Source organism: Anas acuta, chromosome 5 (assembly GCF_963932015.1).
Source record: "Anas acuta chromosome 5, bAnaAcu1.1, whole genome shotgun sequence".
Taxonomy (NCBI): Eukaryota; Metazoa; Chordata; class Aves; order Anseriformes; family Anatidae; genus Anas; species Anas acuta.
The window spans coordinates 17,933,116-18,201,973 of record NC_088983.1 but is presented as its reverse complement, the minus strand read 5'-3'; the positions used below and the strand labels follow the sequence as shown (position 1 = coordinate 18,201,973).

At 44.9% G+C, this 268,858-nt stretch overlaps 1 protein-coding gene, 2 long non-coding RNA genes and 1 other non-coding gene across 11 annotated transcripts; all 4 read right to left on the bottom strand.

Moving 5' to 3' along the window:
• Window positions 1–8,894: 8,894 nt before the first annotated feature.
• TRNAT-UGU (transfer RNA threonine (anticodon UGU)) lies at window positions 8,895–8,967 on the bottom strand. Its single transcript has one exon. It is a non-coding gene; the product is annotated as a tRNA-Thr (tRNA).
• Window positions 8,968–44,076: 35,109 nt separating this feature from the next.
• Window positions 44,077–240,285, bottom strand: FOXN3 (forkhead box N3). Of its 7 annotated transcripts, none has more exons than XM_068682978.1 (8): window positions 240,127–240,285; window positions 171,893–172,449; window positions 148,261–148,397; window positions 120,565–120,629; window positions 73,192–73,257; window positions 62,347–62,455; window positions 54,032–54,055; window positions 44,077–51,393 (listed from the first exon to the last, which is right to left on the bottom strand). In XM_068682978.1, exons 2-8 carry the CDS (start codon window positions 172,433–172,435, stop codon window positions 50,844–50,846), a joined length of 1,494 nt encoding a protein of 497 aa, XP_068539079.1. In that variant the 5' UTR covers window positions 172,436–172,449; window positions 240,127–240,285; the 3' UTR covers window positions 44,077–50,843. The 7 variants fall into 7 exon arrangements, with proteins under 7 accessions (XP_068539079.1, XP_068539081.1, XP_068539080.1 ...); XM_068682980.1 differs by having other exon boundaries at window positions 73,195–73,257; XM_068682979.1 differs by lacking the exon at window positions 240,127–240,285 and adding an exon at window positions 174,280–174,506.
• On the bottom strand, window positions 93,539–109,933 carry LOC137856996 (uncharacterized). Its single transcript, XR_011096912.1, has 2 exons — window positions 99,350–109,933; window positions 93,539–99,260 (listed from the first exon to the last, which is right to left on the bottom strand). It is a non-coding gene; the product is annotated as an uncharacterized lncRNA (long non-coding RNA).
• Window positions 198,527–204,383, bottom strand: LOC137856993 (uncharacterized). 2 transcript variants are annotated; one of them, XR_011096909.1, is made up of 3 exons: window positions 204,096–204,383; window positions 203,259–203,478; window positions 198,527–200,181 (listed from the first exon to the last, which is right to left on the bottom strand). It is a non-coding gene; the product is annotated as an uncharacterized lncRNA (long non-coding RNA). The 2 variants fall into 2 exon arrangements; XR_011096911.1 differs by having other exon boundaries at window positions 198,527–200,178.
• Window positions 240,286–268,858: the final 28,573 nt, after the last annotated feature.

The following is a 268,858-nucleotide window of genomic DNA, read 5'->3' as shown; positions in this document are numbered from 1 at the left end:
AACCATTTGTAGCAGTGATGGAAAAGCTAATGTAAAGTGAGTTTGCATGTGTTTGTACTATGGGATAAGTTGGTAAAGGGAATGAGTAGCTGCTTTCCTGCTGTGCTGTGTACTTAATGAATGTCAAGGTGGTAAAGAGATGCAGCCCCTGAAGCACTACGCAGTTTGCTATCACTGACACCTCATTAGGGATGACTTGTGGCTCAGAAATTTGCTAGTGTGAATGTGTGCCTAATCTCTCGATCCAACAAACTCATCAGTAGTTCCTCTGAAGCACTCATTTTTCTTTGTCCTCAGCTGCCTATATTCAGATGAATACATACTTTCATCAGCTTTTGGACAAGAGGACTCTGGTCTACTCTACAATATTGATGGTCCTGACATTTGCCAGTTTCTGTGGAGCAAGCTAAGCTAGAATTTGAGTTTGAAATATAGGCTATTAGGAATTTAATTATAATGACCTCAAGGACAGTGTTTTGAATAGTTCTCCTGAACTAATTAGTCAACTGGCTTTTTAAAGTTTAATTGTTAATAATTTTATTGTCACAGATAATAATTTAGAGAGCAGCTAACAATCAGTGTAATTACATCCTTCACTCATTTTTCAATAGCTGAGCTTTATAAAGATAATAGCTCTGGTCATCCTTTGCATTAGCTGGCACAATGCATTGTTATTGTGCTTTGGAAGCCTCCAGAAAAAGCAAAACCTTGTTTGGGCAAACATCTCCTAGTGTCTGTAAGGTTTCCTTTGCCCTGTTTTCTCACCACCACTCTCTGCTGTCACAAAACTCTTTTGTGCTAACTCCAACACATCAAAAACTCGTACTTCTTTCAGGACAAAAACCACTAACTAGCATTAGAAAACATCCTGTTAAGATATATAATAAAATTGGCTGAACTTCATGTTGTAGGGTCAGAAAAGGGATGTATTAAAAGGCTTTGAGGGATTGTTCTCTTGTTTGTTTGTTTTGGACCCACCCCAAAATTAGACAAAGTGGAGAGGCAGTAGCAAGTGAAGTAGGAATGGCTGTGACTGGGAAGATAATGAACATATTAATTAAGAACCATACCGTAATCTGAATTTCCTCAGAAGTCATCAGTTTAAATGATCAAATAAATTCTATTATATATTGTTAGCAGTCCAAAAAATTTAGAAGTTGCCTGCATCTTTGACAAAACCACCTTAGAAATTTAAGGCATGTGAGAACCAAAGAGGAGCACTCTGGCTACAGCAGAACTCAGTAACTTTCCACTCTGGTGCTCCAGGCTACAAAATGGTGACTTTTAACTTACCCTTAAAAGTCAAGTGTGTGCAGGTGTAACTGCTGGCCTTAGCCTTGCACTTCACCAATGTTCAGTGTCAGTACAGTTCCTTCTATACATACGCTTTTTACAAAGGGACAGACAAACTCTAACGCTGACAGCCAAATGCCAAAGTCCTTACTTTGCATCCAGCCCACACTTCCTTGGGATGAATCACTGGGAGTTTTGAGGCAGGTGTGAGTAAAATATTAAGGATGCTGCCACAGGGCACTGAGTATAAGTGGATTGAGACTGCTTTCATTGTAACGAATTACACTCAAGCAAGAGGCACAGCTGAATGAAGAAGGTCTTAAAGTCTAACAACTCGGTCCCCCTGGACTTTAATTTTACCTACTTGGTTACATGATTTTATTTCAATTGCACCATTAAGTAACTGATGCTGATGTCATTTTTGACTTAAGCTAACGTCACAAGTTTTATGAGGCAAAACAATATAGATGTCACCATCGACTTATTTTAGGATTTTATTTTCAACTTAAACTCTGTAGATCTTGGTGGGCAAATAGAAGTTTGATGATTGTTGATAGCAGGGGAAATAAACTTGGTTCAGGAGGATTAAAAAAAAAAAAACCACACACAACAGCCTTGGTAAATCATTTACCACAGAACTGAGTATTAAGCAAATGACACAGAGGGAGCCCACATCATCTGCAATTTTGATATTTATAGTGGTCTCTGTACTGCCCAGACCTGCATTACATCTTCACCCAGCTTCTCTTTCTTAGCCAAAAGGAAAATGAACCCCCGAGGAAGCAGAAATACTGGAATAGTGGGATAAAAATGTCTTGTGGGAAAATAAATAAATAAATAAATAAATCACAGGAAAAGTATCTATTTTTAGGGGAGCATTAAAAAAAAAAAAATTGAACTTGTCTGTGAGCATGCATTGAAAAAGCGTATCTCAGGGCTTTTGTGATGGCATAAAGGAACAAAGAGATATAAAGACCAGCTTTTAAAAAGCAGATTAGAACAGTCAGAGCTAAATGCAAATGAAGGGGCGAAGCAGCATGAAGCCAGGAAAGCAAGGATGTGTGGAAAGCCCAGGGGAGGATGGAGGAATGGAGAAAAGACATACTGGATCAGAGGCTTGAACTGTGACTGCAGCATCACCGAGGGCTGGGTGAGATCCGGGCTCCTGTCAGCGGTGGTTTAGGGGTATCAGGTTTGCCTAACCAGTCTGACATTTCCTCAGATGTGTTTATCAGCTTTGTTTGAGGGCAGCTGGCCCCTGGCACTTTGCAGCTCTGAGGGGAGGAGCAAGAATTGATTCTTCATGATTGATGGTGCTGTGCTTGAATGCAGCCCCTAATTACCCTGCCCAGCTGCACAGCAGGTTCCCCTCATCCCCTGAGCACAGCTGGAACACAGCCTGCCAGGACTGGGTGTGCTGTAACAGCCCCATCTGTGGTGGACACCTCCAATGCTTTACTCATCTGATTTTTCATCAGCCGGCTAGAGAACTCAGCAGATAGGCTGCCGTGCTGAGCAAACTATGCAGAGTGGGGCAGAGAGGTGAAAATCAAGGTGAAGACAAAGCAGTAAGGAATCCTGATCATAACATCCAGGTTTAGCTGCATCATTTCTATCAGATTCAGGCTTGGTCCTGTATTGAAATTACTTCTCTGCTGCTCAGGCCTTGGAATGTAGACTATTTGTGTTGGCACTTTAATTATAATAACCTCACAGGCAATGTTTTGAAAAGCTTCACTGAACTAATTGGCTGACTGACATTTATAAGCTAAACAAGCAGCCGTGGTGTTGTAGCACATCCCAGTTAGTGCTTTCTCTCAAGCTACATCTCTGTTGCTGTGCTTGTTCAGGATTTGAGCTCTCCACTAACACAGTCTCCTTCGTTATCCATAACCTCCTTTACCACCCACATTTGGGGCGTCTCCCTAGCTCAAATCTAGAGCAAGCAATCTGCTTCACCAAGTGGGAACACAAGCCCAGAAGGACCAGCTCAGGCTCACGTGCTGCTTGATGGACTTGGTGAGCTCAAGCCTCCAAAGCCTGGCCTGAAGTTAGGGTTAGAGGCAGAGCACAAATGGCTCATTACAGACTGGAAAAGCCAGCCCATAGTGCTGGGCAGTTAGGTGTTGAACTCCTGAACTCCTGCTGGCTGCATTCTCCCAGATGTTGCTACCTAATTGTGCAGGCAGCAGATACACCGGTCGGGCCAGCAGCAATGTTTTCAAGGGGTGAGGAGGTGACTGTAAAATAGTGATGACAGTGCTTTCCAGTTCTGCTTCCACTGTTCTGGAGGGACAGTGGAAATATTTAAAATTAAATTTGTGAATCCTATTCAAAATAAAGTCTCTTTATTGCATAGCTCAACTGTATGGCTCTTCAATGCTGTATTTTATCAATTTTAAAAAATATTAGCACATTGGTAGTGACAGCTGTCTCTATACAGCTGCTACACGCAGTGAGAAATACTCGTCCGTGTGGTTTTGCTCTTTATTAATTTCCATTACAAATGGTTTTTGGTGTGGATTACAATTCTTGCAGTGGCAAAGCAATCAGCAGTAGCAGTGCTCTGAAGGGAACAAGCAGACATACTCATACCTCTTGTCTGGACTGTATCGTGATTTGAGGTTGTTTACACACACAGGCGCCACGGTCATTAGCAAATCTCACGTATACAGCAGGGAGATTGCAAGCAACAGCATTCTTGTCCAAAAATCATCTGTAACTTGGTGACCAGAAGGAACAGCTCCTCTGTTTATCTCCAAAAGGAATGAAAGTGCTTTCCTTGTGAGCAGCCAGCACATAGGGTCTGTCTGAGGGATAATCAGATACAGGCAGACAGGCAGACAGACACATGCAGCATTAGTTCGCAGACTGCCTGCTCTGATGTCAGCAAAGCAGCCTCTCTGATCTGAATAGAGATTAGCACAGTTGCTACCAGCCTTATTTTATGGTCCTCCATTTACAGACTCCTGATTCAGTTATGTTCATATTAAGATAAGCCGAACTGGATAAATCTAGAAAACCAGTCCTAGAGAAGCAGGCAAGGGAGTTAAATTATCTTCTTATTTTCTCTAATACTTCAGGTTCACATTTCTAAATTTCATTTAAGCTTTACCTTGACCTTAAGACTAGTTCTAATTTTGGTCATCTGAAAGCCAGAAATATAGTAACAATCTGAAGAGACCACTGAGTTTAGTGATGACAGCAGGAAATTGTTGTATACATGTATACATAAGATACATAGCTTCTAAATGAACGGTGTTTCATCCTTTCTAAAGTCAACTTTTTTCACCTATTCTCAAGCCCCAATAAATCACACACACACACAAGATTTTTGAAGGACTCTCCTCCCTACTGCCCTATGCATTTCACTATATTCAGACCTACTGTAATTGTGCCTGGATCCTGTACTGTCCCACCATTAAATTACAAACTGTATGGGAAAAGGCCATGTTTTATCTTTAGCAACATCACTCTACAAAACCTATAGACAGACACATATACTGAAATGCAAGCAAGGTGAGGATCATATATTGCACAGCTAGCTAAATATCTTGGGGAACTGCAGTAAAATATTTCTGTTTGCTTTTCTTCTGTTCTTTGAGGTGCTGTACCAGTAACACCTCAAAAATATATGTGCTTATGTGCCTGTAAGTAAATAGTTGTAAGTATATACATGTATCTGCTTTACTAACAGTAATATGTAGCAATGTGTGTAAGGACAAGATTCCTTAACAATATAGAAAACATTAGTTTTCTTTAAAACACAGCAGTAACTCTCCTGGCAAACACTGAAGGATTTAATTCATCTATACTTTCTCATTATCAAAGAAGCCCCTGCTCTTTTTAAACATCTTTATTCCCATGCTAACATTACAGTAAATAACATCCATACCAGAAGCCGAATGGGTTCATTAGTTGTCCCTCCATCCATAGCTAACTGGCTCAGAAATATGATCTTTTGCCAAGAATACCAGTAAGCACAGATTTTTCTACTGTTACTCCTCTGTGAAGATTGCCTTGCATCATCATTCAAAGTCCTAATGTATTGAGTTCTCACTGTGTCTGGGGATGCATTTGGCTTGCGTCTGGCCTTGAACAGCAATGTTTTAATTACTTTGTTTTAAAAGGGAGAGATTTCTTGACAGAGGAAAGGGAGCAAGGAGACAGCTAGCTCTAGAGGTCAGAATACACTGGACTGAGTCAGTATTACAGCTGGTAGTTGTGTTCAGACATCTAGATCATGTTCCTTTCTACGCAGTTTCATACAATGCTTGTGAATTTGTTAATGCCACCCTCTGACGGAGTAACAGGACCACTGAACTTGTAAAAATACGTGGTTAGGCTTTAAGGTGTGGAACATCCTGGAAGAACCTGACTAGGCGGACGATGGCTTTGACATGCATGAAGAATTTTGTATTGTTTCAGCAACCAGAAGAACAGAATTAAAGGACAGTATATGACTAAAAGTATCTTTAGCAGACAAACATTTTTTTTTTTTTTTATTTTTGGTACTACTAATAACACCTTTGATTATTGCAAGTAAACATTTTTACTATTCATTTGAGACGTTCTTGATGGCTGCATTCACATCAGGTGAGGAAACAAAATGTCTCAACTTTTACTTCTTGTCTTTACCTCACTGGCACAAACCTGAAGTCATCAAGCTTTGAGTATTTAGGGACAAATCCAGAAACACAAGTCAGAATTTCCTTAGTTCATTCCTGACTAAGCCAATGGAAACCTACCTTCTTAGATTAGAAGTTCTTTGAGTTTATGACGTTTTGGCAATACATGTGCAATACTAAAGCATGTGGAATATTGAAAGAGTTTATATTTCATTTTTCCTCTGAAGGAGAAACCAGTTTTCAAGTCATTGACTTCGATTCTCTGTTCCCATTATCAAAATGATATCACAATGAGGTAATCTAGGCTTAATTTTGCTATGTCAATTTTGCTACATATCTGGAAAGAAAAATAGTACAATCATGAAGAAAACAATCCCTCCTTGTGTTATGCTGCCTGCTGCTGAACTGAGCAACTGGCTATAAATTTCCTTGGTGGGGGGATAACCAGAAGAACACAACAAGGAGAAATCAACAGGGAGATAGATCTCCAGGATGAAGTCAGAATATCTTGTGGTGATGGCAGATTTGCCTTTGCAGATACAGTGGTAATTCCCAGGGTCTCTCCTAGTAATCAAATTGAAAACACAATTAGTACGGTCAGGCCCTTCATCACAGTTCAGAGAAACAAACCATAAAGACATTTTCTAATGACATCAACAACAACTTTATCACTGGACCTAGTGAAGGTCACTTCCACTTTTCAGAGCAAAGCTTCGACACATATCTCACCTTCAGCAACAACAGCTGCTAAAGCTTCCTTCAGCAGGAAATGGAGGCCTTTGAAGACATTGCTTGTAGAGGATGGTGGGAATTTTGAGGTCATTCTTTGGCTGGGATTTGGGAATGATACTTTAGTGTCTCATGGGGATGGAGTAGGCTCCAGGCAGGCCTAGGTGCATCTCCTGCTTTCCACTCTTGCATGTGTATGAATGAGGTAGGGGCCCGAGAAGTGGCACAAGTTGGTCTCTCCTCGTGCAGGGTTAACAGCCAGGTTGGGGCATGGAGCAGCAGGGCCCAACCCCGGGCCCACCACAGCCACCTTCACCTGGGGGCCAGAATGCACTGCTGAGTCCTTGCCCCCAGCTGCAGTCGTCTGCAGGTTTCTGTGGGGTCAGCTCTAAGAGGTTGCCCTCTGCTGTGTATAGTACGACAGCAGTATGATTGTAAAAAAAAATATTTTTAAAAATCTGCTGTTCTAAAGTAGGCCCTGTTTAATTATAAAGATATGCCTCTGAAAAATGAAAATTCAATCTCATCAGCAGAAAACGCAGTCACACACTCTGGACCCAATTTTCAGGTGCTCTGTGACCCAGTGTCCCCAAAACACCCAATCCCCTAGGTAGTTCCCGGCCATAGTGGATGCCCGAGTATGTCCAGAAGCACTTTGCACAAGCGTAGAGACCCAGTTTTGACGAGCAGGCTCTCCCTCTGGAGGCCTCCAAGAGCATCTGCCTCTCTCCTCTTATATAACAACGTGCAGTTAATTCGGAGGATTCAGTTAGTAGATTCCTAAAATGGAAGCACAATTTAAATGCTGACATTAGGTGGCTTAGCTCCCACTCATGCAGCTTCCCAACTGCTATAAAGGCACACGCATCAACCTGTCAGCGTTTTAGAAAAGCCTTCCATGGTAGTTCTTGTATATAGCTATGACAAGCAGGAAGAGATGAACCCTGTTCCTGCTACATTTGCTGTATGTAAGGAACAGATCAGTCACGCATCATTTGTATGATCTGTCTTTCCACGGCAAAAACCTCACAGTCCCATCACCTGTGCTCAGACATCGATCACGCTGGGCTCCACGAGGAGAGTGCAGAGGCTGCTCCTGCATGTCAGTAATGTTTTCTGAATGATGCTTTATAAGCACACAAATGATTTCTTAAGACAATCTGCACCCCAGAGATCTGGTATCGCTCTGGTGAGCCATGGCAAAACCCAGCTCCCCCTCACTGCTGAAACTGACAGTAGTAGGCCTCTGACCAGCAGCCCGGAGAGAGAAGGCCCTCCCGTTGCTGGGCTGGTGTCCCTGCCTCCACACTTTGGGAGGATTACTGAACCAGGGGCCTGGTTTTGATGTTGGTCAGCTGGGGGATCTGAGGTTAGGACAAAGCACCGTTTTCTCAGAAGGGATGAGGAGGCAGTACTCAAACTAGAAGTCACTTCAAGCAGCACCACAGCCTACACCGCTGTGCTGACACGTTGAGCCACAGCCGTGGGCACAGAGAGCTGCAGCCCCCTGCAGCTGTGAGCATCTTCAACAGCAACACCACACGCAGAGCCCCTGGCAGGGTGAGCACTGCAGCTGTGGGCCTTTCCCCAGCCTAAATGTACATATTCATTTCCCCGCTGGATGTCGGTAACTGCTGTGTTGTTTGCAATACTGGAAACTAAATGTGCCATTCACTAGATTTCTGGAAAAAAAAAATAATGCATATTTTTAAAGTGTGGTGCTCAAGAGGATTATTTGTGCTGAGGTTTCTAGCTCTTTCTATAACCTAAAAGAAAGGAAAAAAAAAAAAAAGAGCCAAAGAATTATTGCACCTCCTCTGCCCAGCCTCCAGCGCAGAAATAAAACCAACAGCTTGGCCTCCCCGGCAAGCTGTGAAGAGTCAGACAATCCTGCCCCGCTTATTCTCCACTCAGAGGCAATTTGCTCCTTTTAAAACCCTTAACAGCATTTTGCCGAAGCTCCCATCAGGGAAATTGCGGTGCGACCTGTACACATACTCGGCCATCCCCATGCCACTTTCCAAAGCACTTGGTGTTGCCCTGCTCCCCGCTGGCATGCAGCGCAGGCAGTGGTTAACCAGGCCACCCGTGTCATTGCTCACTCATGGTTTATCCACACCGTTTATTCCCCTCGTAACAAAACCCACCGCGTGCACTCGCGCGGTTGGTGACCACCCACGCAAATACTCTAAAATAAGGACAACTGGCAGCAGGCTCAGCGCAGGGACACTTAAAAATTGAACCAGGCCCCAGCGAGGATCGAACTCGCGACCCCTGGTTTACAAGACCAGTGCTCTAACCACTGAGCTATGGAGCCGCCGCTCAACAACTGCCCCCGCTCCGCCTAACAGCCCTCACCGCCCCCCCACCCGCCCCCTCAGCGCTCTCCGCCGAGCCCCGGCAGCGGCCGCGCTCCCCCCGGGCCGGCCGTCGGGCCTGGCCGCCTCCCTCTGGCCCCGGCGGGGCGGGGAACGGGGCTCGCGGCCCCGAGGCCCTGCGGGGCGGCCGCCGCCGGGAGGAGCCCGCGGCCCGCCGGCAGCCAGCGGCCCGCGCGGCCCCGCAGCGCCGCCCCTCGCCCGGCCGCGTGTGGGGGGCGCGGGTCGTGAGGCGGGGCGGAGGAAGACCCGAAGCGTCCTCGTCTCTCTAAGGCATTACTGGCGTTAACCCCCGTGTATTTTGTACTAAATGGCAGCAATAAAATTGGGAATTAAACCCTGAACAGTTGTTGTTGACTCTGCGAAAACTAAGCCCCGTGGGGCACCAGGACGGTAGATACAGCACAAGGGGGGCAGGCACATTTTCTCCACAGAGTGGTACTCACTGCCTGGCTGTTAATTCCAGTCACCTTTAGAGCAGCTTTAGGGACAATAAGTGTTTAAATCCACTAAGAGTTTCTTCTTAATTCTGTATTGGGTTTGGAAGTTGAAATCATGACACACACTCAGAAGGTAAAATTACAGATCTATATATTACTCAGGCTTTTTTTTTTTTTTTTTTGTTACGGTTTGGTTGGGTTTTGTGTGGAGAACAAGTGTCCTCTGAGATACTACAGCAGGCCAGGAAGCAGGCTTGCCAGTCTTCAAAACTGTTGGGTGACAGTGTCAGCTTCAGTGCATCCCTGGCTGGCTGGGATCCCAACAGAAAGCCTTGGACTAGATGCGTCTGTCAGCATACATGTGTGTAATGCAGTGCAGGTAGAAGAAACCACAGAATTGTCTAGGTTGGAAGAGACCTCAAGATCATAAAGTCCAACCTCTGACCTACACTGATTGCTTCCAGCTCCTCCTGTTTGTTACCCATGCTGCGTCCATTAGTGTAGATGCACTTCAGCTGGGCCATTACTTTCTCTCCCAGCCTTGCCATTGTTATCCCTGGCACAGCTCTAACAAGCCTTATTTCAGCCCTGTCCCCCTTCTCACCTAGTTTAAAGCTCTCTCAATGAGCCCCGCCAGCTCCTGGCCCAGGATCCATTTTCCCCTTAGAGACAGGGACCTGTCTGCAGCCATCAGGCTGGGTGACGAGTAAAGCGCCCCATGGTCAAAAAAAAACCCACAAAATTTCTGTGTTGGCACCAGCCTCTGAGCCACGTGTTTATCACGTGGGCTTTCTCTGTCCTCTCTGTACCCCTCCCTGCCACCGTAGGGATGGACGAAAACACCACCTGTACTCCCGCTCCATCCACTAACCGTCCCAGTCCCCTAAAGTCTCGTTTGATGGTCTTCAGGCTTCTCTCTTCAATGTCATCACTGCCAGCCTGGACTATTAAAAGAGGACAATAGTCAGAGGGGTGAACCAGGTTGGGAAGCTTTCTGGCAATGTCCCTGACCCTGGCCCCAGGGAGGCAGCAGACTTCCCTACAGGTAGGGTCAGGCTGACAAATAGGTCCCTCTGTTCCCCTGAGAAGGGAGTCGCCCACAACAATCACCCTTCTTTCTGTCCTGGTGGAGGCAGTCCTGAGGCGTGGAGTCGACTTCCTCGCCCTAGGCATCCTCCTGGGTACACTTTCTACCTCTTCCTCAGCTACCGGTCTCTCAAGCTCCAGGGCCTCAAACCTATTGCGTAAGGGCACCTGGGAAGGCAGGGCCGTGTGTGGGGGGGCATCGCCTGCGATGTTGAGCAGGGACCTGTTTCCATTCCTCCTCAACTCCTAGGTCCCCTGCCTCTGCCCGACAGCAACAGGGCATGGGGTCCACCCCCATTTGGGGTGTCTCACCCTGGTGCCTGCCCTTCAGGCCACGCAGGGAGTCGCTCCACAAGTCTATCTCCCGCTCACACTCCCTGATATCCCTCAACCTCTCGACCTCCTCCTTGAGTTCTGCCACGAGGCGGACCAGGTCATCCACCTGCTCGCACCTCACGCACACAGTCTCTCTGCCCCCCGCAGGTGGTAGCAACAGGCTCACGCACTGCCTGCACCCGGAGACCTGAACTGCTGCAGTTTTGATCGGGCAGTCGGTCTGGGTGTGTACAGACCTACTGGAGAGCGCTGTGCCTGGTGTACACCACTGCAGCTGAGCTAGTGGTAGACTGCCGTTAGAGGAGGTGTTCATATGGGTGGGGGGGAGCGCTCTGCCCTGCCTGCGCCAACTGCCGCGCCACGCCCTGTTTGCCCGTCCTGGTCGCTCACGCTCTCTAGGGCCAGCTGTTGAACGGCCGGGGAGGGCGCTGCTGGCTCTGCCTACGCCTCGTTCTCGCCTCGTTCACCTCCCTCGCGGGTCCTGGCAGCTCCTTCGAGTGGGATCTGTGCTGGAAAAGTTAGCCCTGCCTGTCCGATCCCCTGCTCCGCTGCAGAACGCGTCTGCCCCGGAGCCGATCGCCTCGGCAAGTGCAACCAACACTGGAGAACATAAGAACAGTACAGATTATTCATTATCATGATTATATTGACAAGATAAATTGTTACACTCTGGAAAACTGAAAAAAAAAAAAAAAATCCCTTTACCTTGTGAAGGACCTCTCTTCTAGTCCCTGTGCCAGTCAGGCCCAGCCTGAGTTGCCATGTGCCCATCTGTGAACCTGGGGAACCACTGAAATCCCTGCTGCAGGGTATCGTGCAAGTGCATTGATGCATAAGAAGTCCATGAAATATTTAAGCATTGGTTAAAAAAAAAAAAAAAAGAAAAAAGAAAAACAGGAAAAATACCTGAAAGGCCCAACAACAGCAACAAAACTATATGGAAACTTGTTGCATGTTACCATATTGTTCTCTTGGACCTCTGTTGTGTCCTGCTGCTACTATACGTCACTGTGGAGGCAGACAGACAAAAATTGCTCAGTAAGGTTTTGAAGTCCTGACACCTTCCCTCAGATGCCAAAAGGAACACATCGGCTGTGGTGCTTGAGCAGGACAAAGCTACATGACAGCATCTGTCAGTGAGAGGAATAGAGTGTTTCCTGCATTCTTCAAAGGGAGCATGATCGAGAAAAAACACAGTGATAATTAAAAAATAAATTCTTACCTCTTATCAACATCTTAAGTGACTGAAAGTGGGGTTTTAAAAGACTTGCTTTTCCTCTCCTTGCAGTCTCTTTAAGCTAGGTGCATTTAAAGCAATAAAACAGGATTGTTGTTTGGTCCTGGAAGACATGCACAGAAATACCGCGGTAAGAATCTTGATCTAGCCATTGCATAGTCCAACAGCAAGCAGCCAGGTCAGAGATGTCTGAATTCAAAATAGGAGAATGGACCCATTTCTCATGCAGAGCTAATTGTGCTTTAAAATTTTCATGTGCTTGCACTTTGTTGCTATGTTCACATCACTTTGGGGAATGTACAGATCATCTCTAAAAACTCTCAGATTAGTATGGAAATAAAAATCAACAAATAAACCAATAAATCATTTACATTCCTTCCAGTAATCTCTTATTCTTCTACACTCCTCTATTTTATCCCCACCACCTTCTTTCAAACACAGTGTCAGAGCCGAGCCAATAGCTAGTTGGCAATTTTCCTTTTAAAATCTATAATTCATATTCACTTCAATATAACTGAGTATCCCATCTTTTTAAAACAGAGAACAATTTTTTTGCATATGAAGTCAGAAAATGCTTGTCTACCTTAAGCAACCAAAATCTATTATTGCAGTAATCACTCCCTCGCTAAGTCAGTACATCAGTGCTTGAGCTGGGAAACCCTCAGTTCCTTCAGTGCATTAGTATTGACAAAGCTAGTTCTTCAAATACATTTTTAATAACCTTTTTATACGGTGCAATATCACTGAAAGTTCACTGCATTTATTTTTGTCAGTTCAGAATGGGGGGATTTCATATGAAAGGACTGAAGAAATTTTTCTATTAGTGCTCTCCATTCTAAGGGCCCCAAAACATTAATGCTGTGAACGTTAATATTCTGCCCTGATAAGTAATCTGGTTCTGTGCATATTGCAGTAGGGCTAACGGGAGAAACCAGAAAAGTAGCTTTGTGGATCAGGAGCACTGCCAAATTGCAGGGATCTCCTCTACCGCTGATGATTTTTCTCTCTATATTGATTTTTTTTTTTTTTAATGTCACAGTACCAGAGCGGTGGCACAGGCTGCCTTTCATGTTACCTAAGACATCAAAGGGAGATACCGAGGACCTGACTCTTCACTGTTTTCCACCTTTTTCCAGCACTGACACTCACGCCTAATGCGTGCAACATACTGCAAAGATAGCATCCCTGTACAAGTCTCATGCTAGCCTTCATTGTGTCTGAGGCTTCAGATTACAGCTTCAAGCTCTTTGAAGCTCTGAGCCCAACACTAGTCATATCTAGCCACGTGATGGGAATGCCCATGCCTTGGACCATGAACTGGTCTTTGCTGGCTCCTATCATGGGATAGGGCTCATGACACACAATGCCTGGGAATCTTCCTGGTAGTCTGAGCAGACAAGGCAAGTAATAAATGGATTTGCCCTGCATGCTTGTGTCACTTAAAGGTTTGGTCCCATGGCTGGAGTAAGGTCCTTGGAAGAAAACATGCTTCTCTGAACCAGCAGAGATTTTGACATCATCCAGCGGCTCTCAAGGACATGAAGTTCATTTGCCATTTATCACTCACGATTAATCTCTTTAATCATTTGGAGGGGTAAAATTCAGTTCTCTTGCATTACACAGCTGTAAAGACCACCTATGTGCTTCCTGTGCCAGTCTGTTTCCTGAGCTAAGAGAGAACTTCCCCTGAGTGGAACAAGACTGCTTCTTGCAAAGGAATTACCACAGTCTCTTTGTTTTTCATAATAATAATAAATAAATAAAATTCCATTTGCATTTCCCTCTATTTCTTTCTGTATTCACTTCCATTTTTGGTTTATCTTTTCACCAGAACAGTAGGCCAGGAGAAAGGCTTGCTGGGCACCTACAGTATGTGTATGAAATAATACCGTATTGAATGAAAACACCAAAGTCATCTGTTTTGTTTTTTTTTGTTTGTTTGTTTGTTGCACTTTTTTGTTTGTTTGTTTTTGTTTTGTCTTTTTTCTTTTTTAATAGATGAGCTGATAGGAAATGAGTTCCGTACGGGCCAGAGTTGGGGGAGTGGACTTCATATACGATTTTCCATAGCATTGTGTAACTGTCCATTTAAGAACAGGCATCAAGCCACAGCAGGGGTCAACAGGTAATTTTCTCTGACACAGAGAGCATGATGCTCATGCCATTAAACCATGTCAGGGTAATGCAGTGAATATTACACTGACTTGCCAAACTGCATTAACTGTAATGCTTTCTCTCTGAGCCTTTAAGGGGATGCCTCTTGGAATAAAAGCCACACGAGGCTGCTGGGAAATCTGACTGGGTATTAACATCTTTGCAGAGGCTAGAATCTCTCAGCTTTCTTGAAGAAGGAAAAAAATCTCCCACTGAACAAATACCATCATACTCACACAGAATACCATATGATACATTCAAAAGGGACAAGAATGAGTTATTAAATACACCTCACTCGTATATTACAACAGAGAGAGATTTAGAGGACAGGGTTAGGCAGTACTCTCACACCCCAGCCTCAGTTTTCTTGTGCTAACACTAGTATGAAATCTGCAGAAGGAATTAGGAATGTTCTTCTGCCTGTCCTTGGCAATGAGAAACAGGGTCCCGGCACTTTCTTAATTGTGATGAAGAGTTTTTGAACTTCAGTAATTTTCCAACTGGAGTTTCATCTAACAAAATCACAGCCCTGGGTATCTAGTTATGAAAGTGGAAAAAAAAAGTTCTAAACCAGAAATTAATTGCTATGGAAAGATCTGGAAATCTCTAAATTAAAATTAAATCTTTAATTTTAATTAAAAAAGGGTCTCACAATAATTAGTCCAGCTTCTAAAGTAGTTAGATTAAATTTTCTAAATATGGATAGAAAGTTGCTTTAAAATCAGCACCGATACATGTCAGTATAATTTTCTTGTTAAAAATACTTTTTTTTTTTTTTTTTAACATGTTCTCATTATATAATTCTTGTTGGTTCACACAGATCATATCATAGTGGTACTGCTGCATCATGAAGTGTAACCCTTTGGTGGCACTCACCAGCAATGTGCCGATGCTTTTCAAATATTATGTCGTGTTATTTACCCAGGTGACAAAAGGAACTCAGCATTGATATCATAATGCCTCCATCCTTCTGGAAGAAACAAACACCTGACACAACCCATCACGTCTCCTGGCAGTATTGCACTGTGAGTTAACAGGGGCTGTCCTGTCAAAAAGCCATGTTTCTTGTTTTGAAAAAAAAAAGCCCAAAGAACCCATTTAAAATTATGGCATAAAGTGGCTTGGAGGAGCTATTAAGCACTATGCAGTAAATAAAATCAGTCTGTTTTTAATACAGTAAATACCATTGGCTGAATGTCATATTTTAGAATACATTCATTATCAGAAAGTACTTAGATAATGAAAGTAAAGAAAATCTAATTTAATTTCCATCATTTATGCAGTTTGTTTGCTTTTTTTTCATTTAATTCTGCTTGGATAATGAAAACGGAATGCTTTTTTTTTTTTTTTTCCCGTGGCAATATAATTTTTCTGTCTGTCAGGCACTTGCCAAGGCTGCGGTGATGGGCTCACAGGCACCCCAGGGGAAATGGCTACATCCTGTCTTCCTTGGAGGCGTGAGCAGGGGAAATCTGGAAAACACACAGGTGTAATTCAGTCAGATCAGAGCCTGCCCATGGCCAGCTTTGATGCCAGTCAGCCAAGTAGCACATACCAGACCGTGCTCCAAAGGTTAGGGCCTCACATTCATTCATACACTGTACCTAAAAGTTATTCCCATCCCATGCTCACAGCCAAGAGCCAGCACCCTGGTTGTGTTTTGGGGACTTATATTGATTGTTGGGAGCTGAACTGCCATTTTGGGTCCAATAAGCAAGCTCAATTCATTCATCAAGGTGAAAGCTTCTGCCTTAATGTGATGGGCAGAACTTGGCAAGTAAGTAAAGGTAAAGCTGAAGAATGAGAACTTGAACCGTGGCTATTAGGAGAATATTTTCAAAGGTTTTTCAGGACCTAACTCCAAGCAATGGGATGCAGGCCCAGTCAGAAGTCCAGCTACCTTTGACAATCTGGGCCATAGTTCTTGCATTTAAGCGTTTAGGTGCATGCATCATGTTTTTTGCAGGGTCTGTTAACTGGGGTAAAGTCCTACATCCCCACATCCCTGACCTTCAGTGAAACGGTTACAAAATTTACCTCAAAGTTTAGGCTGAACCCAGTTCCTACGTGGCTGAGTTTCAGAGAGGTCTGGATTTGAATTGCTTGTTTTCAGTACAGTATCATTTTTTACTGTGAATCCCTGCTATCTTCCAGTGCAACAACCATCCAAACCAGCAGAACAAGCTTTCAGGTCCTACAGCTGTTGAGTGCAGGGACATTGAGGGATTACACCCAGAATGAACTTCAAGTTTACAATTCTTTCCCTTGAAGAGGTTAAGGCTGTGACAGGAAGGTTTTATTATGGTTTAATATTAAACATCCTCATTCATCTCAGGCTGTTGCAAGAACCTGAATTCTTGGAAATCCTTATACACTAGGGGGTGCACACATCCTTTTAATGATTCCAGAGATAGAAGGTCTTACCGGTACCAGCAAGGAAAGAGGCTGGTTCTGTACTAAACCTTGTGTGGAAGCAATCTAATTTTTGTCATCTTTGTTTCATACAAAGGAATAAATAAGAGTACTGCTTTCAGTAACAGCTTCTTGATGTTGTCTGGGTTTATAGACAGAGCACAGAAGGTGGTAACATAGGAGTTGCATAAGAGGACGAGTCAGACCAAGCCCACTATTGCCTGCAGTGTTCTCGGTCCTGTGGTGACTCAGACACTGCTGCAAGCTCCATGGAGGGACAGTCTCAACTTTTCACCCCCACATTTTCGTATCCTTGTGTGACGATATACTCTTCTGACTCAGGCAGCTGGCTGAAGTCCTTACTTCAAAGCACTTATCCTTCTCCCGTTGCATTAAGACTTGGCTCTTGCAAGTCATGGAGTGAGGCACGCTGAGCTAATAAGGCCGTGTTGACTCACCTGCATGGGCTCCATCTGACAGTGCTGATTTTCTCACCTTGCGCCAACAGGGCATGTAAGTATTTACTTGACAAGGAGCAGTCATGGTACTGCTGAATGTGATGGAATTGCTCACATGCATAAGCATTAATCATATATTTTCACACCTGTAAAAGGAATGGAGAAACACTGGATGTGAGCACCGAATTCCAGCTGCAGCAGCAGTATGCCTTTTGTGCCCCTGCTTATGTGTCCTTACTCACAGATCAGGAACCCAGCATCTGAAGAGCTATCATCCTGTCATGACAATACTCTCAGGTCACTGAAATCATTCCACTTGTGTGGCACTTTTTTTTTTTTTTTTTTTTTTTTGCATTTATGCATTTGCCCATTCCTTATCTCTGCAAGGCATGAGCCAGGCCAGAAAGTCCCTTCTCCTAAATCATGTACACAAATGACTAAAATCCGAACTCATAAATTACTGCTGGAAAAATGCCCATGTTTTAATGCACTTAGGCTTTTATGTCTGTCTTGCCTAGATTCTGTTTTTCCAAATGTATGAGGGTTTTACAGATGTCTTTGCATCACAGACAACTGCCACCTTCTGATTGATTGTACCCTACCTAAATACTTCAAACTCTCTGCCTGCATCTTGGTACCATTCATACTATCAGCTTCTCTTTCTGCAGAGTGCTTCATATTACCTTATTTTTCCTGTGGTACCTTCTATGACTCTTCATCATTACATCAAAACAAAGCAAGTGGATTAAAGCAGGGTAGTGCATTATGGTTAAATATTTCTTTCTAAGGGAGAGCAGACCATTCAGAACACCATTAAGGCAGATTCCTGATTGAATCTGGTGCAGCCATAAACTATCTTAAATGAATGTTAATAGAGAACTACAATTATTGTTGACTTCAGAATGCAAACAAGAACTTCAGACACTGATTCCTATCAGCCCATTAGAGCTGGCTGAATTCTGCAACTGTTTTAACAGTTGCTTAGCAATGGAAAATAAGCTGTTCTGTCTCTTATCACTAGAGGTATAGTTAGAACAATACCTATTATTGAACTGAATAGGTATGAAATTAGTTTATATTGTTCTTCTTCTTGAGATGGCACTTGGCAGCAAAGTGAGTTGTTTAGGCTGCGGGCAGAAGCAGTGATTTTTTTCCTGGAGCTATCTAGGAGATAAAATGAAACTGAGGCTTTGCTGTGGCTGTTTATCTGAAAGCATCATCAAAAAAAGAAGACTTTGCTTGTGTCTGACTCTGTGTGCAGGAAGAAAGAGGTTCTCCTTCAAATGTCTTCCTTAAGTGAATTTCCAGGGATGTGACAGCATTAATGACTTGAGCCTATTCAAAAAGCAAATACAGCAATACTACACTGCAATGCCTCCTCCTCCCTCCTATCCCCATGGGCACCTCTGATGAAGTACCTCAGGTCTGCTCTGGGAGAACACACTAGAGATTAAGCCACCAGAGCCAAAAGCCAGAAGGATACCTAGACACTTAACACTCACTGTTGCAACTCCCATAAGTGTGCACCTTCCAAAACACACAACAGTGGGGACAGAATTCAACATCTACACATATTCACAACCCCTAGTTTGCAGGGTGTGTAGTTGTCACAACAGTGAATGCTTAGAAGAGTGGTTTGTTTTCATTCCTGGTTCTGTGAGGTCTTCATTATATCTTTCTAGTTAGGACTTATAGCTCCTGCCTCCCACAGGAATACCCCAACAACGTGACTGTAGGCTACTTTGAGGTAGATGCATTGCAAGGCAAACTGAGCTTAGGTAAGGGCTGTACACCAATGCCAAAACATTAGTTTTTTTTGTTTGTTTGTTTGTTTGTTTTTGTTTTCATTTTTTGTTTTCCTTTAATTCTGGTCTGATGACGTGAATTATTTTAAGTATAGTTGAGTAATTTCAATAATAACAACAACAAAGAATGCTCCAACTTTGCGATAGACAGCTTTAGTCACCAGTATGTTGGGGCAGTGTGGGTTTGAATACCTCAGGGTAGAGAAATAGTTTAACTTGCATCTCTGTGGATTGTCTAACCACTAAGCTACTGCAGTGATAACATGCCACTGCTTCCCCTTTCTCCAGCCACATTTTAAAGAAAACAGCAGCAGCTGCTGCTGGATCCATAAGGCTGATCCATATAGCTGGCTCTCAGCTTACTTGCCAGGTTAAACCAGGACAGACTAGGAAAGGAATACCTATTTCTGAAACCTGATGGTAACCCTGTAGATGACACACACACAATGGTTGAGGTATGAAGGGAGTTCTTGAGGTTCTTGAGATGATCTTGTCCAACCCCCCATCCTCAAGCTGGGTTAGCTAGGGCCACTTGCCCAAGACCATGCCCAGACAGGTTTTGAACATTGAACATCTCCATGGCTGGAGACGCCACAACCTCTCTGGGCAACCTGTGCCAGTTTGTCGATCCTCAGAGTAAGAATACATAAATAAATAATGAATAATAAAGTCTTCTTGTGTTCATGTTGAATTTCATGTGTTTTAATTTGTACCCATTGCCTCTTGTCCTGTCAGTGGGCACTGCTGAGAACAGCCTGGTTCCTCCATCTGCATTCCTTCCCCTCAGATATTTGCATTCATTGATGAGGTCCCCTTGGAGCCTTCTGTTCTCCAGGCTGAACAGCCCCAGCTGTCCCAGCCTCTCTTGATAAGAAGGGTGCTCCAGTCCCTTTATCACCTTCATGGCCCTTGGCTGGACTCCCTCCAGAGGGTCTGTGTCCTACTTGTACTGGAGAGTCCAGAACTGGGCATGTGGGCAACTCTAGTTCCTCTCGGATCTGCACCTTTGTCTTCACATTTATTTGCTTCTTCAGTCCTCAGCCCTTTAGTAAAGCTTCCAAAAAGCATGCAGAATATAGCAGTGATATTTTATGGACTGTGCATTTTTCCTTCAGAAATAGGCTTGAAGCTACCAGATTTATTATGCCAACAAACACCCACAGTCTTGGAATGATTTAGGGCTTCCTGGGTGACAAAACTCCCTCATGCTCTGTGGAGGGAGGATCAGACCTTCATTACCAAACTCACTGCCTGCCAAAACGTGCCAAGTGCTCCTTGTTCCATGAATAACCCATCTAGCTTTCCAGTTACCTCATAGAAAAGATATACTCATTTTTAGCTTGTGCTACTGGGTCCTTAAAATGCCTTCAGTATTAATCAGTCATTTACACTGATGCAAATTACCCCAGTTAATATTTCTACTAATAATTTGATTGCAGTAACGAGACTCAGCAAGAGCAGTATAACCTGAGCTTAAAGCCGGAGTCAGAGATGAAAGGTTTGATCACTCATTCTTACCTGAATTCCTGTCCTGCAGCTAAATAGCTATTTTCAGATAACTAAATGAAAAAAAAAATCAATTCTCAAGTAGAAGTGCAAAATGGAGTGGAACTACAAATTTTCACATTAAAGGTATAAAGCACTCCATATGGGGGAACTGCAGCCAGCGGAGAACTGCTTTGGCTCCCAGTCACCAGGCGTTCGGGCACTAACCGAGGGAGCAGGCCAGGAGATGGCCAACAGCAGACCCATCTCCCCAGATCTCCGGGTGTTGAGGGGAATTTAGGGGTACACATTGGGGTCCCAGGAACCTCCAGCACCACTGAGGACATACCAGTGAGAGAGCCAGAAATAAACTGTGGTCTTGGTAGGAAGCAAGAAAAGGCAGAGCACCTACCAGGCAGATATTCCAAATACCTCTTGAAAGGAGAATATCATGAGCATTTCCATCCCAGCTTGATGCACAAAGCTTCCAACCACTTGTAAGCAGTTTCAGTGCCATTGACATTCTTTCCCAACTTCTATGGTGCATGCTTATGCAAGCTGCAGTCAGAAAAATAATGAGAAATCAAATGATCAAAAGAACAGTCAACAACATATCTTAAAATAAATGCTGTAGCAAAGTGGGTAAACAAAATTGTCCTGACCACATTTAAATCAACAAAAACTCATAGTTTGTTGGTTGTTGTTTTTTAATGAGATGTCACTGCAGAAATTTCAATGTGCCACAGAACTTATCACGGTGCACCACAAAGCCAGATGGGGCTAGCCCAGGTTTGGTGCTGGTGATAAATATAATTAGAAAAAAGACACAATATTTCAGGGTGTTTGAGCATGACTGTAAGTAAATATTGTGGTGTTGGCCCATCACAAAATCCTGTGCCTGACAGTGCTGAGTCCCCTCACACTCTATGTGAGCCTCCCCAGAGGCCAGCAGATGCTCCAAGCTACCTCTTGCCTTCTGTTGTGCGAACTCTTCACCAGAACTGCAATCTCATTAATACTCACACTTGATGCTCGCAGGCTAGATCATGGCTTTGAAATACAAGGCTTTCTGGTATCTCTCTCAAACCCTCCACCATCACTGTTGTTGTCTCACATGCATGAAGAGATTAACAACATTTCCAAGGTTTCACATATAAATATTTCTCCCAGAGCTGTTTGCTTTGCCCAGCATAAGCAGTGCTGTTTTCATTTAAATAGCACTACCCACATCACTCTGTTATAAAACTATGACATTTGTCATATCACAACCATCTAATGGCAATATCTCTAGCTCTGGGCCCAATATCTGTTGCTTACTGAAACCCAGATAAAATTTCATGGATGGTGTCCCCTCATGTCTGTCAGTTAAGTCTCTGGCACTCAAATCCAGTACAGGGTCCTATTAAAAAAAAAAAATGTTACAGACTTCTGCTTACACAGAAGTCTAACAATTTTGCACTCAATTTTAGCTGTATTGGGGTTTCACAATGAGGATTTCACTGCCTAGTTTCACCTCTAAATATGTGTGCTAATGTTTCATATTTTTTATATATATATGTATATATTTTTTTCAAATATTAGCTTCTGTTTCATGAGTTCTTAAATAACATTTTCAGGAGGAGGCAGAGGGCTTGAGTCACCCACTGGTGTGAAGTGAACAGGAATCTCATGCAGCTCTCAACAGAGAATCAAGTCCAGGAGTCTGCAATATTTGTGCCATGGAGTAGATCTCACCCGCAATCCAGTCCTCCACTTTTCCAATCTCCTGCATTGTGCTACTGCTGTCTGCTGGAATTTGAGGTTAAAAAAAAGAAAAAAAAAGGCAAAACAAAATGAAACAACAAAACAACAGGAAAAAATGATCTGTCTGCAAACTACCATCAATTCCACAAACAGATCTTTTTCTCCTTTAATGTGTTACTTATCATTCTCTCAGGTGTTAATTAAAACAGCAGCATGAGTTTCCAATGAGTTCTGTAGGGATTTAAAAGATTTTTTTTTTTCTTTTAGAACAGCTGAGGGTGTCTCTGAGATTCAGCCCTGCTACTACAATACACCATTAGCAAGAGGTTTTTTTCCTTACCCGTATTATGAGAGAACTATTACACACAACATACTTTGCAGTTCAAGTTCCTAACAGAAGACACGTATGATCATAAAGATTTCCTAATGAATTTAGAGCACATATACCATCAGAAGCTATATGACTGTTTCCCATATGCTGGTGCCTAAGCTTGGCCTTATCCAACTTCCCCATCAATCACTGCACACTACTCTCTGGTATCATGTCATCATATTTCCATAATCATTAATCATGTTACCCAATAAATCCTTGAGCAATTATTTAAGCTGCTCTCTTAACAGCTGCCCACTTTGCATATTGCCACCCTGGCTGCTCACTTACCAATGTGCCTTTGATCTGAGAACTGTTCAATCAGATCAATAACATGTAAGGAAAATGCAAAGAGTTTGAAACGAGAAGTTCTTTCATGTGGAATATTCACATTTGGAATAAGTCTTTCAACTCTGCAGCTAAAGTTTTTTCTTCCTGGTTATAAGGTTCTGTACAACGATTTAACAAATTACAGCAAGGTAATGACAAAGCACGGCAAATTCAGTAGCAGAGTGGTGCAAGGGGGAGCTGGAGCTCCCAGCCACACGCACAGTGGCAAGGCCCCATTTATCCCTTTTCCTTCCTGTAGGTCTCAGACACACCTTCTCCATTTTTTGCAGGTCCTGATCCACACTTCGAATGGTTTCCCACCCAGCTCTTCCACTCCCTTTCCCATCTCAGACCTTACTTTGGCATTCCTGAGCTGCCGTGATCCTGCCCTGCTCACATTTGCACCACTGCCACTGTACCACTGGCTTTGGGGGATCATTTTTGTTGTTCTGGTTTTGATGACAGGTTTTGTCCCGTGCAAGAGGACCTCTTTGGCTGCAGACAGATGCACAGCCCCTCTCTGTCTGTCAAGAAGATGCATGAGGAATAGGCAAGACTACTAAATACAGTTTACTATCTGCAGTGACTAAATGCCAAATGTGGAAATAAATTGTAGAGCACTTGGAAAGGTGGTAATTAAAAAAAAAAAAATCAGACAAATGCTCTAGTTTCGAATGTTACTTTATCAGCATCATCTTACTCTTTATAGACTCAGGGCAGATTGCCATCAGGTATTTTCCTGCCTCTTCTAGTGAAGCTCTCTTAACCATTTTGATACCTTGAAACAATTCTTTTTCTGCAGCTCTTGTTTCCTAACTGTACCACCTCTCTTAGTCATGATTTACTGTGGTGGTGTATAAATTTTCCCCCTAAAGAAGACTAAAAGGAAGGAAGAAAAAGCAATATACATCTTTATACACCATTATATTCCATGCTTTGTATTTTGAAACGAAAGCTGTGTGATGAATGATACCACATGGCCGTGCAGTTTATCATTTTACCACAAACCTGCATGGCTAACGTTTGTACTGCAGCACACCTCTGGGCCTCCGGCGGGCCCAGCCCCTCCGCTAAGTGCTGTACACATACAGTGAGTGGCAGGCCATTCTTCAAAGACCTTACGAGCTAGAGACACGAGAGAGATTCCTGCTGACCAACAACGTCTCCTACTTCCAGATGGACAAACAGCACATTTTGTTTCTGTGGCCTCTGTAGCCACAGATTGGCTGGGAAGGTGGAAAGCAGGGCAATTCTTATGATGCCGTATGTAGCACCTAAAGAAAAATGTATTCTTTCACTCACAGATGTAATTTAGAAGAATTTGGAAATATTCAGAAGCAACCTTCCTGGGATGTATGTAGCACACAAACTTCCGTAGTGCTGCAGTAGGATTTTACTGGCCTTCACTTGGGATAACTTACTTGCCTCTTGCCTGCCTTTAATGCTCATAAATAATTTTGTCCTGAAAGTTCCAGCTGATAAATATATGATATATGTCGAGAGGTACAGGATCGAATATACAACATATGAACAGCTGTTTGAGCACTACACATTCTTTTAATATAAATAGTTACTATGATATGGTAATTTATGCAGAATGGATGAAAATACATAGCTGTGTAGTGTGTGCAATGACTAATTAATGTTAGAATATAACACTTGAACTCAGCTCCAACACTGTCTTTGAAAAGTTTGACCAAATCTGATGCAATTTGGTACTTTCCTCTTAATTAAAGTACATCATATCCTCCTCTGGAATGAATGGAAAAATTTGGAAGACTGTCAGAAGGTTCTTGTTACATGTAATTTATACATCTAGTTGAAACGTAATTTATACATCTAGTTGAAATCCAGGGCGCTTTCCATTCAAGGCAATGTGGACGCTGTCATTGATTTCAAAATGGATAATATAACCTCCAAACAGAGCATTACTGAATGGTTAAGCAAGTGACAGATACAAATAGGTGGGCTGAAAATTAATCATTGGACAGTTCTTCTGGGGATATGCTTCAGATTTTCTTTTTTTATACCTTGAAGTACTGCACTGTAATGAGAAAACCACCCTTACTCTGAGGATTTTGCTCATGCACAAGGCACAAGGCACAAGAAGATGCATATATAACAGTAGCAGGTCATGTCTTGAGCTGGCATAAATGTCATGTGTACTTTGGCTTCAGATGCTTCTAGCTTCCATGGCTTCATTTGAGCAATAAGAATTTCTACCACCAAACCATTTGTTGCTCGTTCTTTTTTTTGTGAACAATACTGGATACAGTAAAGTTAGGAGATCTGGCAGAAAAAAAAAATAACATGGAATTTTGGAGAAAGAAGCTGATAACAGGAGCCATTTAAATGTCTAAATCTGGATGTCTGGTGCCACTTCAGAATACTTCAGGAATCTGAGATGTTTCACAAGATGATGGGCAATATGACTTAAGTGATCTGTATATGTTTAGAAGGGATGTAAAGGGAGGACAGGCTCATCTGTGTTAACACTCAATAGCTGCCACTAGGAAGCAAAAACCTACTGCTCACCTCTCATGGAGAAGAAAGAAAATGGTTTCTAAGGGTTAAGCAGGAGCTCAGCAAAAGCATGCAAACACGAGCAGCAAGAAATGATATATAGGAAGAATATTTAAGTTGAAAGAACAAAGACTGAGAGCGGGAGGAAATTAGAGAGGCGGTTTGGGGGAGGAGGGAATATTGTGGAGCAAATGTTTCCTTTGTGGTGTGTGTAATACCACCACTAAAAATCTGTTTCAGAGAGGGCCATGGCCTGGCACTGACAGGGAGCTGCTGCTGTTGCTGCTGCTGATAGCAGTGGCTAGCAAATAAAGTGTGGTGTGGGGGCAGAGCACAAGGAAATGAAGCAGCGGCAAGGAATGAGATACGGTTGGAGAATGAGACATAAGAGGTTTAAGTCCATCTCATTTTATACAGATTGCAGTGGGAGCATGGTGTTTTCTGATGATATGAGCCAGTACCCAACAGTCTTGCCTGATGGACACCAGCCCACAGTTGCTGAAGGAAAACAAACAAACAAACAAAAATCACAGCGTGACCTGTGCTTACTCCTATGTCTGTGCTTACTCCTATGATTCCTGGTCACTTGTATCAGTTCTCTTCACTACTTTCCAGGCAGGAGATAGCAACATGAAGGTGACCATCACTTTTTAGAAGCTTTTAAACTGAGATCTCTTCTTTTAATTTCAGGGAGTGCATGTGCATATTGCTTTAGACAGAGATGCTCTGTACCATGTAGGACTATTCATGCCTGTGAATCACAGACTCCCTGTGAAGCAGGGCAACTGAACATGCTAATAACAGCAAATATCCAGCACCACAAAACACTACCTGAGACTCGTACCTCACTTCCAACTGTATTACCACTGAGCTCTGTAAAAGCTACTGCAAGATCCAAGATGATATAAAAATCTTCTGAATGGTTTTACTAAAAATATTGAATCTTTTGTACTGCTGCAACATTTGCCTATGAACTAGAAAACTGTAGGTCATTTTAGCACAGGGTGATTATATACAATAATTAACATTTTTACCAGAGCATGTCAAAGACTAATAAATAGGAGTGAAATCCTGATCCTACTGAAACCAGGAGGGGTTTCTCAGGGGCTAAAGGGGCTGGCTTTTGATGTTCTACATTCTGCATCATTTTGATAAATAATTTCCAGTATGATTGCATTAATCATATAACTGTATTGTTCTATTGGCAAAAAAGTGTGTTTGTTTATACAAATCACCATTGAAAGTGTCAATAGTAGATGTTACAAACAACACACACAACTCTTCTGCAACAATAAACCTGTTTTAACATCCCACTTCCTATTAAGCAACCATATTTTTTCCCTCCTTATATGCTTGTTTTCCAATTCATTTGGTTTCTAAAACTGCTTTGAAACCAGTCTCAGGATTTCAACAATGTATAGTTAGTTGTTGTGGCTGGATCTTATTCAATCTGGTGAGAAGGTTTCAGAGAGCTGGGCCCTATCACTGACCTCAGCAGTATGGGCATCAGTGTTGAAATTCTGCAGTCTGGCATGACACAGCCTAGCATTTGTACTCCTGGCCCAGGTTTTCCCCAGAGGCTCATCTTCGTCTTCCCCAGTGGCTCAGCAAGCCGAAGGGCTTGCTGAGATACTCAGTAGAAACTAGCCAGGATCAATATCAATGTATCTGGAAAATTCCTAATAGCAATACTCCCCACACACAGACATATCTCATCTCACCAGGAAAAAAAAAAAAAAAAAAAAAAAAGACCGAAGTGAATCATAGAGCCATAGAATGGCTTAGGTTGGAAGGGGCCTTAATGATCACCCAGTTCCAACCCCCTTGCCATAGGCAGGGACATCACCCACCAGATCAGGTTGCTCAGGGCCTCTTGCTCAACTTGGTCTTGAACACCTCCAGGGCATCCACAACCTCTCTGGGCAGCCTCTCCCAGTGCCTCACCACCCTCTGAGTGAAGACTTTCCTCCTGAAGTTGGCAGCAAAGCACTCTTGCAGCTCAAATGCAAGCAGACAAATGTAAATACAGACAAACTGACAAGACAGAAAACTATTTTTGAAATAGCCTCCAACAGCAAACCTCTACCAGCAGGGAAGGGTCATTTATAAGATTTGTTTAGAGCAATGCAAGACTAAACATTATGCAAAGTCCTTTGGCTTTCTGAGACAGAAGAGGCTTTCCACAGGCCATGGATTCCTTCTTTGAGAGACACAGATGAGATATTTCAGAAGTTCTGTCTAAACACCTTCAGTGAAGGATGTAGGACATAACACAACAATGTATTGAGTCAAAGGTGGGTTGTAACAGGAAAACCTTATCACCTTCCTCAGCAATAAAATAGATAAATATATATACAAAAGGGATCTTAGAGGTATCTCACACATTTTAAGAACTGCAAAACCAAGCTGGCTTCTTTAGCATGTCTTTGCCAAATATGCGGATGGTGCTCCAGCTCTGTGTTTTTACTCCATATTCTAGAATTAGGAACCCTCTTCAGCAGCTGCCTCTTTTGAAGAAGAGTTTCCTTTCCTCCCCAAAGCAGTTTCTGCCAACACAGGGAAGAAACATCCAAATGTCAGCTTGCAGTCCCTCCACAGCTGCTCATTGTTCCCATTGCACCCCTGCCACACTTCCCTCACCTGCCCGGGGCTCCCCTCCAGCACAGCATCCCCTCCGTGAGCACGTTGGCAAACACAAGAGCTTACTATGAGGGACATAGCTGACATGGGTTTAATGTGATATCTACTAACCGATGCCGTCTTTTTCTGTTGCAGAATATATACCTAAAGCACTGATAAAGCATGTTATCTCTCTGCTGGGGGGCAATATTCAAATACCACTCAAAGCAGTCTGTGCTGTGCAGTGCAAACAGGCATGGCCTTAGTTTTTTAATCCCTCCTCTATAGTCTCCAGTACACAAGATATGTAACACAGATCATTATTTTTTCCACTCAGTGCTCAGCCAATTCCAGCTCATTTTTGTTCCTGGAGATCTCCAGTGTGCGTCTTATAAGTTTAAAATAAATACACCATGTGTAATTGGATCCTGACCAGACAACATTAAACAAACATATTTTTCGTTGATACTTGATGCTTGTTTCTAATATGAGTGGAAGGCTCTTCTGTATGTTTTAGCCAACAATTAATAGAAGGCATAGGCCTATTTGTAGCCTCATTCCTCAGACTCCCCTTTCTGTGTGAATTGTAGACGTATTATAAACACGTAACAAGCAAACCTTACCAAGAAAAATAACTTTAATTTCCACTGTAACCCAACTGGAGAAGCTACAAATAAGCCATGCCAAGAAAATGTTCAGAAAAAAATAGCTACTCAATAATTTCCCATTTATCATTTACTTAGGCACATTAAAAAAATGAAATCTGTAATATCTTTTGCTTTAGTTGAAGTGCCACATTTTTCTAAAAGGCTCCTTGCTTGTTCAGGAGGGCAAAGCCATTGTATTGTTAGCCAGTTGCTTTACAGTGGTCTCATGTTTCAGGATATAAGTTCAAACAGGGAAAAAAAACAATGACCTGGGCTAAGATGCAGCAGATTCGGAACCTGTTCTCACCTAGTATTTCTCCTTCTCTTGGATGAATGATGAAAATGGACAAACCAGCTTTGTGCTCTGCTTATTTGCGCAGAAGGAAAACTACCCAAGTTGAATTCACAAATTTTCTGTGCAGGCTGCAAACGGTAAAATATCCTCTAGCCTGTTTTTGCCCCTGGTCTTTGACAACCAGCTTAATGAGTTAGAAATATATGTAGGTGTTTCTGGTTATTTCATGGACATTTCTGAATTCATATTCTGGACATTTCATGCAATTAATATTTTCTGTTGTATAAGAACAGGAAGACTATGTTATGCACCATGCTATATAAATTAGTCATCCAATAGCTTTACTGACCTGTTGTATTTTTCCTTTCTATTCTGCTTTTTCTGTATTACACTTGCATGATTTTTTTTTCTCTATTTTTGCTTTCTATTTCTTTTGTGTACAAATAGGCCTCATTACACTGAGGCCTACCACCTTCCCCTGTGGATAGTACCACCTGACCTTTGTGCAGGCCTACAGGAAAAGAGATGGGGCGAGGCTGCATTTCATCATTTGTGATCAGGTATCAACTAGTAACTCTGTCTGTCTTTCTTACTGGACACCCTCTTCTGTGGAATAAAAGTCTTTTAATTTCCTTATCAGGATGTAGACTTCGGTTAATTCTTCCTATATGCATATTAACTCCATTAGGAGAAAACAGGTCAGGATGACTGGGGAAATAAAGTTTTGAGAAACAGGCTGAGGAAAGCATCTGAGATGGAACAATGCAGAGATGTGGTCGGGGCAGAGGGGTTGTTAGGACACCTCTGACATCTATAGATGATGCTTATCTTCAGCCAGAATCCAGCACATGGTCTTCCAGTGGATGCCACAGTCATCCTGTCTGGATGCCATCCTGCACAACGTGCTCTAGGTGCTCCTGCTGGGCAGGGGGTTGGACTAGATGATATTCAGAGGTCCTTTCCAACCTCGGCCATCCTGTGATTCTGCAATTCAGTGCTAGAGAAAGAGGGTGAGATTCCCTTTTCCACCTGTGGCCAATGAAGGCTGAAGATCAAAATAACAATTTTGTGGAGTGTGGCAGTTTCATCTTTGAGTCTACGTACCTCCACTCTCAGAATCTAAGGAAATGCGCTTTGTGCAGAAGAAAGGAGGGATCCGTTCACATCTCACCTGCTGGCTTCTGTTGAGCAGGGAAGGAATCATTTGACACCTACTCGTGTTTTAGACCCCTGTGAGCACCAAGTTCCAGCATGGAGACCAGGAGGAAAATCCTTCATCTCTCATGATAGCAAGAGAACACATGGACCAGTCACATCACCATCAAACCAACATGGACATGGGGTACAGGGAAGAGTATGTTATATTTTCTGTTTGGGTTTGGAAACTTGTCAGCCTAAGTATTTAATTATGTCTCACAACACTTCTATACATACTTTCTAAGTAAATTTTATTAGAAGACAGGCAAATTTCAAATGACCTTTCCTCTTGTGTTTTTTGTTTGTTTGTTTCTTTTCTTGTTTATAAGCATTAGAACTTTTGTATGAAAGCAGATGGCCAGAAGGAATAATAATAATAATATTAATATTAATAATAATAATAATAATCATCATCATCATCATCATAAAGCTATAGATTATCATGCCATTTACCCTCCAAAGAACATAAAACGTTCCCTTGTGCAAAGTTAAAAAGAAGAGGGATCCAGACATGTAGAAAGACTTCAGTATTTTTCTTTTTCCTTTTCCTTCTGCATAGTCAGAGAAATAAAAGAGGTTATTTGTGAAAAGCCACCATGGACTGAGCCTGCAGTCTGATAAACAACAATAACCTTTTTCTTGACACTAATTCCTTTATTATATTTTTAGAAGAATTTAAAAGCCACTTATTTTTGAAAACTATGATTTCAGAAAAAAGTATAATTTTCACATTTCCTCTGATGTGTTGTGTGCCCTGCTGTGTTATGACATTTCAAGTTTCATCAAGTCACATTAATTTACATTCTCACATGTTTTCTCAGTGGAACCTGCTCTTTGGGTCAATTTTCATTCATTGCTTGATCACTTTAATGTATTTGTATTACTGAATACTTGGGCCATATTAACTGATCTTCCCATACCCCATGCTTGCAATTCATTAGCAATCATTTCTCCTCTCTGCACGAAGAAAGGAAAAGCGAAATGAGAGCGAGAGAGGATATGAGAGGAAGAAAAGGGCTTGGAAAGAAAGTGAACAGCAATTTAGTACAGAGCCGGCGATGCAGCCTGCTCTGTCGCTCAGAATTTGTTTATATTAGGAAATTTTCTCTGGTGTGACTGATGTAGGTTGGTGACCCAGTAGAAACCTGTACAATAAACGTAGTTGACTGGTTTTAAACCTTCCTTGATTTTGACCTTCTGTGCTTTGGCAAGTGTGTTTAAAGCAGTGGAAGCAAACCCGTTTTAGAGATTTGTATTGGCAGTAGGTAAAGCAGTCTGTTGGATCCCATCAGTGCAGGAAGCACCAACTGGGCACCCCGTCACGTCTGTGGCAGTGCAGCCTGCAGTGCCATTTGGGGTACCCGTGCCTCTCTCACCAACCAAGGCACAGCGAGTGCAGGCAGGGCTCAGAAAGCAGTCGGGGACACTTGCTGTGCCCCTGACACAACCCATGGAGCCCCGTGCAGCTGGTGGTTATGGTCTGGGGTTAGAAGTTCCTTCCGTCTGGGCTAATGCCCAAGTCCAGGCAGCCAGATGTCTGCTGCTCCTCCACACTCCCCCAGGCTGAGCTTGAAAAGAGGCCCAAATACCCAAATACGAACCCCCTAAATTCCCACGGGGAACTGGCATGGGAAGCTTGTCCAGAGCCACCAGCACAGCTGAGGCACAGTATCACTTTTCTCCATTTCCTCACATGGTCAAATGATAAAATATTAAGACAGGAAACAGCCAATTTTGCCTTCTCTTTCCCTGTATTTATTAAAGTAGTGGCTGAACTAACCCGGGGGTTCCCCACCCTCTGCTAGAAGGCCAGGTGCAAGCACTCAGGAGGAGAGTCATGCTCCATAAAACTGGAGCATGGGTTTCAGTTACTGTGCAAGGTTTGAGCCTTTTTCAGCCATTCTGCAGCCCAAACAGTGAGGTTTGGAAATCCTCCAGCTTGGGAGGAAGGGGACAACCTGCACTTGAAGCTGTGCTCCCTGCAGCTTTCCATCAGCAAGAAGTCGCACACATCTGCCATGGTCATATGTCCTATCTGTCCCCTCTGCTGTTAATACCCTCCCAACTCACCCCACACCAAGCTCTTGCCAGAAACCCCATCTCTCAGTTTGCCTCCAAGCCATGGGATCTACAGGAAAGTGAACCTTCAGCATCACAGCAAATCGCAGCTCACATCCCCCCTCGGTGTCCCTGTGGATACACACCTCCTCCCCACTTACCCCTGGCAGTGAAACACCACCCAGAGCCCAATAACCTCAAACTGTAACATTCTTTTTCCTGTCCTAGAAGCAGCTCCACCTACGGAAGGAAACAAAGCTGGGGATGGGGACTGGTCCAAGGCAAGTCACGACCAGAGGCACAGAGAAGTCAGCCTGCCCAGTGCAACAGTCTCCTCTCCCTGAACGAGCCCGATGATAAAGCTTCCCCTAGAGGGCTGGCTAAGCAGCCTGAGTTATCACAGCCATGGGAAGGGGGCAGGGGAGGCTTTTCCTGGCCTTTATATCACTGATGGCAAATGAGCCAGTGCCACGTGCTCGGCAGGAGAGCGATCGGCACAGCAGAGGGAAAGCAGCACAGCACGCCCGTTATCCGCTGGGCACTGGTGACAGCGAGGAATGTAATCTGTGCGGCTCTGCTCGGGGATTAAAGACACCAGCCGGCTCCAGCAGCACGCTCTGTCCTGAGATGGGGAGCAGAAAAGGATGCTTATGTAAAATGGCCTGGCAGCGGTGCACCAGAGGTAGAAGTGGGCTCATTTTGTCCTGCAGGCAGCACAGGAAGGGATTACTCTTTGGTGGGGGCAGGGGAAACAGGGAGAGCGAAATTAGGAGTCCAGATGTTTGTCTATATATAGAGATTTCAAGAGCTTTGGAAATAAAATAATAAAAAAAATGCTGTGCCACAAAGTCAGCAATGTATGGAGGGAGTCCCCGTGTACTCAGCACTGAGGTTGTGTTACATGACCTTAAGCAGATCGGGTCAGCTGGACTGCATCTCCTCAGTCTTCTCCAGCCCCAGTGAACCTGAAGGGCAGATCTCACAGAGCCAGCTTCCAGCCAGGCCCTCCCTTCCACTGCGATGCAAATGTCCTGGTCCTTCTTAAGAGATCCTACAGTACCTGGTGGGAGGGCTGCATGGACAGCTAGGGCTGCTGTGATCCCCTCATTCACATTTTTGGCAGCTACAGAGAGAATTAACCCTGCTTCATAAATCAGTGGACATGAATAAGTCAACCCATAGTGGCACATAAGGCTAAAAAAAAAAATAAAACGGTTTGCCACAATATAGTCAAGCAGAACATAAATTGTATTGTAAATAGTATTCAAGCTTAATTAGGACCGAGGGAAGGGATGTCAAAATGCCAGAGGATGCTTGCCCCTTCATGAGAAACATGTTTTCTGGCACCAGGATAGCAGAAGAAAGCAATAACTTAGAAATATGATGTTTTCCAAACACCAGGGGCAGCACCACCAGTATCTCACCTACACCACACAATTGGCCTTTTTGCTCTTTTTCGTGCCTTTTCTCACTAGTTACAGGAGGTAACAGTTATCCCTGCCATGGTGAAAATAGAGAAGCTGCACGCAACCAAGTGTTTATGAAATAGAGAAGAGTATAAAGCCCAAACCTCTGTTCTTGCTGTCACCTTCCTGCCTCCATATCTGCACCTGTAAAGTCGCTGCCCTCCTGATGTGGCTGTGGGTGGTAAGCAGGTGGTTTTGCGGGGATCCAGGCAGGAAGGTGTGCCCAAGTTCCTCATTTTGCTCACTGCCAGTTGGCAGCATGACCAAAAATCACCCCCAGCCCACCAGCACAGGTGAGTTATGTTTTAAGTGATGTGCACTGCACAGTAAAGGGAGACGAAGAGCAGTGGAGGACAGCAAAAATCTCAATTGGCAGTACCCTAATAACTGTGGACATTAACTAATCTGATGGGGTTTTAAAGTTCACACTGTGAACATTGATATTTGCTGTGAAATGGGAAGACAGTTTGAACTGATATTTTTCCTATTAATAAGTGTTTGAAAGGATGTTAGAAGAAATTATTGCTGTAGCAATCAGAGCTCTCTGTGTGAAATCGCTTCACGGGCTTTGAGTTCAGGGCAAGGCTGCTGAATAAATTTTGGGAGCTATCTGGAGAGGACCCAATGCAACCAGCACTGTGCCTGGGTGCAGAATTGTTATCCTGGGAGTATTTCTTAGGTCTGCATCTTGTCCAGTTTTAAATTCACTCTGATGGCATCGTCTGCATAGGAAGATGCAGGTGAGGTAACAGGACCGCACCGTCCTGCCTGCGGGTAGCCTCCGCCTGGGTGCTCGTACCTTCTTCTCTTTCAGACACAATCAGTCCCTTGCCAATCTGACAGCATGCTGGGAGCCATCTGACATCCTCTGGTTGTTCATCCACCCCTCTGCCACCCTCCCATGACCGGGATCACCCCATCCTCCTGCCCAGCCCCTGCGCACAATTCCCCAGTCCAGGATGGAGCAGCCCATGCTGAGCACCCAGCATCTCTGCTGGGACGAGAGGAGCAGGGGACGCCAGCCATGTGTCTCCCACAAAGCTGCCAGATGCCATCAGCTTGCTTGCCTGAGGAAATCCCAGTCAGCACAGAAGCGGGTGCAGTTGTGTTTGTTTAGCCACTCTTCTCACTAATGAGGGTCAAACCACACCACATTTAATGGCATTTTTAGAACACAGAGCGCTTTGGGTTAGGCATTTCCCTGTGTTTCCTCGGGTGTTCAGTACATCCCCTAGGATGTATTGGTTCTTACATACACACGTGGTTTGTAGAGGTGAGGCTGTTCTTCACAGTTTCTTCTGTTTCTCAAGCATGCATCAGCTTTGTGAGTAGTGCACATAATTTAGCATCAGGTGGCTACACACAGTGGCTTCTCTCTCTTGCTTGGACAGGGAAAAATGCTATTCCCTTTTCCCAGGGTGGCGCTGAGACAAAGATTGTAACTTGTACTGATGCTAAACAATGCTGTGCTAGCCAGTGCATATGAAACCCAAACCAACCTTCCTTCAGCCAAATAATTACATTTATAACATAATACACCTACAGTATTACACAAGAAGGAGTCTGGAAACGAGCATTTGACACTCAGTCCAAACCAGAAAAACCTTCAGTCAAGGAAAAAAAGCAACTGCTAAAACCTTCTGATATTCCTTCCCAGCAGCCTGCTGCAGGGGGAAACAGATTCACTCTTCCTTCAAATCAAAGCCTTTTGTTTTCCTCTTGTGTTTCCCACTCTCCTTTCTGCCTTTACATCATAATCAATACGGTCTAAGCTTAGGGAATATTATCGGAGCCATGATTGCAGCCTCTAACATTATAATCCATAGGGTTGCTGGGAGCATTAAAACATCCAGGATAAATTAATTCAGTATAAGTAAAAGCTTTGAAGCTAGGAGCATCACTAGGCTTTTGAAGCTTAAGCCCTGTTTAGATTACTTGATTAAAGTAGGTCCAAAGCTTCACCAATCAATACATTTTGCTTAGGAGCAGTGTTGATACAGAAGCATATTTAATTGGATCTGCAGCACCCCGCCCAGAAGATAGTCCTTGAGAGCAAGATAACGTGCTGGGGAGGAGAGGGGCAAAATCCTCCCCATGTGCTGCGCAAGCCCACACAGCTCACTCGCAGAAGTGGTAGGGAACAGCCTGGGTAAGGGAAAAGGGAGCAGGGAACAACTAGGAAATTACAAGCTTGGAAAAGTAACTGAACCTTCTACTAGCCTAAAATGCTAACAAGTGACCTAATGTAGACAGATGCACCTACATCCACGCGTTATTAAAGGCACAGTCCTGCTCTTCAGCCAAGGTTTACCACCACCTTCAGAGGAAGCAGGGCAGGGGGTTTGGTTACCTGGCTAGCAGCATCTCTGACACCATTACCAACACCACACCCAATGGCCAACATGGACCAAAAGGCAATTCTTTGTGCTGAAATTAAGAAAATGGCTACAAATGCTAAGTGGTATTTCTGGGGTTTTACGGGTCCCATAAAATTATAGTATTTATGTTGCCTGTTTAAAATATTACAGTTTTAACAGATCAGTGAACTCTGCTAGGCTTTTCACAAAACTGAGAGAAGAGGATACAGACAACAAGAGGGTACAGACATTGAATTTTAACACCAAAATCTAAAACCTTGTGTCCATCGTAATAAGACTTCTCAGCAGTTCAAGGTCTGTCCTTTAACCTTATTATCTGTGAACAGATCATCTGGAAAAGCCCTTAGTCTGAACATTAGATCATGTTTGAGAAAAGCTAAAATAATGATTTATTTTTTTTTGTCACATTAAAATATGAATATGCAACAGGTACTGCCTATTCAGACTTACAGTAAAGGGGGAGAACACGCTTACTTTTGCTCCTCTTGGGTTACCTCCCGAGTTATTTACACCTGTCTGATGTAAATTCAAGTGAGGATCAGGGAAGGACAAAGGAGGAGGTCAAGATAAAGAACACCTACAGAAATGCTTTGCTTTCTTCGGAGAAGGGAATAATAGTGTTGCAGTCTGCAGAACTCAGCACAGCTCTCTGTTTAAGGGTTGCTGAAGTCCTGGTTATGTGGGGAATCGTTTGGCAAAAGTGCTTGAGGTCCTAGGGCCATGTAGCAGAGATCTGAGCTCACCCTGGCTCTGGGCAGCCCTGCATGGAGCCAGCAGGAGGTGGCCCCCAGCACTGAGCTGCTCTCAGAAGGAGGCTGTGAGTGCACGAGGTGCTCAGTCCTGGCTGCAGTGCCAGCACTGGTGATTGGAAACAAAGCTGCCTTTTGTACCCCGGTGGAACACATGATCCATTTAGATTTCTAATAGGACCTGATTAGACATTTGGACAACTTATTTGCAGTAGCAATTTAAACGAATTGGTTGTATTTTCCAGCCTATTGAATAGGTCGTTAAGGAGCTCCGTGACGTGCTGAAGTATTTCCACAGGTAGCTTGTTCAGCACCACGCATGCTCGCACCCAGGTTTCACAGTCTCCTGTTCTTCCCACAGCTCCAGCAGGGTTAGCTCCAGCAGGCTGAAGGTCCTCACCTATTCCGTCAGTGAAGAGCAGAAAATGGTTTGCATGTTGTCCCGCATCCCCACATGCCTCCCTGGCTGTGCAGCTAACTCCGCATTCAGACTTCGGGTAAGAGTGAGCCACAGCACAAGAGAAATCACAAGTTTCTTTTGCCAGAGGTGACTAAAATGCAGCTATGAAAAACTTCTAAGGCGGTGAACCTTATGCAGCCTGCCCCTTCCTTTGGCAGCCACTTCCGAGTTTCTCATTTGTCTCAAAATCTATATTTTATCGTCAGTGCCTTAGAATTAAATATGCATTTGTCTTTTTACTTCATTGTACATCAGACAGTTATCCTGATAGTGAGCTCTTGTGTATTTCAGTGGCATTTGCACTCTGCATGAATAAACAACTGGAGGCACTGTGAGGGATACAAGCTTTCCCTGCCTGTGAGCACATCTTTTCTTTTGCCCCTGAACCCGGAACCAGAAATGATTGTAATTTTTCCTTATGAATACAGCTAGGCACAAGTGATTACTTGTTTCAAGATGAATTGCTTTAAAAATAATAATAATAAAATTCTCCAAGTCTAGGAAACAATTAATCCATTTTTTTTTCTTCCATTGCCACTAAACCCTGAAAAGAGATCACTCAGTACAGCCTTCAGAGTCCAGGTACTCCATGTAGAGGTGAGGCCATGGCAAGGCCTTGCTTCATGGCCAGCGCTTTGCTCCACAGACCGGGGTCCCCTCTGATCCTCCCAGTTGCTGTGAACACCACCGGTGACTGGGATGACATTACCCGCCTGACAGAGTTGAGTGATTTGCTTCCAGTTAGATCCATTGTCACAGGCTGTTAATTCTGCAGGCTCATTTGAAGGGAGTGGCGAAGCAGCATGGCAAGCAAACAGCTCCTGCCTGTGTGGAGCACTGGCTGCCCAGGCAATTGGGCCTCCTGTGTGTCGGATTTCAGCAGTCCCCTGTTTCCACATTTGTTTATGCACCAGCTTACTAAAGCAAACACATTGCCTATGCAAGGCTAGACGTTTCTAAGAGGTCAGACTGGGTTAAGTCAGATGGCTCTCTGTGTAAATACCTGGTTTTACAAAAAGGGAGATAAGAAAAAGCTGTGAAAGGTACTTTGTACTCAAGCTCTGTATTGGAGGCTGTCAGCCTGCCATCACACAGAGTATGGTTCAGTTGCCTGAAATGAAGAAAAACAGGGCAGTGAGGAAGAAGAAAGGAGGATGGAGACGTGGCTTTGCAGAAGCAGAGATGCATCCTGACATGGAACCCAGGAATCGGTTGGTAATTCTCTTCCAGGTCATTTAACAAGTGGAATAATTTCAAGGCGGTGATTTTGTTCTCACTCACATCAGCATTCATCAGCCTCCAGTCCACTAGAGGAAGTGACGTTTAGGCTAACTGGTTCAGGAAAAGCCCTCTAGGCATTATTTTAATATTATTTAACTTTGGTACCTGGGTGAGGAACTCAGCCTCCCAGAGCATCCCCAGAGCATCCAGATGTTGATGGAAAAGAGACAGTTCACACCCATGGAGGCTCCTCCACCATCCAGGGAGCCTTGCCTCCTCGTTCTTGCACCTATTTCAGATGTTTAAAGTTAGGAGATGTTAAAATGGTTCTCACTTCTCCCTATAGAAAGTTAATACTAAAACTGGTCCTGTGTGTTGTCATTTGGGGAATAGTCTAGCAGAAATGTTAAAGGATGCCCTGTCACTGTAATTGCATGTTACTGTTCAGACGGTGGCACTTCATTATGTGGGACAAAGACAAGGCAGCAGGGGCCTGGATCACCAGGAGCAGCTGCAGTGCTGGTACAGTGGCTGTGGTGGCACAGAACAGGCAGCCACAATGCTTTAGAGGAGACAAAATGCTGTGAGAAGTGGTGAAATCAAACAGGATTGTCTGTCTTGCCTGGGGTGCCTGAGCTCTGTCTGTATTCACCTTTTTCCTTAGAAATCCCAAGCTTGATGAGGAGTGACATCAATGCAGCCCCAGCACAGAGAAGGGTTTGTAGCGAACACTGGCCATGCAAACCTCCTCAGGGTACATTTGCATGGCTTCAGGCAGCCTGAAATGTGCTTCACATCACCATCCCTGCCATTAGGGAGAAGTCCCTCAAAATCAAAAGGTCTAGCAGAGACAAAGCCATGTTGGTTTCCTGCATGAGATCCTGAGCACTCACTTCTGACAGGGCTTCCTTTCCCCAGAGCTCCTGGATGTCTCAGCACCAGGAACCTCTCTTGTTGTCTCCTCTTCCTCCTCAGCAGCCGGCAAGCACTTTCCTTTCCCTCCTCTTCTCCACTTTGCTCACAAAACTCAGCAATTCAAAGCAGCTGACCGGCTGCTGTTTGCAGTCTTATAGGTAATATTCCCCAAATCCATTTTATGCAAGGTGGATCACCAGCTCTGTCTCACTGCAGGCACGGCTCCTCCCCACCACTGTGAAGGAGGGGACAGAAGGCAGTGCCCACCAGGAAGAGGTCAGGTCTCCTCCTGGAGGCTGGAGGTTTCTTCCTCCAGTTGAGAAGGATTACAGTACTGCATTACACAAACCCCCTTGTATTTGATTACACCCCAGGTAGCGTGGCTTCTGTAACTGAGATGGTGAATGAACTAGGTTGGAATAAGCAAGTGTATTAATTAGTATGCCGATAGCAGAATAAAGCTATTTTTAAAATCACTGAACAGCACTGCTCTTTACTATGATTGCGGAGATTATATAAGATGATGATTAAAATCAGGTCCCTGCATCGCAGACTGATCCTTGCTTTAGAGATGCAAAAACAAAGCTGCAGAGGAATGAGGAGAACACATTTTTTTATGTCTCTCTCTGTTTGTATCTCCTAATAAAGGGCAAAGCAGTCATGTCATCAACCTCTGAGTCGTCATCCTAACTTATCCCACTTTTAATAAGCAATATTTTGCCAACAAGCCATTTATTTTTTAAGAGTGGGTGTGTACATATGGGAATGTCGGCGCGGGAGAAAACTGCTGTGTCACCCACCAGCACGCAGCGGAGTTACCGGGCGTCCCCAGTGCACAGCGCCTGACTTGTGCAGTGCATCCAGCAGAAATATTTCTCATGTTCACGCATCACTCTGTTGATGTACTAACACTAATTAAAAAAAAAAAAAAAAGCAGGAGAAGAAAAAATGTCTGCACTATCTTTGTGTATTTTATAACTCATTGAAAATAGACAGAAAAAGAGAAGCATCTCAGCAGTAGGAAGATACTGCACTTCAGGACCAAGAAAAGATGCTCTTACTTTCAATCACGGTTACTTGGGAAAAGCCTCTAGAAATTGATTGTCATTAAGGACTTGGCGAGAACATTGCTTATGATGATAAGCAGAGATTTCAAAATTTTGTGTTTACAGCCTCCTGCACTGTAATGCTTAGATTGTTATATATACAATAATTATTTGATTTCTTACACCACAGTGGAGAGCAGCACTGCTGATCAAATATAAAGAGGCAGCCAATCCTAACACAAATAGAAATATAACAAAGCCTGCAGATTTACAAGCAATCAGAACTATGTCAAGAAGCATAAGATAAAAAGCACAGTATATGTTTGTTGTTAATTCTGACAAATGTTTGCCTTACAATGTTTTCCACAGAGTTTCTCGCCATTGTTAATCAATCATCAGCTGTATTTTTAGATGAAATTTTAAAATGCTTTAATTATCTTGTGTGGAAAACATGCCCGGCATCGGCATTGCATTGTATTAAAGATGAATATTTTGTCATTTATAGTAGTTCTTTAAAGAAGCAGATGTCACAGAAAACATCATTATTTGATTTCCTGGCATAATGAAGGATCTCCAGTTCATACCTTGAAGCTGTTTGCCATTACTTACATTCTCTTCTTTCCTTCCAGTCACCTCCACCAGACAACATACCCAGGCAAGCCACAAGGGTCAAACGCAGCCTTCTTTGCCAGGGTGTCGATAGTAGCAGGTACTGTTGTAGAGAGAAAGAAATTTAACAAGGAGACCATATAGACTTTGGCATTTTGTGCTTATCCATTTTGTGAAAGACACCCTCCTCCTGCAAACAGCTCAGGTGAGTCTGGGCTCCCACGATCTCCCACCATCACCTGACCACTGAGGCCTGCGTTGTTCTTATGAGGGCCCCCTCAGCCTCGTGCAGGAGCTCAGCTCCAGTGAGGGCCAGAGGGCTTGGATGAGGACATGCTGTGGCTCTGCAGTCTCAGTGGGAGAAGTGGGAAGTGCCCTGCTTGTGCTACCTGGGTTGTTTGGATGTTTTTAGCTAAAATTTGCAATTCTAAAAGCTCAAAGTCCTCTACATGCCTCACTCCTGCTGTTTCTCCATGAGGCCCCTGAAGCACCCCACCACCATGTAGGGAGCAGTGGACAGCAAGGGCCCCTGACAGCATGGTGGCTTTTGGTGGGCCCCTGTGTAGAGCAAGGCCCAGAAGGCACCGATAGCACTGCAGACTGCAGACATGGCCAGGCCCAGCACCCTCAGGTGGCCTCTGAGGTGCTGTGGTGGCCAGGAGGGACCAGGTTTCAGCATGGGGGTGGTGGCACCAGCACCCGCTGAGCTGGTCACAGCCAGATCTGGTCAGCCCAAGGCTGAGGTCAACAACAGGGAGGAACCTGCTGGGCACCACCACGGTGGGGTGGCAGAGGACAGGGCTCTCCTACTTGAGGGCATATAATAAAGGATCCAGCAAATGGGGACTGGAGACCCACTTTGTGTCAAAAGGGGCATGTGAACTTCAGAGGGAGGGACTGCAGCCTGTGGGCCACCCATGAGGGAGCATGGGCACCTCTCAGGGTCTGCATCCCATAGCAGCCCATGCTGGAGCAGGGACAGCCCTGAAGAAAGGGCAGCAGAGGAACTGGGTAGGCCCAAAGCAGCAGGACAAGCAGTAAGCATCAAAGAGCAGCAAAAGAGCCCCCACACAAGTCACTTGGACTGCTCATGCTGCTCAGTGGCTTGCTGGAGGCATTTCGACAAACCGATTGTAACCTGTGGTGAAAACAGGGATGTTGAGGCTGGAGAGGAGGTAGGACAGGTGTTTATGCAAGTGGTTGATTGTTTGTGTCCTTTCTAAATACCCAAACGAGCAATCAGCAGCTTGTGTTAATTGGCAATAAAGTAAAATTTGCAACTGGAGACCATTTTGCCCATGACAGGCAAATTTCAAGGTTGCACAAAATGCTACAGCACAGCTGGGATTCAGCCTGCCTCAGAGTGTCTGAGGTGAACCAGTTAAGGCCTTCCTGCAATTCCCCTGCAAGGGAAGCCCAAGACCACGCATTTGGCAAGCCTGCATCTAAAGGCTAAAATCTCCTGTGCCGTGGCTGGGTGGGCCGGGTTTCTCTTGTCTGGCAGCTCTCCAAATGCCCTCAGGGTGTTGCAGGGTACGATGTGAGGGGGAGCAGGACAGGGAGCTGTGGGCCTCCCGCCCCCGGCACACACAGCACTGCCAGTCATCTGCAGAGCATGGCACGGTGGTGGCTGTGCAGGGAGCCACCAGAGGATGGCCCAGAGCAGTTACGTGTATTTTCATTCCCACCAGTCTCCTCTCATCTCCTTGTCTGAGCTGTTTTGTCCTCACCTTCATTCTGTCACAGTGGCAGCGAACGCTGAGAGCAGGTTTCAGAACAAAACTTTGATGGGCAATACATTAAATACATTAAAGCACCAATTGCCTGGTCAGACATAGGTCTGGGCATTGTCATGCTCTTCTATACCTATCTTGGAAACTTGTTTCTTCTGTCCCGTGCCCTCAGGAGGTGTCCACATCTACCTGGTCCTTGAGGTGGCTGCAGTGGGGTACCCAGCACCAACTGCAGGGCAGCGAGGACTGAGGGGTATTTCTGTGGCACCGCCTCAGCCACCAGCGCATGGAGCTGCCGGGAACCACCCTCCGCTGCCAGCACCAGCTCCACCCGGCCACAGAAAAGATTTCTGTTCAACAGAAGAACAGTGGAGCTTTTCTTCTCTTTCTGCTCAGCCCTGTTACAAGTTAAATCTATAAATATAAGGGCTCGTCACAGAGCCCATGTTCAAACCACAGTACTTGGGGAATAATTTATAAGATTTCACTCCTCAGATTAGTTTCAAGTGGAGAAAGCTATGAGGCAACTACATTGTTTTATGTACCCTTTATTATTCACCCTCTGAAGAGATGACTTTTGCACTGTTTCCCCTGCTCTAGCCTTTTGTTTTATTGCTTGGACTATACAGAAAGGCATCGACCAGGCTGGGCTTTAGCAAAACTGGTCCCTGTGGCAGCCTGGGGCGGCTCCAAGGACTTGAAGAGTAGGACATCTACTAAATGGTGAAGGACTGATTCGCTTTAGGCAACTGGCTTTCAAGTTCTCAGCTTTACAGTTTTTCCTCCTACAAAGAGTCTTCATACAGCAGTGCACAGGAGTAACTTGGCAGAAGAACTGGGAGTCCTGGTGCTGCAGAAATAAGAATCAAGCCTGAGGACGGCTGATGCAAAGATTAGAAAGCAAGGTTTTTTGGACTCTTATATACATCCCGTTATACACGTACAATTACTGAATCTCTTCTGATAGTTGATAATATATAATAGTAATAATAATAATAAAAGATACAATTCCCAGTGAAATCAGCTTTGTTTCCAGACTCTGAAACTGATGACAAAGGAAGATCAAACCCTAACTTTAACAGCAATTTAATATTGCCTACTCATTTGCATATGACAGGAAATTAACATGAGTTGATACCTACTGCAGTGAAGATACAGGTAACGTTCCACTGGGGCTAGAACTATTTAAAAATGAAACAATTAATTTGCAAAAGAAAATCACTGTTGTTTCTCCTTAATATCTGAGTATATTTTGAAGCCAATATTCACAAAACTACAATTGTTCAATTGATGCAACTCAGTAATTTTTATTGCAACTGGAAGACAATACATCACAGAAACTTTATGGTAGGTTTTGGGAAAGTGTTATTTACAATAATAATTGATGAAATAGTTTGTCTTTGGCAATATGATTACACATCAAGAAAATGTAAAATGCAAGTATGCCTCTAAATCAACATTTTCATATTTCCTAAAGATCAGCTGATTGCACTTGCCTTCGGACTGCTCATTTAGGTAAACACAAATACAACTTAACATCACTGTTCATTCCCCATCACAGTTCGTATTTTAATATTGATGAAATTGGCAGTTTCAGACGCCAAGTACAGGAAAAAAAATTGGCTTATCACTGTACTAAATTAACTTATTGGCCAGTTAAGGTCCTGTGACCCTTAAGCATCGATATTAAATCTCTCGGTCTTTTGATTGCTTTATCACTTTTTCTGTAAAACAAAATATTTCAGAAATTACAGATCAGAGTATAAAAAAATGTACAAGTCCATAATGCTTTTCATACACACACAAGTCATTCCCCCCAACATTTTACATCATGGCAGTTTTAAGTAGTGAGTGTGAATGATGCAGGCATGGAACTGGTTATCAGATACAGGTATTACTTTCAGTTGTTGAAAAATCCCACACACATACTCAAGAAATGTACAATGCTCTCTTAACTTAAAAATGTACTGAAGTTTAATGTCATCTGAATGAAAAAAGAAAGTCTTGGGATTTTAGGCCACAGTAAACAAAAGAGAAAGAATCCCACTTCTAGATGATGGCCATCATAGAGCACAACGCGTCATTTTAGCACAAGTTGTCATTTATCCCTTAAACCCTCAGACAATGAGCTCCTGTAACTGCTGGCCTGATCCAAAGCTCAATGAAATTAACTGAAAATGAAAAAGTGAAACAAAAAAAAGCCTTCCATTGACTGTGAGAGGCTGTTACATCAGGTCATTTTCCCCCTCTTTGCAAAAGGAAATGTGATACAGTAGAAAAACCATTACATAGCTTCAGATAAATATTCCTCGTTTCAATGTTAAAACGAAAACAAAACCCAAGCTCCCAAAACCAGGAAAGGCTACTTATTAGAACAACTCAAAGTGACCTTTAGATCATTTCTGGTTTTAAATGTACACCAGCAAAATACAGCACCATAGACACATTAGGTTGAGACTTCTTTTTGGTCAGTGAAGCTAGTACTTGTTGGCTGAACTGTGGAAGAATCGTAAGGTCATATACATGATAAAGCAACCCAGCTGACAAGTCTCTGCTTAATTCAAGAATAACCAGTACTAAAAATAAAAATGCAAAAATAAAAAACCCTAATAAACCACCATCAATTAATACTTTCTAAATAAAAGGGGGTTAACAGATGAATTCACAAATGTATGCAGATTTATACGGAACACCGAATGTTGTGTGTAAATCCTTATAAACTCCAGCTTAAAACAGAAACACACAAATGTATAGTTCGACTTACACATTCCATTTCAAAGGAAAAGAGACATCATTACAACTCGGTAACTGTGCTAACTGCAATATAAACCAAACAGAAAGTCAGAGTTTGGCAGATAACTAAGAAGAGGGTTATCACTTAGGTTATATAGCAAAGTGTTGATGTATATTACATAGAGTAGTATAAATAATAAAAAAGTATTATTTAAATTAGATCACAGTGCTGCATTATGTGCATAACAGTGTTTGATATATTACTGGAGGGCTGTGAAGAACACTAAAACTTAACTGGTCAGACAGTCAACACTGATACTCTGTTACAATCAAGAGGATGTATGGTTCAAATGCTCTTTTGGTGGCAAAGTCAAGAAAAAGTTTTAAAACGTTTCCTACAAGGTATGCCAATGAGCTCTTGAGGCAGCAGCGGCATGCCTGAAGGAACCTGTCTGCATTCTCCATGAAGTGAAGTAAGTCGCATTGCCTCTGAAATTGTAAATGCGCGCTCTCTGTAGTTTTCTTCTAATCCTGGAGTATGGGAGAGGAATGTTTTAGAAAATGCCTAGGGCCAGATCAAAGAAAAAATGGCAATAATACTAAAATAGTAGATTTTCAAGAGCACTTGGGTGTCCATAGCTCCACTGACTGCAATGGAGATGAGACACCTGGAGGTTCTAGAAAATCTCAGACCACGTCTATCTACACCTTTAGATACAGAAATACGTCAAGAAAATTCAGGGCCTCAATGATTTGGGAGCCAATATCAATTGTGGCTGCCAAGAAAATAGGACAAAGTATTGTTTTGGTCATTTTATCCACGGTGCTGTTTGGCATACAATTTGGGATTTCGTTCTTTGCTCAAGTTCGTTGACATCCCACTACCTCACTCCAGTGAAGAATGCAGCCCACAGGGTTTCCTTGTATCTTTTGCAAAGGTAGACAGCAATTCAGTTGAACACTGGGAGCTGATGCACCTCCTTTGCGACTCCTTTTTCCCATTTTAAGGTAAGACAGGAGTCGGCCTATGGACATCAACTGAATTACCAGTGAGAATACAGTCACAGGCTAGTTCTGTAGTCCTAAACAGCACGTCTCATCACTCTGCAAAACTCTGGTGACCTCGACAGAACTACTGCTGGTTTTGCCAGGAAAAGATCAGCATCAGATTGCTTTCAGAAACAGCTACAGATGATGCATTAAAGCTGTTGAAGACCTGTGCTTGAGTTTCTAAATGCAGGCAAAATCTGCATCAAAATGACTTCTCAGTAGAACATCCACCTGCTTGCAGCATGCAAGCACAAACGGCAGATTTCACCTCCCTGCAGACTCCAGTGAAATCTGCTCGTGGCATTAGCTCTGGCCTGCAAGAGCCCCTTGCTGCAGAAGGCATATTCCCAAGGAACGCGTGGTGAAGTCTGAGCGACCCTTAAAACGCACGCCTGTGTGAAACCTGCCACTAAACACTTGCTGACCTACTGGGATTCCCCGAGCCCCCACCTGTTTTGGAGAACCATGAATTTGGCAATACTGATAGGATGAGGAAAATCGAAAGTTCGAGATTCTATGACTTCTCACCTAAAAATGGCTTAGTAAGGAAAGCAAACAAGCAAAACCAAACCACCTCATGTCTGGCAAGGGAGAGAGTTCGTAATACAGTGCAATTACCACTCAGTTTTTGGCATGACTTGGTGAAAGGAGAGACAACTGGATTGAGAGGCTGACCACGCACTTCTTTTGGGGGAAAAAAGTTTCAATTCCTCTTAAATAAGAGAACTTTTCTGATGGAGCATTATTACCAATTCTGACAAAGCTGCCATTGTCAGCCAGGCACAAAAACATTTTAAAAGGCGACTCAAATATTTTATACAATTCCGAATTATGTACTTCTCATCAATAGTTAGAGGAAGGGTCGGTAGGGACGAGTTGTTTCAAACTCCAGAAATCATCTGTTGATGGCATCAGCGCTCAGCCAAACTGCTGGTTCCTGAACAAAACTGTGTAAATTCCTACTGAACACCACCTCCTCAGCAGATCAGACTAGGAACAACACATTTTACATGAAAATAGATGTTTGCCAACATTTTAAGTTTACCAGCAAGTATATAAAGGAGGTGTTGAAGTTGTAGATAGATTATATATGTGTATATATAAAAAAATAACCTGCCTAATTAGATATTTATGCAAAATGACCATTTTCTAAGATAATACTAGAGGTAATTATATATCTAGCCACCAAGAGTCCACATTAATGTATGGTAGGTGTACAGCAGATACTGATCTCACCTGCACTGCAGTGAGGTTGCTCTAAATTAGTGTTGTGTGTGACTGGGCAGGAGCTGGCCACCAGCACACCACCACATCGCTTTCTCTGGAGGAAAGAAATGGGTGAGCCCCGTTTTGAATGTATTTTCTGCCACTGAATTTGAGCTTTAAACGTGGCTTTTTGATAAATACTAGAGGAGCTCCTCGATGGAACAACTTACGCACTGAGTGAAGGTGGTGGCAAGCTGGAACTGTGCTGTCTGTATTTCCAGTGACTCTCCCAAAGTCCGTAACAGAAAGGACCGAGCTGACTGACCCAGTGCAATCACACTGGGAGGGCTCTGGCCAGAGGGAAGGATATGGCTCATTCATCTCTGTGCTACCTGGCCGACAGAAAGCTTCCCGTTTTCCCCAACTTTATCTCAAGGGCTGTTGGCAGCCAATGGATTTAGTATCTACGTACTCCAGCTTTAACTTATGCTGGCCATCAGCCCTGGGACCAGCAAAGGGGAGCACACAGCTGCTCCTTCCACCGTCCTTGGCTCTCTCCTTCCTGATCTGCATAGCTGGCAGTTGTGCTGGGCTCCAGCAGCTGTCAGGCAGCTCCTGGATCCCGGGACACAGGGGTGAGATGGGAGGAGAGGCACAACATTGTGTGCTGCCCCCAGCACGGTCCTGTTCTTCACATTACAAAATGTTCGTGGAGCACAGGAAGGCTGGCAGGCCCAGCCCAGCCTGCCTTCAGTCCTCCCACTTCTAACTGCACATACAGCAAGTGCAGTTTTTATTTCAGCCCACGGAGTGGGAAGTCAGACCCTTCTCTAGCTCACTCTCCATAAACCAGCTCCACCTTGGTGATGCTGCTGCCTGGAACAGCTGTCAGGGCTGTAAATCTGTGTTCTTTTACAGGAGCAGACCATTTCATTCTGTTAAGTGGTAGGGTTTTTCAGTCCCTGGGGTTTTCTTTTTGCCTCTAGGATATTCTACATGAGGAATTTTTCATGCCAAACTGACGAATCCAGGTGAGAGACTGCATTATTTATTTCACAGCTTCCCTCGGCTGTAGGGGGTCTCCAATCTAACAGTCGTCATGTCAGGAGAGGAGCACTATACCTGAATCACACCCTCTGTAGCACTGGTTTTTCTCGGGACACCTCAGTAAGGCTCTTGACTAACATCATTTTCTCATGGCAAATTAGCAAAGCTATTTTCTTATCTACTTATTCCTGAATCAAATCAGAGAGTTTTCCTCAATTAATCTCCCATTATTCTCTTGATTCTGTCATACACACTCACTACTAAACTTGCCCTCAGATTATTGCGTCATGTTACACATGTACAGACGAAGAAAGGACACACTTTTAACTTTTTTTTTTCTTTTTTTTCTTTTTTTTTTTTTTAAACAGAAGTAGGGAGAGGGGGGCTGAATGTGCAGACAAGGCAGTATAATTCAACCATCCAAGCCCTACCAGAGCATGAAGATTTTATTTTTTAATATTGCAGAGTAAGTTCCCCAACAGTCAGTGTTTGTCCCTGAAGAAGGTTAAACCTTAAACACCTGCTTCAAAAAAACCCCAACAACAAAAAAGAACCAAAACAAAAACAAAACAAAACAGAAAACAAAATGAAAAAAAAAAAAAAAAACGAAAAAAAAAATCAAACTCTAAGCCTAAGGGCTTAAAAATTAGAGGCATAGCCTTTTTCTCTATTTTCTATATTTATATGAAAATAATTCATGCTTCATGCTAAATACATTATTTACCTTACAAGAACTTTGTCATCTTTGAATAAAAAAACATTGTTTGCTTTTTGTGTTCCCCCCCTCCCAAAAGGAATCCATGCAATGTGGATCAATTTTTTTCTGCTGGCTACGCTGGTTGAATCTGGAAATCTGCTGTTATTTTTGCACAGACGACTCCTGACTGACATTAACTGCACACTCACTTCTGAGTGCAGTGTTGGAGCTGTTTTGTTGAACTTAATTTCACTGCTCACCAATATGCTGTCTTGTTTTGTGAATTACAGAATAATACTAATGGCAGGTTTTGTAGCTTTTTTCCCCCAGTTAGATCAAGTATTTGATCCACAGAAAAAGATTTGGATTTATTTCCTTCCTTAATATAGCTGTAATTTCTTAGACTTGATTGCTTTTCACTCAGGCAGTTTAGAAGACATAGCTTGTTTTTCTCTATCACTATTATTTTTTGCACGCAGTGCCGATTTTCAGGCTTATGGCTTTTTGAGTATTTAATTTAATATAGAAGACATAATTCAATGCTTAGCGATGCTATTGACAGTGCCCCTCCATTTCTTCTCATCGTTTCACTGAAACCCATTGCATACATTGTTCCACTTTCCCCAAACTAAGGTTACCAGTCTTCCCATTCTGAGCCACGTATAGTACATGAAGCACTACAAGTGCATTACGGTATGCGCAGCTGCCACCAGTGGCTGTCCAAAGACTTCTATGGCACAGTATCCGAGTGCCTCTAGATGGTTCTTGGTTTGGTGTTGAGAAGTACGTGCCTCCTCTTTCCCCCAGATCTCTTTATTCACATTCACTTATAACCCAATTGTAAGGCCATTAAAAAAAAATTCTTAAGGGCCAGGCCTGAATGACTACTAAATTATGCACATCTCTTCTAGTGTAAAAGGGATTTCCAATTGCCCAATTTTACTCCCATCACAATAATGTTGATGTCACTGCGTATTCGACCATGCATTTTTTTGACAAGCCGGAGAAAGCAATGGCAATTTTGGCTTTTTGTTGTTGTTTACTTTTTGTCTTCAGGTAATGAAAAGCTTTTGTAAATTAGCTGAGTGTCAGTATGAGTTCTATGGCTTCAATCTCCTTTAAAAGTAAAAATCTTAAGGGTCCAAAAAAAAAAAATAATAAACAAAACCAAAGGAAAGAAAGAAAAAAAACAAAACCAAAAACAAATAGAAAGAAAAAAAAGGAAAAAATTGCTGATATTGCCACAAATCATTAGAATTCACCTGACGTGCTGAAACAAAACTTTGTAAGTTCAAACAAATCATTGATTTGTTCTAATTTTTTGTGGTTTCCTTTTGCTCTTTCTGCCCCTTTGCCGTCCGATTGGTGATGTTGTTCAAACAGGATCGAATTCCTGCTAAATGCAGGAGGGATCCTGCCGCTTCTTTCATCTCCTCATCGTCACTCTCAGGGGGCTTTTCCGTACGTCTCTTTTTAAGAGGCAGTGTGTCACTTGGTACTTTTTTCGCCTTCATTAAATGTTGCCTTTTCTTGTGCTGGGATGCATACCCACTGTCAGCTAAAGAATCCTTGGTCTCCTTCCGATTTTGCTTTTTGTCCTCCTCTTCTGTTTCACTATGGCTCTCGTGGCTCTGGAAGCTAACTTCACTTCCTTCACTGCTGTCTTGGCTACCTTTAGTTGCAAATTCATACTGGTCATCAGCAGAGGAAGAGGAAACGGAGTCACTAGCAGGTGATGTGCTCCTGTGGTTGGAAGATTTGGCACTGCTGTAGTTGTGATCCTCCTTCGGGTCACCGCTAACAACTGGAGAGCCACACGACTGTTCGCTTTCTGTCCGCATCCGGCAGTTTGTTATCCCATTCCTGTAACAACAAATGGAAGCGGTCTTAAAAACCACACGGAAGTAATCCTGCTTCAGAGCAAAAGATACTGGGGTAAAACCAACTGACAGAGAATTATGACCATCAAAGTAGCGTCCATGCAGGCCACTTTCAGAGCCTGACTTTTTACAGACTCCAGTTGCTTGAGGATTGGACTCTACACATGTAACAAGGCAAGAGAAAGGCAGCAGCAGTACAGGAGGTAGGAGCAAGGAGGATGGCCACAATAAGCAATGACTAAACAGTCCTGCTGAGTTAAAAAAAAAAAAATATTGAAAAAAAAAAACACCAAACCAAAAACATTGTTTTATCTGCTAGTTATTAAACAAGCTCTGATGAGTTGCATCTTTTTCCCTTTACCTTTTTCATGTAAAATTAAGCTACCAACAATGTGGGGAAGAGACACTACCTTTCTGGTGTACTGCTTTTGCCTCCTCTCAGAGACTTCCTCAGCTCTCCAGCACAGCAAATGTTTCAGCTAGAATTAGCGCGGCTCCCAGACAGACTTTTCCTGACAGTGTGCACCCAAGTACAGCACTCAGGTAGTACCACAGTCATGTTTCTGACTGAGATCACTTTACTGATGATCTTAAAAACGATATAATATTAAGATACTAGCTGTCAACAAAATATTATGATGTGCTTAAAACAGATAGTAGAAAAAAATCTGGGTTTTCTCTAGAAGTTGTCGTTTTCCACTTGGGTTTTATGGCACTCAGCGCTGCAGGAACTACCGCAGCACAATATATTTTAAAACTAATAGTGTCCCCTTCTGCACTGAAAATATTAGAGCATTGCCACTGACTTCACAGTACAGAACTCAATGGCTGAAAGGCTGTTGCAGAAGGGACTGACCCTGTACAGTGCTTAACTCCTACCAAAAAATGAGAGGAGGATGCTCATCACTGAGTAAAGGCATCCTCACTGCCCCTGACAGCTCACTAGCCTTGAACCCCTCATTCAATAAAAAGAAAAATACCAAAACCAAGAAAGACTGTTGCCTGTTAAACTATCACATGATAAACTGCTTCAAAATCTGGTCCTACCGCCTCCATGCTATCACCACGGTGCCTTCACACATTTACAGCTGTGTTGGATAAGAAACTTTTCTTAAATGCACGCTGAACACAGGTATTTCTTTGGAGGAATGGCACAGTGGCAAGCCCAGAGTATTACTGTGCCTCTACTTAAAACATGAGCAAGTGCTTTAGGGTTCAGGGGGTGGACCTCGGGTCTGGTTTCTTTACAGAAGAAACAGCAGAGTATTATCCATTTCAGAAAGGTAAGGCTGAAAGGTGGGAAATATAAGAATGGTAGGTAATCCACAGCTCCCAGTCAGCTCAGTGCTCTTGTCTGTGGAGCTTACTGAAATAAGAAAGAGGCTTTTGAGAAGCAGTGACAGGACAATGCTAAAAGGCAGTGCATTAATCAGTCACTCCAAATGTTCTTATTTACAGTATTTTCAAATAAATGTATATAATGCAAGGGCTGGTTATTAGCAAAGAAAGCCTCTTGCCAACCTCTTCTGCTCAATAAAATTATTTTCCCCTAGATTTTCAAGTAGCTTTATGATCCATAAATTATATACAGAACCCAGAAGGAATACACAAAGCTCCTTCAATTATTAATAACTAAATGCAATGTCATTCATGATTGTGCAGCAAGCCAGCTGCATTTACTCTGTGATGGTTTGCCACTGCAGGGGTTGTCATTAGAGGATGCCAAATGCTTAAAAGAAGAAATCATCCGTACTAAACTAGTTGTAAGGTGAATTTATAACCAGCTCCTTAAGATCAGTCATTACGAAAAAGCATGTGATGCATTTTAAGTGACAGATTCTTCATTTTTAGGGTAAATTTACATTTAAAGATGTTCAAAATTATCATAAATTAGCATAAAATTAAAGTGACTTGATTTTACTAGGCATCTAATAGTCAGAGCAATGCGGCTCAATAAAAATCACATGCCACTGATTTTCCATACAAAACCACCAATAAATTCCTGCTCCAAGGGAACAAACACAGAACAGAACAGGTAGGAACTCAAATGGGATTCTTACTGACTCGGTTATGAGTGAACGAGACTTCTGAAAGATGGGATTTAAATCAAGATGCCCATTTTCATGTGATTGAATCTACTCCTGTTTGTTCCCAGAGAGGATCAATAAAAGGAAAGCAACAGTTCCATGAAGCAGAGAAACCACGTGCCAAAAGGCCTCTCTGGTTTGCCCCCTCTTGAGTCTTCAGTGTTTGCTTTTCCATAAAGGGGCTATAATTTGGATTCAAAAGCTCTGCCCAAGGGACTTACTCCAGATCCCAATCCTTTCAGAAAAGCACAAAAACAGAATGAAAAGGCCTGGGGATTACAGAAGCAATGTCCTGGGGGAAGGTGTAGTACTATGGGGTTAGGATCCCACAGAGAGTGACTGCAAAGAGGTATGATGGCAAAGAAAGACAGAAAGGTGAAAAAAAAAAAACAACAAAAAACACAAATGTAATCACTTAAAAAATGGGAGGAAATAGGAAATACCAATACACTTCAAAGGAAAGGGAACTATGGTGGAACTGGTCAGGAAATGGACAGCATTCGCATCTCAGAAAATTCTTTGTTTTTCACTTACATTTTGAAAGATTTCCAACCAGTTCTGCTTGGGGAAATAAAAAAAGGAAGAGAAAGCAGGTCAAGGAGAGAATTAGCAAAGGATATCCACAGAAATGAAAATGAGTTATACAGGGTTTTAGGATATACATCAGGTCAAAATTCATGTAGCCTGGAAGTAAATTAATCTGATAGGCAATAGCTCAAGCATAAGATATGAAGAATTAGTTGTAATTGATATTACTACATAAATAAGAGTTGAATAAAATAATACCTAAACCATTCATGTTGCACATATGCTTTCTGAGACATTCTAAAGCTTTATATCACTCTTACACAGTTACACACTCACTAACAAATTAATCTTGTGATCTACAAAGTTCAACGTACAACATCAGTGGACAGAACTCCCCTGTGTTTCGGGGAATATATTTTGGCCAGCTAAATCTACTATTGCTCATAATTCTGGTTGTAATTCTAACTTTATCACTACAGTAATAGTGATAAACAATAGATTAACTATCTAGCAATAATAGATTTTTAAAACCGGCAACTGCTCTGATGCTTGGATTATCTTTAAATTACACAGGGGAAGATAAAGCATTTAAAGTTCTGTGCTTAGTATAACAGAGAGGGAAAAAATATTTAAATACCTTACTTCCCATTTTCTAGTTCAGCACTTCATTTCAAAATTCTCAGAAACTGACATTTTCAAATATTTTAAAGCAGTGGCTTCCTCTGTCAGGAAAGGCCATGGGACAGTCACTAGAGCTTTTCATCCTATACACATGGACTATTTTATTTGCTTGACGGACCTCAACCACAGTTATACAACCAAAAGTACCAAGCACAGCTTCTTTTAAAAATATTTCAATTTGGCTGTAGCAAAATTACACAACCCTCAAGCACTTCAGGGATAAGTTTGGCCTTTGGAAAGCCTGACTCCATTCCCACTGTTAATTGATAAGAGTTCTGTTATTAATTTCATCGGGAGTCAGACAGAGCCCACAGGAGCTGGATCTCAAGTTAGCAATGAAGCAGTTTCCTTTGCCTTTTGAAGGGGTTTTCCTCAGGATTAGACAGGAATAAGTCTCCATCCTTCTGCCAAGGGCAGACATATCTTCCTTAAATTTCTCTACTGTCTTTAAAAGAAGATATGTAACCACGTTCTGCTTGCAAAATGGCAAGAAGTTTTGCTGGAAAATACTTACTGTATTCCACACCAGAGACAGGTACCTTCCCCTTGATGAGCAAAACAAACCTATGTAGAGTTTAAGTACCAGCTTAACTACCTCCAGTCCTTCTGGATGACAAATATTGTATACACGTAGGTGACAGTTTTGGAAACAATCAGTTAAAAGATATGAAGAAAGCAATACTGTGTGGTACTGTAAGTGTGGTTTACACATTTTGATAGGTTCCAGGTTTGCTAAAACTGTAAAGCACTCTTTTACTGTATAGGTAATGTAATTCCAAAGGAAAATTCAGGAAAGTGAGAAGTTTTAGATACAGGTAGTTGAACTCTTATTTAAAAATACTACACAGGAGCAGATAGGCTGATGAGCTAGCACATGGAAGATAATTGATGCTCACTTGCTGCATGATGAGATTCTGGTTATTGAGTCAAAAGTCAACAAGCTGGTTACACTACTGATAGAAGCTCTTAGAGAGATACTTTACAGCATAATCCTATGCAAAGGACCGCAACAAGTATGAGTCATGAGCTGTTAGCAGAAAGAGCACTTTGTCAATATCAACAGCAAATCTGAAGTTCAGACAAATGCAGTGCTCTTCTCTTGCAGGAAAAATAATTGTCAGACAGTACTTTTGTCCTTTACTTACTAAAAAAACCCCTTCAGCTACCAAGGATCCTACCTATTACAGGTGAAAAGGGGAATGCAATGCAACAAGGGTGACTTGGGGCTTGTTAAGCTGATCACACCAGTAATAAACAAGAACATGAAGACTATACAGGTAAGAATTTATGAAAGAAAGCATCTACCAGTTCTTTTACCTAAGCTAAAGTAAACATTCATAAATAATGACAGTATGTAATTCTACTTACGCTTTAGCATCTATGCTGCACATGTTACTTATGTTTGGTTTATTTAATCACTGTTTGAATGGCTGACTTGAGGGAGAAAAAAAATAATCAAAAATAAAGCCAGCAGGAGGAACAAAGTCACCATAATGGATGCCAGGCCTGAGCTAATTGCCCTATAAATTTGAAGTTAAAATAATCATAACTAACAATCTTGCCTCATCAAATAAAGTTGGGCACAAAACCCATTCTTGTCACACACCAATGATGAGGAGCTACAGAGGAACTGCAGCATTAATGGTAAAAAAAGAACAGATATTTTAAAACCCAGTTATGCTGAAGGAGATGAGGCTTGTTAGTGTTGTATTTTTGCGTGTTGTGGGTTGTTTGTTTTTTTCCTTCTCCAAACTAAAGCAAGTGCAGTAGCTCTACCTGTGTGGATGCACTTGCTTTCCCTAGGAAGAGGGAACATATAGTCTTGGAAACTTAAACAGGAGTTTTTTTTCACTTAGGGAAATCCCCTGGGAAATTGTGCTTGCAATTTGAAGGTAACTGTGCAATTCCTTCAGAAGCTATAAATATTTTGTGAGGAAAGAGAATTTAAAAACAAAAAAAATCCCAATAATTTCCCACTAATTTTTATTTTTAACCTGTATTAATTTAAATAATTGAGTTTTCCTAACAAACACTAGTGAAAGCAATTTAACCTGTTACCTAGGCATAAGTGGCATGTAAAAAAGTTTTGTCTAAGTTTTCAACTAGCCTGAAACATGCCTTGCATTCATCCTGGTGAATTATTACCTAAAAAAACCCCAAATAGTTAAGCAAAGATGGTCAATACTATTCTCCAACCTGAATTTTCTGACCATATCAACAAAGACAATGCCAAGTTCAGCCACAGCATCTTTACTAGGACTGTCCCAAAACCTAATGGTTTTACCTGCTCCTTAAGATTTCCCACCAAGGTAGCTGTGAACTCTGCTTGCCTCTTTCCTACCTGCATCTCACGTGAATTTGCTGGCTAGTGCTGTGGGATGGGGTTGTCATTCGGCCTTCCCATCAGAACAGGCTGTTGAACAGACCATGAAGCCCTGTGCACCAGGACGAGCGACAAGCTGTCCATACAGTACTGCAGCTCCAAAGGTAAAAAGAAATCCGTGGGAGCTAAAAGCATCCGCTTTCCTCAGCTATATAATTCAGTGGGAAAAGCATAATTAGGGCAGAACACTGCCAACAGGTTAGGAATTAAGAATTCAGACCCAACCCGGACACCCTGGGAGTCCATCTGAACAATGTTCAACAGCCTCTGTAGCACAGCGAACATTCAGGGCAGAGGAAAAGAAAAAAAGGCCTATTACAGAAATATTACCAAGGATATTTTGTAAAACATCTTTTGCAGACTACCCTGGACCGAATAACAAGGCCTATGCCACACAGCTGGTGAGGTTCTCTGTGGAGAGAAACTCCACCAACTGCACCTCGGTGGGTCTGCCCGCTTCAGGCAGACACAGGCATGAACCACTCGTGCACTGGGGAAAACCAAAGAACACTGTAAACGTCATGGTGAGAGGCTTCCTGCTGACTGCTCTGAAATCACAGAGCAAAGAGCTCTTCCAAGCTCATGCTCTTCCACAGGGTCGGTGTAACTGGTAACGCCCGACTAATTTGGAATTATATAGATAAAGCTTCTTGCATCTTGCCACAATGCACACTGCAGATGCATTGGCCATTTTGATAGAGACTACACCTACTGAAGTGTCTACAGAAGTCCTCCTAAGTAAACATCTAAAGGGTATTTTCTGATTTTACATTGAAGAGCAAAAGCTCACCTTTGAAGCACAGCCAACTCCTTGTTGCACGGAAGGCACTGCTGGTTTTGCTGACTTTCACTGGATACCTTTTTAACTCAGTATTTTATTTTCTACATATTCAGACTATCACTGCATTTGCTTTTAGATTCACTCAGGGAACTGGATAGGGATATGGTCTGCCAAAAATATCTATGATGGATCTCATGTAAGAGACATGCTACACGCTGTGCAGCTTTGAAGCGTTATTTTCCCCTGCTGTCTTCGGGTGGGTCTTAGACTTGTCAGCCACAACATGGAAAGTATGGATGATAAACAAGCTAAAAGTGGTGGGAATAAAGTAAATAAAAAGCTACTGTCAAAACACATCCAATTATGCTCTGCTGTGGAGATTTAACACCAGAGGATGATTTCAAAGTAAAAAACAGTGTGGGATGCCTTTTCCATTTGTAGATTAGTTTGGAACGGAAGGTCTATTTGTGCAATTTAAGCCAAATGCACTACAACATAATGATGCTCTCCTCAATTGCTGTTCTTTCTTCGTGGAAATGGGTGGATTTGTTGTTTTTAAATACTTTTCAGTAGGTTTTTTAAATTCATCCTACTTAAATTCACTGTATTTTATTTTATATATAGAAGATAACATAATTGCACGTAATTACATAGGAACAACAACACATCAATACATCGTGCAGGAACAAGGTGTGCTAATACATTGTCACACTGTTGAAAAGAATAGCACAGTAAACCTTCCACCTAATGCGAGCTAACATAACAGAAATCACTGATTTCAACAACTTAGTTCTGTGTTGTGGCTTCCCTTCTGAATAACAGAATACCACCTAATTATAGCTGCAGGTCTAACCTAAGACCAACCTTTTTGTTACTTTATTTTGACAGTACGAGCAGTCTGTGCAACAGGATAACGTACTGCAAGTTATTTGCACAGTCTGCTTGATAACAAACCTTTCAGCTGGCTGCACAGACATTTATGTTTCACTTTGCTGCATTCTTCAGCATGTGACATGGACCTGAACTGTAAGTGCAAGCAGTGGGCAGTGTAACAGAACTAACATGCTAGACCTGCAGAGGGGAATTGAGAGGGTTCATCAGTACAGAGAAATACAGAAACTTTTATGTCTGCAGAGACTCAGCAGCAGCAGTATCAGAGTATGTCCTAGGGCACTAAAGGGAAAAAAGTAGCACAAAAAAAAAAAAGTTTATACAGTCCCCAAAATGTGAGGAACTCCAGTGATGGTACAGAAAACAGCATCTCCTTCAGGGAGGGAGCTGGCAGACTCCACATGCACCACACTACTTGCTTTAGTTACCTAACTGCCAGCAAGGAAAGAAAAAACACATGACCAGACAGCACACGTAGATACAGACACTGTGCAACGAGTGTCTGAAAATGTTCTCAGGCATTTCTGTTTCACAGCCTATATGAAAATTAACAGGAAAGTGGTGGTCTGTGGTCTGGCCTGGATTTTGAGAGAAACTAGTGGTTTGCCTGACAACCACGGAAGAGGCTGGGTACTAAATAACTCCAGGATCCTAAACATTTCCCAAAGCACTGAATGCATTAGGTGAAAAAGAGGAAAATAAATGCTGTATCTGTGAATGGTCCAGGCAATCCTATACAGCAAGAGACTTCAAAAGCATGGACTGCAGTTTGCAGACAGGCTCTCGCAAGCAAACAGTATTTCCCCAGTCTGGGGAACAGCAAGCCCAAAGACCATTAAGACATTGAGGAAATAAACACAAAATGAAATAAACCCCTTAGACAGCAAGGAATGGCCAACAGAACACCAGCACCTTCGAGAAGAACCAGAAACTTCTACATTACGTACAGTAATAAAGAAAACCAGTAAGAGGTTTAATTTGATATGCAAGGATCCGCTACCAAGGGAATGCTAGAGGTCCCCTAAGTTAAAACGAAAACCACATCATTTTAGGCCTTTCACTTAGGACACCAGAGGAACTCTCCAATACCTATTTGAATAAAATCTTGTAAAGAAGCTGTCTGGCTCTTCCTGAGTATACAGGCTGAGGGACATAATTTCTGCAGATAACTGGAACAAGAGCCTGCACCACCCCTGGTGAAAGCTGGAAGGGGAAACCGACCTGAACATGCCTGAAAATGCCCCCTGCCAGCCTGACTGGAGCATCTCCCTCTGTGCAGGGATGACAGCTCTGTGTGAGCAGAACTCCTACTCCTACTGCAACAGAGGAAGGCTGCATGGACACTGCGATAAACTCCCTCTGCTGTACATGATAAGCAGAAGTTGTATGGATTTTCATGAGATGCCATGAAAGCTCAACAGGACAGGGCCCATTTAGCTCTGTGTATTTGAGGAGAGGAGCAAGCACGAATAAACAGGATCTCATTTTTACAACAACAGGTAACAGAAGTATTCAGTTTTGAGAAGCCAGAATGATGGTCTAAAAGGTACTGTGCATCCAGGCTGACCTTCCTAGAGAAATTCTGAATTTTGATATCCCCAGCAGGCACAATATAAAACTGCCTTCTGAACTTGCTCTACTGCAGAGAGCCCCCTAATTTCTCAAAGTGCATGTTTTTTTCCAAGAATTAGGAGAGGGGATATTGCAGGAGCCCTTAAATATGAGCAGACATCATGCAGACTAGCAATATATTCATAGCAAGCTATTTCTAATACTGCCTAAGGCTGAAGAAGAGAATAAAAAGAATTAGAAATATGTCTGCATTAACAAATGATAAATGCTTTTCTCTGAAACAGGGCAAGAAGCACATAAGCAAGGGAGGTGTAAAATCCCTTATTTCCTGAATTTACATTAGGAAGTAGCTGGCAAAGATCCTGTCCTACCTGCTGGAAAAAAAATAACGAGTCCTCTGAAAATGCATAAAAATTAACATAAAAGTTATATACAGCCTCACAGCAGCACAGCAGTTTCGGGATGTCTACATAGAAGGAAGCTTCTGAGTGGCCTGGAAGGAAGAGAAGACCTATCTCCATCCTAAGTCAACCCTGCTTACAAAACAGTCTCCTCTGCTTAAGCAACAGCCCTAAGCTGGAAATGCAGATAAGCTCAAGAGAGAATATTCAGACCACTATGTCCTCCATTTAGCTTGGACACTTCATAAATATAAATATATAAATACATATATATAGAGAGAGAATTAATGATCCAATAGTCCCAGAGCAGTGCAATCCCCACTGGAGCAGAATGCAAGTCCTGGCCAAAGCCAGCGGCAAAGCTGGTGAAGGGGGTTGACCTCCACTGCTAGCTAGGCCAGACTGTGGAAAAGCGAGACGGAAACAAACTGCAGACTTCTGGAGGATGACCCTCGGGGCTGCGCCCCTACAGCGCAGCAAATGTTAAAAACATTTGAAACAGCTGCCACCAAAAATCTGGATTTTATTCCAATTAGTGTCTTCCCCTCTATGCATTTTTAAGCATCAAGATTACATGAATGTCATAGGTTCTCTCTCTCTCTCTCAATTTATTGCATGTAAAAACTATCCAAAGGGCTAGACGCTAATTCTAAAAAGGGATAAAAACTAAAGTGCAAATGGGAAAAAATCCCAAGCAAATAATGATGGAGTAAGTAGCTATCAAGCTACTTTATTTCACTGCTCTGCAGCCACTTGCTGAGATCAGAGGCTGCAACTGGAACAGCCCAGCAAAGCAGGGGCAGCGCTGATTTAGAAACCCCACCCAGAACACCCAACTGCTTGAGCTGAAATGGCTTTTACTGATTCTGAGGGCTGTGAAAGAGAAGAGCACTGGCAGCACACTTGATCAAATTTATCTCTGTTGTGACTGACTGCAAATGGAGCTACACCGAAGGCAAATTGTTCTTGCAACAAGAAACCATCACGGCTTTAAGTAAAGCAAAGCAATGATGCACAGTTCTTATTACCATCACTAGATGTCCCTTACTGCCCTGCTTTCTGAAAAAAGTTGAGGATCTTCAGACAACATTTTACCCTTGAATGTTGCAGTATAACCTTGAAATAGAATCTGTAATGAAAGAAACCACCTCACGAAGACCTACATTAATAACAAAATGACAGCTATATGTTTAGATATCTTTCAGAAATTGCTTTAATATTACTGATATGCTTCTCTCTCATATTTAATCCTTGGAAAAGGTTCAGGAAATTGTCTTTAAAAAAGTGGCAGAGGTGGGGGGAGCAGGAAAACACATCTGCACTTAGAAAAACAGGTCACCCAAGGAGCTTCTCACCATAAACTGCTTGCAATTTGCTAGTGAAAACAAAACTATGCTTTTTATAAGCCACTATGCAACAGACAGATATGCTATGACTATCCTGCAAAGAATGATAAACCACACATTTTAGATGGCAAAGGTTTTTTTCATTTATAATCTCCAAAGCATTAGCAAGCAGTAAAGTTTCTACTGATGTGAGCTTACATATACTTTTACGTTTTCTGCAAAATACTAATATATTTCACAAGGATATCACAATGAACGACTCTTACCTTACTGCAACAGCCATGCTTCCTATAGGGTTGATTGGCAATGGCCTGGCTCCAGGAAATATTCCTCTACTCAGAACTCGAGCTCCATTTTGTATCACTCCTGGAGGAACTAAGAAGAAAAAAAAAAAAAAAAAAAAGAACATTTTTCCTTTTAAAGGAAATGTCAGAAAAGCATGTGTGCAAAATGTGGAAGTTAAGATTTTCAAATAATTGAGAAAACATTACAGAAATAATACACCTTGTGTAGTACTCTGCTTACCTTTTACCTTCTCAGTCTCAACTCTCATGAATGCCATTCTATTTTCAATGCTATTTTCATGGCAACAAGTTTAACAGCAACCAGTGGTAATGTGGCTTGTAGAAGCCACTGCCTGACCTAGCTGCTGCTGACCATTCCTTGTACAACTGAATCACTGGATTTATAATCACAGTTCTGCTGGGAAGGTATGTGCTTGGAGTCAAAACCAGCTATGAGCATGGATGCAACTGTTTCATCTACAATAAGAAAGAATGACCCCTCACAGACAAACAGAATAAAAACAATTTACTCGCAAGGACATAAGTCACAGCTTGTTATCATCCCGGCTCACTTTCTGAGCAACAATCTCTTGGCCTCTGTCTCCTGCAAAATAAAATATTAACTACAAATGCGGAATTACAAGGCAAAGAGAAGAGGCTGAAAAGGCATTAGCTCCATACCACTTTTCAGCTCCTCTCTTCTGCACCCAACGACCTCTGTCACCCCACTTGACAGCAGCAAAATGCCCCCAGAACCCAGAGAGAGGGTTCATGGGGACTTTTACCTTGGCTGCATATCAAAAACAGCAGCTCTGCCCAATAAGATTTGAACCAAGGACTGAGTGCTTTGTTTGCATCCAGGAACTTTTCTGTGTCCTTAGCATTTTCTTCTTCCACCCTGGGCTGCAGGACTACTGAACACAGCATTCACCTGTGATTTAGGCACAACGCCCTTGGTTTGCACTGCTGTTACGTCCCCGCAGGCTGCAGTGACAACCTCCAACAGCCTCCACCTGAACTTGCTTCTTTAATGTCCACAGATAGACAGTTTGCTCATTTTTTCTTTACCCTCATAATAAGTCAACATTTCTACCATACCCTCCCCTGGTGGGGAGCATCCAAAAAGACAGTGGTTACCATCACTCTGTGTGTCATTTTAAAACATCCAGGTATTATAAAAATACGTATGAGATAAATACAAACCGCATCACCTCACATACAGCTACAGAATTTTACTTTTAAAGGTTGTACTTAAGCAAATTACAGAGACCGGGAAACTCATTCAGCCTAAGAACCAAAGCATATCCAGCTTCAAATGCTGACCCCTAAAACTGTTAGTGTATTCCTAGGCAGAGAAATACAGGCTTAGAAGTACATTATTTTTAAGCTGCTGAGGTACATTGCTATCAACACCAAGACAGATCCAAGCTCCCCTTCCTGCCATCCTGATGCTCACCTTGCTTCACTCAAGACCACAAAGATTAGTTCTGGGAAAATAATCTTCTTTCTGCTGCTGGTGAGAGCACATCACCCCTAATCAAATCCTGCCACTGCCTGATACCCACCCTTGCATTTGAGCACCTCTTAAGAACAGGTCATTTATATTTAGGTGCTTAAGTACAGCCTAAAATGGCTAAAATTACAGAATCTACTTTATAACAACTAGGGTCAGCTTTCAATGACCAAAATAATTTAAAAATTGCTTTTTACTATTTATACTTCACTGCTGTGTGCATTTTCTTCCAGCACTAGATTATGAGAAATCGATCGTGGCCATTTCACTCAGGGGACACTACAAGACTTTCAGTGCTCCAATGTTTGGGTTCATAGGTAGTACAGAGGAATGCTAAAAAATTGCTAAAAAATTCAGACTTTGGAGTTTTTATTATATTTGTTTCAACACCATGGCCTTAAGAAGGCCAAAATAACACTGTCATAAAAGCAAAGCACTCTGCTCAAGGATATGGCTAACCAAATGCATAGATAACAGGCAAACTCAAAGCTACAGACAGATAAACCTGCTAAATATCGAAAGATCAATAAAAAGACATCATTTCCAATGGCATGGCTTTTCCATCAGGCTTACAAGAGGGATAGATATCATTTTTCACTATGTAGTAGAGTTTCTCTGTATTTACAAAGCTCCCTTAGAAGAAATGAACCAAGAAATTTGACCTAGAGAGATATGGTAATTTCATCTTTACTCAGATACAAACCATAGAGTTTTATACTGAAATAAAACATTTATGCATAAACACACACAGTCACTTGTCAATTAGTTATGTGTGTTGCTTAAATAAATACACATACACAACTTCAAAGTAAACACGCTGACAATTCTACTCTAAAAAAAGAGCAACAGGCTCCTTGATGCCCAAAGTCTTCTCTCCATAGTTACCCAATTATCTGGTCTGTTGGCAAAGTTAGCTGATGCTTATCTTACCCTGGCTTCTCTCCTGCTCTCTCTTTCTGCCTTACTGACAACTCTGTTGCTTCTTTAAAAAAAAGCCTGTTCACTCTTCTGAATCAATTCTCCCAAAATCTTGGCTCATTTCCTTCCATCTTGACTTTCTCTGAGTTTCATTCTTCTGCACTGCTATGTATACAAAATACACCGTAACGTTTCATAGCTTGGACTTTCTATATATCAACATCCCCACTCCAACCATTCCTCCATCTTCCACCACCCTTTGCTCTTTGCAGGCTTTTAAGTCATAGTGCTCTACTCAGAAGCATTCTCTTCAAAAGCTTCATGTTTAGAAACATCCTCACCCCAACACACAACCTCTGCCCTTCAGGAATGTACAGATCTTATAGAGAAGAAGGAAGAGAAGAAGGAAGAGAAGAAGGAAGAGAAGAAGGAAGAGAAGAAGGAAGAGAAGAAGGAAGAGAAGAAGGAAGAGAAGAAGGAAGAGAAGAAGGAAGAAGGAAGAGAAGAGACGAGACGTAGAAGTTTGCTATCCTATGAAATTAACCCCAAAGAGACACCTTGACTTCCCAGTACCTGTATTCCACCTATGAAATTCACTTCAATTGTGCCTGGTCTGTTCAGCTTGCCACCACTCATTCAAAGACTTCAATTAGTGCCAAAAGAAGCCTTCATTTTTCTCTGAAATATGCCACAGCTCTGTATATTGAAATCAACACTCAGAATCCAGTAACTATTTCAGCTTGCAACAGCAGTGGTTTTGGAACTCATTTCTCTTTTTGTTTGCCAACGCAACAGTACCACTACATGGGTAGTTAAGCCATGCAGACAGAAATACAGGAAGGTTGTACACAAGGGATCAGCTGAAGGACACTGGATGTGGCAGTGTATCCTTTCTGTAAACATCTGGAACCAGCATGAGAAAAACACAGCTTACTGGTAAATGAGCTCCTGTAGCATCATAACCTCACATGAAAAGCAGTGGTGATCAAAATAACTCAGTGGTAAACGTCATTAATTTCTACATCATGCACACAGCCGGTGTGCCACTGTAAGACTGACACCTATTCATCACGCATCTCTACTTACAAACTAGCATCTCAAGCAGCATCGATACCCACCCCTCCCCAGATGACAGTAACTGATTTATATTACAATTTTTGATCTATAAACTGCTAATGTGCATGTTATCCGGGGTACCTAGATCCTATCCCTGCCTTTGTGCAGGCTGTATGAAGGTGGTTACTGATTATCCAACGAACTGTTTTCCAGCGTTGGTACCTTTGAAGGTTTGTGGATTATTTACTGGAAAAGATGTGGTACTTTTATTCCAAAGATACAGTTGTGCCTTTCCAGCTTTAATTAAGTTTGGAAGCCGTACTTTGAGGTTAGGTGTTTATACTTTAGATTGAAGATTCAAGGTGTGGAGGTAAAATAATTTAACCTGAACCATATCAAAAATCAGTGCCAGTCTGGGCTAACACCTTACAGCCCCGACTCTTTTCTAAGGCTTCTTTAACCAGTAGCACAGGCAGGTTACACAGTTCCTCATTCCTAGGCAGAAGTGTGAAATGCAATTTACACCTTTTCTGTGCAAGTGCCTAGAGACATTTATGTCTGAGAAACTCAGCTCTGGAGTACAATGCAAAAAGATCAGTGCACCTCTTTGATAAAGGTTTCCTCTTTCATAAAATGTTCTTAGTGAAACTTGAAGAGTCTGAAACAACAAAATCATTACTCACCTTTCAGCTTCTATCATTGCTATGTTTTGAAAGAGGCAATGGATCTCATTTCTCTCTCAGAAAGCTTAAAACCCAAGCAATACTTCAACTGCAGTAAACAGAGGTAAAAAAAATCTAGAGAGAATCTGCCTTTAATCTTTTGCATTAAGAAGGAAATGATTTGGGGATCTTACACTGCTCTGGTGAAATTCCACAACTGGAATAGGATTTGATGGAATTTCAAGCCTCTAGTGATTAACTGTGGAGAGAAGCAATACAAGTAACATCAAAAAATCAAAACTACATCTCTGAAATTCTCCAAGGGGGAGAATAATCCATCTTTTATACTCTATAGCGAGCTTTTACATTACAGTTTAACAGACAATAAAGCGAATGCCACGTTGTAGAACATACCATAATCTGAATCCATCAAAGCATTGTGTTCAGATAACGTTAGAAAGATCCAAGAGAAGTCTACAAAGATCCAGTGCTGTTCTGCAGCCTGCACGCAGCAGCTGGAGGTGAAAGATAACTAGAAGGCCATATGACCATCCTATGTCTAATGCAGGACCTGTTTGAATTCAGAGCATATTCTTGAGCAGAGTATCCCAAACTATAGGGCTTCTTTCATCACAGCCCTTGGAACATGGCATCCATAACCTCTTCCTCTCAAGTTTGCATGTGGCGGTGAAGCAAACTTCACCTAACCAGCTGAGCTAACAACCTTGTCCAAGATTTTTTGTAAATCAAGGAAATTAAAAAGAAAAGATGTAACAAACGAGTAGCTTATGTCATCTGGGAAAGAAGCATACTCTATTAAACTGTCTAGCTCAAGGTAACCAAGATTTAGACCAGTGAGGTAGAATGAATATTTACTGAAAATGAACTTCTCAAAAGTGAAATATTAAGAGCACAAAGGTATCCTGTGGGGACAGACTGGTTCTCTGCCTCTCTGTCACCATGTGGCACATGCATTTATGCCAGGGCTCTCTTCTGTGACCCATCATGTGTAGCACAGAACAAATCACTGTAGGCAAGAGAAAATTGAGTTTCTGCTAATATCTGTCAGCTTTAGCTTCTTTCTGCCAATTCCTCTTCCAGGACAGTGTTTAGCAGAATACTTTATCTCAGGCTACAAGGACTGAAAATAGGAAATTGCTGATGATGTGTAATTGATGGGACAGAAGAAGTTGCCAAAAGCAAATGTTTTCTGCCAAATGTGTAACTTTATTCACTTCAACTCTCTTATCTCAGCCATAAATTTGATACCATCTGCCCAACTTCTTCAGTTTTACTGTTCAAGAGTAATTTCACAATTCTTAAATTCCAGAGTCTGCAGTCCTAACGAGCTGCAAATCAAGAATGCATCCGACAAGCTATTTACCCTAAGCAAAATTTGAGAGGGGAGGAAAAAGTATATCCCGATAATCCCATCCCACTCATACCTTCAGTATGGACATTTTATAAAAACAATGTAATCTTCAGAGTTATTTTTCTGCATTAAGTAAAAAAAACAGTGCTGCCTATTTTGGAGAACCCGGTAGTAAAATATCTTGTGTTCAGAAACAGGACAAAAATTAACAACCCCCAAACCCAAACTTCCCCCAAACAAACAAACCAAACCATACTGCTAAATCAGAATACAAGGAACAGGGAGAAAGAAGTAGAAAGTATTTCAGAACAGTAAGTTTTCTCTCCAATTTCGTTTTTTTCACTTTAATGACATAATACTGAAAAACTGAAGTTAAAAAAAAATCCACTTAAATAAAAGTTGAGGATGCCATTCCCTGCAAGTCGCCAACAAATGGAATGGAAAGTTTCAACCCAATGAAAATGTTTTTCCAATTTTCACTTTGCTACAGAATTGTCAGCAAAAATAGCTTTATGAAACATTTCACTGTCAATGATTTGTCATTTTCTGATATAAGAAGTTAGGCTGGAAGCCGCCTCATCAGCTACAGTAAATAATTTGTGCACAAGCAGTACAAACAGAACACTGCACTTAACAAATTTCACTTACAATAAAAATACACCAGGAAGGCAGCATTTTCTATTTGGTCTGTTTTTAAGGCAATTTTATATCAGCTTTTTGCCTTCGTTTCTCTAAATGTACCTCTGATGTATACAATCCACCTGCATTCACTTAAAATGTAAATTTCATTGGGGTAGTTTTAGAAGCACAGAAGTAATAGTAGATCTCTTTCAGGAGTTTCTTCTTATCCCACCAAATTTAAAATATACTAAAGGTATATATCCTGCATTGTACATAACTTGATGAAAGAAAGACTTCCGAAACGGAGAGATGCTGATCACACCCTTAGAGAGCCTGCTCTTTAAGAAGCACCCAGAAAAACTCCATTCTCCTGTCTTCCCAAACATCCTTGCCACAGTGCACCTATAAGGAACCATCCCCAAAAACAGCATTGTCAAGTATCCTGAAGGCCACCACTTCACAGCTCATCTGGAGGAGTAGTAACAAAAATGGGAGATAAATTCTGGGAGCTGAGGAGCCTCTCCTGGAATTTCCTGGTTTCCGCCCAAATCCCTTCTGCAAGCATTGTTTACAGCCAATGGTAGTCTTAAACTTTAGCTTGAGCAACATACACATGGTGGTGTGCAATTCCCAAATTATATAGCAACGGGCACAGGCCTCCTCTTGAATGTGAAGCTATGTTTAAGATCGCTGAGTCAGGAGCTTCTCACATTAAATAAAGTTTCCAGCACACTGCTTTGACCACAGCACGTTTCACCAGCATTTGCATCAACAACAGGCTGTACGAGCTCCCTTCACACTGGTTTTTGCACATAGCTTCGAGTTCACTATGATCTCACTAAACAGAAAGGTATTGCTACTTAAAATGCCAACAGCGACATGAACCTCTGGAAGTCCAAACACTGCAAAAGCACCAAATGCAGTCTCCATTTTGCTCATGGCAAAACAATGGCTAAATGACATGCCCAGGACAGTACCGCTCTGGAGTCAGGAATGCTCTGCTGGTGTAAGTGCCAGCTAGCAACATTCACATTATCACTGGTAAGAAGCAAAGTACTGAAAATCTTAACAATCATACAAAATAACTCATGGGCTTGACTGAGTGAGTAGCCATGACCTCAAAGCAGAGCTTTGCCACGTATTTGGCACCTTTTCCTTTGTCCTCTCTGTGAGCTAGGTACCACCAGAGCAAACAAGCCCAGCCACTGGACATGACCTGCCCGTGATGGCCCAGCCACCATGCAGTCCCCTACAGGTAAAAATGCAGCTTTCAATGAAAGTCACGTATTTCGGTAGGAATATTCATGTACTGCTACTATTGAAATCTGAAGTATTCACAAGCTTTGATAGTTCTGACTACAGAAAGTAGGTGTTCCAGGTTGTGTTTTTTGTGTGTTTTTTTTTTTTTTTTTACATAATCAAACAATACAAAACTTGATGAAATGCAAGGACCTCAACAAACTCAAATAAATAAACCGTTAAAACTATGTTTCTGCCTGCCCTTAGCATATCACAGTATTTTAATGCTTCATTCTTGGTGCCAGCTGGATGGTGTGTTTCAACAGAGTCCTGCACAGACCTGGCAACTTCTTAATTTCTGCCTTTAGTTATACTCTCGAAATATTTAGTCTGTGAAAATAGTGCAAAGTGTTAATATTTGGAAATTGTTTAGAAATTTCTGATGTCAACAACCCAACTATAATTGCACTATTTCCAACCTTTAGTGACAAAATGAACAATCAATTTCGTAAGTCTATAAAGTAACCCCCCCCCCCACGTCCAAATCATGATATTTTACTCTTTTATTTTGTGATTTTTTGCATGAAAATTAAAGCACGGTGTCATCGGAACAAATGGTAAGCAATGCTTGTGCCAGCTCAGATGCCATTTCATGATTTCATATAAAAGCAAAGGCTGATTTTAAAATTCATGTGCGGCTGTCAGCAGCGTTGAAGATGTTGGTATGGAATTTTAAATGGCCATTTAGAAATGTAAAGCTAATTAATCAGTCTATGACAAGGAAGGACTCATTTACTCTAGATTTGCTGATGCCACTGAGATGGGATTCCTTTCTGACAGACAATATTAAAAACAAAACAAAACAAATTTTAGTAGGACTTTGAATGATGGCTGTAGCTAACTTTTCTCCTGAAGATGCTTTTAGCATCCACATTGCCCAGACAAGCACAGATTTTCACCCTGTTGGAAAGGCAGCTGTTAGTTCAACAAGATGCCTTCAAAGTAAAAAGCCAGCATGTGCAACCATCCACACAGGCATGAATTTGGACTGTGCCATAACCTCCTTTGGATATGTCCATGGTTCACAGTGACGTTTACATATTTTCAGGACATTTTGCAACCCTGATGGCTTGAGCGCATGCTTGATACCACAGTGTGATATGACGAACAGAATCCTAAATCTTCAAGGCGCCAAAGAATATCAGCATGCTTACTGCACTGATAATTTACAGGTTGATTTACAGAGCACTGCAGTCACTAACAGAGCACAGAATGAATTGTGAGCTTCCATACGATGCTCAGGATTGCTGTGAAACTTTTATAGCCCACTTGCCTTTTATTTGAAAATGAATTTAAAATGCAATTTTTCATGCAATTGTTTCTTAATGTGCACTAGTAATTAATTTGCTTTAAGTTGTCTAAGATTTTCCTAACGTGGTAGATAAGCTAGACTCTACTGCAATTTGTACAATACGTTGATTTATTTCCTCAAGGGTCCATTCTCACACACACACAAATATTTCTCCTTCATAATTTAGAGGACCTCTGAGGTTATAATCAACACTCCTGCCTTTTCTCCTGGCTCCAGTCAATCCTACCCAACATTTGGAAGGATTCATGAACTGAGTAGGCTCAGCACGTCATTGTAAAGGCACAGAAGAAGACATCGTTACTACTTGCTGGCATCGAGGAGGGAGCAACATGAGTGAAGGAGCCACCTTCCTGCTCTCATCTCCCTCTCACTTCTGAGGCCCTGACACAACAGCCCACAGGGAAGGTGACATGGAGGAGAGACATGCCAAACTCACAAAAGGTTACAGTTTCCTTCCTCAGAATGACCTCTACAAACTGAAATGGCAATGAGCCATTTTCCAATCCACACTCTAAGATCTCTATGACATGAAAGTGTCCACATCACTTCCATGCAAACAGCTATAGCACTGGGAAACATGTACATGACACAAAAATCTGCCGTGTGTGTTTAGTATGTGCAGCATACTACGCATTTCTTCCCTTCCATGGCTCTTCCAGAAGTCTGAATTATTGTGATTTCTCGCCATGCTTTTCTGTGCACATACCACTACATTTCTTCTTTGGTCTCTCACTCACAACCTGTCTTGCACTCTTATTCTATGCCACTCTCTTCCTCTTTTTTTTCCCCTCCCCCCCACAACTCTGACATAACGCAATTTCTCATCCTCTAAAGACCTCTCATTTCATTCTTCCTGCAACCCCACCAATAACCTCCTCTCCCCGATAAAATCTTTCCTTTTTCCTACCCATACATAGCTGGAATTGCTCACTTTTACTGCCCACAGCTCCTGAAGGCTGTGTAGGAAATGAGGGCAAGGACCAGCCTCTCTGGTACGGACTGTTTCTTGGTACATCACGCTCTCCCCCCACAGGAGCTTCTCAACAGATATTTCTCTGGCAGGGTCACAAAGCAGGCTGACAATAGCTTCCCTCGGTTGCGCAGGAGATGCTTTGATGGTAATTGACTCTTCCCCAGGCAGAGTATCAAAGCGCGAATCAAGGCTTCCCCTGGAATTTGGATTTGGTTGCCTGAGCTAGAACAATAGCGGTGAGGCTAGACAGGCTTCATAATGGCTTCTTCTTTAACTTCTGCCTTGATTTTTTAGAGCTGCCTGTCACTTGGCATTACTGCCGTGCTTGCTGACCAGTGATATGTTTGTTTTCTTGCACTCCCTGCTTTTGTGCAGCTGTATTCCTCCATGGATTCCTCTAATACCTCTGCTGTAAGCTCTCTGGGGCAGGATGATTCTCCCACCATGTGCGCAGCCCAGTACAGTGGGGGCCGGAGCCTCTTCAGAGCTCTGCTAATACACGGCATCAAACCCTCAGGTCTGGTCACAGAACAAGAAGGGTTGTATTGGCAGGAAATCAGACTTTTCCTTACTCCCTGTTGCCTGCCTACTGCCTTGAATCAGACAGTGCAAAAAAGGGAAGTGGGCAGGATGCGTGCAAGGAAGGAGTTGAAACGGTGCCCAAGTGAATGGAAAGTATCCAGATGGCTGCGGTAACTCACACGATGGGAGTCAAATCAAAACAAAATGAAAACAAAACCATATGCCGTGTACCCTCCGCTCTCTTGCTCTCTTTCTCTCCCTGCCTTTCTCCTGGCTGTTGCCCCAGGTCTTTCCATCAGTACGGATAATAGTACGTTACTCAATTACGTGTATGTCATGAATAACAATAACCCCTCTTTTACATTAGAGATTATGGATTACTATTATTCATGTAACAATGACTGTAACATGAACCACAAAATTACACTCATGTAAGGGTCAAGGAAGTGTAAGGGTCTAAAAGGGAAGTTGTATTTCTTCATTAAATCCTTCTTTTTATCTGGTACGCTGTATACTTACAAAAGAGAATATTAACTTTACATGTCTATGTTGCTATATGCTATAGAAATATCTACTCACAACCTGCTTGTATCTCAGGGGGAGTATTCAAAAGCATCATGGCAGTGGCAGCATCAATGTCAGGATCTGGAAAATCAACCAATAAATACATTATTTACAACTGGGCTAATCTTTTTGCCCCCGCTGCTAAACTATAGGTTCAATTGAATCTCTGCAGTGAAAAGGTGTAAGAGTTCATTACTCAGATGGCTCTTTGATCCCACATTGTATTCACCCCCAAACTTGCATGTGATCCCAATACTGCTGCTGAGCAGAGCGCAGCTCTCGGTGTGATGAATGTCACCACACCGTCCTCGTGTGTGCACGGTAGCACATTAGCCTCTGTTAGCCTCACAAATTCGCTGTTTAATTTTGTGACGGGTATTTAGATTTCATTACACAGGATCTGTGGTGAAAGCAGGTGCAACATCGCAATTTGGTATCAGCACAACGGGACAAGCCAACAGAAGAGAGGGAAAGCATAAGGACACACCTTCACCTGAGCAAGTACAGAAGACGACGCTTGGTCTTTTTCATTTGTCAGTAAGGATTTCAGTCATGTCTGAGAAAGTGTTGGGAGCAAAACTGCTACGATTTAGAGAGAAGAGAAAAAAAAAGAAGCTAGCATTTCATTGAAGCACCAACTTACTTGCATCCTTATCCATTGTCACTTTAATATAAGCAAAAATCATCAGCCGGCTGCTGTTACTCTTAAATTGGTTTCTGAATCCATCACCAACAGTCAGTTGACAGATGGTAAGTTATAGAGACAGAACAAAATATGATCCTTTTATAACTATATTCACTTGCTTCACACACAGCAGCACGGCTGCCATGGAAATGTGGGTAGCTATGACAACAGTAAACAACCCAAGAACGGCCACTGAATAAGCTGAAAAGAACATCTGCCCCAGCCAAGCGTCCCAGCTGCCCTGGGGCGCAACTCGCTAATCGTGCCGTGTGACAGAGAAAGCCGCCTATGCCGTGTCCGAATAAATGAAGTGTGCAATTGAAGCAGACATAAAAACGCACACCCTTGCCGACTGCTGCCTCCGTGCTGCTAAACTGAATGACTAATGAGTACGGGTTTCTTGTTTTTATTTTATTTTTATTTTTATTTTTGCAGCTTGTTAGTATTTATGCTAAATTGCATACCAAAAAATTCAATTTACTGGTAATAGCTTCATGGCTCTTTATTTTGGCTATTATGTCAGAAAATTACTTTTCACTGTTAAAAAAAAAATAAATATTTTGTACATCTATATATTTCATATCTGTTTCCTGGAGAGTAATGTGATGTGAAGTAAAAATCCTGCAAGTTATTAACAATGCAAATGGTGTAGAGAGCATTTCACCCATTAAGAATATGTATTTTTTTACTAGTTTAAGCATGTACTATTTTGCTGTGATAACACAGCTGGAAATACAATCCTAATATGGCTACTCTATTATTTAATTGCTAAAACAGTAAACAGCAACACTGTAGTAAGTGGAAAACTAAAGTCGGAGTAGCAGCAGACTACCAGAATAAAAGGTGCAAACATACTGAGGAGCAGATGCCTGTCTGTGTCCTGGACAGATGAGCATATTCTTTTCCAAAAGTCACCAGCAGACTCCGTAAAAAAGCAGCTGTACCAACTTATGTTAGTTTTCAACTCTGAAGGTACATCAAAAGCAATATTCCTGCTGCAAGCATCTGTGCTGCAAGTGCCACCCCCGAACAGTTTAAGCCCTGAATGCGTGCCATTTTGCAGCACTGGGTCCAGACACCACACAGACCACACAGCAGAAGTTTCCCTTTAGTCAAACTGAAGAGGGATAATCTGCCTAAATTCAAAATAAAAGGGGGAAAAAAAGCAAAGAAGCCCAAGACAGTAAAGCCAAACTAAACCAGAATTCTTCCATCTCTTTCACAACATAAAGGATTGCTAGAAGTTGAATTTACTGTCCTAACTTGTACAGCCAACTTCAGCATTTGTTTATAGACTGTTCCTGGATTTTATTTTCTTGTTTTACTTTAAATAAAGTCCCACTACTTGCTAACACTGTAGCATAAAGTTAATTTTGCTGCTGAAAGAATAAAAGGGCACAGCAGAGAAAAACAAACAAACAAAAAACCAACAAAACAAAACAAAAAACCAAACACATTTCCTATTGACTTTGGGTTTTGTTTGTGCAACAAGCTTCTGTGTTTTCAGATAAAATTGATGCAAACAGTCTATCTTGAAATGTGTATTCTTAGCCTTCAGACCAGTAACGGCACCACCATGTTTCTGTAATGACTTCATGACACTAATACGAGCTGTTTACAACACACTATTGAATCCACGGCAGCTGCTTTCCAAAGCACACCCGTGATTCAAGCCCATCCGCACGTGCTGTGGTGCCTGGCATGTTTATATCGGTATGCTCCGGAGGACACCAGGCAGCTCCGTGAAGCCCCAGCAGAGACAGGCACCTGTGGTGGTGTCAGCAGGACCGAGGACGAGGTGCTTTGGGTCGTCCTCCCGCAGATGGAGGAGAGAGGAGGGCCTGGCTGCACAGGAGGAGGCCTCAGCCAGGCCAGAGAACGAATGCATCAGACTTGCTCAGGGAAGAAACCCGGGCAGTAGGTGAGGCCGAAGACAAGGGCCAAGGACAAAGAGAGGGGCTGAAGTCAGCCACAGCTCTCAGCAGCCACAGACCATACCAAGAGGTGCAGCAGTAAAGCCCAAGGGCAAACTGAAGGGCCGGATCATTCTCACACAGCGGTTCCGCTCGCAGTCTGGGGGCGCCCTTCTGAGAGGGATGCCAAGAAGACCAGTGAAGATGCGGTCATGAGGAGCAGCACTAAAGGCAGGCGAGGGCAGGGTGCCCCTCCTCAAACTGCTGCTTCCCGCTCAGCTCCCTGACCCCCGGCAGTGCCCCCAGCCCCTTCCCACAGGTGGGGTCTCCACGAAGCCCCTTCCAGGCTGACCCTCCCGCTTTGAGCAGCACGGGCTGACCTCGGGGGGCACCCCGAGCAGCACAGCGACGAGGGTCCCTCTGTGCATCGCTGAAGCCCTGGATTTCCTAGCTGACTTCCCTACCCCACCTGAAGTGTCTGTGATCAGCACAAAGGCTTTTGAAGTTATTAACAGTGGGTGGTGAGTGAAAAATGATTGCAGGAACAGCTTTCCCTAGGAAACCGGGTTAAAAATAACTACATCCAAAGTTTTGGAGTTCAGAAAATTAAATAAATATTTAAATGAATGCATTTGAGTTCCTTTTTGCTAATTAAGGTAAGTGGAGAGTCGACTCAGTACACAAACTGCGTTTTCATTTTTTGCTAGTGGAAAACAGAAGAGGCCCAACTTTCCCAGTGAAAAAGTAAAGTAAAAAACAAAGGAGGACAAGGATTGGGGATGTTTTATGAAGAAGTAAGAGTCTAAGTCTCAAGCAGGCAACATCAGATAGTGACAAAAAGATAGTGACAAAAAATTGCCAGCAGCAACATTCTCCCTAACAGACAACTGCTGCCTCATCTACCCGGTGCTTCACGCTACACCCTGAAGTTTCAGAGCTCGGTGCCCCATCCCCAGTGTGCCCTTTACAGGCTATCAGAAAGAACCTGGAAGGAACCTCAAGCACTTACATGAACTCGTAACGCACAAAAGCATACATCCCAAGGCGGTTCAAAGCCAACGTGGTGCAGGAACTCCGATATAGATGTAATATCCCCACTAGCAATGGAAGCCTAGCATCATTTTTGCTAGCATTGCTTTCAAAGACAAAGCTTCCTTTGATGAAGACAACATCAAAAACAGGTAAGACACAAACCTCATAGCAAGTGTGTTTCTTGCATTTTGATTCAAGGCCCTATTCAGCAAAGTGCTGAAAAGCGAACACCAAACCTGTAAGGAGCATGCAGGTTTTTTTACTGTGGAACTAACCTAAAATGCCTCCCTTTGTGGAATTACAATCCAGTGCATGTTGTCAAGATGTGTTTTGAGCCAGGTCTACATATTACCTGTAAAGATTAGAATCTGTCCTGCACTGACATTGAGTGGCAAAATAGTAGGCCTGAAATATTATGGCATGAGGTAATTTAAAAACATTCAGCAACACAGAGGGTAACCTTTGGGTAACAGACTGTTATTCTGGAATTGACAAAAAAAAAATTAAAACCAAATAGGGTACCTGAGAAAGTTGGACAGCTGTCCATCTATTATATTTGTGATCTCTGATTTGAGTTCATTTCATAGAGAGAGGAAGTGTTTTATAAGAATTAATATTATGTTCATTATTTGGTATTTTATTATTTCAAGCTTTTATCTGATCTCACTGAATGCTTCAAATCCAGCCCCGTCCAGCTAAGCCACAATAAAAATTAGAGTAACAGAGTCCCTCTTGATTTTGCTAGAAGGTATTTATTTTTACAGCTCTACTATATGGTTTTAAAGAAAATAGCAGTTAAGGCAATTCAAAGCAACCATGACCTGAATTTTCAAGCACAGATGCCTACTGAGAGACACTTAAGATGCATATTTAGGTAATACTAAAATGTTACTGCCAACTGATGTAAAAAATACAGTTAGTAAACAAACTGCACCATCTGTACACCGCAACCATTGCCATGTTATCTCATCAGGAAGGAATTTATAAGATCTTCTTTTAATTTAAAATTACTATATCTAAAATAGAGCTATTTTTGTAAAGAATTTCACTTCACCATTCAGTATGGTAGCTTTCAACCCCTTCTGTTTCTGCAACAGCATCCTCCACTGCTTTTTTCAATTCAAATCCTCTACTCTAGCTGGCATGCATAATACTTACAGCCACTCCATTCAGAATATAAAAGTCCAGTTTATTCCTTTTCTACAAGATCAGTCTCTTTATTCCCTGCCTCAATTCTAGTACAGCCCACTCCTATACCCCTTTTTGTGGTCTGATTCTTTGATATTTTCAGTTTTCACCAGCAGGAAAATGCTGCAATAGCAACACTGTCTCCCACCTTTTACCTTCGGGCTTATTAAATTGCAGCAGAGTGAAAAGCAGCTTGGCTCTATTAAACTTGTCTGTTAATAGATGTGCCTATTCCCTTCCCACATCATGATGGTTAACCTTGGTATGAGTCAGGTTAGGTCAAAGATACGGAGATAATTAATAGAGTGAAGGCTTTTATAAATATATATATATATATTTCTGATTTTTTATTTATTTTGCTTAATGACAGAATAAGAACTTAGTTATTAAAATAGAACAGCAAAGTACAAGATAGATAGAAAGAAATACCTGAAGAGAACTGTAAATACAGTAACTGTAAAACTCTTTGGTGTAGGATGCTACTGAGTCCACTTCTGCAATATTTAAATAAGGTTGTGTAGCGCTCTTAAAACAAACAAGAGTACTTGTGGCAGCATACTGTAAAACAATAGGATTCAGAACCAAGAGCTTGGGAAGAAACATGAAATTATATTCATACCTCAACAACAGTGCACGAAAAGACCAAGAACAGGAATTGTGAAAGCTTACAGTAGTAGAGGCTAGGAGGAAGTTATTTCACAAGTAATGCAAAACTGGTCTGGCAGTTACAGTGGTTCTCCCTCTCCTTTGAAAGGATCTAGTATGAGGCACAGGAGACAAAAGATATGGGTCTAAATGAACCATTAATTTTTCCTGTGTTTTAAGTTTATTTGTGGCACTGCCAAGTAAGCTACTGCACAAAGAAACCCAAGAAGACAAAGTCCAAGTTTAAACAATACAGAGCATTTGAAACAGAAACCTTCTTCCTGCTCCTCTATTTTGTTGAATTTATATCATCACAGATCTACTGAAGCAATTACCATTTTCTGACCACCATTTTATCGGCTGAAAATCTTTACAGTTACCACACGTATTCTTGTTAAAAACACTAGTTTCTGTATAAAGAAGGGTAAGAGAAAGAGTTAAAGAAGGTATTACAAATGCCCAAATTCATCAAAAGGATCATCTATCGCTTTGAAAGCTGTATGAAACCAAAACATATCATCATAACTTTTCATCTCTGCAGTAAAGATTTAGATCAATTAACTGTTAAAAGAAAGACTAACAACACTAATATGTATTTTACCAGCACAAGATAAACATCTTCTAAGAGACAGCTGACTATGGAGATATGAGAAATACAACTTTTATATAAAAACGGCACATTACAATACATTCTCTGCTTAAAAACAGGGGAGATGTTTGATTTGTTTTTGTTTCTTTAATTTTAAAAGCACTTTTCCTTTTGCCGTGCATTACTGCAAGCTTCTTTGTCTACATTGAAGGATGTGAAAATATAATCTATCCATTGCAAAGGCAACAGAAAAGACTTCGTTGACTCCATGCAGCCTGTGCAGCTGGTGGGACTGAAGAGAAAACATCAGCTGGAGAAAGCACTAGCTATGAGCCTAGCACAGAAGAGAAACAATTTGCTGTTCCATCATGTACTTACCTAATTCGTGATCAGGAATTTCAACCATCTTCTTAACTGATTGCTGCAGCCTCAGCTTCTACAGTAGAATAGGGGATTGTGAGGGCTTCAACTCCTTGCAGCCTTACAGGTTGCACACACATTTTCATCAAAGCATACACATACACACATTCCCTCTTTGTCCCCAGTTATACAGATGTGTTATCTCTAACTGGGACATCAAAGTGATCAGTGCTTGAGCTTTCATAATGCCCCTGCTGCTAACAATGTTTTTTTCTTCCAGAAAAACTGGAAGGCAGATGGCAGGAAGAAGCCCTCTACAGAACTCAGACCATTTAAAGCCAAATAAACCATACCTTATTGTCACAGACAAGTGTTTTTTGTAAGCACTCATTTCCCTCTTGTGCTATTTCAAAATCACGTCCGTCCCAAGCCAGCCACTGCCCTTGAGAACCTCTCATGCCTTCCAGCCCTTACAAGTGCTGGCTGTGCAAGAACCGCCACTTCTTGCACAGCTGGAGGGACCCTCGGGGAAATGCTTACAAATTCCTCCCCTCTCTCAGCCAAGAGTTGTGCAGGAAAAGGTGGCTTTTGGGTACTTTTCAGCAAGGCATGTCTTCGGGAGGGCTTCACCCATGCATCCCACCTGCTAGAATCGTGAGGGCGCAACCCATGAACACAGAAGAGGCAGACAGAAATTCCACATGGGATTCAGGATCCAGTGAACAAACAGAAAAATGTCAAGTAAACATGAAAACAACAATGAGAAAGGTTTTTCAGTGATTTGAAGAAAAAAAAAAAGCTACTAATGATGAGGAAAGGGGTCAGGCATGTGACACTGTTAGCGAAAGGACTGAATATATTGTAAATAGGGAGCCAAATGCAGCAAAAACAACAGCAAAATGATGAACAAAAACCCAACAGCTAAAATAGCTGTGTGCTAATAAAGCAGGCAGACTGACAATAAAAGAGGAACTCAAGGTACTAGTGTTATTACAGGAAAATTCACAAACAGGGTGGAATAGCAATTACTATTGAAACAGGTGTCAAAAGGTCTGCGCTTTTCAGGGAAAAGAAATGCAGGTTTTATACAGTAGGATACTGTCACGCAGTAATGAAACTGCAGGCTTCTGAAAAAAAAATAGAAAATGGGAAACGTTGAGATGAAAATCAGGCTGTTGCAAGATGGTCAAAGAAGTTTTCTAAGAGAGTGACGCTGGGCCTGCTCTTGACATTTTGCACCAGCTCTAGATGTGGATAGAGCTCTGCATCATTAACGAAATGGGAATTATGTCAGCACAGGAGACTAACTCCGCAGTACAGAGTAGAGAACAAATGCTATTAGCAATGGTAAGGCCAGTTATTCCTGAATGTGACAGCTGACAAGTTTCTTTATCCACGTTGCTGAATGAACAAGAATAGATTCTTTTCTGCTCTTTTTCTTAGGTAATAAGGACAACTTTGGAACAAGGGACCACAAATTGATTCAGCTTATATGAAGTGGGAAGAATAACAGCGAGCCTAATTTTGCTGCACAGCTATGATTTCAGGAGAAAGTTTTGCCGAACTAAAAATGGTTCCTCTGGAACTGCTGGAAGACACCAAGCTGAAGAGCCCTCAGCATGGAGGAGATCGGCAATTTCCGTAAGTCAACGTGCAAAGACCTTGTTCAAACTTGTATCCTGAGAAAAGCTGGCAAGATTCATTCATTCGTTAAAAAAAAATAATAAAAAATGCTGGACAACTGAAGTGACTTGGAAACCTACTTTAGGAGAGAAAACAGAGCTTGGCTTCCTCATCTAAGCAAAACAAGCAGAAAAAAAGTAAGGCTCTGTCAATACAACGAGGTGACCAAGGAGCACAGGAGGGGGAGGAAGCTAAGAAGAAGAACCATTAAGTTTAAAGATAACATCAGTGAAGCAACCTCAGTGCTGAAGAGACTGATAATTAGAACAGTTCTAGACATCCGAGCAATGACATTCTGGAAAACTCTTGAACAAAGAGCTTGAGCTTGAACAAAGGAAAAAGACTGAATGTGAGCTTTCACAAGTATTTATGCAGTGACAGGGCTTGGAGTGTGACCCAGGGAACGGGACTCACCAGAAGCTGCCTTTCAAACAGTGCTGCTCTACAGCACTTCAGCCGTGACACCATGAAGGAAAGCCGGTGAGCAAGCTGTGTGAGATCTGGCTTCCAAGAGGTCTCACCTCTCCCTCTGTGCACCCATGCCTGCAGATAACTGCCTGTGCAGACTCTCAACTTCACTCTTCTGCTTTCCTCAGCAGGGCAGTGGAGCAGGTCCAGGCAGAAGGTGCTGGGAGGTGCCAGCAGGCACAGCTTTGTATGCAGGGGACGTGGAGAATTGAACGTTTGGCTCGGTGACCTGCAACTTAGGGAAGTCTGCGCAGAGTGGCTTCTTCATGAATCTAGGAAAGGCTGGGAAAATTGGCTGCAAGCCCGAGTTCCCTCGCTGGTATACATTGTGCAGGCCTGGGTTACGAGGTGTGGATGCAGACAGCCAGAATTGCCACCAGAAGTATGTTTAAAATAGCACACAACGATAAGCAGAACCGACAAGCAGGTACACAGAGGGGTGGGCATGCAGGCTGCCCGGGCTGAACTCCATATCACAGAATCATGAATCCAACCCAGGTTTGCCTTCTAGCTCTAGATTAGATGTCTTTTCTTATTTTTTTGTCCCCCAGGGAGGGTTAAGAGAGGATAAATGGAGGTTAGTTAGTGCTAGTTCTTGAGAAGTGTCACACCTTAGAGAGCTGATCACTTTCTGTTTGCAGAATTATGTCCAAGACAGGCATAGCATAAGTAAATCAAATCCTAGTCAGTACCATTTACTTCCCTTCTTCCTCAGATTATGATCAATGAGCAGCCATTACTGTGACTCAATCAATAAATAAATACATCAAGTTACTAGTTTTGAAAAATGATTACTAAACACATTGGAAACCCTGCTTGGGTAACTCTTTCTCCCTTGTGAGTGTTTTTAAGTGTATCCCCATTAAAGACCAACAGGACCAGACACCCAGCCACACCGGAGCAGATTAAAACCTATTTTCCATTAGAGCACTCGACAATCGATACCTTGCACTGCTGCAAGCCAGCCCCAGCCTGCGTGTGCAGGCACTGCAGACACGCAGGTCCCTGGTGACGACCGAGCGCTCCCCGCAGGGAGCCGTGTCCGACACCGCTCCTACAAGCCGCTCGTCTGCCCCTCAGAGGCAAATCGATGGACGAGGGAAGGCAGTCCCAGCAGCAATGCCATCCTGTGACAAAGCCGCTTCCACTCTTCCTGCAATACTTGTTCTTCTACAAGTCATCCGTTTTGAAACAAAGGGAACAAGAGAAGAGCGGGAACCTGGTGTTCAGGACCTCTTGACATTTTTGCTGCATACCCAGGGGAGCTAAGGGAAGAAATGCAGGTCAGTGGGAAGACAAATGTGTTTCATGACAATAATTTTGAAGAGTTATTATCATGAAACATGAAAACAAGACAGCCTTTGAAGACATCAACACTTCAGTTGTTGCAGGATGATGTAACATAACCAATGAATTAGCAGCAGAATTATTTTCTAATTCCAACAGTGAAAATATTCTGACACCACATTAGCCTTTTTTAATGAAAGCTCCTATTGAAAGCAACGCACTGAACACAGGCTGGCTGAACACTGAAGAGACTTTAAGAGTGTAATTAGTCAGCCTTACGCAGGGCTTTAGCTTATCTTAAATAGCATACATAATAATAGTATTTATTTAAAACAACTGCAACGCATTTTGTTCAGACTAAACATTACAGAGTAGTTATTAGTTTTTTGTGTTTCTTACTTTCAGTACTTGGTAGATGAGATTTTGTAGAAGATGCACTGCAAAACTGAACAAACTATAAAACTCGCTTTCGCTTATACTTTTAATTCAGTTGCATGTGCATCTTGTATCTTCCAGTAAACACTTTGCTAATGCAAAGATCTAGTACCACCTGTGCTATACAATATCAAACACGTAAGTTAAAATTGGCTTTGCTGGAATACTTTATTTAAACATTTCAAAACCAGAGGAAATAAGAAATGCTATGAACCAAACTGTGGTGAGAGAAGAATTCACTTGAGCCACTAGAGAGGGACCCAAGGCTTGGCTTTGCACATAAGTTGCATTTACAGGCCCTGGGATGGTTCCAGCAGGCCAAACTGCTACCAAGGAGCTCCTTTCTAACCAAAGGGGTTGAAACACCTTTCTACTTATCATTGAGAAGGGGAGGCACAGGAGTCCACTTCTGCCAGCCTTTGGTTTGCTGTGAATGGTCTAAGTAACGGGCAGAAAACAACACAAAGTCCTTTGCAAGATTTCAGATCTTCAATGGGAAGACATATCACAGAATTTCTAGGTTGGAAGAGACCTCAAGATCATCGAGTCCAACCTTTGACCTAACACTAACAGTCCCCACTAAACCATATCCCTAAGCTCTACATCTAAACGTCTTTTAAAGACTTCCAGGGATGGTGACTCCACCACTTCCCTGGGCAGCCTGTTCCAGTGCCTAACAACCCTTTCAGTAAAGAAGTTCTTCCTAACATCTAACCTAAAACTCCCCTGGCGCAACTTAAGCCCATTCCCCCTTGTCCTGTCACCAGGCACGTGGGAGAACAGACCAACCCCCACCTCACTACGGCCTCCTTTGAGGTACCTGTAGAGAGTGATAAGGTCGCCCCTGAGCCTCCTTTTCTCCAGGCTGAACAAGCCCAGCTCCTTCAGCCGCTCCTTGTACGACTTGTATACTTCACAAAATGGAGTGGGTAAGCTAAGGGGGTTCTTTTCCCGTTCTCTTTGCATAATGAATGGAGAACCAAAAAAAGCTGCTGGATGTCTAAAAAAAAAAAAACAAAACACGAAGTGAAGCTTTATCCAAATAGTAGCAAGAGCTGTGCCCGTAATCGAGGAACACACTCAGATGTGTATATAAGCCGGGGAAGTAGCAGTCCCTGTGGAAAAGGATCGCAGTGCCAGCATCCTGCAGGGCTGAACCTGGGACTGGAACAGCTGTACAGCTTAGCTACAGCTCAGGACAGTTTTGTAAAATATTAGTGCTTCATTAACAAGAGTCACAAGTGTGTTTTTGCACCATTCTCATGAGAATACAGCAAGGCTGGGAAGGAAACAACGGCTTAAATCGTACTAGGTCTCATTACCACTGCAGCTCTACCAACCTGGGCTGGAGGTAAGGCAACTGCTCCAGCACAGCGGGTGGGTGATAAAAGCTGCTGTGAAGAAAGAGGCAACTTGGTTTCAGCAAATATAAAGTCTTGTCATTGATAATATTTTTACAACTAAATAAGAAAATGCCCCACTCTCCTTTTTGTACTCCATAATTTCAGTGAATTTCAGCGAGGCCATGGTTTATTGATTCATCCACAGGTCTCTGTAATGCCTGTCAGTAGTATAGCATACAGGTATTTCTGGCCTTTTAGAGAGTTCTTCACATACATACAAGTAAACAGTTCACAGCAACTTCAACTTAAATTTACTAGCATGATCGGTGTGTGTCAGATGTGTGTGTTTGTGAGAGCAAAGCACCATCTGTCTGAGGAAACAAATCTGAATAAAGTTTGGCAGTCATACTGATTACATCCAAATAGAACAGAGAACACATTCATCTTGCCCTGCTCCCCATTTCTGCCTCTCTGAACACCGACCTTCACTGATCACCTGCCCTCTCAAGGGAAAGCCACATGGGCTCACTAATGACCACTGTAAGAGGTTCTCTGGGCTCATCTCCCCACCCTTCCACAACCACAAGATACAGAGTGTCTACACACCAGCACCTCATAGGAGGTCACCCTCCCCACTCTTCATCTTCCTGCTTCTCTTCTTTCTGTGTCCAGCAGGGGGTAGAAAAATCTCAAAGTATATGGGTGGCAGACCTCAAAAAAAGCAAATTCAGAACGAAAAAAGCTTCTATTTATTTTTCATTTTAAGTTCATCATTTATAAGCAAACATCTGTCTTGCAAGCAGTCAAGAATAGAACTGAAAACCTTATGGGGATTCTTTTCTCTTCCTTCCCATAGCACATTCCCAATGCCCTGGTTTGAAAATCATTTTTCATAAATCTAGCGCAACATTTCATCTGCTACAAGAAACATGCTAATGGGATGCATTACAGTCATTGTAGAACCTTAGTTATAGAAGCCACTGATATCCTTGCATTGGTATATACCAGTGAAAATACTTCTATTTCATGCAAAATTGTCAGTGAAATTCCAGTAAAATCAGAGAGACAGGAGTTAGAGGTAACCAAGTGCTAGATTTCACAATAACACAGTAACAGAAAACAGAATAAAGCCTTAAAATGGCCAAAAATAAGTTGTCTCTCTCCCTTGTTTCGGAGGAGACCAACCAGTGGCAGCTATTGTCAGATTAACAATTAACATTGCTGGACTTGATGCTGGCTGGGAAGGGCCTCCTTTCTCAGGGATGCATCTAGGCACCTACCTTCATTTCAGTTTCAAGGCAAAATACCGGCAAAAATATTTGACGTTTATTTCCACATCATTATTGGACATTTTAGAAGTGTGGGAATGTCTTTGCAGTTTATTCATAATGTTAGTTTTAGAAGTGCGAAAACTTCCTTTTCTACTCCTTCCATCTCAGAAACATCAAATCTGATCTGGTCCTCGATCATGATAATGTAACACAGCTTGCTTAGGATTTTTACTGATGGGACTGTTTTGAGACTTCTAGAAAGGACGCTGATGAGTATTAACTATGATGTCTGTCATTTTATATCTCTGGGTAATCCTTCAGTTCTAGCATTGTAATAGCAGAGGGCCTCTCAAGAATTTAAACACAGAAATTCTCCCTTCTCATTCCAAACTTTCCGATTAAGTAGTTTGATTAGGGGTATATGTGTACAGAGAAAGAAAGATGGACAGATGTGTTTGTACAAAGTAATGGAGAAAAGAGGTAGAAAAATGAATTTTGTAGCAAAACCTCAGGTAAAACTCTGGCTGAGCACATATCCAATGTAAAATCTGCCTTTTATGGCCCTCGCAGTCAAGGCAGCAATTGGATGTAATTGCTGATGGAAGTCACAGCTTTTCAGGGACAGACCTGTAGGAAATCTCTTGGAAAGCTCCAACTAGACTTTCTAGGCTGGAAAGTTAAGCAGATACAGTCACAAGAAGCTCTATACATCATTGAAGGAAATTTTCTTTTAAAATCAGCAGAAAGGTTCTCTCTGAGTAGCAAATTTTCAGATGTACTAACAAGCTATGTGAGAGCTTACATTTCAGACCAAAGGAGAGGTTGAAAGTCCACTGGTCCAGATGGGTGACAGCAGATGCTTCTTGCTGGTGTAGTAAAATGGGGATTCGGGATCTCTGAAAAACTGACAGGCACCCAGAGCAGAGGCAGAAACAACTGATCTGCTGCAGGAAGGACACTGCCTTGCATCTGTCCCATCTTCTCCACCACCCACTTTTGTCACTTGCTCACAGAAACCTGGATTTCCTAACACAGACCAAAACACAGAACTAAAAGAGCTGGAGGTTTACATGCCATGTTGGTTGATGCCATCACCTCCATGAGAAGACACACAAATCTTACATCTCCACAGTGCCACCAGCTGACCAAATCCAGAGGAAGCTCCTCGCTGACCCTGCATGGTTTTTTGGTCTTCCCTAATTTTGCCTATTTTTACACGTTTTTAACATGCTAAACCTCATCTTGCTTTACAAATCTGGCTAGGGAAGAGCAGTTGACTGTAATCACCTCTGCATTTCACAAGCTGGCCACACGGTTTTCCTTTCAGATGCCCTAAATGTATTGACAGCTGTTGTCATTAGTGATTTTCCCCTCTGAACCCTGCAGAACACAACTGAAAACAAGTTACTAGTCAAAAGCTTTCCTAATTCTTAAAATATGATTCCCTTCCAATTTTCCTTTCCATCTTCCCATTCCTCTTTGTCACACATTAGTCCTCCCAATGCTTTTTTTGTCCTTTTTCTAAGTGGTGCCTGTCGCCACAGCACTGCTTCCAGCTCCAGCCCCAGGCCTGCCCAGTCACAGCCATCACCTGTGCTTCCCAAAAGCAGGACTCAAGGCCAGGCCTGCACAACGACTGCTCCCAGCAAGCCGGGGCTGGAGTTTAGGTGGGGTCAGAAACGAGCTCCACACTCAGCAGACAGTGATAGCTGAACACTGAAATCCAATGCTGTAATAAGTAGGTCAGCTTGTTCCTATAAAAGCAAAGGGTTTAACGCTGACCGTGCCTGCCAGCGGGAGCAGGAAATGACTGCAGCTTCCCACTGCCCATGTTCAGCCCCTTCCTTTCCATGGCTCTCCTCCTTCTCTTCCTCCTCCTGCTCTTCCTCCTGCTCCTCTTGGGCCGCAGCGTGCAGGTGCTGGGCCTGGCGAACCTTGGCCGAGCAACTCCTCCTGCGCAGGGCTGCGGCCGGAGCCACCCCTGAAACCTGGCAGCAAATTCCAAGAAAACAAACACCATCGCTAGGCAATTGAAGGGGTTGGTAGCAACAAACAAAACCCGCTGCGATGAGGATCCAGGGCTCTGTTTTTGCCAACAGGTTCAACAGGTTTTAAGCATGAAGTCACAACGAGCTTTATTAGTGCCTAGAAGGGAAACGCCACAAAGATCTCGTTATCTGGGGTTTCACCTCTGTCCTTGTCCTTGCTGGGCACACACTTCAGTGCCTCAGTGCTTTGCAGCTCCGCTGCTCTGTCCCCACTGCAGGCCCGGCCCTGGCCCCTCAGCTCCTGCTGCCTGTCCTCCTCCCTGCCTCCCGCAGCACAAAACCCCAACACCCTTCCCAGTGCAAAACCCCAACACTCTTCCCATTTCCTCGCACGAGTTTCCAGTTGTGTAAGGAAGCAGTGCTGGGACAGCAAACTCAAACTTCACATGGCAGGACTGAAACTGAACTGTCTCTGGTGAGCGCTGCTGCTGGCCCTTCTGAGGAGACCGCTGCAGCCTCAGGGGAGAGAGCTCCATAAACACGCGGCAGGATCACACCCACACACCTCCTTCACATCCCCACAACTCACAACTGACAGAGAAAGCTCATCTTGGTGCAGGGATATCGCTTGCTAGGGACACCAGGTTATTCCAATAAAGCCTCTGATCTACTCTTTGCCTTTTTTTTTTTTTTTTTAAATAGAACAGCAGTCAATGGCGTTTACTAAATATAGCACGAAACCCAAGAAAGTTCATTCAAACATTTCTTTTTCTCTCAATGAAAAAGACCACGACAGTGCCTCTGGAAGTGTTTCTATGAATCAGGCCGGCATGGCACTGCATGGGCTGGGAGAGCACGACACGATGCCAACCACCACCTACTCCTCCCACGAGCTGCCCTGGAAAGCATTCAGCTTTTGTCAATAACCACCAGTCCATTTTATTTTGTGATGCTGCACAATGTAGCAGAACACACAAGCTGGCTGTAATCAAAAGCTTTATAGCCTGCTAAACTTGTTTTAAATAATGCATAAATACCAAAAAAGACACACTGTACTCTTCATCCATTTTCACGTGAACTCAGTTCCCTGTTTGTTGCATTTTCTGTTTATAGCAGCATGGCTTAAAACCACAGAATAAATAAAATTACTTTCCACTCCATTTTAGCTCTATTCCAGAAACATACACTACATTTAATTACTGTTTTGGTCGAGTCCACCTACACAGATGAGCTGTGCCTGTGTGAGTCAACCGGTGTGTCTGCATGCAAAGCACAGAAGAGGTTAAAAAAATGAGGGCACTTATGTCAGCCCCTCCTTCCTCTCCCCTGCATTTCATCACACTGAAAGGGTTTAAAAGTAAAAAATTCCTTCCACATCATATAATCCTGGCATCTGCTGTGCAGCAAATCAAGCTCACTCATTTTGCGATGTTATTCCCAAAAGTAGCTGTACAGATTCAGGTCTAGAACTCCATTTTCCATTCCCCGAAGTTTCTGAATACCTGCTTTTCCTATTTAGGCACATCAGAAAAAGCAGTAAACACAGCTAGTAAATACAAAGCAATCTTCTCTGTCTAAGTGCAATTCTGACTGCATTACTTAAGAAATATAATTTCCTGAGGCTTTTTACTACCTTGCTTTATGATACACATGATATGGTATCAATCTACCAACTTCCTTCTGCTGCCCCTTTCTTCAGCAGCTCGCAGCTCACCCATGACATTATTTAGTTCAAATACTAAGCCATTACTGAGATTAAGGCACAGAAGGAATGCAGTCTAGAGAGCGAGTAGGTCGCTGTGGTCATGTTTATTATTTAATAACAGTGGGAATAATTCATATCACAGCAACAATTCTCTGTGACTCCATTTATCAACTTCAAAGTAAAGCACATCAGACCGCCAGGCAGGGACAGGAGACCCAGAGACTCAGCTCAGCCGCACTCCCTCTGCCAAGCCCTGGGCCCACAATCAAAGTTGGGCTCCAGAGGAAGACTTTTGGGATCAGTCCTTCTTCCTATGTCCAGCAAAGTTCTGTCAACAGAACCTGGAGAGTGGCAAAGCCTCAAATTCATATCCCAGTTCATTTCCATGCAGCCACTGTGGTTTCAGGTGAGGCGTTGCATTCTCCCTTCGAAATGGATGAAGTTTAATTCCTCAATGTTGCATGGGCTGCCTGTCTTCTTTAGTTACTCAGCAAGCTTTTTGAGGTAAAGACTCTCTAACTACATGCATCTTTGATGGCAGTAATTGCTGCATTTGTCCTGAAGTGCACAGTTTTTCAGAGTTCTAATGCGATTGAACAAGAAACCTAATGTCCTCACTAACAACTTTCTGATACATCTCAGCCACACAGGACAACGTCTCAGTCACTGAGCTAAGCTGACCATTAATTTCCTTCTTTAACATACTTTTCTACACGCTCACTATTCGTTGCATGGGATTTTCAATATATATTGAAGCTACAATGAAACAGAAACAAGAAGGGTAAGGAAGAGAAGACAATAAAACTCAAAACTTTATTCCAAGAATTCCCTGATTCCTAGAGACAGCACAGATGAGATACTTTATTTTCAGCTTGCTTTTTCTTAAATGCCTTTATTCTGAAGCTTCAGCAATTGATGAACTACTAGCTGTGTTTCCAAATCCTTACAACAGGGCCAAGGTTTTTGCCTTTTTGTTTGGCTAATCTTTTCACACATCTATTTGCCTTGCTGCCACGACAACTAAACAGCAAATAAGTGATTTGGGTTCATTCAATAGATTCCAAATTGGGAGCCTGCCTATTTTGTTTGCATTAGGGCAAAAGGAGGAAGCAAACAGCAGCTTTGTAAGTGAAGTTGCTGATATTCTTCTCTCAATTATGGCTCTGAAAAGATATAGAAATGCAAAGTACTCTTTACAAACAGAGTCGGTTCATGCTGATCCAACTTGTTTCAATTCACTTTAATTTGATTCTGCCTCTAGAGGTAGTTTAACTGTGATACCTACCATGGATTTTTGCATTTAGACAGATTGTTTTCAACGCAGCAGGACAAAATAATGTTAATAAGTTCCATTTAGTTTTGAGCATTTGCTTAAAAAGAGGGTGGAGGCTCACAAGCAACAAACGCCAAGGCCATAACCTGCTTTCAGGGTGCACGATCCTATTTTCTGATTTGTTTCATCTTACCATTTCCCAGGGCTGACATTGTTTAATATTTTTCCCTCTGAGGTGGAAAAGAAAAAACTACTTTATAAGGTTAAAAACAAAGCAAAACACTAAAACCAAAACAAAAAAGATATATACAAGCATTTTTGAATAACTGCTTGCCAAGGATGTAATGCTGCGTAATACTTTTGCAGAGTAGCTGCAGCAGGAGTCAGGTCTGGCACATGCCATTTGAGCTGCAGTCTGAAACAGGTACGGTTGTTTTGCTTTGAAGCACAACTTTACTGCTCTATGACTTTATGGCAGTAATTTGAAGACTTCTTATCCAACTTAAAAAAAAAAAATAAAAAGAGAAAAAAAAACCCACTGGAGTCAACATATTCTTTAATAAAATTAAGGCAATTTAAGATTTTCAGAGTTCATTCAGCTTCTTCCCAGCCTGGCCTGGCAACTAAACAAGTACAACACACACCATGGCAAGAGGCCAGAGTAATATCACAGCTAGGAATCTCCTTTCTTTAAAAGTCCACAAAATGTCATGAATGAGATTTGGCATTTTTTTACACGGATTTTAAAAAAACAAACAATTCCTGCATCTTCACTGAAAGGGAGCCCTCTCATGCTATTCTGCAAGGAGCAGAGAACAAAGACAAGGGACACGAAGAGCATAACCCACTGAGCTCTGCCAGCAGAGCAGGGGCATCTCCGCTTCCAGCTTCTCCGTAAGCACCACGGGCAGTCACAGAAAACTGTTTATTCAGCAACATCATGCTGGGAAGTAAATCCCCAATGCTCCCAACACACAACTTTCAGAAAGTTCCCAGTGCTGCTTTACTATTCCAGTCCCTATTTACTGTGTGCTCAACAGAAGTCACATATATGATTAAAAGCAAAGCTGCTCTCACGCAGGGTGATCTCCTGAGTGCAGAAGAATAACTTCGCTCTAGAAGTGGAATTGTTGTTGGGTGGGGGCAAGATGGAGGAATGAAAGGGGAGAGGCAGAACAGCAAATTCCTCACCTGGTTACCCCTTCTGGAGACAAACATGAGAAAGGAACCAAAAAGATGTCACCTCAGAGGCCCAAGAAATTCAAAAACATGTGACTGATACAAGACTCACAGACCTGCAGAAGGATGGAAATCTGCACCTTTGTCAACTGAAGGTTGAAAGTCAACCAGAAAGATGTGAACAGCCCTCCACGAAGCTCACAGAAGCACAGAATACCCTGAGTTGGAAGGGACCCACATGGACCAATGGGTCCAGCTCCTGGACTCGTTGTTGACCCAGCTGTAGTTTCTGGTGGCATTTACAGCCCCATAGACATCCACATTCCCCCTCCCTCTCCCATATGAAGGTTCTCGCTTTACACAAACTCTACAAATGATTAAAAATTACACAAAATTTTATAAAATTACATGGTATGCTTCTGCTTCTGCTGCCAGCCCCAAAGTGCCGAGCACACTGTTATGCTATCAAGTTCTGTACTCCGTGCCAGTCACTCCCCAAGGTGTTTATGTGAAGCACTCAGGCAAAATGAACAGAACATCTGTATTCTATTTGCTAATGAGCAATCATCATTTCTACAATTCTCCAGCCAGGGATTTTGCTGTTTGGAATACTAATGCCATTTAAAAAAATTAAAGGGAAAAAAAATGTTCTGCTCATTAGTACTACAGTTACTAAAATACTTTTGCACCGTTTACAGTGCAACCAGGCTTCTACTGGAGTTGCTTTTCAGTATTTTTAACAAAATTAGAGCTTTCAGAAATAAAAACTTTGATGATATGTACTTAATGTATTTTCAGAATTAACATCATTTGCAATGTAGTTCTTGCTTTAATTACTTTTCACCCACACAGAGGCAAGAATTTAAAATAAACTATTATAAAAGCTTTTCAAACACACCCTTCTGAAGATCCCCTTCATCGCTTGCTTTTTGTATTTTGGCAGAACCCACGGCAGGCTACAACAGGTTAAAAAAATAAAGTTATAAAAATACAGGCCAAGGTCTGCCAAATTAATTATCTGAGACTCTGGGTGTGCAGAGACAGCGGGGGAAGACAACAGCTTTGAAACGTGGGACACGTTTTGTCTGTGGGCAGAAATGGCTGGCAGCTTCCCTGTTACCCATGGGTGTCTGCACCACATGAGGGCCTGGCTGCTGCTTGGACAGAAAGGCCCTATCCTAAAATCATGCAGCACTTGGGCATTTCAGTGACCGGGTGCAACCCTCCTTTATCATGCCAGGCATCAGAAATAGTCCTGCTGAAGTCAGTGAAGGGCAGCAAATGAGATCAGAATAGGATATTAAATTGACAAACATAATTAAAGTGGCTTATGTAAGAATCGTCTGTATATTTGCTCATGGCTTACTGAAAAATAACTTAGCAATCAAGAGGAAAAAGACTAAATACAGGGTTTGATTGACCTAAGAAAGCCCAGTGTGGTACTCGTGCTGTGGTGTGGCAGCAGGGGAGGGAACACAGCCCTGAGAGGCACATGGAGCACAGCACCTCAGAAACGTCTGGTTCCCTACACCAGGGCACAGATGTATTTCAATATGCTGTCATGCCCTAAGAATAACCACCCTTATCACCTGACCCACCACGGCACGGGGCACGGTCAGGACATTTCAATCCCTGACAAGACTGCCAGGGGCAGCTCCGCTCCCGAGCCGGACAAGGTCTCTGCCGCTGCCACAGGGTCTCCTGGCCAGGGTGAGGCCGCCCTGAGGCGCACGTCCCGTCCACTGCCATGGCAGCCGGCAGCACCCGCAGCCCCTGTCATGCACAAGAGGGAACGCTGTGCCACGCTTAAAAGCCACCTTCCTTGGAGGCAGAACGAAAGGAGGAGACAGCAAGGCGAGCCTCACTCCTGCAGATGCTGTGTGAAACCATCTGTTCAGTGCAAGCCTTGCCCTCGCCGCACATCCTCGGCTTCGCATCACTTCAGAGGTGTTTCGTTTGCACACCGCTGGCCACATTTCCTGTGTTTCGTCCGGTCAGGAAGGAGGAAGTCTTTATTCTTCAGCATTTACCTGTGATTTTAAGCAGTAACCAACCAATTCTGACAACATGTCTCTTCTTCTTACAGGTCTTCTAGCTCCTGGCAAAACCAGACCGAGCCTGAACTGAGAAGCTGGCCCCAGCTCTCAAAAGGCCCACCAAGTGTCCTCTTCTCTAGCCTGCCTCACCTGAGCCAAGTATTAGGACGACCAAAATTAAGGCTACACAACATGCTGATGTGAGAAAGTGCTTCTTGTGCCCTGACAGGGTAACTTGCACCCCTTCTCATCTGCCTTCAGCGCGCAGTCTGCTCTCTCCAGGCGAAGGAAAAACACAGCACAAGGGCTGCTGCCATTCTGCAGCCTTCTAGGTCTGCTTAAGGAAACAACAAAACCCTATTCTAATACACAGCTGACCACAAATCATAACTCTGCCTCACTTCCCCAAAACTAATTATACACGTGTCACCAGAATGTCATACATCTCCCTCTTTCCACCCAAAGACCGCATTTCTACTCTTCACGGTCTAACACATTATATACTGAACACTATTCTCCATGCAACAGTTTAGGGGAAAAAAAAAAACTAATCCTTCAAGTGATGTGTGTTCTTTTATAAAGTTACCTAAAAAATAACACTGGAGCACAGCAGTTATTATTTAACAACACATCCAATGGGGAAAAATAAACCACACACCTTATATAAATATCGATAGAAACCTTTATTCTTACTGTGTTACTAGTAGCCCATACCCACACCAACAGCAAACATAAAGAAACAAGGTGTACTTGCACTGAAATATCCAGCACGCCTTCACTGTGAAAGTCAAGCATGAACCACATTTAAAGGCATACTAAATAAAAATCTGGTACACGCTGAACACAAATTCACACAGTTCACTTTAAGGTGCAGAATTTGTTACATCTGAGTTTGAGCAAAGCTGCAAAATTACCTGTGGAGGGCCAGAAGATTCTTTTAAAGGGAAATACAAGAATAAGAACCAAAAAGAAGCAGGAAAACCTCAGAAAGTACAAAAGGAAACCGTTAAACTGAGCACGTATCAATGCCTGTGGTAAAATAACAGAGGTGGGCTGTGGGAAACACAAGGCTGAAAGACCCAAAATGTTCACACAAATACAGACGGACCATCATTTGCACATCAGGATTCCCTGTCTCAGTGTGAATCAAATGGAAACTCAGAGGCAACATTAATTACCTTCATTATGCAATGCCTACACATTTTTGCTAGAATATACTAGCAAACAAACAGACCAATTGTTTCAAAATCCACCAGAATCACAAATATTGATGTGTTTCTTTGACTTCAAGAAAAGGAAAACAAACAAACAAACAAAAATAAACAAGCAGTGGAAGTTGAATGGCCCACACTTGCTAAAAAGCAATGAATTGGAACTGAACAAAAAATCCCATGCAAACATGAAAGAGTACAGAGACCTTTGTCTCCTCAAATCTCCAAACATCCCCCTCCACTAGTACATGAGCACACAGCACTGGGCAACGTACCAGCGACACACTGCAAACAGAGCAGGCTGCGTTACTGAACCAGCAGCAAGACACGAGCTCTTAAACTAGATTTTAAAGGAAGTACTTTCGTGAAAATTGAAAAATAGAGGGACACCAAGAAATCTGACAGAATTCAGTGCAACACAAGTAAGTCTGATAAAATTTTCAGTTTCTGTTTTAAGTCAAAAAGCCAGCTCTAGAGGATGTTCTCACAGCAAGCCCACTAATGAGGAAGTTTGATACTTTGAGCATAAAAAGATAACATATTCAAATGGTAAGCATGGGAATAAAGCCACCTACCTTCAAAGTACTTGTGACCAGCAGAAGGCAAGGGAGTTGGATCTTACTTTCTTCTTACACATTAATGGAGTCATGGTCACTCATCATTAATAAACTAGTTTTAGCAGTGCAAGATTGTAATTAGGAGAAAATTCATATGCGAGTCCCAAAAGGAGATGCATACAAAGAGCATCAAGCAGCAGGACTGTTGGAAACATCTGATAACCAAATGTGTGCACACAACATAAAACAGAGACATTTGTTTATTGACAGTTTCAAACTAGGTTGAACGTTTTATTTACTGTTATCTCATTTTCAGTATTACACAGCTCATCTGGGAGAGGGCAACCAGGATGCGAGTTTAACAAGCACGAACCACATTCTTGTGCATGTGCTTGTGCTAACAACCACAGGGAACATCAGCTCTTTACCTTCTGCTTTTCCCTGCGTAGGGCTATAGCAGCAGAACTACTTCAAGGCACATCAAGCACGCGGCACGCAGCATCGTCCCTTGTACCAGTGTCTTCAGGCAGCTGCTGAGCCAGGTGACCCGCTGCCAGCCAGGCCATTCCCTCCTTGGCAGCAGCACTGCCTGCTCTAGGTGGGGTATAGAGCTCTCCAGCTGCCTCCCTCCACACCCTGCTGAGGTGAGTCCAACTCTTTTTGCCAGTCAAGCCTTGTCTCCTGGTGCAGAGATCTGGCAGATGCCACTTCTAGCGGGAGGAGACAGAGCCAAGCATTTGGTGGTTTGCAGTCGGACTTTTTGGGATGGGACAATGTTCTGGTGGGACATCTGCTATGGATGAAACGGTTGAAATAAGATGTTCCTGAAACATCCAGCCCTACCACACTGTTTGGATTCCTTTGGCGCGTTCAACTAGGTTACTGGGTTTAAGTTCAAGGAAAGAACAACCAACCACATTTTAAACTACCAGGGTTTCGATACAGACATGCTGACAAAATCAGAAGATAAAGTCAACAGGGGTGCCATGCAAGTTTGGATTTTTCTGATTCCTTCCTCTGAGACAGCACACAGCTGCACAGCCCCAAACAGACAGACAAACAGCCCCTGTCCTTCCAAGCAGCTCTGTGCTAGGTTAGCCTCATCCTCTACGTGCACGTTAACGTTAAATGGTGCCATTTGAGAACTACCCACTGAAGCAATTTTAGCTTCACAATTAGCACCAGCATGAGTACAGAAAATCAGACCTATGGCTTTAGCCCAGTTCCAGTCCTCCTGTACTGAGTCCAGGGCAACGATTTCATAAAGCACTGCAGTATCCTGTACAGCTGTGTCAAAATGGCGTAACACTGATCGCCTGTGACAGGAGGCATTTGTACTAAGAGATCTCTGAAAGCAGTACAGTATTTCTTTGTGTGAAGGAGCTGAGAAATCATACTCCCCACCCCCCCAAACCTTCTTTTCCTTTGTGCACTGCCAAGCAAAACGGGCCCAAAAACATGCTCTCTTTATTCTTTAACTGATGGAAATTACATTAGAGAGAAGCCCAGCACAAAGGAAGTTTTGGCAAGGAATATGCCTTTTATGTTACGTTCCATAAAACACTCAGAGATGTATCGACTGATATTTACAAGAGATGTTCTTCACACAGCTATACGTGGTGGCTGCTGCACTGCTGACTTGATCTCCACTTCAAACTGGCAATATAAAACAAAACATTCGGTATAAGCACTTTTTGAAGAAAGAAAGACCCGAAAAACAAAACTCCTATTCCTTTACGCCAATTTTTAAACTAATGTGTGCTGCACATAGGAAAGAACTTCCAAATTCCCATGCATTTCTGAGTATTACACAAAATAGGAGAGACCTGCATTATAAGCAATTGGTAACAAATGTATATGGAGTCTTTGTTCCTACATGAAAATAACCCTAACTAATTTCACAATCCAAGCAATCTCCTCTTCTGAGCCTTCGAGCCAGCGTTATTCCCCATTTTGTTCTTTCCCACTGGCAGCGCTGATTTCCTGCCTTCCTCTGTGACTGCTACAACTTGAAAACCAGGAAGACTTCTGGTTTCAAACTTGTGCTCCATTTCCAGTGATAGTGGTCTGGAATAGTTTTTGTTGGGAGACAGCGAAGAGTCAACAAACCACACGAATGTGGGCAAGGTGTGCAGAACGGTGCCAGAACAAACAGTCCTTCCCAGCAAAACCTTTCCATCACAGGGGTGTGCTCCAATCTTTAGCTACACGGTTTTGCTCAGCATTGATGCTGTCTCTGTGCTCTGAAATGCTTTATTAGTGGCAATTCGTCCCCAAAAGGCACTCTTATCTGCACAACCGTGAAGCTGTTTAGCAGTAACAACGCTAACAAATTTTCCAGTTTTGATAAGGATAACTAACACGCTGAAACACTCTCCAGTTTCAACTTCTTGCCCAAATACTGACAGAACATGATTTGAAACACATGAGAGAGGTTAGGGGGTTGGAGGGTGAAGACTGCTCTGAATACGGCAGAGTTCATTTTTGTAGCCACAGCCCACACTTGCCCATTCCACCATGTCCATGTAGAACCAGGAGGAAAGCTGCCTTGGTTTGCGCTGACTTGAAAGAGCAACAAACCATTGTGGTGGCAGAGGTAACACACGCCTTGGGGTGCACGAAAGCCATCTCTAAACAGCTGTCAGGGCCTTTCTTGTACCTGAGGAAGCTAACTGGCAGTGGAGCTTGGAGGTCTCTTCTACACCCAGGGCCTCTGGGGCATGGGGAGCACTCAGCAGCGGTGCTGGAGGCGTCCCCTAGGGTGATGCTCACCCACCCTCCACGTCCCGTTGCAGCAGCATTCTGCTCCTCCACCATCCAGACTGTCAGGTCCACGTTTCCTTCTCAAGAAACCAGTGGCTGGCAGAGCACAGCTGGGATCATGCTGGTGTGCACAGCCTCACACTTCCAGGGAAGCAGAGCACAGCCCGAGCAGGTACCAGAGACCTGCTCTCACCAAGCCCAGGTACAACACTGATAGAGCCAACGGGGGGAGAGCTTTTCATGGACACAGCTGTACAACTCTTCTCCATGACAATAAGTGATTGCTCTTCCGAGTTCCCAAAGCTGCAGTGAGGAATTCAGCTGGGAGCACTGGTTTCTCTTTGTGAGAGGATGATGAGGCGGAACTGGCAAAACTTGCTGGTGTAAACCAGAGCTTGGTAACATTTGAGCCAGGTCTGCACAAGGAACTCACTGACACAGCGATGTTGACAGAGAGCTGGAATTGGTGATGCCTCGAAAGAAATACTCTAGTTAATAGAAGCCATTATGCCGACAAAAATGCTTTTGAGTGGCCCGCCATGTTATTAGGAAGAGAGCTTACCTGTAAAGCCACATTAACAAACCCTCCTCAACAAGAAGTTCACCCACATTTAATGCTCAGGAGGTACAGCCTTAGTTCTGCATTTCTGGTAGAATGAAACACACCACAGCCCGTCAGGCAAGGAAAAGTTCTCCATTGTTTTTAAATAAATACTACTTTTAAATACAGTACTTGCAGCAAAGTTCTAAAAATTAACTCGTATTTCAAAATCTTGCTGTTTTGCATATAAAGTCATTTTCACTGCACTTCTAAGAGTTAGACGCTTAAATGTCTGGAAGGTCTTTAAAGAAATGAGCTTTCAAAACACTACAGAAACTTAATTTTCTTTATTTCTTTTGGCAAATTGAATCAGAACTGTAATACACTCTCTGTAGCTTTGGTAAATTACTCGTTTCCCTGAACAAAAGAACATAACCGGCCCAACATTTGGGAGGAGTTTTAGGTTACAGACAAAATAAACATTTCACAATACAGAAACTGAGCTGAAGCAATGACTCAACACCCATTGTATCTCCTTAAATTTACTTCCCAAATTTTATTACTTCAGCTTTTGCCTGTCATTTCTGGAAGGAAGGGAAGTGCTTAATTGAGAACTTCATCTAAGAGCCACAGGAGTCTGTCCTGTTACTGCGCACGTGTTGCTCTCATTAACGTGACTGTCTGCCAGACACACGAACCAGGATGAGAGAACTGAAAATATTTTAAGTTGATTGGTAGTCAAAATGCCCCTTGGATAGTATGCTGGCACTACTGCCAGTTTTTCAGAGTTTCAGCCTATTTACTTTCAAACCTGTCAAAGCCATGCCCAAGCTGTAAAACGTACCTGTGTCTATCTGAGCCACATGAAGGTCCATGAGTCACCGAGCAGAAAAGCTAGACTGATAGGAATCTCACTTCTTTGATGTCTTCCAAAACCACAATAAAAGCTAAACTTTTTGTAAGTGAAGTTACGTTACATTCGGTAAGCACTGTGTATGTAATTAAGCTCTCGTCAATACCGTGGGCAAAGCAAAGCCAGCGGGGAAGGCAGAGCCCCCAGCCAAAGCCCCACACATGAACGCCATGCTGCCACAGCATTTGCCTGGCCCAAAAAGCCCCACAGAAATTCAGGTGATGCACGAGTTGCTTCCCTACCGCATCCCCTGAACATTAAGCTGTTAGAGCAAGATCATTTCACTTCCAATTGCTCGCCTCCTCCCCCGTTTATCACTCCACACACCTCTCGGTGTTAATTGCTTTTTAAACAGTGCTCACACTTAAAATTCAGACTCAGCCTATACCATTTATTTCCCAATGCAACATGATGTTCAGAGTAAAACACATAATTACTGCATACAAAGTTGTACAAATATAATTAAAAATAAGGTGGCAACTTTTTCCCCCTGCAACTCACTTTACAACATCCATCCCCTAATTGAGACTAAAGCTCCCAATTCATGTGGGTGTTTTGGTAGGACCACGTGCAGTCCGAACCCCTCGGTGAAGGCCACCCTGACTCCACAGACTTGCAGAGCTGTGTGTGGTGGAATCGGGAGCCCCCACTGGGGTCTGCCCGCAGCAGCTCAGCTCCCTGCCACCAGCCCGTCCGCAGCACCACACGTGTGGTTTGGGGCCAGGCCACCACACTCAGGTGACAAAGGACCATAGAAATCATTAGGGCTGGAAAAGAAGTGGTGTTAGCACGAGCATTCACAGCCAGCACATGGGAGCCTTTATGAGGCTGTATCAGCTATACGCTGCTCCCTTAAGCTCCACTCGGAAAGAAGGAAAATAATTAAAGCCTAGATTTGGGCAAGGCAACACAGTAACCCTGTTCTCTGTATCAGTGCTAGTAAATATACACTATGCTTTTTGTTTTGTTTTGTTTTTCCTTTATTCTGGTGTGAAATCAGGACTACCAAGCTAAGCAAACTATCACTGTCAAAAGGCTAGGTGGGAAAACATCAGATTTTCCTCCTAAAAAGAAATGCTAAACATTTGCCCCAAGACTACTGATATCAACACCCAATACTGCTTGCCATGAATGCTGCCTCTTGCCACAGGCTCAGGTAAGAGGAACCTGTTTGGTTTTATCCGCTAATGGACACAGGAGAAAATGACTGCAGGAATTAGCATCGACCCTGAAGCACCCTTACCCCCAAGCTCACTGAACCTCTCATGAAATGTAAACTTTCGTTCATACCTCTGACCAACAAGAAACTCCAGTGTTCACTGCCAATTTGGGATTAATTATTCTTGGAAAATTAAGATTTTTCAGGAAGAAACGAGGTTCTAAGATGTGCTGGTTTGGGTCCTACAGGACAACAGCAAATTTATTTCCTTTTTACTTCTCTCCCGTGCAGTGTAGCGTTTTTGGGTCATTGCTGGTTTTTGTTTTTTACCTCGCAGCTCAATTACTAACTCTTCCTTCTCTACAACACTTGCATCTGTTTCCACAACCTCTTTTCCAGGACAGGGCATGTTAAGTGTAAATACAAAAAGCCCATTCTCCTGTCTGGAGTCACAGGCAGTGGTTGCTGCAGCAATGGAGGCAATTCAAAAGTTTGTGCTTTTTGGAAGTATAAGCCTGCTTCTTGCTTTGGAGAAATAGCTTCCACTGTAGCTCTGACAGCTACAGTAGAGCTTCTGAGCACATTTCAGTATAAATGACCTACAAAATCATCTTTTTATAATGCTGGTACAGTTACAAGTGCCTTTTCTACAATTGCTTGATTTAATTGGTAGGGATAGGAGAGAGAGAAAAAAGGGAAACGCGTGGCTAGGAAAACATGATCAAAACCAGCGATGGTGGCTCAGCTCCTGCAGCTTGTCCTGAGCAAATGGGTCGGTGTCTCATGGAGCAGGCACACACCAATCCCCCCAACAAACAAACAGCCAAGCTGGGCTAAAGCATTGCCAAGAATATGCACATAGCATCAGTGCAGCAAAATACTCCATTAGGGAAGAGAAACTTATGCTTGCAACAGATGTTGTGATTAAAATGAAAAGGGCTGCACAGCTACTCCTCATTTTGCCCCAGAAGCAAATTACCAAACTGTAATTAATGATCGGTTTATTAAATAAACACTGGGCTTTTACGTCATAATTCTCCTAAAATCCTCAGCCGTTGCATAACACGTAAGGCTGAATTGACATGGGCTACTTTGATTCTGAAACATCAGTGTTCATTCATCCTGCAGAGGCCCAGCAGGACAGAGTTTACCATCCCTTTTAAAGTCAAACACAATGTGATTTTACTTGCTCTTCAAGATTAGCTCAGTGTTTGCACTTTTGTGTGTCAAATCAGTTTTAAAGACTCCCTTTCAGAAGTTCCTGGAACCCACTGTATTTATCACAGCAACAAAGCCACAGGAAAGGTCTCTTTGTTTTTTTTTTTTTTTTTTTTTTTTTTTTAATGTTTGCTTTGTTTTCCTTTGTAAAAGTACAGTACTTTCTGGCATCCTTTTCTTTTCACAGGCACTTTTAACAGGCCAGCACTGCCAACAAAGGCAATCTGTTTCATCAGATTTACTGAGTCCATATTGTGAAGAGACTACAGATTTGTCAGGGCAATGCTGAAGTCGTTATCCTCTGCTAATAAAACTTGCTGTAATATGCTGCAATGCAAACAGTTAATCCTAGAAGCTACTTCACAGAAAACAGTAAAAATATCAAGGTTCCTGGAGGCAACATCATTATGCTTTCTAGGGTGCTACCAGACATCTCAGCCTCAAGACTACTGGAGAGAAAAAATCTCCAAGTTATGCTTGAAAACCCCTAATCCATCGTGGAGCACAGAATCACAGGTTTTATAGCCCTCTCCACTACCTCCAGAGAACACGAGCAAAGAACAAAATACCATGCTGTCAGCGTGGAGAGAGCCGTTCTGCTCCGCCACCCATCAATGCGGGGCGTGATTAAGTCTTGATTCCTGGTGCCACGGACTTCAGATACAGAAGTGAGCCATCCATTTCCAACCATGATCACACTTAGCAGAAAAAGCAAAGGAACCAACAGTGAAGTCTGCTCGGCTACTGAAGTGTATTCTGAATCACTTGGAAGTAAGATTTCTTTCTACACTGATGTATAAAACTCCACTATGCGGAGGCACCAGCAGATGCTTATTTATCGAAGGGCTGGCTTCACGAAGAAGCAAGAAATACTTGGTTTGGATGACAAATCATTCCACAAACAATATTAATCCTCAGAGCAGTAAATATTTCAGGTTTCGAGAGCCAATTAGAAAGGTCAGCATTCATCTTTTTCTGTTTCTAGCCTTAATACCTTTTGCACTCTGCTTACAGATTAATCATTGAAGGAAAAGTTACAGAGTTTTACAAATAGGAAAAATAACCTAGGTGTCATAAGAGAGGGTCCAGACTGGATACAAATTCTCTCTACCTGTTTTGGTTCCAATGGCTATAGCCTACCTTAATCCAAAATCTAATTATTTGGATTAGATTAGGAGAGTGGATTTTCCTGAAATGCCCAGGCAAACCACATGCAATTTCATATTTGGGGCAGAGGGTTACATTTCATTTTCAAATCCCTTTTAATTCCACACAGGCATCTGTAACTTCTATTTTTCCATTTCCAAACAGGAAATATTTGTTCTTCTGCAAAAGTTTAAAAACCAAAATCCCTGTCTCTAAACCCTGCAGAAGACTGTTATTTGGCTTTCATTGCTATTCATTTGCTACACCTGAGGTCATTGCTATTACTACGAATCCAATAAATTCGACAGTTTTTCAAGTGAGAAGTGTTTTACAGAGGGATTGGCTTGTTGTTGGTTTTTGAGGTGGTATGTGCTTATGTTCCAGAAAAAGGCGAAGTAGCAAATAAAATACCAACACTACCCACATCTGCCAGTGCATGAGATCATTCCACCCGAGATGCAAAATATGGGATGTTTCACAGAAGCAGGGATGCAAACAAATCAGAGTCATGAATGCACAATAAGACAGCAAAGAAAGCAAAGCTGACATGGTAACGAAAAGCATGCCTCCCATGTAAACACTTTCTGATTACAAAATGGGAACCTTGCTTCCACGCTTAAAATAAATAAAAAGCCAGCCCCACCTATAACTGGTTGAACTCATCCAAACTGGTTCCTGGATATGTTCAAGTAGTCTTCATGAAGAAGTTATCATTAAGAAACAAGTAAAATCTCTTCCCTTTACTGCTGGGAGAATCAGGATCCCCAAAATGCATTAGTAAGTACAAAACAAAAAAAGACTCCTCCAAAGCTATCCGCGTACATACAAACCTCTTCCTTGAACGGGGCACAGAATTTGGATCCCCTGCTTCTGCGCCGTTCTTGGAGGCTGCAGTGAGCAGACATGTACAACTCGCAATTTACTTCCAAAACACCCCCTTAGGAAAAGATCCTCCAAAAGATTTCCTAAATGCTCGTTTGTACACTCTGTGTTTTAATTAACGTACAGAATAGAAATTACCATTTAGATAAGATAATGCTCCCCAGCCACCCCACCCTTGCTTTCTGAAACTCTGCCAGGTTTATCAGCCCCTCATCTGCCCATATTTGCTAGCAATCCTCAGGCCCCAGTTAGCATTAATTCAGCTGCAGTTTGAGAGTTTCTCCAAGGCACTCTCTTCAATTCCAAAGTGCATGAACTGCTTAATTTGAGTGCTCTGTGATTCCAGTACTTTAAATAGAAAAAAATACTGCAGGAAATTACTGACTGACTTATGTGACTGCTCCAATAGCTGTGCAGATGAAGTGAGCTACATGCCTATGTGCAGCTCCAGCCAGCAGTAAGGAATGCAAAGATACCCAGTAAATCTTTAGTCTCCTGACTGAAATTTTGGAGTTCGTGGGCGTGGGTTGTGGAACCCAAAATGGACAGGGTCAGGGGGGCTGTTACTTGACAGCAGGCCCAAATCCTACACAGCAATGATGCCTGCAGCGAAGAGTCACGCAGATAATCAGAGATAGAAAGATGCTGTCTGGCTGTGGAAGTACTAATGGGATTTATAACCACCTAACCTGGACAATCTTTTCCCCAGTTCCTTTCCCCACTCCTTGTTTGGGATGGTGGCCAAGTGCTGAATGCCTTTGCATCCCCTTATCACCTCCTCTGTCTAGCCTCTTATGAAGTAACCCCGGTGCGTAAATGTCCACCACAGACAACAAAAGCCTGTGGCAATTTTCTTACCATGCAATTATTAATTCAGGTCTCCAAACCTCAATGTCCGAAACAAAGAGGAAGATATGTAACAATTCTGCAGCATGTCTCTTGACTGTTGGGAAACTCTTAGGAGATGGATTCTAAAAAAGGACCAAGGAATCACAGTGGGATCAGGGATTCTGTGGCTCTTGCCAAACTTGTTGGGCTCAAACTCTCCACTTAAGCTTGGGGTGCTGGTACTCACCCAAACGTGCTGAAAAGGATGCTGGGCAAATTAATTAGATAATGCTTCAAAGTACTTTGAAGATGAGAAGTCCTGTATGTGGTAACTGCCAAGTTATTAGCACAATCCAAGTAATTCCATAGTTGCATAGAAAATATTTAGTGGTTTTTGAAAGCTAAACATGCTACATATATACATGTCACGTTAGATATTGCCTATCGTAGGTCTTTTGATTTTCTTTTTGGCCTTTTGGTTTTCTGCAAAGTGCCATGCACCCCTGAATTATGGGCCTAGTTAGAAACTTAGTTATCGTATAACATATTTCTATTATAGTGACCGGGTTGTGAATTCCTAAAAAATGCAAGTTTTCACTGACAGCAGAAATTTACCCAGAATTTCAGTTTCATCAAAGGAAATAATAAATTATGAAGCCGGCATGCACAATGGGCAGAGGCAAGGGGAATAAACTCTTGACTAAACAACTAAGTAAAAGAATAAACTTGTGTTAATTGGAAACCTTAGTCTCTAACTGAGCAAATTCAAACTTTTACAATGGTTGCTCAAAAGTTTCTTTTTTTTTTTGAACACCCCGATAATAAAATAAACAAACTAATTCCATCCCCTGCAGAACTGGCATGCAGCATGCAAAAAACATGGCATAACCAGCAGTCTAGATTTGCTTATATACACAAATAAATAACCTAAACAGAAGTCACGGAGGTGGCAGAATCCCCTCTCCCCACCCAAAAATAATAAAAAAAAAAATCCCACTATGAAAAGGTGAAGCACTTAATAGCTAGGAAATGCTAAATTTAGCTAGATTTATAGTAACCCACCAAATCGCAGTTTCCACAATTAATGCACTGAATAGAGGAGGAGAACAATGCAAACATACATATAAAGTGATTACATAGTAAGAGGAACTGCATCCTAAAGTAAACAGGAGAGATGAATTAAAATTATATGGGAAGACATAAAGATGTAAGTTTTGTTTGTTTGTTTAAAAAAAATGTCCTCTATTTATAATAGACACATCACTACCAATAGCTAATTAATGTAACTGACAGTCAGCTTTGTAAGGAGAATATATTATGGCAGAAGAGCAGTGTGACGTGGTTCAACAAGTGCAGAAGAAATACGACTTGTGAAACCACCACTGCACAGCAGGCCAGAGAAAGCCGGGTTGACTCTTTGTGTTGGTATAACAAGAACAGCATGTCGAAATCTTCCCCAGCTTCAGCATTTGTCCTGAGTTCATTAGAATCAGCTAGATTGTGAATCATTTTGGAGACTTAGTACTGTGTAAAACTGCTCCCTTCCGTCTCACAGAACCCAAGCAGAGGAAAACGTACATTCAGATTCTCAGCCAGGTGAGTTGGATGCAATGGGGCATTTCTAAAGATGTCTTTAATACCAACCATAATTGACCCCAACTGGGTTTCTCCTTTCACGCGTCTGGATGTTGTTTTTCAAACTGCCTGAAAGGGGAAGGCTGTTTCCTTTTGAAGAGGCCACCTCGCCCTGCCCTTCGCAGTGGCCTCCTAGCCCCGGGGTCCCCACTGTCCCTGAGCAGGGCTGACCGCAGCTCCCAGCTGAGGGAGCCAGCCTCCTGCCCAGGGCAGCCTCTGCTTTGGAACCAGTGAGAGGACATGGGAAACTCTACATCATTATTTTGCAAACAGTTTGCATACCTGGAGCAAACTTATTGCAGGGGCTTTTTTGCTTCGGGAGGACCAAGCGCCCACAGGGAAGAAGTTCTGCAGGTGTCGGCCTGTTGGTTTCCTATGTAAATCCAACCACACTTCACTTCCTGATTTTTAGTTAATATATACTGAGGAAACACCTACATGAAGACACCAAGGAAGCTGAGGTGTTGAAAAAGACACCTGTAATAAGACAATGCCCAAAGAGCGTTGCGTGCTGCACGCTCCCACAACAAGCAGCCCCACAGAGCAGTATGGGGTATTACTTTAACCAGCACACGCATTCCAGTGGAGACTCATGATGCTAGTTACAGCTGCCACACAGTGATTCACACTATGCAGGTACTTTGAAAAGAAAAATTCAGATTTTCATCAAATTATTTTTGATATAACTTGAATAACCTGCAGTGTGTGAAAAGAGAGGTAGAGGGATTATTAAACATTTACAGATATGGTTGCTCATGTGAGTTAGCATTTAACACAACCCCACAGCTAGCCATTTTCAAATCAGAGCGTTTAAAGTCACAGAAGCAGAATAAACTGCTGAGGCTCACAGCTCCTCTTTCCTCTTGGGTCCTTGGCCAGCCTCCGCAGCACCTGGGTGTGTCCCAAATTGCAGGTTGCAGACTGCTCCAAGAAGCAGCTTTAGGATTCTTACGTATTGTCTCGAGTGTGTAAAGCTGCACCTCCTCCTGTCAGGCTTACAGAGTGCTCTCCCCTAGGATATTATCCGGAAAAGAATTTCAGCTTATAAAGCAGGTTAACCAGCTGAATAATACATCTAGAGGAACTGTATACTTTAGGATTTGTTTTCACATAACAGATCTGCTCTAAGGTACATTTTTTTCCCTTATTATTATTTTAAACCAATCTTCTGTGGAAAAGATTATTTTTGAAGTGCTCTAAGTACTGCCACAACATCTCCATTTGTTCAAATAAACTCAAATAAAAAGTGAGAGATGCCTTTAGTTAGGCTGATAGTTCACTATCATCACCTTAAGCCATTATACTACATCTGTGGATTGCTAAAGAGCTGCTTAACGGCCTTGTATACTAGTACATTTCATTTGGGCCCCTTACATTTCATTTTCCTCCTCCTGCACAATAAATACTTAAGATCTCTTGTTGCAGTTAATCATGGAGAAAGTAAAATATCAGTCAAAAACTCAGCACTGTTTGTTGTATAATTTTTGCTCACTGTCCTCCCAAGAGTGGAGACTAAGGGCTACCTGGAGGAGTTTAATGTATGTTGGAGTTCATGAAAGTATCTGCACACAGGCAGAAGGGGCACCTCTACTGACAGCTGGCAAATCACTAAATGTTACAACATAAATTACCAAGCCACTGACCTATTTGCATTTGCAACTCTGGTAAGAGAGTAGCTGTTGATCCTGGCAACACAATTTCAGAAGGATTCATTTCAGAATCTGCTAGCAACTTTGGACCCCGTTCTTTAGACGTAATTGGAGCTCTGCTAGTCCATGGTGACTGAACAGAAAAGCCACGGAGTCATGACCTTGGAGTACTGCCTGTTCGCTAGATTTTGTTGCCACCGACTTCTGCCCCTTGTCATTTCTGCCTTCAAGCATTAAGCTGTTCAGATGGTACTGGGAAGTCAAGCGTCTGCTGGGTGTCTAAAGCATTAATTTGAGCAGACAGTACCAAGCTGCTTCTCTTGTCTTCTGGTACGAAACTGCACTCGGAGCACTCACTTGTTCTCAGGTTGCCTTTGCAGGGATTAATTCTGCTCAAAGCATTAAGAACAAACATCACTGTTGTTCACCAGACCTGGCCACATTAAACCCTTCCTCAGACGTCAGGTCACATCCTTCAGGCCTCGTTTTCTTACAGCTACTAGGTAGGCTTCCTGTGCAAGTACTGAGCAGAAATAGCAAGATGCTGTAACCTAATAAAAGAAGCAGCAAAGTTACTGACACAATGAGGAACTGTATTAAAAGCCAAAAAGCTAGAACAAATAGATCACCTCAGAGATATGACTGGATGCCAAATTAAAGCAAACCAAAACCAAAACAAACCAAAACAAAAATAATAAGAAATGTACTCTTGTTTCTTAAATGATCATGCATCTTGGCCAGCATTTGCTATTTTCCAACTTCAAGCCACTAATTCAATTCTACTACAAAGAGTTTGAAAATGCAGACCTAGTAATGCTTCTGGTCCATCAGTGAGACCAAGACAAGTCGTGATACTATTAAAAACAAAAAATACCTCATCTCTCACTAGCCACTGTAGCAAAACCTCAACAAACAGATCCAGAAGTACACCTTCACCTCACTAAGGATCACGCAGTCTTCTCCCTTATGACACAGAGAAATACACCCTGGTTTGGTAATAGAGTAAGTTGTTACTGACATAATGGCATTGAGAGGAGTTGGGGGGGGAGAAACAACACAAACTGATGGTAGGGTAAGACAAAAAAAGCAAATAAACAAACAAAATGAAAACAAAACCCGAACAACTTTATCCCACACCTAAGTTTTTTTTAACCCAAAGTGTGTTGAGCATTAACAATGTCAGAATCAGTGATCGAAACTGGAAATGCTTGAAGGAGAAGAGGGAAAAAAAAAAAAAAAGCAAACAAACAGGGAAACACTACTAAGGGAACAATTAGATCTGCTCCAAAGGACCAAAAGGGATCGCTGTCGGAAACATGAGATACAATAAAGAAGAAAATATGTATAGAGAAAATAGGGAAAAAAGGAGAGCCATGATATACAGTGTTGGGAAAGGCAGTGCTTGTCATAAAAACTTGTGAAATGTATGATTTTGCCATATTCATACCTCAAGTCTAGCATCTGGCTGACAAAGAAACCATTGCCTATCAAGAGTGGAAATAGCTGGGTTTCCAGAACAACATTAGATTACAAAGGTAATTTTTCCTCTGTGCATGGGTTTCACAGTTTACATGAACAGGGAAGATGACCAAATCTTCAGCACAAAAAGAGGTAGTTCTCTATGTAACCGCATATTTATCTGTACATGTTCAGTATCTTTGATAATGCACATTTATATTAAAGGTAATCGTTTAGAAATAAAGACACACATGTATTTGTGCACACAGTTATCAGGCTGCTTGGCCTTAGCTATTTTATCTTTTCATCCCAGGAGAAACATTTCATTGTTCTTATTTCAGGAGGAACAACTTATACGTTAGTACCAGAAACTGAATGATGAAACTCAACATGTGTTTCACAAAGCAACACGTCCTATTATAAAGAAAAACAAGGTATTCATTCACATGAAATAAAGAACCTCTGTTAAAAAGCTGCAGTGCAAGGACGTACTGTATATATGTGAAAATAAAAGACATGCAGCAATTGTTCTTAGCATCTACATTCAAACTGTGCATGTGTGTAAAATTCTGGACTGGAGTTTCCCATTGTTCTGTGAGAAATTTTAATTTTATTTCACCTTATCCTTCTCGTGCACTAGAGAGCAGTATGATGGGCCAGACAAAGAAATAAATATTGTCAGATAGAAAGTGAACGTGTTACCTTTATTTTATGCAACTGCAACCAGCATAAGACTTTGACCTTTAAAGAGAACGAAAACTTGAGAAAAAAGCACACAAGGTGAAACCAAGGATCTTAATAATGGTACTTCCACATTGATGGAAGCTGTCCCAAAATAGTTCAAATATAAATTCCTGTTTTCTTTGCTAATATGTCATCAGTATTAAATCTATTAACAACAGGATCAATTCTTTCACCAGGTTCAAAGTCTTAAGGACTTCTGCCAAAGATCACTTTTGTAAGAAAACGTGAGTTCATCTCATTCTGCTGATCTGAGAGGATTGTTCAAAAAAGTTCTTGTCCAGGATCCAAATGCTACTTATGTTTCCTTTAAAAGAGAGGGGAACGGGAAGGTGCTGTATCTACAGCAGGCTCATGTTCACAGTCTTCTACCCTGGCAGGTGCAACTTCAGGTAGACTGAAATGGATAGCATGAAGGCCTGCTCACCCCAAAAAGAGTCACAGTTTTGTTTCTAGGGGGTTGTGAACACACTGTACTTATACTGATACAGGAAAAAATCCTGCCTCTTTCCTTCTTAAAGTCCTAATTCAGTTTGAAGTCTGTTATAAATTGCAACACAATAAGGCGATGCGTTCATAGCTGTAAGAAGGAACTTCAGCTATCCCAGAGCTCTGCACGCTCTGAAGTGTACAGCTGAAGAATTCCCAGTGGTTACGTTTTATTCCGATGTCTGAAACCAAATGTTTTTTTCAACATTTAGCTTAAATAACACACAGCATGAAATGTGCATACCGCTAACCTCCCTTCCAATCTAAGATACCCTCTAGTTTTCTCAAGCATTCAAACAACGTTAGGCTCACTTAGTAATATGCCCTTACTGTTAATTTGCCATTTCTTGTAGATGTTTAAGAAATGCCTTTTATGGAACCAAAAAGTTACCGCTCTTTAACCAGCAACACAGAGATCTGCTCTGACCAGCAGGGAGAAATTCTTTGCGTGTTAGAGAGGAACAATTATTGCCAATGTTAACCACAGACACCACTAGCACAGCATAAAAAAAACGCCAGACGTGAACATCTCTCAGACTTGATCACCATTGCTGTTTTTCCCATAATTTTCCTCTGTTTGCTAGTTTGGAAGCTTTGGTCTGCCCAGGGATCCAAAAATGTGTTGCTGCCCATCACAAAAGCAGGGTCAAAGCGAGAGAGCTTCTTAAAAAATCCCAGAGCTTCTGCTTTAATTCTGCCAACGTAGTTCTGTTTCAACAAGCCTGACACGTCCTCGAGGATCAGCCCAACGTGACAACAGCTTCCCTTGTTCGTGGCAATCTATACACCACCACAACTGCTCAGAGCAAAACAACTGCGAAATTGTTCTGATTTAGTAACCTCCATGTAAGGCACAGACGTACGCCTCTCTCGTGACTGTACTCTTTAACAGACTCTACAATTATGAAAGCCAAGATTACTTCCAACGTGAACCACCTTCAGATTTTAGGAACGCCAAACAGTCGCAGGCTCTCAGCATGGAGCATATGCTCCAGCTCATCAGCCCAGAGATCCTGATGGCAACAATCACAGTAATTTTACAGTTACGGAAAAGAAATCTTTGCATACTCTACCGTTTTCCACATTACTGCACTCATCTTCCTGCCAGTTTCTAACCAGGACCTGTCAGAGTACTGCCATAAAACAGGTGGGCTGTTATGTCCCTGGTGTAGGCCGCCGAGCTCTCCTGCTCCACGCCCGGACCAGCCAGAGGGGGACTGGGCCCAGGTGCCACAAGACGGACACGCATTGCTGCCAGGCGTCTCGCTGTGCTCGTGTCCAGCCACCCGACAGCCCCTCGGGAGCCCCACCAGGCACATGGAGAGGCTGGGCATGGGCACACAACCCCTGTGCTCTTAGTAGCCAGCAGCTCCTGTCAGGGAATGGGAAACACAGGATGAGCCCTGGGTGTATGGCAGTGCTGGCACAGGAGAAGGCCTCTGAGCAGGAGCTTGCTAAGAACACATTGAGCCATTTTGGGGTATCCCTGGAGCACAGCTACCTGCGGGTCACCTCAGCACTGACTGGGGCAAGGACCAGCCCCTCCTCGCCTCCTCCAGGCTTTGGGCAGCCTCCCCATGTCCCTTCCTACACAGGGCTGTCAGGCCAGCACTGCGGGGACTTGCAGCAGAGTTACCTGTCCCCTCAGCGTGCACTGCCAAGTGCCTTCTCACTGCCACCAGGCACGCTGTGGTCAATCACAGGCAGCCAGGCCCTCTCCAGTGCCCAAGGCTCACCTCACAGCAGGCACCCACACCCTCTGTTTGCCACGGAGAGCAAACAGCAGCGGTACGCTGTCCTGAGGCCCCAGGAGCTGTAGCTTCCAAGGAAGTCAGTCCAAGGGACGGTTACAAGACTTATCTGCAAAGATAGCATAAATGTCTATGCAGGTCTAAAGTCACTGAGTTTAAACTGGGTGTGAATTAAACTTATCTCGGTATGCTCTGCAACTTGAGCCAACATGAACATGACCTGGCTGCTGCACTTCAGCCTTCCTCCTCCTCAACGCCAGGAGCCAAAGGCAGCCCAGGCATTTTGGTCACTGGGAGCACGAGCAGCCAGCGGTCACACTTCCCTCCTAAAGGCTCCAACATCAATGTTAACACAACCACACTTCAGGCACTTAATAAATTACGTTTTTTGCCACCATCTTACACACTGAACTAGAAAAATAGGAATAAAAAGACCGTACCTATAGTGTAGATAAAAGATCCATGCTGTACAGCTAACACATAGCGCCCTGTGTACAACCACACTACACAAAACACAGAGCTAAATATGTCATGCCAAAGTGGCCATTTCAGTAAGAATTTCTTCAAAACACTGTCTGTGGCTGGTATCTTTTATTGAATGCACACACTGTTTCAAAACCCTCTCATAAACACGAGCCCCCACCAGCACCCTCAGGACTCTGGAGCCCAGCTAGGGCTTTACCCACTTTCCCAAACAAAGGCGAGCTCTGCTGTTCAAATTACTCCCTCAGGGACACATTGTACAACCCCTCCGACTTCATTTTACTTCTTCAGTAATACCACTGCAAACACACTGAATGCTAATAATAAATAAATTATTCAAATATTCTGTCTCCACAGAGGCAGCACGTGAATCATCTTCCTGAAAGGAAACTCCTGAAGAGACTGTCAGGTACCCTTCACGTGTGGGGGGGAGCCAATTTAAATAATAATGCAATCTGAATGAAAAGTGATTTATCGTTAACAAGATAGCAGCTTTGCTTTTAATTCAATGGGTTGACTGAAGTCAAGTCATTAGCAAATGCAGAGCATGGCTGTTAGCACCGCTTCAATAAGGGTGGGACAGGTCCTTGGAGAAGCAAAATTTGTAAAGACAACAAGGTGAGGTCAAAACGTTTGGTGCTCTTCTGATGAAAGCAGTAAGCTGGTGAACTCAGCTGGACACTCAAAACCCCCAGATCTTTACAAAACAGTTATTTATAGAGTTAAAAATCAATTTCCAGATGTACCTTTAAAAGTAAGGAGAATGACTGAAACTTCAAGAGAAAAGTCTAAAATACAGTTTTTGCTAGCAAAAGCTAACAAACAGCGCTGTTGCTTTTCACAGTTATGTTCCTCCCTGTTTAAGGCTATCCCATTAGTGGAGCATCAAAATATGATACAGAGGCAGTATTTTGTAGACTGACAGCTCTGGGCAGTGAGAAGCATCAGTATCATCATCCACGTTTCACAGAGCAGAAAATCAAGGAATTATAACCCTGAAGCAAAAAAAAAAAAAAAAAAGTAGTTATTTTTGGGGAACATGAGATTCCCAAATCTTTGTTAGGAAATGACTGTTCAGTTAGACTGGGGCATAAGAGTCTCACCCAAGGTTGTACTATAGATCAGACACTTACTGACTTCTCTTACTGACTGTTTGTGCAGTGGAAGGAGCAGATGAAATGAATTTCCACCTCCACAAGAAGCCCACTGTGCCTGCAGTGGCCCTCTGGTATCTGCTGGTGGATGCTGACCCACGCGTCCCAGTTTTTCACAGCATCAGAGGGAGAACGTGGGCACACGCATGCACACTGGCACCTCCTCTGCGAGCCTGTTGCCAGCTCCCATCCTGAAGGCACAGAGAACAACTCCCCCCACACCACTCTGGAGGAAAGACCAAGCATAGCGTGTTGGCAATACATCTCCAACCGGTCCCTACTTCTGCTGTATTTGTACTTCAGTGTCACTACAAACACCAAAAGCAGGCTGAACATCTTGATTTATAAGAGTGGACAATTCTAATTTAGCCTGTATAAGGGAAACCAGTAACAGTTGCACCCCTTCTCCCTCCTCCCTGCTGGCTTATTTCCACCTCCACAAGTCCTTCTATTAATAGCCAATACTTGGAAATGTGAAGTCCCAAATCTGCTCTCTCATTTCTTACAATCAATCACTCAGCAGACAATGGATTAAGTGGACTGGTTGCTCATGTCAAGGATTCTCATGCTTATTAAAGGAAAACATCTCTGTATGAATGTGTGCCTGTTCATAAATGAGCTGGCTCCCATCTTTAACACAGGGCTTCCCAGGCCTCGTTTGTACACTTATTGCACAAAATAAACTTTCTAAATAAGAGATACAGCTCTTTTTGCTCTCTCAAATGAATTTTATTTCTTATCCAAGAATAAAGAGAGCTGTGGGCTTTGCCAATCTCCAGAAAATCTCATGTTATGGTCAGCTGCCAGATGGCAGTACATTAAAATGTGAAATCCACCATCTCGGCCTGAGGGCATTACGGGCCGGTACCTTGCCTGCAGAAGTAGTGTCCGGAGTCTCCACATCCACTCTGCAACAAATTCCAGTCAGTGTCTCCTACCAGTCTTGGTGACTGATACCTGACCCTGTGAAGGCAGAGTCATCCACCTCCTTCCTGCAAGAGCTCTCACAGGCAGTGCCTGCCACCTCCAGCTACAGCAGTGGTAGATTATGCCCACGTGGTCAGAAGCACCCGTGAGAGATGGATGTGCCTTATAAAATGCCTCCTCAGAGAAGAGGCTGAGCCATCCCCATGTGAGCATCCTATCTCTTCCTCTGTTCTAGAGAATAAGGATGTCTGTTCCCCAGGGCTGATGGTACAGAGGAAACAAAGCAATGTGTGAGCTCCATGAAAGACAATCACTCATTTCTAAGGCTTCCCCAGCCAGCTGGGACCAGAGGCTGTGCAAGACTCCTCACTCCTCCTCTCCCATGCTCTGCAAGTGGGAGGGGATTTTTGCCAATCTTATTTTCCCCTTTTATCAAGGGAATCGTGACTTTAAAGGAAAGCTGGGCAGACTAAAGTCAGTTCGCTAAATGCAGCCCAAATGCGAGGCCAGGTCTGCAAGAAACATTTTTCACATCTCTGGGGTAAGAGTTCATACCTTTAACATCTGCAGGCAGCACATTTAAACTGCACTGATCATCAGCAAAGCAAGTGGAGGAGCTTGCCCAGAGAAGAAAGCAGACCGTAGAGCAGAGATCACGGCTGTACCTCTGGCTGACCAGGAACTGCTAGAAACAGTAATCCCAGCTGGACTATCCAGTCACACCGAGGAGGACCATCTCCATCTTGAGCTACAACCACAATAGCAGCCAGATGACCCAGGCTCATTTTCCTTCCCTGGATGACAAAGAATCACTCACCGTGCTATCACAAGGGCCTTCTTCTGCTGGGCTTGGACAACAAGCTCAGAATGATGACCTAAGAACCCCATTATGCCTGGCAGACATGCACTTGCCTTAAAACAAGGGGAAGACGCTTTGTTTTGTCAGCGCTGTACTGTCAGTCGTGGGGCTCCTGCATCTTCTGGGGCAGCTTCCACAGCTCCTACACTCCTGCTTCAGTCCCCACTGGAGCAGGAACAGCATACACAAATCTCTGTTTTCACAGTACAGTGCTCTGTTTTCTTACCAGCTGTAATTATACCCACAAGCACCATCTACGTACACTTCCTTGAAACTCAAGACCGAATAAATTCGGTACAAGAAGACATAGTAATATGTTGCATTTAGTTTTATTGAAGTGTGAGGGCAAATAAAACACAAAGGAGTGTAGAACTTTCATTTTTTTGTTGTTTTGTTTTTGTTTTAAAGTTTTATCTTTAAGAAGCAAAACAAAACACAGTCCAGTTATATCTTACAGGTGGTACGTGGCAGCTGAAATTTATGTATGACTGCTGCTAAAAGTTAATTGGAAGATGTATTTCTAATTTATTCAGGGAGAATGATAGAAATATCGTGAATGAAATTTGTATTATTGCAACTGATTTGTGAGCAACTGCATCCTCAAGACATTATCATAAGCTTAATACTTGAGACCTGTGCAGAAGAAACAACACAGACTTTCTTTGGACATGACGCATTTGTTTCAAAGCCTTGAAGTCAATGTGTCCCCACCTATCTCACCCAGCACAAGGTCCTGAAGAGTTTCTATATGTCCACTTTAAAGACTTTATCCTGCCATGCATTTTATTAAATGAAAATGCATGTGAGAAGACAGCTGAAAACAGAAAGAAAGAGAAAAAAAAAACAAACACAGTGGGAACAAAGGCTCTCAATACAGGTGTATTAAGTAACGATTTTGAAACAAACAATACAATATGTACAATACTGAGTTACAGACACCTACGTAGCAAAGGCAATGCAGTAAGAGCAGAACACTGTATTTCTGTCCTGGGAATCCTGAAGGCTAGAACACAGCAACCTCCTTGAATATAAAAATTAATTTTGAGAGAAGGTATCCAAACTTGGTAAGGCTGAAGGTCCTACCCATTCACATTCTGAATGGGATTTCATTATAAGACCAAAGAGTACAAGGATATAAGGTGCAATCCTCACCTAGTAGAAGGAGCTCAACATTTTAAAAAGCACCTGTGTAAGTGACTTACTCAACCTGAAAATTAAATTTATCATTTGTTTTAATCACAAAGTTAATGCTCCATGATCCCCCAAAAAAGAAACTGAGGTAGCCATCTTGTCTCTAATAAAATGATAGGCAAAAGGAATACAGCATATATATTTTAGGAGGTAAGTTCAAAATTCTTCAACAAAGTACAAGCAAAGACAGAAAGGAACAGAGAATTAATCCCACTCATGACAAAGACATTAAGGACATAGAATAACTACAATGAATTTTAACTTCCCTTTCTCTTCCTCTGCTATTTTGAGGTACACAGATAACTGGTTTCTCAGTTGCTCTTTCTCTGGAGAGGTAAGTTAAATGCTTTACAATGGTTAAGATTACTTTGCCAAACAGTTCAGGTATAAAATGAATGGAAACCAGGAGCTCTTGCTAGTCTTTCTTGGCTCAGAGAAGTACTACTTACATTGCAAAATTTTTTCTTCTTCATTCCCCAAACCAAAAAAGAACATTATCTTTAACAACTCAGGAGAAATGAGGTGTGACAAGTGCACACAAATATTACATTTACTAAAATTTCAGAACCATTCAGTATTATTGTCTGAAACACACACTGCACATTCTTTTCACATATAGCAAAATATTCATCAAGTAAAGACACTTTAAAATCTCTTTGTTACCTAAACTTTTGCCAATTACATGGCAGTGTTACAACTAGCAACAGATATTTGAATCAATTTTTCATTCCCTCATTTGAATTAAGCTGGATATAGGTACTGGCAGACGGCACTTAAGATGGTCATGTAAGGTAGGACTCGATAAACCTCTCCACCCCCTCACCTCCAACCTCCCTGCAGCTGCTAGCATTCCTTCACACAGGTCTTGTGGAAAAGACAGAAGCAGCAAAGAGGTGGATGCACTATTTCCATGCAACCTGCTGAAGCCTGTGCATGAAAGAGCTCATTGTCGGGAAAAACAAAAGAAAGAAAGGAAGAAAGAAAGGCTTTGTTATTCTGTTGACTTAAAATCAAAACCAGTAAGTGTTAGAAGATAGCCTTAAAAAGTTTTTCTTCACACTCTCATCCTTCAAACCTCATTGCTGGATCGTGTATATTACAGTTCAATTTGGCTGGCTTTTCCTCTTGTAATAGCAACACAGAGTGCCAACTGAGTTAAAGGTCTGTTAGGCTTTGTTAGCTCCTTGAAAAGGCAGTCATCTCTCTCTTTTTCTCTATTTCTTTAATATGAAGAATTTTTTTTGTGTTTTGTTTGTGTATTTTTTTAGCCCCTGACCCTCCCCCCCCTTAACTGGAAGCCAGAGGAGGGCAGAGGAGAAGAGAGTGGAGAACAGTGCACTTTTCTTTATTGGCAGATGGTTTTAAGCAACAGCCAAGGCAGGGAGGACTACAAAATAGCTGTTCTTAGTTTCTGGATACCTTGCATGAAAGGAAGACATAAAACATTTACACCATACAGACTTGACAGAATATTTTACATTCCATAAACTAAATTACAAAAGCTTTATACGCGCAGGTAAACGCTTAAAAACTGAACTCTTGAACAAATGAAAATGAATCAAGCCTATCTATTCACAACAGTGACAAAAACAACAACAACATTCCAAGACTGCAAAGACAGCAGATCTACCCTACTGAGACCAAATTCAATCACTGCCAAGCTCTACAATTTATATTGTCTCTGACTGTTAAGAAATAATCTAAATGCCTTAATGCATTTAAAATGTGTATGAACAAATCTCAGCAAAGGTATTAGATAAAAGAAGGATGCAAACCGTCGTATGTGCAAGGAATGAGTTGAAAAATATTGTCAGGTAAACTACAGATGTTGGATTATGTTGGTGGGTTGTAGGTGAGCACTACTGCCTGCCAATTATTCACTTGTGGACCTAGTTGTGAGTAAGGCTTCAACCAATGTAATTTGGGTAAATGTTCTGGAGGATGTTACACAGCACTTTCAGCCAAAACAAAAAGTCATAAAACTCTTGGTACTATGTGAATGAACACAAAACTAAGACACTTCATGGACAACTGCTTGCAAAGACCATAAAATCATCTTAAATGACGTAAGTTATTCCTACACCATAAACAATGGTTTGGGGATACATCTTTCTGTGCTTCCCTTAAGAATGACAGCAGTTCTATCTGCACAACAGCCGAAACGTAAATACATTTAGCAGTCAACAATGATTGCAAAAAGTCTGCGAAGACAGACTGAAAATCTTCACATATCAAAACTGCAAACCTGTTCATATTGTCCATCTCAAGTAAATAAGATATTTCAAGTTCCTCTATGAAGACGAGTACCCTTAAACACTGTTTACCTGCTACAGCTCTGCTACCTACCTTCGGGTACACTTAGGTATCAGCACAATTAGGGAGCAAAATAAAGGACATCTCACAAAGAACAACCCCGCTTCATCTGCACAGCTAAAAGCAGTGTTACTGGAACATTTTGTTCTAGGCACACTTTATTCCACACAAAGGGAAAAAAACACTTTTTCTTAATTTACTGTAAGCAAATTAATAATCTGAGAAAAGAAAAAAGCAGCAACTTTTATAGACTACACTCACTTTATGCAGTACATCGTCATTTTCAAGGCACCAGATGCGCAATAAAGGAAACAGATTAAAGGAAACAAAAACACTTGGTTACTTCTTGCCCAGTGAATATTACAAAAGCTGTGCAATTTGCAAGACAAGGTATTTGTTAAGTAGAACAGTTACTCCAAGATGTAGCATCCATCACCTACCTTGTAGAAGGGCTCCATTTCTCTTGAAAAAGGTGCTTCCTGGCCAAATGGGTGGACCTGATGTGCTAAAGGTAATAAGAAATAAGTGTAAAGAAAATCTCATTTACATTAAATAATCGTAAATTACTATTTATATGAATGCTATTTTGTTTTTAAAGCTAATGCTACTTCATGGCATTTTTGCCTTCAAGCAAGAGTCTCAAATCTCACTTTAAAAATAGGTTAATTTGATTCAAGATGCATTCTCTTCACAAGAAGAACAACTCCTCAGCACAGCACACACCCACACTCTCATTTAGAGGAAGAGAGAAAAAAGCAATTTGGCATAAATAATAATATAAAAAATGCAAATCAACGTCAAAAATATTTACTGATTTCTCAGTACAGCAGAATATATGCCTTTTTTTCAAAGCCATCTGCTAAAAACCCAAACGCTTAATGGCTTTTACTCAGTCATAACAACCCACCATTCCAGCTAAAGTACTAACATGAAGAAACCTTGGCCAAGTACCACCCAGCTCCTGTACCTACATAAGACTACATCCACCAGTGCGCCCTATGTGAAGAGATTCACTCACTGCACCAGGAACCATTGTGGTAAATGAGTTGTCCCATGAGTGCCAGAAGGAACCAAGCTTGGTTTCGCTATACGCACGGGCTGGTGGCCAGGGCTGCCTGCTCTCACCTTTTCAGCAGTCGTGCTGCCCATAGCAGACCCTCGGGTACCCAATGGGTCCTTCTCTGAGCTCCCAGCTCGCCTCCAGCTCCCAGCAGTGCTGCCTGTGGAGATGCACGGCCAGCACCTCTCCCTTAGCAGCCCCGCTGCTCCAGAAGGGCCGCTCTCCCTACACCACGTGCCACGCGTTTGGCAGAAGGATGGGTGGTTGTTCCTTAACAACAGGCTGCTCCTTGATGAAACAGGCTCCACCATAAGCCCTCTAAAGCTCTAAGACAATCATATGCGCTTCTACTACACAAGGATTTTATTGAAATTACTATCCCCAAAAAATACTACATCAGTAATAGCTGTATGTCCAAATTCTAGCACAAATTAAAAGTGAGACTAAATAACCTTTGGTAAAATTAATGTAAGGCAACTCTGCCTTTGTAGGTAATCCACCTTCCTCTTCGGATACAAGAGGTGAACCAAGCCCCACACGCCATCCTTGTTCAACATTACCTTTGTCCTGTTTGAGTTGACTGCCGCTACGATGCAATGAAATGGAAAACAGATGCTGTTACATTTACAGTGTGAGCAAAGTTTTGATAAAATGCCACATATAAAAGAAAAAAACGAACACCTACTTTTACAATTATTCTGCAGAGACCCTTGTGCTAACATATAAAAACTTCACTGTGTGCCTTATTTAAATAAAGTGTTAAAATACAGACCATAAAAGGATTCAAGGCAATTACACAAGTAATAAAAGCCTTCAATACTCCTGAACAAAAAGGGGAGTTGAGAGACACAGAGACCAAAATGACCAAAAAGAAGTTAAGTAGGTCTACATTCATAAGTGCTCGAGTGCACTGGGGCATGCACTTGTCTGAATACACACGCTCACTTCATACGGCTTAATATAACCAATTGTTTGCATTTCCTATAGCAAGCGTCAGCTCCTCAAGTGCAGCTCCTCAGCTCACATGAAGGTCAAGGGCTGTTGAGGGCATTCACACTCCTGTCAGACAGGCTCGCCGCTTTGTATGGTGGCACAGCCCAGGCCAACCTGTAGGACAGGAGCCATGAGGCTGCGAGGGGAAAGCCGCGGTGCAGCCCTCACACTGCACTGCATTGCTGCCATAGGAATCGGGATTCGCACTGTGGCAGCTCCAGGCATCCCAAAAACCCAAGGAAAAAGGTGGAGCTGAGAGATGGAGCTGTAGCAAAATGGCACCGCCGGGCTGCTGCATGCTTCTGTCTGGGTGAGAGAGGGCTTTTATACAGGGAAGAGAGGGAAAAACTTATATATTTGAATAGACAAAGTGTCTCCACTAAAGAAACAAAGCAATAGTGATTTATCTTATTTTCCAACTTGAATAAAAGCCCAAGGCTCTCATAAAAAACTCCATCTGATTCAGCACAAACCCACAAGAACTGAGAAAATTAACTGTGCCTTCCCAGGGAAGGAAGCTAAAGAATTCAAGCATGTAAATAATGTACCACAGCGCCCGGTCAAGCCTTTCAAACAACAAACTTCTGTGCTTGCGGGGCTTTGCTGGAGCTTAGTTAAGCCTGATCAGTATTGGAGAAATTGTCTTTCTGTTCCCAAACTTTTCCCTGTGAAGTCTCAGATGGTATTAATTATTAAAACATGTTTCAAGTTAAGAAATGAGAGAGTTAAACTATCTCTCACTTTAAAGTGTTCAGAAGCTGCTTCTCCCAGCTCCAGATTAGGAAACCATTTTTAAAAGTTCATTCTTCTAAAGACCATCTATAATAAAAAAAACATTTGGCCCATTCTCAGGCATTTTCTCAAAGGAATCATTTCTTCAGTTTAGTCTGTAACAGACTGGAGAACAGTGACTGGTTCTCCTATGAAACAAAAATAGGAAATCTGTTTTATGAACTAGCATTTGTAATCAATACATGTTGTAAGATTAATGTTTATGCAATTAGAATTATTAACAGCAGAGTTTTTCCCTACACTTATGAATTAAACACACTGACTAAGGTCAAATTTCGTTTCCAATAAATCCCCACACAACTACTGAAGAGAAGTAGAAGCTAGTTTGAGCTCTTGTATCACTCACTGTGAGAACGCTTATGACCTGCTATATCGCTGTCACGCACAGGTCTGGTTTGACTTAACCTCCCAGCAGCAGACAAGCACAGAGTACTTTTTCTGGGCTTGGATCACCAGTAAAGAGCTGAAATTGAAAATGAACGTCTTAGAAGAACACTAACAAGCACAGTTTATGGATAAGAAGATCTGAAAACCTCAACAGTTACCTGTCAAGGACCACTGGTTTGATTTGCAGAAAGCATGCTCATTTCAAGCACACCCTTAGCCAAAGGGATATCCAGAGTGCAACAGTATTTGTTGCAAACTCATCAAATTTGTGGCACATGCACCAAGTGACAAGTGGGACTGGATTTCCCCGGGAGCCAGCTTTTCTGACACAGCTGGCAGGAAACTTCACCATGCAGGGCCCTGGGCATGGGAAACTACCTGACCAAGGAGGGGTAGCAGGGATCTTTTGGAGGAAAGGCTTTTCCCCAGGAAAACGCTGCTTTGCTGAAATCTAAAACATTCCATGGGAATGTGTGGATTTGGACACCGCAGTGCTGGAAGCCAGAGCTGTAGGACAGGCACCACGGCATCCTGGTAGCCGGCCAGCCCCAGTGGCCAACCCATGGCTGAGCCCCCTTCAATTACTGCTACCAAAACTCATGCCACGCATTTTACAAGGTCTTTAAAAGGTGCACAGGCTTCAAGAGACTTAAAAAAAAAAGGAAATGTAAAGCCTTTGTCTTCTGGAATTCACATCAGAGCAAGGAGACTGCAGTTCCTAAAGCCAAGCGCTAAAACAAACAAAAAAAAGCCAGGGGCTTTCGCAGTTGCAGTATTTCGCAACTATGCCAAAAACTCTCACAGGCCTCTTTGTCAGAAAGGCCTGATTAATAGATTTAGAAAACCCAAACAACTGAAAATTCAAAACAAACTCAATTGTGTGGGCCGGCACACCACAATTAAGGGCTGATGAAAACAGAGAGGAAAGGCAGCAAACAGAGGCCAATGACTGTGTTACCAACATGCCCGGGGGCTGAGGGCAGGCAGTATGATGCAGGCAGGGGGGAAACAACCAACCTGCCCAGCAGATCCCCCAAAGGGGAGTTCCCAGGCCACCAGGGCTGGACGCTTGGGAGGGGGATGAAGGATGAACGGTGCCAGCTGCGAGCTGAGAGCTGCTGTACGCAGGGCACCTGCACCAGGCACACAGCAGCAAACAGATGCGGGACTGCAGATGGGCTGCAGCGACACGGGGTGCTGCATCCAGCCACTACCAGCGGCCAACTCAGTGGGCAAGGGCAGCGGTGACAACTGCGCGAAGCACCTCAACTCCTCCAGGCAAAGGCCCTGGTTTTGTGAAGAGCTGGGGCAGGAAGAAATGCAGCTCTTCACCTCAGGACCAGCATGGACAGCTCCCAGTCATAGAAGGAGTGGATAGGAAAGCACCAACTCCTGGCGACTGCTGCCCTCGCCCCGGGGCCGGTAGCGTTTTTCAGGACAGTGATATAACAAACTCCAGTAGCTGCAGCTGTTGGGTGAAGGGACCAGAGGCATCGCTGCCCCATGCTGCAGGACCACTCTCACCAGCCCATTCCACAGCGAAAAATTCCTCACCCACACTTCTGACAAACAGTAAATAACTGAAGGAAACATCCAGAAGGACATCAAACCTGGAAACCGTAAACCACCTTGTCAAAGAGCAACCAGCGGAGCATCTTGTGGGTAGAGAAACCCACCTCCAGAAGTTTCTGGAAATCAACAGCAACACCACCATTTTTACATTCAAAGGTGTGAAGGTGACGATAACAATAGGTGCTTTTATTTGGCTGCAGTCCATGAAACCCTGCATTGAGTGGCAGCAGGGAACGGTGCTCCTGAAAAGTACACTCAGCTCCTGAGGTAAGCGGGACGCAGCCTGCTGCCAGAAGGTACTAATGGATGCCCAACTAAGCTGGAAGACTGCAATTTTTACTGCTCCTTGAGAAATAATTTGGAATGGGGTGGTAACTAAGAAAAAACTTTGGTAGTGTATTTGCTGGGAATGTGGTATCCTTCGATGCTGGAAGATGAACAGTACATCTTTAGGCCAGCCACCTCAGGTCCTCAAGCGAGAAACAGCTGGAGCGTGGTGGGAGGCCTGGAGCGAGCGTGCAAGCCTTAACTCGGGGCAGCTGCCACCACACACTGGCCGAGGGCTCCTCCAGCGCTGCTGAGCCCAACACTGCTCAGATCCCTCTGCCACCGACCGTGCTCGGCTCTGGCCTTGACCCGAGCACCACCGCCAGGCTTCCCAGCCTAGCGTAACATGGCGGCTGCACCACCAGGCACCTGCCCACGGTACCACAGCCACACTAACGAAATCAGTCACTTGCACTACAGATCTGGAGCGATATGGAGGCATTTATATACTGCTGCACCTCTAGCACATGCGTTTTGTTAACAAGGAGAAAAAAAAACAAAAAACACACACAATCCCTGCCAGCAGCTTGCTGGCAGTTAATATCACAATTAGCTATCACCTAGCAACAGTCAAGCAAGCTTCCTCTCAAATCAAAGGATTAAAAAAAAAAAAGCTCTACTAAATTGGCTAATGACAATACATAAAAAATATCTGGAAGGTACGTGTTAAGGTATTTCCTGATTTTAATGAAATCTGATTACTTCAGAGATTTTAAAAATACAAAACCATTACTCTATCTTCTCAGATTTTCCATAACTGACACAACATTATTCTTAAAGAGATTTATGAATTCACAATACTAGTTTCTAATTTATGAAGACTGATCTAATATTCTGGTAATGCTTCTCTTTCCTTTGCAGTTCGGGCTTTTATTGTCTCTCAGTATCTCTCACTTACTGCGACACGGGGGATGGAGACTTTAAGCTCCTGGATGGAGTCTTTCCTGGTTTCTCTAGGGTGCCTAACACATTTTCGGGCAAGTAATATCATTCTGATCTCCTGCACACTCTAAATGAGTTTTCTATATGTCATGACCGCCAGAGGGATTACATCTAAATTTTTATTAAAGACAAAAGGAAAGTTGCACACGAAAGCTATTCATGAACAGAACACCAGAAAAAAACTGTGGAAAAAAAAAGTGGAAAGTTGGCCAGATCTTTGTATTCTCCAAATAGCCAAAGCCATTCTCTGTCTCCACTTAGAAGAAGAAATTATACAAGTAAATAAATAGAAGGGGAAAGAGATTGGGATTTAAAAACAAAAACAACAACAATAAAAAAACCAACACTCATTTCCAGAATTTGGGATAAAAATGGTGATTCCTATTCTCAAGAAAAACATGGCCATGTGTCCTTCAGAGCCCATCAATGACTCGGCTGTGGTGTTTAAAAGACCGTTCTCACTGCCGAAGTGATATATGAAGCCTTCTTGTCCCCTGGTGAGACACTGTAGCCTTCAGCAAGAATTTCAGTCTTTGCCAAGTGCTGAATATATATTTGTGGACAACAATGAAGGAATTGTTCTTTAAATAAATTTTACAAATCCTTTTTTCTATGGAGTTGTTTCAAAAGAAATGGCTATTTGAAGTATGACACATGGAGAAAATGCAAACTTGCCACTAATCTGCTTTTAAATGTTTTAACATTTATTGTGAGCACATTATAATTCTAGGCTGAACACTGAAATAGGAAAAAGTCCATATATAGCTGGAAGTTTATGGTGAGACAACTGTCCCACATTACTTTTAATTAAAAAAGATTTGTCTCCAGTGGGAATCAGGAGATGTTGGCTATCAGCCTCAAATTCTCATTCTGCCTCTACCAGTGAATCACACTGTGACTGCAGGCAAGTCACTTCTCCCTTCCTCAGCTTCATTTTTGTTCTTTTGTGGTAAGAACAGGAATACGCTCCTACTGACATAGTCTACATATCTCTGGGAGGAATAAAGAATCGTTAAGTAACAACACATCAGATGAGGAAAAAGTGTTTTGAAGCACATACAGTTAGAGTAGGAACACCACAGTACACTTCTACTAGAGGACGGGTTGTTATTTTTCCTGATTTTGAAGGAAGGAAAAACATCGCAGGTCACTTCACACGCTGTAGCGCTGTCTCTCCTTAATCCACAGCTGTTATTACCTGGCTCCTAGGCTATATATCACTGGATGAAAAACTGGTGCTAGTCAGGCTGGGGACACTTCAGAGTTGTCTGAACTTGCTTGTGTGCTACAAGGCACATCTGTGCCAGCTCCTGCAGGCACCACAGGCCAGTCCTGTGGTGCCCAGATGAGCAGACGATCCCATCTAGGGCTGGCCAGCAGCCTTGAAGACCAGAGGGCAGTGGCCTCTTTTGGACTGTAGCAGCATCAAATGCTGACCTGGCGAGCTGGGAGAAGTTTGGCTCTCTTCTGTTCTACAAAATTAGAAGTGGAGCACTCCAGTTTGCTGATGATAGCCTCTGCTGCAAAACAAGTGAGGAGGAAGAAGAGCTTCATTTCAGTTTTGTTTTTACTTGAGTAGAATTGGAAGAAGGAAGTCTTTAATCTCAGATTCAAGAGAATAAAGCAAGTCCTAACAATCGCCTATACCTAGGCACACCTTAATTTTCAACTTGATGTAAACAAAGAGTCTACTCTGATAGTTAATGCTAAAAAGACAAAGCTTTGGAGAACTTTGATGCTGAGTACCTGGTTCACCATAAGCCACCACAGAACAGCAGAGCCACCAGCTAGGCATAGTGCTGTAAAGTTGTACCAAAACCAGGGTTTCTCCCAAACTGAAACCCATCAACAATTTAAAAAGCTCAAGGTGACCCAATTTAGTTCTGCTACTCCAGTGCTGAATTCTCCATTTATTCCTTCGCAGCAGTCCAGGAAGCTCTGCTGGTACACTTGGCTGGGTCTCACAAACACTTTCTGCACAATGCTCCCGCTACATTTCTAACCATGGCCCATCAGCCTTCAGATAAACGATATGCACGTCTCTGCTGGAAATCCATTAGGGAGAACACGTTGCTGGTTAAAGACACTGATGTACCGTGAACATGCACGAAGTTATAAACATACACGTACACAACAGAGCAAATCTGATCTCTGACAAAACAGAAATGGCAAAAAGGAAGACGAGGTCTTCAAGTTGCCTCCCTCCCCAAAATGTTTCATGTCACTTGCTGAAATTCTTATTTATCTGGTGTGGTGCGACTCCTCATTTCATGAATCTCAGTACCAGCAACACTCAAAGCCAAGCGTGACCCGCAGGCTGCTGCCAATATGCACTCCCCCTCTCTATTGCTTGCTTAAAGCCAAGGCGCTTACCAGCTAAAATTTTCCATACTTGGTTTTTCTCATTAATCTTGAATGAATGTGGTTCAGATGATTCAGAACTAATCTGGCTTCTGGAATTACAGAAGCAGAGGACAAAACGAATGTTTAACCTCTCCCCTGGAACGTTTAACCTCTCCCAGATGCTGAGGGTATTTTTCCCTGGGAAGCTTAATGTGCTCACAGGCTCAGCAGCACTGCACGCCCCTCTGCAGAGGGTACTTGCAGGCACTGGGTACAACACACTGATGCACACATCACTAAGTTAAGGCAAACACAAAAATGTGATGATGATAATAAAACAGAAGCCAGATACTCACATATTTGGAGAGTCCCAATTACATTTTTTGATTCTATCACTTCACGCACATCGGCAACAAGAGCCCTGCATTCAATGGTCCCAGAATCTTGCTACCCACAAAGGGATCAGTGCCTGAGGATTGTACTGCATGGCGTGAAAGGTGCTTAAAAGGTGAAGGATACACACTTTGTGTGTGCATCTATCATCAGCACAGAAGTGTAATATATAAAGATCTAGTTATTGTTAGCAGTTCATTTCTAAAACTGTAACTCTAAGGCATTAAAAAAACAAAAAACAAACAAGAAGTATCAAAATCTGTCTGGTTTCACTCATTCACAATGCTCAGTTTGAAGAATCCAGAGCTTTATCCTTGGGCTGGGGAAGGGACAGACCAACACACACACCATGAGGCTACAGCACCTGACGGTGGGCTGTTCCACCCCACAGACTGGGTCTACAGATCCATCAGAAGAGGAAAGAGGTCTACAATCTACCAGAAGAGGAAAGAGAAGACTGTACTTTTTGCAGAGGGATTCTCAAAACCTCAACTAAACTGATCCTCCCACCCACAGAACTACAGAGTTACCATTTCCATGCACAGAAAGGCAAACATACCCTCAGAGGTGATAAGGTACCCCCAAAAGTACCAGCAAGCCTGAGGCAGCCCAGGACCAGTCCATGGACACCCCACCTCTGGCTTCAGGCCGCTCTGTGCTGCCCTACGAGGGCTCCTTATCACCGGCTGGTGATTTTTGCACCCATGAGAGCTCAACGCTTCCCATAAATGGATCCCACATGCTCCAGGTCGGACACAGAAGAAATTAAAACATTAATTAAAATTATCACATGCTCACCACCATGCAGTAAATTTAAACCAAGTGGCACCAGTCTGACCGAATTCAGTCCTATCAGTCCAACCCGATCAGGAGAAGATGGGAATTATCCTTTTATTCCAGAAAAGCCTCAAATTTAAGGGCTGGGGGAGGTGAGACCTCACATGTAGTTTTACTCCCTCTTTGCAGCCTCTTTCAAGATGAAGAACCAGAACTGATCTCTGGTGAGGAGCTGTAGGTGATCTGTGCTTCTCAGGTCTCCACTCACTATCCCGCTCTCCATCCTCCACCAGACCAGCACTCAGTTATTTCTACACCAACAATAGCCACAGCACCCAGCTCCCAGTATCTTCTACAGGAGATTTTCAAAGCAGAGCTAAGAAATAATGAATTTCACACATTCTGTACATCTAACTGTAAATAAATACTCAGAGGACTTCATTTTTACTCATTTTTATATTATCTTTAGCCACTTTCATCTTAGGAGAAAAATAAACCTCCCACCTGTAATGGGAAATACCATTCAGGGTGTGCCTTTATCCCTAATTCTTAGCTCTGAGAACAGCTGTTCTGCCTGTTAAGAACACCAACATTGTACTTGATAGCTTTATAATAATTTTCTCAGGTTATAGTATTACCTGCATGAATGAAGAACTTGCGAAGGGAAAGAAACACTGACCTTCCCGTAATTTCTAACAAGAAGTCACCCTTCTACTTTTAAGCCAGTAATTTTTCATGTGACTGATGAAGTTGCATCCTTACCAAAAAGGAGACTACCTTTCCAGAAAGTGTCTTGTAGCACTGTTTCTTCAACAAATCTCAGCTTCCACAGTGGAACCTGTGATCTGGTCTATGCTTCCCTTCGTTTGCTGGCTGCTTCTCAGGTGTTTGTACAGAAATTGAATGTGACCTGGTAAGAAATGGCTTAAGCCCCCTGTTCTTAACTCCGGGACTTGCAGCAGACAAAGCAGAGGTATAGAAATGAAGGCTGTATGAGGAAAGGTGAAGGTGGGCAGGCAATTTTTGTGCTCTCAGATGCAGGTTTCTGTGAGGTACTGGTTTCTACATCTCCACTTTACCAGCTGCAACTTCACATAGGGAAAGTTGAAAAAAATTGTTGCAAACATGAAAAAAAGCCACAAAGCTGCAAATATCTGAATTTACTATTTCTGCGTGGTATATTTAGACAGCAGTTTGGTAATAACCTTGCGTGAAAACACGGAAGCTTAGAGAGAGAGTCTAGACCACTTAATTCTCTCTTGATAAAGCTTAAGAAAGCAAAACAAGAAAAACAACATGACAGGTCAGCAACCCACTGTGCACCTTGCTGAACAGCTCTGGTTTAACAGCCAGGAGAGGAGACCGCGAGCTCTCTCCTCGATGAGCCAGGAGGCCCTGGAAGCTCCACCTGCTTGTGGGCAACCCCAAACCAGAGGCTTTTGCTGACGACGAGCACCAGAAGCAGCTGTTAGGATGGGCATGGCTCTCTGTCAGATACTGAGCAATTCCGCTTCCAGTTGACTCAGGACCTGCCATGCGATTGCAGAAAAAATCCTCATTAGAATTAACTAGCAAAAATATGTTCATAAGTGTATGTGCACTCTCTCTCTCTCTCTGTAATTAATCCCTGGAGTAAAGCTGTTCCTCGGATCACCTCAAATATAGAAAATCAATGAGTTAGATTACAGGAAACAATTAATTATGGTTCACTGGTGTTTAGAAAGTGCCACTGACACCCTGACACCTCCTGATAGCATCCGTGCCCTCTAAAGCAGCAAATCACAGAAAGTAACAAACTGTGCTGTTCAAACACCAGATGACCTCAAGCTTGCTCATTCTAGTGAAATGATCCTAATCAGTCATAAAACGAACGGGACATAACCTCCTAAACATTACAGGCACGATTAATTTACAGAGCATCCGTTTACTACAACTGATTAGGCAGAAATCTTGTCTTCACGTGCTAAAGTAACTTCTGACAAGTCACGGGGGGCACTCAACAAGCCACTCTGCCACACCTTGCCAGCTGACTCTCGTGTTAGTGACCTCACTGACAGCCAAGTCCCTTTTTTCAGTCTCATTTATAGCACATCACTGCATTTTCCAGCGAACACACACATGACTGGAAGAAAACACACACACGTCGGAGAGCAGCACATCTAGCGCTTCGCAGCACCGACCCCTCAGCTACCACCTGTGCTCTCCATCAGCCACAACCCACTGAAATACCAGCTCCTGTTCAGAAATCCCCACATCTACAGTTGGCACCACAGAGAAACATGAAGGGATGTGGGGTTTTAGCAGAAATTGTTGTCATCTCACAGCACCCGTTGCCCTTTTCAAAGCATTTTGCCCTCCTACTTGTAAGAGGCCTTGCCATTCTCCTGTCATTGCTAACCCCTGCCTCAATGGTCTCCTCCTCCTCCATGTTATCTCCTCTCCTGAACTGCTTTTTTACATCTTAATCTTATTTCAGAAAGTTTGTGGCTAGTGTGTGCCACAAGATGCCTATAGCATGATCAACTTTACCGCTGCAGCCTTATTAAGCCAATTAAACAAATCCCAAGGGCAGTACGAGAGCCTGTGCTCCTTCACCAATCGCCGTTCTGGTGGTGGGCTCACCCCTCGGTCCCCTCCCCTCTTTTCTTGGAGGGACCCTACAACAGGTTTTGAAGGCTAGCCTGAGCAGGGCGGGAAGGCTTCACGCCCCTTCCTCCTGGATGAGGAGGACTGTGGTTGAGTCACCATCCCTGGAGGTCTTTACATGACGTTTAGCTGTAGAGCTCAGTGACACGGTTTAGTGGAGGACTTAGTGTTAGGTCAGGGGTTGGACTCGGTGATCTTGGAGGGCTCTTCCAACCTAGGTGATTCTGTGACTACGCACACTGCTACTGTGCCGACAGGAGGCTGCTTGGAAGGGGAGCAGGAGCTACAGGACCTGCACCTCTGAGCAGGCCGACAGCGGCACTGCCGCTCATCTCCGCTACGGGTGGCGAGAGGGCGACCGGTGCCGGTCTCGTGGTAACCACCAGGAAAAGTTTTCCCAAAGAAAAAAGGAGTTCAATCTGCCTCCATCCCTTGGCTCTCCTTTCAAAGAATACAAATAAGCTTCCTGAAAAACAACAGGCCTTTTGATGAGCCAGTAGCTTTCCTCCGTTTTTGTTTGTTTGCTGAAAACACTTTGATTTTGCAGGAAGCGCTAACAAATGCGAGTGGGGATCAACTTAGCTAAAGAACCTGAAAAAGCAACGGGACACAGCTCCCCGACTCCAGCCACAAACGGGATTGTCTCACTGGCTCGAGCAAAACTGCTGAATTATTTCCGTAACAAAAGAAAGGCACTTTTAGGTCCCATAATCTCATTTCAAATCCTTTTACCCACTCCCTACTCTTTTTGGCCTTGAAATTGCAATCCTCTTTCAGTAATCTGAGGACTAATTGGTGCCAGCACTCCAGTTCCTCTTGCCATTTTCTTCCCCCTCCCTCCCGCACTATTCAGGTGCTGAAAAGGACGGCGGGCCAGGGCTCAGCGCCCCTATAATGAGTCTGTCCCTACAGAGTAACTGCTCATAATTAGCAGGAAGCATTTTGCCTTTAAACCGCACAGAGCGCGGCAGGGTCTCGCAGAGCCAAGGAGCCACCCCGGTGTTGCTCGAGGAGCTCCAGAGCTTGCAGGCCATCTGCACGCTGGGCACGCCGGGGGCTTCGGGGCTCAGCCGGGAGCAGCAGTGGCCCCGCGAGCCGCGTGTCGTGTTGACGGGACAGGATTTAGCTGGGGTGGTGCAAAGGCAGCCTTTGTTTGAGAAAGGTTCGAGAGCACGGGTCCCTGAATAATAATAAGCAAAGAAGAGATTTAAGCAAGCCTGCTACTTTTCAGCTAATGACTGTCTTTGCAGGTAGTGCCAGAAAGGAACAAAGACTTCTCTTACCGAGGTACTATCAGTGTTGACCGTTTCCCAGCCAGATTTGGGAGCAAAATTCGTTTTTCTGTAATTGGAAACTTCAGCCTAGCGAGGGCATTAAAAACAAACACACAAAAAAGCTGGCTCCAATGGATATTCATTTCCAGCAAACCTAGGGCTAACCTTAAGCTTTGATTCAGGAAAAATAAACCAAAGGCTTCAAAAGTTTTTAAAGCTGGCAGGATTACATCGCTGAGAGTCTGCACCTAGTTTTGGCACTGATTTTAATACAGTGCTGTGTACTGTCTGGAAGCTGGGGGACAGCAAGAAACTCGTCGTCTGATGGGATGTGCATTGCCTCCATCACACCCCCAAGGAGTGCTCCGAAGTACGAACGCAATTGCCAGGCTACATCCATACCCAGCTCACTAATACACGTCCTTAGGCAAAGAGCTACGCTGTGAAGAACCCATTAGCATCAAAAACCTGAGGACACAGCCCAACACTCTCCTAAAGGATGAGCCCTTTGCATGGAGCACCAACAAGAGGTGGACTGCCAGGTGCCGAGCCTCCTGCAGAAGCCAGCGCAGGGCCACATCACCTCACTGCACTTTGGGAATCTGCCAGCACAGAAAGGCAAGCCCGGCGGTTTCTGTGCAGGAAGGCTTACACTCCAGCACCCTCCTCACATCCAGCCAACATCGGATTGGCACTGGGGGAAAAAGCACGAGTTGTCACTTCAAGTATCCCCCGGGGACGGTGTGGGTACACAACAACTACACAAAAAGAACTTGTGATTTATTTCCAGCCACGGAAATCAATAGCAGGCTTGCACACAAAGCTGAAGTTACTGATGATTTTCCTTCCTTGTCACTGTAGCTTGAGATCAGCCAGTGTCTCCGTGGCCTGTGATTTAAGCAGTATGCTCAGCTTCGTGCATACTACCGCCTTCTGAACATTAGGATGCCCCACCAAAAAAGCAACCCCCAGCACGACACCTCGCTGAGGGAATCGTGCTCCACCTCAGCTGGAACAAGCACATTTAAGTCTCATCTCCTGGAAATGCCATTTGCAGCCCTGTGCGCAGGGTCTGCTGCTGAGCTCTGTTTGCCTCTGTGTCAGAAATTCAAGACAGAAAGACTCTCCTCGGGTCATCCAATTCTGCTTTCTGCCAACAGAAAACTGCTTCCTACACTCAATTTCCTAGGATTTTATTGAGTCTGCTTTTCAGCTCTCTACCAGATGGATTTCAAACCATTTCCTTTAAGAGATTAATTCAGTCTAATAAGTTCATTATTTGCGCCTGGTCAGTGACCAAGACAGGCCAGAGCCCGTGTGCTTGTTTCTTCCCCACAAGCTATTAAAGAGACAAGTTTTCCATCCAGGTGTCAAAGTCTGTGCACAACAGCAATGCAGCAGGCCCAGAGAGACATCCCCGTGCAAACCGAGCTCCTGCTTCACAGAGGGATTACTGTTAGCTTGTTTGTTCCCTCCAAATCACCTCCCCTTTCTACCCTGCAGTTTGAGGACTGGAGATCAGAAGGCAGGCAGCGAGGAGCAGCCCGTGCTGCCTCTCCCCGGGTCAGAGTCCCCAGGTAGCATTTGCCTGCTTTGGTGCGGTTCAAACTCCCATGCCAGCCAAGGATTAGCGAGGAATTAAGTTACAGATTAATTAGATTAGGAATAGCCCTACTGATACCGTGTCTGAGTACAGACAGAGATGCAGCAGGCTGCTAAACTGTGCCATGCGAATTAGGATCACCTCCTCAGGCTCACCAAGACTGGGGAACCTCAGTGTTGGGATAAGGCTCCCCTTTCCCCAGCTGCTGCTTTACCCAGCACTGGGAAACTTCCCTGTAGCATGGAAGTGACTTGAGAATACAGGTTTGCAAGTCAAGAAACCTTTAGGGCAGTTTTGGAGCACTAACATGCCAAAATACACCAAAGTACGATGATGCTCCGTGCTCTTCTGTGCTTTGGGAGCTAGATTTGAGCATTATTTTGTTATCACAGCACTGTGCCATCCACCCAGCCTCAGGGACATTGTGGTTCAGTGGCACGTTCTCTCTGGTAGGAATGTTTTAAGAAAGCCCACATCCCCCCTTGACAAGCCCCAATCCCTTAAAAATAAACAAACAACCAGGACCCAGTTTATGGTGCAGCGCCACGAGCTTCATCAGCACAGCTGAGAGGACAGCTTGCTACCGTGCAAGGGCAATGAGAGCATCTTAAAAGGACGTGGCAAAGGACAGAAAGGAAACACAAAAAGAAGAAAAAACACCACAAAAACCAACCCTCTGCTGAGCAATCAGGAGATGCTGCTCCCAGGACCATGCGGCCAAAGCCTAAGCATGTTTTTGTTGTGTTAGGTTAGCCAGAAGGCAAACCAAACAGCTCATCAGAAGTGTCCTGTTAGTCTGGGGGGCTTTAACAATCAGGCACAACTCAGGGCATCCCAACCCCCACAGAACAGAGAATAGCAATGAATATGGAAATAAGCAAAATGGTTCTGGTTGTTGTTGTTTGGTTGTGGGTTTTTTTTGGCAGTGCCACTCAACAAGTTCAGCTCCTGAACCTCTTGCTCCAGAGCTCATCGATACAGCTTGCTGCCGTGCCTCTTCAAAGCAGGGTTTGGATGGTAATATCCCCAGGGAGATGGAAAAAGACCAGTTCTAGCATTTCCAGCAGAATTTTCCATTCTCTTTTTCCCCAAATCTCAGCAATTCTATTTCTACATCTGAAGCCAAAAGCAGCAGAAAAAAAAAGAAAAAAAAAAGCAGCAAAAGAAAGATCTACATCACTTTAGCAATACATCTGATTATGGCTCTTCAACTTCCATGGAAAGAATGTGTTTGTCTAAAGTCTTCCTTTTGCATTATGTTATACTTGCAAGTAGGAAAATAAAAGCTGGCTGCTCCAGAAGCTTTGTTTGTTATTCATTCCCTTAAGTATAGAAAATGATTTCATTTTAATTAATTGTTTTATTTATTTTTTTAATCTCATGAGAAAAATGGTTGTCTTCATCTTTCATATGCAAAACAGCTAACCAAAGAACATTTTTTCATCCAGCGAAGGAACTCCAATTAATAGAGGTCTTAAATACTTGGGGAGCTGCTATGAATTTTGCCATTGATCAGACAGCTGGCTGGAAAAAAAAGTCTTTTCAGGAAAGTTACATAATTAAAACTAACCTAATTTATTATTATTATTATTGTATTTTACTTCTATTTTTTACTTTTTTTTTCCTCCATCTGCTAATCCCGATTAAACACTGAAACAAATGAAACCCAAAGAAACCCCAATTTGCTAAGTTTACATCTCTTTTTTATATACTGGGACCTGCATCCAGCAGAACCATCTAATACGATTTCCCAGGGCTGCTTGGACATTTTAAAGAACCACTGCATTTTTATTAGCTCAATCTTCACTATCTGCATTATTATGCAATTTCTTTTGAAAATTTCACATACTCTGGTTTAAGAAACAACAACAACCACACACACTAAACCAGAGAATTATATACACTTTTAGACACTGAAGTTAAAGTGACAGAAGAGTCTAGTCTGATCTGAGTTTTTCAAACTAATCTTAGGACGTTTCCCAAGCAGTCTATAGCAACTGTTTGAACAGGATTTCTATTAGAAGGGTACTTAATAAAATCCTGATAAAAATAGCAACAGAAAAAAATAGTGAGAGGTGTAGAGCTCTGCAAAACATGTAGGCAGACAACACAGCCAGCCGTCAGCTAAGTCAAAAACCGCAGCATGGACAAACACGGACAAGAGCAGTCAGGGGAAAGGGGCCACAGGCAACAAATACAGACATCAACCAGCAGCTGTAGGGAGCTGGACGCTGGCTATTACCTTTGAAAAGGGCTGAATCATAAAATACAGTTATTCCACGTTCACAGATAAAGTCCATGTAAGCACCAATTCCAATACCAAAAATATCTCATACAAGCTAATGAAAAGAAAATTTAACAACTGCACGCATGCCACAGCAAGCCAAGAATGAAATACATTTACATTTGTATTTGCAAGACCCTTTGGCTGTGCAATCCTGGATGCCTCAGGAGGGGAGCAATGAAGAACGACACAAGCCTACAGAGTGCTCTCGGGCAGGTAGCGGGAGGAGAGTGCCAACAGGGCAGAATTGAGTCCGAGTGGAAGGAAAGAGACAGCTCCGATCCATGCTGGTATTGGGCCGGCCCATCGCTCACTCATTCCTTTTCCGTGAGGAAGAAACGATCCTGAGGCACGGAAGGTTAAGTCCTGCGCCTTTGTGCCCCCGACAGCCGAGCAAACTGAGCCTGTTCTCCTCTCCTGCCCCCCACAAGTCACTGCACAGCACAACCAAGTCCCCCGGTGTGTTTGCCGGGACAAGCTGACGGGACAAACCCACTGCAGGCCGGTTTGCTCAGGCCACCCGCCTATCGCTGTTGCGCTGAATTTCTGTAATGGAAATAGTTCACCTTTGGTAAACCAGCACATTTTGTTTCCAGGCGCAGAAGAGAGCAGCAGCCTGGCAGCCACGATGCCTTTGGACATAAAAGGCACCCGGTACACACACACACACCCCCGTGCACTCAAACCCCCAGAGGATTGCACATTTTTCACTAAAATACGGTCACGGGGAAAAAAAGCCTCAGACTGAGCACATGGAATCTCCCCAAAAGCCTGACAGCATCAACCCCACTAAAGTGGATAAAACCAGCAGCCTGCTGGGGCCAGAGCCCCCCCCAACAGATGCCAGAGAGGAAAGTTTTGCAGAACACCTAAGAATGGCACAGCAAGGTTCATCTGTGCTTGTTAACACAGCACGGGCTGGCTTGAAATATTGGCAAGATGGATTCCAACCTAGAAAGCCGTGGAGTCCAGCATTCTCGTCCAGGCTGCATCTGAAGGAGCTCTGGAAATCGCAGCTGAAGGGAAGCCCACTTTCTGAGGCCTACTGCTTAACATCCCCCTTTCCCCACCAACCTTTAACTCATAGCAAAACCAAACTAACGAATCAACCAAGCCAAAACCAACTTACAAATTAGGTATTTTACAAAGCAGTTTTATGATTTAGAAATGGAGCGAATCCCCCCAACAACCAAGCATGCACATACACCCCCATGCATGCACACTGCATTCGGGGCCACACAAAATTTAAGGAAACTCAACAACACCGTTTTTCAAAACATACCTAAAACAACCCCTTAATTCTCATTTATGTTTAGAGGTACCAAAATTGCTTGACACACTTTCTTTAAATGGCTGTGGGGGTTCCCAAAATTAAGTTCAAGAATCTGTGAAGAAATGATAACCAAACTATCACCTTCAGAGCTTCATCACAGCTTAACAAAGGAAAAAAAAAAAAAGAGCCCTTCTTATTTCATGAATGGAAAGGGAAAAGAATGTTTTGCCCGGCCTCCACAGCATAAAACACATTAGCCATGCAAAAAGCAGCAACTCTCAGCTCAGGTGAACGCGTGGGGAAGGCAGCCTCTCTTTTCAGCCATACACAGCTCTGCTGAAGTTGGAAATTCCTCAACTAAAGACCCCCCATGGCCTCCTCCAAAAAAGGTTTTTAGATAAGTAAACTTAGTTCCGATGAAGCTAGCAGCTTGATTTCCACGTCAAAATTCAAAACACAAAAGTGCTAAAAAATTTCTGGTTAGAAAAAGGACTCCATACTTTTTGTTGCAAGGCTTCAAAATGAGACATTTTAATACACTTCAAGCTCTTTTAGTTTTTATTTCTCTGAGCCATTAGCAAAATAGCTTTATTTGAACAAAAAGCAGTCCTATCAGAGGAAGAGGATCCACTCTTACGTAGTAGGATCCAAAGATCAGGCATTGTGGTGATGAGCCACAAGAGCCGTGGGGAACGTGGTCATGGATCACCACCAGCAAGCCCCGAGCTGAGTTGTGTAACACCGGAAATCAAGTCACAGCTGGCAAAGGTGATGATAAAAATCATGGTTCAAGCTTTCACCGATTAACAGACAATCCCCAAACTTCCTTTCTTGCAAATAAACAAACTTTCTTCTCCAAAATATACACACAGACTATAAATGGCACGTACACGTATCCATATGCTGGGACACCACATGTGTCCCTGAAAAAGTCTGCCAGCCAATAAAGATGCAAAAAGCCTAACCCTCTGAAACTTGTTTTGAGCTTTTTATCTGAAAATAAATATTTACTGAAGAAATAGCTTTGAAGGGAAAATTTGCCTTTCGTTTTAAAATTTACGGCCATGGGTACTGCAACGTGATACTGGAAATGCTCTGAACGTTTAGGATGTTTTTTAGAAAAACATTTGTATAAAGACTGATTGATACCTCGAGAAAGCCTGGCTCAGATACACAGGCAAGGATTACGTGGATACCTGACACAGGTACAAAATGCAACTGCACCTCTCATACTTCAAATGGGATCTTTATTCCTCAACATTCATTCAAAAATTAGGCAAAAGGATAAAAGGTGCACAGTTTTATGATAGCAAATACTGCAATTCTTGGAAACCATCAGTGCACCTTACTTGGAGTCTAACACAACTATTAAACAAGTACTGAAGACTTAAACTACAGAATTTCTTAGAATCACAGGAGCAACCATTACAGAACAGCCATCCCTTCCCTATTGTTTGAAAGGCTCTGAAAAGATCTTCATTGCTTTTTTCCTCATAGAAGGTCTGTTACTATTAATATGACATTAGAAACTGTCCTAAGAATGTCGGGCTAACAACAGAGCTGCAAATAAAGTGACTTTCCCTGCAAATCATTCTTACTAAAAGAACCAAATAAAAGAAAGCCAATAGCTAATGGAGAGTGAAGAAAATCTAAAGAAAAAGGAATAATTAAAAATAAAGTTTAAATTTTAACTTGATTTATGGAAAACCTTTATTAATATATGGAAATTAGAAACCTTTTCTGAATTTAGCATCAATAATATACAAGATACCATGATACTATTTGCAGTTTCCCAAACTTTGTGAATCTGTTTTCATATGCAGAAGTCAATTTCCACTGCTGTAACACTGTATGATTAACAAACATGATACTTGTGTCATCCACTGTTCATCACACAGACACTAGCTCCCAAGTCTGCTTTCTGCACCACCACGCGGCCCTGCACCGCACCAGGTGTGCCCTCAGTGCCCAACAGCACAACGGGGACAGCACAGGGAGGGATGGGGAGTCGCAGATGACCACCTCAGAAGCACAGCACCCACGTGCATCCCAGTTCCTGCAGTCACCAATTCACGGTTCTGTCAATGAGGCTACTGTAACCATTATTCACAGCCACGTAGCTAGAGCTAGAGAGGGATTTACAAACAAACTAAAAAAAAAAAAAAAAAAAAATTAAAACACAACCCCAAACTTTCCTTTTCCCATGAACTTAAGTGGAAATATCTATAGCATCATTTCAAGCTATCTTTGGAATACGACTATATTTGTCTACAGAACACAGAGGAAGGAGAAAAAGCCTAAAAAGCCAAGTAACTGGGAAGACTGCTCAGCAAATGAGGCTGTGAATAACAACAACTTAATGCAAGGAGTTGGTATTTGCCCAACATCTACTGGAGACGAATGACAGGCCAAGGATGCTGCTTTACAGTTCTTCACCAAAGGCCTTCAAACACGCAGCCAAAACAAAGATGTGAAGAACCAAATCTGCATGTATGTAGCAAGTGGGAAACACGACATTTGCACCATTTTGGGGGGACAGGTAAGAAAGAATTGAAAACACCTCAGCTGAGAAAGCTCAGAAGCATTCGTCTGATTTTGAGAGGAACAAAGACGCAATCAGAGTTATTTGTATTTCCACCAGTCGTCCTTGCTGAGCACAGGGTGTCACAGCAAGAATTCAGGAAACTCTGTTGTATGAAAGGGGACACACTTGATTTTCTGTTCTTCTTTTTCTGTCCATGATCTGCTGCCTGCTTCCCCATTCATCTCCCTCCCCTCGACATCCCTTATACTGCACAGTACAAGAAAATTCCATTTAAAAGGTAAGAGCTGATCTTATTTGTTTTATAAAGCCATAGCCAATAGGATACTTCCCATACCACAGAAGTCTACTGGCTAAAGAACTGATAAGAATGGGTCCTGGACTGGCAAATCCTCAAATATTTATGCATTGATAGCGTTAGAGGCATTCACTCAAGCAAAAGTTATTTTCCTTGCTATTCCTACCTGGCATCAGACAGAACCAATGCTCTTTCATTTGCCAGAAAACTGAAATAAAGCAGCATAGTCTCAAAATACAGATGATGTTCAAATCAAGACGAATTACTGTGTCAGAGGGCACAGCTTGGAAGAACTTGTTTTCCTCGTGTTCCTGAACTACAGAAACAGCAGAACAAAATTCCCCAAAGTCTCCGCCTTGACACCATACCAAGGGAAGAAAACTCATTCTGACTCAACCCAGGAAGTAAAATATTGAGATCAATCTTGATAAAGGGGTTGTAGCATGCACAGAAATAGTAGATTGCCCTATGGTCAGTTTCATATCCTACCCAAACCAGAAAAAGTGACACAGAATTAAAGCTGTGCTTCTAGACTGCAGAAGACAACCAATTAATTTCTTCTCTAAGTCCCTTTGTGCAGGGAGATACCCCACAGTGTCTTTCAGTGTTTCAAAGTACTCAGTGAATAGAAAACGTTTATTTCACCAGCTTCACCAAATGGCCAGAAAAGATCATTTCTGATCTCAATACATAAAGCATTACAGATAAAAAGAGTGCTTATACACTGTCCAGAACAATAACCTTCAACACGGTCACTTTGATGCAGGCTTAATTTCAATAGGCAACAGGGTTTCTGAAGTTTGTGACAGTTTTAGGGAGGGAGCAGTGAAGCCAAAACCAGCAAAAAAATTGAACAAGTTTTTCCAAATCCAGTAGCTTTATAAGTGGCCAATCTACAAAAGCGGTCCTTGTGGTGAGGGGAAACTGTTTCCACAGCAAGGTGACAAACTACCCTGTGCAGAGTTAATGATTGAACTGTCCCCTGACTGTACCAGCATGGCTTCAGACCTGCTGTTTGCACTGTAGGACAGGCCCAAACCTGAGGTGGAAATGTCTGAAGAACCTTCTCCCTCAAAGAGCAACCGGAGGAAAAACAGAGGGACTTTTAAGGCCGCCCCCCCTAAATGAGACATAAATATGGGTGCACACTGTAACAGAGTAGCACTGAAACCAACCCACCACATGGTGGGTGTTTAACAAATACTGAACACAAAGCTTGCTAAAAGCAGCCAACAAATAGAAGCTGGGAGGTGGGTATCACAAGGAAAACAGAACAGTTGTTCATTTAGCATTTGTGCAACAGCTTCAAAGTTTCCCATCCTTAGCAGGCTGTATGCAGACCATGCATTGCTCAAGTCTTCCCCCCCCCCCCCCCCCCCCCGCCCCTGCCCCGTAGCAGTGTCCTGGGTGCCCCATGAGAGCTGGGGCCTCCAGCACTGCGCACATGCTGCTGCCTGGGGAGCTGCCTGGGCACCAATCAGGGCCACCACTCTGCCTCCTCCAGATGTGGCAGGAGGCTTTAAACCAGGGAAACTGAAGCAGAAAGCTGGGATTAAGAGCAGCAGCACTGCATGCTTTCAGTCTCAAAACAGGAAAATGTGATTTCCTTTAGTTCAAATTCAAAATGAACAAGCAACATCAGCATCCCCCAGCCACCATGCTCCCTGTTCACTACGCGGCTTGCAGTGATAGAAATAACATAAGCTTGATATCCAATATACACCAAGACTTGAATCTCACTAATAAATTTCAAAAGTCAAACAGGGACTCATGATCACAAAGACCCCGCTCCTGTGCTACCCATCTGAACAGGGAGCAGGGGCCACTGCGTGCACCCAGTGCTACCAGGGAAGCCGCGTGTGAAGCAAACCCATGTATCCACCAACTTGGTGTGCCGCAGTCGGCTCCTCGTTCAGCCCAGGATGAGACATATGTATGGGAGCGTGGTTATCTTAACCTGATTACCTCACAAGGAAACCTGTCACACGCACCGTTCCTTTTACAGCAGCACAAAGAAATGTGGCGTGTCAGAAACACACGTTCCTACGGAGATGGGCCAGCACCAAAATGGAGGCCGCGGGAGGCCCCTCAGGAGGGCCGTCCCCCTGAGCCCGCTCCAGACCTTTGGCTAAAACGTGCGAAAAGTGCTGCTTTGCAGTGGGCTTCTTCATAATTTAGTCTTCACAAAACGCCTATGCTTGGGACAGGTCACTGGCTGAAATGGTATGAAATAAGGGCAGAAAGAAAAACATTTTTAGCAGAAACAGATATTGAAGGACATGACACAGGAGAAAGAAGTGATTAAAATTTAAGGAGCTCATAGCACTTCTAGAAAGCCAGCAGCTGCACGGAAGGCAATAGTGATAAGAGACACTAAATTCAATAAAACACAAGCCACTCCTCATTTTTCAAATTCTCCAGTAGTAAAGTTTCATAAAACATTTGGTCACTAACATACCCACTCCTACATCATGCACTTCCAAGAAAGGAAGGGAAAAGGAAGAACCAGGCCAAGCAACAGTGCCATTTAAATTAAATATGCTCTGAAAAGGGTCTTTACACAGAAGGCAGTCGCTGCAGAGGTGGCTCTGTGACTTGCTGAGCCTGGACTTCCCTGGCTGCTGAGCCGGGAACCCAAGAGCCCCACTAACACACAACGCATCAAGCAAGCTCACCCAGGCTGCTCCTACAGGAGAGATGCAAACAAACCACGGACCAGATGCAGCCTTTCTGAACAGGTGGGCTGGGGCAACGCAAGTAAGAAACCTCTCTTCAGTTCCTTTTTCAGGTCAATTTTCAATTTCATCAGTTACACGCCAGCTTAGCCCAGATGTGCCAATGCTCACCGCTGGTTTAGCAAAATACATTGGAAAAATGAAAAGCAGAAAAAAGCAACATTCTACACATCGTATAGTCTATAAAGTGGTCTAGCCAGGATTACGAGGTCACCCAGATCTCCAAAAAATTCCAAGCCATCTGTGATGCTAATAATTTCTGTTATTTTACATTACATTTCTTGATAGTATTTCTCCTTCTGCTAATGAAAATAATTGAGAACTATACTGATATGACATACTCAGAGGAAAGAAAAATCCATTTCAAGATCTCCTCAAGGCACTACCAGAAGAGAAAAATCACACCTATAGTTCAGTTAGAGTCAGAAAACTGAAGGTAAAGCATGCAGATAAAATATCAGGGCACTGACTTACATAGTTACTTAACAAAGTTTGTGTCTATAAATACGTTTCAAGGTTGCTATTGCCAACACAACTGTAAATATTTAAAAAGAAACACACCATAGCCCTTGGACTAAAGCACTCATTTTTCCACACCCAGGAGAGTTTTTTCTTTATCACACCGTGTATCAGTGTTAGTTAACCCTTGAAATTCATCATAAATGACATGATATATGCCTCCATCAGAAGAATTAGAAAATAAAGGTTTCTCTGTTTGGCATGAGCGTTGCTTTTAAGAACACATACCCAACCCAATTAAAATTAAGTAATTTGCATTACTATATACTTCCTCTTAAGCTTACAGATAATCTTCTTCACGTTCAAAGAAGCAGTAGCAATTCAGACAACAGTAGTCTGAAGTTCTGTCTTGTGTACAAATACTGCGACTTGTTTTTCCCCCAAAACTACGTTCTTGTATACATGGATCCCAGTGTAATCCAAACTTCCTGGTTTGAGTCAGATGTCTAATCTAAAATGATACCAGTATAATACTGAGTCAGTCATCTAAATGTGTGGGTTCACATTATAAAACTCCTTCATAAAAAGTCTTCCCTGTTATGTTTATGCAGCGTGTTCTGTTGGAGTTGTAAAGCTAAATTATCTGCTGGAATTAACTCTGCTCAGAAAAGGAGCATTTGTACGTTCAGTGATCATCTTGCTTGGGATATTTTTACAATACATTCCTCTGCCCCATGCTCAATTCACCCCTAAGCTGCTTACGCAGATACTAAACTGACCATGTGATTCATTTGTGTATCCTTATTCTTCCAAAACATCTGATAAAGACAAGCAATAGGTCAATTTGCCCCTGTGGAATCGCCGCAACTGATCCTTATAAACCTTACAATTCCTCCGATTAACCCAGTTTCCTACAGGCGTTCTAATATTGGTGAATTATCTTGTTTCAGGCGTATTTCATTAACATCAGGTGACATGGTTTCTCTTAGTTGTGGGCTTCAGTTATGTAAGGCTGACGGACAGCGACAAAACTCTGCCATCCAAGGATTTTTTCTAAACATATCACCTCCACCATCAGAAGAATTTCCCTTGGAATTTGTTACTATGACAATGTATTGCTCGGGAGATATGACGATGGCAGAGCGGATTTACATTTTTCTACCCGCTACCGAAGTCTTTGTACACATGAGAAAGCAATCACATACATATGGGATTAATGTTTTTCCAAATGCACAGGGAATGTTCAACTACTTGCGAATGTATCAGAAATCTATCCAAAAAATGACTTTGCCATGTAACTACCAATGCATAATGAAATTAACTCAACAGTCACTGATGGCCTAGAGAAGCCTTATGCTGATATTCTGTCAGTCTGTAGCAGGTGACTAACTAAATATTTTAGAAGACCACAGGAAGATTAAGCTTTATTTGACAGTGGAAGTGCTGAAAGACACCCAGCTAAAAATAAGAGCAAGACCACAATATTTTAATGCAAAGCTCAACCTCCTTCGGGCGTCTATTTGTGAGCAGTTTACTCCTGCAGCCCTGCAAGCTCTTTGTTTTATGATGCAGCCATTATCAGAAGACTCATAGCTACTGTGCGAGCGCCTGGCAGCACGAGCTGAGTAGCAGCAGCTCTTCCATCTCCCTCTTTCCAGGGAAGGCAAGTTTCCCTTTCAGTCTGGGGACTTGCTTGAGGGTGTTTTGGTGGCACCCTCCCACTCGTTGCTCAGAGGACGGCTCTGCCATTTGCCCAGCTACATCTGGACATCGGTGAAGGATGACCTGGAAAAGCCACTGCAAGCCCCTGCAGGTGACAGCTGCCAGCAACACCACCGGTTCTGGCCAAGCCACCCCACTGAGTGAATACCTGCTTCAGGCATCAAACACCGGGGCTACTGCTTGCAGCTGCATGTGTTTGCCGGAATGCTTTGCTTGTGGGGATTAGAAGGGATCAAAATCCCTCCAGTTGTGTGTCAGATGTGCTTTACACTTTCACTTGATACAAGAGTCTCTGCATAAATCTATATGGGCATAATTAAAATACTCTTAAAAATGCAACAGAGACAATAAAATGAGGCTCTGGAAGCAAACCTCATTCAAATACACAAATTACCATTGTAATGCCATCACTCCAATTATTCATCTGTCCTTCTGCAAAGTGCAGTAGCGGGGGGATCGCTGGGAGCAGGGGGAACGTAAAAGCAAAAAAATCCCACGCAATGGTGACACTGTGGAAAATATTTCTCTAAAGCCCCACAGGAAAGATAGGATGCAGCGAGGCCATACTGCGGATGCCCTGTGCTCCTGTCACCTCCCGGCGCTGGCTCGCTATAAGTCAGCAGCTCATTTTGTAACAGGGGAGGGGGAAAAAAATACGAAAATAAAACTAAATAAATACACAAACGCCACAATCCTTCTGCCCCAGGTGGCAGACAAAGCCGGGTGCAGGATGCTGATTCCCCCAAAAGTTGCGGGCCGCCTGCTGTTGCTATGCAGGATTCCCCGTCGCCACGGCAACGGCGCGGCTGCGCCCCAGCGGGCTGTCCCCGCGCCAGGCAGCGCAGGCCCTGTGCCGCCATAATGCCGTGCTGCCATGCCGCCGTGCCGCTGCACCTGCCAGGCTACGCGGTGCCATGGCGACGCCCGTTGCCATGGAGGCCGCCAGGCCAATCCGGCACCCGGGGCAGGCGGCCGCTGCTCCTGCGCCAGCATCCCCAGGCACAGCGCTAAGCGCAGGATCCATTCCGGAAAAATCCGCCCCCCGCCCCAAAAAGCGCCGGAGTCCATAGGGTGTTGAGAGCCGCCACTGCCATGGCTCGGTCACAGTGATGCTGCCGGCTGGGTGGTTTTGTAGGGTTGGCTGCAGGCGGCCGGCGTTTCCAACGCAGCCTTTGGGGAAAGTGAAGCGAGCAAGCTCCACGTCAGCAGCGAGCAGAGAGCAGCTGTGTCCAAACCCAGTGCCTGCATCTCCGCTTGGCGGTCACAGGTTTCCCTCTTCTTTCGCTAAGGTTAGGCGTAAGCACCAGCCCACGTGAAAACACACGCAGAGCACATGGACAGCCTCCACCCCACGCTGATGCTGGCAAAGCAAGGAAGGCAGGGACTGCTGCTCACCCACCCGGGGGCTGCGTGGGCACAACACAGCACGCCCCAGGAAAACAAACCCATGCCCTCTGAGCACGGGTACCCTGCTGTCCCCTAGCGATAACAGGGCGAGCCTTCCATTCGCCATTTCTGCTCCAGGTATGGTGTGAATGGAGCACATGGCTCAGGCGGAGCAGGGCCGCCACCAAGGCTCGGTGCCCCGATGTCCCGGCCCCACACACGGCTGGCTGCAGGCTGCCCGGCCTCACCACGCTTCACAGCTCAACCAAGGTTCATATGCAACGCTGGATGAAAACATTTAGAGTTGTAAAATGCGTCTAGTGCTTACCTTTGATATGCCTGAGGAGATGTGGGAGGTGTATTGAACACATGCGAATATGGGTGATAGGGTGTCTTTTTCAAAGCCTGAATAAGATTTTGTCTATATTCTGGGTCTATACACCACAAGGACCCCTTTCCAATACTCTGCAAAGAAAAAAGAATTAAAAAAAAAATCAAATATTTGATCTAATGGCATAGCCTTATTTATTTAGCAGTATTTGTCAGGAAAAGCAGTGGGTTTGGGTTTTTTGTCTGACAGAAGTGAACACAGCTTGCTTGCCAGAGATTATTACTCCGCTAATAACGTACTGCGACTATATGATTTAAATCACACTTCTGGGAAAAAAAAAGTAAGAATGCATGTTCAGTTGCTCTTCTCCCCCCCCCCCCCCCCTTGATACTAGTTAATACAATTTAATATCTGGCAACGTCCCCATCACCCCACACTGGAAAAATAAGAAGCTTCAGTTACTGTTCAATGGAAACTCTGAAGAAAGCTAGGTTCTTTTTGAAAGTGCTTTTCTTTTCCTTTTGCTGTTACACTAACAAGAAACAGGGCTAAAAAGGAGGGGTTTAAACACCCTAGCAACTGTTTTAAAAATAAAAGGATTTAGTCCCTCAACCACATGACATCAGTGCCATTATACTACAAGAGAAAATTAATCATCTTTTCTCCCCTAAGGGGAAAAAAGAAAAACAACAACACGAACCAAAAAAACCACAGTAAAATCAGAGTTTAAACCATTGCAGGGTGTTGTGAAATTGTGATCGGTTAAAACAACAGTTACCCTTTGTGGACACACAGAGCAGCTCAAGCAGTTGATCTGTAATGGGAAAACTACACTGAAATTCAGCATTATTCTGTGGTGATGAGCAGCATGATTTCGGTTCTTGTCTCAGGACGCAGACACCTGGAACTGTTCTGCATGAGCAAGCAGCAGCACAGCCCTCCCTCGGCTCCACTAAGAAAGCACACGGAGCGACCCAAGAACGGCCTCAGTTTGCACCAGTCCTCGTTATTGACTGAGTTGCACTGGCAGGCTTTCAAGGCATTAGGACGAGCGTTTTGGTAAGTGCTGAGGCTTTCTGGAAGCAGCGGGGAGGCGGTGCTACCACCTCTGGCCGCCCCTTCTCCGAACTCCCATCCTCAGCAGCGGAGCAGGGCTCTCAGGGTCATGCAGCAAACGCACACGCGCAGAGTCATGCTGAGGGGGAGACTGCTTCCTAACACCACACGGAAGACCAAAGCCAGCCACTTGGTTCCTTTCAGAAACTTCTCCGTGGAGCCCCACCAGCTCAGCTCCTAAGTGCTCCTCTGCCTTACGGCAGCTTTAGGATGTGTGTGTAAGACACTAAGTGCTTGCAGAGCTCCTTCTCTAACCTGCGTTGAAGCCTCCTCCAAGAAAATAGAAAAATAGGAAAAAGGCTTCCCTAACGTCACTGGATTGCAGCGTGGGAGCACCCAGCAAGCTGGCAGCACCGCCTGAGATGTGGTGGAAAAAAAAGAAGAGGAGCTGGCAGGACGCGCAGCAGCCAGGACCGCTTCTCTTCAGACACAAACCCATCTCCTGCACAGCGCTCCTGTGGGACCACGCTGTCCCTCCCAGCCCACACAGCCACTTGTGAACCAGAAGGCTGCCGAGCAGCCTCGGGGGAGACAGCCGCCAGCTCCTGGGCTGAGGCTGGGCCCCTGCAGGGCCACAAGGCCCAAGGGGCTCGAGGGAGGCAGCCAGGCCCCTGGCTCTCCTCCAGGCACGGCGCGAGAGCAGCTGACCCAATGCCCACTGCTGGTGTCACCAGGGGAAGCCATGTGCCATACATCTCAAACCAGGGATTTTAGCTTTCAAATCCAGGACAATAAGCCAGAGCCTTCCCATGATAGGCTTGGTAAGTGACTTTTTAGGCAAAGGACAGAGTCAAAAATAGAATCCAAACCTCTCAAATTCCACTTCCACACTCCATCCAAGAGCCAGAGCAAGAACACCACAAATTTCCTTTTAAGCGAGCAACATGCAAAGCTAGGAACATTCTTCGGGAGAAAACCTTTGCTGGATTCCTTACTCTTGACAACATGGGACAAGGTTTAAAAATGCTGCACTTAAACACTATGCATCTTACTTATTCTTGCTGGAACACAACATCCTGCTTCCAAACTTCAGGGTTTTTTCCTTTACATGCAATACATCTAACCTGGAAGAGATCAGTCCCTAAAACCCTTTATAGCTAGTACAAGTTGAGGGGCTTACAAGAGGAAGTCACTACTGAAGCCTAACTTCAAAACCTTGCATAGTTGTTAAGCTACATTTGTTTCACTTGCTCTTGTGAACACCAGAAATAATCTCACTGGAAAACAGAAACTCCCACACAAAAGGTACTGAAAAGAGTTACACTCCTTGTTAAAATAAAGGCTGGAAAGGCAGATTTGCTGTATTTTCACTGCAAGTGAGCTGACTTATAATTTAGCAGCAATAACGAACACACTGTAAGGCAAAGCTCTCCAACCACGCAAAGTTCCTTTTTTTTTTTTAAGCTATTTACCTTTGTTTTCCCACAATCACACAACAGAGCAGAAGAAAAAGAAAACTGAAGTGTCATCCTCTCAGAATCCTTTCTGACAGCCAGAGGTGTGACGAGCTTCGTTAACTGTTTAGATGTGTCATTAGTCTTCCCATATACAGAGCAATCACAGGAAAGGAAATCTTTGGAACTCAGACCAATCGGTTAGTGATTAATTTCCATCTTATGACACTTGGCGTGCTGCTTCACTACCTCCTCCAAGCCAAAAGTCAATAGTGTCTCCAATCAAAAACCAGCAAGAAAGGAAAAAAAAAAATCCTTGGATTACATTTGTCTCCCAGGCAACAAGTGACTGAGGAGTGGATAACAGCCCCTGATAATCTCGGCACTGGAGAGCTTTCAGACTTCCCGACAATGCCTCCTCCTCCTCCCTGGCCTGAGCACTGATCTCCCTCGGTCCTGCCGTTCAGTCCGTGCTGCTTCTGTATTGGTGTTTGACATTATCAAAAAAAAGACGGAGTATTACAACGAGTCCCCTTCTCCAAGGGCAGACTATAACCCTAGGCAAGCTATTTCAAAGGTACTAACAGGGGAAGAAACCAACGTGTGAAAGTTACCCCATAAAAATTTACAACCGAGTACTTATTCTTTAAAAAGCGTCCTGATTATGCTTTCTGCTATCATTAAGATATTGTTAAGCCTTTTTTCTGTCATCTAATACACACACAGGCTGTATCTGGACATTGTGTGCTACATTCCAACCTTTCAATTCGTTCATTCTTTCTGATATCTCAAGTACACAAAGCTGATTTCCCCCAGCAATTAACGCTGGTGCACTACCATGAAAAAGGTTTAAGATATTTACTGTCCAATTTCTGTTCCCCCAATTCCCATTTCCAGAATGGATTGCACACAGAAGTTTTTAAAATCCTATTTACACAACCTAGTAGGATCCAAACAAAAAAAAATGTTCGGACATCTTTTAGTAGGGTGGAAAAAGATGCCTGAAATATAAAAACAAACAAACAAAAAATGATGCTTACAATTGTTACAGTTAGGAATAATAGCATTATCCACATTATAACTCCTCATTATAAAGGTTCTGCTTCCATATACCTCACCACTGACTGTCCGGCCCTACACGTTACTTACCGTCTGCCCAAAGCTCAATAAAAAAATTGTGTGTTGAGCTCCTTCCAAGACTGACGGCTGGGAAAAATACATACCCTGTCTATATAAAAATTCTGGCAAATGCTTATTTGAGGAATTTCGTTCCCTGGTTATTTTAGCACTGACTTGAAATTTGTTAGGAACGCAGCTTGTTTCCAGGGTGGTTCTTTTCACCACCACACAAACAGTCTGCCCAAAATACAGCTTTGGGAAGAGAGTAGACGCGGGAGCCACAAAACACACGGGCTCAGAGAGACTTGGGCAAATTGCTGCTGCAACTTCCACAGCTCCAGCCACACGGCTGCTCAGAGCCAGCACAGGACTGTGCTGAAAGCAGGGAGCAGCAACTCTAGGTCACCCATTTTGTCGAGCAACACCCTGTGAGGGGCCCCCATGCCCGGGTATCCCAGGGGCAGACCTGCCTTGCTGCACTGTCTTCCCTCACCTCCTGTGTGTGCCCGGCGCTTCTTCCACAAGCCTATGAAAGCACAAGTCAGGCTGGGAATGGGAAACCAGGCATGACAGTGAGTAGGCATATGGGGGAGAAAGGGGATGAGCTGGGCAGTTGACTCCTTCGAGCTGAGGAGCCTGCTGCTTCAAACAAATAAATAAAGCTAAGCCAACAACTCCCCGCTGAGTAGACCTGCCAAAACAGAAAGGGATGAATGCCCAGAGTTAGACTCTCCTAAACTAAAATTATCAACAACATGAATTAGGAATGTGGCTGTTACCCAAACTGAAGCAGCGTGCACATACACCATCCTTGAGAATTATTCTGCACTGATTACTGAGGCACTTCAGGAACTATTAAAAGCAAAGAAAACACAGAATTCCTGCTACTCGATAAAGGAAATGTCCAACTAGCAACTGCAGTCCCAAGTTCTCACATCTTGAAATCACAGCACTGTGACACATCACTCCCCGACCAGGTCAGCTTAAGTCGGTGCAGTCATTAACACAGGACCTGTGAATAGCACTAATGACTCTTTCCAGCGATGAGGAGGAACCTTTTGGTGTCAGCATTCCCCATTACCCATGTAATGGTTTGTTCTCAGCAGGGATGAAACCTACTATTGTTACAGCAAATGACCTCTCTGCAAGTAATCGTAGAGAGATTATTGGCTATCAAAGGTTCTCATTCTACAGAAATATTTAGCCCATTCTCATCATGCCCAGTTACCTTGCAACAGCCAACTGGAAGCAAATCTTCACACAGACTTGCCAACACATTCACCCACAGGAATACTGTACAGCTTTTCTATAGGTGTCCGAGTGTGCCGTGCCAACTCAGAGGCGTTTCTACACGATCAAGCTTTAGTTAACCCGTTTTCATAAAGCTTCAATTAAAGTTTCAGTTAAAGAACTGGAAGATAGAAATGACACACGATGCCACCACAGAATTTAATGCAACCACTTGAGTAGCCACAGCCCTGACCAGAATCTGAAAAAGTAACTGTTTTTTTTCAGACCAGAAACAGATCTCTGTGCCAAAGGCGTGAGAGGGAAATGTGTTCCTCAGCTTTTACACCAAACATCTCAGCTTGCTCCTCACAGAGGCCACATCCCAGGAGCCACCGCTGACCACACACAGGGGTATGAGGAGCCTGGCCGTGCGGGTCTGTGGATAGCACGTCCTGAGCGGTGGTCAGGCTGCAAGGGCCTGTACGAGCTCCCCGAATCACAGGATGATGGAGACTTTGAGGACTCTAGGGCCCCTGGAAAGAGCAGGCAGGTGTACTCATCACCCAAAACGCACAGATATTCTGGAAACCTCACCTAAATCAGCTTTCTGCTGAGATCCTGGGGAGAGCAAACTAACACCAGGAAACACAAATGCGCCCCTCTTCTCACCTTATGAAAAAAATCTATTTCATAAGGAAAGTGAGGGATTTTTGTGAGGAGATGTAATGACAGGAGGAATGGAAGTAAAGTACTTTGGGAATGGCTCCTCGTGACACCTTTAGCTCCGAAGGGCACAAAGAGAAACCAAATCATCACTCTAAAAGGCACCTCAGCAGAGAATGACTTGTTTAAATAACTTTTTTTGCACTAAGCAGAGACGCCTGCCAAGTGAGTTAAAAACCATCCTGCAGTACAATGTAATCACAGATCCTTCACGAAATGCGCCGCTGCTCTTGAAGCTTTGCAAACGTAGCTGCAGACACAATGGGAAATAAGCAGCTCGCGCTACAAAATTCAGCCCAACTAGGGAACTGAAGCCTACAGAGACCATCGGCGTACCTCAGGCTTCTCAGCACTCCCAGAAAACTTTTTCAGCCTCCAATGCTACCCACAGCCCAGCTCTGTGCTACCCACCTGGACAGAGCGCTGCCAAGCAGCACCTTGCCTTGCCTCTGCCAGCTGCCTGTCCCTCACCTCATCCCACCCTCTGCACCACAGGCAGCCCTGCTGGCATGGGACCTGCTCAGGATTGTAGTTCTTTCATTTACACTTTCAATAACCAACTCCGTTGGTTATTCTTTACTCATCAGTGTTTAAAGTTATCAGGACAGACTTGATATTGCTTGCTCTGGTCACCTGTCACCTACCATAGTTTTCTAGTTTGAAATAGTTCTTGTGAGTGGTCACAAATAATAGTAAACCTTTATGCTCTTTATCAGCTCTGTACCCTGCAGATGAGGTTGGTGAGTTCTCCAGTTACTTCACTGTTAAACAAATGAAGTAATTCGCAGAAAGACACAGACAGAGCATTAGAATCATCTGAGGTCAGCTAGTTTAAGAAAAAAAAAAAAAAGGAAGAAGAATAAATAAAGAAAGAAACACAACTGCTAAGGAATTCTTAAAGAAAGAAAAACAAAGCCACTGCCAATGATTGCTATTATTATAAAACACATTCCTTAGATCTACTGTAATCTCACATAAAAATTACAAATAACTATTCATGCAGTCCAAGGGTAAATTTTCATCATTCTTTTCAAGCATTTCTAGCACAGACTAGTGAAACTCTATACGGCCAGCTTTAGAAAACTGCACTACAGACCTTAACAGCAATTTTAATGACAGTAACAACTGCATGGTAAGCATTTAATTTTCATAAAACCTCACACAAAATCCCCCAAACCTACAAACTCAGAGGAGTTAGAAACTTCCTTTGCCCTGCAGAGGAACATTTGGCATTTTTGTAAGACAGTTTGACACAACACAGATAAAACTGAAGCCATATTTGCATGCAACATGACAAAACCCTCACACCCGTTTCTCCTGCATGTTTTCAACTCTTTTCCATTAAGCACACCACCACAGCTTGGATCAAACACAAAGCTGAAAAAGAGCTTTGACTAGTTACACAACCATAAATACGTGCTCATTTAATGTGTGAAACTAAATGTTTGATGGGAAGGCTTGCTGAAGCTCAGTGTTCAACTCTGAGGAAGCCAGTTACATGGAGAAATCACTGGCTGTTCTCAAGAAAACAAAAGGTTGGGGCTTTTCAGATCTTATTTTGCTCCGAGTAAAACCATCCATTAGTTCAAATTGCTGCAGTCCAGGTCTCTGCTTGCATGCTCATCTCATGGTATTTTAGCTTATGTGCTCAGTGAACTACCAGAGACACCAGCGTGGCAACCAGTTGTTAAACCCCCGGCCTGCCTTTAGGGAAGCAGCCTGCTTCTACCCCAGGTAGAAAAACATCTCATCTCTGGAGTCCCGTTCACAACATGGGCGATCTCTCTCAGACGGGAGAGGTGTGTGGGTATAGCTCCACAAGCCAGCGGCTTCACTTCGATGAGAAGCATGACTACAGTGAGAAAGGGCCACCTAGCCTTGAAATAAAATAAAACAACGCCCCTCCAGCTAGACAACACCACGGGCACAGCAGAGCCAGTGCTCCTGAAGGCCCTCCATGGCTCCTCCAGCCTGCTGGCACCGGTGTCCCTGCTGGTACAGCCACACTGTCACCAAGCACAGCCGCAGCAAATCTGCTACACCACAGCACCTTCCCGCTGCTCTCCCAACAACGTGACAGGTGTTGTGTGGTGCCACCCATCTCTGGGAGTCATACTCCACCTCACCATCTCCTCGCTGGGTTTATACGCAAACCACGCTATAAAGCTACCACACAGCCACGTGGAAATCTTGCAAGCCAAGGAAGAAGCGCCGTCGTTAGCTGCCCCTGAACAACGCCTGCCTCACATGCAGTCTGTGCTGCCCCAAGGCAGCGCCTAGCAAGCCCAGGCCTTCCCAAAGCCTCCCCCAGCCTGGCAAAGCGCGGGCACCGGAGAAGAAAGCCCGTGACACTGCTAGGGAGGAACAAAGCCTGAGATCAAACAGGCGCAGGGAGACCGGGCTGGGAAGTCGGGAGAGCCCAGCAGACAGGCCTGTCAGCATGAAGGGCTGTCACACGGCACACTTGCAGGGGATTAGGTAGCAGGTAGCATTAATAATGCTGTTTCAGCCTCTAGGATTTCCATGTATACATGGAAAGTGTAATTAGTCCTACTCTGTTGAAAGGAAAATTGAAGAGACACAGAAACAAAAGAATAAAAAAGAAGTTAAGCGTTCAAGGTCACCTATAAAGTCAATGGCAGAAGAGAAGAAAAAAAAAACCCACCCTGAGACTGCAGTAGCTGTTTTAGCGGGACATGATGCTTTCATGTCAGAGGGGCACTGGTTTAAACACCCACTGGCCATCCGATACTCCTCATGGCTGGTACAGCTGGAAACAACGCAATTTGGCTTTTCTTACAAATAGATAGTTACACAGTACGTGAAAACCTAGGACAATTTTAAAACACAACCCTTCACCCGACAGATACTCAAAAAATTATCCAACGCTTATATCCGTGCGAAAGGTTTGGGGGTCATTTCATGTCTGCCAGCGCATTCATGATGAAATAAGCCGGGGAGAGGATTTCCAGGGGAAGGGGTTAACAGCCAGCAGAGACGGGTGGGAGGGAGTAGGTTGAACTAAATCCATTAGCAGTGACAAATAAAAATAGAAATAAGGAAGACCTGACAAAAGCTAATGGATTGGCACCATTTTCCCATATAACTGTTTGTTTAATGTAGGGTTTTTCCTTGCTTAGTACTTAATACTGCTTCACGCGATGAATTGAGGGGAAAAACCAGGCACTTTGACAAACGTTTTGAGAGGCTGCTGTGATGTGGTGTTCTGAAGTGTCCCCGTGCTCTGTGAAGGACCGCAGCTGTGCTCCTCCCTGCGCCCCGCTCAGCAGCCACGGCTCATCCCCGGCACCTGCAGCGGGCACGCCTCGGCTGACAGAGCCCGCGCTGTTGTGGTTCAGGCACCAACACGCACGTTGCTTCTGCTGCTCACACATACCCTGATCTTTCCTTTGTCCCACTGCTACACCAAATTCAAAGACACTGATTTTTTGCCACCATTTACCTTTCTCTCTCCTCTTTCTCACATCTAGAAGATGAACCCCAGAAAGCAAAGCAAAGCACTCCCCCCACACTGCAAACGTCTTCCACAACAGGGCCGCTTCTCAGCTGCCCCTGAAGCCTCCACCTCGCTTCCCCAGCTCAGGAGCATCAGCAATGCCCGTGCTGTAAGCCCACACCGTGCCACCCGCTGAAGATGGGGCATTTCACTGCGACTTAGGAGCTTGGCGACAGCCCTTACAAACCCTCGCTCCTCCCAGCCACCAGCCGCAAGGCTCTGGAGAAGCACCTCATCCATGAGCCAGCGAGGGTGGGAGCAGGACAGGGTTGCTGCAGCGGTGGGCATCGCCAGCTGGAGGGGGGCTGTTCACAGAAACCGGGTGCTGTGCCCTCAGCAGGACAACTCGACCTCAAGGAGCAGCCATGCCGCTGCTGGGCACCTTCTGCGTCCATCCAGGAGGTGGAAAGCCACCGTGCCCTGCAGGCATGCTCCCTGGCAGCAAGGACGGCTCCCTCCTGGGTCCCAGGGCTGCTCCACACCTCCTCATGGTGCCTGGGCAGCGGCACTCTCGCCATCTATCCCCAGCTCACCAGCACCAGGCTTGTAAAAACACCGAGAGGAGACAAGAGAGGCTTAGTCTTCAAAGTTTTGTTGACAGTGAGATTAATGAGAACTGCGAGAAGACAGTTATCATTTAGGTTTTCAGTTGCCTTGGGTTTTCAGGTGCCTGTATTTTTATGAGCAGGGCTACATGGGTTGCAAACGGAACAACGCTAAAAGCGGCAGATGCGGCAACGCTTGGCATGAGGGACTTTGCAGCATGAGCCACTCAATCAAGCGTGTTTTAGAGTGGATAATTAATACTGCATTTCAGCATCCCTGAGCACCTCCACCAGGAAAACAGATTTGAAAAGTGTGCAGATAGTTTATTAAACATGGCAAAGTGATTACATTAGACAAATAAGACAGACTCGCCGGTGTGTGTGGATTTAAAGCAAAAAGATGAATATTTAAATCCAGATTTTTTCCAAGGAAGGTGGCAAGTCCTTGATCAAAACCTACAGCTTGGCAAGAGCAGGGCTTGCAGGCTTATTCATGGTATTTCCCAGGCAGACTAGTTCTGCATTAGCACAACATTCATCAAAGTCCAAACAATTAAGGATCCTGACTGAATATATGTTCCTCCTCCATTTAGAGTCCACTTCATTTTATTCCAAATCCCACAGCGGTTTTACTATGTCACACAGAAAGTAAAGGAAAAGCAGGTTTCCTCTAATTCACAAAAGAGAATCGAAAGACATGCAACGCAGGCAGCAGCAGCGAGCCAGCCTGCGACCTGTGTGAAACAAAACCCAACAGAAATAGAAACGTCACTTTTCAGGGCGCTCTTTTGGCTAAGCTGGTAGAAAACAGGATGTGAGCATCAGTTGCTGTGTGCAGAAGAGAGGTTATTCAGAATAGCAAGTTCACGCACAGCCTGGGTCTTTTACCCTGTAAGGAAAGAGTGGGAGGAAGGGGGGAAAAAAGCTTTCAACCCACGCACCACAGCCCTGCCTACTTGGGTTTTCCCCGGTCTTTTTTTAACATAACTAACTCACAAGCAGGCGTTTTAAAGCACGATGCTCACACACAGCCACCCATGAAACAGGGCCGCGTGGGAAGCCCGCTCGTGCTTTGAGCGTGCCAAGAGGAGGAGGAGAAAGGACACCTTCCCTGGGAAGAGGATCCACGGGCAGACACAGGAGTGCCCGCAGCCCCAGCAGAGGGACTGCTGCAGCCGCCAACAGGACAGGCACCGTGTGCAGGAAGGAAGGGCTGGAGCAGCAGAACAAGAAGAAAAGTAGAGTCTGAGGCAGGGGAGGGGAAATAGAGAAACCAATGGAGCCTGGAAACCTCTGGAAATTAGAAAAGCAGCATCAACTGCTAGACAGGGCTAGCCCACTGCCTTCCTCCCTCCCGCCCCGTGGTGTTTACTAGCGAGCTGTTATTCATTCTAATCATAGTATACAAAAGGCTGCTGATCAATATTGCACAAGGGTGATTAGTGCTCAGTGATTAAACATCAGTGTATGAATTTATCTGACTCAACATGCCTGAAGTGGAAGGAAACACAGAGAAAACAACTTCTGAGCGGCCTTCAGTAATGAAAATTGACAATTCATCCACCATCAGATGTTAGTGCTCTGAGGAGTCCAGAAGTAGCAAGGCGGAGAAGATTTATGATATTCTCAGAAGGACAGAAAATTGTTTTCCTCCAAATTATTCAAGATCAAATGTGCCTTTGAACAAACCTACACTCTAAAGGAAAAGAAAATCTCATTTAAGGATGCCAAAGTGAGGCTATTTTGATGACACAGGTGTCACACAAACCGGCCTGCTGTGACCTGAGTCACTGCTCCAGGTCCCCTGTGATCTTTTTCTCTATCGGTTTCACACAGGAAGCCTTCACGTTTGAGGCACCAAAAATAGCAGTTTCACAAACGAAAATCTTGGTTCAAAAAAGCTTGCAACTTTTTTTTTCTTTTCTAAAATGCAAATGCACTCTCAGCACAGTGCGACGATGAATTGAAGCCCTTCACCCGGCCACGCTGTCCTCGGCCAGACGTACACGAACAGCTCCACTGCTAGATTGTGCAAGTTAGAGACGACCAAAAGAAAAAGAAGCAAAGATATCATTAGGAAATGAATACCTAAATGTGAAATGCAACTGAAAATAACACACAAACTCCCCTGCAGAGAAAGACGTGCAGCTAGAGAATGAGGTCCAGACCGCTGAAGGGCCTATGCAAAGACTGAGCAAAAAGGAAGGGGCACCTAAAAATTAACTGTGTTGATCCGAAGGACAACTAAAAACTTCTGAGAGCACCCATCTCACATTTCAGATCTGTGTAGCACCCCAAGCCCTGCTGAAAAAGCAATGGCTGGCCCTCCAGCACGGTGGCGGTGTGAAAATCTACCCACAGCTCCCACAACTGCTGTACAGCAGAGGATTTCGCCAACTGCGGTGTTTTTTCTGCAAAAGGGTCCCCAGGGAAATGCCAAACATGCCACCAACAAAATTTTGAAAGAAACTTGACGTATTACAGCTTTATCATAACCTCCAGAATGTGGCTTTAATACTGCTCATTCATGGCCTTTTTACCATACTGGGGTTTTAGGTGTTTTTATTAGCAAAGTCGTGAGATGGTGCAAAATCATGAAAACAAACTGAAACAAACCAAAATGTTTCCAGCTGTCTTCATGTCTGTAAAGAGCCTGGAAAGGGATCTAAGAGGTTCTAAAATAAGACATCCCCCCATTACTTGAAATAACATCATGATTTTTAAGCCAATGTCATAAATGTCAGGGCCCAAATCTCTGCCTAAATAATCCCCCCCAAACCCATCACAGGTATCCAGACCTTTACACACCCGCACCTGGCCACCAGCACTACTTCGTCTAACTGAAAGCCACCCAACACTCGTTTGGGTAATTACAAAAATCCCTTCCTTTACAGAAAGAAGTGTCTGCATACAGGGTGAGAAGGAATCCCACCCCATTAACAGAGCTCAAGTTACACACGGCTGGAATTGAAATGCTGCTTGAACAAGCTGCGGCACCATCCTATTGTTTAAACTGATGCCAAACAACAGGAATCCACTGTCAAAACAGGAAAAAACAGAGCTGCCTGATGGAGCAGACTCTTTCCCTTTTTAACGCATGCCTGAATTAGAGATTCAGAGTGCGAATCCAAAATCAAGACGGTGACCCCTGCTTTACAAATTGTGGGGGAAATACGTTGAGGTTGACGTGATGCTTGAATGGGTAAATCCACCGCAACTGAGACGTGGATGCCTGTCCCCTCAGCTCAAGCCCAGCCAAACAGATTTTTGGCATACTCAACACTGAAGGGTGAGAGGGACTTGAGTGGTGGTGAAGGAGCAGATGTTAATTAGCAAAAGTGGGTAGATCATAAGCGTGTTTACTTTGAAACTAAAATAATGCAAATATTTTAGCTGGGGGAAGGGGACCACATTTTCCTATTTTTTTCCCCAAGTCAGCAGAAAAACAGGATGAGAAAGCAAAAATCTTTCCTTCGATTTCAATACTGCCAATTAAAATCAAAGCTTTCTAAATGAAAATTTTATATTTCATCTCAAACAAGAGGAGTGACAGAAAAGCTTGTCTCTTCGTGGAAATGGTCATAATTACATTTCTGTTTTTCCAAATTCAAAATTACTCAGCTCTGAAAGCCAACAGCAAATGACACATCAAAGCGGGCTTGTTAAGCCAAGAACAAGGAACTTTATCCCTCCAAACAAAAGCCGCACTGCCTAAAAAGGCACCCAAGTCTTACAGGTGTTTTAGCAAGACCTGACAGAACAATTAACAGAACTGGAGGCTTTTTACTAAATTTTAAGGGCCAGTTTGTTTGGGAAAGAAAAAAAAAAAAAGCGGAAAAAAAAACACTAACAAATGAGAGAGACAGTTCAGGTTAATACTGGGATTTCGAGTGATCTGTTCAGTCTGACTGGTAACCATTTGTGGCAACAGAACACTTCTGTCCTAAGGAAATTTTGCCCAGCCATGCCACTACGAGCAGCATATTGGCTCCCGATGCAGAGATACAAGGAGGTGGAAAGCTTTGTGTGACAACCCAAATCCATACTGCTTTTTGCTCCCATTTTATCTTAAAAGCGTTTTGATGACCTGAAAACCAAAGTGGCTATGTAGTGTTTATATACATACACACACACGCACACAAAGGGATAGAGAGATACAAAAATAAATTAATTTAAGCAGAAGAGGAAGTACAGCCTGAACAATAAAATCCCATTTGTCTCAATAGCTGGGAGCTAGCACTGTACTGAGTCTTCAGTGCAATTTGTCTCTTTATGACAGCTTCTTTCCTCTTTCTCTGCCATGCAGCCAAACATCTAAAAAGCACTAGAACTTGATATATAATTGAAAAACAAAACAAAAAAAAACAAACACCTACCCTTTTACAACAGCAAGGTTTGCATATTTAGCACCGAGGGAAAACATTGATCTTTAGAGATGGGGGTAAGAGAGAGACTAGCCAAATTAATTAGTGCAACGAGGTAATCAGGTAACAATAAATACATTATATCAGTTGCTGAAACAGGAAAAACATTTTGGACAAGTGTGTTTGACTACTTCAAAGAAACTCAATGCTGGAGTTGCCAGCATTTGTCTGGTGCCCGACCAGCTCAGCCCCGTGGCCATCCCCTAACTTCCCTCCTTCTCTACAAAATGCCCCAAACCTGCAGCTCCCGGTACCCGCCCAGGCTGTGCGGGAAAGCAATGAATCATTTACAGTCCTCCTCTGCTAAGTACCTCAAGAAGGGTGGAACTACCTCAGGCTCCTATCACCACCTTCCCGTAAGCTTATACGTGTCTATAGTCTAGTAATAATCTAGAGGGATATAGTCTAGTAATAATCTAGTCAGAGATGTTCATCCCCTTCCTCCTAACCTAAAAGCATTTCAAAAACTCTTTTTTTTCCCCCAATTTACACAGAACCACATAACCTTCTGATAGGTGTGTTCCCACTCTCCACCCTTCAAATAAAAGGGTGAGGAAAAGAGTAGGAAATATGGAAATGAAAGCTTGAGATAAGGTGTGTCAGTACTAACCCCAGTCCTGCATTAACCCCTCATCCCCTGGGTGTTACCCTGTAGGCATTTTCTTCCCACTATAAAATCAGAGATCCCTTTACAATAGCTGCCTCATCCCAGTGAGTACCCTCCCACAGTAGGCAGCCTTGGGATCTCATAAATACAGCTCTGGAGCAGAGCCTAATTTTCTGCTGATAGCTTGAATGAGTGTGAATTCTACTGGTAGCATCGACTCGGTGCTCTTATGCAAAGTCCCACAAACAAGTTCCTGCCCCGGGCACTGCCACAGACAGTGCTCCCCGCTACTCAGACTTCCCTGTCCAGGTGCCCGTTCACTCCTCCGCTTACCAACAGGCATCTCTCTGCAAGTTACACTGGTGTTTCAGCACCCTGGCAGTCCTCAGCTAGTGGCAAATTGCTACCGTTCACTGCTGCAACAGAACACAGCAATTCAGCATGCTGGAGGTAGTGTTTTGGTACCTTAAGTCACTGGTGGAGGACAGCAATTTGGGCTCTTTCCTACTGTAGGAAGGAAAAACCCGCTCGCATTTAAGATCCTCGGAATAAGTCCTCTCACAAATTCCTACAGCAGTTCCCAGGGCAAACTTTCCATAGCACCCAGCATGGAGTTTGAAGAACATAAGTAACAAATTAAAATGTACCATCTCCAAAATGACTTATGGATAACCGAGTAAGAGCCACAGACATCATTTATGGTTACAACTGCTACTTTCCACAGCCCCCCGTCCCCATTCTGCTGTACCAAAGAGTAAATCCAAAGCAGCTCCTCTGAAGTCACGAGTCCAGTCTAGTGTGAGAGCAGAAGGAAAACAAGTAATTTTCCAGGGCAAAAGGGGCCAATGAGTGACCTACCAAAAATTCAGGAGGAAAAAACCCTAATGCTAAAGTAGTCACCCTGCTTCTTCCTCCCTGCCGGTCTGCACCTTACGTGACCTCGGTCACTGCTGAGCCTGAGACCACTTGAGCCACAGGAAATTTAGGGCTTGGGGAAGCAAGCTGAGCTGCCTATGAGTACATATAGATCCTGCCCATGTCCAGACTCTTACAAAATGTTTATTCTCCAGCAAAGACGGCCACATTTCTATTGCCATTGCAATGATCTCTACTAAACGTCCCGGTACTGCAGTGAGGAGCACGGACACTGGTTTTGCTCCAAGGGAAAACGTCTCGGGAGCCTCTCGCTCCCAGCGGCACAGCCGAGGAAGGTGCTCCTTGGCCTCGGCCCCGAGGCCAGGCAGCCTCAGAGCGCCCCAGCAGCAGGTTGCAGACCCCTCTCCAGCACCAAGAGCACTGCTAGGGCAGCACAGCCTCTCTCTCCATGATTTAAGATGCACACTACTCCCTCCATGCTCAAATTCCTCCAGTGCAGAGAAAATATACAGAAGTTAAATCAGAAAATCTAAGGCATAAACTGTTACAAACATTGAAGCAGGCACAGGATCTATTTAACCTTCAAAGATTCCATAATGCAAGCTTCAAGGACAGGGACTCCTAAGTGCGCCTGGACATACTGCCTGTTTGTTGTTGTGTTTTTTTTGCTGCTTGTCAATTAAGCACTGACAGGTGATTGATTCTGGCACCCCCTCTCCTACCTGTAATAATTTCCAGTCTCTGAAACTGAGCAGGTATCCAGCCCATGTTTGGTGAGCTCTGAGGCACGAGAGGAAGCAGGAACAGCTGGGCGAGGGGCTGAAACTTACTGGGAATTAAATCGAGTGGCAGGTGTTAGCAAGGCAAAATTAACCATTGTTTTTTACTTGAGAACTAAAAGTGAAGGGCTGAGTCACGGCAAACCAGTTGCCACTGACAAAGAAAAGCAAAGTCTCATAGTTCTTAGCAAATTTCTTCTTTATAACAAACTGGCTTAAACTCCACGTACCAACAAACAAGCAAGATCTATTCATGCTTCATTAAAGCAAACTTTCCACACTACCTTCTTTACACAGAAAACAGGAGACTTTCACTGGTTCAAAATACTGTATGCTGAATCAAATAAAAGAAAATACTTGTAGAGGGAAGTCTTCCTGAGCTTAAAAAACATGACAGCCTTATCTAGCAGTGCTCTGCCCAGTCTCAGAATGACACAAGTCACTTACTGCTAAACACGAAGCCACCACCCATCAACACACAAATACCAAAAAACTTAAAAATAGTCACGCTGGGCTTCTTCTTCATAAGGATTTCAGCCTGTGTTACCCTGGCCCGTTTGTTTAACTGAATTTATCAGGAAGACACAGCAACAAGAAGGCAGAAAATGATTCAGGAGGCGCAGGTACAAGCAGCCAGAGGCCGCCTCGCACATCCCGGCACACTGGATGTCTGAGCACCATGAGGAGGAATGGGAAGCTGCCGCAGCAACTTGCCACCATCCTGGGACGGGAGGCAGGTCCTTCGGCAGCTCAAAGCCTACCCCAGGCTGCCAGAGGAGTCTCTGCGACTGCCGCTCCATCACGGCCGGGCCTCTGAGTGCTTTGCCAAGAGGTCTTTGCCCAGGAAGCCATGGCACGCAGCACAACTCGCTGCTCTGCTCCAGCCAACGTGAAAGGCTTTGCTTCCCCCTGAGGAAAGGAAGGAGGAAGTCTAAAGGACACGAGTTTTGTAATTAAAACGGATGCTTTGATGTGTTGAAGAACTGAAGCGTGAGACAAAAGCAGCAAATGCTGGGCAGGACGAGCACAGCCCCCAGATCCGCAGGTCCCCTCTAATTCCCTGTGGTGCAGCCTTCATTAGTGACATGTACAGTGCCTCTCCTTAGCCATGCCCTTCCCTAGCTGCTCCTCAGAGCATCCCTAGCACAGCTTCCCTCAGAGCCACCTCTGCTGTTTCTATAAGGCCTTTGGACAAAATAAACGAGCGAACCTTACACAGGTGAGGAAACACACGTGTGTGTGCCCACACTCCCCTCTGCAGTTTTCTTAGGACCATTTTCAGCCTAAGAGCCATGCTGCCGCTGGCACCCGCCTGACCATGATGGCCATGAGCTAAGCAGGGAGCTGAAAATGAACCCAACTGAATTAGCCAACTGAAAATAACCCAACTGAAAATAAAGTTTTCAGCCAGCTCGCCGTGCAGGGACACGTGCTGCTAAGAGCTGGAGAGGGGCTTGCAAGCCAGCCCTGGGGCCGTTTAATCCCCCAAAGGGAATTAAATCAAGCAAAGGAAGGGTGGCCAGGCCAGGGAGGGGCTGTGCCTGGTGCTGGCAGCCCAGGCGCTGATCAGGTTAACCAGCCTTAAAGCACCCCGAGGAGCTGCTGAACATGAGCCACTTGAGCAACAAAGTCCTGCTCCAGGAGAAAACCAGAAGCCAACTTCTTCAGCAGAAGAAAGCCTCCAACTGCATTTGAACTTCTCTCCTGAACTTCTCGCCTGCACCTGGGGGTTGTGTCTGGTGCTCCAGCCTCCTGCAGTCTCTCCCCTCCGGCACTGCCTCTTGGGCAACCCAGCTGAGGGCATTCCCCATCCATCCTGGCACCTGTGGGCTGTCTGCTGGCCTGTGCTGTGGCCTGAGCCAGGGAATCGGGCTGAAAAGCAACTCAAGAATTGAAAGAGAGTGGGGAAAAAAAGCCAGCTGGATCAAATCTGAGAGCAGATCCACGGTTTGCCACTGGAAAGCAAAGTGTGCGTGTCAGCAAGGTGCTGGAGCGAGCAGCCACCAGCAGGGCAGGAGTGGCCACGGCGAGCAGAGGCAGCGCTGCTGGCCACGCTTCGTGTCGTGTTAGCGAAGGGTGGGCAGCACACACGCGACCAGTTACTCCAGTTCATTTATCCGAGGCAACCAGTCTGCTCTGGGAGGTCAGAGCCCACTGACGTGGTCAGCCATCACAGAGCTCTTCCCTGCGAGCAGGGTACGGCAACCGGCCGAGCCCCAGGCTCAGAGGACTCCCCAGTCCTGCCAGTTCTTCACGTCACTGGGAGGAGAGCTGATGGCGCACTGCACAGCCCCAAACCGGCTCACACACCCCGGCACTGCTGCGAAGAGTGAGGTACGGCATCAAGTCAACCATCTGGAAGCCAGTCGAATGGAAGAGTATTATTTCCACACAGAGCTTAGGAAATCTAGTATTAGTATGTCCTGTATGATTTCTTGGTTTTGCACTTCAAAACCAAAACTGAAAGAGTAAAGAAAGCTCTCCACAAATTGTCTGATATCTGGAAATCCCGTATTAGGGGAAAGTTCTGGGGACCACTGTGACTTCTCCAGAAGGAAATGACTCTCATTTCTTTAAAAATGATTTGAGGAGAGAATTTCTGAGAAGCTAGATAGCTTTTTAATATGACAGACCAAAGCAATAGAAAATGGATTTCAAGTTCAACAAGACAGATTCCAGCTTAGAAAAACACATTTCCTTTTAACAATTTGGGAAATTAACAGCTGGATCAGTTTATTTAGGACATTATTTTACTAACAGAGCCAACATCATCTGAAGTCCTTGACATGAGTCTGAGCATTTTCTTTAACACTTTAGCTCCACCAGATGTTACAAACCCAGTGAAATCCTACCATTTGTGCTATTTGGGACAGTGCAGGTGACAACAATATCAGAAGTGGAGGAGGTTGTTTCTATCCCCAGCGTGCCACGCAGCTCTCCAGCACATCTTCCTGAATATGGTTAGAAGAGGAGGATAAGAGGAGGGAGGCGACCATCACCATTGTGTCTATGCAGATTGGATTAGGAAATCTCAATGAAGAACAACCAGGCTCCCTCCGCTCTGGCTCCAGCTGGCTCTTATCTTTCTGCAGGGCTTTACCTGACAAAAGCCCGGTGTTATCACCTCGAAGGAGAGATGCACACAGGAGGGACTCCTTACTGGGAAGTCCCCCACCATGGTGCGGCACGGCGTGCAGAAAAGGTGTGTGTGAGATGAGTACAACTTGGAGGCCAGCTCCCTCGGAGCCCTACAACCACCCGGGAGCCCTCAGACCTCAGAGCCCGCTCCAGACGGAGGAGGAGCCTGGCTGGATCTCTATGACCCAGTTATGGTCCACGGACTTCTAAGAATAACTCCTACATCAAGCGAGGAGAATTTTCTTCTCCCGTCCCCATAAACATATCCCTTACCCTCGTTACATTTTTATTGAGACGTCCCTCAGCACGAGTGCCAAACAAACCTTTAAGAGTCTTGAATTTCTTCGGCGTGCACGTGGCTGGGGGCACACGCGTGTTTCCCTGCCCCAGGCAGCACCGGGCGCACACAGCGAGGAGCCCGCTGCAAGGAGGGGTGCAAGGAGCACAGGGCGAGAGCCTCAGCTGCTGCAACTGGGCGCTGCTGTGCCAAAACAGATCGCAGAGAAGCCAACGATCTCCTTTCCCCTCCTTTCACAGTAACGATTGAGAAAGTTGCGTTCACGGAAGGCACAGACGGATCCATGCCCTGAAAACACACCCTTTGTTCAAAGCTGGAATCCCTACGCGGGTAACACAAACCTTCAAGGGGGAAAATAAATAAAAATGGGGCTTTAACAAAATGTTTCAGCAGACCCTCAGCTCCAGCAGCACTAGTGGGCGCAGCTATAATTACAGCAAACCTACATAATGCGTCTGAACTAGCGGAGCCCTTTCCCTGCGAGCAGAGGAGCTGCCACATCAGTAACTCTGTTGCTAGGGCAACTGCTTACTTTCCATATCAACTGCAAACTCGTTGCTGTGGAGACACATATACAAGAAAAATTCCTCTCCATAGCCAAGGACCAGATGGTAGGGAAGTCGGGGAAGTCATGGGCTAGCGGGCTGTGCTAAATGGGACGTACGCTAGAGGACATTCAGATCCCTGCGCTCACAAAGGGATTACTCTGAATGGTGGGGCTCGCGGGTCCGGCAGGACACACAAAGGGGAACCCCGCTTCTGCTCCCCGCTGCGTGATGCTTTACTCTCTGGCCAGCTGCTACTAGACCCCGAGCTCAAGGCAAAGAGGTGTGCACAGGCCAGGCTCAGCATTTTCCCCTCTCCAGCCCTTCTTCATCCTGAGGTCGGCCTCGTGGCCGAGCTCTGCGTGCAGCCGCCCTGCCAGGGGAGCCCCACGGCTCCACAGCTGAAGGGGACGGTGGTGGTGGTGTCCCCATCAACCTGGGGGACGTCCCACAGACCCAGGGGGGACCTCGTTTCCCAGCATCGGACCCAAGAGCACCAGAAGAGGCAGGCGGAGCGATGCGGCCTGCGAGCCCTTCTTTCCCTGACAGGGATCTCAGGCCAAGAAACGCAAGAATTTGTAGGCACGCAGGAAGAGCTGCGCGTATTAATTACATATTTAGCCCCATGAATATAAATTAGGGGAGCCCAATGCTGAGGAAACTACCAGGCGGAGGGAAATCGAGAAAGAATTAAGTGTTCAGCAGAACTTTTTTTAGAAAAACGATTACTGAAAGGCTCTACAAACAAACACTGGAAAGCACAACTCTGAGAGGAAAAGCTTCTAGCTTTTCACAATGTGTCAACGCACATCAACTAGCAAATGCCTGCAATTCCCAGCACCGATTAACTCCTTCCCCCCATCCTGCACATTTCAGAGCCTCGCTTGTTGGCGTTTCAGAGCACGCCGTGTGCTAAATGCTCTTTACCCCCACATAAAAGCAGAAGGACAGACAGACTCCGAGCCTGCAGCCTGCAGAACCTGGCTGCAAACTGGGAGAAGCGGCACGAAATGGTTCCTTGTGACAAAGACCCCTTCCCCCCAGGTCCCAGGGACCCCACTCTGATTCACAGGCCGCCTTCTGAGCACGGGAGACGCTTGCTGTGAAGCACCCAAATCAACCCTGAGGCTGCAGGCACGCACATGAACATATTTCAACGCCAGCAGTTGAAGTTTGCTGCTTTCCAAGTCCACAATTAGCTGTCAGGCACCTGATTCAGCAATCCTGACCAAGCGCCAGCTCTGCGCCCGGGTCTCAGCCGGCCGTCCCTCAGCCAGGACACGAGATAAAAGCAGCAGGGTGTTTCAACAGCCCGAGTCTGTGCTTTTAAACTTTCAGATTTTCGTCTCAATTACCTTAATGCTGGCAACCAGCAGGGTGACCGGCTAGTTATTAAGGGCTCAGGAGCACAAAAAGATGGAAGAAATTCTCTCTCATAACCTGGGCTTTCCCAGGGAAGCACAAACCCCACCTAGTTACCGCTATAGGCAAGGACTGCCACCACACCTCATCGTCTCGCTAGGTAACCACGGATCTAATCGTGGATTCGCGACGTAGGTGACGAGTCATGCACTGTGCTCCTCCACTTCCCTGTGGAGAAGGGCTTCGTGGTATTGTTCGTATCATCTCGGAAGGCTGCCAGATATTTGACAGATATACATGAAGACGAGTTCCTCATAGGAAGGAAGCTGTAATCTAAACAGTCAGCTTGTAAACAGAGGAAGAGGGATAGAACAAACGGCAATGCCAAACATTCGCCTGGCCAGTTACAGCATTTGGGGTTTTTTAAGACTATTGTGTTAAGGCTTCTTATAGTCTGGGGCAGGGTCATAAAAGCCTGGTGTGGCACTTACTATTACAGTCTCACTTCCACACAAGAATTTAAGGCTGGTTTGGACGAAACAAGATCCAGTTCAAGAACAAGTTTTTTAATCTCACACACAATCGTTCACAGCAGCTAATTTGTAAAAATACCAGTGTACAGTGTGTCATCTTCAATATGTGGACAGTGGATTCCAGGGAACGACATTAAAAATAAATAAAGTCAATCATTTAAAATGGCAAAACTACTGAGAAAATAAGTTAATTAATCTAAAATGGAAAGCTGTTAGCTTAGGGTAGTGTAAGATTCTCCCTCTAGAAGAAAAAAGCTTCTATTCCACAGCATTTAAAGTTAAATCGCACCCAAAATAGGGAGAACAGCACCACCAACAGAAGTCTAGCTTCAGGGTAACCAGTGACGAGACAATCACAGCATTTACTTAACCGGCATACAAAAGCAGAGTGCATCTATTATTTCTGCCAGAAGAAAGCGTTCACTTTCTGATCGTCAGCCAACTGCAGAGACAGACAGTCAGCAGTGTGATTGTACCTGCTACTTATTCCACCAACCCGTGAGAGGGACTGTGAAATTAACCTGCAAGCTGGGGTTTTTATCGGAACACTCATACTTGGCCAAAGGTTCACCCAGACCACTGCTTCTGGAGGCCATCCCCTTCCGAAAAGGAGATCTGCTCCCAGTCTGATTTATGCAATAGAAGGTTATGCAAAGCACTGCCTCCGCCGCTCGGCTCATTTCCCCATTCCCTCACACACAGCCTCTTCCTGCAGATGCAGTTGAGGATCCAGCAATGAAACCAGACAGCAGCTACAGAGATCTGAAAGCTAAAAATCTGTTCCCCAGATTCCGCCACTGCACTGTTCCCAGAAGCTGCAAACGTCCAGAGAGAGAACAACCGCGTTTTTGGTAACTTTCCCCTGCGATGCCAGACCCATCTCCTCTGTCTGAAGAGCTTCTCTACAACCTGCCTGAAACAGAATAAAGCTTCCTCACCAAAATTCTGAACTACTTCTGCTTGGTTTAAAAAAAAAAAAAAAAAAGTTTTTTTCTGCTTACAACACCCAGCAGTAAAAAAAGAGATGAACTCTTACATAAGGCATACCCTTTCACTATACATTTGTATAAGCCAAGAACAGCAAGCAGCCTATTTATAACATGATTACATTCATCTAGTATAGCTGGAAACCATTACCACAGCATGGTAACTAAAAACAATATTTAACCACTATGCATGAAGACACCAGCTGGGGGGAAAAAGAAAAAACACACACACCGAGTACTTTCTTACAGATGTCTAGACAATGAATTTAATAAAATCAGAATGAGCCATGCTAAAGAAATGTTGGCTCTCTGAATTTAATGAACTACATTACCAGGGACAGCATTGCGTATTCTGCTTTTTACTATTATGAATTTATTTTAGGACTAGCAGGTGAATTTTATCAGAGCCAGACAGGTTTCCACAGTTCCGAACTTACCTGACTTCTGTCTTTGTCCACCTTCTTAAAACACTTATTCAAGGATAGATTATGTCTCACAGAATTTTTCCATCCAGTGGGCGCGTTTGCAAAATATGGAAAGTGTTCTAAGATCCAGTTGTATATATCCTTTACAGGCAGTCTTTTGGTTGGCGAGTCCTCGATGGCCATAAATATGAGGCAGCTAAAGGAGTACGGAGGTTTGCAGTTGGGGTTCTGCTTGGCATCGTAGGGCATGTCAGAGTGGGCAGGAGACGGAGGCGTGTCGTCACCGATGTCCTGAACGGGGCTAACGCTTCTTAAGACCGAGTCCCCAAAGCTTTTCAGCAAGTTCTTGCTCTCGTGTAACCAGTTCAAATTTGTTAGTTCTTCATCTTCCATGGCCCCTTTATCTAATCTGATGGCAGGCAAAGAGAAATCTAGGTCCTCGTCATCGTGAAGTGCCTTTGATAAATCACTATCTTGGTAACGTTGGCTCAGTCCGCTGGGCACACTAATTCCTGAGCCCTCTGGCTTCTTACTGGGCGGCATGACTGGACCCATTTAGGCAGAGACTCCTAGGAGAGCGAATCCAAAGCGAGGGGAAAAAAGAAACAGAGAAAAAAGTTAGCTCATGAAAAGATACTGCAGAACATTTTGACAGCTTTTCCCCAACCAGTCACTTGGCCTTTTGCGATCTGTATTAAAAATGACAGACTCACATAAACAGGCATCCCCAAACGCTGAGTAAAATAATCCAAAGTCAGGAAAAGGAAAGAAATTTCAGTGAATGGCGTAGGATGATAATCTTGATATGCCTCAGTGCTGCGTGTACTTGAAGCCCCATGCAGGAAATCCTAAAGGCACATTCCTTTAATGACGAATACGTGTATCAGATCAGTGAGTGCTCTGAATGTATCACTTTAATAGGCATGTAAACTTAAAAAAAAAAAATAAAAAAATAAAAAGAAGGGGGGCATATTACAGCAGTTGCTTCAGATTAAGTTCAGCTGTTTCACTTTTGAGGACAATACAGCAGCGTTGTGATTAAAGGCGCTCTGGCTGAAGGCTCAGGCAGACGAGCATCCAACCCAATTGCAGTCCCCATTGCAACCAAACTCCAAAATTACAGCCGAGCTCCCAAAACGCAACGGGCGAGAGCAGGGAAGGAGGCAAGCAACGCACAGTAGTTTTGGGAGCGGGGCCAAGACACGGGGAAACAAGCGCCAGAGGAATAGAGCACTTTAAAAATGTATGTAAACAGAGACAGCTCCAACACGAGCCGGGCCGGGCCGGCCCTCAAACATGGCAGAAAACAGAGCCGGGGGGGCGGCACGCTGCCAGCCTCAGCGGGCCCTGGGGATGGGGAGAGCCGGGGGGCTCGGGGGGCCGGGTGATTCGGCCGGGGGGTGAGGGCAGCGGTGGGTGGGGGTGAGGGCAGCAGCGGAGCAGCTCAGTGAGAGCCGCCACACACTGCCCCGGCTTCCCGCACAGCACAGCCGCCAGCGCTCAGGTCTGGAGCCGCGAGCAGAAGCCAAATAAAAGCGGGGCGGGCTCGCAGCGCACGTGAGGCACGGGCAGCGCCCGCATGACCGCAGGGTGCCCGTGCCGGGACCGCCGGGGACGCGCTCCCAGCTCCCGTGGGCGCGGGGCGCTGCCGCCGGCACAACTTCGCCTCCGCCAGTGGCGCCCCGGGAGCGGCGCTGCGCTGGTGGCGCTGTTGCCATGGCGACGCCGCGGCTGCTCCCCGGGCACCGGGCGCTCCGCAGCCCGCCCCGCCGGGCCCTCACCGCACCGGGCGCTCCCGGGGCTCGGCGCGGCCGGCACGGGGAGGGGGGGGGGGAGGCAGTGTGAGGGGGGCGCCACGGCCACGGGGAGGGGTTCGGCCGCTGCCCGCCGCCAGACAAAGGCGCGGCGGCCACACGGGGCCGGGGACCCGCGGCCGGGCGAGGAGCGGGCAGGGGGCGCGGGGCAGCCGCAGCCGGGAGGGGGGGGGGTAAGGGGGCGGTGCCGGCCCCCCCGCCCCGCTCCCTCCGCACTCGGCGCACGGCCGGGCCGGCGGGGGGGGGGCCGCGCGGCCATTGGGCAGCGGCGCTGCCGATCAGCGCGGTTGCCAGGAGACCGGCGGGGCCCGGGGCGGGCGGGGGCGGCCGGCGGCGCGCACCCCGCTGCTGCCGCCCAGATGTCAGCGGCCGGGCAGGGCCCGAGGCGCCGCTCCCGGCCGGGCTCCGGCCTCACCCCCCCCCCCCCCCCCCCCCGTCCCCCTCTCCCCTCCCGGCAACTCCCGGGCAAGTTGCGGCCGGGCACGGACCCTCCGGCCCCGGACCCTCCCCGCTCCCCTCCCGGTTCCCTCCCGGCCCCGCCGGTGCCGTGCGCGACCCCCGCTGGCGGCGGGGTCCGGGACTCACCTGGCGGGGGGCGGCCTCGGCGCGGCCCCTCGGCGGCTGGCAGCGGCCCCGCGCCCCCCACACCGCCCCCCCCCCCCCCCCCCCCCAGCCTCAGCCCGAGCCCCGGGGGTGCCGCGGGGGTCCCGGCGCAGGGGGCGCCGCCGGCAGCATCGGGGCCCGGGCGCGGGGCCGCCCCGCAGCGGGTCCGCCTGGGCGCGAGCCGGAGAGCGAGAAATTGTTTCCAGCGCAAACAAAAAAAGGCGACACATGACCAGGGGAGGGAGGGGAGAGAGCGAAAACGTGGGCTGGGCCTGCCCGGGCGGGAGAGCCGCGGAAGGGAGGAGGGAGGGAGGGAGGCAGGGCCGGGGGGGGGCCGGGGGGGGAGGGCGGCGGCACCCCCGGCAGCGGGGAGGGACCCCCGGGGGGCGCCGCGGGGCTGTGAGAGCCGCGGGACCCCGCGGGGCTGCGCGGGTCCGACAGCAGCGGCAGCCCTCGCCTCAGGAAGGGCCCTTCCGAATCGGGCCCGATCTCGGTCAGGAGGAACGGTGCCTCCTCTGCCCCTGCACGGGACACAGCTTGCCCCTGGACACAGCTGGTACTGGCTTGGTTAAAAATAATCAACCCCTCAGCATCGGCTGAGTTCGATGGATCGGAGCGAGCTAACTTGACTTAAACACCAGGAAGAAGTTGCCCAGTCTAGACAGCTCCGGGTAAATGTGGTCTCCTCTGTGCAGTGTTTGATCTCGGGCAGCCTCTGCGATGCACAGCGTTACGGCACAGCTGCCCGCCTTCAGAGCGAGCACCAGACGTTGTTCTGGGGCTCAGTCAAGGACTTCCTACTCTGAGTAAGCGAGGCTCGCACCGTTCGCGTACTTCCAAAATCAGTTTGCCTTCAGTATAGAAAAGGTCTGCTGCAGGAGTCTGTAAGCAACTTAATACGTGTTAGAAACACAGGAATGTTGGTAGAGTCCTGGACACAGAAATTAACCCTAAGCCAAGAAGCAAAGTATTTTAGCAATTTTATTTAGAAAAGTTAGGACAGCTGTCTCAAGACCTTGCAGGAATTCTCTCCTGGCCCATGCAGTCAATATTATCCTGCTTAAGCAGGATCACCACTACATTGTACCACGTTTCTGTGCCCGTATTTAGCCATTTTCTGCAGCATCAGTTACCTTTTCTAATCTCTACAACATCTGCCAAACTCTCATTTTTAGACAGGAGAGTAGCGACAACTTGGTTCTCAAAGTGCAGGGCCGAGAAGTGTTTCGCTTATTCTCTCAAACACGAAATTCCTGTCATAACTCGCTAAGACCTCCTTTTGCCGATAGCTCTCCCTCCCCTACCCAGTGAGCTGCTGTTTCACATTCTTGCATTTCTCAAGAAGACACAGCCGGCAGCTGGATCTCAGGGCGCAGGCAGTACCTGCCAGGCAGCATCTGCGCTGTTACCGCTGGCAGCCCTGCCCTGTGACCGTGCTGCTTCCAGCACCAAGCAGTCAGCAGACCTGGAGTTTACACAGTTCTTATCTCATGGCCATTTTGTTCCAAACCCAAACTAAATTAGCAAGTCATAACTCCACCCACCTGAATTTACTCCAAACGCTTCAGACTTTTCTCTTTGTGAATCAACACGTCTCTTTGCCAGCCAGAGAGGAGATTTATCACATTTATCTTCACTTGTAAAAGTCAAGTGTCTTAGCATTTGGAGAATTCAGCTAATGAGAAGTACTCCTAAAGTGAGAAGGGGGAAGCCTGGCGAGACACAGGGTGGTATATAGAGCATATTGCACCTTGAGTAGGGCCTTACTCTGTGTGTATCCTGTTCAGGTACACAGATCTGCTCAGAATTAGGGGAGAGATTCCCCGTTAGTACTGAGAGAACAAGGCCAGTTTTACCCCCTCCCTGTGGCAGGGAGGAACTTCCCCAGCACACACAGTCGGGATTGCAGCGAAACACCAACGTGAGGCATTTGACGAGCACACAGCAAAGCCAGCGCAGGGGTCCACAGCTGGGGACCGAGAGGCCTCGGGGAGCAGGGGGACGAATCCTGCACCCCAGGCTGGGGGGCTGGCACGGGGCTACGGGCAGAGGCACAGCGTGGGTGCCTCCTGCTGCCTCCTCCTCACTCTGCGCTCAGCAGCAAGGAGCTGCTGGCTGGCTCCTCCAGTGACAACTCCGGTATCTTGCCTCTTGGGGTGAGGGTGTCCCCCAGCTTCCCTGACTTGTTCATGGAATGGTTAACTAACTCCAGAGGGCCTGCCGCCCTCTCCAAGCCACACGGCTGGCTTAGAAACCAGCAGCATCAGCACATCCATCGAGTAACTCCCTGGAGTCTTAAGCAAGCCACCAAATTTACTTGGGTGTTGATGCTTCCATTTGTGAGCTAGGTATAACACGAACTCGTTCTGCAAAAGACTGGCAACACTGAAAGATGAAAACTGTTTGTACATCAAGACCAAAGCATATGCAGCACTAAAGGCTGACGAGAAGTACCAACAGTGCAGAGCTGCACTTTAGCCCTGTGGGCTAATATACAACAGCCTAATCTTTCCACTCAGATTTCAGAATACCAACCGCAGATGTTTCGGTATCTTATTTAATGAGGATTTCCACCCATCTCCCTGCACTCCTTCATCTCTTATCCTCCTCTAGATTGGAATCCCTGATAACCCCCTACAAGCAAACGTTGCAAAATGAGCACAGCAAGGGTCACAGGCTCTTTACCAACCCTCCGAAGCTCAGCTACCCGCCTCCGTTCTCCATCTCAGCTGCAAACACCTTCCTCTGCTAGTATTCCAACCATGCCACATGACCTCGCTATAGGCTGTTGCCATCTGACCCCACCAATCTCACCATTCAAGAGACCTGCACTTCTTACACTCATCCTTAAGCCCTGTTCCTAACCCGATCTCCAACTGTTGTGTCCTCACTGACTGGCATCCCTGTCAGTGTTTATTCTCCCTACATCACAGTCAAGTTTCTTCCCTAAGTTCTGCTGCAGTTTGTTAATTGTTCATTTGGATTTATAATTGGACGTGCAGCTGTGCCCAAAACCCACCCAATCCTGAAAGGCCCCTGATGCACGTCTACAAAGACAAGTGGATGGGGCTGCTGCCCTGTGTTCCCTGTGACCGCTGCCATCAGCCTCTTGTACTGGGACATCTCAGAGTCATAACATCATCCTCTGACCATCTCATTTGTTCCCATTCTTCCTCTGTGCTGGCTTCCCCTATCAGTGTTGCCACTTCTAAGTTGCTTTTATCTCTGAGGCAATGGATTTAATCTTACATGGAGCTGCTGAACACCTTCAGGCACCATTAAAAACTAAATCATGAATACAATATGTGTTTGCTTGTTTCCTCTTTCACAATTCCCAGTGCCTTCTCCAGTTACCATTCTGCAGCCTTGGACCCTTCCTTCACGCCACCAGCACTGCCCAGCACTGCCTTTTGTTGTTCGCCGCACGACATTCAAATACACGTAAATGCCTCCATCTGCCCCAGCTGTAACTGGGTCCCCTCATTCCAGGAGCAGACACTCGAAACCCTCACCAATGGCATACCAATGAGTAGTCTGATACAGACCCTGATCCTGCAGGATCAACACTTCGGTATTTCTGACCACAACAGACCAACCTGGTTTTGTTGTTTGCACCATACCCAGTTCTGGGGCAGAAAAACAGCTGTATCCGAATTCCACACGAAGTCACTGCCCCCTGCAGAGGTAGGAGAGCTAACCGTCTGCCTGCTTCACCCTGCCTCCGTGCCCCGTGTCCCCTGGCTTCTCCCACTTCAAGCACTAGCTAAGGATGCAAGCTGCATACACAATGGAGACCAAGCTTACTCCAGCTTCCTGAGAGGAGATCTATCTTTTGCTTATTCACTTGAGACACATGGAAATCAGATTTAGAAGGCATTTCCCAACCTTTCATTTAATTATCCCTCTAGTTCTCATTTGCCCCAGCTGGAGAAATCCAACAGAAACAGAAGTGAATCAGTGAGAAAAGGCGCACTGAAATGGAGCTTTGTCAGAAGTGAGGCGAAACAAAAATATCTACAGCATCTCTGCTTCACGGTCTGAAATACACTGACTTTATTATCAAATGCAGAGCTTTTATGAAATAGTTCCTTTATAAAATAATGTATGCACATTTACGATGTTATTGTAGTAACACTTGCTCGCAGCTTCTGAGAAAATGAGTATGCTTAGCACTAAAATTATATACAGCTGACAAGCTACCAGCAAGTGTGTTTCTGTACATGAGTGCAGTGGGAGGAGAATATCTCGCATGCTAGTTTGTCCTACGTACCTTTATTAAAGTATGTCCATATGAGAGATGCTTTACCAGGGTAATAACACCAACACACGAGGGTCCCAAGCATAAACCTAGCTTTTGCTGGTAAAGGCAAGCTCCTGCCAGTGCAGCTTATTTTAGTAGCCCAGCCAGCAGGAACTAAAATGTTGCTGGGATAAACATCACTAACTGGAGTCGTCAGCTGCAATGGCTATATTGCTCTGAAATCACATCTAACATAGCTGGTAAATTAACTGCAATATAAGACAGTACTTCTACTACTGTTGTGGTGTTTGTGGAGGCTGGAAAAAAAAAAAAGAACTAAAATAAGGAACTATTTTCTGGGATTCATTGCACAGACTCCGCTATCTGCTGCACAGGTGTAATGCAGCAAAATTTCGTCTGAAGTTATCTCAAAATCAGTATTTACCACTTGGCAGCTGAAGTCAAACATACAAGTAATCAGCAAAGCCAGAAATCAACTGAATTTTTGTTCTTAAAAGCAAGGTGGAAGAAAAGCAGCAGCCAACATTGCATAGAAGTAAAGATCACAATCTGGGGGGGAAACTATAGTGGAGGACTAAGTTATTTTATGAAGTTTCTAAATTGTATTGCCAACAGAATTTCTAAAACTGAGACAGAATTATTTCTGGATATGTTGAGTCCTGCCTCAGTTTTTCTGAATACAAGCTGTTAATTTCATCAAAGACTTCAGGATTTTGTCCTTTATTTGTGTACCTATACATGCAAAATTTAGTTCCATGAAGACTTCACTGATTGTAAGGTTTGTGTTCACAACTCATAGTTTTGAGGACCACAGGAACTGACATATAACACAGTTTGCTATCGCTGGTGTTGTAAGCTAAGAGCTGATTACCCTCCCCTGACCATTTGCTTGCACTGGGTGGATTTCCTAGCCATGATTGTATTGATTCCCAGCTTGATTTCCAGCGCATTGTACAACAGGATATTCCAGAGTGCTTTCCTCTCCTCACCACTCAGCACTACTCTTCCTGTACATTTCTTGAACACCGTTCCCAGAGGAAATCCTGTGAGATGCGGGTCCAGATTCCCAGACTGCATCAACACAGAGATAGCCTCTATGAGGTGATGCACTGCTGAAGTACAAGCAAGGATGACCTACAGTTGTGCCTGCCAAGCGCTGCTGCGAGGATGCAGGTTGGGTAAACAAGCAAAGTGACATAAAATGATTAAGCAGACCTCTATCCTTGATGTGTTTTCAACACTACATACCAGTGCACCAAACACATCAGGAAGCAGAACAGAAAGCAATGAGACTGCAGTTGAAGGAATGAAAAAAGAAACAAATGAAAAAAGAACAAACAAATGAACAAACAAACAAATTAAAAGAAACAAAAAATAAACAAGCAGACAAACAAACAAACAAAAACACCAGAAACCAACCTAAATCACCCACATCTGAACAGAAATTTCTGTTTCCAGCAATGGCAAGCGAACCACCCGCTGGCCACAGCACTGGTGTTCGGTTAGGTGGGCTTCCCTGCAAGCAGCTTTTGGCTGCTCCCCAGTGACGAGGGATCATTACAGTGTGGGCTGGCGTAGCACTGGGTCCTTAACTTACCGGGTCCCTCAGCACTGCTCCAGTCTTTTTGGCAACAAGTAACGTCAGCTAGCAGTGGTAGTTAGCCACTAGATACGGCACGTCTGACGCCTCAGATTTTTTGCAGACAAATTTCTCATTCCACAGATTTTGCACAGCCATGAGAATAAAACGGGCCTGGACAGCCAAAGCAGTAGCAAGTAATGCTGGGGATTCTGTTTCTTTAAATCCCCAGCCCTGTAGACACGGATAGTTATGGTTACTGCTAAGGTTCAGGTGGTCCCAGCGCAGTGTAGCACTTCCACAAGCATTTCAAGGACCAGAGACAAAGAATGCAATGGCCGTAACAACGTTTTGAAGCATGTTAGAGGAGAAAAGTAGTTTTTATTGTTTGTGCGCTTGTGTAGGGTTTCACTTATTCCACTTATCATCAGTCCAATAATTTCAGTGATTTTTTCCATAAAGGAAAAAGAAATACAACAGAAAAACAGAACAGTGTCAAACCAAACATCACATATAACCCCCAAAGCAGAGGCTGTCGCCGAGGAAGGCCCTGAAGGCTACAGGGCCAGTACCGGGCAGCAGACGGGGGTTTGGGCAGAGCACAAAAGCCAGCCCAGCCGTGACAGGGGACGGGCTGTCCTGCGACCGGGCAGCCAACCACCACGCTGCCATCTCGCTGTGCCGCTGAGCAGAAGGCCTGTGTAATGATAACCGCAAAACTCATTTAAGCTCTGAAAAGGTGACTAATGAGCTCATTCATGCTGCTTATAAATTATTCACTACAACACTGACCCCGCTTAAGACAAACAGCAGAGTAAACTTTAAACACTGGGATGTGGAGCCTGCTGTGCTGCCGGCTTCGGCCTGCGCAGCCTCACACCGGTGCCTCGCTACAGTGTCCGGGCCTCTCCTCTCTCTCGCTGCCCTCAGGAAAGAGGCACCAGCTGCAGCAGATACGTGTTTATTTCTCTGCTGCCCGATCTTCTTCATTAGTAGTTACAGGTGATCATGAAGTGCTATAAATAGCTTTAAATTATACTCTTCAGAAATTAAAGTCTGGCCTCAAAAGGAAGGCCAGGTCTAACGAAATAGGAGCACGACAGCAAGCCATCTCCAGAGCCTGTTGATACTCCTGTAAACATTCAGGATTTGTGCTAAAATAAAAACTTCAAAAACGCGTTTTCTTTTTTTTCTTTTAGGTGCTGGACATGCCTCTGATATGTTTAGAAACATTGCATTTCTAAGAATACTTCTGTTATCCTGTTTAGCATGAAGCAGGAGACGGGCCACAGTTCAACGTCCCCGGTGCGAGCGGTGTGTTTGCTGCTGCTCGCAGCGCTGCAACAGGCACCAGCTCTCTTCACGTGGTGCTCTTCTCTGCGAGATAAATTGCTCACAGTATCTACGAGTACCAGCTTAGTATCTTGCGACGTGTTCAACTAGCAACTACAAAGTGACATTAAAGGCACTGTCTTTATACACAACACGTGTCTCATCTTCAGTGGAAAAAAACGTTACTCGCACCTCTGGTTACACAACCCAATTCCAAAGGTCAAAAACGACTAGATAAAAGGGAAAGCCGGGAGTCACATAGCTGTGTAAGGTATATGGCAAGGTAATCTGTAAAGGGTGGGAGACACGAAGCAACATCATGGCAATACTAAATGTGAAAAAAAGGGAGCTGGCAAGGAAAGTTCACAAATGAAATAACCATTGCAATTTTAATGATCACTCTTTCAAACTGGAAATGTTACAACTCAGCAGAGTGAGAACTTGTGTACTGCTTAAAGCAAAGGGCTTTACAACCTACCGACAACTGCATTGTTAGTCTTCATTTATTTACGTCCATGATTCTGAATTTAGAAGAGATGTGCTGAATCCCTGCTGCCCTGCTAGTACTGCTGTTTAAAATGATGATTAAAAGAAAACAACCCAACAACCTAAACCCCCCAACAAACACTAAGAGAGCACTGAGCAGCCTACACCACATAGCATGCAAGTCTTAACTTATCAGCAGCTCTCCACCTGACAAGATTCCTGAGCCTCTCATAGCTGAAGGGTGTTGGCAAAGGGCTGCTTTGAAACCCTGTCACATGCCGGACCCCACCAACCTGTCTGGCAAGTGGAGTTCACCTCCCAGTTCAGTGGTGGGAAATGGAGGCACCTCCTGCACCCGCCTCCCTGCTCCTCATTTCCCTAACAACACCCAGCAGTGATGTCAGTTTTGCCCCAAGACACGATCCGGTCCAAATAAAAACAACCTACAGCTGGCTGCAAAATCAGAGGAATACCGAATCTGGGGGAGGAAGAGCAAACAAACTGACAGTACAACTTTTAACTTTGTGGAACAAAGCCAACACTTAGCTATGACTGAAAATTAATCTCTCGACTGGCTGATGCCACTCATCTGGTTGAGGGTGCCTCTTCAGTGGTCAACGCCACTCATCTGCTTGAGGGTGCTGTGGACGGCTTTGGCCTGAGAAGTCACCTGCGGGCCTTGTGACGCTCTTCTCAGTAAATTCACGTGAGACTGCCATGCCATGGGTACAACAGACAGTGAGCACCAACCAGCCAGGTAATCCACACCACCACCGGGAGCCAGCTGGTGTCGCTGAGGTGAAGGCGGCTGGATCACGCTGCACCCTGTGGGCAAGCCCAGCCCAACCCAACATGTGCAGCTGTTATCTCTACTGGAAAACTGCTCCTGCAGCTCCTCAGCTCTCCAAAGCACATAATCTCATGGCTCTCAAGACCCTAGTGTGTGCTTATCTGTCAGGAAGGTTGGGTTCCTCTGTGCTTTGGTTGTATTGTTAAAACAAAGTATATACCCTTATCAGAAATCGGTAAGTTCAGACACTCACAAAGCAAAAAAACTCACATATTAAACTCAAAGGAAAAGTTATGTCCCATTTGAATTGCATAACGCTCACCTCCTTGTATAAGAAATTGGCCTCTACTCATCCATTACCACATGCCAGTTCCAACCCAAAGACAGCATTTATACACTCCCCAAGCTACAGGATAATTAGAGGGAAAGCACAACTTTGCACAGTGAGAAAGTCCTTAACCATTGTCCAGATGAGGCTGGCAATTACCTGTATTATCCTTACTTTCACTTATTTCTGGTTATCATCATCACTACTGCAATAGTGGAGAATGCAAAACAAATGCTCTGGAACAAACACTGACATCAGTGACACACTGCTTGCTCTTCTGCCACCACACCAGGACTTGCTCTCTCCCTGTACATAGCCACATAGGTGGGCTGAAGCCCCTTTCAGGTACCCAGTGATCTGTGGTTCTTGTGCTCTGCTTCACTGCATCCTTGGATTTATGCCAGCCCTAACTAGATCAGCATCCAACCCTCTACCTTTATTTCTCCCTTTCCGTCCCTGTCACATAACTCCACTGAGCCTTTAGCACCAGAGTTTAGAGGCTGCTCAGCCCAAAGTTCCTCTCGCCCACGTCCTGGTTCCTGTCCCATCCTGAGGAAGAGCAGGGCAATGCACAGCGACACACTGCAGTGTACTCCCGTACGTCCAGGAACCTGTTGCTCAGGAGCTTCTGCAACTAAAGATGTTAGTACATGCTGTGTTATGCTATAAACCCAAAGATATATATATATATTTTTCTATCAATTTGTCTAAAACAGGTTCATGTGAGCTTCAGCATCAACAAAACCTTGTAACAAGGAGTTCTATGTTTTAATTATTGACTGTGGAGAAAGTTCTTCCTTTGCTTTAAACCTGCCATCTGACAGCTTTAGTTGAAGACCCCTATTCCTTGTGGTAAGTGAACAGTAAGGAATTACCGTGCAGCCAGAACACACAGCTCGTGTCTATGGAGACTCCCCTTGATTTTATAGATGCTTCTTACTGCTCAGACTGCTACTAATACACTTACTCCTACATTTTTCAAAGTAACTGAAGTTACACGTAAACAATAAAACACAACATATAAACATACCCATCACTGACCATCTAAACATACCGCCATGATTACCAATATTGTGTCTACCTAGATGTGAGAAAAGGGTGCTCTGTTTCTGTGAAACAGCCCTAACAACATGCTTTCCCTTGTAGTCACATCTTACTTCAGACTCTCACTTGAAGCACTTGGAGCTTTTCCAAGCACTTAATATGTCCATACAAAATGTGGAAGCAGATCGTTCCAGCTGACAATATCTTTATCCACGGAGAGAACAGCAGCTGGGAGCCTCATCTAGGCTCAGGATGTACTGAATCAGGCCCCGTGCAGGTGCAGACCTTTAAAAAAGCTGCAGCTTCAGAGTTCCTCAGTGGGGTGCTCCAGTGCAGGTTGCAGCCTCCTGGCTTACACCTGGAGTCTGCAAGTGAAAATGTTCTGAGGGATAAGGAAGGGTCACAGAGCCTGTAGGGAAGGCTATGGGGAAGGGACAGAGACGTGGTTTCACGGAGTGGCATGAGTTAGGTCAAGTCTGGGGTGGTGAAAGCAGGAAGGGATGTCTTTGGGACATCTTATGCTCGTGTTTCAGCTCTGGCTCCATGTGAAAAGGACAATCCCCCCTTCAACAACCTTACACATGACGACTTGTATTTGGGTCGATACTTCAATAATAAGTGATAAATAACAGTGAACGTACATCCAGAAAGTCCTTCATTTCCACTCAGTGTCCCAAATTCTTCACCTGCACGTCCAGCTCCTCTGGAGCACTTCCTAACAGCCACAGCCGGTGCGGGCCAGGAGGGCTCTCCATTTTGAGGCAAAAACCAGCGGTGTTTTGTGGATCAGCTGGCAGGATGTTTCTGAAAGCAGCTCAGTTCAGTCAACAATCTCCCCCTGGAGTCCAAGTACATCACCTCAAAAATATGTCTCAGCTCTTCTGGCACAGAGCCTGGGAACCCAAATTTGTTTCTGATCCAGGTTGTCCAGCTGGCAGTGTAACAAATTGCTGTCCTGCCATCAGGATGGATAAATTCATTTTTCACTCATTATGTTATTCCAAAATAGAGCAGGAGCTTTATTTAAAACAAGAAAGCAATACACTGTGCTCCAGGAAATTAATAGCGCAAAAAAATAGCTCTTTTGCTTTATAAACCACATGGAAAAGAGCTTGAGTTAGAACAATGTAAGTTAATATCCCAAGAAGTTTGACAAAAAAAAAAAAACAACACACTCCGATTGCAAATTCTGTTGCTCCCAGTGTTGTGGCTAAGCCTAACGTTACCATGTGAGGCAGCCCAGCTTTCCCTGCAGATCACTGATCCTTTGCGCTGTAGTCCCCAGAATGGCTTCAGGCAAAATGGTGTAGATCCGTATCAGCTGCGAGATGTGTAACCTATGGACACGTTCCTGCACGTGCACAGGACCGGCGAAGCACGCTGCAGTCAGCTACACCTCTGGTGTTCAGATCCCACCTTCCTCAGGTGGGAGGCACCGTGCTGTTATCCAGCCTGGGGGCAGCCCCGCAGCTCCACAGCGACAGGTACCTGCAGGGAACATCGTGGGCACGGACCCTGCTTACCCAACAGGCTGCAAGGACTGCTGTCAGCAGCTAGTCGCAGCGATAGAAGAAGTCCCCTTACAGTCCCCTTACACCAAGGCGTTACTTAACAGATACACTAATGGGCACTGTGGCCACAGGCAGGCCGTTCAGAAGCTCCCACGGAGACCCTGGTCACCCCAATCACTCCCACTGGACTCTCCCCTGCCATGATGGGGAAGGACTTCCTACATAAGCTGCTCACGCTGACTTGCAGACCTTTCGTGTACAGGAGCCGTCTGTCCTGGTGCTGCCTCTCATACCCCTCAACCGTTTTCATGGAAAAGTGATTTACCCTGAGCTTTTATTACTGACTTGGTTATTTTTCCTATTAACCTAAATCAATATACTCATCCAGTAAACATCCCAAAACTCAGGTCAATATAGAGAATTCATAAGGTATTGCAGATTTATAGATATTTACAGCTTTGATTAGAGATCCTTAGATGGATGGTGCAATGGAGGCACAGCCAACAGATTAGATTTCAAGTACTGATGGTAACTTGTAAGAAAAGCATTGGAAAGATTTAAGAGCCCAAGCCTCAGTGACTTTTAATTGACTTTCAGTGAAGTTAGTATTGACAAAGCCTCCAGGTACTTTCAGAAGCATCATCTCAAAGACGACGCTGCGCGCCTGTGAGCAGGGAGGGCAGCTACAGCAGGGGATTCGTCTCACCGGGGTCCTGACTGAAGGCTACCCTTGCTCCATTGCATCTCTTCCCTGGTTACCTTCTTTCAGCACGTTAGCAGCAGAGGGAAGGGACAGGTCTGCTTTCCCCCAGCACACTCCCCCAGCCCTCTCCATGCACATTTCACTTCCAGAGGAATGAAAGCCACCGAAAGGCCCCGGACATTGCAGCGGTGGCACAGAGCAGCCAGGGGCACAGCGCTCTCTAAAAAAGCAAAGTAGCATATCCCTGTTACTGAGTTCTGAAAGTGGATCAGAAATCCTACATATGGAGAGATTTCTGTATTTAGCTCCAATTAACTTGACTTCAGTGCAGATATGCTGGAGCCAAAAATAGATCCTCGACTGTTTGACTCCCAGTTTCTGTTCTAGCCACTACACGGTGCTTTGACAATGATGGGTACTTTACATAAATGTTGGTTTCTCTTGGTATTACATATTTTCTGTTGCCCTTTCAAATGCACTCCACTTCAAGTGGGCTGTCACGTATGCGTATTCCCTGAATCAAAGAGTTCGGTTTGACGCTCAGCAGAACTATTCACACTACAGCCCTTGTGATACACCAGCTAATTACTAGGAATTACATATATATCTTTTATCAGAATACATCCATCGGAGTTCACTCCCCTGCTGACTGCTGCCAGCTGAGCATAGCACCAGGTATAGACTCGGCAAATCCAGAAACAATTGCATCAGAGCATAGAAATAGGAACAGGGCTTCAGAGAGACGCAAGTCCAGGGCAAACATCCACACCAAACATCCCAGTATTGCTACCACCAGGTCTCACCATTAAGTGTGTCAATTTAAAGGTTTTAGAAGAAAAAAATAAAAAAAGAATGATCTTATGTGGATTCCAGCCTGAGGGCCCAGCAAGGCCTTTCCGAATTGGCATCAAATCCTACACTGGTTATTCTTGGAACGGTTTTATTTACATTATTGCAGTTCTGGGTAAGGATTGCAAGATACAGCTCTGAGATCAGACCTCTAATCCTGCCTCTCTGTTTACTGCATTGATTGTGCTCTTGTAGACTCTGATCTCACCACTCCTGCGCAGTGCGGGCTCCCCTCCGTCAGCGGGCAAAAGAAGAATTACGGGACGGGGAATTAAATTGGGATTCAACTGAAAAGCTGAGGCAGAGCAGAGAATGATGAAAACACATCATCTGCCATGAGCAGTCTTTGCCACGGTTAAATTTAGAATGTAGGCTCCTCAAGCAGAGAGATGATCCTCTCTCCCTGTGGGGCACCAGCCACACGGTGCTACATAAATATTAAAATAATAATTGATGATTAATTAATAATGGCTTCCTTGTTCTCATGACCACCTCACAGCTTCCATAAGAAATATTAATTTCCTTTCTTCTAGATGCAGATACAAACAATCATTCAGAAACTTATCTCCCTGGAGTAAATTCCCTGTCTCATTCCCTTTCACTGAAATATTATTTTCCACAGCTTCGGACATGACATTCTGCACCACTCACAAGCACTCTGCCTAAGAAATAAACACTAATTAAAAAAGCCTCACAAACCACAATAACCAAAATAAACATCACAAAGGCAAAGTTGAGCTACAGGGAAAGAAAGAAAAAAAAAGTGAATCTATTCATTCTCTCTCGCTCTACAGCCACATCCTCTACAAAGACAAAAGTCTGTCGGTAAAAGCATTTCAGATGCTTTAAGAAGTATCTAGGGATACCTGTAGTCCTTTGGTGACTGTAGAGATGGACATCGGACTCTGATCTTACAGCTTCCATGTACCCGTGTATTGTTCTTGCTTTTGATCTGCACTAAATCGAGTTTCTGTAGAAATTCAGCAGCCATCCATTCCCGTTGCTCACCCTTTTGCACTGCCCATCTCTTCCTATGCTGAGGCATCTCCCAGCTTCTCTTCTGCCACCAGCAAGCCATCTATTGAGCCATCACAAAACCTTCTAGAAAACCTTCTAGCTAGCAAGCCCTCTTGTAACCTACCCACTTAAAAAAAAAAAAAAAAAAAAAGCAAAATGCAAAATAAACCTTTGTTCCCCATCTCCCAGCATTCACCCCTCAAGCTCCCAAGCTGGTTTCTGCAGCCTGATTTCACTTCCCTCCAACTTAGCCTGCTTCCTGGATGTCACATCCTACCAAAATCTTGCTTTGCCTCCTCTTCTCAAAGCTTCCTCTTCCTCCTCATCCTTTTTTTTTGACTTTTCTTTTTGGTTCTCTCCCCCAAAACAAACAGCCTTAGACTTTTCCAGCTGCTAAGCACTGCAGGTGCCAGCTACCTAGAAATCACAGACCTTCCTAAGGATTAAAATCCAATTTGGCTTTCAAGATAACTATTAAGATAGTTGAGCTTTTTAAATAAAATTCTGTTTCCTTGTGGAAAAAATTAACATCATGCAGGACATCAACATTTGTCTAGGAAATTTCTTCGTGGTATTTTTACTGATAATGAATGCCATCTCTTAATAATCCCCCAGCTCCTCTTTAGAGACAATTATTATAAAAACAGATCTTCCTAATGAAGATAGAGTTACCGAGTCCAGAAGTTTTAAATCACTAATCAGGATGGCTGTGAGACTCCATGCAGCAATTAGTTCTAAAACCAGCTCAGATGAAGTTGGATCGCTTTACGAAAGGGATGCTACCGCACGGTGATTGTGTGCCTACATCCGTGCAGCCCTCATTTCCTTGGTCCTGATTAAGTCACATGCAGTGTGTGCATTGACATGCGTGTGTCATGTAGGCACAAAAAGACTAACAACACATTAAAACCTTGTCGGAGAAATTCAGACAGCCGGAGCCCCACGTGCACTGGCATACTGCAAGAAACGCCACAAGGAACAAGTGGGGGCATGCACGGGCAGTGAGATACATGGGAAAAAAACGTGTTCTGCACCAAAAAAAAACTTTGTGGCTGTAAATATGAGAGTTGCTGGCCTTCACCTGGTTCTCCTGTACGTGCAGAATGACAGCCTGGGTGTGAGGAGCTCCCTCCGTAGCGGTGTCACCCCATGAAATGACTTCTGCACATCTTGGAAGCGCGCAGCGGAAGGCCAGTACCTTCCTCCAGGAATCTCATCGCACCATGACAGACAACGTTCACCACAATGCTAGAAACAGGTTATAAGAATTTGGAAGAGCAATTATAAACTCCTGAGCTGGGCAAATGAGCGAGGCCACAGTCCCACACCTGACACCCTGCAGCTCCCACAGCCCTTGGTTCAGGCCGAGGGCTGCTGCCTGTTTGTTTAGAGGACAGGGCTCTAAACAAACGAGTGCCATTAAAGCACGGATAATGCCTCTGAACATATGCATTGTTCATGTATTTAACAAGCACAGTTTAGCTTTAATTATTTATGATAACACTTCAGAAGAAACTAGTAAACACAGCGCAGTATATTCTACAAAAGCAGTAAAGCCTTTGCTGTGGGAGACTGCTCGGTGGCTTCGTAAATGCTTCGTCAAATTAGGAAATGGAGGTTGTAATTGACTGAAAATCCTCTCACCTCAGCTACCTGAAAAGGAGCTGAGGAGGAACAGATGAACAGAGGCCATGGTCCACCCAAGGCAGGCGGTGTAGGATCACACTGTCCCCCAAAAGCCCTGCAGCACCCCAACAGCCTCCTGAGGTCCCGGCAGAGGCAGCAATTCCTTACCATGGCTGGGAGGAGCTGCTGGGGAGCACAGAAGAAGGAAAGGGGCCCATAAAAGAAAAAAGAGAGAGAGAAGTCATGGGAAGAGGGACAGGAGCACAAACAGGGTATTGTTGCATCTCTGCCACCGTCCCTACAGCCCTCTGGCTGCAGCAGCACCAAGCACTTGCTTCTGCTGCTCTGAACTTCGGTTATCCAGCAAAAAAAACAAGACCTTCATTAGAAGAGAACACAAGTTAGTTCGTACCACAGGAGAGATCTGAGTCATGCCACTAAGCTAATAATAATCTCAGCACTTCTTTTCAATAAGGCCACCACTCCAGCACACCTCTTGCTATTAATGGGTTCTTTCCATTAACCTATGGCTGCAGCACTTGTGCTTCTTCACTTGGCTACGGGGGGCTGGCAATGCCGACAGCCCTTCTGCAGCTGCGGTCTGGCCAGGAGGCACTGGCAGAGGAGGGCAGGGGGCTACAGCTGCTGCTGCAACGTGATGCACCTCTCCGGGCTTCCACCATCCTCCCAAATGCAGCTCTCTGGAAAGGAAACAGAGCTTTCCTGGCTATCCCCCTCCTGGTTACCAAAGCCCTTTTCCCAGCACGTGTGGCTCACGGTCACTGCGTTCACTGATCACTTGAAATTTCAGTGGAAAATGCCAACCACTCCAGCAGAAGGGCTGTGCCAACGCTGAGGGCCAATTCCCATTGCCCAGCCGCCTGTTACGTCCATCGGGTATGCTGCAATCTCTTAGTCTGGGTTAGTGCATCCAAGGGGGGGAAACAGAATGGTTTGGGGCTGGTGATATTCCAAAGCTCTGATCTGTACCTTCTTGAGACAACGGCAGTGTGTAAATAATCTGTGTTGTCTGCCGAAATCCAAAAATATCTGCTAATAAAGATCGCCACCCCGAGCACTGCCAGGCAGTTTCAGGACACTCGTCCTGTGTGTGTGCTAAGCCACTGTGCACAGATCTTTGGTGAGCAGAACAGCCTGTGGGCAGGAGCTGCCACCTTCCTGCAAACTGCCCTGCCCCACAGACAGACAGAGGGACCGTGCAAACCCCTCACCGACGGCCACGTGCGAACGCAGTGATGTCCGAGTCTCATGCCAATTTGGGATTGTTATTCACCAGGGAAACCTGAAACTAAGTTTAGCTCTTATCTGGAATCAATTCTTTTGCCCTCACTCTATAAAAGTCAGGCCTCTTCCCTAATGAAAAAGGTGATATTCACTCCGGCTTTGCCTTTTCTGTGTTTCGACTTAAGATATCACTGGCTGTGTTTAATAGTTTCGCTCCTGCAGAGCAACCTTCTGAAAAGGTCAAAACAAAACACTAGGAGCCAAATTCATCGCTGGTACAACTCCATTGACTTCAGCAGCATTACACCTGGGATAGATTCAGCCATAACTGCTTCCATTAAGGTAAGTGGAAAAGAAGTGTACTTGCTGTCTTAACTTTACTTTTCAATTGATCTGTTCTGTTCTACTCTGTATGTCTCGTTGCAATCAATAGGAATATATCTATTAGAGAAAGTTACAGCAGAAAACATCTAAATAGCTTTTAAAAAAACCCTTGGCTTCTCAGTTTATAATGAATGTCAGGGAGATGAGAAGGCAGCAGACATTCAGTGAGCACTGAAGTGCTTTATCTTTTAAAAGTGGACAGCTGTAAGAAGCTACCGTAAATATTTTTCTGTATAAGCTACATCATAGCAAACAGAGATCTTTCTTACAGATCTGGTCTTGATAGGAGATGTGAGCTGCCATTCCTGAGCAACAATGGCAAATATAGCTCAGGTATTACAGGAACAGACGCTGCGAACACCTAAAATGGAGTAGGTTGGGGAAAACAAACTTCTCTGGGATTGCAGTCATGTTCATAGTGTTCTGCTCTGCACCACAGCAGCCATGCCAACAGACCCCTTCTCCAAGGCAGAGGCAAGATTGTGGCAATCTTACTGGTATTTCAAGTGCTTATTTTCTTTTCTGACCTTGTAACACTTCTTGCTTCAGATCTTCTCTGTCTGCCATCAAGGCACCCTGCCACCACACCAGTGTCCATTTCTCTGGCTGGAACACCACCCAAAGCACCACTAACTGAGCAATACTTAACAAGTGATCTCAGAAGAATACCGCAGATCAATCTTCTGGATCAGCTTTAGTCACTGAGGATGTCTGTCATGAACTGAGATGATGCTACCAGACCAGCCAGCTCCCAGAACTGCAGTCATGTGGCTCTTGTCATTTTTTCTGTTTACTGCCAGAAGGGCTCGCCTGTTGCTGGAATGCGACCACGCTCACCTACAGCCACAGCACTCTTGTTCAAACACGGCTGCAATAAAGCCAGGCACTGCTTGAGGTGCTCTATGTGCCCAGAGGATCAGGCACCACAGTACGTCCATGTCCTACCTCTTCCACAGCATCAGGGCTGCAGTACCCTCTGTCCCTCCCTGGCAGTCACGCCTCCTCGTAGGCTCCGTGATGAAACCCAGCAGGATTACACCAGCTCTGACAATTACACGGACCCCTCGCCATTGATCTCACACCAGCTCAGTCGGCTCCAGTGACCAGGTCTCAGGTGCTAATGGCCACCACCGAAAGGCTGCTCTTAATGCACAATCAGTCAAGGGAGAAGCAATCATTTGACAGGATGCTGCTGTATTGATTCCGTTTGCATCGCTGAAACGCTGCACCATAAGGGATGAGGTGTTCACGGCCAGCGTGCTACACTGGCCCTGTAAAACGCTGTGAAGATGTAAATCACGAGGATAGGAAGATTTGGAAAAGGCCTTTTTCTGCTCTTCATCTTTGCTTGCTCTTCATTTAAACTGAGTATCATTCACTTTATCTCACGTGCTCTGAGTAGCTACGCAGCTGAGAGTACCTCGATTTTCCCACCACAATCAACAAAGCCTTCTTCCCTTCATCTCCCCACTCCTCTCACTGCTTTGTGGCCACTTCAGTGTCAAACCTGCTCGTCCCTGCAATACGCCAATGCTCCTCACGTAATTTGCAGCCTACTCAGAGAGCGCCTCCTTGAAAATAATGTTAATCAGCATAATTTCTCCTCTTCCTTTAAGGAGCTCTTGATTGGGTGCTTTCAATCAGCTGTTGGCCAGAGTTACCTCAGGATTTCTGAGGTTCCCATGGTGAAACGGGACAACGCCACTGAGCAGGCTGGGAGCATGCTTGATGCATCACGCTGATCTCAAGGAGGGCCTATGAAACTCTCATTTGTCAGGTTTCATTACATTCGATAATGACTGGAATTTTCCTGAAGCGTGTTGCTCACTAGAAAATTATCTCCCAGAGTTTTGCTCCCCACTTTGTCTAACGCTGCCTTCAGAACAACCGAGGGCATCTACTTCTCCCCTGCCACTGCTCAGAGGAGGCCCGCGAAAGAGGGGTTAAGAGTTCACTGCCAAATGTATTTATCTCAAAAGCAAGTATAATTCTTTTGCAAACAGCTAAGTGTCAGTGCAAAGCCGAGCTGATTCAGGGTAATAAAAGCACTTCTGTAAAGCTTTTAGGTGACACTATATCCCTTGCAAGCTTTCTCCATCCTTGCTTCTACTTTATCATCCAATGCCATCATTACCTTGACCAATCTGCACATTATTTCCTTTCCAAATGGATCGATTTCAAAACGGCTCATCTGCTAATGCTCAGCACAGGTTTGGGCGATTCTCCTATTGTTTCAATTATTTCTTTGAGGAAAATTCGATCCCGTTAAGCAAACAAAGCTTTTATCTTGGCTAAAGACGGCCAAGCTACGGTCACTGCTGACCAACCGAGAGCTTCTTCTGAAACCCTGCCAGCAGCTGCAGCACCCTCGGGTGGCACATGTGTACTGGTTCAGTTCATGACACCTCACAGACAACATCAGCCATACCCTGCACATTAAATAGGTGAGCTACTCACACAGCTGAGTGCTGAATGTTTCTGAAGGAAGATGTGCAACCTCAGTAAATGACACAGTGATCCCCCTGGCAAAGGGAGGGCTTCCCAAAGACACTAGGGAGCAAAGGGAACAGTACATGTGGCTTCAACCCAATTTCCAGGGCCTCTTGTTTATGCAGTTAATTCCAACTGATCTGAAAGGCAGAACCACAGGAATCAACATTTGAACACGAGCCTGCTGTACTTTCTCTGATGCCTTCAGAGATTTGGCCTGGCAGTCCATAAGTAACACAGTGTGCAGATCAGAAAGCCCCAGGCAAAAAGAGAGTGGTCACAAAGGAACAAATAGAGCAAAACAAACCATCTTCCAGCTGCAGCTTGCGGAGCAGGTCTGCTGTCCCCTTCCACCTCCTCGCTCTGAGATAACAGGGCCCATTTAAGCAAGCAGGGACCACAGAGCAGCTCCGTCCACGACAGTTTGAAGCACTACACAAAGAATGAGCGCAAAGTGATTTGATTATGAATGTCCACCATTCAATTTTAAACACTACCACCATCTCCCAGGATCATTTTGGGTAAAGTGTTGCCAGCCACACTACAGGAGGGTGTTTACCAGGGTCTGCCTTTCATACAGTCTAATGCAATGTCATCAGAAGAACATCACCTTGGCCAGACTCTCACCTGCAGATACATCCCACTGGCATTTATATAATTTTTCTAACCTCATTCTGATTTTCATGAACAGCCCATGAGAACGGTTTGTAAGCATGAGACCAGAGAGTTACTTTTCATTACTGCCTTTAAAACATCACTCTGGTCTCCACAAACCATCCTGTCACCACCACCGAGCGCCCAGCAGCAGCTGCAGCTTTCTTACACTGGGAGGTTAGCTCTGGTCTGCAACAAACTGGGAGGAACTGGGCTCTGCAAAGATGCTGCCTCAACCCCGATCAGATGACAGAGTGCTATTTTACTTTAATCCCCGTAGGATCCCAACAGGCACAATTTTGCACACACAGATTTTTCAGTTTTTACTTATCTTCACAGGGTGCTCACCTGAATTGACTTTTGGAGTGCCTGATTTCCCCAGGAGAGCAGCTGCTGGGGACTGGGAAACCTGCCCTGTTCAAAGCAAGGGATTCAAACGTCTCTTAAACTTGTAAAGGACTGGATGCAAACTTTGTGGCTCAGCCCATCACCAGGTATCTACAGACACTTTGGCATGCTAAAGCAAATACAGCAAATAACCCTATTATTTCTACACGCCATTCTCCGTCCTGATTTGAAAGAGCTTTTCAGTGAAAGATGCTTTGCATTATGCCGAATGCAGAAACAGTTCCTTGTCCTGCAGCACCTTGTTGAAGTGCTTCAGATGGGCCTTAGTCTTCTCTGCTTCAGGCTGATGCGTGCACACTTTTAGGAGCAAGTGGCAGACTTAAGCCCTCATTGATGCAAAAGTCAATTTCTCGTTCATTGCTTTCACATGCATGAGCATAGCAAGAACCAGAACATTTCTGAAATATCCCTGTTGGTCACATTTGTGACCCGGCCACTTGGGAAATTCAAGCCGCTCTGAATGATGGTCATCAGCACTAGCCAGCTCAGACCATGTGCGGGGTGGTGTTTCATTGGTAGGACATCAGAGGTAGCGGGACGTCTCAAATTGACATATTGGTTTCACTTTGCTAGACATAAGGGATCAAAGTCATCGCTGGCATAACTCCATAACCTTCAACAGACGGGATGTATTTGGCCCCATATGCCTGCAGCAGCTGGGGACTGCAATTGTTTTTCTCTTTTCATCCATGTTTTGAGGATACGCAGCCTGGTTTCCTGCTCGCAAAGCAACTTGAAGTTTTTCCCTATATGAGATATAAGCAAACAATCAGAATTATCATACATGGCCCTGCTATGACTGTTGTGGTCATCTGTGGCACATATCTGAATTTTAAATTAAACGCATGCTCTAAATAGCCTGTAGAATAATCTCCAGCTTGACTCTATCAGACACACAGCAATCTGTTCAGCTGGCCTTCCTGCTTACTAACCATGGCATCAGACTCCATTTTGAATGTACAATTATGTTTCCTTTATGTAGCATCTCCTACCGCCTATTGTATTCATATAGAGAGAAGCAGCTCATAAATACCATTTCATATTCCAAACAATTCGCTATAGGCAACTACACCATTACTTTGTTCAAATACATTTACATAAATCAGTATTAGAATGTTTTATCTTAGCAACTTTATTTTGTTCCCAGAGCACAAATTAAATGCATGCTTAAAGCAGAGTATTTTAGCAGCAGCTATTCGTGAGCTGTTTATGAGACAGGATTAGACGCTTCCATCTATTTTTTTCATTCCAAATGTAATTTCTGTAGCTTTCTCTGTACATTTAGAAACCACACGTCTAATTTGCAGGGGTTTTCCTTGAAGTGCGCAGCAGAATAGATGACTGTGCCACAATCTGTTCGTGCATCAGCCCGAGCTTCCCTTGACTCACTCCGCATTCTGCTCTGAACACTTCTTGGGAAAGGCCAGGAACGACAGTGAGACCCACTCGCTGCTTGACATGATTATACCACAAGCAAACTGTTGTTGTTAACCAAAATTTGCAAATAGTCACTGGAAGATAAATCTATTTCTAGTAAATATTTCCCTGCTTAGATTAATTGAGCAGAGCTAGTCCTCGCTAGCTCAGATTTACAGACCTGCACCCGCCGATACATCTTGGAACGAGACACGTTGTTCTTGCATTATTCAATTACAAACGCGTACATCCTCATTGTGCTTGGCTCACGCACCGCAAGGAGTGACACCGGGGATAAAACCAGGGGCTGGTTACCCAGTTACTATCGCCCCAGCCATGCTCCGGCACCTGGCCAGGCCTGAAGGTACCATGGCCCACGGCTACCCGTGCCTTGTGATGGGCTCACCAGTGTCATCCATGGGGCCTGGAGCACAGCATGTGCCCGGCAGCTCCCAGCACCACAACTGATGTCCCATTGCAGGCACCTCTGGTACACCTCAGCTGCTGGCTGGCCACTTACAGATCGGTTTAAACGCAGCAGAAGCAGGGACAAAGCTGAGAAGGCTGGAGTAAGGTTCAATGCAAACACCAGCTGCAGCACGGTGCTTCACCTCCGTCTTGATCTCAAAGATAACCAGGAGTTGTGCAACCAGCAGCGACAGCTGGGTCAGGCCAAGGGTGGGGGAGAGGAGCAGGCCAGAGGATCAGAGTCACAGAACCACAGGATATCCCGGGTTGGAAGGGACCCACAAGGATCATCGAGTCCAGCTCCTGGCTCCGCACAGGTCTACCCAGAAATTCAGACCATATGACTAAGAGTCCAAACACTTCTTAAACTCTGACAGGCTTGGTGCAGTGACTGCATCCCTGCGGAGCCTGTTCCAATGTGTGACAACCCTCACAGTGAAGAGCCTCTTCTTGATGTCCAGCCTGAACTTCCCCAGTCACAGCTTGACACCATTCCCTCGGGTCCTGTCACTGGTCACTAAAGCGAACAGATCGGTGCCTGCCCCTCCACTGCCCCTCGTGAGGAAGCTGTAGGCAGCGATGAGGTCTCCTCTCAGCCTCCCCTTTTCCAGGCTGAACAGGCCTAGTGAACAGGCCATCTTTGTAGCCCTTCTCTGGACACTCTCCAACAGTTTCACATCCTTTTTGTACAGTGGTGCCCAGAACTGCACACAGTACCTGAGGATGCTCACTTGCAGGCTCTCCTAGCTCCGTGCCAGTGCTGCTTGGTGTGAGGGCTGGGTGGTGACAGCACGGAAAGGCTCCTGCAGGCCCCTGCCTTCCCCATTCCTGAGCATTCCCAGCCCCCAGCACTTCATTCACAGAAGATGGCCCAAATCAAATCTCTTCGTCTATGCCTAATTTAAGGGTACTGCATAACTGCATAGGCCTGGCCAGACCTCTTCCGAAACCAGCATGTCGTTGAAAATTGCTTCAGCTGCAGAGACTTTCCACCCCACAGCCACGGCGATACCACGTGAATAGCAAGTAACTGAGTGCTAGCAGCCCAGCGAAGCTTCAGTAACACAGCCATAGAAGATGGCCATAATTTATCATCTCTGCGGTAGTTTAATCCCAGATGCACCATTTGCTAATTTATTTCCATATGTACCTGGCAGACAGATTAATCAGCCATCTCTCTCTGAAACCTAGATTGCACTTTATCCCTTTAGTAAGCAAGAGAAAACAAATGTATGCAGCAAAACAAGAGCCCCTTGCAGGGGATCTCTGTCAACCTTTATGGCTTGCGGTTTTCTTTTTTGGCTTAACAATGGCTTTTCAAGAGCGTCCCACCCACATTCGCTTTCACACCAGTGCATTTCTCCACCTTTTGGAAGTGTCTAATGCTCGTGAGAAGGAAGGCAGAGGGAGGGAGGGGATGCCCCTACTACTTCTGGGGTCAGCCAGGGAGCACGAGGTGCTGTAAGGGAAGGGGCAGCGGCCAGGGGCCATCCCCGAGTCCAACCGCAGCTCCTCTGGTTGTTCCTCTGTGCCGTAGTTTGCAGACTTGCAATGCTGAGATAATAATATTTTACAAAACATTTTGAGCTCTACTGATCATCTGAGCTAATTACTATTATCAGCAGTAATGTGCTTCCGATGCACTTAGCCCTTCTTCTGGAAAACTCCGCGTATCCCTGGGAAGGGGCCGCACCAGCCGGAGCCGAGCAGCTGCTACCACTTCAGTGGTGCCAGTGGTAATAAAAACAGCGTCACTTCTGTGCCTGGTGCCCTTTAAGGATCTGTTTGCAATCCACTCTTTATTTTGATTATACGACATTATCTGCATTAAACATAATTAGCCATATTATAGCATTTGCCAGTCTAAGTGTAGTCACTGCACAAGGCCGGGTGGAGCTGAATGAGCGCGGCACGGTCTGAAACTGAACGGGAAGAAGTAGCTGGAGTCAGTGCAGCCCCTGGAGGGGACACGGCCTCGGGCACCTCCTGGCCGCAGACTTTTTGTGTGAAGCGTGTCCCGTCCCTTGCATAATCACGCCGTGATTCCGCACCCGTGACAAAGCCTTAGCGGGGACACGCAAGACGTCACTATTGAAACACAGAGAGGTAACAAAATGATTGCTGAATTCGAAATAATTTATGAACTTCAGTATCCTCATAACAGTTACAAGAATCCAAATACATAAATATTTGGATACGCCACCGACAGATGGTGCATACCGGAATAATCATACAGAATATGTCACTTTTCAGAACGTGCTTACTCCAGAGCTGGCATGTTTCAGGGGCTTTCTGCTACTAAAATAAGCACCTTGTATTTGACTCTCCAAAAACATATTTTCACAAATACACTGGTGTCTTTTGATAGAAAAGCTACTGCTTTGTCACCGTGCACATGCCATACCCAAAGAGCCGTGTGACGCACCCGGCTTCCTTTGCTGTGCCTGCCAGTTGGTCCCAAACACGGCAGCCACTCTCCTCATTAAACTCAGCTTTTCAGTCTCAGTGACAGCCTCTTGCTGAAGCGTATCTGTAGTTTGGATTTGATCCACAAGTTACCTGCGATACCAACTTCTGTGTTTGCAAAATCAGAAGGAACAAGCTAGCTTCTTTTACCTCTGTTCCTCCTTCAACAAGTGTGAAAAAAATCAGGGCTGAAGAGAACACTGGTCCATTTTACTTCAAAGCCAGTGCCAAAACAACACGTGCTGTAAGCTCACGTGGGCTGGAAGAAAAACTGTCAGCAGAAACACCATTATGATACAGCCTTCCTCGGGACAGGCAGGGCATTTCTGAGCTTGCTGGAAGGCACCCAAGTGAGCACGGCCATGAGACAGGAGACATGACCCTTGTCTCACAGGTGAGACACTGGTTCTGTTTACACTGACGGCAACCACCCATCTCTTACCCACACCATTGAAAATTATGTTTGTTAATTAATAATGATTACATCAATTACAGTGGAAAAATGCACCGATTTGTGTCAGGCGTCAGTGAAGCGGTACCAAAAGCAACATCCCTGGCAGCTGCTCGTTCATCCCCACACCCAGGACAGCGGGAAGGGGGATGCTGTGCGGTCACCCCGCAGGGTTATTACCCACCAGCACCCTCCACCCACCATAGGAGAGGGCATCCTGGAGGATATCGCCCTTGGTGATGGTCCTGGGAGGTTTCCTGAGGGCCCCATCCTCCCCTCAGCGAGTTCCCAGTGCACCAGCTCTGGTCCTCTCTGCAAGTGACAGCACTGCTGGGGAGCTGCTTACGGCGTGCCACGTACCGAGCTGCCTTCGCTGCTGGTAAACAGACAAATTGAAAAGATTAATAGACACTCGTTTGTTTTGTTACACTCTCTCCCATTTTCCCAGACAATCAAATTGGTAAATTACAGGCATAATTTTCCACCAATTAATACCAGATGTGACACATTTTTGACATTAAAATAGTAAATATAAAGGAACTGTCAAATACTTCATATCCCTAATGCATTGTCTGAATGAGCAAGCTGAAATCCTCGCACCTCAGACCTACACTGACATGCAGACACAAAGGATGCTGATGTTTCCTATCACTACACATCCGCACGCTGAGCACTGACTCTTCTTCAGTCACCAGTGCCTTTCCCAAATGTGTATCATCTACAAAGCCCAAGCCCTGGAGCAATATTTATGCCTGTAATTCAGTATAGAATGTACCGTCATAACATAAAGGTAGATGCCAATAAAAAGTAATAGAAAAAGTCAAAGACAAACCAGGGTCACCACATGTTTTCAGCGCAGCTCGGGAAAACGATAGTTACAAAAGCTTTTAGGAAAGAAAATGGAATCTGAAATCTCAATCTGGCTGCATGTGTAATCAGCTGACCTGGTGCTTCTCTTTTGCAACCATTGCTGCATTAAGACATCAAAGCGCCAGTGACTGCACGGTCTGTAGCGTGCTAAGATCCAGCAGCCTGTAAGACTGCGTTAAAACGCGTTAACGCGTTAACGTTCGTTTAACTGCGTTAAAACGAATTTGCAGTCTCCGTGTAATAAAGAGCCCGGCCCTACGGGTGGCTGAACACATCCTTAAGATATTACTGGAAAGTTTCTTCCCCCCTCTTTACTCCTTCACATTTTAGCGCATTTGACCACGCTGAGGGAACCTGCCTGGCACAGCACGTCCTGCACCCAAGCTCTGTGCTCCCCTGCAGGCTGCCCTCCTCCTGCAGGTGCTGGTGTCCACAAACACAGCACCTGGGGGGACAGCAGCAGTGCCACAGCACCCCTCTGCCTCACGTGGCACGCTCCTGTCCCCAGCACTGTTGGGTGACCTGCTCGAGGCCTGCAGCAGCCCAGTGCTTCCTCCCCGGCGGTGAAACAGCCCCAAGCAGCGAGGCTGGCCCTGCAGGGACCTCTCTGCCCGCCCTGGGCAGCCGCTGAGCTCACCTACACCTTGCTGGGCTGCCTGCAAACTGCAGCCATAGCACCTGCAGCAGCACGACCCTCTGCCCTTGCCCTAGCATAAAGAGCCTACAGCGGGGGTTGCAGCAGGTGCCCCTGCCTGCACAGTCTGCCAGCTCTGCATCAGCAGCAGGTTTGGGGCACAGAGAACACCGACCAGTAGCTCCCTCTCCCCTCAGTTATTGCCATACCCCTTTTTCCATACAGGCCCAGATGGAGGGGATTTTTGGCGAAGGCTGAAGGTGCCTTTGCAAAGCAGGAGGTATCCCTGCCCTCCAGCAAACCTCCCTGTGAATCCTCCCCATGGGTGCTGCAGAGCTGAACTGGTACCGCATGGCCTGTTACCAGCATCACACAGCACCCCTCCACCAGCTCTCTGCCACAAACTCCAGCGCCGCTTCCCAAATTCACTGGGCAGTCATTGCCGCAGGTTTCACTACAAGAAAGGGGAGCGGACAAGGAGGACGCCTGGAAACCAGGAGGCTTTTCCCATCAGTGGCTGCTTTCTGACATGGGACACGTGCCCCAGCAGGCAGAAACCCACTGTAGTTACCCCCGCAGGCAAAGGCATTTTTAAGGAAAACATGCCTGGGAGGAAGGCACCCTCCCTCCCTCTCGTGTCTTGTCACGCACACAGGGAACGTGCTCCGCAGCCAGGACCACATCCCGTGCCTTGCCAGTACAGACAGGTACCCGGCACATCTTCCAGCGGCCAGACTCACCTCATCAAACCTCTTACTCACGGGAAGCTGCTACGGACATCAGCAGAAGCTTTCTCCTGATTAGAAGTCAAAGGCTGTGCTGCCTTCTGACCCAAATTAACTGTCTCCATCAGGATTAACTGTCTCCATCAGCTCTCCAAAACCTGCAGGGGCACCCAGCCACAGCAGGAAGGAGCTGGACCGAGAAGGGGGTCAGCCATGTCTGCAGCAATGCCCGAGGAGCCTGCAGCAGAAGGGTCCCCAGGGTCCTGGACCCAAAGCGAGGGCCAAGGGGCAGGTGGGAAGAGCTGATGGGACCTTCCCTGCTGGAGCTAGGATGTTTGTGGTGGGATGAAATCCAGCCTGAGGCTGCAGAGCAGCTACTAAGCCTGCCCCAGCCCCTGCCCAGGCTCTTTGCTGGGAGAGATGTGAGAAGGGGGCACAGAGCAGGGTCGGAGCCCAGGCAGAAATATCTCCCTTTCAGTCCTTTCCCACAGAAGAGCGGCGGGGGGCAGAGGGGAATGGACTTTAAATGGCTTTGCAAGAGGAGCCTAGATGAAAGCAAATCAGCTACAACTGAGAAAATCCAATCTACTTAACTGTCCTGCACAGAACTAATTTTGCCCGGTGCAGCTGTGACCTTCGCGAGCATCAGGTCGGCGGCAGCCTCACTATCTCCAAAGGAAGGTGGAAGATAGCGTCCCTTAGCCGGCCACCACCATGTCAGGGAGAAAAGAGCCCTTTTTATACACTGTGGTCTCTGGATCAAGAGGAATGTTACTGGAAGATTACACTGCAAATCTAATCCCCTATCCCTAATGCTCAACAATCTGATACATGAACTTGCCTTTCATCAAAGAGGCCGGCAATTGCGGCATTAGGCAACTCGAGCAATGGGCAGGGAATGAGGCTGTCAGCTTTATCAGCCGGCTCAGGCACAGGTGAATGGTCACACCAGCTCCTCCCGACAAGGAGTCCTTACACATGTGTTTACCCAGCTAGAGGTTTAAAAAGGGTCTAATGTTTTCCACACTGCTGGTATGAATGCTCTCCTGACCATCCCGACTCCTCTCTAAGTACCTGCAGACTGCCCATCGAGGTGGTATCTGACAGCTTTCAGTCTTTAACACTTTTATGTTCAAAACCTCACTGACTTTCAGCAATCTCATTCACTCCTCCCAGAAAGGGGGGCACCAGGCGAGCCACCTACAAAGAGTCACATCCACCAACCTCGGCTACCCAAGGGCAGGCACATAGCACAGGTACACGTCCAGGTCCCACCCGCACAATGCGAAGGAGCAAACGGTCCAAGGGACGATCACCAGGACGTACTGGTCCATCGGTGCAGCTCAGCTGGTGACTTGTTACTAACAGAGGTTACTGGAGCTACCCCTGCATCTTCAAATAAGCACCATGCGGTGGAGCAGGGGACAACATTCATATTTCTCATCTCAACAAATGAAAAAAAAAACAACATCTTACTTTCATAGCCTTAAATTGGAAATAACCTTTTCACAAGACAATATATAAACACTGCTTTGAAATCAGAATCAAGTCCATAAGCCACAATAAATTGTTTAAAAGTACTCAGAGCACATAGGCTAGAAAATGCGTTCTACGTCTGTGTCTTCCCTAGAGAAGTGACCTCGGAGAGCACAAAAACTGTCTCGGTTTTCAGCCAGCGAAAACAGGTATCTTCTGTGAATGACATCTGCAAGTGGTAATGAGGAGCAGACCTCTCATCAGTAGGTTTGCGTTCCCTATACAAGAAATCTACATTGCCAGTAAAAAAATGTTAAGTGGTCCACAGTGGAAGGAGGTGTACAACCCCTGCTGGAGGTGTCTCTGTAGTTAGCTACAGGACACAGATTGCCATCTCTCTCTGCAGCTGGTAACTTCATCTGCACGGTGAAAAAATAATTTGGCCAAAGGGAGAAAGATGCCAAAAAAACTTTTCATCTTAATTTTACTCATTTGGTTCCTGATCCTTGAATAGGAACAAGCAGCAAGTTCAGTTACAGCCATGAATACGTGGCACACGTAAGCACAGTGCATAACAGCACTCACCAACAGCACTGCTGGAACAGCTCACACCTCAGCTGTAACGTGATCTGCTCTATCCCAAACCTTTCTTGTTACAGGTTTTGTTATCAGGTGCTCTCTTTCTACCCCACTCAGCACCTCAGGCTCCTTTATAATCAAGCGGACACACGAAACGATCGGCAGCTGAAGGATCCAACAGGCACTATTTGCCTAACGGAGTCAATCAAGAAGGATACAAAACGTACTGCAGTCACAGAGCTGACCGTGCTTCGACTTGCATCAGATTAACCAGAGGAGCTCAGTAACCAAAGCCCCAGCTCTGTGTCAGGCTTTGTGATTAAAGAATCAGGCTGACAGCCAGGCAGATGGACACGCTCTTGCTTGTCCACAGTGGGGTCTTAGCCTCGCACCACTGCAGGCTCTCCAGGAACCACCTCCGATGCCAGGAAGGACAGGACCGCTCTCCTGCCCTCTGCAGACCAGTCCCCGGCTGTCATCCTGAGAGAAGGGGACACTGCGAAGCTTGGGTCTTGTGGCTGCACAGAGCTTGAACTCATGGCTGGAAGTGAGAATGAAGCTGATGAAACTCCGAACAATTTACTGAAAGAATAAGCTACGAAGGGAAGCACTGATCTACATCCCGCAGGCTTCATCATGGCAGGATATGAACCCAAACAGCGTTTAACAAAAGCCCAGTGACTGGGGGACGACTCACCTGTGTTATATAGGACGTGACACTACCCAGAATATTGAGATCATCTGCGCTTAAAAACTGGGACTCGACGAGTCCTGGTCTATGTACATGACAGAACGATGGATGTACAAGAAACATGAACCATTCTCGGCTTTTTCCAAATCAGCAAACATTTGTGTGTTGTTTGTTTTGTTTTTTATTTTCCTGTAGCGATCGCAAGCATCGACTTCCTCTATTTTTGTCAGAGGAGCTCTTGGTGACTCACACGTGGATTGGGAGCTTTCTCAGCCCACAGCTGAAGGCAAGGGTGTTAAATATTTCATAGAGAGACAGCTTTTCTCCCAAATGTTTGGGATAAATAACTTAACCAGAAACCAAAATACAAAAGGGTTTTAGCTGCTGGAAAACATGTCTTCTTCCCTCCTGAGCAACTCATCTCCCACAGCCTTCCTTCCTCTCTGGTGTCCCCCAGCGCCACCACCACAGACCCTCACCTGTGCTCTGTGGCCATGTCCATCTCGCAGCCAAACTGGGCTCCTGTTTCACCAGCAGGGTACTCAAAAACCAGCCTGGCCTCAGGAGCCTGGTGCTCCCAGCTGAACCCAGCAAGTACTATCACTTGTCACGGAGATGACAGCGGTGGTTGGAAGTTTTTGGAAGTTCCTGTAAAATAACTGTGTCCAGGCAGCAGAGGAGGGGAGAGGGGCACCCTCACACGGTCTCGTGGCTGTCTGACTTCTGGGGAGAGCAGTGACCGCTCAGGAGTTCTGCCTTTTAATGTCCAACAAAACATCTGCATTAGGCAAGTCACTGGACCTTCCGAGGTCCGTGGTTTCTAACCCCTTATTATCTGCTGACTTTATTCTGTGCAACTACTGTGTGACTCCGTGCTTTATTTCCTCGTGGTCATTTCTATGCAGCTATATGCCACAAGTTGGAATGCAAAACAAAGTGAAAGAAAGGCTTGAATCCTTGAGCAGCAAATCATAAACTCTCTCTGGTATCTGCCTACAGGCAAGCAGGATGAAATCCTTACCTAAGCATCAAGCAGGATATTTATTTAGGCATTGTTATCTCTGTTGATGTATTAAAAGAGCACATTATCAGTGTAATGTACCCTCATCTGAGAGCAAAATGAAGATTTGCACCACGCAATCCAGAGCACTGACTTTAATCTCACCAATTTATTTGCTGGGAATGTGAAAACCGAGAAAATTCAACTTGCACAGCCATGAGCAAGGACCTTCTCAGCGGGAAACCCTTGGCTTCAGGGTGGACTGTCACCTGCAGTGTGCCGTTATAAAGGTCAGCTTTGGCATTTGTCATCCGCAGGGCAGGAGGCAAGGCTCATCTGTTTTGGTGCCCCTTCTGCTAAGCCAGAGGCATCGCTGGGGTGCCACATCACCAGGTCCTGCGCTGTTCCAGAGCTCTGACATCTGCTAGGAACAGTAAATTTTACTCTCTCTCTTTTAAGCGAAACAGGCTTCCATTAAAAATTATGTAAATACTGCTAAGAATAATAGAGAAAATTAGTTGAAACAGCACGGCAGCAATTAGTCACAGGTCCTACGGGGACCGGGCAAGCGCTGCAGCAACACGCTGAGCACAGACGCAGCCCGAGCCTGCTGCGTGGCAGCGCTCAGCACACCGCAGGATGGGACCAGCGCCTAAAATAACCCTCCCTGCCAGAACGCAGGTTTTAGCATTCAAACTTGATGCAAACTTGAAGGGGAAAATACTGAAGATGCCAACTTGAAAGCTTGCTGCTGACACAAACTGAACAGAGGAACAACAACTAACCAAGAAACATCAAGTGGAGGTCAGTGTCTGCCTGCCTCTGTACCTCACATAAATGCATGGCCCTTTCTACCCACTTCAGTGGCCACTTCAGAAGCAGGAAGCTCTTTGAGATATTTCACTAGACTAAAATCAAATTCTGATTTTGCTTATGCCTCTGTTTTTTTTCTAACCTGCAGCTTCCCGATCCTGTTTTATTAAAGGATGTTACTGCGAGCAGAGTGGGGCCAACACTTCTCCTCTGGTAAATGACAAGACGGGACTGAAGCCCTGGGATGGAGCAGGTCAACAAAGATGGTCAGTGGTGCTTAAACCCAGTGCTGGGCTGCTGCCTGTCAGCAACCAGCAGGCAGGAGCTGAGCACTAAAACCACAGGAACAGTTAACATGCCACACATAGAAGAAATGCCTTATTTTGAGGACTTGTATGCATGAATGGCTCACCTTCCTATAACCCCTCAGAAGACTAAAATAACAGATTATTTTTCCCAGAATACCACTAGTTTTTGCCTACTTGACTCAGAGGAGGAGACTTTGCTTGTATTGCCTTCAAATATTAATAGTGAACTGCCAAGGCACATTTCTTATTGAGATGCACTTGTATTTCTCTGAGTAATTCCCAGTGGCATTAATGAGAATCGCTTATATAAATCTCCATGTACCAGGTTAAGAACCTCATCCCATAACCATGACCGTGGCTTTAGAGCAGGCGATACTCAATTTCTTTCTCTCCCCGTTACAGCACAGTTCATATTTTGAAGTCCTCTGTACCCCCCAGCGCTGTGCTGTTCCATCTCCAAGTCAGGGCACCTTCCAGCTCCCCATCCCACACAGAGCCAAACCCACGTGCCCTTTCCTCCAGGAAGGGCTGTCCTTGCCTGGACACAGTGAGTTGTCTAAGCCATCAGTGGCTCTACTTTGGGATCACAAATTCCTGCCACAGAGAAGAGCAGGACCTTCCCTGAGCCATGCTGGGAGACCTCTCTGATGGCCAGGTTTCCCTGGTGCCATGTGGCTCCTACAGCTCTGCTGGGCCGAGCAGCGTCGCCTGCCTCGTTGTGTAACCACTCGATGCTCTCACAGCGAGGATGCCAGCTCATCTGAGCCCAATTAAACCCCCAAAGAATGATTCATATCAAACTGAACCATATTTACTTTCGGTTCATTATCACACTCCCAACTTGTAATTTGGGGGAATTTTATATTCCGAGTGCAGCAGCAGGCTGCGGGCTGAGCACCTCTTGCTGCTCATTAAGAGACATGCATAAGAGAGACGCCTTTCCTTTTTTTTCCCCCCTCTCTTGTTGGAAGGGAATTAAGGCAGCAGAGAACTTCAAAAGCCTGCATCTATTCATTGTATCAATGATACAAAATTCTAGGTAACAGCCAAACCAGAGGGAACTTCATGTTTGACCTGCTGGATCAGTCCCAGGATGAAGGTTTGCTCTGGGCAAGGACAAGACAAGAAGGTTCTTTATTTTTTTTTAATAGCCTCTTAACACGAGCCCAGGCTGGTGCACAAATGAGCAATACTGCTCGAGTGAGCCACACTCCTTTTTTAGGGCCCTGATCTGGCAAATCTCCCACCAAACCCAGCAGGGGCTTGGCAGAGCAGAACCAGGCGGGCAGGGCAGGACCCAAACCCGCAGGATGTTGCGTGGTCACAGGGCAGAGAATAATTACCTACGTCCAAGTTCTCCGGCGTGCTAACGTTTGTAATCTCCATAAATGGCAAAACTATACTATCAAAGCCAGCTCGGAGACAACACAAACCTTGCACTGAGGTGCCAGATTGCATCGTTATCAATTCTTCAAGCCCGTGGTACCTTAAGTGCATTTAAAGGACTGTAACTATTAAAGCCCAATTACCGCGGGGTCTCCAGAGCAGGTGCACTCCTCCAAACAGCAGCCTCAGAGAAAGCAATTCAAATTGAAATCACCACAGGATTTTCAAAGTGTGAAAGGCACTTGTTGAGAGTAATTAAAGGCTCCAGAACGCAACACAAAGGACATACCCATCTGGGCACATGGGAGCGAAAGCACCATCTCCAGCTATGGGAATTGATGGCAGGAGATCAGCTCCTGACCAGCAGCTTGAGCGGGCACCCGCGGGGTGCCGGGGCAGGCACTGGTGGGACAACTGGGTGATCCCTCTGTGAGAACCCTGCTTGATACTGGGAAGATATCACAAAATGATCAGCGTGACCATCTCTGGCTAACAACTGCACTGTCTCTAGATAAACATGGTATCCACCAAGGGCTGGCATGGCCAAGGCAACACCTTGCCAAGCCAAGGACCATGATGTCTCATAGGAAGATCCCAGTCACATATATAGGGTGAGGCACCTTGGTAACAACAGCTGGAAGTGCTGGGATGTTCCAGAGGTGCGATTACCATCAGGGAATCACAGGATTCAGAGAATCATATGGATTGGAGAAGACCTTCAAGATATCAAGTCCAACCAGCAGAACAAAACCCACGGTGATGCCCAGCCGCAGGCCAGGCCCGAGCCCCCGGGATGTGCTGCTCTGAAGCACGCTAGCTCGGGGACAACCACACAGGAGGGCACCTTGCTATCAGTGCCCCAAGATGCTGAGGGCAGCTTTTAAAATAATCACAGTTCCGTGGCTATGAAGACCAGAGCAGACACAGCCCCTGTGTTACACCTCGCTCCACTTTCCACCCTGGGAGCTGCAGCTGGGAAAATGAGCCCAAGAAAATGCAGGAGTAACCAGCATCCCCCTTAGCATCCTCCTCCTTCAGAGCCTGTGACAGACCTGCTTGGGGATTTCAGTGGCCAGACAGGATGCTCCAGCTGAATCCCCGAAGTTGCCACGGAACTTTAAATAAATACATCACAGCACTGTCATGCAGAGTTTAATAAGTGTTAATTTCAGCAGGCAGACGGTACGGGGAGAGAAGGGTTGTGCTGTAAAGACTGGAGCAAAGAGGTGGACATGAGTTTTTGCCCCTGACATTTCCACCCTCTCAAATACCTCCCTCTCCCCTCGTGGAGAAAAAAAAAAAAGAATACAAAAAGCCGCAGACCAAAATCCCATATGCCACTGACTCTGTGGCAGCAATGTGGGGCTGGAAGAAGCGCTGCTGCTGGGAAGCACGCACCGAGGCGTGCCATGGGGCAGCTGAACATCGCCTTTCAGAGGAGGTGCAGCTTCGTTCCCGCTGTCAAAACACACACAAAGCCTCCTTTGTATTTTGGCATCCCTGTAACGCCCCCAGAGCCAGGAGGGAGCCCTTCCAGCAGGAGGGAGCAGTAAGTGCAGCACAACCCACGTCCCCTGCAGCTCGTTTTGGCTTATGTGCCGCCTAACCCGGACAACACACAGGAGCACATAAAAGTTAGAGGCACGTGCCTGGATCTTCGAATGCCATAAATTTCTGATTTTATTGCAGCAATGTGTCTGTCGTAACAGTGATTTGCCTGCGGCTATTCCACCTCACGCCACAATCCCAAAAGACAGGAAAATCTACCAGAGGCAGAGGGTGATAGCAGCAGGCACCCTACTTCAGACCCCAGCCTGCACCCCAAAACTAGGGCTGGGGACAGACAGAGCAAGGACATGCCACCTGAGGGACCCACTTTGTAAGGGGGGCTGCTGGCATCTCTCGTCCCCTAGTCCCAAGGGGAAGGGGCCAGTGCTGGTGCCAGCCCGGCAGCCACAGGGAGTCGAAATCCAGTTTTGCCAAAGCTGCTGAAATAACTGGAATCATCTCTGGGCATATGGCTGCATCTTCAGGGAGAGAGGAAGCCGCGGCTGCCTCCCTGCCAAATTCCCGGTATTTATGGAATATTTACATGTTGTGCATCTCGGATGTCTCTCCTTGCTCGCACTGCTTGCTGTGGAGGAGTGACGCAGCCCAGCCCAGCAGGGACCGAGGATATCCTGTCCACGGCCCCCACGAGGGTAACTGCACAAAGACAGCTTTAACTGCCTCAACCCACTATGCTCTCCTCTCAGCTTTAACCAAAATAATACACAAAAAAATGAAACATTTTAAATGCATCCATAAAACACCATGGTCTCCTCCTCATGGCCACAATCTGGTCAGGGAACGGGGGAGAGCTCCAGAGGAGCCCACCACCTAGGCGGGTCCCTCAGCCCCGCTCAGAGGCGGCTCTGACACAGCTCTGAAGGATCATGATCGACACACTATGAAAGCACAGCTATGTCTCTCTAACATGGAAAATATGTTTTCCAAGAGGTGCCAGCTTCACTTCTTAAGAGCAGAAGACCATGAAAAGGGGTAAAAACCCCTCTGGCTCCACAAAGCTCCTTCCTAGTCCTGAGATGCTCCTTCAGGATGGATGGTACAAAGGAGGCTCCCAGCTGCCACAGAAAAACATATCACCACTACTCTCAGGAAAAAATTGCAAAAGCTAACATCCCAAACTGAGCATCCAAGTGGACAAAGTGACTGACTGCCAGTGCCCAGAGGCTGGGGAACCGGTGACGATTTCTTACAGCTGACAGCTTTGGTGAGGACCTCACCAGAAGCAGCTCTCGCGCAGCAGGAGCTCTCGTGAAGCAGGCCGTGGCCCACCAGGAACAGGCTATGCCTGCAGGAGGACAACCTGCAGGAGCTGACCAGGAAAGGAGGGGAGAGGAGCTCAGCTTTGCCTCACAGCCCTGGGCTTCCTTCACGAGGATGATTACACACAGACCGAGTTACACCCCCAGAGTCACCCTTCCTTCCCCACTCCCAGCCCTGCGTTTAAACACCAACGTCAAAGGCATCACATCTCCTCCGATGCTCAAAGCCTCAAGCACGGCGCATGCAGTTTGCTGCATCCCTGGGGGAAAAGCCAGACCCAGAGGTCGCAGCGTGGTAAAGAGAAAGGAGCCAGCAAGGCCACGGGGCGCCTGCTCAGCCCCAAAATGAGCCGGTTTTGGCCTCAAACTCCACCCGCCCTACAGTCGCACCCCGGGATCCACGGCCCGTTCAAAGCCCCGATTCCAGACGTGAACATATTACAGCTTACGTATGTCCTAGGCAAAATGAACAATGCTGTGTTGATGTAACCATTGGCAAGCAAAACTATGTTACTTTGAATTGGGAGGAAAAAATCATTTGCATGCCCAAACCGAAGCCAAGAATAATTTTGCCAATACATTCAGAAAAATCACAGTCTCTTATGTTTCACAAATATTTCCAGAAGATATTATGGAAGGGTAGGATCTCCCTTAAAGCATGACAACAACATTAAAACACACCACCACATTAAAAAATATCCGCTCCATAGTACATTTTCGAAAGGAAGCCAGCTGGCAAATAAATAGGCGATGTATTGAACAGGTTACAAACAAATACATGTTCTAACAGAAATGTTTGTAACTTTTTCCACTTGACAGTTAAAAGACAGTCACAGTAATACCTACGACATTATTTGAATACTTAACAAAGAGATGGCCGCATTTCAAAAAAATCAGTTTTCCATAAGATCGTGTGTAATTCTGTGTACCAGGAGGCTACCTCAGTGCAACAACTGCACACGTTTCCATATAACTAGAAATACATACAACAACGTATGTATTTGTTTATAATCCTCTATATACATATACATATAAGGCATATATATAGAAACAAGTCTGGTGTAGAGTTAAGAAGTAGAATTATATCCCATGAGAAACAGAACAAATAACAGATTAAATTCCAGAACAGTGACTGTAATGACCTACGGATGAGAAAAGCAGCCCCAAGTATTACTGTTCCAGATTTTTCTTTTTCACAGCCTGCACATGCTCAGTGGTGCAGGGCCCTGTTCGAATTTCTGTTAATTGTTTTCACAATTAGTATTTCACTCTCGCTATCATAATTTGAAAAGCAAGGTTTATGGCCGGCAGTGGGAAGTCAGTGAGGAACAAAATCTCCCAAGCTCCCCTCAGCAGGTCGGTGGCTGGGCCTTACAAGCCCTCACGCCCCATCAGGTAATGACAGACTGTGAAGCCTCAATATGCACAGAGTAGCTGATAAAGTTCAGTAAAGAGATTAACCTTTACGTGTACTTCCTCTAGATTCAGTCACAGTTCAGAAGGAAGTGCCTCTGCTAACACAAAATCTTCTAAAACATTACAGGGAATTCCAACAAAACAACTTTTTTCCCTCAGACATGCTTTTCCTCATCTACACTTCACTGTCATCTTCAGCCTCCCAAAGGGAATCAAATATTACCCCCAGGTGTTCTCATGTTCTCTATTACCCCTAGGTGTATTCATGAACTGGCTGCCGTTTCCAAGCCATCAGGGATGTACTTCTTGGCCACTCTCATCCCACACTGCCTTTTGGTATCAAGAGACAGGTGACATTTTACTACTTGGAAGGAGCTGTGGAAATAGGTATATTTAGACAAAAATAACACCTCCTGTTGAAGACAGCTGTATTAACATTTCCACTTCATGCAGCCCAGAGTAATTTTAAAAGGACTAACTTCTGCCTTTCTGCAAAATCAAACTGTTCCCTGGAGCACACATCCCCGCTGCACAACACCCCCATGCTTGTCAAGGTCTTTCCTACCACCTCGCTCCTGTCCAGATTTACTCAAGAAAGAGGGAGATACAAGAGCCTCAGCATCAAGCATCCATCATAAATTCTCATCTACATCACGGCAGAGCTCCCCTGCTCCCCTCCCCATTAATTTTCTCTCCCCTACCAGGATGGTGGAGATTTCAGACTTATGCTGACTAGCAGAGCTCAGTGGCTACCACAGAAGACTCAGGAGAAATGCATGACTTACCCCTGCCTTGATTTCATTCCAACATCTGCAACGCCCTTCAGTCAACAGAAATAGCCCAGAAGCAGCTAAATTATAACAGGGATATGATAGACTTTTCTGGAGCAGGGAAAATGAATTAAGGAGTCCCTCCTTCTCCTTGCAGCAGCTCTCTGTGGATGTTCATGAGAATTTGCAAATGATTCAGACTGCATTCACTGGCAAGATCAGCTCTGCCAATTATTCCTGGACCTATCTATTAAATTTAAGAAACCCCTGAGAGGCTGAGCCTGTCACAGACTGGGAGCCGAAATTAATTCACCAAGCAAGGGAAGTTTTTAAGAAACTTGCCACAGATTGCTGGCTTGGGCTCTCACTGGAGAGGGGATGTGGCTTCCATCAGCAAGAACAAAACCTAGCGGACCTGTCCATTTTCCTCAGTGGAACATGGCACAATTAGCAGCATTAATGGATAGAGCATTCATTTAATTCAGCTTTTTGTTCCACAAATAAAGTCTTCTGTCTGTTTTTTATTTGGTTTATAAATTAACCTCCTTCTTTTCTCATTAAGTAAACAATGAATGAAAAATTACTCTGTGGGAAAGATGCAAGTGCAAAGGGCAGCGGTTTTGTACTGATGCAGCCATTTCCTTCCATGCTTCCAAATAACTCTAGGAGGCAGAAAATCATTGATGTCTAATCATTTATTTACTAAGATACACTGTTTTCTTTTAGCTGAGCAACTTGTGCCTGGAAAGCTTCACAAAAAGTCTGTCTATGAACTCCTTCAAAACACTGATGGTGAAAATGTTAGGGCGCCTTGGTGCAGTACAGGGAATGGAGGGCCACGGCCTCGTGCATTTTATTTGGACCTGAAGTACCCTCCAGTCTCATCACGGGCATCTCTGTCTTCGCTGTGCCTCTGGGGTGAGGTGGTGCCCAGCTGAGGACTGTGGAGGCCTGGCTGAGGCAGACCTGTCCAGGGGACACTGTGCTGGCTTGTCCCCTCCACGGCCCACCTTGTTCTGGTCTGACTGAGCCCCTCTTTCCATCTGTGGGTTTAAAACAACAGCCAGATGCTGGGATCCTCCTAGCAAATGCTAAGACACACTTTTGCTTTGACTTCTGCCCTCCCAGAGCATAAAAGCAGGTTGACAGAAATGGCCCTTCCCTTCTGCCCAGCACCTGCGCCACAACCCTGAGCCCTGTGTGCAGCTGTGGGGTCCCGGGTGCGAGGGGGGACACGAGAGCAGTGGGGCAAGAAGCAACAGGCAAGTTTAACATAAAAAGTTCAATCTGGATCATGTTCATTTATTTATTTATTTATATAACGAGGACAGTCAAGTAGTTGAGCAAACTGCCCTGAGAGGCTGCAACATCTCCACCTCAGAGCAAGTGTGTCCTGTTGGCCTAGGGCAGGTTGTTGGAGCAGCTGACCACCACAAGTCCCTCCCAGTCTAAATTCTGAGCCTGTAATTCTGTGATGATCTGAGATGCTCACGTTTTAAACTAAGAAGTGTCCTGGCACTACAAGCACAAGCAGACCTGTCTCAGTCAAAGACAAAAGCAGTAGCAGGAGAATTGTTACCTCCTCTGCCATTTCAAAACTTCTTAACATAACAAACCTGAAGGTGTTTCCAGAATCCTATTCTTCTGCATTTATTGCTGGTCACTGCTGAAGGCCCTTGGCACTAGACTAGTGCCAAACCCTGTCCAGGATATGGTGCCTTATGCCCTCATTGCCCATGGGGTGCACCCCATTTCTGCAGAGAGGCCAGCAGGCTGAAGGAATGGAAGGGGAACTCAAACCTTCTGTTTTCCAGGCTGGGCAAAACTCTGCACTGCATTCCTCTTCTCCAGATGCATAAAAAGTTCCTCAGTTAATTGCATTTAAGGAACTTTTATGATTTTGTTTCCACAGGGACAATTAACCAAGTGACCAAGAGCACTGCATCCTCCTGCCCTTGTTCCCACTTCATCAATCTTTGTGCCACCCACAAATTTTATCAGAAATAATTTTATATTTACTTCCAGATCACTGCCAAAAATGATGAATAGCATGGGGGCTCCGACTGATCCCTGCAGAGCGACATTAAAAATGTTCCCATTCAGTGACGATTCCCTATTGACAACTACTTTTTGAGATCTGTCAGTTACCCAGTTCTTAATACATTTAACATGTACTTCAGTGAAAGTATATAGTGCTAATATTTTAATCATAATGTCATGTGGAATAAAATCAAACGCCTTACACAAGTTTAAGTATATTATATCTACACAGTTATCTTATCCCCCAAACTTGCAATCTCATCAGATAAATCAGGTTTGTTTGACAAGACATATTCTCCAAAAAAGAATGTTGAATGGCATTAATTATATTCCCTACCTTTAATTCTCTAAATCCTCTATCAGTTCTTCTATTCTTTTGCCCAGGATTGATGTCAGGCTAAGCTGCCTGCAGTTACCCTGGATCTTCCTCTCGCGCATGTTCAATGTACGCAAAATGTTATCATTCATTGTAAATTTCTAAGAGCACTGTGAAAGACCAAATCCTTTACATACTTTACTTACACTGGAAAAGCCTTCATTCTATCTACCTTAAATACAGTAAGACACCATGGCTGCTCCTTTCACTCTGGCCAGGCACTTGCAGCGGGGAGGCGCTCCTGGCAATTTCCCTTCATCCCGCAACTGCACAGCCCCACGCTCCTTCTCCTCTTGAATGGCCACACGCTACCAGGGAATGAAGTGCCGGGCTTGTAGGGACTAAACTGATGATGCTGATGATGAACATGACACATAGCCCTATCTAGCCTTCGCTACGGGCAGTGGGATCAGTCCAGAGACAAAAACCAACCAGCCAAGGATCTGAGAAGGAAAAGATGGGTTTGGTGGGAAAAGGAAAGTGCTCGGAGGAGGCTGCTGATGTTGAGCAGGTCCCTTCACTTTAAGGTATGCCCTCCCTTGGTCCCTACCCCATCCTTGTCAGTCAATTCAGCCTGTAGTCAGGCTTACATTTCACACGGACACCAAGCCATCCTAGTGTATGGGCAGCAAAATACTCTCTATCAACTTTGGGTAGGAATCTCCACCATATTCTAGTAGATGATGACCCTGCTATAGCTATTCATATTTTATCATCCCTCAGTCAGCAATAGCCATGCAATCTACCCCCATCATGAAGCTTTCAGTGCTATGGATACTGCTGCTACTTGTACAAAATGCCTTGGAGCATCTCTGTCGAGGACATAGTTCTGTGTGTGCTTTGTACCACTGACCTACATCAAATCAAGACCGGCGTCTTGTCCTGTTCACCCAAGTTCCCCGTGGAACGGGTCCAAGCTGTCTAGAATATCTCCAACAGTACCCAGCTGAGGAATGCGACCAGCAGCTTAGGTCTTCAGACACAGCAGAGCTTTCCACTGCATGGGGAAAGCACTGCAGGAAACAGCATTTGCCTCAGAGCTGGGGTGAGTCTGGAGCAAACCTCCCAGGAATTAAGGGAATTTTATCTAATAACACACAAAGCAATACACAACATCCACCTACCACAAAAGATACAGCATGGCAACCCAAAAACGGACCTAGGGCAGCCAGATCAATGAATTGCACTGAAACGCCCTCCTCTGCCTCGGGGTAATTTGTCTAACAGTAGGAAGTGCTGCTCCAGGGAGCCAGGACACACACCTGGCAGGGAACTTTATAAACACCATCAGCGTGATGTGCATTCAGGAGGGAACACAGAACCAGTGTGTTCACTCCAGCCAGTACTGTTAAAATAGGAGAAAATTATACATTTAAATAAAACTCTTCTAGCAGGAGGTACAGTGGCAGTTCAGTGGGAAGCATTAAATACGCTTACTCCACTTCAGCCATTAACTATTTTTAATTTTTAAGCAAGTTATCACAGCTACTATAATATTATAAATATTATATTACTCATTCAAAAAGATTAAATATCTTTAGTAAGAGAAGATATTCTTGTGGCTGCCTTAGTAGCTCTTTGTGATCTGCTACCTGGCTTCTCACCCAACCTCCATGCTTCTCCATCCTAGAAGGTACTGGGTCACCTCGATTCCTCCTCACCCTAAGGAGAAGTAGGAGCACCTTGCATCAAGCAGAACCACGCTCTGGATATATCCCAGGTAAGTGCAACTATGCTGTGAGGCTGACAACAGAGGGGTGCTGGCATCCTGGGCCACGTACTGTATCCACACCATGCCGGCCAGGTGAGTCCCACCACCCAGGACAAATGCATCTCCTCGGTCTGCAGTAAAGGATGAACTCTAACAGTTAATCTGCCTGTATTATACTGTGGGGTATTTTCTTGTAATATAAACCCTCGAGGGTGGGAAATGTCTCTTCCTGGTTTGTTTATGCAGCACCAAGTAACAGCAGGTACATCAGTCTGAGCGGTGAGCGGGCTCCCTTTTGCAGACCCTGGCAGACACTCTTGTCAGGATGTGGCTTAAAGCACATCCGTATCTGACTCCCCAGTGGAGGAAAACACAGTTGGCCTAACCGTGGGAAGGAATATCTTTCTTTGACCTCTCACTGAGATGGGAACCCACAAACAGTAACCTACTGTCTCTGTCAACGGGAGGAGGACCCACCCCGCTGGACTTGGCTCAGACACCAATCTGTCATCATAAAAATGTATTAGGGACAAAGGTTTGCTTGGGACTGGGACAGGAGCAGGACTACTTGTTCTCTGATCCTACTTCCTATTCTAAGAAATGTTTCTGACTAACAACCTGAAATTCATTCCATTAAAACCTTAATACGTAGCCTTTTGCTGTCACCCGGTCTCCCACCTGGTAAATGTGTTAGCTTTCCACAGTCCTTACTCATTTCCCACTGAACAAGCAGACAGGCTCTCTGAAGACATCCTTCCTTTTGAATTTCAGGCACCTGATGCTTTGCTTCCAGGTACTCCTCTCTGCCACACTCTCTCTGCACAGCCATTTTAGAAATAACACGGACAAAAACAATAGCACTGTCTCCGAGCACAGCTCCACCATCTAGCTGATGGAGGCTATCATTCTAGAGCTGAAGGACTTCAGCAAAACAAGCAGAGAGGAATCTGTACGGCTGAAGAACAAGGAGGCAGAACTGCAGCTTTTCAATCACGAGCAACATGCCATATGCTTTAGGAAATAACAAGTTCAACAGTCAGTTGATGAATAGCTTGCCACCAGAAAACACATTCCAAAAGGCACCCAACTGCTGCACACGTAAGCGCAGAGCGAGCAAGAGTGGAGCCGAACCATCCCACAGTCCCTGAGCAGCTCCGAGCATGCCAGCGGAGGGAGGCTCGCAGATGGAACCGGAGTCGTGCTCCTTGGGCTGGGGAGGGTTTGTCTCACCCTGACGGGCTGCACCGTGAGGCTGCAGCGTTGTTCCTGCTTAGGACAGCCCCTGTTTTCCCTGGTACGCCGTCTGTGTGTCTGTACCCCAGTCTGCAGAGAAGGATCATGGGCTGAACACTCACACAGCCCCAGGTCCAGCACAGCCTGTGTTCAAGCTTAAACTCGACAGGAGGTTCATTAGCTTCAATGGCACTGTTAAAAACTCAAAGTTAAGCACATTCCCAAGTGCTTTCCTGAATCAAGCCCCAAGTAAAGAGCTTGTCATTAACAAAGGCACCGGGGGCAGGACATGAAAGATGTCTGCGATCGCACAGGTAGGGTTTTGTGTGAGCTTTTCAGCACAGTTTAGCTTTAGCTATTGTAAATGTACATGAATTTTAAGTTCACCCTGAAGCACAAGAAGGGCACATCTTCTAAAGGCATCCAAAGAGTAGAAAAAATGTGTTGCATAGTAATTAAATATTCTATAAAATTAAAGTGACACCATCAAGTCCTATTTGGCTCCAAGACCTGGCCATTACACAGCCTGGTCCAACAGCAACTGCCCTTTTATTTCTCCAGAGACTTCTTGAACTGCATCCTGACCACCCCTGCTCCCTGGCACGGACTCCTAGGGGTGGGAAACCAAAGGGAAGTGCAGCAGAGCAGGGGTCAGATGTCTCAGCCCGAGCCGTGAACCAGAGAAACCACCAAAAGGCGAGAGGTCAGTGGTGAGCGCCATTCACCAAGCTCCTCTGACCTGTGGCAGGACATGGCGTTACGGGCTGGGGCCTTTCATAAGGGGAGCGTGCCTTTAAGAGTCCTGCCTCGATGAGATGAAGCCAACCCAATTAGTGACTTTAATGAGGATGGCGTGGGGTGCATTTCCACCCAGCCCCAGAGCCCCCAAGAATGGCAGCAGCATGGCGGGGGAGTGGCAGGGGTGTCCGTGGCACCTGGGCTAGAAGCGGAGCGGTGGCAGGACATCTGTCCGTCTGTCCCTCCGTCCCTCCATCTTCCTCCACGGAGGTTGCTGGGCAACCAGCAAGCTTTCGACTGGCCGCTGACGTCCGCCGCCGCGCAACTAACTTGATTTTGATGGATTAGCACAGGGTGCAATCCGCCGCGCGGCTCTCCCCCCAACACACGGGGATCATTAGGATACAAAGGAAAATACGATAAAGCGCCGACTTACCACACGTGCAGAAGACTGAGAGAAGGAAAAGGCAGGCACTAATGAGATTAATGCTCTGAAGCGATCCCTTATTTCACGATAGAAAAAAAAATATTCAGTTAATAAAGCCTCACAATAAGCAGAACAGCGATACACACCCAAATCGCCACTCTCTTGCCTCCTTATCTCCTGTGCGTCCTTCAGAAACGCCATTTATTCTTTCACTGCTCCTCATCAGATGATGTTTAAGACAATTTCCCTTCACCTGCTGGAGACACACCGCTGGGACACACAAGTTCCCTCTAATCCAATCCAGCCAGGCATTTATACCACTCTTATTAGCTGGGTACCCAGCACCCTGCTGAGCCGCATTACCATTAATTGTTTCTCAAGTGTCAGCTACAGACTGCCCTGCATCCAGCACAAAGCAAAGATCCGATCCCTGCCCCGAGGAGTTTTACATGCTAAGCAGATGGTTAACAACACCAGAGCAGTAACAGCGCTGGTACTGGTAGGGGATGACATTTAAGGAATGTCGAACAAATTAACTGGGTTCATTATAAACTGCACTTGCCTTTCCTGGAGAACTTTGAAAATCTGGCCATGGCTGCTTTTCTTGATAACCTGAAAATTTCTATTGGGCTTGTGAGCTAAAAAACACAACCTCATTTTTTTTTTCAGACTAAAAGCTGTTTCCTAACTGGATTTTTTACTGAAAAACTGACCTTCCATCTTCCACCAAGCACACACACACAGTGTTTTGTCAGACGGGGAGAACGCATTCTTGGTTTCAATAACGTAAGAGGACTATCGGCTCTCACAGCTATGAGACCACAAACCCACAGAGCCCAACTTCTGGGGTACACCACGCACAGCTGATGCACTTGGCTGGGACAAGCAAGGTCGAAGACGATCTGAATTCTAGTTCAACAGATTTCAGCCCACTGCACTTTAATGCCACTGAGACCGGTGTTAGTACCTTCAGTGCTGGAAAGCTGCTCACAATTTGGGTAACAGTGCAGGGTATTATTTCAGGAACTATAGAAGTCAGTTCTTAATTCTGAAATACAGAATATTTAAAAATATACCTTCCACTCAGCTTTGCAGTGTAATGCACAAAATGGTTGAACTTTTCCTGTTAGTCCTATTATGCCCTTCTCTGTCAATTGTCCGGGACACACCAGACAGCTCTTCCCCAAACACCAAGCCCTTGCTGCATTTAGAAGCACATTTCCAGTTTCTTACTCTACAGTGACTCACTCTGTATTTCCTTATGGACTCCACAGATTTTTAGATAAGACCCTGAAGTGGGAATTGACTACGCAGAGGCTTCTTGTGGGTGGTGGAGCATGCAGGTCTAGCTAGCTTTCAGTTACGGGCCCACATGCTAAAATCAGAACGCCCTACCCCACCTCTTGCTCCAGTTCTACCTCACCAAGTAAAATTTTCTAAAGCTGTGGAAAGGCAAGGTCCTTTCTCCATTGCGACTCAAGAACTTCAGGTCTTGTAGCTCACTGGAAAACACAGAAATCCAGGCATTCATGCCATTTTTACACAGACCTGTAATGTTATTTCTGTGTGGGCAGCTAAAAGTTTGCATATTCAAGGTACATAAAGTACTTGCAAGAAAACAAAAGCCACAGAAGACAAAACAGATCCCCAGCAACTACATTCAGACCAAAAATGTGCGGCCATTGAGCATTTACAGGAGGCAATACAACCTCCTCCCCATTTAGATGAAAACCTTTACACTTCCTCAATGTAAATTCAACTTAGGACAGCTCTGAGACGACCTAAAAATGAATTTGCGAATAGAATAATTGATAAGACTCCTGGGTCTTTATTTCTGTGTGCTCACATAATGGCAATTAAAGCTAAGCACCTTTGAACAGCCTCTAAACAAGCACATGGAAATCTAGGAGAACCTCTGAGTGGGGATTATGCATTAACCTAATGTTCATAATCATGCTCAGAAAGTTTGCTCTTTCAAAGCTTGAAACAGAAATGTTAATATTCTGAAGCAAATAAAAAACCTTAAGCTATTGCAAAAGGCAAATTTGGAATTATGTATATAATAGGTAATAAAACTTCAAAAGACTCATCGCATACTGCAATTAAAATGCCCCAAACAGATTTTGAACAGCCTTCTCATTTCTAAGGAAACTTTTTTCTTCCCCCGGGTAAACAGCTGAACTCAGGTGAGCACCAGATTATTTATTTTAGGAATACACATACTCTTTCATCAGACTGCAGTGAAAGGAGTACAGCATCACAGACCAAAGCGGCGAACAAAGCCAGTTCCACCTCATCTAATCTTGTTCTTTAAGGGTTCACGTTATCAATCCCCTTCTCAGAAATCACAGAATCACAGAATTTCTAGGTTGGAAGAGACCTCAAGATCATCGAGTCCAACCTCTAACCTAACACCAACAGTCCCCACTAAACCATATCCCTAAGCTCTACATCTAAACGTCTTTTAAAGACTTCCAGGGATGGTGACTCCACCACTTCCCTGGGCAGCCTGTTCCGCTCCTCCATGTCCTCAGCCGCCTGCCAGTGCCATGCCCCGGCCCTCGGCTGTCCCAGGCTTAGCCCTGCAGGGTCTCATCCTCGTGTCCTGCAGGGTCTCATTCCTCAGTCCTGCTGCTGAGGGCACAGCCGACAGCGTCCTGCCCAAAGCACCTTAGCCCCGCAGGGCTGGCTGCAGGGATGGTGGTTGTGGTCAGCCTGGTTGTGCTATGAACAGCCAATGCAAAAGAATAAGCCGCTGTACACAACAGAGTAACAACATAAGATGAGGAAAAAAATCCACTCCTTCCTATTTCCAGACAGTTAACTGGAAATCTTCCATTTTTTGGAAGAGGAGAAGATGTCTGCCTACAGTGTGATGATAGTTACGAGCCACGAATAGGAGCAGGCTCCAACAATTTCTACTTAGCTTGCCTAGGAGAAGCAAAAAAGTGTTCCTGTGGAAGGTGAAACTTCACAATGAGTCACCAAACAAAAAGCAAGCAGCAAGCAACTCACCACCAGGGCTGACAATACACCTAAAGCTCTTACTCCTATCACCGTGACTGCCAGTTGGATTTTAACCTAAGTCAATGCACAACCACAGACCCAGCTGGGTGAAATCACCCTCCTTGATTACGGTCCCCAAGTTACAGGCGTTGGGGACACATCCCTGGGAGTCCGTGGTCTTGCCCTAACAACAGGAATGGCTGTGGCATGAGGGCAGGTCTTGAGCACCAGGTTGGTATCGTACCACCCTGCAAAGCAAGGTAAAGGATGCTCCTTCACACAACACGCAATGAAATCAAAGAAGGGGAGGTAGATACTAGTGGAGATTTTGCAATGAAATTAGTCCACATAAAATAGAAACGGCATGGTATTCATGACACAAAGCTACTGACATCAGCCTACAGGGCTTTATTATAGAGTGGTCCGAATAACAGCTGAACTAGCTTGCATTCTTACACCCAGACTACATGACTTAGGTACTTGTTACTCCCATTCAATATTGGTTCAAAAACTGATTCTTCTGTAGCACAGAACTGAAGAGCTAGAAAAAAATCCCAAGCACCACACTAAAAACCACTTTTCCTTATTTGGTGCCTTTAATTTTCATAGGAAGAAAAACAAACATTTCCAAATCATTTTACACTTAGTAAACTCTGAGTATGTAACATCCCTTTATTCTCAGACAAGTTCAACTTTATCCCTTGTAGCCTGTCCAAAAACATAATAAAATCAAGATGCTCTTGTTTTCCTAAAGGCTGAAATCTGAGTGTGACCGTTTCCTTTCCTTCATTAGCAGAAGAATGCATGCGTGGGACATAGGATGAGAACACAACGATGCCTAGATGGAGGGAAAGCAAAAAACAAAACCAGGACAACAAGAGCAATAAAGAAAAACAAAAGTTAGATATCTCCATACCTGTGGCCTGCCAGAGTTTCATCCAGTTTCTCTAACAGAGATGATGAGGACAACCTACTGTAGATGATCTCACTACCGTCAAAAGTCATTGAAATCCCACGTTGGGACCAGAATTTTATCCCAGTCCCTGATAATTAACATTTTTTTCTGCAGATGGCCTGACCTGAGGCTAAAGTTGCTACTCTACCTCCTCAAATGCTATTTCAGCTAGATAAAATCACACAAACTAATAAAATAAACAGGACAAATCTGAAAGCAAAGGCTCCTGCAGCCAGGCACAGCAACCCCAAGAGCTCCCAGATACGCTCTCTCCTGCTTCTGCTCAGGGGAGTGTTGGTTTGAGTGATCTCAGCCTCTCACCTGGACACACACGGCCTGTCAGTGGGTTTGTGCTCTGGTACTACCTACACACCAACCATGAAGCCAGAGCAGGACGTGCCTCCAGCTGTGGGCAGCTCCCTGACGAAGGGTGAGCTTTGCAGGGGCAACACCTCACACATCTGGATTTTGCCCCCAGGTATGTATGCCACAGGCTGCGAGGTGTTATTCAGCCACCTGGACCTTCGCAGTACCCATCTGCTGAACTAGGGCAATTGCCTCACAGTAAGCAACCAATCCGATAGACATCAGGACAATAAATAACTTCCTGATTTTTCTATTTTCCTACTGGTAATTATGTCATTGTTTTGCTCACAAAAACAAAACCCCCGAAGCCCCCACGGTGCAGCACTGTTGAAGGACCATGTTTAAAACCTGAGGACTCCACTAACTTCAAAGACCCACAGCAAAGACACGAGGTGTAAATGAGGAAAGCACACTATGTCAGGGGGTGCAGTACGTCAACAGATACACACCAGCTGAGGAACTGATATAAGCATATGTTTAAATCTCAGAAGAGAGAGACCTAGACGAAAACAGACCTGGAGGAGAAGCTGTTCTCTCTCTGAAATGGCACTGTGTAGGAAGAAAATGCTTTTTACTGTGTTAAAACATCTCAACATTCTCCCTTCCTGTTTTTCTTTTACTTTCAAAACAAGACTTCCACACAGATCGGTGGGAGCAGAACTTAATGTATTAAAGCATAAACAGTTTTCACCTCGGGAGCAGCAGCAGATCAATATGTGTACTGTGGAACTGAGCCTGCAAAACTCGCTCAGACAAACTCCCGACTCCGGGTACCAGCAGTTTGCCAGAGAAAGGCTATTGAAGCCTTTTATAGCAATTCAAGCTACAAAAGGATGTCCCTCTATACACAGTCATCACAGCCTGGCATATCAAAGCACTCCCTAAGTCTTGGTGCTCAGCATCACGGTGTGTTCTTTTTTTCTTTTTTTCTGTAGCAATTTTTGTTCTGCCGAGGAACCCTTGGGCAATGTCCAAGAATAAGGGGAATTTCTGCCACAGGATGCCTGGAGCACTCCTCCTCCACAAAAGAAGGCAATAAAATCAGTGCGGGGATGCGCACAGAAGCCGTGCCACCTACCACCACCAGGCTCCTTGGGGTGCCGGGCAGGGGACTCAGCAGGGCTCCGGCTCCTGGCCAGCCACCAGCACATGGGCAAAGGAGCCCTTAGGGGATGAACCGAAGCTGAGCCCCAGCTCTGGCGTGGTGCCTGACGAAACTCGAATCTGTCTACGCGGCTGCAAACACTGCTAACAGGTGTCACGTCTGCGCTGACAGCTAAACCTCTGCTTGGCCCTGGATTAATGAATACAGTACCTGACAAGAGCAATTGAGGATTAATGGCCTGTAACTGCTCGGCCACCTCACACTCTATAGGGTCAAGCACATAAACATCGGGATGGAAGCAGTTTCTCTCAGCCCGCTGCTGGCACTACAAGGACCCCATGAACCTTTGGGGCCACGTGGGCCAGGCGCTCGGGCCCACCTCACATCGCCACGTTCAGCGGTGGCCCACCTCAGCCCCAACCGGCCCCTGGGGAAGGGTCCCTGCATGAGGCACTGGTGGCTCCCCACCAAGGGACACCTCGGTCAGTCACTGCCCACAGGCTGCCCCACAGGACCATGACCGAGGAGGCACCAGGCCCGAGTGAGCATGGGCCCCTCAGCCTCCAGGTTGTACTGGGACATAGGCAGCCTCCAGCCTCCACCAGACCCTTCCTTGCTGGGAACGTCCCCGTACAGGAGAGAAAGACATAAGGGCCCTCCTCTCACTCTTGGATACTGCATTTAAGTTGCAAAAAGCTGACTGTTATGCCACCTGTGGAAGCACACCTTTCGCTTAGCTTTCCAAATCAGAGGGGTCTCCAGGGGGCTCAGGTCACCCCGAGCACCTGCACTCGCCTCCAAAGAAACCACCACGCTCAGGCTGTATGGACAGAACAACAGCACTCCTCCAGTCTGGATCCCTACGCATGTGCCCATACATAGTCCTCAGCCCTGCCTGAATTAGGGTTAGCTGATTATTCAGCTGCTTTATCCTGGGGGAAAAACAAACAACAAACAAACAGATAATCTGGAGATTAAACTGGAATGACTTCCTGAGAAATTGCTTTCTGTGAAGAAAAAAAATATGTACCTTACGCAGCTCCCAAGGGAAAGACAAATATTCCAGCTGCCCTTAGAAGAGTCTAATAGAAGTGCTGAGTAAATTTGTAACCACATGATGCTGATCCTCCTTCAAACACCTTCAGATGAACCTCCCAGGGGACAGAAGTAATGCTCACAAGACCACTGTTCAAGCACAACTTTGGGGTGCATACAAGGACACATTACTACCACATAAGGCTGTATTACTCTATGGTACACCTTCAGACACGACAGTGGCAGTAGCCGAGAAAACCCCTCTCTCTGTTCCTCAGTTTCTCACATGCAGGTGGAAGGAAGGAGCTGGTGGAGGGAGGGAGGATGACACTGTGGTGCCGCAGGCATGACAGGAGATAAGCACATGACGGCCCACAAGCTGCTCTGATACGATGGCAGCAGGAGCCACAGTGATAGGGACATCTCCCGTACTGGGGGCTTGCTTGGGAAGTGTGTTTGGGCCACAGAGCTCAGGCAGGCTTCAGAGGCACTCCTGGCACCTGCAGAGGGGGCACCCGGCATCCCAGCTGACACCAGCCAGGCTGCTGGTGCAGTTATCCACTGCCTCGGGGCTTCCTCTCCCCAAACTGCAACTCAAAATGCCCCTGGCCAGCTCCTTGCCCTGCTCCTGAGTTTCCTGCAGGGCCAGCAGTGACCACAGCTCTCCTGCAATGCCACTGTCCCTAGATCCTCCCTCCTTGCTGGGTCCTGCAGCATCCCTTATAGAGGATCCAGAGGGAACAGAGGATATACATGATCTACGGGTATCAGCCCCTGAAACACTATTATGGAACACACTGGAGCCAAAATACACTAGAGGATTGTGAAAAGATTAACCTACAAATGCACCTTCTGACCATTTTTACCGTTTTATACCATTTATATGCAGTGCAGCCCAGCCCTGAGCCTTGCAGTGCTTCAACACCACCAGTGCCAGAACAAGGTTCACCAAGGCTGTGGGGCTCTGAAGCTAGAAGTCAGCTCTGCCCAGCCAGAGAACAGGAAAAAGAGACCACAACTACCCCTGAGCATGGTAGTCACTGATAACTCTTCTCTCCAGAAACATAATATTGAGAGTATTTCACGTTATTTGTTGGTGGGGAGATTACATGGTGCTTTTTAAAAATGGATTATTAGGGAGATGTAAATGCCCATTGAGATCAGCAAGAAAACACATATATATATATGCATTAAAACTGGAGAATTTTACCTTTCCCTAAAAAAGCAATTGCTGCTGTCAAGTACACCCTTCTATTATAGCCACATGTTCTTTTTAAGAATAGCTAATCAGAAAAGCATACAGAGGTATTTAATCAGTTTTTTTTTTTCTTTAATGACCTAATGTTTTGGTTTGCAACTGCTGCCAACTCACGCTGGGTGGAAATTTAGTACTGTCAGCATTTAATTATTATTTTATCGCAGATTTCTCTACCTTCCTACAGTGAAGAAATAGCTAGGAAAAAAAATAAAGAAACCGCAGCAACAAACAGCTTTTTAGCCATTAGACCCTGTCCTTGCCACGTGGCTGTACTGGAAGCAACCACTTTAGGACACCCAGAAGCTGGCTCTGCAGTCCCCCTGGGGCAGAGCCCCCCAGCACATCCTGCAGCCGCCAGCTGGGTGGCAGGAGGGACGGGGGCTGAAATATCAAAACACCTGCCAAAGGACCCAAACAAAGAGCACCTGGGTTTTGTTGTACCTGGGGCCAGCAGCAACAAATTGGACTGGTTCTTTTTGTCAGCTTAAAACCCGTTTTTGTAATTTTCCCCCTCACCTTTTGCATGAACTCAATTCTGCAACCTATAACAAGCTACAGGGGAAATATGTGCGTTGATGTGCTACAGACTGTAAGACAGGTTTATTTGATCCACACAGTGGGAAGAAACAAAAAAAAAATTAAACAGGCTGTGTGCTTTTGAAGAAATCCAGGTCCTGCCGTGCTGCTCGCGGTCAGCTCCCAGCCCAGGCACGCCTTGCCAGAGCCTGGATGGGACTACAGGCAGTTTGGCCAGAGCTGGACCCCACTTCCTTACAAAAAGCAAGATTTTGGGTTCAGCCCTGGCTGAAACCCAGAGAGGAATGGAACTGCAGCAAGCCCAGCTCACGATGGCACAGAGGGGAGGTGTTCTGAGGGTGCAGGCGGGTAACTTCATCTTCCAGAGCAGAAGAGTAGTCAGCCACACACTTATTAAACCACGTACTAGTTTGTGATAGCAATCTAAGATAAAGCTAAGAGGTTTGTCACCCAAACTAAGAGAGACAGAAAAAAAGATGCTATTGCTGGAGCTGTGTCCACAGAAATTGCTTTTAACCCTAACAGAGGATTCCACTGTCCAGCTGGCTCTCTCCCAGAGAAACACAAGCACCCTGCTCAGTATACACTGCCCTCTGCATACAGCAATAATCACATTTAAAAGAGAAACAAATGTATAGAGGCACAAAAAATGCAGATAGGAACAGCAAAGTGACAAAATTTTGTTCCTCTGATGCTCTCTCACCAGGAATGAAGCACTGCTCTCCTCTGCTTGGCAAAAGCAGTCATGGGCATGGGATTCACTACCCAGATGGTCAATACAACCTGTGGCAGACACAGGGAGCTATTCTGTCTGCTCTGTGTCTTCTCCCATTGTACTTTGCACAGTTCCTCACAAGCCACATTCCTGGAGCGAAGAGCGTGTGCTGAAGAAGCCACACATAATTCCAATTGTGCAGAGTGAAAGAGAGGGAAATGGCTTTGGTCACTGGGAGTATTTGAATGTCACTTTGTTAGGCTGTGCATTGCATTTGACAGAGCTAGCAAAGGAAATGAGAAGCGATAACTGATAGTGCCATGATTAGATCAGCCACCTTGGGAAAGGTGCTGAAGCAGAGATATTTCACTAAAATAAGGAGAAACCTGGGAATAGATTTCTGGCAAGTGATCGCAAAGGAGATATGGCCAGAATTAGAAATGGATTTTGCAGGCAGATAAAACGTAATAGATAGAAGGTAGCTCAAAATGATATATCATGAGGCCCTACAGAGTGACTATAAAGTCTGCCTGCAGTTATTTAACATATAGAGATCCTAGAAATACTTAACTTCAAAATACACTTGCTGTGTTATTAACTTTAACGTGGAGAAATAAAATAACGTTGCATTCAAGCTTTCTAGGAAAAAAATAAGTGGTCTTCTCCCCAGCTCTCTAGGCCCCGGCTTCAGTAGAGCAGCATCACTTTAAACAAGATAGAAAAGGGACAGGAACCTTTTTTTGGGCTTCTGTCTTGAAGAAAGTTGCTTTAGCAATAAAAAGTGTCTATCGGCAGTGATAATGAATGCATCGTAATAAACTCATTGCATGCACTTTTGTAATCCAACCATGTTTCCTTCTGCAGCTCACAGGTGAAACAGTTCTTCAGGCTACTACTAAAGCATTTTTGGGGAAGAGGGTTAGCTTTATTATCTATTACAAAGGCCTTCAATCATCCTGCTGTCCTGCTGTGTGTCTGTCTACTCCTTAACTGTTAAATTTGAACATAAGGACAACAACCTTCCTGCAATTCCACAGAGCGAGGTGGCCAAGAGACCGGTGAATATGCTGCCATGGGTGAAAGGCTGCTACCTGGGGTCAGTCATTAGACATCAGAGTTAATCACCACAAGAAAGAGGTGTGTTGACAACCCATCTTCATTCACTCCAGTAGCCATCAGATGTGGAGATGAGTCCAGGGGCTTAGGAGCTCCAAAAAAGCCACATGTGCACCACTTGCACTGGCCACAGGGATGCTCGCATAAATCACCTTATGTATCAACAGAGAACACGCTTCAGAGGATTCTGAGAGAATCTCTGGGGAAGAGCACAATATTAATACTCTTTATCTACCACTGGAATAAAAAATGTATAATAATAACCATTATCACTGTATCAGTAACAGAGCACCAAATTCTGCATTCACAAAATTAGATGCAACCGCTGCTGCATCCCACAGGATCTTCCCACAAACACCCAAAAGTGGACTTTAAACACGAACCATCTACCTTGATCAGATGCTGAGCTATTTGTTCAGACAAAATTTTCACTGAAATCATCTAAGACAAGCAGAGAGAGTAGATTTTGGCATGGAAAGGGACAAGCTTCATTTTTTTGCCAGCCCTTGTGCCCATGCTGGCACCAGAGGAAAGGCTGGCTAGGTTTTTCAAAGTGCCACGCTGTTGGCTTCAACACCTGTAGAAGTCGAGCCACTTCCTTGCTCACAGATGTGGCAGACCGCCTTTTGGCACCCGGATGAAACTCCTTTTCCTCAGGTTTGGACAGAAAAGCTTGATTCCCAGGGAGTCTTCACAAAACAAAATTCTAGTTTTGAAATAAAACATGCCATGGGCTGACTCCTGCTGCCGTTCTTGTCATTGCTGCTTTGTCTGAGCAAGAGGTGGGAGGCCAGTTTCTGTCTATATTAATCAATATTCATGTGGTTTCCTGGCCATTCATTCATGTGCTGTAACTGTTTTTGACAGCATAAAATCTGCTGAACGTAGGCAGGCTAGTAGCAGCTGCCGAAGAAATGCCAATAATCCTGTGCGTACCCTCCAAAGTTCCCCCATGTTCATATGTTACTGGCAGGCAATGGGAACTTAAAGTGAGTGAAACATTAAAGCAAGGCAAATAATTATATTGGTGTGGGGACTTCTATACTGAAGGAATTTTTGCTCCAAATATGTTACTCAGGCTTCTGGTTTTTAGGATAAGGAAGAGCACCTTTTTTCCCCGCTATGCCCAGGATTGGGATCTCTGCCATCCTGTGGTCCCAGCTCTTACCCCCAGACTAACAGCAGAAAGCATGACCACAAACAAATTCAGAATGAAAACTACTATGAGGGGTGGGGGTGGAAAAAAGCTCTGGATTTCAAAATAAGTCCTGCACTGCCCACATCACACCGTGAACAGGCATCCCCATTTGGGCGGAAGGGAATTTATGCTGAAAAAGCAAGAAGAAGGCAGGCTGGCTGGCACACGCTGAGCACAACCAGCACAGGGAGCAGGCAGAGTCTACCGGCCTGGGACATAACGCTCCCGTGGAACTGGGCAACTGGGAAACAGCGATACTATTATCACCAGTATAGTAATGGCCTTGTCATGGAGCCCCTTGATGGAAGATAATACCATCTTTCTGTGAAAAAAGTAAAAAAGCCTACATTGAAAGTACTACACTGAAACCCCTGGTGAGGGGTTCAAGGCCTATATGACTGTATTTAGCCCTTTTCTCATTCATCAGGGAAGCTGCACGGGACCAGCGCAGGCAGGAGCCCCTTGGCTCCACACTGGCTCTGCAGCCACACGTACACCACCACAACCAACTCCATACCTCAAATCCTGCGACCGTGGTGCTGGGGCAACAAGGAGAAACCCCAGGAAACCACCCCACCAGTAAGCAAAGTTATCTTTCTCATTTTAGCAGGCAGCCTCAGCCCGGGGGACCAAGACAACATTTGGGAGTCAGGAAACATGACTACAGTGAGGCATGCTTTAGATGTAACTAGGAAATAAATAAATCCATGTATTTTGGTAAAGAGACTGACTTTCCAACCCAGGCTGTTTCTGAGGTACCAAAAAGGGGTGCCACAAAAGTAATGGAGGGAAAACAGGTATGTCGCCACCCATCAGTAATGGCAACCTGCACTGCGAAAAGTGAAAGGACTTTCAAATGCACTGCATTTTGTTCTTTTATTTTTCTTTTCTTTTCTTTCCTGCTATTTCAGGTCCCTGCAATGTGCTCTAGGACTGGGTACAAACAGGCTGCTCTCACGCCAGCAAAGACCTGTTTGTGAAGAATGGTGACCAACGTAGCACACATGCCTAATTCCTACAAATCTCATTTTTTCACTCTGCATTTTCCTCCTCCTTGAGGACAGTTACTCCATGGCAAAATATATTAACACAATCTCATCTGGGAAAGTGTAAGCGGAGTTAGGCCCCCAAAAGCCATTTCACAGTTCACACACTGAAATTACACAAAAGATGGGGTGGCCCAGCACAGGGAGCCAGAAAGCTCTCTGCAAAGAACGAGCTGACTTCAGGAGCAGTGAATTAGATGAAGGAAAGCTCAGACGTGAAAGCAAGCTGAAGGTAGACAAAACAAAGATGCGGTGAAACCATTTTCAGTCACAAAACCGCCAAAAGCAGATTGTGGTTCCCTCAAGAAGGCAACACGGAGGAGTCCCAAGGCCTACAAGACCTCAAGCATGCCTCACAGCCACTGCTACCCTCCTTGGCACATGGCACACTACACTGCAACAGCAACACTTCCAGTGTATAACACAGCAGTTACAACATAGTTTCTTTACAGCTCAGCTTTTCAAAGTTTACTAAATGTAGTGGAGATAGTTCACAGCTCATGCCTCTAAAGAAGTCAGGGTCATTCCCTTTCTCTTCTCAACTCCACATGCAGTTTGGTAAGTTTGTTCTGCTCTTCCACCCAGGCTGGTGTTTTGCCCTGCCTTGGCTCTGCGAGATGCCATTTTCTGGCCCTCCTCGTCCTGATCTTGCTGCTCCTCTGCACCTCTGCATCCTCTCCCCTGGCTCATGCTGCAGCCTTGGCTGTACTTTTCCCCTCTCCTCACCCTCACTCCCACACCAGCCACTGCTGTGCCAATGAGAAAGGTGCTTTCTGCTGCTGACTCGGCTCCAGCCAAGCCCATCTCTCAGCCTGCCCTGCTGACAGCTCTTGGCTGGGCGTCTCGCCGTCAGATCAGACCCGATATAGCAGCACTGGACCTGCCGCCAGCCTGCCTCCCTTCACGGCCTGAACCAACTCCCCCCTCGCTGTTGCTCAGGCCTACAAGGCATTCCAGCTCCCCCTGCTTCACGTCCTCCCTCTTCTTGTGACACCTCTGCACAGACCTTCAGTGGCTGTAAACCCAAGTAATCCCACTCACCTCAACAGCATCGTACCAATTTATAAGAGATGAGTTTCTGCCCTGCTGCTTCTGTAAGTAAATATACTGTTGGACAAATGAAAACCCTCAGCCAGGCCCCTCAGCGCCTCCCGTGTTTATAACTGTGCTCTCTCGTCTCCTGGTCCCCAACAGCTGCACTCTGACACACGCACTCCTGAAGCTCCTAACCACCCCTTCGCTCTCCACCACCCACAACTCAGAAGTTTTCTTGCCACTCTTGAGCCTCCCATACCTATGCACTGCCCACCCTCCAGCTATGCTGAGCTTCTGAATATGCCTGCCATAATGCAGAATCACAGAATCACCCAGGTCAAAAAACACCATCCAGATCATCGTCCAATCACTCACCTGACCTACCAAACCCCATCACTAAACCATGTCCCTTAGTGCCACGTCCACACATCTCTTGAATACCTCCAGAGATGGGGACCCCACCACCTCCCTGGGCAGCCCATTCCAATGCTTGACCAGCCTCTCCATGAAGAAATTCCTCCTGATTTCCAATCCAAACCTCCCCTGGCACATTGGTGTGCTAACAGTATTTAATCATCAGTAATAAATGAGGCACTGATTCAGAGGTTTATTTTATGCTAAAGAAAAAAAAAGGGGGAGGGTGGGGGGAACGTTGCCACAGAGCTCAACAGCCAATTTCAGATTTGGGCACAATTAAAAAGCAACTGTCTAACACAACACAGGCATGCACCTGCAAACTGACATGCTTCAACACCCGTTTGTGATTATGAGATGTGTAAAGAGTTATTTGTGTCCTTTCCTTATCAAACACTGCGCTATCCCAGTGAAGGTACCCAGAATTTTCATGAGCATTTTAATATCAGTATAAATCTCACTTAAACCATACACAACACTGTGTATGATGCGGATGATACCACAGCAAGGCCCAATGTTTTTACATTCCCCAGGCCACACCAGTGAGTTCTGCAATGGCTGGAGGCTTGGCACCCAGCAGCTCCACCTAAACATCATTATCTTTGTATGTAGGCCTCCATTTTGTGGGGAACAAAACAAACAAATAAACAACTTGCATACTTTGTTTAGTTCAAAATCTATTAAGAAAACAAACAAGCAAACTTTCCAAAAGTCAGAATAGTACCTGTGTTTGGGCTTTTATACACCTGGAGGGATGTGAGACTACGGAGGCAAGATCAGGGCCTTAATGAGAATACAAGAGAGTTCGCCCCATGCACAATGCCAGAATGATGAAATGTTAATGAAGTGAAAGTGTATTAGTGAATTATTAAAATTTTGTTCCTCTCAGCAAAGCGCAGAGTGAGAAAAACCCAGTGAAGATAATGATAAAAATAGGATCAAAACATTTGGATCCCTTTCTCTACCTCCAACAACAACAACAACAAAAAGCTTTAGAAAATCTGCTGTTAAAATTAGCATATTTATTGGCAGCTGCTGCAAATGATCTACTGTAAGACCCAGATAAAAAAAGATGGATTTGGGGGTACAGTGAGATTTAACCCAGTTCTGGGTTAAACTTCAGCTCTCTCCCATCTTCAGTGACCCCTCTCACACCTCTGCTCCTACTCAGAGCAAGCCCAGGCAGCCACCACACAGCTGCCTTGAGGGTCCCACCACGGGGAGCGGCGCCATGCAGGAGCTGCAGGAAGGCTCAGGCCTGGGCACCAGCATGTGCCCACTGTGCCGAGCACTGGCTTCATCTGGGAAATGGCAGCCTCTCTACCAAGCCCAAGGGAGAAACCAGACCAGAAGCGCAGAGCCATGGTCAGAAAGCCCAGCTCTAGCAAAGAGGCCACCCAACTACAGGCAGCAAGATAACAAGAACAAGCGACAAAATATCATCCAGGACAAGGGGCTGAAGTTTCACCCCCAGCCTGTCCAGTTCCTGCAGAGATCGGGGAATAGGCAAGTTTTAGGGAGAGGTCTGAAAGAGCACAGGACGATGCTTTCGCCCACATCTGGGCCAAACTCCTCTCAGGAATGACAGACAGAATAAAGCAAATTGATTGTTGTAAAATCTCAAGAGGGCTACGGAGACTGGCCTCCTCCTTTGATTAGCAGTGGCTGTGTATAATTTGAGAGGAAACAAGAGCAAGCTTTGAGAGGCTGCTCAGTGTGATAGAGACAGAGGTGCTGGCACAGGGAAGATGCCAGGAAAGCGACCTTTTCTAGAGCAGCCCAGGAGAAGCACAGCTGCACTTGTCAAAGTCAGGCTGAAGGAGGTTGCTGTAGAGAGATGCTGAAGGCCGAAAGCACCATCACCTCCGGTCCTCCCCGAGACAAACTGAAGCACCATACCAGTAAAGGACTAGAAAAATGCAGCTTGCCAATATCCCTTTTCACCAATTAATCCAAAGTGCTACAGGTGTGCTTTCCACCCATTCAGCCCTTTGTGGTACAACACATCACCCACGTCAAGGAGGCAGGGGGCCACACCACACCAGATGCATTCCCACCGTGGGGAATCCCAGGGCCCACACGGCAAAACACACATCAGACATTTTGTGAGGTAATTTGGGGATGGTGGGAAGGAAAAAAAGCTGTTGTTGCCTCTTATTTACAAAGCAGATGAGGTGCAAATACATCCCAAAGACCTGGCCATCATCTGTCTCTAACAGGCTTGCCAGGGCTTACCAGCCTACTGCTGCTCATCGAGCATCTCAGTTGAAGCTCAGAGGACTGTTCCTGCTACCTGATCACAAGCACTCATAAAAAGTGAGCCTTTTGCTCAGGAAAAAAATAAAAAACAAATACAAGAGAGCAGCAACCCCTGTTAGGGACCATCCTTGAGCACTATGGTGTCTCCACCACGGCAGGACACAGAAGTGGAGAAAACCTGACCATCGGCAAGAAAGTGTTCATCAGCAGCTGAGCAGCTGGGCTAACTAACACCAGGGTAGACCAACACAACTTTAACCACTAAAAATCCTCAGTGAGCTTTATCCATCGCCCATACCCATCAGCAGGTCCCTCCAGAGCGGGGCTATCCTGCTGCTTTATGCCCACCCACAGGCAGCCTCGCTCCTTCATGGGCTGCCCAGGAAGCCAAAGGTGCCAACCTCGGGCTAGACAGCTAACTTCAGCCAGAAGCAGAAGTCTCAACACTGACAAAGGCACCTGAAGCTGGCAGGGAAGGGAGGAAGGGTCTGAGCTGCCCTGGACCCCCGACAGCTGGACTTCTGGCACCACAAGTGGAGGAGGACTTCCAAGGCCCACAGAAGAGCCACTCTCTGAACACTGTCTCTCCTTCCAGAGCTCCACGCTGGTTTCCCAGAATCAGCTGATCACTTCTGAAAAAAACACAGCCATAATTTTTACATTTAAACAAAACGCTGTTTTGTTGGATTCCTTTTTTATTATGATTTCTGCTGCAGTTTGACTTTGGCTTGGCTACAAGAGCAGGTAACAAGCCAAGCGCGGTTTCATCAGACATATTTCAGAACTGTGGCCAAAGCCGTGCTGTGCTGCGTTACGTCTCAAGTCACGAACTGGCAAATTCCAGTATCAGCCAGGACGGTCCCATTCCAGCCCAGTTTCGGCTTCTGGAGAGCCCTCAGCCCTGGCTGCCTCTTCTGCCAGCAACGACTCCTAGTTCCAGGACATTCCCTATGCCAAAAATCACTACGTCAAGCGAGCCAGGCAGTCTCTTACAAGTTTATGCAACTGTTCCATGCTTCCCCCCTCAAAAACCTCTACGAAAGTTCAGTCTAACGCCATAAATACTCTGTTGTTAGCTGACAGCTGAGAAATACTGTTTATTTCTCTGAATCTCCCTGCCTGCAGGAACACAATGAACCAAACCTCAGCCCCTGCCGTTCGCCTGGACCTTCACCCACAGCCACGTCCCATCCTGCAAGCCACATCGAGTTGGACGGGACCAGCATGGACTGACATTTCTGGGACCACCGTCGAAATTCCCAGCCCCAAATCCACGCGTTCCACATGGGCACACCAGCCTCAGCACACTTGTGAAAAGCAGCTGATTTTCATAGTTTTAATCCATTAGCAACAGCTAATCTAGGGGCAATTAATTTGACTGCCAGCCCTGCCCTGTAACGTTGGGCTGCCCATGTGAAATGCTACCTTTCGGTTTCCTACGCTCACTGAATTTCTGCGGATGTCAAAGAAATGGACTTCGGGGAGGTGATTTATGATCCAGGATGAAAAGCAGTTTGGAAGCGTAAGGAGTGTTCCTACCAGTAAAATAACTGGTGTACTTCTGATCTTTCTTTTTAAGGGGAAAAAAAACAACAAACAAACATCTGTTGAGCATCCTCACTGAATATTCAAATCATTAATTAGGCTCAAAAGGCATAAGGTGCAAATTGCATAGATTTGAAAATGCGGCCCAAAGAGCTTCTCGGTTTGTTCTGTTTGTTTGTGTTAAACAACAGCAGGAAAAAGAGGCAGGACAACACAAGAATTTTACTTCTTGCATCTCACTCGGGAACAGCTGGCATCACAAAACTTTTACAAACCAAAACCACCAGAGACAAACACGGCAGCCGAGACCCCAAGGACCACGAAGGGTAAATCTAGAAAGTACCTAATCCAGTCCGTTTCCTTCGCTTTGTAAAAACAAGCAACCAACACGCTTCCTGCCGGCAAACCTTCCTGCAGATAAGGGTGCTCCCGACAACAGGAAATTCTTTTCTAGAAGCAAGCACACTTTCGCTCCGAAGCCAAACTTTCTCTGCTTGCACTCCAAAACAACTGGAGGCAGCACCTGGATGATGAGAGGCGAGCAGGACAAAAGGCAACACACGACCACCAGCACCGTGTGCATGGTGCAAGGGGAGGGTGCTGAGCCCCTTGCCTGCACCTGGGGGCTCAGCCCCACACCATCCAGCCTGAACAGCTGCCGCTGGCGCTCTCAAGAAATGGCAATGCAAAGAGTGGGACATGCAAGCCAAGGGACACCGAAGGTGGAAGCAGTCCCTGAAGGCTCCTAAGTGGCAACCAGCACAGCGGTGACATGCTCGGTGCTTCTCTCAGCTTGGTCACTGCAAAATGATGATTAGAGGGCAAGAAAATGAAATGCTTCAAGAAAACGCAGCGGATACTCAGTTCTCAAAAATGATCAAAAACATCTGAGATCAATGTCTGCTACCCAAGAAAATAAGTAAAAGCATTGAAGCCCTTCTTGCAAGTTCCCTGACAAACCCTTCTCTACTCCTCTAAGAGCAAAACCACTCTCCTCTCACACCCAACAAACTTTCAGTAGTCCGGCAAAGTAAAACTTCAGCCCTGTTTTCTCACGTTGCATTCATCAATAATGAAGTACATTGTGTTCTCCTCTCTCTGGTTTCATCCCCAAACAGCACTCGACAACCAAGCGGTGACTTTTATTAAAAACCATCACACAACGTTTCCCACACCCATTTGACTCCCATTTTTTCCCCGGGTGAGGCTGGGGTTGAGGCCTCAACACTCAAGTTCACACCACTTTGCTCGAGTATAGTTTTGTGTAGAGGAGGAACAAAGGCAGACCACCAGCCCCAGCCATCCCTCCCGAGTCCCAGGAGGCACCACAGGATGGAGGAGTGAGGCCAGCACCCGCTGCCTCCCCAGCCTCCACTCGTCCTCCGGTGGGAGCCCAGGCCGGCCGGGAGGACAGCAGAGCAGGAGAGGAGCCGTGGAGGCGGCACAGTTTTACTGCGAGTGACCTTGGTTTGACAGGCACGTTCTCAGGTTTCAACAGATGCTGTGGGAAAGGCACCAGAAGCCAACACGTTCTGCAGGCATTTCTGATGATATGCAGACTTTTTTTTTTTTTTTTTAAATAAACGGAGGGGGGGGGGGAAGTCTTCTCAGTTTCCATGACAACAGTGTCTCCACTTGTCTGTTATTAGATACCATCCGCTTCCTGTGTCTAAATTTTTAAACCAATCAGAAAAGTGTTTATAGATGTTGCACTCCTGGGACAGTCCCTCTCCTACCAGAGCTGCCCCACAGCCGGGCGGCCTCACGCCCTCACCGAGACCGCTGGGCGCTGGCCTCCGCTTGGCACCGGGCACAGTGGGGCTCCTGCCACCCCACTACTGCACCCACAGCCTGCTTGGGGGGCGGACGGGCAGAACTGAATAGTGCACGGACTCATTCCACTGTGCAGTGTTATGGGTATACGTGTATAAATACATTTTGGTACTGCACAAACTCGTTTTCGTGGTTTGCATGGTTTTGTGTGTTATGGATATATATACATATATATATATATATACACGGTATCAAACAAACTCTTTTTCATGGTTTGATCATTCTTGCGTGTTATGGATATATATTTATATTTTTTGTATCAAACAAACTCATTTTCATGGTTTGCTCATTTTTGTGTGTGTTATGGATACACACACACACACACACACACACATATATATAGGTACCAAACAAACTCATTTCCACGGTTTGCCCATTTTTGTGTTATGGATATACACGCATATATATATATATATATAGGTACCAGACAAACTCATTTCCACGGTTTGCCCGTTTTTGTACTACGGATACACACACACATACACATTTTGGAACCAAACAAACTCATTTCCACGGTTTTGTGCAACATCCAGCCCGGGGAACACCACGACCTCACCCCCCCCGGCTCGAGCAGCAGGCACCGAGCGCCCCCTCGCCCCGCCGTGCCCCCGCCGCTCAGCGCCGCCGAGCCGGGAGCCGGGAGCCAGCCCCGGAACGCGAGCGGAGCGGCCGCAGGCTGCGGGCGCCTTCCCGGCAGCGCGGCCGGGGCAGCCCCGCCGGCGGTGCCCTTGTCCGGCCGCGGGGCCGCGCCGGGAGCCCCGGGAGGCGCTGAGGGGGGGACCCCGCGAGGCCGGGCCGGGGCTGAGCGGCCCCAAAAGTTTGGCCGGGGCAGCGCCGCGCAGTACCCGAGGACCGCGCGGATCGACAGCGCCGTTACCTCCGCGCCTCGCTCCCTCGGCGGCTGGGTGCGCTGGGTGGGTGCGCTGGGTGCGGTGCGGTGCGGTGGGAGCTCCCCGCGGCCGCCCCGCTCCGCGCCCCCGGCGGGAGGCAGCCGCAGCCCGCGCCGCCCCCTCCGGCCGCCCGCCGGGCCACGGGCCCGCCCCGGCACCGGCACCGCCCCGGTACCGCCCCGGCACCGCCCCGACACCGCCCCGACACCGCCTCCCTGCCCGCCGTGCAGCCAGGGGGGCCCGGGGACGGTGCTGTGCTGGAGGGAGGTGGAGAAGGCCCAGGGCGACCTTTGGAGGTCAGGAGGATGCGGAGAGTTGTAACTCGGGAATCCTCGGTGATCAGATTTGGGAAAAAAAAAAAAAAGTGGATTTTTGTGTGCGTGTGGTTGTGGTGGGAACAGAAGGATGGCTCCGCTGCCCCTTTTTCTGGCTCTCCAGGTGGATGTTGAAAGGAGCAGCCCAGCCCTTCTGCTCGTGAAAATCACAAAAACCACCCAGACACAGTGTGCTCTGCACCCCCGCCTCTGGGGGTCCCGGCTGTGTCCCTGGTGCCCCTGTGTCTGTGCAGAAGGCCGTGACCTCGGCTGCTTCCCCGAAACTCACTCTTCACTGCAGACAGACTGGGTTTGTCCCATGGGGTGTACACAGCCCTGGGGGCCCCCAGGCAAAGTTCACAGCTCTGTTTTTCCAGGCTTTGCTCCTAGCCCAGGTAGGCAGCCGTCGGCATGGTGGCTGCTGGCGATGCTCACTGTGTAGAAACACCCGGTGTAGTCCTAATGAAACCACCCCGAGAGGTGGGAGCGGAGCGTTTTGGCTCAGCTGTCAGCATGCCTAATGCAGGGGGCCCTGGGCACCACGTCAGTAACAAGGCGTCTGCGAATTGCTTGTGAAAGTGTAATTATCTGTTTGCAGTATCGCCACATCTGGGAATCCCACGGATGCCAACGGGAGCCTCCGTGAATGGCAAAGTCCTGGCCCCACTCAAGGAATCCCCAAATCACAGTCATTGTAGGCACTGCAGGTGCTGATTACCCTTCACAGGTCTACTCCGTGTCAACGCTATAAAGAAAGCACTTTTTCCTGTACATACCCATTAACTCCAAGCCAGGTAATTTTCCTAATGAAAGCAGCAGCAGCGTTTCTTTGTCCTTTGATCAGGTCGTCTGAATTGCTCTGCGCCTGTATCTGTGCTAACCGCAGCAGCTTTAAACCTCAGCCTAAGTTCCTGCAGAATTTAGCCACAAGTATGTGCATTTCCCTTCCTCTGTTTGCTCCCAGTGATGCAAGCTTCATTATTCCTTCATTTCTTCCTCCTTCCTCCCACTCGTGTATTTGAGGCTTTCTTAGGTGCTTTGTAACTCTGCTTCCCACCTCCTCTTCATTTGGATCCTTCCTAAAGAAAAAGAGTGTTTTAGAAGACCCACATTTGCAAGGGAAAAATATTAATAGTGGAAACTTTCTCAGCAACGTATTTTTCCTGTCTCCAAGTGCATCTTGTCTCTTTGCATCAGCCTTAGCGATGTTCACTCTCCCATACAGAGGGCTGCTTTGTTATCTGTATCTGCCAGATGAAATTAATGAAGATGAAATTCTTACCTCTCTCCAAACGGGGGAGAATTTATGATTTATGTTGCAGAACGTTTTCCCATGTCCAAGTCAGCCCATTTCATCTAATTCTCCTTCGTGTTTTTCATTAAGCCTTGTTCTCCTGGAGAGCCTGCAAACCCGGGCTCCCCAGCTGGCAGCTGCTGGGTTATTCCTGGCCTCTGGCATGCAGAGCACAGGGGTCTCCTCTCCCACCCCAAGAAAAACATTCCGGTGTCGGGGTGCTTTGCCGCAGGGACCCCTCTTGGGAACATCTCCTACATGGTGCTGTAGCACCAGGAGGTTATTTACCAAGGAGCAATACAAGGAGCTGTTGCAGGAGATGCACACAGTGGTCCCGTGCTTGCCCAGCCCTTGGCTCCATTGCAGTACGTGCTTTCCCATTCCCTTTTTGCACTTCCAAAGTTGTTTGCTGAGACCAGGCTGGCTGGGGAGCAAAGAGGCCAGGTATCGTGCTTCATGGGAGCCACATTAAAATGAACATAACTGCGGGAGGAAATTGGTCACCATACAAATGCTCACTCGTCACTTTCTATGCGGCATGTTATAGCTGTGCTGCTTACCCTTTTTGTTTCTGGAGCATGTTTAGTCTCTTCGCTTGGAAGCAAAGATAAAAACAGCAGTGTTTTAGCCACACCATTTGTTTTCAAGGGTAGGGAGATGTCAGTGACTTTTATTCCATCTACCCATTTGCCATTAGTATCTGATTGCGAAACCAGGAGACAAATAAAAATATACTGCATTTTCAGACACACTTAATGACTTTTTGTAGTGCCTCAGTTGTTGGGCTGCCTGACTTGGGTTCCACTGAAGATTTTCATAGGACAAATACTCACATAGGCAGACCCAGGTCATTTCCCTATTGCCTCTCAGACGCACAGAGCACAGCTGGCCCCTGTTGGTAGGGCTTTGTGCCTGACCACTCCACCACATGGGCCCGAGCCCTGGACAACGCCGTGAAATACAGGGGGATTACAGTAATGACATCCCCTCTTTCATGCTTATGAATCAAGTCCCACTCGCATTCCCCATGGACAGCCAGGCAGACTGTTTATGGCCTCACAGGGGTACTTAATTATGCACATCTATGTGCTCTCGTACGACTTTAATAACAGCATAAGAGTCACTTGAGCAATAGACTTGGTTTTATGAACCAAAAGGATAAGACTCAGGTTCTCTGGTGGACAATGAAACTGGATTTCTTCTGCTCTTCCTTATTTTATTTTTGTTAATATCACCCTTAAACTTTGAATTATCCTGCAAGTATTAGGGCTCATTAACTTTGTTTCAGCTTGTACTTTGTGTTAATGGGACGGTTTTTTTGTAACAAATATGAATCACTTGAAGGCTAAGGCTTAAATGTTTAATAAAAGTCATTAGCAGAATTACGTGCTAGGACTTACAAGAAAGATGATGGTGTTGTTATGGTTACTGCTGTATCTCTGGCTGTCAGTGGTCTTTCTGACTTACCCTCTGCTTGTGTCAGGCCTTGAGTTTTTACCTTTCCACAGATGGGATAACATGGTTCTGGCACGCTCACAGCAAGCTCCAGCCCACGTACCTGGTGCATTCTCCAAGCTCGCATGTACATGCGAACAGAGACCTTCATCCTTCCTGTGTGACCCAAACAACACTGGTAAAACAGAAGAGCCTTTTAACCACTGAAATAAAGCATATTGGTTAAAAAAAAAAAAAAAGTCACATCCACTTTATCTTGCACCCTTTTCAACATCTACAGAATTAGCCATCTGCAGATCTGAGCTCTCTCAATCCCTTTTGGGTTCTTGTTCTCCAAAGCCTCCATTTAAACAGTTCTCTATAAATTCATGGGGCCTTTCGTGTCTTCCTTTGCAGGCACCCCCTTCCTCCCAGAGAAATCTCCTGCGAGCCCAGCAGGGCCCAGCCAAAATGTCACAGTGAAGGGCACTTGCTTCATTTCCAAAGTGTTTCCTCAAAAATGCGCGCCTGGATTCAGCTTCTCTCTCCTGGGTACACTGCTTGACAATCCAGCTATTGAAGTAGCTCAACGCATGCACACAGTAAACATGTCAACACATCACATTCATAAATTATTACAGGCAATGCCAAATCTGCCACAAAGATTTTTCGACTTTAGGCTGTAGAAGAGGATCTTCAGTGGCAGAAATACTGAAAGACTGAAAGCAAAAAATAAGCAGAAGGATTTCTCTTAACCTCATGGAACTCGGATCCAAGACAGCATGCGCTTTACTGCCAGAGGGAAGAAGACTGATGACTACTCAGCGGTGACCGAGGCAGATTTTAGAATAACATAAAACTACAAGAAAACATTCATAAAGCTATTCTGGTACTGCCAAACTTAGTCCGATGTGCCTGTCTGAGAGGATCACTGGGAAGCATGGTAGTCTGTGATGTTTTGTAAAACCAGCTCTCTTTTTCCTTTCTGTTCTTTTAACATCCTAAGGTGTACACAATAGTTACAGGCATTATTTTGGGTGCAACCAGTAAGATGCAGGCAGTTTTTCTAGCTATTCTAGGTGTAGCCTGAGGCAAAGGGATGCTCAGTCTCCTGCCTCATTCACATCAGTACCTGCTCCCCAGCCTGTCCCCTCTACCCCCGCATCCTACAGCTCCCTGTCCTTCTCAGGCTGCCCCCATGCAGATATGCTTTCCTGCGTCTCTTGGGGGTAAGAATTTTGCTCCCCGTTTTTTTTTTTTTTTTTTTTTTTAAAGCAAATCTAGTTTATTTAGCACAGAAATTAATTAAAAGTACGGAGCATCCCAGTCTGCTAGGGCAATCATCTGCCTGTGCCCTCCCCCTCTGAACACACTGTCCCCAAATCCACACTGGCAGCTCTGGGCTGCTGCAGCCCAGGAAGGTCAGCACATGCATGAAGGCACAGGAAGAGCCAGCAGACATTCAGCCTGAGGAGTCTCTAGGCTTGGTGCAGGTAAACCCTCCCTCACATCACCATTAACAACTCCTGTCCCACCCATGCGCATGTGCTCCCTCACTGCCCTGCCTCTTTGAAGACATCTGTAGGGTTTTGTATCTTTACCTTGTTTTTTCCCCCAAAAGGAAACCTCAAAATTCTCAGCCCAAAAGCTTGACACAAGCAACAGGACTTCAGTGCTGTGCAGTGAGAGGATCAGACTCTTGGCAGTTCTGCCTTGATAGGGACCAAGAAACTTGGCCACAGATTTCCTCCTCATCCTCCCCTTTCTCACTTGCCAGAGTCTGTGCTCTGTTCTGTTAATCTCACCTGGGCTGGCATCAGTAACATGGTTTTGCTCGATCACGTTTAATTATTTGTATATTTGGATTAATTTAATATGAGCTTTACCAGGAGGGGCTTTACTTCTGCAGGCTGTTTTCTGTTTCTAATAAGCACGACCACTTTATTATTCTATGGTTACCTCATTATCCCCGAGAAAACAAAAATTCCAAATTTTATTGGGATGAATCAAAGCCGGTGATCAAACTATCTTGTGAACTAGCTTTATGTGCATCTCATTAAATAATGTAAGCCATAATAATGCGATTAATCAGAAAGCAGACCTTTTTCTGCCAGTTTTTTTGCTTTTTTGCTTAAATATTTATGCTGGGAGAGTAGCCCATCTGGTTTAGATTGTAGCACGGAATCACAAGACTTACCCACCATCCCCTGACTTGTAATTCTGGAAAAGACTGGAAGTAGTTTGGCAACATAATATGTTTCCCTGCCTCCTGTAGAAATAAATCTCCAGCTTCAGAGTAGATTGCAGCTGACAACTGGGTAATTTCAAGACCTAGGCCCAAGTTACAAAATGAGGAACTGAATCCAGATTTAGTTTTCTGGCTACTCAGTGGCTGGATTTTATGTTTAGGTTCTGGCTACCATGAGTTAAGCAGGGATTAGCTGTGCAGTCTGCATTCAAGCCCAGGTTTGGGCTCAGCACCCCGTGACATTCAGTGATACCTGGGGACATCTGGGGCTGCCCTGGCTCTCCAGGCATTTCTCACTACCGTCGTGGTGCTCGTAGTTCAGTTCCTTCAATAGGTCAGTGAACACAAACGAAAAAACCACCGTGGCTGCAGCTATTTCAGGGTATTTGCATGGTGATTGCCTCAGTACCATTAACGTGCTACCTCTCAACACTCATGTAACCAAAGGAACGCCACCATCCCCATTGTGCAGGAGAGGCACGAAGGCACAGAGGGACCAAGTTGCATGTGGAGTGTCAATTCACCTGGGAGCTGGTCCCAAGCAAGTGCTGCAGCGACAGAGCCAGCCCTTCCCTAGCTAATCTGATGCCACTTGCAGCTGCAGGCATCTGATCCGTAACAGCACCGTTCTTGCAGAGCTCCCCAAGCCCTTCTCAGAGGTGGCCAAGTAGCCTTCTTCCCCATTTGCAGGTGGAAAAGGAAAACACAAGCAAATTCCTATGGAAAGGACTTACCCAGCACAATGAGTAACTGAGTGAGAAGGACTGAAACGCTTTGAGGTGTCAGGGTGGGATGTGCCAGGATGACAAACCGCTGCGTGCCAGCCCCTCTGACCACACTGGCAGTGCCCAACCACCTGGAGCCGACACGGGCTCTGAAGTGACCTGGCTGATTTGTACAGGACGTAGAGCATGTTGTCATTTAGCCTCTTTGTGATAATTGATGTGGCTACTGGTTTCCATTACTAAGTGACCATCAAGATAAAAAGACATTTATTGCTTTTCATCTTATTCCTGCCACGTTCTGCACACGGTAGAGCAGGCATGGGGAGTTCTTCCAGTCACAGCTGGGACCGAAATAGAGCCTGAGATGTGAACTGCTTCCTGCTGTAAGAACTGGCACGGCCAGGGCAGGAGCGTCACAGCCTAGATCCTTCTCTGTGGTGGGCCAGCTTGGGACACGGAGGGCCAATTTTTCCTCTTCTTTTCATTTAATATCCATCCAGATTGATGCTACCAAGAGCCACACAGCTACTCCATGTTACAGAGATATCCCCCCGTGCTGGGGGGATGCTCTGGGAACAACAAAATTTGTCAGCACTTTCCCCTGCAGAGTATAACTCTGATGAGCAAGTGGGACCATTATTTAGACTAGGCAAGATAACACTATAATAAAAGATTTGAAGCAAAAGGAATTCTTCACCATGTTGCTACTTCCCACAGATGAAAATACAAATGCTGGAGGAGGTGGGAGGTTGCAGCCTGTGGACCCAGCAGGTGCTGGGACTTATTTACCCAAGAAATTCTGGCTCTGTAACATAGTCTGTCCCTACTGGAAAGTGAACCAGCAGTGAGGTTATGAGCGTTGGGTGTGGGAGACCCAGGCTAAAAACTTATTCTTCAGAAAGGTTTTTTGACCCACAGGGTTGTGTCATTTCCAGCAGGGATGTTTCAGGAGCACACAGGTGGTCAGACCCCAGGAGAGCACCCTGGTCTGCCCAAGCACATCTTGGCAAGAGCCAGCAGCGCTCCCAACACTTCCCCAGGTGCTGCCGCAGCTGTGGCTTTGGCCACAAGGTACTGCCCTGTGCTCCCCTTTCGAGTACAGGACAGCGTGGGGACAAAGCTGCTCCTGCACCGAGCTACACACAGGTATGGGGGGCACACAGCGCTGCTGTGGATGTAACTCGCTCACTGTGAATTAAGTCTCTCAGCATCGCTATGGATACGCTGGCATGGTGAGACACTGAGCAAATCACGTCACAGAGCCCAGAGATGCAGAGGAGCAGAGAGTCCAGTTTCCATCTTCTTGCTCAAACTCCCTCCTCTCCACACCGTTGTGTCTCCACCAACACACCTGAGATGCTTCTGAGATGCTTCACCCGTTCATGAAGCATCTGTTGTGCCACTGGTTGCCACTAGAATTAGCTGTTTAAAGTATTCAGATGCAGCTCCCACCTTCCTTTTGTTTTTCTGCTGACCCTAGAAGTAGAGATGGCATCCCTGGGCAGCCAGGCTGATCAGTCGGGAGGGTTTGTGTTGGCTGTGAGGAGTGGCAGACTCACCAGTTGTTAGAAAAATCCTCTGATGTGTTCATAGCCTTGTTCAGAGGTGTGCGAAGACACAACACGTTATGGCTCATTACAGAAAAACCACTGAAAAGAACAGTTGCATGCAGACACTGCATTTAAACCTCCTTGCTGGAGGAATTATCAAGCAAAAACTAAGATTTGCACAGGCAGAGCAACACTTTGCTTTGAAAACAGGCTCGCTGGCCTTAGCCTAAACGATTTGGGAGAAAGGTCTTGTGTCACTGCAGGAGAGATTTGTGGATTGCAGAGGGGCAGTGCCCAAGACTGTGCCAGGAGAAAGGCTCAGGCTTTGCCCTGGCAGCAGGGGTGGCCCTGGGTCACCTGCCCCCATCCCCTGCAAGGGGAGGTGGCATTGGTGAGGCTGGTGGCACAGCCCAGGGAGCCAAGAAACGACATCGATCCTTTTTCCTCCCTCCTCCAAGTCCTGCCTGGGTAATGAAACAAAGAGGACACGGGGCCATCAAAGAAATCTCCTGAATGCTACCACCTACCACTTGCCAGAGACACTAAAAGCAATAGGGAAGAAAAAAAAAAAACATTATCTCCTGGGAGGTTAAATCAGCAAGCCATTACTATAAAAAGATAAAGGGAGACAACTTTCCTCAGGAAGCAGCAAGAGCAGGGTCCTCAGAGGGATCAAGCAATCAAAAAGGCTCTCTTGCCTTTGTTTCTTGAAGTCAGGAATGAACCAGATGCATATGAAATATTTGAAAAAAACTTGCATTACTTAGTATGCTGTGTTACTGCCTGATGAAAAAAGAGCATTGTAACCAATTACATGCTTTAATGAGAGATGGGGCTGTCTCTCCTCACCCCTCTTCCCTGCAGAAGAGATCAGCCTGCTCAGATCTGTTTATTCCCTGGATTGTACACTGGCATTTGCTCTCATCGCTGCAGCAGTGCGTTTCACAGCTCCTCCTCCTTTACTCCATCTGAAACAAACTCCTGGAAGCTGGAGGAAGGGTCTTGCTTGCCGCCGCATCTCACGATTAGTGGCTGAAGCTGTTTGAAGTCACACAAAGGTGCAACTGCATTGCTTCAAAAGGAAGTTATAACAGAAATGAATGTGCCCCTTCTCTGAAGGATTGTAAAATGATAGATCGTGAAAATAGTAAATCTGGCCTCGTTTCTGCCCTTGTTTTGGCCTGAGAGACTTAACAAATGTGATTTGGTGGTAATCTGGCTGGTTTGCATCCTCCCCAGAAGCTGTTTCAGGGCCCTTTGCTCAGGCAGTGAGTCAAGGTTGGCTCTGTTTTCTCTTATGTGCTCAACGAGTCGGGGTGTCTCCTGCTGGGGCCATGCTCTGCCTTCCACACGATAGGGATGTGGGGAGGAGAAGCGAGGGGCTGCCAGTCGGGCTGGGATCCTCACGTGCTGCAGATACACACACAGGTGTCCAAGGAGAAATAACCTTGAACTCCAAAACTCCAAACCAGAGACCGAATGCTTCTAAAGCAAAGTAAAATATTTTGAATTTCCAATACTGCCCACTGTGATTACACCCTGTATCGAAGTATCTGTGGTTTCTCTGGAATGCAGGGTGGCTACATATTTGCAAAATAATGGATGAAAGACTCTGTTTGTAACGATATGAGCAATCGCAGGAGCCGTGACGGAATCTCTCTGACCAGTATCTGTTCTGTCACTCATCTGCTAGCAGTAATAAATGATGGGTCTAATTCAACAACATTCACATCTAGTTTTTATCTATATAGAAGTCTCAGAAAGTAATCTCCCATTGCCCTGCAATGAAACTGGCTATAATTTTTGATGAACTGTGCTCTAAAAATGTGTCTGTACTTGTTATCACCATGCCTCGGTTATGAAAGCCTAATGCCAAAAAAATGAACTTGCTTACTACATTATCAGGACACGCTCGGATTTTTTTCTGCTCTCACCATCTGCTTGCTTTCATATGCTTTCCATTACTGAGACAGTGTATTACACTGCTAGCAGAATTAGTAAGAATAATTTAGCTCCCCCAACAAACATGATAGTAAATACAATGGGCAACACTCCGCTCGCTCCTAAGTCTGTGCAATCCACCCGCGGCTGTTCTGTGCCACCTAAATGGGTCAAATTGTTTCCTTAACCCTAAAGGCCCAGCTCCTACTGACTTCACTGAGGAAATTTGGGTGTAGACAATGGAGGAATGCAGCTCACATTACGCCTAACATCTAATTTAATGGAATAAGGGTTTTTCTTCATTGCTGTGGTATGCTACACTTTTGAGCTACTTACTGAAGTAGGTGCAAACTATTTAAGGCTTGTCTGACATATACCATGCATGCAAATTGTACAGAAAGGTCTTGCTAGGCTGGTGTGCCCACAGGGTGAGGACAGCCACCAGCACCAGCCCTTTGAGAAGCCAAAGGGGTGGCTGAGGAGGGGCTATGCTCTGCAGGCAGGCTGGGGGAAGGAGGCATCTAAGGGACTGAGGACCGTGGCCACCTCACCCTCTTACGAAGAGGGCTTGGACCCAGCAGACTCTCCTGACTGGCTCTGATACTCAGCCCCCTTCAACAAGCAGTTCTGGGCTTTGGGGTTATACCCTAAAGGAGGGAAGAGCTGATGCCAGAAAATGAGACTTACTGGGCCTTCCTGTGGGGTTGTTACTTGTTTTGTGGATTTGAGATGAGAAGCACCTTTTGAGCATATAGCCTAATAAAACTGAAGTTTGGCAAGAATCATAAGCAAAAGTGCAGGCTTTTGATTACAAAGTACAAAATGACAATACTTTTACATATTACAACATGAAAAATTCAGGCATGCCAGCAATCTGTAATGACCTGGCCATTCCTGTATTTCTCACAGATGATTTTTTTTAAACTGTGTATTCTTCTTTCACTCTGCTAGGAAGTCATGCACTCACCTTCCACAAATGCTCTTCAGCATCAAGATGACGCGACACCCCTTCGTCTCAATCACTTCCACTAGTGCCTCTGCAAGGAGACGATTAGCCTGAATAAAAAGAAAGTAGCAAAGTGAAGAGGTTAACTCTAGCACATAGGAAGAGCAACACGGAGGAAGGGCTTGGAGGTGAATCTGAACATCTTCTCTTTATTGCATAATTACAGAGAACAGAGAAGCACCACTTGTCACCAGCTTGTGCACTCTCCTTTCTGCTGCACTGACTAAAGCTTGTTTTCAGGTTATATCATAAAAGAAAATGAATGGAAGCAGGTTTATCTCTGAAATGAATTGAGCACATGGCCACTGAATCTCTTCACCCATACAACACTATTTTGAATACTCTGAATTAAATCACTACATAACAAAATAAACAGTAGTATATAAACATCAATTAATATTCATAGTAAGTGAACTTCCTCCCAGATTTACTTCTGGTGAATAGCTCTTGGCTCTAGTCCTTGAAAACCAGTGCTGAAAGAGCAGAGCTAAAGCTGTTATAAATTATCATTTGTGATGGCAGTGTCACAGACTAGAAGTCTATCAATGTGAATCATAGTAAATCAGGAAGGAACTCACACAAAACGTGCTGCTGCAATAAACAGGCTTCCACAACTGAAAAGCACTATTGACATCAAGTTCTCAATTCAGTAAAAACATCACTTTCTTTACAGCATGAGCTTCATATTTTCACAATATGGCCCTGCACCCTCTTGAATTAAGATGTTAAAAACGGTGCTTCCTTTAGCTGTTCCACTCACTCTCACCTCAGCTGGAGGAGCTGCAGGGAAATGGAGCTTAATAGGAAATTTAAGATACTGGTATACTGTTATTGTTTTAACAGGTTTACTTTGACTTCCTAACACAAGGAAAACAATTTATCTGGGCTATACGTGGCTAATAGCTCCAGGAAACTTGGTTATCTGATGTAGCATCTCGCTCACTTGCAGAAACCGTAACATGACACTGTAAACCATAATGATTGCATAAATAGGTAGATCTGAAGATGAGAAGCACTGTTGAGGATCCACCTCACAACAGACTCCCATTAGAAATCAAATGACCATTTCAACTGCCAACATGGTATAAATCTTTTGTTATTGGGTTGCTTGGTTGTGGTTACTTGCAAATGAATTTGATTATTAGAAAAGGAAGATAATAACCAGGAAACACTTGAGCTCTGCAAGTTGCATATACTTCCCTGTTGACTTCAAAATGTGTCTAAACATATACAAATCAAATCAAGTCTGGCATCAGTGCCTTCATTATTCAACCCAATTCAGTTCATCTTGTGAACTGCAAATTAGTTCTTCACATATTTGTCATGATTAGGCTAGGTTTATGAGTGATTCATAACAGATGGATAGTGGAATACACAATAAAGGATGGGGAAAAAAAATCAGGGAGGCTGATGTTTCTGTCACGCCTCCGACAGGGATGATATGTGAGGAACGTGCTAAGAGCACTGGCTTCCTCTAAAGGGGCTATGAACTTAGCATATTATTTATACAGTTCAGATATTCCCAATAAAGACCCCAAAATACCTGTTCCCCAAACAAGGCAAACATGTTTCCAAGGGAAGATTTTACTGTATTGTGTGTGTGTGTGTGTGTGTGCGTGCACGCGCCTCTGGAAAGCGAGCCTTTAAAAAAGAGAAATAGTACTGTTATCATTGTTGGGATCTCACAGTAAAATTCAGCACAAAAAAAAAAGAAAATCATGTGGAATTTCAATCATGCCCTATTTTACATGCAGGTGAAAATATTTGCCTCTGTTTTCTGTCAGGCTAAGGCAGAAGATAAGGTTAAGAGAAGTTAGAGAAAAGGGCTACTTATACTTTACTAGGGCAGAATAAAGGATGTGAAAGTCACAAGGAAAACACGGTCATAAAAACTAATCTATTCCCTTGTGTTCTGCAACTCCTTGAAAGGTACATGATGTTCAGGAAAGATGGAAATCGAGATTATCTTGGCAAATTGATGTTGTAGTGCCGTGATGTGGTAGGTTATAAAGGAAAGACAAGACAGCATGGGCAGAAGACTGTTCATGCTGGAATAATCCTGCAGAAGGACAATAAAAGTTGGTTCTACTGCATCTCCAACAGCCTAAGGAACAGCATCAGGAAAGGCTATAGTTCTCCATAATGCTCTCACAGAAATCTCATGTCCAATGCCTAGATTGAAGAACAAATACTGCCAGCAATATTACGGTCTAGATACTCACTGAGAAAGTCAGATTTCTTCACCAGAGTCAATACGTAGAGCTGCAGTTAAGACCTGGTTTCGGTGAGCAGGGAATACATCATGCAAGAGCTAATCATAGACGAGAATCCTGCAGTGAGCAGGCATGGGCTGGCTCAGTTAAAATTAAATCAAAGAATAAACAAAAATAGATCTGTTACTATTTATTGAAGTACCAGGAAACAACTAGTGAAAATAAGTTGACCAAATAATTCAAGGACTTCAATTCAGAAAGGGCTTGACATTCAGATCAAAGAAACCTTCAAATAAGCTGGGAGGGGGGGAAAAACAACAATTTTAGTGAAATGCTTCAGATCTAACATGATGAATAATCCTTTCAAAATGGCTATTACTCATAGGGAGATCAGACATCGCAGGTTGCCACTGCAGTCCTGAAATACAGATTGTCCTACATACCTCTTGGCAACAATCTCTGAGGCGGTGCTGAGCTCTGGGTTCCCTCTGTCCCTCCTCCAAGCAGCAAGGAGCCTGCTCCCAGTTCCACCATGATGGAGGGACAGGGCCAGCTTCAGCTCCACACCCAGTCACACACCCCAACACATGGGACATGCCTCTCACCACAGGACCCCACATCTCTTTTAAAATGAAGCAAAGTTAATCACTCTAAGTCAGAGTAATCAGAGCACTTAGAAGACATGGAAAGAGAGACAGATCAGCAATGAAAACTGACTTGGAGGTCAGAACGTGCAGAAATACAGTGGAGATTGCTAAAAGTGAAGCATTGCAAAGGAAATTAAAATAACAAATGGTTCCTCAGCTATATAAATAAAAGGAGAACAAGGAAAAAATGGAACCACTCTGAAATGGGAATGATGTAAAGATCAGAGATAATTCAAGCATGGCTCCAAATCTAAATGAGTACTTCAGTTTTGTATAATGACAGTGACGCTGAATTTAATGGAGGAAAGCATATATATATATATCATGATGGATAACAGGAGAGAAAGAAGGGAGTGGAAATGTGAGGTGGTGTGTTCAGATGGGGATTGAAGGAACGGGATGGGGTGAGCTCCCTCCTGGTGACCAGGACACCAAGCAATGCTCTCAGGGGGCACCGGCTCCCCAGAGAACAGTACAGGGAAAACAGAAAGTGATCTGGGCAACTACATGTCCTGTTGCCTGAGCCCAGTTCTCCGCAATTTGTTAGGACAATTTTTGAATATATATCAAAAACATGGAAGTAAATGGGGAAAAACAGTCTGAGCTAACCAAAGCTTACCTGCTATTTATGCCTGAGATAATGCACTTTTCTGAAGGAAAAAAAAAAAGATTAAATTATAATTATCTGGACTTTGGTAAAGCATTTACAATCATGTCAATTGGGAAATTACTGCTCAAGTCAGCATGCGCAATTCCCAGCACAAATATGTGGCAGTGATCAGGCCAGTGTAACTGGACACAGGCTTTACTGGAAAAGGAGGGACCATGTCAACAGAGTATCCTACACAGGGAGGAGCCACAAGTACTGTCCATGAACTGCTCTTGTACAACAATTTCATTAGAGGTATTTGCAAAAAGGAAGTTACATTAATATGATATTAAATATTTAAGAAAATTGTCTTATGTCACAGACTGAGGAAGTACTACTAGCATGGCAAAGGGTAGGAGTATCATGCAGAAAGACCTCAGTAACTTGGAAAAGCTGACATAGGCTGTATTTATATTTAAAAAAAAAAAAAAAAAAAGCAAAGGCTGGTAACAGAATTGTTGCAGTAAGGTGGAAAGTTGAAGACTACAGATAAAATCACAATGAGTACTCAACTGCAGGATGAGTACTTCTAGAAAGTGATCATACGTACTCCTAAGCTGCACTCAGGGCATCCCCTGCGGGTCTCTGCACCATTCTGGTGGTGGGACACACAACGAGGAACTCTTACTGTGCATTGTCCTCCAGCTTGAACACCACACCAGTGGCTGAGCAAGGCACTTCATTTCTGTTGAATGAGAGTCCTCAGCTCTAAACTAAAAAGCTCTGCTGAAACAAGCAGAGCTACAGTAGGTTGGCCCTGGCTGGAGATCTAGTCAAGAATATCTAAGGGAGAGAAAATACATGGGGGAAAAAAAAAAAAAGTCACAGATCTTAAGCGGGGCTTTGTGCTATAGCTAGCACTGGTGCCTTGAAGGTTCACTGAGGGGTCCCAGTGCAGGGAAGGGGGTAGCACTTGCCAGAGGAAATGCTTTTTGCAATTTTAGCTTCCTTCCTGTTTCACAGCACTCCAGAGGTCAGCCCCGTGAATTTCCGTACCTGTCCCAAGACATGGCAGCGCTGGAGGCACAGGTGGGTCCCCCTGGTATTGCAGACAGTGTGTGGCTACATGAAAGCTGAAGGCCAGCTATGCAGGTGGAACAATCCCAGCTTGTTTTCTGCTCCTTCAGCGGGACCTGAAATACTCACATTTTAAAGAGAGCCTATAAATCTAGCTGTACACGCATACACATGTATTCATTTAATTTCACTGTTATGAGTAGCTATATAAAAGTCCACAAAAATTATTTGCCAGACTTCCCCCTCCTCTTCTGCTGCATTGTAACAGCTGGCATATGGATTTACATTATGAACCTAATACAGTAATTGCAACTTTAATAGTGTATTATCCTTTTCCCCCTGATGGGACCTGGCTAAGAGCCTCCCTTAAATTAACTGTGCAGGTATACAGAGATGGATGCTGAGTCCAACAGCCACATCATTTCTGATCTTTAAGAAAAGCTCAGCACAGGAAGGACAGTGCAACTCTAATGAAGTGACTGTAAAACATCTTTCCCCCCCCCCCCCCCCAGGGGTTGCAATTTATAAAGTTTTACCACCCTATCTTTAACATATGATGCTAGGCAGTCAGGAAGAAATATGCAAAGTTACACTGCTTGCAGGGAGAGCAGCGAGGGTGAGCTCTTCACCTCCCTCCCTGGGGGAGCAGCCTTATGAGTGCCCCGGGATGCCCTCATCCTCTGGCTGAGTGCAGGGGGGGAGACGAGGCCAGTCTCCTAGGCTGGAGAACGATGAAACAGATTGGGAAGATCTTAACTGATAATGCAGACTGGCATTTTTCCTCTTACAGCTCTTTTCTTTAGCAACAGCTTTCATTGTTGCCAACCTACATTTCTGGCCCTTGTCTTGCCTGTATAAAACAAACATATGCCTTTCTTATCCAGCCTTATCTGGTTACGAGGCTGACAGCGAGCTCTATGGCAGCACGGATGTCCTCTGCCCTGGGAGGAGAGGTATGTTTGGGGTGGATCAGGCTGCTCTCTCCATCCAGCAGCCTCTGCTGGGTTAGGGGCTTCTGGGAGTCTGACGAAACATCTCTCAAGCTTCAAGGGCCTTACTGCCGGCCACCAACTCTGTAGGCATTTGTGACATTAAGATTAACCTGGCTGACATACAAATGGAAGTGTCTGTGTCACAGCACCATAGGAAACAAGAATGCAAGGTTTAAAAGAATATCCCACATTGATTACCAAGGATACTTTTGTATGATACTTTCATAACAAGAAGATGGGAGCAAAGATATACCACAACTCTTTCCTGTTGGGACAAGAAGGTGAGGATGGCAAAAATGTTTCCCCATTTTGAACTTTTTATCCAAAGATAAAGTGCAGCAACTTTGCTTTATATTATTGGAATAAGGACTGAGCAAGATTTGGGGCCAAAACATTATATCACAATAGTTGTTTGATTCCTGGAGAACACAGGACCATCCAAAAGGAGTTTGTCCCTGCCAAGAGCCACAGTGAGGGCTCAGTTGTCAGCATCTCTTGTCTCTGCCTCCCCAGATGCAGACACAAGAAAGATCCTGAGCAGATGTGAACACACGTGAGAAATGTTTGTGCACGCATACATGAGCAATCAGAGATTGAGCATGAGGGATGGGCAAAAGATTTGTTTAAAATAAAATCACCATCCTTTCATAAGGTCTTACACTGTTAAGAATACATTCATTTCCTGTGACACACAACAACAAATGACGTAAGGAGGAGTGTTCTTCAGGGCCTCTTTGGAAAGCACTGGGGAAGTGGGATAAACACCTCAAACTTTGAGGTTACTCCCCTCTCATCATGCTTCCCTCTACTTTTCTCCGAACACCAAGTTTTCTGGTCAACAGCCATCATTTTACTTTTAATTAAGCAGCCTGCCCTCTCCCTTACAGTGATTTCCCTCCATCCGCCACACCTTTTTCCCCACATTTTCTTTGTCAAAATGTACTTCATTTTTACTTGGAAATCAAGATTGGTCAAATTCCAGCTGCCCACCAGTGTAACCCCTCTTGGCTAGGCTCAGGGTATTGGTAACAAATGACATACTTCTGCATATTGTGTCTCACTAATCAGTTTGTTTTGTCTTTCTGAAAAGAACTACTTGGCTTTCAATTAGAATTGCATTACTTACTTTTTGAAAGAGCAAAAATTAATGTCTGATAACATAATTCCATTTCCTACTGACTTGCATGTGACCTCTGGTCTTTCTCTTAAATATCCTGAACTCCCCTTTTTCTACATTTTATCATGACTCACCCATTACAGTGTTTGTTTCACTTGGTGGAGTCCTGAGTATATTAATTTTGGAATGAGTTTTCTGATACAGCTGTGATATCATCCCTAGTGCTGCTGCATTTTAGCATTACTAAACTAGGAAGACAGATGAGTGAGAAGTGATTTCTTAACCGAGGTAAGTCTCCTTTACTACTACAGTTGATATAATGAAAGAGGTAAGAACACAAAGTAGGATGGTAAAAGTACCATTGAAATATTTTCTGGATCCCTGCTGCAGACTGGGAAATGCTGCCCCCCTCCTTGACTCATGGGTCTGTGCCTGTCCCAGGCCCCCAGTAAGTACCGACACACCCAAAAAGCAGAGACCTCCCAGCGGGTAATCTTAAAAACATGAGGTAATTGTGCTTGCTGGCTCAGCAATGGTGAGGTCACATCTCCAGTACATCCCGAGGTAGACACGGAACAACCCAGGATATAGCAGATAGGATGAGCAAGAGATCAGGCACCCAGAAGTGATAGCTGAACAATCCGGGGCTGCATAAAGTAAAGGAAAGTCTGAGTGAGGGCACACCACCATCCTTTAAGTGGAACCAGGCAGCTGCAAAGAGGGAAAAAAAAGTAATTTCCATGTCTGTGATGGATTGGGCAGGAAGTAATTGCGGAGAAGTAACAGATGAGGATGTAATTGCAACAGTGACAATTTGAGAGATTTAGGTCAGATATTAGGAAAACCATAAACGGGATAGAGACACTCGAGAAGATTCACCGAGGCGACAGTGGAACCACCATTACAGAAGGTCTTTAACATCAGGCTAAAACAAACGGCCTTTAGGATGCATCGTCTGACTTTCAGCGGTGCAGAGAAACGATGCCTTGCAGCCACTTCTAGCTCTGCTCCAAAAGCCACATCTCCTGGAACAACTCCCATGCAGGCCCCCATGTTTCCAGTGCTGTCTCAGCCTGAGCAACCAGTCCAGAAAGCACTGTGCCTTACTTGGATTTATCACCCACAGAGAAAACAGATCTCCATATGGAATTTGCCCTCCAGAAGCAAGCAGCACAGGTTTTATTGACTGAAGGATTTAACAGAATGCATGTCAAACCTCTAGGTACCCCACGCATCAGGACATGTACTGCCACACAGGCTCTCCCTGAGCCACGTGAGATGAACCATTGCATTCGGCTTCGTTTCATGCAAGTGGGGAGAACTACAAACCACAGCGAGTTCAAAGGGAGCACTATCATGAGCCTGAACAGCATGAGACACCAAAGAAAGTGCGGCCTTAATATCCTGGGAGGTTCCTGAATGTTATCTCACTTCAGCCATGCACAGATGGCCCTTATCTATGCTAAGGAGGAGCATATTTTCTTTCTATCAGAGCAGCAAGACACACGAGGCTGCTGCTTCATCCCTGGTAATATGGCTCTGGAAGATGAAGCAAGAGAGGCAGGAGAGGGTTGCAGCTTCTGTAGAGCTACCACAACACTGCTCAGTCTGTGTCACTGCCATGGTCCTATTCTGAGTTTCACTGAGACGTGCAGGTGAGACATCCAAGCTGTAGCCTGGCTCCAGCAGTGCAGGAGCTGGGTCTCTGGGAATTTGACTGTAAAGCCCCACTAGAGGCTCGGTGCCCCAATTCCCCAGGCTCAAAGACACTGGCTGCAGCTGGTGGCACTGCACCAGGCTGGATGAAAGCAGCCTAGCTTGGCTTTACATCCCAGGTCCTGCACCACTGTGCAGTCTCACTGAACCACCAACTGCTAGGGGATGAAAGGAGATTGCTTTTTAATTTTAGAAGACCTTAATCTCTGCCCTGACTGATGCTAGCAGTAGCCACAGCAGGATGCAAGGTGACAACTGAAGTCCTTTGTTGGCCCATGGTTTATAACAATACATACACACTCCCTCAGGCTCTGTGGGGATTAATTAGCTAATGTTCATGAAGCTTTGAAGATAAAGAAACACTCTGTAAGTGTTAAAGGATTGCTGTCCCAGTGTGTCATGAGGATATCACAAAATTATTCCTTGCTCTTTGAGGAGTAGTTGCTTCAGGTGATCCTACAAGCAAGCTATTTTTTTCCCCACTGCTTGCACTAAACTTAAAACTTGATGGGGGAATTATTGTGATGAAAGATGCAAGAGTCTTCTTTCTACTTCCCCTCAGTTATGTGGGCTGTGTCCCCACTGCTCCTTGACTGTGACATGACTGTGCCATGCTCCTCAAAGGTTTATTTAAGCTTTCCAACACACTCTCCTGCAGGAGAAATCCTGCTGCTGGGATGCCAAGAAGAGCAGATGCAGCACACCTAGCCCTGCCATCCTCTTCCACAGTGCCAACATGCTGTATTGCTCCAAACACACTCCTCCACAGAGCAGCTTCAGGGGAGCCAGGTTGCAATTGGAACAGCTCTGGAGCTCAGCTTACAGCTGACTGCTCAGTTCCAGCCACACATAATAGACCAGCAATTTGCTTTCAGTTGTCCCTGGTATCTCTTCCCCAGCAGTGACAGAAGACAAGAGACACTGTCATGTTTGGGAACCAATTCTCCTATAAAGACATATATGAATTTCAGAGCACGATAAGGGTAGATATCTGCAGTACTCCTTCCTAGCCACATATAATCACAAAGGTTTGTAACACAAGCTGCAGCTCAGACACCAGCGGTCTGTCACACCGGGGCTGGACACAATTCACTGCCTGCTGGAGCCTCACTTGGCTCACCTCTTAGCTGAAATCCCTTTCTCCTAGAAAGAGCAAACCCTTATTCAAGGCTGGATGCTTACAGTTGGTTGTAACTCCAAAATAACTGTCAGCTCCAAAGCACATTAGGGAAAAATGAAGAAAAAAAAAGCTTTCCTAAGCTCTCTGGGAGAAGAAAGTCAATTCCTTGACTGACAGTGCAATGGAGGGCTTTCAAGTACTCCACTTAGTCTTAACATTTAGGGGGCTAGACTTTAAGAAGCTAAGCAGGATCTGAAAGCAGACATCAGGTGGTGTATTTGGAAGTCTCCTGGTACTCAGTTTCTATCAATGTCATCACAAATCAGAAAGCCATAGTCCAGCCCTGACTTAAGCACCTAAATCCCTTTTGTTTTCCTTGGTTACTCTGAACCAAATTGATTAGTAGATTTAGAAGTGGCAGAAAAATGAAACACGTGGAACATTTTCCTAAAATACCCTGTGCTCTAGTTGAACGAGCAAGTGTTTTCTAAGGGAGAAGCCAGTTCATTAGGGTATTAAAATCCTTCCAGGTGGACATAATTGAAAAACCTTAGAAGAAGCTTTTCAGTTCCCATCCTCTGGAAAGAAGGGTGGAGCTCTGCAAAATTCAAGATACAGCATAAAATTTGATGTGATGTAGGAAAACCTGTTCCATCCTTCAAACAAAGGTCCACACAAGTTTAGGTGTAGATCTGAGATGGCACACATGATTTATCCTCACAATGCTGTGCATCTTGGACCTGAAACAAAACCTGAATTTTTGGAAGTTTCCTGGTTTGTGTCTGCCACCCAGAATTTTCTGTTTTACACAAAACCAAAGGTGCTGGTCTCAACGTGCTGCCTGTTCCAAGTCAGAGGTGGCAGCATCACCTCACATGGCTGTTGAAAGCAGTAATTTCCTTAGACCACATGCATACACTCATGCTGGAGGACTTCTGAGACTTGTGAAGCACATCTGTTCAAAAATGAGACGAGCCTGTTTTCTGCCTTTTTTCCAGCCAATTTTCTTGCTTAGCCTAAAGGAGATATGTTTTTTCTAAGGGACCTCTTCAGAAAAGATGCTGAATTGGGACTTCAGGCAAAATATTCTGCAGTCTTCTCTGGAGAGGAGGTTAATGCATACGCATAAGGTTTCATATTTTTATCCAGATAAGAGTCTCTTGATTTTCTCATTCTGGAAAAGCAAGGAATGCTGCAGCAATACTAACTGAAAACCAGAGGCTCCTGCAGTTTTGTAAAAACTTTCCCAGAAATAAAACCTTCCTGCTATTAATAAATAGCTGCACAAGTATCTTCACATGGCTACAGAAACATTACTTTTGCAGGAACGGGATAGGAAACTTCTTGCCTTTCACCAGAAGTCAAAAGCCTCTGGGGTTTTGATTTTGAAAGCAGTGGGGCCAGAGTGCCCATGTTCTGGCTGTGGGTGGGAGGAGAAGATCTGCCCCAGGCACCTTTCACCCTTCACAATGCTCCACATGGAACTTGGCCTTGCAGCAGGACAGGGCAGTCATTGCTGCAGCACCCATGAATGACCACAAAGGTGATGAAATTCTGTCACACAGGTTCCTCCTTCCTATTTTTAGTGTGCAACACTGATTTTTTTAATATATTTTTAAATCAACATTTTATTCTTAATTATGACCTGCCAAATCTGATTTGACCCAAAATCATGGTAATAAATCAAAGCTTTCGTGTGTCCATAGTCAAAAAAAATGTTGCTGTAAAAAAAAAGTTTTTAAAAAATTAATGTTAACAGATTCCAGTTAAAACAACTTATAAACATGCAGAAGCATGTTTGGAACATTCCTGCAGCACATAAACATGCCATGCTACCTGTGGTGATTTACTTATACTTTCAGGTTCTCATGCACTCATAGAAATTGCAGCTGAGCAATGTTTCTACTGTTCAAAGAGAAATATAACTATCAATTTAACTATCCAATTTTCATATGCATTGGGCCAGAGTTAGACTGAGCACCACTAGCTAAGGCTTATTTATTTTACAGTGGGACTACCATGGGGTCTGTCAGCTACAATGGCCCAGATAAGGCAAGTGTGCATTTTGTAACTGTGACTGACTGAGCCGAAGCTAGCAATCCCAGCAGGGCTGTTTCAGCTACAGCAGCATTCCTCCCGCAATTTCTGTTTTTTCTCCCTATGCCACTCACATCTTTTCAGTTCTAAAATGCTCCCTATTTTTAGTACACAATTTGAATTAAAAATTAAACAAAATGGGAAATAGCAGATTGGCAACCGCTGTCCCAAAGCGCTGTATGCTAATTGCAGACATGTTGCATGTCTCAGCCCTGTTCTCTTTCCACTGAGTTGAATGCAGGTTTAACAAATCCTCCCTCCTTTCTCCCACGCTCATCTGTTTTCCTTGTTTTGCTCAGTATATGCCTGGTTCCTTCTTCCCTCCATTTTCTGATAGATGCTATTATCTTCCCTCAGGAAATAATAGGAAACTCTCATAGCATACTTGCTCTCAGGCCAATTCCTAGCATGCTTGCACCAACGAAGCTCCCATTGACAAAAATGCTAAGGACCAGCGTAGGACAGGAGATGACTGGGAAGGACTAGAGAGGAACAATGACTTCACATAGATGAAAAATTTAAGTGGTATAAAAAAAAAGTGAATCTGAAGCTCAAGGCATTTACCTATCCAGAACTGCTTAGAATTTAATAGAAAATGAAGTCCTCATAAGAAGGCACAAGGAGACAGTCACTGCCTGTTATACACTCTTCGTTATGAGGCACAGTAGCTTTGCCTTGTGATGCATCCATGAATGGAAAGAGGAGAGTTTAAATGATGGAAATGCAGAGTAGCTTCCCAGAGCAAACAGTTATTCTATCAGCATACATGTCTCTGAAATTGGGTCCCTATTCTAAGAGATTAATAGTATTACAGTCTGCTCCAGAGACCTCTGAAATCAGTGGAGATCTTTTAGTCTATTTTACCTGGCTTTTGATTAGCTTTTTAGCATAGACTAAAAGCATGACAAGGTACAATAGAGCTGAGAAACAAGGAACAGGGAAGGAAAGGTTTGCCAGAATATTACAGACAGCCCTTGTTATTCCAGAAAAATTATGATGTCAAGTCCCAAATAGCTGCAAAGTGTTTGAACTAATGTGTTCTTTCTAATGCATACATTATTTTTAAAGTGGAATCATTATGCAAGCATCACCTGAAAGATCTTCACTGCTCACACTTACTACATTAGCCTTAAATATATGGTGTTACTAGAACCCAGGATTACAAAGGTAAATCTGCACACAGCTCTGCCCAGAAACACTACAGGTTGCACCTCTCCTAGTTACAAAAGTCATCAAAATTCAGACTGAGACTCAGAGGACCACAGGGTCCAAGCTCATGGCAGTCCCACTGCATACTCTGGCAGCTGCTGCATGCAGTATTTCAGCAGGCTAGCCCCCTTCTCCTGAACAGCTCAGCTATCCTCAGGTTGGCAAAACTCAGCATGGAGAAAAGCAGCCCACCACACCTGCAAGAGACATAGTTGAAAGCCTTGGTTACACCATCTCATCCAGCTTTTCCAAATTGCTAAATATATAGTGCCTTCACTTAGCATGGCTTTACAAGCCACTCAAGCAGCAGCACACACATAGCAGTGACCTATTCCAGCCCTAGAGGTATCCAGTGATAGATGTATGCAGAAAACCCCAATAAATAAATAAATATCTTGCTTTGTCCCAGTTCAAGAAGTCTAGAGAACATCCAGGCTATTTCGTATATTCTAATACAACCAAGACATTATTTGGCAGTACCCTTGGGCCTTTTTGCCAGAAGACAGCTCTGATTTCTGCTGCATATGGCATCACGAGCAAGACCAGAGCACCAGCCTGCCTAGCTCCTCATAACAGAGACAGTCACAGCCACCTTACCTAAATCTTAGAGCACTATCTTAGTGAGAACCCTTACACTTTTAACATCTCATAAGCAGGGCAGGTGTTTCTAGTTGCCTCTAAAGGCACATTTGGAAGGTGTGGATCAGCTGGGTCAAGCCTGCTGGGTTGTGCTGACACCTGTATCACTTTCAGGGCTGGGAACCTGTATGCTGGCCAGATTCTTCACAGCACCACAGGTTTAACTGCTTCCAAACACACTGCAATGAACAACCAAACATGCAGAAATTACGAAGTGGGATGCGGGGAAAGCATGGACTCAGCTGCAAGCTGATAAGAAAGTCTAAAGGTAGCCAGAGAGACCATTCATCTGCTTAGTTTTCTGAAGATCAAGCATTTGGCCTATAAATTCCTGCCAGGTATGAAGATCCCTTTTATTGCAGTCAGCTTGTGCACATCACTGCATTAACGAAGTGACCTACTTTGCACACTCAGTGGCTATTTTCCAAACCTGAGTATCTTAGCCACATAAAAAAAAAAAATCAAGGCATAACAATGTGCACAAGCAGTCTGGGTAGTGTTCCCAGGGCATTGCCTAGTCCAACACTCCTTCACACGTGAACTTCTCCATGAGTCCACAGCTAGGCTCTTTACATGAAGAAGTAGCACAGGATAATATTGCATGCAAATAACTCCTCAATTTTTTGAGAAATAATTTAAACTGTGTAGAAGGTTCGAGGAACGAAGAAGAGGGTTAGAGGGTATTCAAGGAGAGGAATGACCAGAGCTCCTCCCTTAGAAATGGGGGGCTATTGCAAAGTTATTTTAGGGTATGTGTCTTTCAACAAAATACAGTAATGGTGTGAGAAGCTCACTATTTATGCAAGCAAAAAAATGTGTTTCCAAATGTTGGCTCCTAAGGCCACTTCAGTGCCTAAGTAACCTTTATGTTGTGGGCATGGGTAATTCACAGTGAGCCCTGCCATCTGGTCCCTGGGTTACTGGTTCAGGGACCTGGTGGAAACTCCACACAACCCTGTCTGGCCTCCTGCTTGCCTAGTTTTCTTTCTATGGACAGAGTTGTGTGAGGGAGGAGGAGGTGGTGTATCTGCAGCTTGTACCTGGCTGTGGGGCTCACATGGTTCTCCCAGCTCACTGGACTGGCCTGGGGAGCGTGGGATGCAGGAGGTGCTGACATCTTGGCTCAGACTATTTCCAGAGCTACGGAAACAACAGGAAAAGTTGAACAGAAACAGTCTAATGCATGATTGTATACGTTGGTATTCAAAACTTGATTTATATGCTTGACAGAAGTGTACTGTGATCACTCTAAAACTGCTACTTACAAAAGCAAGTGATCCTGTCATGGTGTGGACTCCAGGCTTGTATTTACCCGTACGTAATATTTTGGACTGTATCAGAGCAAATAAAATCATGTTTTTGCCCAAGGAACTAAATAAAGAAGAAGGCTACTTTACAGATGAATGATGGAGAGACAGCAGTGTATTTGCGTTAGCATTTTCTGTAGAGGGCTAGCACACCGGTACTGCAATGCAAGGCTCCACAGTTATTTCAGTCTGTTGAGCCCTAAAGGTAGGGGCACAGCTTCTACAGGGTGTCCAGTTTGTATTTCATGTGCTAAGTATCAGTGCCATTGCTGTCAGGCCATGCCTTGACCCCATCTTTCTTCTGTACCTTTTCTTATGGCACCCATTCACAGGTGGCATTAGAAAGAGGAGTTTGTGGACAGCCTTCCTGGGGCAAGGAGGAGGACTTTTTCCCAGGGCTTGGAGGAGAAATGTGAAGGGGTGGCACAAACCTCCAACTGCACTGTGGCACTAAGGTGTCAGGGAGCTTCTCTGGGGGTCATGGTGGCCTCTGATTTCACCCCATGGCGCAGGGACCCACAGCTGCTGGCACACAACCCGTGGTGCTGCTGGCCAAGGGTGAAGTGAACTCAGTGCACCAAGTCTCAGCCTTGTTCCCAAGGAAAAGACAGGCACACAAACATGGGAAAGAAAAGGCACAGGACACAAGGCATTAATTAGGGCTGCTCCCCCATGGCAGGTTCTGGTGCATTGGCTGAACTTCACTGCTTTACTGCTGAGCTGCCAAAGGTGTCTGACTGTATTTAACCACCAAATTCACATCTAGGTTTTTAGGCTAAACTGCTCTGGTCTGATTTTCACAAATGGGAAAGATCTGGGACTTTCACTTCACTTCAACTCAACACCATTTAAAACATACAGAGAAATCTTTCCGTGCTTTTCAAGATATTCAATCACTTCACCTTTTGTTTTATGCTTAAGACATCACTTGAATAATAAGTGAATATATCAGCTCTTACCCTATTCTTTAATGTGTTTTGAAATCTGGCACACAATTGAGGTAAAAGATGTTTTACAGAATCACAAATCAACAGGCATGTTTTTAAGTGTTTTCTGTTTTAATTCTTTCCATTGAAATGTGTTTAAATACAAGTAAGTATGTCCTGACAGTATTTACTAACTAAACACTGAAATATTCAAACATGAAAGCCTAAAAGCAACATTGACAGGAAACCAATAAAAAAAGCAAAGAGCTATGTTACTAAATGCTAAAACCTAAAAAGGAAACACACTGGCAAAGTAAAAGGGAATTAAGATACGGTCTCAGTTTTCTGCTGTGGTGTGACAAGAAACAGAGAATAGAAGCTCCTAAAACACAGTAACCAATATATTTCATAGTATAAAAATGCAGAGAAATCTTTATTTTGGAAATCATCTGTTAGAAATTCAGTACTCTAGAGTTCTGCTTCATGGTAGCAACTCATTTTTTGTCTTTTTAAAATATATACACTTCTTGTTCAGTATCTTTTCTTAAAAAAAAAAAAAAAGTTAATTGCATATACTTTAATGAATTCCTTCTTTTGGTATGTTTTAAGTAAAAACATATCTATTTTTTTTTTTCGATTCAAAACCAAAAGGTAATACCTCTGAAGGATACATATGTGCATGAGCAATGGCCACATAGCAGCATGTGCACTTCTATTAGTCTGACTGGAGGTATGGTCACAAATCACTCAGATGAGTTCATTGTCCATATTCAGTTTATTCACAGAATTATTGTTTGAGGTGCTTTGGCCAAGAACTGTAAGGCCTTCCTGTCACTGTCAGAAAAATAACCAAGACAAATTATACAGCAGATGTAAGTAGTTCGCCAGCATCGAGTAAATATTCATCTGTATGTCTGTAGGTGACATTACCCACATGGCTTTTCAGTAGGGCAGAGGGAATCACATCTATTCACCAGCTTGCAGTCACTTCAGAAATAAGAAGTATGCCTTCTGGGCTCTCCTAACATACCTTAGCAGAGGTATAATAAAGTGTTATGTGGCCAGACATTGTTACTGACTGACCTAGAGCACAAGTGCTCGTGAGGTTTAAGGAGAGCCGAGCTGGTATGTGCTGGAGGAACTTTTGAAATTCCCACCTATATTTTCTCAGTAGTGCCTAAATCTTACAATTTGCCACTGGAACTGAATCAAACCACAGAAAGCAATATGGGCTCATTGCGGTAATAGACAAATTGATGTTGCCTGAGGACAGCAAATGCTCCAACTGCCCAGCAACGCAGGCAACATCTCGCACTTGCTGTGAGAAGCTGAAGTGGGGATTTTTAAGCCATGCTGCTTGGCAAACTTTGAAGAGATTTGAAAATTAGATTGATTGAGCATCACAGACAAGACCATTATTCTTATAAAACTCTTTCTCTGTTCCCAATAAAAAGATTGTTGTAAGCACAGAAATGTAAAGTGCTTTGACAAGAAAAAGCAACAGCAAGGAGTAGACATTGGATGACTTCTGTAAACCTGAAAAGAATTAATCTTTTGAAAATAGAAGTCAGGTTCTCAGCTGCGGAATAAAAAAGGCTCAATTCCACCATCTTCAACATAATTGTACTGTCTGAACCGTCTACCACTGTGTCATATTCACGAGACACTCTTATTGTACAATTGTCATGGATTCCTCCTTTCTCTAGGATAGGCAAGGAAACCATAGGGCTGGATAATGTGGGAAGAGAAGTACCAAGCAGAGAGGAAAAATAAAAAAAATATATATATAGGGAAAGAAAGAAATGCAATGAAATAGTCAAAGCAACTGCAGTGTTAGCCACAGTCTAGGTGCAAGTACTCAGGGTTGTCATGAATTTTAGAGGAGCCCCACTGCACACTGAAGTGCCTACCTGGAATAGGTGCACCTTCAGACCAACTTTCACCAGGGCAGGGCAATGGGAAGCCACTCTACCCAGATACTGATCTAACACCACAGTTTCAGGGAACACAGAAGGGAGATGGATAAGCCAAAGACAAGTTCTCACTCCAGAGGGAACCAGAGATGGTGAGGAGGAAGATGGACACAGCATTGCTCATTCTGTGGGGAAGAGAGAGTAAACCAGGCTTGACTCATACAACAAATGGGATTTTAGAAATTAATTAAGGAAAACAGCTTGGCCCAGTGGGGTTCAGGGGCTGTCTGCAGGAAAGGCCAGAGCCAGGACATAGTGCCAGGAGGAAGGATGCAGAGGAGGCCCAAGATATGGTCACCCCTGGCCCCAGGCTCAGCCCTGGGACCCCAGTGTGCCTGTGTGGCCATGGGGGCAGCAGCAGAGGGGCACCAGGAGTGGCTGCAGGCACCATGGCAGCAGTGCCCTGTGCTCTGAATGGACCTATCCTTGCTGCCCCATCCTTGCTGCCCTTCTCTCCAACTGGTCCCCTCCCAGCAACCAATTGCCTGTATTCAAAGCCTCACCACAGTGCACGTTCCCCTCGTCTCCCCTAATTTTACAGCCCCTTTACTGTTCCTTCTCTCATTGCTTTTCCTTTCCAGCCTC

Excerpts from the sequence above, each read along its gene's own strand:
- FOXN3 (XM_068682978.1), bottom strand. The coding sequence starts at position 172,435 with ATGGGTCCAGTCATGCCGCCCAGTAAGAAGCCAGAGGGCTCAGGAATT. Across the intron at positions 120,630-148,260 it reads TCTCCTCAGGCATATCAAAG|CACATCAGGTCCACCCATTT; the intron begins GTAAGCACTAGA and ends TATTACCTTTAG. Across the intron at positions 73,258-120,564 it reads AAATGGAGCCCTTCTACAAG|ATCCTGACATTGATGCTGCC; the intron begins GTAGGTGATGGA and ends TTGATTTTCCAG.